At 50.9% G+C, this 286,837-nt stretch overlaps 2 protein-coding genes across 2 annotated transcripts in view; one reads left to right on the top strand and one right to left on the bottom strand.

Moving 5' to 3' along the window:
• The first annotated feature begins 106,370 nt into the window (after positions 1–106,370).
• On the top strand, positions 106,371–255,480 carry MGMT (O-6-methylguanine-DNA methyltransferase). The gene is made up of 5 exons (XM_081158414.1): positions 106,371–106,466; positions 138,844–138,980; positions 230,227–230,387; positions 249,712–249,851; positions 255,175–255,480. Exons 1-5 carry the CDS (start codon positions 106,386–106,388, stop codon positions 255,388–255,390), a joined length of 735 nt encoding a protein of 244 aa, XP_081014540.1. The 5' UTR covers positions 106,371–106,385; the 3' UTR covers positions 255,391–255,480.
• A 28,992-nt stretch (positions 255,481–284,472) lies between these two features.
• Positions 284,473–286,837, bottom strand: part of EBF3 (EBF transcription factor 3) — a 119,229-nt gene continuing 116,864 nt past the window's right edge. The window contains exon 16 of the mRNA XM_081158280.1: positions 284,473–286,837. This exon is cut by the window's right edge and continues 263 nt beyond it. The gene's annotated coding sequence lies outside the window, so the exon portion shown is untranslated.

The raw sequence follows: 286,837 nt of genomic DNA, 5'->3' as shown, positions 1-286,837 counted from the left end.
CCGGCCCCAGTCGGCCCCAGCCCCGGTCAGGAGGCCACGGATCTGTGTGTCTCTTCACATCGATGTTTCTCTCCCGCCCGGCCTCCCTCTTTTCCACTCTCTGAAAAGCAGTGGGGGGAACAGAGGGCTCTGTCGGTAGGGGCTCCACTGTCACCAGCAAGCAAGGACGAGGCTATAACGCCGTAACTTAAGGAGGTGAACGACCCGGGGCCACCCCAGGTTTGTCCCACCACCAGGCCCCTCGACAGCCAGCCAGGCTGTGGCTCCAGAGTAGGAAACACTTGAATGTGCTTAAAACACCCCCTTCTAGGAAGTCCACGTGACTTCCCCGGACCAAGAGGAAAGTCTCTTTACAAAAAGCCACTCTACTCACAATGAAAGAATTAACCATTTTCCCCCCAGAAGGTAAGAATACTGCCATATGTCCTATTTGGCGGGGGCCCGCTTAGATATCTGAGCAAGGCTGAAGAATTCGCGGAACCATCAACCTACAACCGTTTAGCCGCAACCTCGAGGGCTCCGAGAGGCCTTGAACGCCACGTGCCACTCTGCCCGCCCGCCCGCCCGCCCGGCGAGCCTTTCTTGGTGCAAGTTAGAAAGAAAAATAAGAGGTTGGACTATTGACTTGGTAGTAAAAATCTGATCGCATCTCAAACTAGAGAGCGTGGGTGTCTGCACCCCCAGACTCCGTATCGGGAATGTGTTCGGAGACGCGTCCGCCGCCATCGAACGAATCATTAAGCGGGACGCAGAGCCGAGCCCCGGCGCTCCCTGACCCCCGGCAACCCCACTGCAGCCCCAAAGTGTTCCTAACAAACAAAAGAGAAATTAGCTCTTTTGTTCTCGGGACTGTCAAGCAGGTTAGTTCATCTAACACAGTCTTTTATTAATAAATGGCACAGATTTTCATGCCGGCGTCGCTAAAGCAAATCACATCATCGTCTGGAAGAGACATACCTATTAGTTTTCAGTGATATATTGCTTTGCAGCTGTAGCCAAAACAATCTAATAAGCACTATTAGATAAAGGATTCTGAATATGAATGTATTGAATTTGTAGTGGAGGGAAATGAACACATTGCAGCATTTACGTCAGGTTGGGTTAAGCGCGGGCATCTCTTTCTCCTTAATAAATGCAGATCCAAAGGCTTCTCTTATGTAAAAAATAATAACACATATTTCCGCAATATGAAATAACACGGCCACTTTGTAATGTTAGGGAGAAATCAGTCAGCCGCACGCCGCGCGGAATATAAATTATTTTAGGAGGGCAAACAGACCCCGCGATGCCTCTCCCGCACATTTATATTCATAAAGGGTTCCCAGCGCCCAGAACAATAGCAGCCATCTATTTGCCATAAAGCATCCCGGCATTTGAATTGTCACTTCTGACAGCTTTGATAGACATGTACTATATAAGAAAAATATCTTCGAGCGCTCGACGCGCTTAATAAATTGATTAAACTTCTCTTCCGCCAATTGTTTTTGTCTTAACTTCTTCCTCAGACGTCACCTGGAGGAGCCTGCGCTTGTTTCCAAAAGACTGTGTAAAAGGAGACAGTTTAATCGAGGCCGCGGCGTTTGAGCACTGTCAGAATCCCCCTCCGATGATAAATGATTGTATAATGCAACAGTCTACTGCGAGGGCTGAATTATATTAGCCATCAGTGTTCAAAACCCATTTGAAACTTAATTGTGCTGTGATAGCGGCATCCCCCAGTCAGCAGAACAGCAGGTTTATAAAAATCATCTCCTATGATTGTTAAACGCTTTCCTAATGAAGCCGATGATCACAACACTTTGCAATAAACGCTTCTGTCAAGATGTCACGAATGCGTGATAGTGGCCTCTACAGTGAGCAAGGGCTTCTGTGATTTGGGTTTATCTTCACTGCACGGAATTCAACAGATCGGGCTGCATATGGAAGATAATCTCCATAAAAAGGGAAAGTGCCGTATATTAAAGTGGGATTATCAACCAGAACATAATCATGCCACTGTAATTATATGGTGCACCGTACGTAGATGTGAACAATCATACAAGAAAATAATTGAGGGCCATAAAACTTAATTCAGAAAAATCAATAGAATATAAAAGCAATCAGATAAGGCCTCTTAAGAAATCGATCAAGGCTTGTACAAAGTCATAATGTGTTTTCCTAAGAGGAAAGGAGCTAAATGAAGCAGAGAAACCTACATAATATTCTACAAGTAGGTTTCTAGAGGTGCTTGTATATTGAAGAGGGAAGAGGAATGGAAAATGCAATTACTTTTTACATTCTAGAGCCACGTGGACCTGGAGCGGGAGGAATGTATGGTAACGACTGCAGCCGAAGGGCTGTTAGAGCAATTATTCGTTTTTGATCATTTATCTATATTTGTGTCTTTTTGTATCTCTCTAGAGTCTAAAAAAGCTATTAGGCTCTGCTCATTGCAACTTTATGTATCTTTATATGTTGTACGCTCGATCTGAAACACTCCGAGATTTAAATATTGGTATAACCGGGAGCGAACGGCGGGGCGAGAAGCCGTAAGGAAGTCGCCTTCCCTTCCCCGCCGTCCCCCGGGCCCGGCGGCGCTTCGTCTGTCACCCCCTCGTCGTTTCTGCAGAATTTGGCCACATCATTTGACCAGAACAGTATGCTAAGCCAAGACTGTTTTCATTATGCAGGGGGGAAAAAAAGTTTCTAAATGAAACATATTTTCCTAAGGGAGCACACGACTCTCGGATTGTGTCCCTGAGGATCTGGGGAAATAATCAGGGGAAAATACACACCGCTTTTGAAATGCTCCCACAAAACTCTGCACAATTGTACATTAGCAAGAGCTTTGCGGTTTATTTTGTATGAAAACAAATAACAAAAGCTCACATAACCTATAGGTGAAATGTATCCTTAATCCCCCAAAGCTCCCTCGCTGGGCTTCCAGAGGAAACAAATAAGTTTTTGTGAAACAGTTAATGTTGCCTTTTTTTAAAGGAGAGGGGGGGAAGTGGCTACATTTTTTTGTAGCCTGTATTAGGCGTTGCACGTTTTCAGGGCCGCGTGACTGCTTTAGCTAAATGCAGCTGGAGGTATTGCCTCCACTTTTCAAGAGAAGTCTATTTACAGTTTGCGTGAAAGAATCCCTAGCAGGCTCCAGTTTGGGAGAGGGCGGCTTGAAAGGGCTGATGTCAAGATAGCTGAGTGCGGAATTTACATGTTATCACTGTAATTTATGAAAACAGAAACTCAGATTATTTACTTCAAAGTTTGTTTTAATGTATTTAGAATTCGAGTGGAACCAGCTGTTTTTTTAACTTCTAAAGATCATGTTGTTATAACCCTGTTCAAAGGGGTGATTGTACCGTATTTCTTCAAACAACTTAAGAGGTATTAATTACAGGGGGAAGGGCAAACGCTGCAAGCGCCTCCGCCGCCTCGTGAGGGAAACTATAGCTCTGCAATCGCATGCATCCTCGAGGGAACCGCGGCGCAGGCCATGTCCCCGCAGAGCCACATTCTCCTGGCCAGGAGTCTGCAAATACACCCACAAAATCACCACCATCACCATCACCATCATCAATAATGGGTAAGAGGCGAATGGATGCAGATTTGGGCTCTGTATAGGGGAAAACTATTTCTTGGTACCAGTTACCACGGCTGAACCATGGGGTCCATCTCAAGGAATATCGGGTGAGTTCTGATTGTTGGAAGTGACCAAGCAGAATCCAGGGTGTCCTTTGTCATATAACTGCCCTGAGAGGAGAGGTCCCCGTGTTGGAACATGCTTTGTGCTCTAAGATTCTATGAGCCACAACTCAGGGGGAGTCCAACCACCACGCAACCAGAGCAGATGCTTTTGGGATACATGTCTTCTGATCCTCCAGGACAATTTTCGTTCTAGATGAGCCACTCTGCCACCCCCCTTAAGCTCTGGCAATACCCTGGAGATTCCTCGTTGCATCTCCCGGTGGCTCATACACCTGCAAGAGCCTCGGCGCTGCCCGAGACAATCAACTCGTTCCTTTGGGAACTACGGTCAGCACAGCTGTTGCAGGCCCTCTGCAGCCCAGGGCCAGCCAGGGCCCTGCCGAACACCCTTCATTCTGCTCTGGGGCTTCTTTCTCTTCCCACCCTTCGCCCCACAACACAGAATATAACTGCCTCATCTTTCCTTCCTGAGGGGGGCCCTTCCATCCTTCTCTCAACCCCACGCAAGGCGGGACAGAGGTAGGTTTACAGTTGTGAGTACTCGAAACACAGACTTTATACTTGTATTATTATTTATTAATTAGTATATTATTTTCTATATGAACAACTGTAAGCCTACTTTTCTCCACCCGGTATATGGGCATAAATCTATAGATTTGTTTTGTCTGAATGGAATCAGCTTACATACTCTGACTTACAACCTGATTTTTTTCACAACATTTATTAAAGTAGAAAAATACCCAGAGTTAAAAAATAATAATAATAATTTTAATAGTTTCATAGTATTCCATCTATTCCTGTTCCAAAATGTGAACTGCCTCCCGGGCTGCAATGAGAAGTGCTGCACATGCGTCTTTGCTCTGCACTGAACTGTCTCCTTAGTACAAAGTTGCATTTTGAGACTTACTAATTCTCCTCTGAAAGCTTGTATCAACTTATATCCATACTGATAGCTGGTAAGTATGCTTTTATGTATTTCCCTACCAGCACTAAGGACTGTTACTGTGTTTACTCTTGGCCCCTGCACAGGCGGGAATGCGTCCGTGACACTAGTTTGCATTTCCATCCTGAAAGTTAAGGGGCTTTGGCTTGGACCCATCTACGTTCTTACGGTTTCATGATTTGCTCCGAGGACAAAGCCATCTTTGCCTCAACTTGCTATTGTGAGAACTAGTCATAGCAACAGCATTTGTTCCACAGAGGTTGTCAGGAAATTCAATGAAATACTAAGTACAAAGCACTCACATAAGAAGGCTAACACAAACTTGAAAAATAACAAAGTTGGAGGACTGATTTCAAGGGTATTTTCGAGCTGCAGTAGCCAAGCCAGTGCAGAGCTGACATAAGGATTGACAAGTAGATTGATGCCCTGGCGCTCAGAAACACAGCCACACATCTGTGGACAATTAATTCTCTTACAAATGTTCTCAAACAATCAATGCAGGAAGGATAACCATATGCATTACGCACAGAAATGTACTCAAAACGGAGAAAAAGCCTAAATGTTAACGACTAAAACTGTAAACATCTGGAACAAAACACAGGAGTAAATTTCAGGGACCTTGAGTTATACAAAGATTCCTTCAAGACGCTGTTAAGTAAATGAAAAGACAAGCCATAGGCTGGGGGAAATTGCTTGAAAAGCATGTATCTGATTTTTAAAAATATATGTCTCCATATATCTGGAAAATATAAAGAACTCTTAAAATTCAATAATAAGGAAAAACCAGCTCGATTTTTAAAACTAGACAAAAATCCGAAGACACTTCTTCAAAAGTACACTTCTGAAAACTGGGCACATGGAGAGATGCTCCCCCGAACCGGCCATTAGAGCGATGGAAGCTAAGACCACAATAACATGCCACCACGTGTGGGAGCGTGTGCAAAATTAAAAGTAAACCTGACCGTGCCAAGGGTAGAGCTGGAGGGACTGGAGCTGCCACGCCCGATGGGCATGGAAAATGTTACAAGCACTTTGGAAACAGTCGGCAGCTTATTGCAAACTACACCCACTGTATGTCCCAGCCACTCTGCTCCTAAACACCCGAGAGAAAGCACGTGTCTATATAAAACTTGTACACAAATGTTTGCAACAGCTTATTTATAATAGCTTAAAAGTCTTAAAACGACCCCCATTTCCATCCTCGGGTGAGCAAATTGTGGCATATCCATTCAGTGAAATTCAATTCAGCAACAAAAATGAATAAATCTTTTTTTTTTAAGAAAAGGAAGGAATTATTGACACACACACACACACACACAAAAACATGGATGAATGTCAAAATAATTACTGAACTTGCTGGGCTGTGTGTTTAATTTGATAAGACACAGCCGGGCTGTTTCCCAAAGTGGCCGGACCATTTCTAATTCCCGCCAGCAACCCCGTGTTCCAGGTGCTCCACATCTTTGTCAACACTTAGTATTGTCACATGTTTTTCATTTTAGCCATTTCAGTGGTGGGTAGTGGTTCTATTTTACCTCTTATAAGAATTTACTAATGATTCAAGTATATGTCTTTACCAGCTTTCAATCTAGATCAGTTTTCTTCCCTAGGGCCAGGCTTTTATTCCTGAACTTACCTTTATCCAATAATTAAATGGGCTAAGGCTTCCCAACACATGGTGGTTACAAGGTAATAGTATGCCTCCTCACGTCCTTGTCATATTTTTAATGAAATATTTAAATATAAATTGAACTTTGATAATAAACCAGAATGACTTGAGTGTTTTTAGCTAAGAAGGGCAAGTAAGGAATTAACCATTAAATGAAAAGTATTTCAGGAATTTTATCTAATAGGATTTTGCTTCAGTAATATCAAAATAAAGACCAGGGAGAAAACAACGCCCAGGATTGAAACTATATTTAATACTCTGTAATGCACCATGTGGGCCCATTTAAAAACCTCAAATCCACGGCTGAGTCCGCCGGGGTACAGGCGAGGAGGCCCTCGGGTTGGGCCACACACGGGTCACTGTGGAAATGCAGGGACCCCACGGCCCCCCCGTGGGGACCAGGCTTCCCAGGCACCGTCTGCTTGGGGGCAGGGATGGGGGTGGGCGGGTTGGGAATAAAAGCTTCCTGTGTAAATACTCGAGCACCTACCTGCACCGATACACACAGGATGAGTGATCGGATTTGGGTTAGAACAGATTTGGGCATAAATTCGCTACTTACCTTCATTATAGAGACGCTTTACCCAACAAGAAAATTAAACAGGATCATCAGAGGTCCGGTTTAACGGTCCTTTCGGGCACCTGCCGCCCTGCGGCATCTCGGCAGGCGGGGGCTGTGGTCTCCGTCGGGGCCCTTGCTGCCACCGTGAGGTGACGACCGTGGCAGCGGGAAGGGCCCGCAGGGCTCCTCCCCCTCGGCCTACTCCGGCCGCCCGGGCCCAGGTCTGAATCGAGGCCAAGGCCGGCTCCCCAACGTCCCCCGTGCCCGCCTCTCTGGGCCCCCCATCGGCTCATCTACCTCCTGCCTATCCGGGTAAAAGGACTTTCTCCACATTTGTCATGGGTACCCTGCCCATTCTCGGCATCAGAGAGAATCTCCAGAACCGATTTGCACGGTCCGGCGCGGGGCGCAGGCCACCCTCTCAGCCACACTCCCGCGCCCGCGGCGCCTGGGAAACGCCGGACTCTCATTTCCGAGACTCCGGGTGGAGACGCACCTGAAGCAAAGTGGCTGAGGGGCTTGTGAGGAAGAAACCAAGTGTGTGCTGACCTTCATTTCTCCAAAAGGTGGCAGAAATATCCTACCCCAGGCCCCAAATACACACCGAAACTTCTTGACACTGTGACTCAAAACCCAGGGGTTCCTCATGCTCTTCCTAAAAACGCAGACCCTTGCCGAAGCCCCGCGGAGGCAACGTGCTCTCCGTGTGTACTGTGCCCACGATAAACATTATGCACCGCCACGGAGCCGCGCCGTGTCCGGAATTGTTTCGGGAACAGTGGGCTCCATTCCCGGACGCGTGCTTTACACGCATGCCAGGGTCCCTGCGTCCGAAGGGCCGGGGTGCGGGTGTGGGTGCCGGGCAGGCCTTCTCCGCGCCTCCTCCGTTCTCTCCCGCGGGTTCGTCACTGAGCACCATCGACAGAAACGTTCCTAGCACAGTCCTTTGCATCAATTAGCTCCGCGGGTCCGGCCACACGCTTTATAAAACTTCTGAAAATACCTGTTCCCTCAAAACACAAACAAACGGAAACACAAAACTCCCGGAGCTGAAGCAACGTAGGGGCATTTTGCAGAAATGGGGGGAGAGAGGCGAGATCTTGCCTTTTCCCAGGGAGGCCCCCATTCACTCGCACCTGTGCCCTCAGCGGCGGCGCTCGGCAGGCGGCCGGGGGAGGCGACGTTGGCTATTAGGTAACAGTCCCCCTGCCCCGGCCCCAGCCCGCTCGCAGGGAGCTGGGCACGGCAGTCCATTAATGGATCGCGGCTCGTACAATAATGACCTGCTAACCTGACGCGGTGTTGCTCTCGCGTTTCGCCGTCCCCGGGGAGGCTACTGTCACCGTGTTATCTATTGCCTGCCTCCCTATCAAAGGAGAAGCCGGGCTGGAGCGTATGTGCGCATCCGGCCCCCCAGTTCACTGCACCCGCCGGGCGGGGGCGGGGACAATAGATTTATAAGTTTATCCTACATTAAGCCAAGCATGCCTGACTGCACCGTAAATTACCAAATAATAAACCACGTGTGTAAGATCCCGACTCGGACAGAATATAAAAATCTATCAACCTGTAAAATACAATAACCATAAATGTGCTGTGTCACCGACGGCTCAGGTAAACCCTCCGCCGGGCCGAGGCTCCTGCAAGAAGGGGCCAGGGGAGCGGCGCCCTTCGGGTTGTTTCTGCTTCTGCTCCTGAGGAGTTTAACCCTTTCCTTCGTGCCTCCCCCCGAGTTAAAGCGCTCGGGTGCTCGTTTTGTTCGCTCCGTCTCTTTGTCTGGAACGGGCACCTCCTTGGACCCGGCGACGGCTCCCGGGCCACCGGGCTCGGGGCCGGCGTCTTTCCGAGACAATACGCGGCCACATCGCGGGTCCTCGGATGCCCAGGCCGCCCCGTCAGAGGAGCTTGCCGCAGTCCGCACGGGCGCAGAAAGCGGGGCCCAGGCACGACGGACGCGGCCTTCGGAGGATACGCGTGCACCTCCCTCTTGAGGAAAATACCTGGAAACTGGGTTAACTCGGGAAACCCCTGTCCTAAATTCCACTTTCCCCGCTGTCGCAGAAATAAAATGAAGATGAACTCCGCTGCGCCGGATCCCCCCTTGCGGGGCCCACCCCCACCCCACCCCACCCCACCCCACCCCACCCCACCCGGCCCGAGAGATCCTGTTCGTAGGAACCGCAGAGGGGAAAAAATTAATTTTATTTCCGTGAAAGATTCCGAAACGATTCCATAAATTGCGACTCCAAAACACACAAAGCTAATTAATTCCTTTTCGGGAGGTTTTCAGTAAGCAAACAGGGTTAAGTTTATATGATTTACTAACGGTGTTTACATTCATGGAGGTGCGACTAATTGCTACACGGTTTGACATCATTACAGGCAGATGCCGGGGGGGCAGCGGTTTAATTAGGGGCGGTTTCGAGTTCGCTGCCCCGTTACCATCCCAGGGCCTCTCTAACGGGCCACTCGGCACGGTGACGCCGGGAGGTGGCGGCCTTTTACCCGCTGTCCGCCTAAATTTTGAATTAAAGACGAGGGTCTCTGTACAAAGCGTCGCTCTGGTACAGCTGAGATTTCTTTCTGAACCGCATCCCCCCCCCCCCCCCGGTTGGGCTCGGTCCCGTCTCTTCCGATGTCACACACCCCAGCGACATGGTGGCCGCGCACAAGCGTCAGGATGTGTCCCGAGAGCCCCTTCGGGCGTCTCCGCAGGACGCTGGAAACCGCCGCTCTTCGCGAGACGCTTTAGAAGCCGGCTTCTTTCTACCAGGCTCAGGTACAACACCGGCGATGCTCATAAATAATTCAGCTCCAAATTACAACTCACTTTCCATTTCCGTCAATAGCAATTGTTTTGCCAGTTTTAATTTCTGAAGTTTCATTCTGCGGCGTTGCCATCTTCGGCAATCAGCCTGAGTTGCTAATGACAGCGTTGTCACTTAGAAGCACGGGAAACTCGGATGAGGCCGGGCCCAGGGGGCTCAGGTCCCGGGACATCTGGGTTGTCACGAGCCCTGTCACCAACACAGACGGGCGGCCGCTTCTGTTTCAAATGCTGGGCTCCACGGTCAGTTTTACTTTATTTTTTTATTATTAATTTTTTATTAACACTCACCCCAGGATATTTTTTTCCATTGCTTTTTTCAGAGAGCGTGGGAAGGGGGGGGGGGGACATTGGTGGGAAAGAGACAAGTCAATTGGTTGCCTCCTGCGCACCCCGAGCCTGCGGCCGAGGTCGTGCCCTTGGCCGGAGCTAAGCCCAGGACCCTGCAGGCCACGGGCCGACGCTCTGACCACTGAGGAAAACCCGCTAGGGCTCCACTGTTATTTTTAACAAACGTATAACTAAGAACCTAAACACATGGAAGGTTCTAGAATTCACAGGAATGTATGAAACCGTAATGTTATACACCTGACATGTACTTAATGTTAGTAATGAATGCTACCACGAAATTTAATGTTTTCAAAAATCCGTGAGCCTCTCCTGCCCTAAACACACTTACCACTTAGTCCCAGAGAAAGAGACCCGGCCGGGACCCCCCTCCGAGGCTGGACGGGAGACGGATTCAAACAGCCCCGCGACCGTGGTTCCAACTTCGCGACCCTGGCGGAGCCCTGCTTTTTATCACAGGCACGCCTCTAAGCGTCGGCTGAAGTGCTCGCAAAACACTTTATATTCAACTGTTATCTGCTCTGGATTCCGGCAACTCCGTTTTGAAAGACGAATAAATGAAATAAGATTCCCCAAAGCGAACCATTTCACAGCATAAGTAACACCTCAAGGGGGTACCCTGGCTTTTCACAGGAATTTCAAAACACAGACGAGAGAGAAAGAACCTCCACCAACCTCAGCCTGCCAGCGCCTGGGCCCAAAGAGGCTCGGCAGCCGACACCCCGCGGAGCCGGCGTCCCGAGCGGGGGACAGGCCAGGGCGGCCACACCCAGGACCGCTCGGTCTGGGCTGTGGGCCGGATGGAAACGGGCATTCTCGGGGTGCCGCGCCCCCCTGCGGGGAATCTGCGCTTTTGGCAGCCAACCTGACTCTTCAAGGAACAGTTTACCTTCATCGAGAACAATTCCCAATTTCTATTCCAAATCAACCAATTTCTGACTAATTTTCATGAATCTGCGCACAGCCCCCAAGCATTAAGCTCTGTTCACAAGCAGGCTGGCAAATTCCAGACATAAAACTCTGAAGTTGCCACGTACCTCCGTCTCCGGCGGCCACGGAGCTGCATCGCTTCGGCCCGTTCCCCAGGCCTCTGGCGTCCCCCCGAAGGCTCCTTGCGGGGTCTTCTCAGGCCCCGGCCAGGGCCCCGCCCTCTCCTTCCCGCTGACACATCCCTGAGGCCTGGCGTCTCCCTCGCGCTTTCTCTGTCGTGTTCCTGCAAAAGGATACCAGGGAGAGGACACCTGGGTTAAGGTAGGTTGACAAACAAGCACGAGTGTGTCATCTCCATTGTGACTGTGGCAACAGAGCCTCAGCGCTAGGCCCAGCCCTTGGAGGTGGTTCCGCAGGGACCGCAGCGGGTCCACGTGAAGACTGGCTGCTGCGGGACGCTCGGCCTCTGCCCCCACCTTGACGACGAGCCGACGCTAAGCAGGACGCCGATCAGACACTGGCCAGAGCCCTTGGCCCGAGCTCTCGGTTCCCACCTGCCTGTCGCCAAAGAGATTCCCTTTCCCCACCTGGCCTCCGATGCCCATCTCTCGGGACCCGCTCAGACACCTCCCTTAACGCAATGTCGTTTAATTAATAACTCCGTGGAAACTGATACCCCCAGCACCCTGCACCCGAGCAAAGACGCAGCCCAGAGACCAGGCAGGAGCCCACGCCGCACACCCACGAGGGAGCACGTGGCACAAGACCGTGGCAGACGAAACGACGGCGGCACTTTCTTAACAACGAACAGCCCGTGTCTCCCGTAAAGCAGAGCCTTCTGCCTCCTCTGCCCTTCTCACGCTGGTCAGAAACCCCTGGACATGCGCCGGGGGCATCTCCAAGACCTCCGCAAGCCCATCTGAGGCCTTAATCTCCATTCCACAGGCTTACGTGGAGTCTGTGACCCTCGGACGTAGGTGACGCCCACACTTTCGCTGACGCTCAGCCCTCGTCAGCAAGTGGGTGAAGCCCTCATGGTGTCCTGGGTCACGTTTGCTGATTTCCATACAGAATCTCTGAGGAGCTTCGCGTGCGAGGCCCGGGCCACCAGGCCCTACACTTCACTCCCGACTTTGTCCAGAATTCCGTTTCTTGGCCATAAGCCCCCAACATTATTTCCAGCATTAACAAATCGCTTTTTGAGCACAGAGGCGTGGGGCGGGGTGTGGTAGACAACACCTCATCGCTGGGTCATTTTCAAGAATTACTGAGTCCGTGGAAGCAGGGGGGAGCCCCTGAGCCCCATCCTCAAGGCCGTGCGGGATCCAGGCTCCTAGGTGAGGACTCACAGCCCAGCAAATCCATTTCATCACAAAGTCCAAACGGGAGGCGGCAAAAATCACAAATGACCCTGTGGCGCGGACCTCCAGGGCCACCTTCAACTAGCCCAAGCCACAAAGGTCAGAGCACAAACTCCAGAGGTCTTCAGAGTCAGGTCCCAAAACCCGTCCCATGGGCCACTGAAGCCACAAACGTCCAGTTGACTTAACAGGACCAAAAGGGTTCCACCCTCGTTTAATTCCTTTCATTGGAATCGGGCCCAGCCCTTGGCCTCGCCTCCCGCAGGCCCCGGCTTGGACTGTTCCGTTCTAGGCGTTGGGAGAAGCGTATTAGTTACGAAGCTCTTGACTACAGGCAACAGAAAACTCCAACTGAGCTGGATTAGGCGGCGGGGAAATTTATCTCACCGGGCGAATGCCTGCGCGGCCTGGGAGAGCCCTGATTAAGTCGGGACCACATGCGAGGACCCGGGTGGCCCTCCAGCTTCTCCTCCGCCATCCTCGGCTCTCCCGGGTCCCGGCCGCTCGGGGGTCTCAGGCGTCACGGGTGGGCGGCCTGAAGCCCAGCAGGAAAGGAACAGCGAGCGCCCCGTCTCTCTGCCCGTCGTGCGCACCCCCCGCAGGAGCTCCTCAGCTGCTTGTCGGCCAGCTCCGTCTCGCACGCCCTCGCCTGGACCCAGCCCAAGCCGGGAGCGTGGGACAACCACGGTTGGCTTCGCCCGCGTAGGGCAAACTGAAACGAACGAAACCTATTGGGTAGGTCCCAGCTGCCCGTATTCTAACTGAAATTTGAGTCCAGGTACAGATATAAACACGCACATGCGCCTTCCTGCCGCCTTACTGGGTCAAGCTGTAAGAAGAAGGTCTGACTGTGTACCACGGTTCCCGTGTTTAGGAAGCACTAGCTGAGCCCAGTCCTGAGTTACCTCCAGAAAGAAGAGGGGCCCTGCCTTCTGAAGCACATCAGCACGTCCGACCAAGAAGACGCCACAGAACAGGGTGTGTGCTGGAGAAAGAAATAGGAAACAGAGGCTGGTAGCAACCCAGGGTGTCTCGTAGTTTCACAGAGACAAGAGTCCCGTGCAGAGAGGCTGAAGGGCTCCAAGCCGGGGGCCCGCGCACACGGCGTCGAGGGGCTGCCTGTGGGGCCCGGCAGGCCCCAGGTCGGACCAGGGGATCGGCTCACAGCCAAAGCGTGAAGCAGATACAGCTGGGTGTGGATCTTGGGCGGGGGAAGGTGCAGCTGATTCCACTTAGAACCTAGAAGCAGCGTCTACGAGGATCTTCAGCGTCTGATGAACAACTGAGCACGTCCTCGCGGGCTGCGGGCTGTGCCTATTGATTTCCTATAACGTGCCTTATAATACCGCGGAAATCATTATGTGGCTTTTAGCGCCGTGTGACTCAGGGACAGGCACGGCCAGGGCTGTCATCACCGGGGTGCCTTCTGCCGTAGCTCCGTCTTCTCACCCCGTGGAAGGGAAATTCATATTTAGCGTGGAAGGAAATTACTCGGGGTATGTATCATTCAAATCCTTAAGGATCATTGGCTAATTAGGAGCACAGGAATGTAAATTTGCCTTGTGTCAGGTTTTCGGGAACTGTAAAATAACATAATTAAGCAGTGAACAAAGCGATCGTTTAAACCGCTCCGCACTGCGAACGTAGAGGGCGGTGAAAGGCGGCCTCCGTCGGCCCGGGCACCAGACAGACGCCGGCCACGCCGCAGGGGCCAAACAGGTACAGGGAGACGGTGTAAATCTGATTCATACATATTGCTGTTTTTTATCTGCACCCAACGATAGGTTTATTGACTTCAGAGAGGGAGGGAGAAAGAGAGAAACATTGACGTGAGAGAGAAACTCAGCCAGTTGCCGACCGCGCTCACCCCAACCAGGGACCAAACCCACAACCTAGGTCTGTGCCCGGACCGGGAACCGCACCCACCACCTTCAGGTGTCCAGGACGACCCTCCAACCAACTGAGCCACCTACCTGACCAGGGCTACCGCTATTTCTTATATGAAGTTTTTCATTTAAAAAAAAAAATGCATTAGATAATTAATTCATTTAAAGGAAACAGGACTTGCTCTTTTTGAAGAGACAAACGGAACTGCATTTAAATAAGCAGAGCGAAAAGCCAACCTAAAAACCTCCTAGGACTGGAAGCCCTAATAAAATTAGGAAATAACATGTTTAATGGCCTCTCCCAATTCTGACTTCTCTCTGGACTTGTGGCGACGTGTGCAAAATTACCCATGAGCATGCGGCCCTTCAGCCGGCGCCGTGAACCTCGCGCGGCCCCGGTGAGTCTGCTCTGAGGCCAGCGTCCCGCGCACCGGGGGCCCTGACGCCCTCGCCGTTCGTTGCCGAGGGGAGCGTTCCCTTCCTGCTCAAAACCTGCGAGAAGCGACGGCGAAAAGTCCAGCTCATTCCCAAAGACTTGGAAGAGTCTTGAAATCGGTTCTAAGACCTCCTCCCCCGTCCTGCTCGGCTCATCTGCAGAAGGGGGGGTCCTGTCGGGTGCGGCCCAACCAGGGGGGCAAAGAGCTGCGGGTCCAGCAGCAGGCAGGCCGGGGCTGGGAGGGCGGCCGAGCCAACCTGCCGCCACCCGATGCTCCCAGGAGCCTCTGCCCAAGCTCCCGCCCAGGTTCCCAAACCCCCCCATCCCTCCTCCTCGCTGGTGCTGGGGGCGGCGGGGAGAACTGAACAGAGGGACAGAAGGAGAGGGGGTTGTGCGCGGGGTGGAGGGGAGACCAGGAGGGAAGAGGTGGGGGGCAGGTGCTGCGAGGTGATCCATGGGAAGCATTGGAAGGAAAGAGACCAGGGTGGAGACAGGGTGGCGGCGGCCCTGGGAAGCAACAAGGACCGGGACGTGGAGAGTCGGCTCGAGTGGACACGGCCACTACATTCTCTTTAAACCTGGTCTCCCGAAGCCGGCGACCGCGTCGACCAGCCAGGCGGACAGAAGCACCCGGACCCCTCCTCTCGGTGAAACGCCGCCCTGGGTCCTCTGACCACACGGGCTTCGCAGGAGCGAGGCGGCTGGTCCTGCTCCAGCACCCACGAGAAAGGGGAGAAAGAAATCGGGGCATCTGGTGTCAGCTGCTTCCTTTCTGCTCCCCAACCCGAGCCGGGGGCCAGGAAGGGGCAGATCCCCCCCAGCCTGGCCTGCGCAGCCGTGGAGGGCGCCTCGAGCTGATGGCCCGATTTGTAACTGCCGTTTTCTATTACAATTCAAGGACCTTCGGGGCCCCTTCCAAGACTAGTAAATGATTACAAAGTGCTTCTCTGTGTCTCGCACCTTCTTTCCTCCCGCATCAGATCCCGCAGGGGTGCCCCGGGAATGTGTCCCTCCAAACCTTGGACGGGCGTCGAAACTTGCCCGCGGGCGGCCCATAACCAGCCCTCCTAGAAAAGCAATTCCGCCCGTACCACTTGGTGTGACTCCTTCAGGGAAATGCTGAAGAGCCTCACGCGAGCCGCCGGATCGCCCAACTGCTCCGGCGATTCGTCTCTCCTTGGGACCCAGGGCCCACGTCTTTGAGAGGCCAGGCCGAGGCTCGTGTTTGTAAATCCCAAGATGCAAAACAGCAGAGAGAGCCCCTCGGTGGTGAAGCACCAGCTCAACATTCCCCACAATACGCAACCTGCGAGCTATAGAAATGGGCCGGAGAGTTAAATAAATGTCTTACCACATGGGCCCCTAACGCCAAAGTTGAACGCATTACGTAAGTGATGTGGGATAAATCCAACACTCTCTGACTTTGAAGAATTCAGGCTGACGGTCCGTTCTCTGGACCTTTTCTGACATAGATTTTGCCTTCAAGGGTATTTACCATTCCTTGAGAAGTGGGTCTCTGCATTCGCCTGCCCCTGGGTGATGGGACCCAAAGAAACGGACATGCAGTTGACAAAGTGTCCCGCGCATCCGTGTCCGTCAAAAGGGAAAAAAGCGAATCCAGACCTGCCTCACGTCACTTCTCAGGATTCCTGGCATCTGCCATAAAACCGGGGCCATATGTCTTTCCCTTCCGCTAAGGAGTCCTCCCATACCAGTGCTGAGGTTCTGTCAGAAAGAATTATTGGCGTATAAGCGTATCTTCCCCCACCCTGCTAATGATTTCCACAAATACACCCACTGATCATCTTTTTTATGTGCTTTCCAGAAATTACTCGGAGGCCCCGGGGGGCCATTTGGGGTCCCGCGCTTAGGGATTTGACAGGTAATGTTAATGAGACCCGCATCCGTATTTACTTCTGGGTTTATGTGTTCGGCGTGGAGCGTTCTGGTGCGTGAGCCTTGCTGAACAGGCAGGAGAGGGAGGGGACTGGGAGTGCCCGGGAGCCCCCCGTAAAGTGGCCGCACCAGCGCCATTTACCGCCTCTTCTGCGGGGACTGCATCCGTCTGCCCTCATATTGTCAGGCTGACAAGAGGAGAGAAAAAAAAATTAACCAAAAGCCAAATCAAATAAATGTGCAACTCTTAAATTCTGCAGCTAAAAATTTACCCCTGAGGGATCGCAACCATGCACCGTGGAGGGCTCCCCCTCCTGCCCTCATAAAAGGGGTGATACGTGAAGGGCCCGGTCAGCAGGGGCAGTGCCAGCCGCCTGCTTCCCCTCCGCCGGGTAGGGGCGGTGCTCCCGGCCTCGGTGGGCACCGGCCCGCAGCCTCTCCCGGCTCCTCAGCATCACCGCCTGCCCGTTGCTAAGCAACACGTGCCCGGACCGGGCCGGCTGGTGCGCCGCCTCCCGGGCTTCGCTCTGGGTGCAGCTGCTCCCGTGGGGGGGCTCCGGTGTGAGGAAGAGTGGGAGCCCCCGAGTGTGAATGACCAGCACCAAAGCGCACCCAGCCACTTCCCTTTATGACTCCAAGGCCCACTGTGTCATTCAGAGCAAAACTTGTCCTAATGAACGTCATTCTTGCTCCCCGGCGAGTATTCAACCAAAAACCAGGTGGATCCAGCCTTTGGAGGAAGCGGCCTGTTGCTTTCCACGGATTGAACCTCCCAGAGGCAACAACGCAGGGGGCCAGGTGAAGCTCTTTATCAGCGTTGAAGCCGCTGGCCCTCTGCCTGGTATCTTGGAGCTTTAGTTCTGACATTTATTAGTGTTTGGGAACATTGGCCGGTACAGCCAGGGGCCCCAGACCTAGAACATCCGTAAGAAAAACTCCCAAAATAAGGGGGGTATTTCGCGCCACCCCGATTATCCAGAATTGCATTCTTACTTGGTAAAACCCAAGCGCCCTGGTCTGCAGAGCGCCTCCTTCTGGCAGGAAGCGCTGCTCTCGGTGCCCCTACCCCCAAAGCGGGGGGAGACAAAGGCCAGGACGCAGGCCACAGCCCAACCTGAGCGCAGGGGAGAAACACCTGTCCTAGCCATAAAAAATCAAAGCAGTGAGCAGTTAGCTCATTACGCTTCCAAATGATTCCTCCGAACGCCAGCCCGACAGATTAGTGACAATGCGGCACAGGCGTATTCGCCAAACCTCCCACCGCAAAGAGAAAATAGGAAAGGAGAACCCAACTCTTTTTATAACCACCAAAAATAGCCACCGTGAGAACTGTTAGTGGAGCTTTCTTTCTCAGATTCCCAAGAAATATTAAAATACCTTTGCTCTCGATTAGAATTTGCAGTGATATTTCACACAAGGCGTTCGTTAACTAATCTCACTCCAAGTAAATATAAATAATTTTTAACGTGAGACATTTAAATGTATTTCCACTCACTGAGAACATGGAGTTTTTGCAGCTTCCTTAAGATAAAAATACAGTCCTCACACCTCAATACATCTGTTTGCCTAGTCAAACTCGCATGTTAAATTGCTTTCCGTCAGCAAACGTACTCAGCTTACAACGTCCTTATTTTTAAAATACACACTCAAGACCATAGCCAAGGAAATTTTCCACATGCCCTCACCACGATCGCCGCTCTCTGTAGCGGGCCTTTCAGACGCCAAGGTAACGAGTTGCCTCGGTAATGATTTAGGTTAGATGGTAGATTGCAATAAAACGAATTCCTAAATGATGCAATAAGGAGCCCGGGAAGGTGGCAACAGGTTTGGAGAAACAGAGTCTGTTTTTATGTTTTTAAAATAAGAACAAATGAGTCACTGTCAGAAAGGCTTCTTGTTAATAATTATTTGCTATCAACACTGTTAAATTGGGATTTTCTCCTGCATGGGTGATAAACGAATTGATTAGCTGTCACTTTCGGGTGCTGAGTGACACCTATCTGAGTTAGAAGGGCCTCTTTGGGCCGTTCTGTTCCCATAACTGTACCTATTTTGACTAAAATTCTATTCTGAGGCTTTTGGCTCCGTCCCTGAAATTCTGAGCCTGCTTTCTAGAAAATACACACGGAGGAATAGTTCTCCCGAAAGGAGACGCCCTCCAATCTGCAGGGCCCTTATTTCATATCACAAAGAGCAGGCCAGTAAATCAACCGAAGGAAAAAGTAAAATATGTAATAACCGTTACCACGTCCCCTCCCACATCGCAGCACATAAAACTCCGTGTCAAAAGGTCTCACATCACGACAATTAATCAAAAAACTCTTCAACTACTCCATGCACCTACTTCTGGTGGCTAATTTGGCTTCCCCATGGTGAGGCACTAATTTTTTATCTCGATCTATTGGCACGATGTTCTTTTCCATCAATCACGGGGGCAGGGGAAGAGCAGAGCGCCACTGTTTTGTGAGCGTGAAGCAAAATGAAGCCAAAAAGGAAAAACGTTTCCTCCCAAGGAAAGCGCGCTGTGACAAAGGGAAACAAAGAGTGCGCAGGAAGGGGGTGGAGGAGAGGGGACGGACGCTTCGGAGGGCCCAGGGGACACCTACAAATAGTGCCACCCGGGCAGGAGGACTCTCACAGGCATCAGAGGGCCAAGTGCAGCCGAGGGAGGGAGCCAATGGGAAAGTCACCAACGTGCCTGGACCAGCTGCGCCCGAGGGAGGGATGCGAGCAGCTGGACTGGGAGGCTCACTGCGGGCGGACGGACGGACGGAGGGGACAGACTGAGCTTCTCTTTCCCAAGAAAGGAGAGGGAAGTGCCCGGAGTGGCTGAGAAAACACCGGCCTCAGTGGGGTGGAAAAGAAAGGAATCGGCAAAGCTTACTGATTCCAGGGGGCTCTTCCGAGAAACCAGGACAACACCAAGCGTGTCAGGCGCTGGGCCATGCACAGTGACGGGAGGGGAGAGGGCAGAGGGCAGAGGGCAGGGGTCACCACCCCACTCTCCCCGCGCAGAGGCCACAGGTGGGAAGCCCCGGCCACCCCAGCAGCTTGTCCTGCAGCCAGCGCAGGCTCGGGCCGAGGCCCAGCATCTGTCGCATCTGCCCCAGAGCTTATCGCCTGCTGCCGTGTTGCCCGATTGGCTCCTGTCCCGTCAACCTTCCAGGACTGCGGCTGAATGCAGAGCCTACTTGGCTCTCTCCGTCCCCCGGTCCCCTGCTGCCACCTTCTAGAGGTGACGATGGCTTGCTTCATTGCTCCTGTGGAGAAATAAGGCCCTGTGACAGCTGGGGACAGATAGCTCGGACCGGCTTTTTCTAGGTGACAGGGCCACAAACTGTGTGCTCCTTTGGGCAGGCTTAAAGGGCCAGGCACCTCGGGGCTGCTCCAAAAATGGGCCCAGAAACCCCGCTCCTGCAAGCAAGGGGCAAAGCAAATATAATCGATGCGCGATAATGCACGTGAAGCCAATATAAGACACGTGCGGCTTCATCTGGGGGAAGAGAGGCTGATTCAGTGTTTTTTGCCGGAAAGGATGCCTGATGAGGCTATTGCACTGCTACCCCTGACCCGAGAGCAAGGCCCAGGGAAGTACCACTTTGCCCAGTGCTTTAAAAGTTTCCAAAAATCACATCAGCTCCTGTACCGTCACCGCAGCCTTATGGGCCGAGCTCTGATGTCCATTTTCAAGCTGTGAAAACTGACGCTCAGCAAGATCAGCGACTAGCTAGCCACACAGGTGCTACAGTGGACCGACAGCCACAGCTGACCATGTGACTTCTGACTCCAGGTGCCCCCCCCACCCTGTGTCACAGGCGATGGCTGGGACCTTGCGTCCTGCTGAGACACTGGAAGAAAGAAGGGAAGTCTTTCTGGAGCAAATGAAACCTGGACTTGCCAGATTTAGCACTGAAAATACAGGCTGCCCAGCTAAATCCAATCACAGCTCAACCACAAATAATTTTAGTATAAGTCTATCCCATGCAATCTGTGGGATAGACTTATATAAAAACCAATATTCATTGTTTACCTGAAAGGCAAATTTAACTGGGTGCTTGGTATTTTATCTGGCATCTCTAGTGAAAATAAATGTTTGTTCTTCCAAATTTTCTCGGGGAGAAAGCCCTGGACACAGGTGAAAAATACCAGTGACATCCCTTCCCAGCGGCTGGGCCCTGGGGGGCCCTGGAGCATTTTCTCCCATTATCTCATAGGCTCCTCCCTACTGAACCAAGGACGTGGGCATCGTTTTCCCCACACTATGGACAAAGGGCAATGTCACCGAGCTTGAAGAGACTTAGGAAAGTTAGTGACAGGGTACAGGTGTGAGCCCAGGGCTCTCTGTTTGACATGAGAAAGTATGGACCAGCCTGCAGCCGTTGCACTGATGCTACCTAGCTCCTTGCTCCCAGCCACAGCGGGGACGCCCTCCTCACATCCTGAATCCCACAGTGTGGAAATGTGACCGTCCACGTGACATCGGCCTCCTCGGTCAACACCAAGTCTAGGGGTCCAAGGAGCGTCACTCACTGCGGCAAAAGAGAGCGCTGAGATCGCCTACGGAGCTCAGGACTCGGGGCTCTTCTGGAGACCCAAAAAGCTTAGAATAGAAATAATTTGAAAGAAAAATTTTTTTAATGAGACAGATTCGTTTTTCTCATTTCCGTGTTCCAGACCTATTAATTTCGCCTCCAAAGTAATCTTTGTCCAGGGTGCATACCTGCACCAGACGCTCCCGCTACCAAAGCTTTCTTTCCTTAAAAGGCAGAGATAATACGGGCTGGGTGTTCTTTTCCTGCACATAATTCATCTAAGTCAGAACCGTTCTCCAATGGCCCCTTTCCTCACTGCTCCCCAAGTTTACGTGCACCGTGATCCAAGAAGACAGAAATTACCACTGGGAGGAGGGCAAGGCCGCTCCCTCCCATGACACAAACACCGGGATTTCACTTCCTGCTGCTCTTATTTTGCTGCTAATAAAACTGGGTGGTTAAACCTCCGTGGTGGCGTCTGAATATAGCACCAGAGTTAAGCTCTAACACCAGCAAAAACTCTATTAAAATGTTGCCCCCGAGACTGGAAATTTGAATTCTGGCGTGGCCGGCCAGGTAGGACCTGGAGACCGAGGGGAAGAAGTTCCTAAGTCGCGCCGAACAGGCTACACCGATGGGTTTCTCTTCCTGTAGACTCACTTCCTCGTGGAGAAGAGAAATTTAAAGAGGTACAAAAGGCCTCAGAATTATTTTTTTAAGTATGTCTTTATTGATTTCAGAGAGAGGAAGGGAGAGGGGGAGAGAGAGAGAGAAACATCAGTGATGAGAGTCATTGGTCGGCTGCCTCCTGCACGGCCCCCACTGGGGATCGAGCCTGCCACCCGGACATGTGCCCTGACCGGGAATCGAACCCTGACCCCTGGCTCACAGGTCGATGCTCAACCACTGAGCGACACTGGCCGGGCTCAGAATTCTGAGTCTTGGCCTTTGAGCGGAGGAGCCAGCCACCTCCACGTGGCAGCATGCTCACCAAACGGCCGTTCAATACACATTTTACTAACACAATCAATGCATTTAGCAAAGATGCATTTAAGAAGAGAATATTTGGGGATTAGGAGCGGGTGTTAGAAATGAAATAGAGGATAAGCTAACAAATCTATCCGAAATAAGATCAGCAACGTAAAACTTAAGCCAATCTTGAGCATATATTTGAACTTGGATGTGCAGAAATGGTACACAAGTCCCCGAGGCTCCCTGATACACTCCGAGGATCCACAGCCCTGTAGACAGTTAAATTACTCAGAGAGCCAGGGAATTCATCAAACGTGAGTTTCAGAGTGGGTCCTGGCCTCCAGGAGCAGGGAAGCGCGCCCATTAGTGCACGGACGAAACAAGCGCCCTCCGCAAGCTCTTCGCAGGGCTTCTCTTTTTGACCACACATTGGCTGAAGGTTTTTCATTTACACAAAGTGGGACAAAGAGCCCTCCCCCTTCGATGGAAGTAATTGGGGTCCAAGTTGTGCAAAACTATTTACAAACACTGAAAAACAAAACCGTTGCCCTGGCGGGTAACAGCACAAAGAAATAATCTGCCCCATTTCCCATCTCTTGGTACCTTATTTATAACCAGCTCCAAGGTGTTTGCAGAATGTTGATGTTAAGTAGGTTTCGCACATGGCGGAAATTCGTGCAAACCCATCAGATATTATGAATGAAAATTATACCAGCTCTGCAAAATTCGTTAAAGCAGATGGGCCCAAACTGAATGGACACTGAAATAACCAACAATCCTCGGAAATTTAGACAGCATTTAGCTCATAACCTCCGTATCTATTTTATTGATCAAAAGAAATGTTAACTTCATCTACTGTTGACAGATAATTTATCAAAAAATGTTTTAAATAAGAGAATATTTCATAGCTAAGGTGGCTTGGGAAATTAGTCACTGGCCTTTGGGCCTGAGCTGCCTGCAAGGAAAGAGGTGGGGTGTCATTTGTGGGAGGACCGGGCCCCAACGCAAGGGGAGGAAGGATGGCAGAGAGGCCAGGCTGGGGTGAGGGTGCGGAGAGAGGTGGGCCCCCCACCACCGCTCCCCTGCCCAAGGAAAGGTGGTGTCCGCAGACTACGACTCTCCTTTCTGAACACAGCCCCTCCAGGTCCAGCTGTGCAAGGACTGGGAAATGTGTCCCCAAGAACCCTCAGCCTTCGCATACGTGGTCCCCATCAGGGCAAAGCACTTAGACTTCTCTCTCATTCTACAATGTCCACCAATTTCTACAAACCGAGCCCTTCTAACTGAACGCTATCACAGTCCCACGTCTCCGCCCTCCTCACCAGCAGGACCAGAGGGGTCGCTCACCTGCCTCTGGATGCTCCTCCAGCCCAGCACTGACCACGCCCTTGTGATTCGCCCAGGGAGCCAAACGAGGCGAGATGCTGTGTCCGGGCCCGGAGCAGTGGCACCTCGGCCCTGGGACAGTTCTCCACCACCTGCCTGGACGAGTCTGCTGGGGTTGTGGTAACACAGTGTGAACTCAGGGCTGGCTTTCCCGGGGCCTCTCTCCTCGACTTGCACACCCCCCGCTCCCGGGGTCCTCACAGGGCCGTCCCTATGTCTGTGTCCCGATCACCTCTTCTTATAAGGACACCAGTCATACTGGATTAGGGCCACCCTGGTGACCTTATTTTACTGTAACTGCCTCTTGACGGGCGCTATTTCCAAACATAGTCACATTCTGAGGTCCCGGTGGGACTTCAGCACGTGAATTTGGAGACACGCGCTTCAGGCCATAACGTACACGGACCTGGCTCCCCACTCTCTTCCCAGGAGCTGGTGGAAGCTGCCGAGATTCATGACCAAGCTGGCTTCTCTCGATTGGAAAAAACACCTGCCCAGAAATGACAAGGGACAATGCCACAGCTACAAGAGGAACTGCAGGGAACCCTACCCTGACCTCACGGGACCACCTGGGGTGGCGCGTTTCACAGCGCGGAGACCTCTCCCGGGCCCGAGTCTCTGATCCCGCAGCCCACTGGGCACGGGGGCTGGGGAGGGATTAATCAACAGATGCAGACGAGTTCATGGGATGGCGAGCGGCAGAGCACGTCGCCCAAAGTCACCCAGCTAATTACGGCCCAAATCTTTCGACGCCAAGCGCATCCTCCCCCGCCACCCGCCGAGGTCCCCCGCACAGGGAAGGGGCGCCTGGAGTATGGTCTCCCAGCCATCCCGTCAAGTTAAAACGCGTTTATCATCTTGCCTAACGCATGACCCCAGCCCTCCCACAAGACTATCGTATGTATCACAATAAAAAACACACTCCGCGCAGGTGGCTAACGTGATTTATTAAATTCTCTCAGTTTCACGTATTAGGAAGTTCCTCCCCACAGGAAAACTTTCTAAATATTGAAAACATATGTACATAGGACTAAGCTCAGTGAGAAAAAAATGGTTTATTATAATACATCACACATAATAAATGTTTTTTTAACCAAGTCTGCATGAACTTTCCACATTAATCAAACGTGAATGCTGCGTGGTCCTGTGTAATTAACCGGGAAGTCATATTACAAGTGATAAATATCACAGACGCTAAGGGGAAGGGAACGAATATTGACCTTAAGTGCTCGTTAATAATGCAGGGGTTTTGATGGTCCGCGGCACAATTATTACCCCGTTAATTGAGGGGTCAAGTTTCCCAAAGATTAATAATTAGACTTACAGTGGCCTGCTCATCGGGGGTTTCATAAACACTACAGCCGGCCCCCCCGGCTCCCGCACGTCTGAATCCGAACCCCGGCCCTTCAGTTCCTTGCTGTCCTTGTGCAGCTCTGACCCCAGAAAAAGGAACATTCCACGTTGAGGGACCCCGGAGGTGCTCGGGCTGACACTGGAAAAAGACGTACTTTGCCCTGGCTGGTTTGGCTCCGTGGTTAGAGCATCGGCCCCCAGACTGAAGGGTCCCAGGTTGGATTCCGGCCAAGGGCCTCGGTCGCAGGCTCGAACCCCAGCCCTGGTCGGGGCCCATGCGGGAGGCAACCAGTTGATGTGTCCCTCTCACATCGATGCTTCTGTCTCTCTCTCTCCCCCTTCCACTCCCTCTGAAAAGCAATGGGAAAAATATCCTGGGAGAGGAAAAGGGACGTGCTTCAGGCTCAGGAAAAAGACTTGAGCCTTGACTTTGGGAATGAGGGGCCGCGTCCACCACGTTCAGAGGGGGGCTGCCGGACAGACAGTGAGCCAGTCCCTGTCCCCGCCTCCCAACACAGCGTCCAGCCGGCCACACCGGCGCCCAGGACGAACGCCACCCCCCGCCTTTGGTGTCACGATGAAGAAAGATCACAACTGCACGTAGGAAATTCAGAAAATGACTTTGTATTCGCAAGATGTGGGAAAGAGGAGACTAAATATCTCCTTGCAAGTCAGGACAGTCCATTTCCTTTTCTGAGCCTTCTTGACTAATAAGTTCCAGTGTGGCCCAAACAAATTCAGAACACCCGTGTTCCTTCGGCCGTCGCCCTCCTGGCCGTGGCAGTAAAACTTTTCTGCTTTTCTATATGTTCCAAATTTTCTAAAGTGAATGCACAATGCGGGAGGTGGCGTGGGGGCTGGGGGGGTCGGGTAGTATGGTAGGGTTTGCCCTTGGCTCCCTCCGGGCGTTAGGAATCCCTATAAAAATCCAAGGAACACGTCGCGTGCTCTGAGCCAAAGTGGACTGGGCAGCCAAGGATCCAGAGGAGAGGACAGGCCAGGAGTGTCCATGGGCCTCCAGCACAATTTGGAACAGCCGCTCCTTGAGCCAATGAAATGCAGAGGCATCTTTCAGGGCCAGGAGATCAGATCTGGCAGGTCCCTCCACCCTTCCTCTGCCCTCCCCTCCCCCTCCCTTCCCCCTCCCCCTCCCCTCCCCTCTCCCTCCCCTCCCCTTCCCCTCCCCCTCCCCTCACCCCCTCCCCTCCCCTTCCCCTTCCCTTCCCCTCACCCCCTCCCTTCCCCCTCCCCTCCCCCTCTCCCTCCCCCTCCCCTTCCCCCTCCCCTCCCCCTCTCCCTCCCCCTCCCCTCCCCCTCTCCCTCCCTCCCCTCCCCCTCCCCTCCCCCTCTCCCTCCCCCTCCCCTTCCCCTCCCCCTCCCTTCCCCCTCCCCTCCCCCCTCCCCTCCCCTTCCCCTCCCCCCTCCCTTCCCCCTCCCCTCCCCCTCTCCCTCCCCCTCCCCTTCCCCTCCCCCCTCCCTCCCCCTCCCTCCCCCCTCCCCTCCCCCCTCCCCCCTCCCCTCCCCCCTCCCCTCCCCCTCCCCCTCCCTCTCTCCCCCCTGCCCCTCTCTGTCTTCCCTCCCTCCCTCCCCCTCATCTTCCCTCCTCTGCGGTTCCTCTTCAGCCCCCCCCCCATCCTTAGCAGGAGCCCAAACCCAAGTCAGGGGTCACGTGATGGGTACAGGCAGTCCCTGCACTGTCACCCCCTCCCTGCTTCCCTGTCGCCCTCTCTCCAGGGCACCACATGCCCCTCGAGGATGCAAACATGAGCCCCAAGCAATGGCCCAGAGCCCCCCCATCACACCCACCGCTCCCCGCACTCAGGAGCTGAACGCCTCTGTCCTGGGCTGGTGGGAAGCAGCCACCCAGAGGTGGGAATCCCTTACCCCAGGACCAACCCCCAGGCCCGCCCGTCGCCTCTATTTACGGCGCCTGCCAAAGGAACCCGCTGTGAACGTTCGCCGCTCTCCTCTGCCCACTGACACGGTCTCGTTCCCTGAGGATGGGCCTGCACCTTGGGGCGGCGGCTGCTCCTCAGCCCGCTGAGAGGCGGGGGGCGCCTTGCAGAAGGCTCGGGGGCCGTGGGATGCGGACCCGGACCCCTCTCGGTGGCACGACACTGTCCGTGCCCACCAGGGGCATCAGGTTCCAAGCTGGGCCCGAGCCAGAGTGAACGGCGTCCCGGCTGCACTGTATTTTATGTCTTGTTTTTATTTCCTTCACTCGCCTTCCAGTGTAAACACGCGATGTTGTTCTAAGGGGTCAGCCTTATACGCCGGAGCGCCGCCCAACCATCCAGGCTTAAAATGACACTACTGTCGAAGACCCAGTCATTTTCGGGACACGGGATTTACTGTCGGACGCCCCGTAAGTCTCGCTTCGTGCCCCCAAGAAGAACCAGCCAACGCGCTGCAGAAACACGAAGCCCGGGCCTGGTTTTCCGTCCGAAGCTGCACACCCCGCGCTCCCCTAATGATTAAGGGCCGCAAACGCACAGCCGAGCGGCTCGCGGGGGCTTCTCGCCGGGGCTCCACTTTATGTATTAATTATTTTGTGTTCAGACAAAGACTTTAATTAGGAGTCATAAAGGGTTTCTGAAAAGTGACTAAGTAGCTCCATCCGCATTACACTGATAATAAACAGGCATTTCTGCAACCCGGGGCCGCCCCGGTGCCGTCCCTAACTAAGCCTGAATCTATTAACCGCTCGCCACTCTCGGCCTCATAAAACATTGTTTGGGGAGGTTACACGACAGCGGAAATGATTCAGCTCGCCTTTAGGTCCTTAAAGAGGGAATAAATTAATTGAAGTTTGGTGGATACTAAAGGTTGAAACTTGGCTTTGAATGTGAAAAATTCGACCAATATTATCTTAAACTCCTAACACTGATTATTAAAAATTGTTTGATTCTTTGAAATGACAGTACAAAAGCAAAAAAATTTAAATATAATGGCTTTTTAAGGACAAGAGGCAAATATATGTGCGCTTGGTTACAATGAATCTGGGCAGGGGAAGGAGCCAGAGAAAGTTAATTCTGCCCATTAGGCTAAAACCTCAGGAACTGAATTATCAACAATGTCCCCCCGCAAAGGCTCCTGCGAGGCTGCTCTCAGCACTGGCCCTCGGGTGGCCTGCGCCCAGACGCCCAGCTGCCTCCCGGCCCCGCAGGCTCCTGGGCGACGTCCTTGGGCCTGTCAGCTGTGCGAGGGGCGAGGACCCGAGGGTGAGCACGGATTCGTCTTTATTTCCAGCTTCCTTTTGCTTACACACCTTGAGCCTAGGACCGTCTAGCTTCTCACGGCTCGTCTGCCTGGTGCTGTTTCCAGGCCACCAATTCTTAGACCCAACTGATCCTCAAAGAGGGTCTGAGCAGGGTTGAGAGAGGTGGGTTGTCTTCCACTTAAACTTTAGGATTCAGCACAGCGCTGGGGGGACCACCATCCCAGGAGACCACCCACCCTCCCCCTCCAGGCCAGCGATGCCCCTCCCCACACTCCCAGAGCTCCCCGAGCACCCCTCTCACTGCAGCATCTACACTGGCCTGGGCTGTGGCCGCCCCACATTCTCCTGTGACCCCCTTGTTCTGGAGCTCTGGCCTCACTGACCTGCACAGCCCCGGCCCCAGCCTATAGAAATCTGTAAAATAAACGGGAGGGCAAAATGAATGGGACTGAGTTTTGTCTGGCATCAGCGATGTTTTGGCCAAATGCAGAACAGAGCTGGGGGCCTGGCTTCCCCAGTGTCCCCAGTAAGTGGCTCCTGTCAACATCACTCATGTCAACAGGCCACCTTGTCCCGGGCCTGCTTCCTAATGGACAGCTCTTTCTTCATTTCCGCCTGTGACCCTGCCACAAGGGGCCAACACTGACTGAGGCAAATATCGGTGCTCAGAAGGGCAGTGTGGGCCGGCGGGGCGCTAAGTGAGCAGCCAGTTAACAGAACCCCCCTGGGCTTCTGAGCAGTTCAGGGATCCAGGTTGGGTGGGGTCAGTCGCCCCTCCCTACACCCCAGAACCCTGACTGTGAGGTACAGGCTGAGGGGAAACTGGGCAGACGCCTGGAGGAGCTGGGATGGCCCAGACCCCAAGCAGTGGGGCCTCAGGGATGCCGGGCCGGGCATCTGGGCACAGGGACAGTTAGGACAGAGGGTGCCCCTCAGTCTCCTTGCCCCTGGAGCTGCCCTGTGCGTGTCTTACACCCAGGAGCAGCCTGGGATTGGGTCGTCGGCCAGGGAGCAGCAGAACGGGGGGCCGCAGGGAGGGCGCTGGGCAGGAGGTTTGCTAACCCTGGGACCCTCCTAAGCCACAGACTGGCCCTCAGGATACGGGTCACAGTCCCATCACACACATGGGCGCAGTGTAAGCTTTCCCTTCTCGTTTCGCAGCGCTCGTGAGGTCTGAGTTTTCCACTTAACGCACGAGCGAAAGGAAAAGCCTCCTACAGCCAAAGCACAGATCTCCGCACCTGTCCCCACCTGGCGAAGAGAACGGGTCCAACGCAGGACATTTAGCTGCGATTAAACCAAGGTGAGAGGAGAGGCCGGGAGAGAGCGGGGCTGAGAGCGAGACTGCAGACACTCCAGGCCGGGCATCGCTCTGCTCAGGTGCGGGTTGAAGACACGGATAATTGTACGTCACTGTCTGCGCCCCTGAGACATTCAGGCTGTGGCTAAGCCCCCATGACATCCAGCCACAGGAACCCAAAGGAGCCAAGCGTGACACAGGCCTAATTAGGGACTCGGGATGGAGACCAAAATAAAAAAGAGAGAGAGAAAAATGCAATGGCGAATATATTCAGGAAATGTCAGCTGCCAAATGTTTGCACTTCAAATTTCATCTCCAGTTGGGTGAAAACGTCCGCGGGTCCCCGAACGCTGGAATAAAACTCCATGTGGTTCCATTTTTATGGGTGAATCTGAAACCAGGTGGTTCTGCAAAGAGATTTCCCACAGCCCTTGCCCTCCCGCGGTTTCCGTGAATGCCTAGAATGTTTTCCTAAAATGAAATTACAAACATGAATCTCTTATATGCAAGCAAACTTTCATACCAAGTATGCCAATTACAGGCTTGGCATTTTCCCTTTGCAAACCCCAATTTTTAGCCATAAAAAATGTGCTTATGACACAAGTTTTTGAGCTCAAAAGAATCAAGGGTTTGGGGTTTTTTTGTGTGCGTGTGTGTGTGTGTGTGTTTGAAGGGGGGACTTGCAAATGTCTTAACTTTTTGAAGGGAAAACATCGCACACAAATTAATCATCACTGGTTTTGATCATAATTCATTGATTCCCTATCCCCCAGTAATTCTAAATTTTTTAAAAAATATTCAGTGATATGATAATCATTTCTGAAATTCTGGGTGGAGGGTCTCGTGGAGATGAAGGGAGAGAGAGTGCGTGGAGAGGGAGGCAAGGATTTTATAAAATACGGCATATAAAGCCACGCGTGAAATCCCATCATGTTCACGATGAGCCGGCGAGCACTGGTGACAAGCCTGTCCCTCCCGGCTTCCTGGGTCCCAGCGCCTGTCCTTGGATTCCTGGGCACCAAGGCATCGGGTAAACAACCGGCTTTGAACCCGACTTGGAATCGTCTGTTGTGAGGAATATTAAGCCATAGTCTTAACACGATTTCAGTGGAGGGTTTTTGGGTGGTTTAATAGAGCTATACCTTTTTCTAACAGCCACACGCTCTAACTCTGACACGTTTGAAGACAGACGATCTACAGGGAGATGTTGAATCAGGAGCCATAAGACACTGGGTTACAGTTCATGAAAATTTGCAAGTTAAGTGTATGACGACTGAAGGAGCCGGGGATGCGCGGCAAACGGATCTTCCAGCCGCTACGTCTACAAGTAGGTTAATTAAGTCACCAACGTTCTGCAGAGGAAAGTGTAAAACACCCAGATCAAGTGAACTCTTACCCAGGGTTACACCATTTATAAGCCACACCATCCTCGGAGGAGGCGCTGCTCCCTCCGCCAGGCTCCCGAGGAGACGGCTCCGCAGGCCCCGCTGGCCGCGGAGGACGGAGGCAGCGGCCACGCGCGCCCCTCGGTGACCGCGAGCCGCCAGCCTCCCCTGCGCCCCGGCCGCTGCTCAGCCCCCTGAGCCATGCTGCACGGCCTGCCCGGTGTGGACTTGAAGAGGGTGCGCTCAGGAGCTCAGAGAACAGCCAGCTCAGGGCGTGCACCTCCAGAAAGAAGGCGGGAAAAGGGGGCACCCAGCTGAAGTCTCAGGTGGGGTCAAGAAAGGGGGAGAATACCCCCAACTTTCATCCAGGGCCCGCACAGCCTGATACACACTCCGGGACCTAGAATCTGAATTCAAAACACACAGCCCTGGGGCCGAGGCGATGCTCAGGTTTTCTGTGTTAAGTTGAAGCACGTGATCGAGCACCGGTCTTCATCAGGGGCACCTGGAGTAGGAAGGTGACCTTGAATTTACTGAGTGGAACTCATTCACCTGCCCCTGGGGGGGATGGTGCACCCACCTACCTGCATGTGTCTTTCACAGCACCGCACAGTCAAGTCCTCCCCACTCCTGCCCTCGGGGGTCAGTTAATCCCCACAAGCCAAGAACAATGGAGCGGAGCTTCCCCCAAAGTCCTTTCATCCTAAAGGCAGTGGGTTTGAAATGTAAAATTGTCAGGACCCAGCACCGGTGGGGACCAGAAAGACCGAGGGGGGGCTATTGTAACACGAAAGGCTGGGCTCAACCGTGGGCAGCAGGTGAGACAGGGCGTCTGTGGTCCAGAGCACAGCCCGCCCAGGATGACACAGGCCCCCCGGGGCCCTGCTGCCTGAATGCCCCCGAGAAGGTTTCTGCTCTCACAACCAAAGGCGCCGTAAGACAGGCGCCCAGAATGAAACCTTTGGCTCATAGGCGACAGCACCCAGACAAGGGAAAGACAGGACTTGGACAAGGCCCCCAGCCCTGCCCCTTCACTAGCCGAGGCTGAGAACTCGTCCCATCTTCCGGTCTGGCTTTTCCACTAAACAGCTGGGGCTTTCCCCAACCTTCCCCCCATGGGTCCAACAGGCACCCTCTGCCTGGAAATCTTGTTCAGCGTGTCTGGGGAGGGGCCCGAGCTTCAGCGTCTCTAACCCCGGCCATGCTGAGGCTACGGGTGTCCAGACCACACCTGGAGCAGTCCAACCGCGGGACACTCGTGGGTGCGTGTGCACAGCCTGGGCCCAGGACGCGCGTGTTAGGTGAGGGAAACATTCTCGGAGAAGCCCCACGGTGAACCCCTGTGGGGTACAGCGTCCCGTGGGTGTATTTGTGCAAACGATGCACAGTCCCATACTTTTTCCCAGAAGCCATACCATGAAGTAAAATCCGGATGGGCATAAATGATCATCAGGAATGCTGCAATGAAAGATGCCAAAATTAGGCTCTTTCACACAGAAAAGACAACCTGACTATGAAACTTAGCCTGAGAGACGAGATCAACAGGATACGGGCTGAGCAGAGAAAGAGCTCCCCCTGCAAAGAGCGGAGCCAGATGGCATCCACGGCTCCTCACAGCCAGGCCCGGACACGAGACGCCGGGGCGGGACGCGGAGCGGGACAGAAACGCGAGGTGGCGAGGGCGGTGGCCCCAGCGACAGCTGCTCCCGAGCTCTGCATCTAGAAGCAGCGGCATCGGGGGTCAGACTCCAGATGAGAGGGACCACGGAGCTTCATCAAAAACAGATACATCCAGCCCAAAATCCCTGTCATTGCAGGCGGGGGTGGGACGGGCGGGACTCCACCTCTCCCTCTGATCACCAGAGGAGGCCGGGAGAGGTCAAGGTCAGCCTCGCCCTCAGGGGCTCGACGGCTGTCTCAGCGATGTGCCCAAGGTCCAAGTCTGCACGGAGGTGCGGTAAGCAGGCCTCGGCCCAACGCTAGGGAGGGAGGGAAGAAGAGGGGGGAAGGGGAGGGAGGGGAGGGGGGATGTGGGTGCAAGCCACAAGACCAGAAATCCTCCCACTCAAAAGGAACCCACATGCCAAAATTTCAAAACACACAGAACAAAGCTCATACGGAAAGGACACATAACAAAGACGACAGTGAATTCGTACCAGATACAACCAAGTTTAGAGGGGAGCCTGGCAAGGACTTTAAAATATGTTTAAAATGTCAAAGAGATAAGTAAAGCACCTAACATCTCCATAAATAACTATAAATTGTGAACAAAAACGAAATAAATGAAATAGGGATAAATGTATATGAAAGAGAAACAATGGTAACATCTTAAAAATGATGCCCATAGTCACTGAAAATGTTTAAATGCACCAGATGGGGAAAACCCTAACAGAAACACAGCCCAGACCGACGGGGAGATAGAGCCGAGGGCGAAACCCAGTGTAAGAACGGGACCGTTTTCATTTTTACGTATGGAAATCTGTTCAGAGGCAGGGAGAATAGATTGGGAGGCTCCAGGATTTGTCAAACTGGAGTTCTTGAAGCTTAGCATAGGGACGAAGTGATAACTGAGAATTTAAAATAAATAATCGCTAAGAATTTTACAGAACTGGAGAAAGACATAAGGCCTCAGATGACAAGAGTGGCCCATCGGAATAAATAAAAATGCTTTATGCCCACAGCGTCTAATAAAATGCAGAATGTTGAAAATAAGCAACCACCTCAAAAGTTTCCAGGGAAAGTAAATTATACCCAAATATACATATTTTCAATTATTTCAAATCAAGAAGGAAAAAAGAGACACTGCAACAGAAAAAGGACCGAGCAGCGTGAACAGGAGCTGCGCAGAGAGGCGACTAACGGCCCACGAACGCGGACGAGGCGCTCGGCCTCGTGAGCAACCGGGAAAGCGCAGCCAAGCAACCAGCTGCCGTTCGTGCCCGCCGGGTTGGCAGACGGCTTCGGATTCGGCCTCCCAACTGCTGGTCAGGTTGAAGGACAAACAGGAAGGGGTGTACCGGGGTTCGTAATTTGGGGAGTAAAATTCGGGAATCGCTAGCAAGGTTGAAAACACTCGCGCCCTTCGATTTAGCAAGAATGAGACACGTGCAAGGTCTACAGCCGCCTTCCTGCTTAAAGCAAAGCGCGCCAAGGGCCACTCACAGGAGCTTGGATCAGCGCTGCCCATTCGTCCGAGGAGAGAGCACGGGGCAGGCAAAATACGCGAACTAGAGTTACACAGGCCGTCTGCAGAACACAGCGTTCGGCGAATCAAAACATGGATACAGGCAGGGTGACACCATATGGATATTTTCAATCCACCAACCACTGTCATGGATAACATGCACTGATGCGTCAATATGCCATAAAAGTATAAAAATATGCGTAAGAATGAAAACCACTACATTCATATCACGGGCGGCATCTGGGATGGAGGGAGGGGCTGGGGGCACAGGGGGCCCTCCCTCCCTCCCCCTGCGACGTTCAGATTCGGTCAAGGTGGTGAGTGGGTGGGTATCTGTTGGTTACTCTTCATTCCTTCGGAAGGTTTGAAATATTTCCTAATTAAAAAAGTGCATTTCCACGAAGAGAGCCGCATCCCCTCCCCTCCCCTCCGGCTGGAAGGCGCGCCCGTAGCGAGCTCGGGGCCCCGTGCATTGGAGCGTGTGTCTCGCGGCCTCTAAGGCACATCCTGCCGCCGAGGATGCGACCGGCACTTTCGGGAAGACACCGGCTTCACGAGGCGCCACGGCCAGGACTGACGAGTGGGGGAGATGATACCAATTTTTCTCGGAAAACAGAAGGATATGTTGCTGTTTATGAAGCAGTCCAAACGCAATGAATATTTATAGGAAACGAAGCCCAACCTGCCAAAACGACCTGATTAATAATAGAGCGGGCCAGCGAAACCTGGTAACCTTTTATGATAAATTATAGGCTGCGTGTCAGCGGTCCGGGCTGGCAGAGGGTGACTCATTGTCGCTGGCCCCCTCCTTTCGAGAGCTGGGATCAAGAATGGCAGGCTCAGACGGGGGCGGGAAAGGGGGTGCAGGCACCTGGACTTGTCAGGGGTTAAGGGGGCGTACAGGAAGTTCCCGAGCTCCGGATTGCTGTCACCTGGAAAAACAGACGGATTTAGATTTAGGGGAGGTCTGCCCGGGATAAAAAAAAAAAGAAAAAAAAAGAGGTGGTCAGTGTGGGGAAATCTCCATTAATTGGCTCCAGCCTTCGTGGAATAACCTCTGTGGCGGGCAGCCCTCCTCCCTGCGCCCTGCCCATCCACCCAGCGCCGACCACTCGGAAATAAATGGTCTGCTGTTGATATGCATGTTTTGACCCCTGTGAACATTAATGGGAGTTTTGTGTACGTATTGATTACCAAGGAAGCCTAAAGTTTAAAGCATTAATTCTGAATTCCGCGATGTTTGTCAATTCCTCCCAGGCCCTCTGTTCTCATCAGCACTTGGTATTTTGAAGTCCCTTTTCTCTCTGCATATTTTAAAAGGAGAAATTTAGGGGCTTATCTAATCTGATCTTGGGTCTCCCAAGCCCCAGTCATTTAATGGGTACGTCGATATACATCCATATTTAGGCCGAGATGGATGGGCACGGCGAGCGTTTGCCTTGGCAGCGGGCTGGGGATCAATCATGGAGATTGCTCTTGCAGACGCCTCGGCCATTTGGCATCCGGGCCCCCCCACCCCCGTCTGATATGGTTGGAGACACTTCCAATATATCAGCGATGATCTGTGTCCAAAAACTTCTCAGGGGGATCACGTGAGCCAGGAGGGAGATATATGTACTCGGGCCCGTGTTCCGCTGTGGTTGCCTCTGCTCCATGGACCCCAGATGTGACCCCCCGGGCTCTGTGAGACACGGAAGGGGTGATACGTATTCTGTGGCTGTGAACACATAGCTCACATCTATGGCGGTCCCTGGCCACCGCGGCTCCCAGGCGAAGAGAAGCCAGGTTCAGGGGGTCAGTATGGAAGCAGCTCTGGTTTGGGGGCGCACCGTGGAGGAGCTTGCTCTCACCCCTCTCTCACACCCACCCCGCCTGGGAAGCTCTGACTCCCACTTCTGTCCACACTCCTACGGCCTTGTGGCTGATTTATCTTTCCGATGCCTCCCGGCCGCTCGCCACCACGTGGCTCCTCTCCAGGTGTCCGGGTCCACGCCAGACTCAGGTGCATTCGGGGACTGCTCCTTGCAGGGCCCTGGGAGGGCTGAGTTGAATGATGGGGACCTGGTGAGGGTGGCCTGCTTGGCAGGGCCGTGTACCCGGGAGGGACTCTAACCCCGCATAGTGTGGCTACATTAGCAAATGCGCGGGTGTCCAGTTGCATTCAATGTCAGGTGACCAACGAGCAATTTGTTCGTATTAGAATGTTTTGAGTGTACCTACTGTAAAAATTACTAAAAAAAGATTCACTGTTTCTCTAGAATTCTCTCATTGAACCCACCCTGGGACGGAGGGAGGGAGGGAGGGAGCCGTGGTTCTCTCCCTCCGCAGGTGAGAGGCGTGACGATGGAGCCAGGCTGCTGGGACACGGGGCAGCCCCCCAGCCCAGCCCCACCTCCTCCGGCGACACAGCTGACTTCGGGAAGAGTGACGCCCCCCAGGGGAGAGGGGCCACTCGGGGTCCCAGAGCCCACACCCCACAGTGAGCTGCCCAGAGGGCCCGCTGCCTGGCTCCAGAAAGGACCCAGAGGGCCTGTATACAACAGCCCTCCTGCATATTCAGGTGAGATGGGGGGTTGTTCTAAATCTTGGTAAAGGAGCAGGCAGAAGACAGCTTTTATTCTATGCTTGTGCTTATGGGGAACTGGAGGGGGGAAGGAGCTTTGTCTCCCACTGAGGACAATACTTGACCTCAAGCACCCGGAACCCAATTAACACTGAAAAGATGCTCTGGTTCTCAGCGACAGTGACGTCGCCAGCTGTGGGGACACACCTTGCCCCCCTCGGGGGACCCTCGGGGAAGACCAGAAGAAAATCTCAGTTACATCCTCAAGGAATTGTACCGCTGGGGACATCCTATAAATGAAAATATAAAAGCTTAACCAGGTCCCTCAGTCAGTCTTTGACTCCTCACTGGGCTAGAATGAGGGACGTTACTGCCCAGAGGTCAGAGACCCCCTCCTCGGGGAAAACTGCCTGGGGCCGCTGGCAGAGAGGGGCCCCCGGGTCATTTCCAACCCCCTGCCTGTGTTCTGCACCCTTTGAGCAAAGAACGGTTTTTACATTTTGAAACTGTTGGGAAAAATCCCAAGAAGAATAATACATTGTGATGTGAAGCTTACATGAAATTCAAATTCCTGTGTCCGTAATAAAGCCGATTGGAACACAGCCGCACACGTCGGGGCTCTTTTCTGCTACCAAGACAGGACTAAGTGCAGTCGACCCTTGAACAACGTGGGAGGTAGGGGTGCCGGTCACCCAGGCAGCCAAAAATTTGCATGTAAGTTTGACTCCCCAAAAACTTAAGTCGGCCCTAGATATATGCGAGGGATTGGTTCCAGGTGCCCCCTGCTCAAGTCCCCCATATAAAGTAGCATAAATCAGGGCATGCAGTTGGCCCTTCACATCCATAGACTCCCAACCACAGATGGAAAACAGTGCAGGTATTTATTGGGGGGAAAACCCCACATATATGTGCATCTGCGCATTTCAAACCTGTGTGTTCAAGGGTCAACTGTAATTATAACCGAGACTAGTACCTGCAAAGACAAAAACATTTACTACCTGACCCTGTGCAGAAAAAGTTTCCCAACATGAAAACAGAGCTGCCACGCGACGTGGCAGGTGCTCCCCCAGCGTCACAACGCGTGGCAGCCGGAGGAGGGAGGCAGAGTGAGCCGGCGGACGCTGGGAAAGGCCGGAGGGACCCGCAGGGCTTCCCGGTCTCTGGGATGCTCGCCGGGGACAGGTGAAGGTGCTGGGACAGAGCCTTCGGGACAGTTTGATGAGACACGCCAACCATCTGACACCGAGATTGGTGCCACATGTTCGCTGACGCTCAGAGAGAGAAAGAATCTTCCATCGTTGCCAAGTATTTTAGTGACGGGCCCAACTCTGGGTCAGGGGCAAGTTTTCAAAATATCAGAATGAAGTTTTCTAACTTAGGTCACCCAATGGGACGCTCAAGCCTCCCGCCTTCAGGCCCCTGTATAGACGTTCGTTGTTTCTCTCGCGTCTCACATCTCTGCTAGATTCTTCCTTCACTGAGTCTACAAAAAGCCCCAACAGGAAAAAAACGGGACCCACACCCCTCGGGACCCTCCCTACCACGCCCTTCACCTTCACACCACACTGCTCCCGAAGCCACCTGGGCCTGCTGTCTACACTGCCCACTCCCCCGCCCCCCGGCCTGGCTCCCCCCGCTCCCCCGCCACCTCTGAGCAGGGTCTCTGGTGGCCCCGGTGACTACCCCAAAGGGGCACTGCGCCCGCCCGTCCTCCAGGACCACTCGGCTGCCCCCAGAGCTGCCGAGCTCTCCTCCCGCCCCGACAGCACTTTCCCCCCGGCTCCCGGGACACCCTCCTCCTCTCGTTTTCTTATCGCCCCTCTGGCGGCTGCTTCTGACCCAACTCGGTCTCTCCTCTTTCTCCTGAAAACACAGGAGTTTCTCACGCCCCGTTCAGCTCTCGCCGCGCCCTCTCTCCCTAGGTGACCCTCCTCCTGCCTTTGGCTTCAAGCGCCATCTGCTCTGCGGGCGGCGTCCAAAAACCAGCTCACGAGAGAAAAGCTTTTGCCTTGCTCACAACATGTCAGCGAGATGTGGTTCCGGCCAAGCCCTCCTGGAGGAATTCGATTATCGCCCTCCCCTGAAACCCTTCAAGAAAGTTCTTCATGGATATAAACCCCGGCGGTCTCGCCATCCTGGCCCCACTGGGGTTAGATCACCTGCATTCCAGCAGCTAACGAAGGCTCCATAGTAGGTGCTCAATAAATGCTTCCGGACTCCGGAAAGGGTCCTGATGATAGAGATCTGGGTGCATGACTAGAAAACATACGGACTTATATTTCCAGACTTAAGTAGAACTTCCAAAGGAGGACTTCTATGATGTCCCCATGTCTCATTAAAACCACAAGGCGTTCGTAATATAAAAAGTAATTCCGGCAACATTTAAGCCAGTGGAGCTAAGCGTAGGGTGCTTCTGTTTCTCGGGGTCATGGCTCTGCAGCTCACTGGCTGTGTGACTCTGGGGAAGTATCCTAACGTGTCTGAGCTCTGGGATCTTCAACAACTGGATGGGGGAAAATACAACTCCCCCGTGGGGTTCTTGGGAAAACTAAATCTCATATTTCATGTCAAGTGCTCAGGGCAGCATGCGACACATAATGAAGTAAACGATGGTGCACACTCACTCTGCTGGAAAACTAAAATAAAGAAATAGCGGGGAAGGAAAGGGGGGGATTCAACAAAGGCACAGCTGTACACAGACAAAGACAAAAGCGGCTTCCTAAAATACAGGGAATGGCAGAGGCTTCCTTAATTCCCACTAAGTAGCGACGGCTCACCCACCTTCACGCTGACCCAACCATAAAACCAGGAGGCAGGCTAATGCCCTGTGAGGGCCCGAGCATATTCTATCAGGCTTCCATTATACGCAGTGTTCCAGGGGACAGGTGGCTTAACCTGCGGTAAATTCAAATCTGTGTAATGACTTGTGTTGTAACAAGCTCCCACCATAAATAAAAGTTCCCGGGAGAGGGGGAGTCTCACGTCCCATTACTGTGTCATTCATACTGATAACTCGCCGCACAGATGAAATGAACTGGATCAGCAGAGTATTTATCAAACATACGTGTGCGTTCTGCGGCGCTGGACGCCAACCAAAAGCATGTCGAGGCCTCGAACCTCTGATGTCGGGCAATTTCCATTAATCTCGGCCTCCCGCCCTGCAAACACTTGCCCACAGAGTAGCAAACCCCCGTCTCCAAGTCGCTCCTGGGCTGTGGGTCAGCTTAAATCCAGGACCGCCCTAAAGGACAGACACCTCCCCTGCCCCTGCTCACAGATCAGTAGGAGGTTGGGACACAGAAGTGGGGGCCCCAACCGGTGGCCAGGCCTCGGGACCCCTGCAGCACCGGTAATTTTAGGCGTAAATCTCCCAGGAACTCGTGACAGACAAGCCCCGTGACAGCGATGCAATTACTGTTGATGGCCGACCTTCCATCCAGGTTCCTTTGAATTATAGGAATCTTATTAGAAGCCTCTGACCTCTTGAATTTTCGAGGCAGAAATGGCCTGAAAAATCCAATACTCTTATTTATGCGAGCTCCACCAAAGGGAAAAAAGTAACGGTACGCAGACGGACAGACCGACCGACTCGCACACGCATCTCTGAGCTCCAGGATATAGCCCCCTTCCTACCAGGAGGGCTCTTGACGCCGGACTTGGGCGCACAGAGCAACCGCCCTCTGGTTCTCGGTGCGGGCTCCGCAGAGAAAGCTCTGGGCCTTGTTCGTTGCAGAGGAGAGAACACAGACAGAAAAGCAAAACAGGAGAACTCAGCCGTAATTTTTTTTAAGTCTCACTCTACCCTGGTTTATCCGCTTAAGAGATTCTGATATCTTTCCCTTTTTTATGGAACTTATTGGGGTGACATTGGTTAATAAAATTGCATAAGTTTCAGGTGTACAGTCCTATGACACCGTCTCTGGAGAGGCCACAAGGGAACGGGGTGGGCTAGGCAAGGAGGCGGAGCCAGAGTGGAGGGGGCGGAGCTAGAAAAATCCCAGGGCTAACAAAAGCAGTCCCTGAGGGGGTGGGGCTGAAGTGGTAGGCGGGGCTACTGCGATGGGCGGGGCTACTGGGGTGGGTAGTGACAGACCAGAGAGGAGGTGGGGCTGGAGGAAAGAAGCGGGGCTAGGAAAGGGGCAGAGGGGATGCAGGGCAGGAGGCCAGGGCAGAGGAGATATTTTACAACTTATGCTATGAGTTGGGGGGGTCTCTCTTTTTTTAATTAAAAAAGAAAAGGAAAAATCTTAAATTAGAACATTTAAAAGCCCTGGGGAAGACCCCTGGGGCCCCCTGGGGCCAGCGCATCCTATGGCCTTTTTCTGGATAAGCCCCACAGAGGATCCATTCAGCATTCCAGGCGGTGAGGGCTCAATTCTACTGCCCCGAGTGGTCCGCAGGAAGGGCTCAGAGGACCTCGGGCAGCCCAGGAACTCACCGCGCTCATCTGCATCTAGTCGGTTTACACTATGTAAGCTGTTCAGGTTCAAGGGTGTTTCACTAGCACAGCGTCCTGGGGACTGCATTTTCTCTGGGGTGCGCAGCGAGCTCTACATCAAAGCTTGATTGAGCAGAAAATGCGTGCTAATGTTCACAGCAGTGCTCTATTACAGCGCGAGTGCGCTTGTAAATATTCACTACATGTTATTACGCCATTTGAACCAGAATATTGGGAGGTGAAAGGTCGGCCTACTGCTCTCTCCAGGGGCGGCGGTTTTGAATATAACCAAATGGGATAATGTCAGGACCACCCAGAGGGGGCAGTGTAACACGCCGGGAGGAACTGCGCCGCGAGTTTTAAGTTTTCAGGACAACAAAGATGCCAGCACGAGGCTCGTAAGCAGTCATTATTAATGGAATGACAAGGCTGGTGTTAAGCAGAACGTCTCTGCGACAATAAATCTTGTCCCCATGCCATTAGTGCGCTCCCTACAACTGCAAATAGCAGTTAGGTTACAACCTAACATGGTAGAATTTTACCCTCTCAATCTCTAATGTGGTTTATAATGCTGTTAAAGTCAGGAATCGCGGCTGTTTAAGCTCACTTAATCTAGGAGAAGTTTAAACACGAATATTAAATGCAAAAAACTGCTTTGATATTAGTTTTTCTTAATTAAATGGGAGCTCTTTATAACACGCAGCTCTTTTGAAACATGCCTCGGCCTGTGCTGACGAGCATGGCTGAATTTTAAATGCCACACTCTCATTCAGGCTCGAGTTTGCCTGTTGTGATAAGGCTTATTTTTTTTAAAGAAAAGACTTATCTTCATCGGAGAACCAGGTTGCACCTTTATTTGCTAAACTTCACACATGCATTGCATTCCAGCTCCTACTGGGGATTGGATGCGTTCTTTGAAATAAGTTATTTGTATACATTTGCAACATAGTTCCTTTTAGGACTATGCCTGCTCACCCTGTGGGCAGATTTGATTTCCTTTAAATATAACAGAATCCTTTGAAGAAAAGATGATCGTGACACACACCTTGTTGCCCCTTTGCGATAACCACAAGGGCACCGAGAGCAGGAAGTGGGTGCTGAACCACGGGCACCCGTGGCAACAGAGGCTGCAGTGACGGGGTCCAGGCAGTGAGTGCAGACCGCCCTGCCCGAGCTCCCTGGGGAGAAGGGCAGACCAGCCCGCAGACAGGCCAGGTGAGAGCCCAAGAAGGCCCGTGGCAGGGATGGCTGCCTGGGCATCTGCCATCACTATGGTTCTAGAGCAAGGCCAGCTGTCCTCCAGTCCTCACCAACCTCCACCCGCACATCTGACCACAGAACCCCCAGGACACGCAGCCAGGCTAGGGAGGCAGGGTTCACGCCTACTCGCCGTGGGACCCGTAGCATGTCTGATATGTTCTCCAAGAGCACTCTGAACCGGCGACGGCTCCACAGCACTTCTCATTCTGGCGACTGATCCCCACCTTACAGAAGCCTCTCATCTCTGTGGAACCAGGTCACTCGGCGTGGCAAGACATCCAGGTCCCTGAAAACGGAAGCCCCTTCAAGCTTCTGCAGCAGCTCCTGTTGGGAAAGTTGTGGGTCACGGGTCACTTTTAAGGTAGGAGCGAAGCCCATTCCCCTTAAGTTTCTTCCTTGCTACCTTTATAGCGCTAATTGCCAACCTCCATGTATCTTCTCATAGTTTACACGCAGGCACCCTCACAGGCTTCATTCCTCCATTCAAGACCGTCCATCACACAGAGGAGGGGGGGAGGGAGGGACTGGGACCAGGGCCACCTGGGCGGCAAGAGGAGGGTCTGGCTCCAGGCCTGGTCCTCTGATCTCCAACTGCATCTGCACCAACCACCTCTCGTCGTGTGCCAGGAGGGACAACGGATTCCCAAATGGTGAAGTCACTTTTAGACACATGTTCAGTATCATATCAGTGTGAACCGCTGATTGTTAATTCTGACTTTTGAAACAATAAATATACAAATATTTTACATTCTTTTGATGTAAATGCTCTAAAGATCTTCCATCAAATAGCTGATTTTGACTTAAGATCATGGGTCGAGAAAGAGCAGAGGGTCGTTACAGGGTGAGACAGTGACAATGCAAAAGGGAAGGGGTGGCCTTAATCAGAGAGGCTTAGTACAGGCCCCGTGCTCTGCTTTTGCCAAACATGTTGATTCACCACCACACACACACACACACACACACACACACTCGGCCTCCTTCCCGTGGGAGCCACACCAGGATATGGGATGGATGTGACACCCTGGACAGGTCTCCATCCAGGTGAGTGAAAGGAGCAAGACATAGAATGTGCATACTATATCCCTGTGTCACACATACAGGTGCAATGCATGCATGCACACATGCATGCGCATGCTTGCACACACGTGCATGCATGCATGCAAAGACATGCTTGTGTGTGCACATGCAAACAAGCACGCCTGTGCAGGCACACATGTGCGCACACACTAGGTTCTTTTCCAGGTGGGTGACTATCTGCACCTGAGGCCTAGCAGAATGCCTCGGGGTGCACAGAGAATGACCACAGGGGTTCTCAGGGAGGACCCCGGGCCTCAAGGAGGATTTGACTTTAGCCCATCATTAAAAGTTTTTAAGTTCAAAAAACTTTTTAAAAAATCCATATACAGATGAGCATGTATCTTCTCAGCTCTCTGTTGCTGAAACCAGTGAGCAAGGAGCCTGGCTGTACCTGAGTGTCATGAAAAGGGCCCCGAGCATCTCTCAGCCTTAGATCTTTCTCCAGAAAGTGCTGTTTGCAAGTAGCCTCCGAACCTCATGCTGAGCTGACCGACTTCAGGGCCACCAGGTCAGGAGGAGAGAGCCCTCCCCCGGCTTTCAAAGGTCTGCTCGGCCCTGCGAGGTGGGCGTCTCAGCAGGCCCAGGGCCCTCTGCCCAGGCCCGGGCTCCGCGGGCGGCGGCAGCAGCTGGCCTCTGCGAGGCTGCCAGACCAGCCCTGCCTGGCAGGTGGGGGCTCCGGCCGCCTACCACCCAGGGGGCTGTGCTTTAATTGAAAATGTATGTTTAATTGAAGAGACACCTGTTTCGTGTGTGATCAGAGAAAAGGCTCCCTCAGATTTGAAATGGGGACAAGAGTGGAGCAGAACATGCCTTCCTCATGGAAGACGGAGGTGTCATATTTAATTCATGGCAGGGCTCCTTGGTTAGGAAGGAGAGGCTTCTGAAGCCAGGCTTACGCGGGCACTGGAGCCACTCAGCATCCTCAGGGCAGGTGCCTGCTGTGTGGGCACCTGTGTTTCCAAACTCCACCTTCAGCAGAAGGGGGGAAATTAGAGAGATGGCATTGTCCCCAAGTCATTTAAGAATCACTGTGAGCGTGAAAGCCAACGTGGAAATCGGTGCCGTTAGATAAAGAATGTACAGAAATACAAGTAAGGGTTAATATCTTTATTCTATAAGTAGCTCCTATAAATGGGTAAGAAAAACACACACGTCGCAAGAGGTTAATAAGAAAAGGGCCGAGATAAGCAATTCTAGAGGAGAGAATGCAGATTTTAATAGGAAGAAAAATATTTAAATCACGGTTAATCAAAAACTGGGTATTAAATATGGCGTAATTCTTCACCCATCCGATGGCAGCAGATGCTCCCGGTAATGTCCGGAGCAGGGATGGAGCACCGTGGGCGGGACGTGTTCTGTCCCTGGGTCCGGGCAGCCAGGGCAGCCCTCCCTAGAGCAACCTGGCACTAAGTGGCGGGAGCCTTAAAATACCCCTGTCCTCTGACCTCAGAAACTTGTTCTGGGAATCTAACCAAAGAAAATGATCTAAATATATAATAAGCTTTTAAAAGATGTTCACAGAAGTGTTATTTATAATAATAAAAAATTGTAAATAGCACCTAAAATAATAAATGTCACAGGAACAGGGAAATCGCTATACAAATTTATTTTTCCATTTGATGGAATATTATGTAATCATTAAAAACTACACTTACAAAGACCACATTATAACATTTTTTAACTTATTTTATCATCTACAGGAAAATACAACACACTGGAGTGTTATATCCAATTGGGTTGCAACTAAAAGGAACCTACAGGGAAAAATAGGTTTGAAAGAAAATGCACTGATTTATTCATCACATTTGGGAACTGGATGATTTCAATGCCTTTTTTTAGGTTTCACAATATTCTTCAGAACTGCACATGTGAAAACATATTTTAATTGCGTTTTTCCGTTTGGAAACGCGAGAGAGAGGTCCTAGCGGGCAGGTGCGGATGAGCCCCCGCGCCGGGCCGGGGGGGGGGGAGCCGAGGGGCGCCGCGGGGCTCGGAGCAGCAGCACTCATTAGACCAGGGCGCCTCTGTAGAGTTTGTCGCTCAGTATTTGTTAATTGTATCAACTCCCATTAATTAATTAATTCTAGAGGGATATTACTTTCTAACTAGGAGCAATGTCCTGGGGAAAATCGCCACCTCTCCCTTTCTCCCAACACACCTGCTTCGGGCCCGGCCTGGAAGGGAGGCCATACGGAGATGGGTCCCCAGCCATGCGACACGCGCGGGACACCCCGCGCGTCCAACATTCCCGGAGAATCATTTTAAAAGGAAAAACTAACTTACGGGGTAAAAGCTGAGGGCCTGCCACATCATAGGGATTAATGGAGTCATGTGGTGAAATAGACTTCCGCTCTTATCGGTCCACAAAAGCAACCTTGGGGACACCCTGCAAAAGAGGCACCGTGTTTGTTTTCTTGTTGTTTTTGGTATTTTTACCCGCATCCGAGGATATTTTCCCCGTTGCTTTCCAGAGAGAGTGGACGGGAGGGGGAGAGAGAGAGAAACGTCGATGTGAGCGAGACACGGCGACTGGTTGCCTCCCGCACGCGCCCCAGCTGGGGCCCGGAATTAAGGCTGCAACCAAGGTAAGTGCCCTTGGCCGGAATCGAACCCGGGACCCTTCAGTCCGCAGGCCGACGCTCTAACCACTGAGAAAAAGAACCAGGGCCAAAGCACCGTCTTTGAATGGCCCAGAATAGAAAGTTCTGTCTACCTGGGCAGGGAGCACAGTAGTCAGGGCAGCTGGGGGGGGGGGCACGGCCGCCCTGGGGCCACCCCCACTCCCCGCAGGACGCCAGGAGTCTTTCCTGAGGCCACCTCCTCCCATGTATCCGCCCGTCCTCTCAGAGGGCGAGTGGAGGTGAAGGTAAGAGCCCCAGGCGGGAAGTCTGAGGCCCAGGGCCCGTCCTTCCACCTGGACCAGCACGCTCGTGCCCCTCGGCCTCAGTTTCCCCGCCTGTAACACGAGGGAAGATGGCGGTGCTCACACCCTCTAACTTTCCGCATCTGTGGCTTTCTTAAAGCTTAACAGGACGGGGGTAATTCCACCGGATCCTATCAGCTCAACCTCAACCACTTGCCGGCGGAAAGATAAATTGGAGACCCTAATGCCTTGTGAATACATTACTCGGTGCTTCTCTTAGTTAGCGGAACATTTAATTAGTATTTACTAGAAAATTACTATCAATTACTAAAAATGACTACAAATTACAAGCAAAATGGATACATTTTCTCTCTACCACTAAAATAAATTCAATTACTAACTTTAAGTAATTGCGGGTAATTTATTTCTTGGAGGGCAGAGAGCTGGAGACACCCTGGAAGATGATTAAGATGCTGGGAGCGGCTGATTTATGAGGGAAACCGAAACAGCTAGACCTGGGTGGCTGAGCCGAGCAAGCGGAGACGCCACCGCAAGGCATCCACAAACAGCTCAGCCGGCACGCGAGTCTCCCCGCGGCTCAGCTGGGGGCCGCGCTGCGCCCCAGATCGATTCAATCAGGCCTTTCTGCTAAAATGCTTAGAGGTTTCCTTGATGGAGAAACCTGAGCCCCTAACATGGTTTCCCAAAGGAAGCCATCGACACCCTGATGTAGGCAGGACAAAAGGGGAGAGAGCGTTTTGCGGACCGATTCTGGGGGCCTTTAGAAGGAAAGCGAAGGCTGAAATGAGAGTGTCAAACGGCTCGCTCCCTCCCAGGTTTCTCAAGTAGAAAAGTCTTCCGTCCCCACACCCAAGGTGAGCAGTGGCACGGATGTCGTCTGTCTCTATGTGGCCGTTAGGCCGTGTTACTGCTGCGTGTCGCCCCTGTGTTGGAGACGGCACATAGGCGCTGAGGCCGGCCCTCCTTGAAGCAGATGTCTCTCACCCATGCCACATGCACACCCCAGGAGAGCCTGGCCCAGGGTCCTGAAGACCCCTGATCTCACTTGAAACAGCGATGTATAAAGGCACGTTAAGGACACTGGATGCAGAAAATAAATGACAAATAATGAAGCAGATTTCCCCAGTCCAGGGTGGAGCACAGCATGATGGTGGATTTGGGGGCAAAAGAACTGGGTTGGGTTTAAATCCCATTGATATTTCCCCAGAACAGTGGGACCCAAAGCAGAACACGTACCCCGTCCCAGGCTCAGCTGCCTCATCTGTAAAATTAAAACTAACGAGGCTGCTTCAGGTAAGCAGACTGCGGGACCTCCACACAGTGGAATATTATTCCTGTCAAGCCACAAAAAGACGTGGTGGGACCTTCCACGCACGCTGCGTCGTGGCGGAAGCTGGCTGGAAAGTCTGCACACTGTATGATTCCGGCTATATGACATTCTGAAAAAGAACACTCTGGAGACAGTAAAAAAAAATCAGTGGCTGCCAGGGGTTGACAGGGGGAGATGAATAAGCAGAGCACGGAGTATCTTTAGGGCAGCGAAACCATCCTGTGTGACAGTGTCATGGTGGACACATGACATTATGCATTTGTCAAAACCCATAGAATCTTCAGCACAAGCAGGAGCCCTGGGGTAAACCGTGGCTCGTAGTTAATAACAATGTATCCGAATTGGCTCGTAGTTAATAACAATGTATCCAAATTGGCTCATCAGTTCTAACAAATGTATCTCTCTGATGCAAGACAGGAATTATCGGGGAAACAGGATGTGAGGGACAAAGAGGGCAGGGGATCTCTCCGCACTTCCCACTCGGCTTGCTGTAACCCTAAAACCTCCCTGGAAAACAAAAACCTGAAAAGTGAACAGGTGCTTCACCCGGTCTCAGCGCAGACGAAGGAGGCAGAGCCTTCGCACTGGGAAGTCGCCGGCATCAGCTAGGGGCAGACAGAAGCCAGAGGGATCCAGGGTGAACCTGGCTTTGCTCTGATTTTCCTGCCACGACGTGGGACGTCCATCCCTGTCCTCTCTCTTCCCAGGCCTGGGTCATCACGCCTGGGTTTGGCAGGGGGGAGGGTGGACATGGCCCCGGGACAGACGGCCTTGAATGCCATGTGCAGGCAGTGTGCACCTTCCCTGGACATTGCTGAGAGGTGCTGGGGTGGTGGGTGGTGCAGCTGTTGGGGTGCGAGGGGCTTTGGGCTTGGAGACCACGGCACCCAACGCCAGCAGGCCACCCCTCCTGAGCCCCACGCTCCTCCCAGGGCCTGGCTCAGCATCTAGAGGCGCTCCTCGTGGACGCTCGGCCGGTTTTTCTTCCAGGGAGACCCCACTTTGGGACAGCGTGTGCCGGCTCCTCCCGTGCCTTCTGCGTCCTGCTCACACCGGCTTGGCCATTCAATCATGTCACCGCGTCCCCGAGGATGACGCGGCTGCCAGGCCACTGACGACTGGGAGACTCTTTGAAGCATTAAAGGCACACGGAAGAAGAATCCTTGTCCCTCTCACAGTTCAGGTGATGCAAGACCGTGGTGATTTATTCCTGAGAGCCGCACTGTCCATCCCGAGTGGGGCGTCACGGGCGGGGAGCGTGGCGGGCGGTTCCGGGGGGAACGGTGCCATTATGTCCCGTGGGAGGGAACTGTCGAGCCGGACGAGGGGGCGCCCAGCCGCAGGCCATAAAGGGATGGGACGGGGCGCCCTGGGGGCTTTGGGACAGACTGAGGACATCATTTAATAATATGAACTGGGCTCTCATTCATTTATCTGAGATTCATGCCCACCACAGTGAAGGAGAGAGCAGCTGCCCCCTGGCTGTACAGCCCGGGAGACCCACCCGGACATGTGGGCCCCCGTTTGGGGTTGAATCAAGTCCCCAAGGCCAGGGGCATCCCTGTAAGGCCAGTGAAGACACCCCAAGGTTCTGTGCCGTGCCACACTATCAAGTTAACATCGGTGCTTCCGGAAAACGCTACCACCACCTGGAAAATCAGCCCCGACCAGGGCGAGGCCGGGTAACTGGCAAACACTTCAAGTGGCCGGGTGCAGCCTCAAACAGGGTGGCGGACCCCCGCGCCGCCAGGTGGGCCCTGACGCGGCCCTGCAAGCGCGCCCGCGAGGGCGAGCAGGCCCGGCTCGCACCCAGTCAGCTCAGCGGCACCGAATCAGCCAGGACAAGGTACTGAGCCGGGAGGCGCGCACCTCAGCGACGGCTGGGCTTGCTGTTCCACGGCCACGGGCAGCCAGGCTGCGGCCGTGGACGGCCACAATCTAGAGCACGTCCCTCGTGGCAGGGGTCCTGTGGGGCAGTGCTGACTGTCGGCTCCAGAGGTCATCCCTGTGCCCCGCGCAGGGGCGTTCCCGCTCCTCCTTCCCATGGGCATCTGCACCCGTGCCCTTCCTGCAGCTGCTCCTCAAGCTGTGAAACCCCCAGGGGCCTGGGTGGCGAGGTTATTCCCGAATCAACACCCAGTGCCAGGAGACTATCCGTGCCGACCAGTGCGCGACTGTCCTCCGCCTACGGAGCGGCGCCCAAATATTTTAGACTTTGGGGGCCCTGCTGTTTCAGCCCCTAAAGCTCAACTCTGCCATCGTGGTGCAAAGCAGCCAGAGACCCTGTGTGAACCATCGGGCAGGCTGTGTCCCATGAAGGCTGATTTGCAAAAGCAGCCGCCTGGCTGGATTTGGCCCAAGGCTGGGGTGCGACGACCCCAGCTCTCCAAGGTGCCTGCATCACCTCTGGCCACCCTCGAATATCCCTGAGCCCACAGGGGTCCCTGAATGCCCCCTGAGTCTCACCACATGCTATTCTCTCTCCCAGGAATATTTCCCCCCCCCCCAACCCTCCACTCCCCACTGCTGTCGACACTGCCTGGCCCAGCTCGGCACTCTCACAGCTCTTTTCATCAAACCTGGGGCCACACTCTGCTTTTAAGTTGCATTTATTTCAGAAAAGTAAGTACCTATTGTAAAAAAAGTAAGTACTTATTGAAAAAAGAAAAGTAAGTACTTTCAAAAAATTATATATGTATTATATATTATGGATTACATATTACATAACATATAACTGCATATCATTTTATATATAATATATATAACAGCATATGAATATCGTACATACATCTTAAAACTAAATGTAACTTCCACTGTTAACATTTGGATGTCTTTTTTCTATGTATCTATATATATACTTATATATATATTTGCATAATTTGGTAAGTAATATATACAGGTTTGAAGCCAGATTTTTAAAAATATATGCTGAAGTTTTTCGCACGTTATTATAAATTATCAAGAAAAGCAGTAACTCGAATAGCAGCGGAATAGCCTATCCCCCGCACGCCGCAGGGTCCCCTCATCGCACCCCTTCTGGGAGCCCTGCCCAGGAGACAAGGGTGGGTGACCTTCCTCATGAACATGCTGCCGACAGTGAGGGTGAGCTGGGCGGGCTGGTCCGCTGTTGACAAGAACGGGAACGGGTACAGCTTCGGGGGAGTAATTCGGCAATGCCCGCTAAGAGCCTCAAAATGGCCAAACCCTCCCCAGGGGTGTCTGTATAGTCTGAAAGCGCTGTGGGCAGTTCTGGTGCCCCCCGTGACTGAGAACGGCCCTGGGGTGCAGACGACTCGACCGCTATTCAAAATCGCCATTGCAGAGTGTTTAACGCCATAGGGATTGGCTTCAGTTTACAGGTCTGACTTCAAAGGAGCAAAACCAAACATTATAAAAGTTTTAAATACATGTGAAGGAAACTGAAAATGACATCAGTAGCCTCAACCGAATCATTCGTTCCTTTCTTTAGCAAATACTTTGCACACCAGCCGTTTTCAAACTTTTTGATCTCAGGAACCCTTTATACTCTTAAAATTATTCAGAACCACATATGGGTTATATCAACCGATATTTACCATATTAGAACCAAAATTGAGCATTTTAGAAATATTTATGCATTAATTCCTTTCTTAAAGAAATAATAAATCCACAACATGTTAATACTACAAAGAACACAGAGAGAGAGTGGTATTGTTTCCCATTTTTGCAAATCTCCGTAAGTCCAGCGTAATAGGAGCCAGCTGGACCCCCATATTTGCTTCTGTAGTCAATTTGCTGTGATATTACACTTCGCGAGGACTCTGGAAAATTCCACGGTGTCCTCGGGAGAGACGGAACGTGAGAAAGGCAAACAGCGCCTTGGTTCTCTTGAAACGAGTTTGAACCCAGTGTTAGGAAAATAGTGTTGATCTCACGGGCCCCTGAGAGGGTCCTGGGATCCTGGGAGTCCCCAGACCATGCTTGGGAGCCACTGGTCCGAGCATTCTTCTAGGTTTTAGCTACAGAAAAAAATAACAAAAAATAACAAAACAAAAGCAAGCTTCTGCGCTATTCTCTTCTATTCTACGAGCGGAAGAAAGGAAACACGAGGTAAGAAGAGGCAGGGATCCTGGGTGGTGGGCAGCGGGGAGACCGAGGCGAGGGGCACCCTTGAGAGGGCACAAGCTTCCTCCCGGCGGCAGGCTTACGGATTTTATGCTTTTTTGCATATCTGCGTATTCTGTGAGTTTTCTATAAGGCACAAGTATGACTTTAAAACATTTTTTAACATGTTTTTTTTTAAGCAAAGGCCTATTGCAGGGAAGCATTCATCCGCACAACATTTGGAAGCAGGTCGGAGCCCCTGGGTGCTCACCAACTACTCCTCTGCTCCCATAGGGGTCATTGGGATAGTCCCCCGAGGGAAAGGCCTGGGGACAAACGATGCACGGAGCCAGTGTAAATGACGACCACGCAGATCCTTTCCGCTGTCCCAGACACTCGGGGCCCCACGGAGCCTCTGCCACACTTACCAGGACAAAGCCATCGCCCGCGCTCTCCAGCGAGGCTCGGGCCAGCCTGCTGCTGGCCAAGCAGAGATGCCCAAGGCCCAGCCTCGCGGCGTCCCCAAGGCGGGATGGCTCTCAGCTGCAGAGGGTGGCGACGTGGGTGCCCGTTGGTGTCCTGATCGAATGTTACGCGGGGGCGTCCACCACCCAGCTGCAGGGCGCACTCTTTCGGGGCCGTCGCTCATATTCCAGGAAGTCATCACGACGTCTAACCTGGAGCTGGCCGGCGTCTCCCTCACCGTCCCAAGGATCCAAACGACCTGCCTTTCTCATGAAGGCCACGCCCTTGCTACTCACGCGGAGTCCCCACGATGTATGTGACATTTATTTCCCAAGTGCGTCTACTTTTACAGGCAAAAAAAATAATCATGAAAAGCCACTGGCTACAAAAAAAAAAAACACACAAAAAACTGCAAACAAAATGAACCTTTAACAAGCTAATGACTTAAGGGTGGTGGTGCAGACGCATAAAGTATGTCGGGGGCTTACGCTATTTGTCATTAACACACATTCTGAAAGCTTGGCTAATATAATGTGACACAAAATTAGTCAAACACAATTCATGCAATATTGTTTAATTTTACTCCTCATTTAACTTGGTTTTAAGCAAAATCATTGTGTCACATGATAACGCTCACTCGAACAAGAAATACTTCATAATGGTCCCTGCCTTTAGAAATGAGTGATTAGGGCTCCATGCTGAACACATTCTTAACTATGAAAACTATAAAGCTAATAGCTTAATCATATTTTGACACCATCTACATACTTTATGCATTATTTACAAGAAAGATATAAAAATGAAACCACTGAGTATCTCGCCCAATACTTCACAGTCATAGTTAACTGGTTAAAAATATAACACATCCATCTTCGGGGGCTGCGCATTTGCATGCGGGTATTTGCATACCCCGTCGCAGCGCCGTTAATGTAAAATCTAACCTTTGTTCTCGCTCTCTGATGTGCAAGGTATACTCATTAAGTTAAAAATAACGGCGAAAAATAAGCCTTCTGGTGATATACATTTCATAAATGATCCCCCAGAGCAGGGGGGAAAGGTAACACGTGGGGGGGGGATGGTTAATTGAATTAATTCTTCATCTTCTGTATTTTTAGTTTACAACCTGGAGACAGAGCGGTTGGACGAGTATATGTCAACCCCGTGGACGGCCGAGGGCTCCCCTTAATTCTTCAAGGTGTCCACGTGCCTCACCCGGGCCTAAGGCAGCCCCGCGCTCCAGGGCCCAGACACGCATGCACCACCCCTCACACGCCCGTCAATGGGCCGCCATCTGTGCCCCCCGGCGCCAGGCCGGGCCGTCCGGTCACGTCGTGGGCCGCCTGAGCAAATGGAGGCGGTGTCTAGCTCGCATCAGGACCTAACACGCGGCGTCAGTCACTGAGAAAGCCCGTGGTAGCCTTTTACAGAAGTGGTAACGCTGTGACTTAAATGTCCACGCTCGGCCTCTCGGCCCTGTAACGGCATCTAAAAGGCCTTGTTGAGTGAGACTCCACACCTGAGGTCATACCGAGGTGAGGCGTGGTGGCCCGATGCCGCTCCCAGGAGAGGAAGGGAAAGGAAGGGCAAGGAGCCCACCCCACCGGGCCAGCCGTCGAGTCCTTCAAGGAATGGCTGCATCTCCGTTACTCCAGGAAAGTGACGGCGGTGCCCTGAGCTTTGGTGACTTGTGGGAGGGGACCTGAGACAGGCAGGTCTGGGGGAGGTTCAGGAGGCCTGCCCGGGTGGGCTGGGAGGGGACGGGCTGGGGGAACACAGCAAGAAAGCAGCTCCCACCCAGAGGCCAACGCACATATAGTCATCCCAGGGCCCTGAGCCCCCAGGCGGGACCACTCCCCATGGAACCTGGAGCTGCCAACTCAGAGACACGACGCGCGTGAGAAATCCACGGTGCACCCGTGGAGGGGCAGCCCCGAGGTCACAGCTGTGGACACCGGTGGAGCCTGGACCGCACGGCTCCCGAGCCTGGGCCGTGCTCTGCGACGCCTCGTTTTATCATCGGGCCCTGGGGCTCCCCTAGATTCCAGGAGGAGTCGGGAGCAGGCCTTGCCTTCCTCTCTCCAGGGCAGCCAGAGGGCTCAGCGCTTACTGAGCCAACCTACCCACGACATCCCGCTGACCTGCACGCCTGCCGCCTTTGGGGAACAGAACTCCGTGTCCGCTGCATCTCCTGGGTGCAGTCAGAATTGCGCCTGCTGATCCTGGGACGCTGGTGGCTGTCTTTGCGGGCTGCGGTGACGCCCCCTTGCCGTTGTCATTTAACTCCAGGCCTCGGAAGGGCCCGCACCAGGCTCCCAGGCGGCTGGCGCCTTCCCCTGGCTCCCATTCCCCCAGTGAGACCTCTTTTTCCCTCTTAATGAACACGCTATTTATAAATAGACATGAAACATACATAAGCCATGGGAATGTACTTATTTAGTACATTTAGTCTAATCGGGAGGCTTTTGCTTTCTCATTTTGGAACCACCGAGAAGATAAATGCACTGTGATTAGACCTCATTTTCTGTAAGACAGGAAAGAATGACCCCACGATGCTAAGTGCTCCCTGAACCAGCGGCGACCCTGGCTCCCCAGCTGAACCTCCAGCCCCTTGGAAACGGAGGCGGGTCCGTGGGGCAGAAACGCCGGCCTGAGCCGGACTCATTTGCCGTGTTCTCTGCACTCCGACGTGCGTGCGATGGTTCTTGTAAAAGTCCTCACCGAGGTAAATAAAATCGCAGACGCTTGGAAACACTATTATCGCAGCGCCGAGCTAAGGTGCACGGGATGGGAAATAACTCTCCGAGGGATAAATTACACGCGGCGAGGCTGAAGGAGTCCGGGCTGCGCGGGGAAGTCTTCCAGGCCAGGCGGAGGGCTGGCGGGCTCCCCGCGCCCCTCCAGACGCCGCGCACCGCACATCCTTCCCGGAGCCCCAGGGGCGCCGCGCCGTTCCCTTCCCTCAAACTCAACACCGATCTTCTTTATTAATTTTAATTTGTCGTCAATAGCCCGACAGGCACTCTTTCGGCAAGAAATACTGCATTAACTGTTTCACTCACTGTGGCAGCTATTAAAACCACGATGGTGATTAGCAGGGATGGGGTCAAACTGAATAATGTGAGAATAAGTCGCTACCAGCAAAATGTATAACACGCGAGGATTTATTATGTTCACTCGCTGAAATGTAATTTAAAAACAGGATATCACCACCTGCTACGCTGGCTCGGAGGGCTACTCAGATCATTGAAACATTCCCCGCTAATATGTTTATTTGCTCTGGCAAACACCACCACTTACTGTATTTCTAATAACTGCAGTTAAAATAAACGCGACCGTCGCTATCTGCTTCGTGTAAACATAGCAGGTAAATAAATCATCCCACGATTAGCTGACACCATGCAAATTAGGGTGATTTAATCACCGATATTGGCAACAGAAAAATCAGCCCTTATAACCTCCTTGCGAAGAACTGAATTTAGTTCTCTGGTTGAAGAGTCTGTTTGCTAAACAGGGATGTCACCGAGATGCTGAGAGACTCGGCTCGGCTAGAAATAATGTGACGTGCCATTAAGGGTGCTGAGAAGGTTGTTAAGTGTTTACAGGTGCTAGACACTCCCACGTAAACTCCACGTGTGTTTATTTTTAATCGGAAGCACAGGCACGTCCGTGGGAATCATCGCCAATCTGGAAGCCACTGCTTTCGGCTGCACTTTTCACGGAACCCACGTCAACGCAGCATTCTCTATAATCGCTTAAAACTCTTTTATTGGGAGGTCACTGAATCCTGGGCTAAAAATGGAGAATATGGATTTTCAATGTGCGGCATATTTTTTTAAATGGGGGTTATTTTTAAACTGAGGGCCCCGGAGAGGGAGCAGCTGTCTCTGTGGCTCTGGGTGCTGCGGGCCAGTCAGTCGGGCCTGGGCCTGGTGTTTAACCCGCACACTGAACGTCATTAAGCCACTTTAAGACCCTTCGATGCAGGTTTGTAGGGATCCAGGGCGTGCAGGGTGTGCATGGTGGCCTGGGGCACACCCGCAGGGCCCGAGGAAAGCCACCCAACTTCCACAGGCAAAGCCATGCTGTGGCCCAAGCCACAGCCCAGGGGATCCCACCGGGTGCCTGGAAAGCACCGTTTCAAGGGAGAGAGAGGCTGCGGTCACAGCTGGCACAAAATTTCAAAAGGATCACAAAAGACTCATTTTAAGAAATATCAATAATTATATATTTTTTAGTTTTTTTAATCCTCAAAAAAACAAACAAACTGTAAGAGCATCGCTGAGTCTGTTTTTAAACCTTAAGAGAGAATCTGCCAGTGAATATTGCCGTCTCCGTCTTTGGGCGGGGGCCTGCGTGAAGGGGATGGGACCGTGGAAAGGAAACCCCGCACCCGAAGACACATGCCTTGGCCGCTTGTGCTCCGAGGAGCTGCCCCGAGCTTAAATCAGGGAAGATACCCCAGGAGACAGTTTTAGTTGTGGCATCTCCAGTGCAGAACTGTCCCATTAGATGATCAGAGAACTTTTAGAAGGAAACCAATGAATGCTAAATATTGAGGTCCCCTGGGAGCCCAGGTACACCCCTCCCCAGGCAAAACCAGCCGCCGGGGCCCAGCCAGGCACCAGGCACGAGGCATTGTGTTCCGCCCGCGGGAGCTCTGGCTGCCAGATCCCCTTCCTGGAGGCGGAGGCGGCAGGCTCGGCTTCCCAGACGGCCCCATTTGAATAGATGATGGGCTGGATGTTTGTAATGCGACATCAAGCAGCCCGGTGTCTGGCGTTTATTTGTGCTGTTGTTTCGGCAGGTAATCCTCGGGCCCCTCTCATCCGACATGTCAGGTCGACAATCACACAAAGAGGGCTGGCGGATTCCCTTTTACAGTTAGGCGAGCTGAATGCTATTACCCGCCTATTTGTCACCGACCCGCCGATCCCGGCCTCTCATCTGCCATCCGGATGGATGCTACAAAGCGAAGTGCCGGGGACATGCATTTCCCAGTAACTACCTGCTGCCAGCTATTATTTTAAGGATCCTGTGATTTTCTTTTATTTTGAGTAGAAAAAACAAGGCAGCTGCGGTAATAAAAAGGCGTGTCAACGAGTCACGTCCTGGCAGATTTGTCACTGGTGTGGATACGGCGGCGCCTTTTTTTTTTGTGGTGGTTGCTGGAAAATGTATACCCTCGAATGTAATATTGTAAATCTGGAGGATGTCGTTCCAATAAAACCCTTTTTAGTACCTTGCATACCTGTAAACAAAATAAACACGGACGCTCCTGATGAAGAGCTGCTGATACAGACACGGAGCAGGGAGCCGCCTGCAGATCACGCCCCACAGATGTGCCGCGTTCTGTGATCTGGGGGTGGACGTTGTCACTTTTGATTCCTGAAGCACATTAGCATAGCCACGCAGCCCTACACGATCAGAGCCCTCCAACGAGGTTCCTAACTATTTCCTAATGATGGGTGGAATTATAGGGCCTCCTGGGACCCAAGTCTAACTGTGTCATTGCAAGTTGAGAATTAAATTGCAAAAATCAAATGCTACTCTTAATTCTTTTATTTCTGCACATTGCGTAATCGTAAGATCTATTTCAGCACATAAGCTATCCCCCCCAAATCATTGGTCACCAGTGAAACGTTAGTTGTTCAATTTGCGTCTCTTTAAATTAATCAGGAGAGGCCTAGGGCGATTCCTCAAAAACCGCTACCAGGTATTTATCGGCCAAGCCCCATAACTGCCAACAGTATGCTTATGCTTTTACCTGGCATATTTTGAAAGGTGCCCAGGACTTCCGAATCGGCCCCCGCTTGCCAGCCGCCGGCCCCCAGGTGTGTGCACAGAGAGCGTGTTGACAAAGAGCCCGGTGCCTCGCGCGCTGCCACCCGGAGCAGGAGTGGGACAGTTCGGAACAATGAGCTCGGCCCAGACAAAGAGTGATTAATGACTCGGGGGCCGCGATGCCACGGCGGCCACATAGGCTGGGAGTGGGCCTTTGAAGGAGGAACGAAAAGAGTTCCAGGCTTTAAATATTTACTGTTTCATTCATCAGCGGTGCATGGAGATGCAGAAACAAATAGTTGTACCTCATTTCCCCAAGACCCCGTTTGCACACTGTCCCCCGCGAGATGCCCGTCACGGCCATCGGGGGAATGGGAGGCGCGAGCAAATGCTCACAAACACCGCGGTGGGGAGTCCCCAGCCCACCGGTCTCCTGGATCTGGTTTGACTCAGGGTCTCTAGAAGGTTCCACGGTGCCCTATAACCTACCCAGTGTTAGAGTAAAGTTTCATTCAGATTATACTGCTTCTAGACAATGTATTACTCACAAATTCCAGCTGTCTCCACATGCAAATGACCACGTTTATTACCATGCAAAGGTAAACACGTAGAGACTGAAAGCCCTGCATTTCAAAATACGTTTTAACACGTCGCTACTGCTGCAACAGTTGTGAGGTATTGCTCTACAGTGGTCGGCCGCCGACTCCCCGTGTGTGTGGAGAGATGGCTGAAGTGACACTGATGCTGGGGAGCCAGGGTGACAACGTACCCCCCAGTGTCTCCTGCACACGGATTCACTGAGGCTTTGCTCTTTCCCTTTGAGCCCCGTGGCTCGCACCCCACAAGGCCCTGCACGATTGGCCCACTCACTCCTGGGCCCCCTTGCAAGACAGTCCCTCGAGTGACCTGTGCCCGGTTTCCCTGGCTGCTCCCTGGGCAGGACTCTTACCCCCTGGCCCTTGCACAGCTGCAAAGTTGGTTCCCTGGCCAGGAGTTTGTCTCACCCTCTCTTGGGCTAGTGTCAACACTTAGCTCAAATGTCACTTCCTCCAGGAAGCCTTCTATGGCAGATTGCAAGCCACACTCCCCTCTGTAGCCTCCCTGCTCCCAGCTCTCCTTCCCAGGGCTTGTGCAAGGTGACTTCTTGGTTTGTCCCTCATGGGGTGGTGACTTCCCAGAGAGCAGGTCTGCATATTTTCTCCATCAGCCCTCGTACACAGCCTGGCCCACCGCGGGCAGCTCCGTAACCATTCACAGAATGATGAATGTGATGCTTGAGCCTTACAAACAGACAAATAGACAACTCAGCCTAAAAGGGTTCACGAGCTTTTCATTTTCTACCTGAGCCACTGAAGTTGTCCTAACGGCCCAAATGCTCACAGTGCCAAGGGCTCTGTGAACTGAGTACCCAGATCCAGAAAAGTCAGCTTGGGAATTACAAAGAATACAGAAAGCAGTGTTTGTCACACACACACACACACACACTCATTCACTCACACACACTCATATACACACATTCATTCACATACACATTTATACACACTCATACACACACACACACTCATTCACTCACACACACTCACACGCTCACACACATTCACACACACACACTCACATTCACACTCACTCACATTCACACTCACACACTCACACACTCACACACACTCAAACACACACATTCATTCACACACATTCACACACACTCACTCACGCACTCACATACACTCACACACTCACTCACATTCACACTCACTCACATTCACACTCACACACACACACTCACACACACTCAAACACACACATTCATTCACACACTCACACACACTCACTCACATACACTCACACACTCACATTCACACTCACACACACACTCACACACACTCAAACACACACATTCATTCACACACACTCACTCACTCACATGCTCCTTGGCATGTTTAGGAGAGAAACCAGCTAGAGCAGGTCCTCGTGACCCCTCAGTGAAGACATTTCCACTCTGCGCTTGTTAGTTCCAGGCTCAGCTTTGGCTACAACTTACGAAATTCTGTTAAATTGAACTTCAGGGATTTCAGGACGGGGAGGGTGCCTTCTCCCTGCCTCCGCGGCCCACCGAGAAGCCTGAGCGTGCGTGTGAGTGCCTGAGAGAGAGGCTGAGAACGAGGAGACTGTCGTTACGTAGCATGTGTTTGCCTCAACAGATCTGCTGATGTCTCCCAGCATTGCCTTTCTGGGACAAAGGCCAATTTCCTTCATTTTTAAGATATCATAACATTTGTGTTAGCAAAAACTACTATAAATGCCATCAGCTACAGAATCCCAGCTTAATTTCTATTTTGACTTTATCAAAATTGGAGAAAAATCTCTTCGGGGAATACAATTATCTGCGCTTAGCCTCAGCCCACAAATAAACACAAAGCAACTGTTCCCGGCAGCGGGCAGCGAGGCGGGCAAGTCCCTCCTAAGAATAGACACGCAGCCACCGCAGCCCTGGAGCCGGACCCGCGGCAAAGCCGGAGCCGCGCAGCCGGGGTCCCGAGGGCCGCGCCGTGGGGCCCAGGACATTGGAACTGAAGACCCATCAGAAAGGCGCGCATAGGTACAAAGTACGAATGCTGACTTCTCACACTGAGTCTCGCCTGGGCGTGGGTCCACCTCTTGTTTGCTTCCTTTCAGGAGCATAATTAAGCAGATCAGAGCCCGGGCATCATGCGAGACCCAGCCTTAAGAAATCATCTTAGTATTTCAGTACTTGAGGCCGCCTAGTGCTGTGGCTGAGGTGAAACCCAGCTAACCTCCCATCGATCACGCTGATTATCCGAGGATCTAATTTTCTAGCTTCTTTGAAAAGCATAATCTTTCTCCACAGCTATCCTTTACTGTTTTTATAATCTTACATCTTGGCTATGAATAAATCTCTAAAGTTCTAAAAACGGCATCTGAGTGCTGAACAAGTCACTCGAAGAAATATATTTGGTAAACTAATTAAGCCTAGGATGTATTTTAGACTAGTCATCAGGAATATCAGTATTCGCCTGCGCTCTTGAAGCCGCAGCTGACTCGATCGTAGGGGTCCCGGCGTCAGAGGGGACCGGCGGCCTCTGCTCTTCCGAGGAAGCGGTGTCCGGGATGCGAGCAGGGGCCGCGCGGGCTCCCAGCGCCCCCGTCACTGATCCCCCTCTTGGCCGGTCCCCTCAAAGCAGAGAGGGGACTAACACAGCCCAAGGAGATCAGCAAACTCCCTTAAGTTTTCCCGAATAAAGTGGAAAGGAAACAACTGGCTACCTCTAACTAGTCAGTAAAACACAGGGAGGGCCCTGCCCCGTGTGGTTCTATTGGTCGAGCAACGTCCCATGCACCGAAAGGCTGCCAGTTTGATTCCTGGTCAGGGCACATGCCCAGGTTTCGGGTTCCCTCCCCAGTCGGGGTGCATGCAGGAGGCAGCTGATCGATGTTTCTCTCTCGCATCAATGTTTCTCTCTCTCCACCTCCCTTCCTCTCTCTCTAAGATCAATAATACAGGGTGTACACACTTGAATAATTATTAATTCCAGTGGGTTAAATCTGAAAAGAAAGAAACATCAGAATTAATAATTATTCAAAGTGTGTGTATACATATTTTGGGACACCCTGTACGAGCCGTGATAGATTGTGTCATTGACCCCGATTCTTCACCCCTCGCCATATCCATATGCCTTAAAAACACACACACATGCACAGCCACTCAGAGGCTCAGAACAGTGCAGAGATGTGCTCAGGGTCACATGGAGGGTTGGTGGCAATGCCAGGAGGAGTGCAGGACACTGCAGCTCTCCCCCCCTGCAGCCATCCCACATGCGGCCACTACGGACAACCTTGCAGAGACACCTGCAGCTGCCTGGGAGCAGCCCATCCCGGACGGTGTTATCATGTAGGACACAGATGTGTCACACAGAAGGAAGGCACAGTCACTCCTGGAGTCTGACGGTGGGACCTTTGATCAGGAGGCACAACGTGCCGGAGCCCAGTTCTTGTCACTGCCTCCTACGTGAACCTTAACAAGGCCAGAACTGTCACGTGCCTGACCGCGGACACCAACAACGGCACCAGTCATAATAGCTCTCCAGTGTCTGGAGCTGATCAAGTACTACAGGTGCAGAAACTATTGGCGAACTGTCTCAGTATCTCGTCAAATCCTCACAATCAATATAAATAGCTGTTATCTTTCCTCATTTCACAGATAAAGAAAATAAGAGGCTTAAGTCCCTTGCCCCAGGACAGGAGCTAGTAAGTGGGAGAGGCGGGTTCAGGCCCAGGTGGCTGGCTCCCTGGCACTTCAACTCCCTGACCCTGCAAAAGTTCCTCAGGGAGGGGCGTCTTCCATGCAGACCCCTGCCCATTCTGGGGATGCCCCTCCAGGAAGCCCTCGGTGGCGGGCGTGACGCCACCGAGAATCCTGAGCGTGACGTTTTAATGCCCCTTCTCCGACCTGCAGCTGACCAGCCACTGCCTGGTCCTTACTGTCATTCACGCACCAGCTTCAGGCCTGAGAAAACCTTCTTGCTAAATGGCCGTAGAACGCAGAGGCTGGGAAAAGCCTTTGAAAGAAGAAAAGCATCGCTCCTGTACCACGAAGGAAGAGCGTTGGTGGATTAAAGCACATTCCCCGGGCCTTTGACGGTATCTAGCAGTAATTTACAGAAATTATGAAGCTCAAAGGCCCGTTGTCTCCAGAATCCCAGGCTCAGCCTGTGGCCTCGGACCAGGCGATGCTCAAAACAAGCCTCCCTGGGAATTCACATCAAGCTGCGGCTCCTAATTTATGGAACGACACACACTTGGACACTGATTAGCTACCCATCAGCTCTGTAATAGAGGCGGCATAACCCCTAGTTTATCACTCATTTATCTGGCGTCATTCTGAATAATATCAGGAGATTGCCATGTCATCAAGATGCTGCACAGCAGTCGCGGCCGGCGCCCGGGCCGCGAGGTCGGCGCCCCGGCGGGGTCACGGCGCTTCATTTACTCCTTACACGTTGATAAAATTGGAGTCAACAGAGTAGCGTGGAAGTTACTCCCACAAATTGGTAATAAGATGTTCAATTCAGCAGCGAGTACGGGAAGAGAGGAAACAGCGATAACCACCTTTTGGAGAGTCGGGCTCGGGCTGGAATCAGCCCCCGGGTGCTCGCGACTCGCTCAGGCCCCTTCGACTCGGCCCCGCCTGAGGGCTGGACCGGCGCCCACTCTGCTGCTGGGAAAGGCTCTGGGGGGAAACTGTCCTCGGGCTGCGGGGCGGGGGGGCAGGAGGGTTGACTCCCCGGGAGAAGGGTTTGGTGGGAAGGCTCTGGAAGTGCAGCCGCAGCAGGGAGGGGGAGGGACCCCAGAGCAAGCAGGTTGCTGGAGCGGGAAGCAGCCTCGGAAACTGAGGTGGAGGCGGGGCCAGGGGCCAGGTCGACCCTGCACACGCCTGGGTAAGGAGGGTGAAGGGGTGGGGCCAAAGGGAGGGGGCTCAGCTTGAGGGTGACTGCTGTCATTCATGGGTGTCAGTCTTTCAGTCGTCCCAAAGGCGTTGACTAAAGGTAAGGTTGCCTTGTGGGTTCAGCCTGGGATTTCACCCGGGGTCCTGGCCCACCAGCTTGTCCTCGGGGGGACTGGCTGGGGAGCAACTGGGATGTGAAATGAGGAAAATATGGTTTTTGAACTGACTTGGGAGGTGACAGCCTGCAGACATCTGCCTCCTCCTGCTCATGGTGTGTCCAGGTCCACAGTGACCAACGTGGGCCCTTCCCGAGGTGGGGCCCAGCCCAGGCCTGGAAATCGCAGTGGCAAGAAAATAAACTCAGTGAAGTCACATGACAATAACACAAAATCCGCAACCATGAGTTTCCAAAGACTGTTCCCATTGGAACAGAGCGCAAGAGAGAGACAAGCACCAAGTGTTACCGCAAAGTAAGGGGTCAAAACGTCAAGCTATTTTCCAGAATGTGCTTGTTAGTTTCCATCAAATGACCCTAACGTCTCCTATTCAGACTGGAGTTTGGCCAGCCCGGCAGGTGGCCCCACACACCGTGCTGGCATCTACAAAGCATGAAAGTCCAACAAGGATGGGTCAAGGGGAAATCCTCAGACCTTACAGTCAAGGTGCAGAAAGGAGGCGGGCTGGGAGGGCTGCGGGGCCCCTACAGCTGCAGCAGTGACAGTAAAAGGGCTCAGCACAGGTTGACAGAGTGCAAGGCCCCCGGGCCTGGGAAGACAGGCAGGTGGCACAGCGGGCGGTGCCATCACCGTGGGTGCCAGAAAGACCGGGCCACTTCCTGCAGCTGACTTTGGACAAGTCACCTGCCCCTGAGGGGTGTTTCCCATTTGTACATGGGCATAATGTTGGAGCCTACTGCACAGGGTCCCCACGCGGGGCAGGCAAGTAGCAACACTGTTACCAGAGGGCTTGACACAATCGAGACCTCCACACCGCCTCCTTATTCAGTCGCCACTGGGGACACAGCTACTTTGAGCCCTAGAGAGCAAAGCACCTTCTGGCCAAGGTTTCTCCACATCGGGGTTCTTAGCCTGGGAGGTTTCCTCATTTTTGGGACCTTGAACCTAAGTTCATAGTTGTGCATGCATGTATATGTGCGTGTGTGTTCATGCATAGAAACATCTATGTATATGTACCACATGCATATATACACACATATGCCTACACATACATGTATACATATATATGTGTGTGCAAGCATGCGAGTGTGTGTGCTATCTATATGTGTATGTGTATAAAATGGGGTATCCCAAAAGATGTATACACACACTGTGAATAATTATAAAGGCAGTGTTTATTAAAATATACTTCAAATTCAAAATTGAGCTATCAGCTGTTACAGTGTATATGCTTGTTTTAGGACACCCCGTATGTATGTGTGTCTATGTATTTATAGATAGATGATAGATGATAGATGATAGATAGATTAGATAGATAGATAGATAGATAGATAGATAGATAGATAGATAGATAGATAGATGATAGATGATTGATGATAGATAGATGATAGATGATAGATAGATGATAGATATAGATAGATAGATGATAGATGATAGATGATGATAGATGATAGATAGAGATAGATGATAGATAGATAGATAGATAGATAGATAGATAGATAGATAGATAGATAGATAGATAGATAGATAGATAGATGTTAGATAGACAGACCGACCTTTTCCTGGGGGGAGAATGCCAAGATTTTATCAGACTCCGACAGGGTGTGGTGAGCAGGAGGGAGAGAGCAGCGCTCGGGGAGTTGCTCAGGGGCAGCATGGCTTCCCCAGCATGAGTCGGCCTTCTTGCTCCACCCTGCCCGCCGCCCCCCCAGCCGAGGGCTCTCCTGGAAAGGGCCGTGTCTGCCGAGGGAGGCCTGAGCCTGCGTGCTCGGAAGGGAGCGCGGGGAGCTCCTCCTGTTGGCAGAGGCTGAGGAGGGGTTTCCCGGAGGCCAGACCTGTGTAGCCACCTGCAGCCAGGGCAGCTTTAGTGGCCTGTCCCCAAGGCAAGTGCATTCTGGTGGATTGGCGACCAAAGGGAAATCCATGAAGGAAACCTTACCACGAGGTGACAATGAGACCAGGAGAGTGGCCACTTAGAAAGCAAAGCTATCAGTGCCTAAAAGAACTGAGAACACTCGTAACCCACAACCCAGACATTTCAAATGCAGGCATATTCTTGGAGAAACTCCCAAAGACCTGTGCTGTGTGCAAGGTTATCACAGCCTTATGTGCAACAGTTACACTAGGAAAAGCCAAAATGTTCATCAATATACAAGCTTTTAAAATAAACTATGTATATTTATGTATCAACATGGATACATCTTGAAATAATGTTGAGCTTAACAAGTTACCAAATGTATATTTATATATCAACATGGATACATTTGGAAACAATACTGAGTTTAAATAACAAGTTACCAAATAAAACTAAACCATTTATGAATTTTTAAATGCACACAAAACAGTCCCAGATACTTTTTATAGTTTACATTTCCAAGTAAAATATTTTTTATGACCTCATAGGATTGTACAAAATTCACTATAGTAATGACATGTGTAGAGGGAGGTGAACTGGCCTGGGTATGGGTAACAAAGGGATCAACACCATTTTTATGTTTTTATTTTATGTAAATTTTTAAGCTTAAAGTAAATATGTTAAAATCTAATTTCTTCATATTTTTTCAATTATTCTTTGTATTTCTCTATACCTTTACAATTTTCCAAAATTAAAAACATGTGAGCAATTCTAACACTTTGTTTTATTTTTGTTGACCTGAATGAATTCACACATTGCTGTTTTGGCATTTTTTAAAAAGAAGATTGCGAAATTTGGCTACATAAAAAAGTAAAAGTTCTACACAGAGAAAACACCCACAAACAAATAAAACTGACCAACAATGAATGAGAAAAGCATCTTTGCAGCATATATTGAAAAGAGATAGTATTTTTAATATGTAAAGTTATTCCTCAGATCAACAAGACATTGTGCTGGAAAACTGGGCATAAAGAAGAGTTTCGAAAAGGCTGCATTTGTTGGTGGTAAAGGGGCCCCACCTGCACAGGTAACTCAGGTGAGTGGCTGGGGCTGCAGCATTGCCATGGGTCAGCCTGTTGTCTCAGATCAAAACTTTGGCGAATTTTGTCAACCAAACCAAATTGCAAGGTGAGCTCATCTACTCCCCCTCACACACAAAAACAAAAACTGGGGAGGGGGTCTGGGAGCTCGTCTCTGGGACAGGCAAGAAAATAAGCTCGTGGGCATCTCAGTCGGGACCCTGAACGTCACAAACAGAAATCCCACTCGGTTCCACCTGGTTCTGGGCTCACTCACCTCCAGGGCAGGTCCGGTGGGCTCCCGGGTCGACTTCATTCCTGGCGCGGCTCAGTCGCCTGGTCGCCCGCCCAGCCCTGGGCCTCTATTAGGCCTCTCCTTCCCCCGGCCAGCTTGCCTCTTGGCAGCAAACTAGCTGCAAGGATCCAGGCCTCTCATCTTCGCGGCCCTCTGTCCATGGCCCAGAATTCCCAGCAAGCATTTTTCAAGTCACTCTGATGAGATGCTTGGGTCACCTGCCTGTCTCTGCAGCAGCAGCTGTGTCCCCAGGGCGGATGAGGTCTCTTCTCCACTCCTGAAGCCAGGCTGGTGCCAGCTTCCACGCGCTACAGGGACCCCGGTGGAAACGGGGGCCTTCTGGGAACAAGAGGGAGGGAAGGGCCCTGGAGAGACAAGTACCAGCCAATCAGCAGTTCCCTGGCGATGGCAGCTACACGGTGCTTCACCTTTTTTTAACTCAGGTTTCTAATAAACGTTCGAAACTTGTACGTTTATGACTTCACAATGGTAATATGTACCAAAGAGATGATTTGTTGACTCTGTTTCCCCAAGAGCGTGAGGCTGAGGTATCGGTTTACCAAGGAGTGAGTTAGAGGCCACCGAGAAACGGAGGGCGGGAGGCCGAGAGGGGTCGGGACTGGGGTCCCAGTAAGGACCGGCGTCTGTCAATCCCAGTAGCTCCCAGCATCTTCCTTCATCACCTTAGGGACAAAAGGGCCTGTCTGAGTCTTTGAAAGTATTGTCTTGACCTTTTAAATATAGGTATAAAAATTACTATGCAAATCTCTCTAGTTCTCAAACACAACACCTACAGCCAAGGTAAGTCGGCTCTCAGTGTTAACTTATCAAGAAGGAAAAATTGTGACAATGTATCATCTAATTTAAATGACATTACAATGAATGGAAACTTTAAAATTTTGTCAGTAGCTAAAACCCATTTTAATTATAGCACATCTTTTTTTAAAAAAAAAATAATAAAACTTTTCCCAATCTTTCAAAGAACAGTAGCAGCTTGAGAAATCTTCTCAATTTATTCCTTGGGCAATACTGTATCAAACTCTGTGTCCTGTGATCCTCTGGAAAACCTGGGCATGAATAAAATATCCTTTATTTATTTTTTAATTAACAAGGCTAAAAATAAATTTGCTAGCAAGACAAAGGTAAAGGTGAGACTAGGAACTTGTATGTGGCTAATAAGGGAAGGCACAGAAAATGAAAGCATGACAATTTGGGGAAGGACAAATCTGAAATGCTATCAGTCCCTGAGCTCGAGGACAGACAGGTGACACTACTGCACAGTGGCGTGCCTGGGATGAAGCACCCTGAGGTGGAGGTTTCCTGCTGGCACACTTGGCAGGTGCCCATCGTGCCCTTCCCTTTGCTGGGTACAGAGAAATTAATTTGCCGTATGACTGTTGCTTATGCCTTTAAAGAAAGGTGATTATTTTAAATCACCACTTTTTTTAGCCCCTATAAGAGAGGCTCTAGAAAAATCTGAATGTTTCCTAATGATGCAGGCCTGATCTATTCTGGGACTATCTAGCACGCGGCTTGGAGAGCGCCTTTGAGTCCCGTCTCCATCCCCATGTCAGGCTGTCAGCCGTCACTGCTGTTGTCATGGTGCCTCTTCTAAAAGTCCTCCCGTCTTCTTTCCAGCCCAGCTCTTCCGGCGGACGGAGCCTGGAAACCGAGATCATTATGAACTGAACGGGAAGGCAGGGTCAGGACGGCGGCTCGGGCCCGCTGGCCTCTGGCGCAATTAGCTCCAGGCTTCAAAGTGGCTCCCTGCCCGCCTCGAACGCAGCTCCCAGCGCCCGGCTGGGCGCCCTTGAGCGCAGCCCGCGTGGTCGCTCGGGGCCTCGGGCTCCCCATCTGTAAAATGGGGAGGATTGTAGCGCCTCGAGCCGAGGAGTGAAGCCCACACACGTGCAGGGTGTTGACCGTGAGGGCGGGCGGGGGGTGGGGTGGAGATGGGTGGGGAGGGGCAGCAGGGGCAGTAAGGAACCAGGTTAAGCTGCTTAGAAATTGTTCTCTTGCCCTGGACAGTTTGGCTCAGGGGGTAGAGCGTCTGCCCTTGGACTGAAGGGCCTCAGGTTCAGTTCCAGTCAAGGGCACACACCTGGGTTGCAGGCTTAATCCCCTGCCCCCGTCAGGGTGCACTCGGGAGGCACCCAATCGATGTGTCTCTTTCACATCGATGTTTCTCTCTCTCCCTCTCTCTCACACACACAGCTGGAAAGCCTGTGCCTTGCCCTGGTCTCAGCTGCTAGGCCTGGGGGTGTTTGCGGTGGCTCCTCCCTGCCTTCAGCAGCCAGTTATTGAGTATCTACCCCGTGCAGGGCGGGTTACCTGGCACCAGGGGTCTGGCCAGCCCCTGCCTCATGGCGCATAGGGCCTGGGAGGGCAGACAGAGGGCCTCAGACAATTATGAGCGAGGCCAGTGCGGCGAGGGGAGGCGCCCACGCATTGGGACCTCACCTCATCTGAAACCTGAAATGTGAGTTGACACTGGTTAGGCTGAGGTGACAGGAGCTGTTGCGGATGGGAAGGGGTGGGGTGCTGTGGAGTGGAGGAAGGGACCCCCGGAAGAGGCCCAGCATTGTCCCGAAGCAGAAATCAGCGTGGCCAGCGAGGTGAAGAGGGTGCTGCCGGTGTGAGGGTGGTTATGGAGAGGCAGGTGGGTCTAGGCTCACACAGGGCACCAGGGGCCAGGGGGATTCGCCCCTTTATTCTAAATAACTTTGGGAACCTCGAAACATTAAAATACGCATGCTTGATATTTTGCTCAGTTTTAGTGATTTACCTAAGGCTTTGGGAAAATCAGAAATGTTTGCCTTACCAAGTTCAAGGCAAGGAAGTCTTCAAGGAAATAATACAGAGTCCAAAGCCACTGAGTCATATGTGTCCTTGGACATCTACAAACCCGACAGGCAAACTTCCCTACGTTCAGGTCTCTCCCAGCTCGGAAACCCAGCCAGGCTGCGTCCACGGTTCAGAGAACACTTAAGCCGGTGTACACGGGGGGAGGTGCTGAAACCTTTCTAAACCGTGTGCATCAGTTCCAGCTGCAGGACACGTGCCCCCCTTGAACTGAACTGTCTCTGAGAGGCGCCTTGCGCCTCCCGGACCCCGGCAGCCTCCTTGGGGCTGGAGGGAGCTTGCTTTTTCAAGCCCCTTCCTCCTTTGCCGCTGTTGTTGTTTTCCCGCAATATTCTGATTTTAATTGCATACATGCCCCTGTCCGCTTACTCAAAACAGTTGAGTTACACGAAGAATCACCTGTGCCGCATCCCCAGCCCCCGTCCCTGGGCATAAACGCCGCTGTGTCTGCCGCAGGCCAGGCCCCCGCTGGAGCAGCCCCACCGTCCACGGTCTCTCAAGACCTCTCAGCACTAATTTCACTTTTCTCTACCCTGGATGAGTGCTCTTCTTCTGCGAGGTAGGAAAGGATACGGCGAGGAAGCTTCGCAATACTCCTTATGAGATAAAAAGATGGGAAATTGATCCCCAGGTTTGCGCAGCCGGCCTGGAGCACCTGCCTCCCACCCCGCCAGGGGCCCGGCAGCCTGGAGCGGGCCACGCCTGCCGGCTCTCCTCGACGTAAAGTTAAACAAAATAAAGTGGTTTAAAGATGGCCTACTTCCCAAGATCTACAGACTGTCTGCAGAACATTAAGGGGAAACTGGCTATCAGCCCAAAGTGTTTTTCCAAACCACCTCTTAAATATTTTCTGGCCAGAGCCCCGTACAAAGCCCACGCTGTCATCCTCGAGCGGGAAGACGGATGCTCTCCTGTTGCTCGGAGCCTCTGTTTGGCCCCGAAGCCCCCAGGCACTGTTAAGTTTCATTGTGATCCAAACCCATCTGCCAGACTGGAGCCTTGGGGTGCTCTCAATGCCAAATTTATACAGGCTGATATTTGCATGCAAATATGTAGCTAGAAATGAATACTATAATTAGCATCCGCAGAATTCACAGATCTGTTCCTTGGGCCCACTGCACAATTTGGGCGGATACACAAGTTGTGGATCGAAGTGCAGGTTTTTCTCATCTAATCAGACACCGTGGTCATCTTCCTTTGAGGAGAATTGCAGCCAAATTTGATTTTAAATGTGAAGACATAGGCATTTACAGAATTCATGTTTATTCAGAGAAATTTCATTCATTCTAAGAGGCTGGAAGGTCAGACATATAAATAAGGAGTCGCACAAAGGAGGCATATTCAACTCGGAAAGTCTTGAGACAATAAATGAATATAATCCGAGGGAACCCGCCATTTCCTATAACCTGTGTCAGGTCTTAAATCTGGGTCGCAGTCCAGTAATTAGGTGAAACAATTAAAATCTGGATGTTTTCGTAAAAGAAACCAGCCCGAATTAATTCAAAGTTAATTGAAGTGAGGCAGCCGCTCTCTTGGATGAGTTGACTGGAGACGAACAGGGGGCTTTGCTCTGCTTGAGAAACGGGGGGGCTCAGGCAACTTCAGAGAGAGCCCCTCACTACCTCCCCCCAGCTTTCGTGGGGAGGCGGTCCTTTCTGGCATGAATGAGAGAAAGAATGGATATGAATACAGTAAACCTTCAACAGCCCGACTCCCTGTTTGTTTCTGGATTGGGGACATCACACACAGGTACCAGGTTTGTGGGCCAACGCACATTGTAATACCCACAAGACCGAGTGTTCGTGACGTTGATACAGGCGAAAGGCCTTAATTGTGTGATGTTACTAGCAGGTGAACGGTGTTGGGAGGTGATGAGGTCTTAAGGGTGGGGCCCTCGTGAATGGGATTAGTGTCGTTCCAAGAGAAGACACAGTAAGAAGGCAGCCAGCCATCCGAAAGCCAGGAGGAGGTCCCCACCAGGCACTGGATCTGCCAGCACCTTGATCTTGGACTTCCAGGCTCCAGAACTGTGAGAAATAAACGCTACTGTTTAAGCCCCCTGCTCTGCGGTAACCTGTTAGAGCAGCCTGAACAGACAAAGACAGAGCTGGTCCTCAGCACCAGGGGACATGGGGCTGGCCAGGGAGCAGACACACTGGAGCCTCCTGGAGAACAGAGAAGACCACTCTCCACGCCCTCTCTAGCTGATGTGTTTGCAACACTGAGGCCTCCTGTTAGCAACTGGAAAACCCAGTCTGACCAGCCCCCCTCTAGACAGCAGAGAGGGGAGAAGACAGAGCTGTGCTGGACAGAAATAAATGACTTTCCGAGGTTAACCAGTCAGTAGTGACGCGGGCATGGTCTCGGGCCACCCGAATTCCTCTCCAACGCTCTTTAGTCACCAGGCTGTCCCCCTTGTCAAGCGTGTGGCTGGGTTTCATCTCTGTGCTGATGACAGTGAAGGCCATGGCACCTATTAATCTTCGCAACCGTCCTCATGAACTAGCTGAGCATGAAGGGTGACAGCCGGAGCCCTAGGGGCCTTGACAAGGGAAGGTCCTGGGGGTGTTGTGATCCCGGGGTCTCTAGAGTGAGAAATAACTTTTGCTCCTTTGCTGGTCCCCGGTCACTGGAGGCAGGGCAGCCTGTCTTGGTGGGAAGGACTAGTCGTTAACTGTCAAGTGTGAGGGTGGCAGCCTTTGTCAACAATCTTAAGCAGAGGGGGGTGGGGGGCGGGATCTGGAAGTGAGAGGACCTTGGCAGCTGAAATACAACCTCGTCACCGGGAGAAGGGAGCACCCTTATCAGAGCCCGACTGGCTCTGCCAGACGGAATATTGCTCTCCGGCTTATTGACGGGCACTCCTTCATTGTACCTGCCTTGGTTATTTCCATTCTGAAGTCACACGGAATGACACATCCCTGTCTCCCTCTAAATCTTAGTCAACATGCCGCCCCTCGGTGACACGCAAAGTCGGGCTCCACACCGCATGCCCCCCAGTGCCCAGGTTCCCCGTGGGGTGCTGCCGGCCCTGGCACAGCCTGCCCAGCGTTCCCATGGACGTCCGTGGGTTTGCACCGCGTGCTAGGAGTTGATGGATGCCAAGCGGGCCTCCTTCCCTTTGAAAGGGAAATTTCCTTCCGAGTCCAGCCTGGAGATCTGTTCCCGCCTCCTAGTTCCCTCCCCGATGTAAGTGATAAGAAACAACTGGAACATGGCTCTGGGGTGTCAGGCTGTCAAAAAAATTCTTAATGAAATTAAAACCCTAACAGTCTAACTCGTGCTATTTCTGGCCGTGGAGCTGGGTGCTGCAGACGTGTGACTGTCTCCACGCGGCTGTCGGCCCGGTGGCGCCACGTCACAGGAGCTGCCGCATGTCAGCGAGGTGCCCGAGGGAATGCGGGTGGAATATTTTACACCTGAAGTGGCCTTGTTTCCAGGCAGTGGCAAACCACCAAACGCGGCTCCCCCGTGTGCAGGAGAAACGCCGGTTCACAAACGCTGCGGAGAGGGGCGGCCGGAGCGGGCGGGGGGTCCCCTGGAAGGGAGCGGCCTGGCCTGTGGCCTGCGGTCCTGGTCCTGGAATTTTGGAGGCGCCTCCTGCAACCTGCGAGCTCTCTCTTTTCCTTACAGAGCCTTTGTTGGTGTGATGTGAACACCTGCTCCCGGGCAGTGGGCACCCTCACTGGGAAACCGTTACAATGTAGCAGGCACTGGGGCTTTGCAGGCAGCCCCCCACCTCTATCTAAAAACAACAACAAACACACATCTAAAAGAAAAGTTGATAGAATGATGATTTCCTGTGCATTTATTTCTAAACTTCTCTTGATTTTTCGTGTTAAGAGTTTGCTCATTTTAGGTAAGAATTTTCTCTACACCAAAGGCAAACATTTTTTTCCGCCCAAAACATAAGTAAATTCACTTAAAAACATTAGCCTTCTTTACATGCAAGATTCACCAAATTCCCCATCCCACTTGCCACACAAATGTCAAGTCTGGCTCATTTCAAATGAAGACTCTTCGAGTGGGACTTGTCGCCCCCGTTTATCTGTCCCCTCTTTCTTCTGTCCCCCAATAGTATGAAAATCCGTATGCACGGGGGCTCGAGAGGCTTTTAAAACCGTTCCTTTTATTTTCTGCTGAAATGTTTTTGTTAAATGTCACGGTGGAGAGAGCGTGGGGGGCTGGGGTTCAAGAGCACTCAGAAATGTCCTATTAATTCTTCATAACACAGTGACAGGCAGTGCTTAAAAAACAAAGCCCGGACGAGCAGGCTGCGGTGAGTCACCGGGGGCGCACGCGGCCGTCCCTGCCAAGGCGTGGGGACACTCGCCGGCTTCCAAACAGGAAAGTCATTTTTAACCCTGTTTTCTTTCTATGGCACTCGACCCTCTGAGTCACATTCCCGGCACTTCAGCCTTTGTTTTAATTGAACACATACTATTAAACCCAAGCTCGGATTCTGAGTGCCGCAATTACCTGCGATTTTTGTCTTTCAAAGGAAAAAATTTTAAAAGGCCAGGGAGTCACCACTGTCCATATTTACTGGGAACCATCTGTTACGCCTCTAATTAAAACCCACTTGTAATGAGCTTGTTAGTGCAGGAAATGTGTCAGGTATAGGATATTATTCAGGAGGCTGTTGTGCTGGTGGCTGAACACTGCTCTAAAATCCTATTAGTTTAACAAAGTAACGAATTAGTATTTTGACCCGGTGTGCACGAGACTTCAGGAGGACCCGGCATTCTGCTCTAATATTTTTTTTCCTCAAATATGTTGCTATTTCTCCTTCACATATAGTCAGATGGCCCCTTCTAATTGCAGCATCAAATCTTTGTCTCAATTTTCAACTGCAGGTGATTCCAAATGATTAAAGACGCACAACAGGGAATAAACAAAAATGCTTACATGCAATTATTTTTAATTAGTATTTGGCTATAAAGTGTATGCCTTCATAAAGAAGTCTGTTATTCACATAAACATCTGTTACCATACACACAAGGAAACACTGTAAGTCTGTCATCACATCACCAAAACAGAGCTGCGGAGGGAGGCTGGGCAGGAAAGCCCGCGCTCGGCTTTCTGAACAAAAGGTAGGAATCTAACGGCCAAAACAGACCCGCAGCCACGCCTTCCAATTAACGTCGCTCACAATCAGAGGAAGGGCCCTCGCCAATGGAACTGCACTTGAAAATGTTAAAATAGATGGAATTATTCTTTGAAAACAATGGAATCTCTGCTCACAAGACAATTTCGAATTCTTTGACTAATTTTGCACCCGCACACATAATCAGATGGTTTCCTGTTTGCATGCTTCTCTGCCGGCTGCTAATTTCCCAGTTTCTCTGCCCTCTTATTTTTGTTCATTAATACATCCAAAGTTTGTGAGATGCAGTGGCTTAAATCCCAAGTGCCGAATATTAGCCTTGTTTCACGGAAGCCTCCAGCAAGGGGAAAAAAAATATATTTTCAGTGAGCATGCCCCCACCAAGCACGGGGAGGGAGATTCGGGGAAATAAATTAATACTCGTAATTGATAGGTGGAGCTGAGGCTGCTCTGCGGAGGACCGGGAAGAAAATGAAGGGGAGTTGTGAGGATGCCTTGCCCAGGAATTACTGAGTCGGTGGGAATTGCGGGCGCCAGTGGGCAGAAAGGCTTGGAAACCACCCCCAGCTACTCAGTTAACGCATTCTGCTCCAGCCCAAAAGCTGCAGCTTTTATTAAACGCACAATTCACGCGCCAAAAGAACTTATCTTCATTTGCACGAAAATGCAAACAATAATTTAATTGAATCACAAATCTGCATCTCTACTGTTGCCAAGCTCGGTTGTCTGAGCTCAAATGAGGCAGGAATCATGACCCCTGGCTGTGGCCCCTTTGGGACCCAGGAGCAGTTGTTACTGCACCACCCCTGCGCCAGGCTTCTGCGTGGCCCCAGCGAGGTGATGTTCCCAGGCCGCACCTGGAAACAAGCACCCTATCGGAGGTACTTAGGATCTGGTCCTGTTAATGTTGGAAGGGACACGCGGCTAAGGCTGCGAGTGGACAAATGGACAGAAGGACCTCGCGGCCTCTTGGCCTCAGTGATTCTAACTGTCCCAACTCAACTCTGACTGATTCCCTGTGTCCGTGCCCACCCCCTTCCAAACGGGGAGCCTTCTCCAGGGCAGAAGCCCGGCCCAGACCTGGGCTCATCTGCGAGGCGGGGGTCCGTCTGCCCCCGCGAGGCCTTGAAACCTGGCCGCCCAGCAGCCGGAGGCCCGTCCACGCCAGGGCAAGCCGCACACTCATTAGTAGCCCCATGTAATTTAAAAATATGACCAAGAACAATGAAAGGAAGAAATATACTGTCGGACTTGATCTATTGATCAAGAGCTCCCAAAGACAGGCTGTAAATAAAATGGCACAATGACCAGAAAAGGCAGGTTTTACATTGAGAAATAGCCAATTCACTGCCGGGTGAGCTGGGGAGCGGGGCCTGAGTGCCCCCCACCCTTTCAGGCAGGTAAAGGACGGCCTATTCCCCACCAGGAGACACGCTGGGTGGGGGCCCAGCTGCCCTCTGCTAAGCCCCCAATTCTCTTTCAGGGTCCATTGGGCTTCTCCACGACACCATCCCTTCAGTGTCACCTCTCTGGGTGAGAGACAATTCAGCCACACACTGCTCTGCCCGTGGGCCTCCCCCCTGGTCTGGGGCCCAGAGATCAAGGAAAATCACCTTCCACTTTGCAGGGATGCCAGGTGCTCACGTAAGGTCCTGGACCACCTGGCGTCACCTCGTCCCGATGGAGGGAATGCAGCCAGCAGGGCGGTGGACAGAGAGCCAGCTTGCTCCCTGCTGGTCCCTGTGTGCCTGAGACCTCGCCGCCTCTCGCTTATCTCCGAGGTAGAATCCCAGAACCTTTATAAGTTGAGGGCTAAAAAGAGACCCATGCTTTGAAAAACAAATTGTCTCTTCCTGTGTAGCATGTGTTGAAAATGAAATGAGAAATAATGTGAACACTCAAGGTCACTCTGAGATACCCCTGTTAATGGGCCCCACCAGCTGGGTAGCCGTGACTGGTCTAGAGCATTCTGGATGTACTCGCAGTGGGGCCAGGACTAGGCAAGGAGAGCCAGGCTCTCACCTTGGGCACAAAATGTGAGGGGGTGCCAAAACCCTCACTAATCAACACATAATATTTTAATGTATCTTTAATATCAAAATGAATGCAAATTAACCCACCAAATCACTGTCACACATGCTGCACCCCGAGGCCAGAGGAAACACCAGCAATAGCAACCCTGTCTCCGTGAAACACGTCGGTGTTTAATTCATGGTAGACTTTGTGCATTTGTTTTGATTTTAAACATTGCATCGAAGTGTTATAAATCTTGACTGCTGAGTGTTCTGGAGCCTGTTAAATTTTGTGCCCAAAGCAAGGTCCTTCATGATCTGCCCCAGGGGGGCGCTCTCACACCCAGGCTGTAGGAAGGCCCTCCGGCCTGGTGCACCTGACGGGAGTCACCCTAATTCCTGAGGTCAGGGGCTCCACCCTGGCTCCACAGCTGCACTTTTTCTGGTTCTTCTGCGCCACCTTATACTCATGAAGACGGGACAAAGCCCCGCCGACCCCAGAGGCCCTCCTGGTTTCATAGAGGCAGAAGGTCTCCTCTGTCTGAGGGCTTTGGGGTCCTTGGCTGTAATGAAAGCTCTTCTGTCCCGGTTATTATCTACTGTTGTACTCACTGTGCTCATTTCTATGTGCACACATCGCTCAAGAGAATATCATCAGTGCAGATCAATCATCATTAAGATGTCTGTGGGCATGGGTGGCATCCAAGCTGGCAGATCCTTGATTTTTATGGCCATTTATTTTCTTGTCAGCAGAAACAGGCCGCCTAGTGCGGAGGCAAGGCCACCAGCCAGCCCAGGGACTGGTTTCTGGTTCCCGTTTGTGCTCCTGTTGGTGGACCTGGGCCACTCGCTCAGGCATGTCCTTAAGATATACTTTCATGGTCCTGGCTGGTGTGGCTCGGTGGTTACAGTGTCGGCCCTCCCACCAAGGGTCACAGGTTCGATTCCCAGTCAAGAGCACATACCTGGGTTGCATGTTCCATCCCTGGCCTGGTCGGGGTACATGCGAGAGGCAACCAGTCGATTGTCTCACACTGATGTTTCTCTCTCAGTCTCTCTCTCTCCCCCTCCCTCCCTTCCTTCCACTTTGTCTAAATAAAAAATCAATGGAAAAAATATCCTCAGGTGAAGATTAACAACAACAACAAAAGATACACTTTCAAGTACTTCACACAGCCTCGGGGTGCTTCCTCTACAGCAGGCGGCATGCCCAGCACCCCTTCCTTCTGTTCTCACTGCTCTCCCAGGCAGGCAACGGGGGTAACTATATTACACCCTCTCTGCATCCCTGTGCCTTCGCCTGGCAGCAGGTTTTCTTCCGTTTTCTCACTGGGCCCCTCCCCAATGATTGTCTCTTCTCCACCCCCACCTCGGGCATGGACACAAGTCAGCCCATCCGGGTCCCAAGTCAGCCCATCCGGGTCCCAAGTCAGCCCATCCCCGGTCCCAAGTCAGCCCATCCAGGTCCCAATTCAGCCCATCCCCAGTCCCAAGTCAGCCCATCCCCAGTCCCAAGTCAGCCCATCCGGGTCCCAAGTCAGCCCATCCCCGGTCCCAAGTCAGCCCATCCGGGTCCCAAGTCAGCCCATCCCCAGTCCCAGAGACTGGCTCAGTCAGAGACACATTTGACAAAGAGGTCACTGCAGAGCTTCCCCAAATCTGACATACAGCTCAGGGACCATCTCTCTTCTCACCCTCTCCCTCCAGCGTGAAAACTCCACCGATGGGAGTCTGGGGCTGCCCAAGTATCTGTGCGAGAGAAAGGGGGGCAAGTCAGGACAGAGCCTGGGGGAGGGGAGAGGGGAAGAGAGACAGAGAGACGGAGACAGAGAGACAGAGAGAGAGTAAAGACCTGGAATACTCCTTAACCTCTGGATACGGCTTCGCCAGAACCAGGATTCTCAGTGTCATGACCCAGCTAATTACCTTGGACTCCAGTGGACTTTCTGCCATTTACCATGCCTGAGTCCAAGCAAAGTTTGTTTCCAGGGAAAATGTGCTGCCCAAGGTTTGTGTCGCGAGCGTCCACAGCGGCTGTGATACGGATTCGACCCCAAGGTTGATGTTATAAAGCTCCAGTTCTTCAAAGTCTCCCGACACTAGAATTTTATTTTTTTCCCTTTCTTCTGGTTCCTCATCAAAGAGCACCTTTCTCTGCTTCAGGATCATACAGCTCCTGAGGAGCTCTTGGAGAGAAAGATTTACTGCTTAATTGATAGTGAGTATAGATTTGTTTTCATCTCAAAGTTCGTTGAAACGAAAAGTACCTCCTATAACTAACTCTACAGGAAGCCTCATCGATAAAAACTAAAGCTTAGTGAAGTCTCTTCAGTATTAATCTAGAGAACCAGGTACACGTGAGAAAAAAAAAAAAGGATTCTCAAATTCAGTAACCACAGGTACTTTCTGCTTCAGATAATTTTGAGCGACGAGACCAGAGGCAGCTGTGACGGTTCCATCCTGAGAAGCGTGGGCCGGTTTCCACGGCCACGAAGCCACGCCCTGGCTGCAGCCCCGGGGAAGCAAGATTTCCAAGCACGAAGCTGCGGACTTTCCAGCCAACTTGCTGAAAGATGAAGAGGAATACATGAATTCTAGTTTCTGGCTTTTGAACGAATCCGCTTTTCACGCAGCCACCATTACGGGGGGTCATCCGTAGGGCGCCCCCACCTAGAAGCTGGAGACACCGGGAGGAAAAGGGAGGCCGCTCCCCATCCTCGTGGAGCCTGCGGCCTGGCAGAGAGCAGAGACTAAAATAGACAAATAAACGCCATGTGCACGTGGAGATGAGCGCGGGGAGGGGGGAGCCGGAGCGTTACAGGGGAGCAAAGAGGGCGCCGCCTCCACGGTGGGTGGGCTTGGGCTTCCTGGCCTATCACTGCTGTCCCAGGGGCCACACTCGTCGTGTTAATACCTGTCCTTCCACGCCAAGCGCATATAAAACCGCACTGCAAACGTAGCCAGGTGTGAATACAAATGGACACGCGGTGGGCTGCTAGGAGCCCTCGTGGCCCCTCCAGAACGTGCTGGTAGGGGTTGCAAACAGGGCGGCCCCCGGGGGGAGGCGGCTCGGAGGCCAGCCCGGCGGGCACCCCCAGCCTCCTCCGAGTCCCGGGGTCGTGGTTCACTATCGGTGTTCCTTCCACGGGCGACCCACCCTGCCAGTGTTCTCACCGGCAGAGAGGGTGCCAGAACCACGCGTGTCTGATGGGCTGCTGAAGGATTAAACGGGGAACCTGGTGAGCCTGGCGTGGCAAGCGCCCCGCTGGCCCCGAGTGTGTGAGCAAGGGGCTTCCTTGGAAAGCACAGGGCTGCAGGGAGGGGTTCCCCGACCTGGCCAGAGACGGCCTTGAGGCAGGCTGCGGGGAACTCTCTGGAAAGGAAGGATGTTCGCAGGAACAAGAACAGTGAGGCCAGTCCCCAGTCCCCAGTCCCCAGTCCCCCGTCCTGTGGCTCCGGGAAGGCTCAGTCTCCCCAGAGTTGGTGGCGGGCAGGCGAGCTGGCCGGCGCCTCCCCCACCTCTCAGCACCCCGGCCACTTAGCCTGTTTTCAAGGTCATCTCCTGACCCTGGCTGCGGTGCCGGGTCGAGGGCTGGAATGTCCCACTCTGTCCTTATGGAAGCAAAGCCAAGCCGCTCTAGTCGAGGCCTCGCCTTTGCGCAGCGCCTCCGACGCTCCGCAGCGGCCACCCCAGCTGGGTCGAGCTCAGCGGCGGGGCTGCCGGGAGCCCGCTGCGCGAGCACAGGGGGGAGGCGCGGGCTCTGCCACCCGAAAGGCCATCGCCGGAGATCCCAGTGCCCTGGAGGCACCGCGCCCACCAGTCTAGAAACACCCTCTTCCATGTATGAAATGAAACTGTCTGAAGCAGACGCCACCTGCGCGGCCCGCGGCCTCCAGGGTGGGGCAAGGCTCGCTCTGGGGCTAGATGGTGGTCCTGCTGGTAAGAAAAAGACCTTGATGGGCCTGTTGGTTGAGAAGGGCGAGGCCGGGAGAGAGAGTGAACCAGAAGGAGCTCATCTGCCCCCCGAGACGGAGCGCGCACAGCACTTGGCGCCTGGGAGGCAGGTGGCCCAGGAAGCGGGAGACGGAGGGGTCACTCGAGGGGCTGTGTTACAGCAGGAAAAGCTTTCCCGTTATCCGGGGACTCAAAACCTTGTCTCACATACACCTTTTCCTAAAATACTGCAGGAAAACTGAAGCAGGAAAAGAATCTGGACCGACGGCTCCCGCTGAAATTGGAAGTGACTGATCACCTGACACGCGACCGCAGGAAGGAGCTCAGGGTCTGAAGGAAATAAACTTGGCGAGCAAACTTAAGCAAGTGAGCCCCAGCTGGTTTGGCTCAGTGGTTAGAGTGTCAGCCCGCGGACTGAAGGGTCCCGGGTTCGATTCCAGCCAAGGGCATGTGCCTTGGGTGCGGGCTCGATCCCCGGCCCTGGTCGGTGCAGGAGGCAACCAATCGATGTGTCTCTCTCATACCGATGTTTCTCTCTCTTTCTCTCCCTCCCTCCCTTCCACTCTCTGAAAAGAAATGGGGAAAATATCATTTAAAAAAAAATTAAGCAAGTGAATAAAAAATGAGGCAAATAGTAACTGCAAGGAAAACAAGAAAGGTTTGCAGCACAGTAAAAATAACCGAAGTAAAGGGCTCTGAACACTTAAAAAGTCAAAATCCTGTAAAAACTGAATGCAGCTTTTATCTGCCTTCCTGCCTCATGCCCCAAGAAGTGGCTTTCGTATGCTCCTTACCGGGAGAGAGGCTGTTCTTCCATTAAGAAGGGGACAAAAGAAAAATTTTAGAAACACGCCTATTTGACATTCCGTTTTTCTCGAGGTGGGGCCCGCTTCCTTTTCAATGAGACACTAGATTTTTGAGAGTTGGGGCCCAGACAACACAAATGTATTTTCTTGATAGCAGAGCCCCTGGAATTGGGGTTCAGGCTTCGGTGGTGGCTTGACTTGTTTTCGGTTGTGAGTTTCTTGCCTTGTCGTTTCAAGTGGACATTCAGTGCCCACCTTTCTCAATAATCAAAGCACACGCCTTGTCCACTGCCCTTTCTCTTGTCAAGATGTGGGCTTGGCAGCTTTTCCGAGGAGGTGTGGGGTTCGTGCGGCGGCCCCTCGGTGTGAGGAGCCAAGCCCGCCCCTGTCTGGAGGCAGCATTGAGTAGCAGCTGAGAGGATCTTCCCTGACACCAGGCCTCCTGGCTTAAAACCCCAACTCTGTGTCGCTTCTCTGGAGTGGGGCCTATTCCCAGAGGCCGGGTGAGGTAACGGCTATAAATCACTCAGAATAGTGCCTGGCCGAGCGTCAGTGCCAAGGGAGTGGCCATGTTACCACCTCCGATCCTGGCGTTCACCCTCTTGCCCTGGTCAAGATGTCCCTTACCATCAACCCATTGCAGCCAGCGTTGCGGGAGAGCGGGGGGCGGGGTCGACCCTGTGCTGGGTAGTCACAGCCAGGAAACGGCCCACCACCCGTGGACTGGAACCTAGTCACAGCCTGAGTCCGCCGCGGGGCGCAGGACCACACACCCGCCACTCTACTCACTCAGGTGGCCCCCGAAATATCATCACTGCCAAGGTGGCCATAGGTGCTAGAGGCCAGCTAGCCGTCTTTGCCACCAGTCCTAAGTCAGATGGGTGAGCCCAGGTTCCGCATTTTATAGCCGTACGTCCAAAGGCAAAAATTTCAAAGCATCGATCTGCCCGCTCCCTCCTGACGCGTCCCGGAGCAGACGAGCTTGCTCGCCCCGGGCCCTCACTCAGCAACGAGAGCAGCTCTCCTCCAGCGTGTTCACAGAAAGAGAGGTGACCGCTTGGCCGTGGAAACCGAGGGGACGTCACCTACCTGTTTCTTCAGCTTTATCACAGTAAGCACACTTGTTTTTTTATTGTTAAGTGGTGGGCGTTAGACTCCAGGATCCAGGCCGCCCTCCTTTCTCAGCGCACCGTGGGGAGCTGGGGCGGCCGCAGGGGGATCGCCCGTGGAAACCTAGTCCGTTCATTCGCTGGGACCAACTTTCCTGTCCTGCAGAACTGAGCGTTATAGGAATGGTTTTCTTTAGAGTGATATAGAAACATTTTTATTATGATTGCAAGCAGCTAAATAAAGGCTGGCAAAAACAAAAGGTTCATTTTTTTTTACTGCAGATCTTCAAAGTGTAGGAAACTTGTCTCTTGGCCAATTTGGGCTGGCTCGAAGCCAAAATAGATGTCTCCGTCTCATGCTTACCCTTACGCTTATTGTGGGCAAGATAAAAACCCTCAATTTTCAAAACTCGAGCCAAGTGTTAGGTGAGAGCCAGAGTGACTCCCTAAACTATACTGGTCTTGAAAGAAAAAAAAAATCGTATTACTTTGCACAAGCCCATTTTTTCATTCTCTAGAAATCAAATACTGAGAACATGAAACTTTTAAAAAGGAAGTCTCAAATATTTTGATAGTCTATGATAAATCAAGTTTTAATAACTGGGGTATACACAGGAACCATCAATAAGTTGAGAAGACGCGCTGGACAAATATTCCTGAGCCGCGCTTTTCTCTCAGCAGGCGTCTTTGAAGCACAACAGACATCTCTTCTGTTTTTAGCCCTGCCACCTCCCCCTTTTTTTAATTAACGAGAGTTGAGATCATTGGGCAAATTATAACCACAAAAGTGGATACCGTGATTGGGGGGAGCGTTTTATCACTTGAGAAATAAATCTCCCAGTTTCTCTTCCTGTCGTACATGTTGTTCCTCCTCTGTATTTATCTTGCTTTCAAAACCCTTTATGCAACCGTCGTTTCATTGGAATCAAAAGCTGTGTCTTAATTACACAGGGATGGATTATAAATCCAGGTCCCCATCTCTCTGTATGTCCTTGTTTCCACGATGACAGCTCCGAGCCTGTCCTGGTGCACAAAAGACCGAAGTGGGTTTTACGGGGTTAAAATTAAGACTTGCAAAACTGTACAGCCTGGAAGAGAAAACAAAGCCAGATCCGCGTCCAGTTTACAATCGTAACGCGACCTTGGGCTGAGGGGCTGATGCATACCGCGTTCAGTCAACGGCTTCGGAGAAGACGGTGGAAGCTGCATTTTCCACTCGATCAAGTTAAATTTAGCGGGTACCGTTTAAGCCGTTCTTCCAACAGGAATTAGAAAACACTGTGGTTGGTGATGTTACAGGGAGAGTAATCTTGCAGCCTAACTTGAAATAAATGGACTTTCATAAGGCGAGTCTCCAGCGTATCCTAGTAATTAATCAGAGGGAGGCGCCACCTCCTAGGTATTAAACACCCTCCAAATGGGGGGAAAACCGCTGTATCGCTAAGCACTAGGGCTTGATTCATTTAGTATTAACTTTCCCCCTTTATTAAAGTGGATTTAATTTTATGTGTGTGATGTGAGTGCATTTCTGGGAAAATAAACAGCGAGGATTTTTTTAGCTAATTATTCAAATTGCAGGCTGCCTGTCACTTTGCGGATGAAATAAAGATTCCCATTTTTTAAAGCTTATTTTTTTAAAAAATAAACAGACCATGACGGTAAGTTATTTCAAGATGGGGCAAACACAAGAGTGCTTCGAGGGCAGCGTTGCAGCAGGTGCTGTGCTGGGAACGGGTGGTCGGGATGCTCCAGGGGTGGGCTCAGCCCAGGCTCCCCCAGTGCAGGCGGGAGGGAGGTGAGTACCCAGGTAGCTGATGCATTTGAGGTCTGTGCAAACACGGCAGACAGATTCATTTCACCTGGAAGGACTCAGGGTGGCTTCTCGGAGGAGGCAGCATTTCAGCTGGGCCTTGAAGGGTAAGCAGGGGAGAAGCATCCTAAACAGAGAGAGCAAAGTCATAGCACATGTTGGGGAAAAAAAGGCCCCTTTTGGTCTAGGAGACATTGTGTCAAGTATCCCCTGACTCACCGCTGAGAGTCTGTCTCAATGCCCAGAGCCCTCTCCTGTACCTGTGGGCTTGGAGGTGCAGACCCGGTCAGGGCCAGGGGCAGTGCTTCTGGGAAACAGCTCCAGTGGGGCCCTTTTCCCACAGGTGGAGTGTGAGCCAATCCAGGGTGAGCCAGCTCTGCAGCCCCTCGGGCCTGGGTCCTCAGGGTGTCTGCGGAACATCCCAAGTATTGGCAAACGGAGAGGGGGCATTGGAGACCCTCATTCTGAATCCCTCCCCACTCAAGCCCCCACCCCACCCCCTCTCCCCAGAAGTTCCAGGACCCTCAGGTCAAGCCACTACCCAGCAAAAACCCAACAGGGCTCCCTTGTTGCCCTGGGACCCTGCCCTCCTCCTCTCTCAGCCAGAGCACATTGGGGAGATGCCCAGAGACCCCACTTGGTGCCAGGCTCAGGGGCAGACACTGGGGAGACTAGATGGTTGGCCAGTCTGGTGGGGAGCCCTGGTGGTGACAATGATCTTTGGGTCGGTGCTGAACCCCTCCCCTCCCCGCTGCCCTGCCCTCCCTCCCCGGGTGACCATAAATGTTAAACCGTTATCTATCGACGATTATAATCCTACAAAGTCAGGACAGATGGCCTCCACTCCTCAGCTCACAGCCATAAAGTTTACAAACTCTCCGTGGCCGGCGGATAAATTACCATTGCTGATTCGTGGCTCATTTACACAGAGCATTTTTCTCTGAGATGGTGATGTTCCTTTTCAATCATTGGCCAAGGAATTTTTCTATTAAGCGACTTGATTTTCTAGAACATGCAGAATTTGGAGGGATCTGAAGAGCAGGATAGACGCCATCAGAAATGATTAGGCAAAAAAAAAAAGAATATTATCAACAGTTAAGAGAAGCCCAGGTTTTCTCCTGTGCAATCCCGTGGGAGGGCCGAGGAAGCGTGTACTCCCACTGGGTTATGGGCGATGAGAAATGGGCCCCCAATGGTTTACTTCAAAGTGTATTGTTGAGGATAATGGTTTCAGGTGAAGTTTGGAGGCTCCTGATCGCCGCTCTTGTGCCCTGGACTAATTATGTTTACCCGGAGGCCCTCCCTAGGCCAATCAAGGGCGTTGTGCGGGATGATATTTCTGGTAGTTGTTTTCCTGGGCTCCCCCGCACAACGGGACCAGTGGGTATTGCGTAACAGTATAGAAAAGGAATGGTTAATTCAAAGTTCAGGTGCAAGACAGGGCCGGGAAAGAGATGTTGCTGGATAGAGTGAGCTTTTCAAGATGAATCTGCGGCTCGAAACATCATTTTATGATGTATTTTCTATCCTGTTGCCAGGGGAAGCCCGGTGGCCGCCACCACGCACGAGATTGCGGTGCTGCTGGTGCCGTGCTCTGTGATGGGCTTTTCATAAAAATTAGCTGACATTGTCATGAGCACACGAGGAAATTTATAGCTTTCATACCGGACTGCCATTCCCAGAGCAATTTCCAATCACTTGGGCTTTTTATTAAGTTTATTGTTCTTTTATTGTCCAGTGGAGTGTAAGCAGTGAGATTACAAATAGATGTAAGTCCAGTGGCCATGAAGTCGAGCTCGTGGAATCGGGGGGGGGGGCGAGCGGAGGTAGCGAAGATGAGTTTGAATCACCGGTGATATGAAACACCACCGACGGACGCGTCTCGTCAGCTGCTTATACACAGAAGCGGCGCAGGTGGCATTCCGCTCACATGAAGGTTTTCCCGGAGAGCCCTCCGAGGTGACCTTGTGTTGTTCCTCGGGGTCGCGCTCACGCTGTCACCTGGAGAAGGCGCCGTCCCTGTCCCCCTCCCAGGTCCCTCCCCATGTGTTGTTGTGTCGAGGCTGCTGTCTTCGACACCTCTCCACACCCGGCCGGGACCGCTCTGGAAAGCTCGGGTGCCTGCGAGTCCCACCTGGAACCGACGGGCCAACAGCCAGCCTTCTTCCGATGCTTTAACTTAGAACCGTGGCCACTGAGCCACAGAATTTTCCATCCCAGCTCATTTCCCCCAAAAAGAAACAGTCCTCTTAATCACTCGGGTTATAACGTTTCTTTTTCATGCGTTGTTTGAAAGTTGTTATTTAAGGGTTGTTAGGATGAAAACAAAGGTGACGAGAGAGAAAGGGAGCTGTGTGCCCCTAAGGCCCACCTCGGGTCTCGGCCCTGCACAGAGCATTACGGGGCCCTTTGCTGATTTGTGTTAGCAAGGTGACCTTTATCAGTGGGCACCTGTGCGGGGACACTGTGGGTGGCCAGTGCCCATCCTACTTGTTAATGGATTCCAGCATTTGTGTCCAGTGCCAGGTGATGGATCCCTTCAATGTTCTGCCCCATCTCCCAGCCTCCTTTGTGGTGAAAAGGGGTCGTGAAACCTAATTCTGGCCAATGAGATTTGAACAAACGTGGATTGTGGGGTGAGGAAGTGGGGTGCTTCTGGGATAGTTTTGACTTTCTTGTAAAAAGGGTCAAGTGTGGCTAGCACACTTCTTCTCCCCCTTCCTTGCCTTTTCTGCCTTAAACCTGGCCTCCTTCCGGAGCTGTGGCAACCATCTTGCAACCATGAGGCAAGAAGCTTCAGGACAAAAACCAGCATACAGAGATTGGGGGATTGAAAAGACAGAGAGGACCTGGCCATGGTGACACTGTTGGGTGGCAGAACAACACAGGCCCTGGCCTGCCTTCCTACCGACTTCTACATGAAAACTGACATCTCTTTTGGTTTAAGACAGGCCGTCATTAGTTGGGGATTCTGTTTCTTACAGCAAATATGTCCCTATCCCCTAGCATCAGGGTCATCTAGGAAGTTTGTTAAAACACAGACATTCAGGCCTCATCTCTGGAAATCCCTCCTTGGTATGCTCACGGTGGGGCCCAGGAGTTGGCACTTTTAACAAGGACGGCCGTGGCCTGCTGAGTCATTTTGAAATAGCTGCTCGAAGAAAACAAGCTACAGAGGCTCTTTGGATCGTCCTCAGATTTTCAAGCGAGTAGTTACAAGACTTGATTGTAGCATCAAGGTCACTTCTCACCAACCTCAACCTTTAAGACGCCCCAGGGCCTGGCCAGGTGTGGCTCAGCGGTTGAGCGTCGACCTAGGATCCAGGCGATGGGGGCTCGATCCCCGGTCGGGGGCGTGCAGGAGGCAGCTGATCAGTGACTCTCTCATCATTGATGATTCTCTCTCTCTCTCCCTCTCCCTTCCTCTCTCTGAAATCAATAAAGATATATTTAAAATTAAAAAAATTTTAAAAAAAGACGCCCCAGGGATGACACACAGTGTTTCTTTGGTTTTTCACAAGATAGCGTTGTCATTCCTAAATTTAAACTACGTAGAAAGGTATCATGTCTGAAGTACAGCGATCTCTCCTGAGGACGAGACTGGATCCCTTCGCTGAGGATCTGCACACTTTCTCCGCATCTGATGTGTCGGGGGTGGGGTGGGGGGGGTAGGACCCTTCAGGGCAGAGAGCGGGGATTTCAGGGTGGGGAGAGCTGGCCTCCACTGCTGCCCCCCGCTGCAGGGCCAGCACGGCCCAGAGAGGCCTGCCGTAGGGGCTGGACGACTGCTCATGATGACCGATCACGAGCAATCATTAGATTAATATTTTCATAACCGGACAGCATCTTATTCATTTCTGAGGAGACATTTAATCACCACAAATCTGAAAAGAGGTGGATTCTATTGTCTCATCAAGTTCTGTGACCATCTCAAGAAAACCCCCCTCCTGAAGGTGACTCCAGGCTCACCTGTCCTGCCCGCTTTTCCACCAGCACCTCAGGCTCCACTCCTGAGAACCGGCAGGGTGCGCACCTCGGCCTGGCTGGTGACTCCTTCTGTCCCCAGCTGCCCCCTCAGTTACATGTTCAGCCGTCTCACCCTGGCTCTGCCACTGTGCCCACTGTGCATGTGCCCAACTGGCTTACCAGTCCCTGGAGGAGGGACGCTGACCGATCCCTCATTTTCTGTCCCGGGTCTGGCTCAGTGCCGCTCACGGTAGGTTTCCCAAACCCGTTTCTGGATTGAAATTGAATTGAATTCAGTAGCAGTCGTGTTTAACAAGTTTAACAAGCTGACATTTTAAAACATGATGTTTGTCACAATAGCTCTAATCATGATTTCCATTCTGAGGTCGAGTCTCAAATAAAAGGGGGAGCCCCCTGGCCATGTGGAGGAGCCTGGGTTGGGAGGCGCTCTAGCCTGCTGGCCATCACTGCCCCCGCCCTGGGTGCCCCCCCCAGCACCAGGGCTAATGTCCCTGCCTACCCCTGGACAGTCCTTAGCCTCGGGGCCTGGGCGGGGGGCGGAGGCAGCCCTGCAGGCGGCGGAACCCACCCATCCCGCACCCACGCGGAGCGGAGCGGCAAGCTTCATCTTCATTTTCTGCGGAAACCCTTGGGTTGCATTACCGCTCCCATCGCGCCGGTGACAGACAAACGCCTCGCTATAAATCAAAGTTAGGGTGACTGATACACTAAACACCTTCGCTTAATGATGCGAGTGTTTCTTATCTGCAAAGTAATGTCACTTATGGCTCTGCTATTTATAGTCAATGTAGTGTTAGACCATTTCACGTCCCTGATGCCTCTGTGGCCAGCCCATTAGCTGTGATTATGGACCAAAGGGGATGCAGCCACTAAGCCTGGAGAGAGAGGGCCGGGCTCCGCCACTCCCAGGCGAGGGGAATAAGAAGACACTGGCGGACGGTGCCCGTGGCTGTGCCACCACGTCAGTTCTGAGCGTCTTTAGGAGAGCACGATAGATATTAAATGATAAAAACAAAACAAGAGGCCAGGGGCTGCCTCCCGCTCAGGCGCGGCCCCCAGCCCAGCAGGGCTCCGGCGGGAGATGCAAAGAACAAGGATGGCCCGGCCGGTGTCCTGGTGGGCTGGCCGGGCTCTGCCACCCATTCATTATTCGCTAGGCATCGCCCAGACTCTTCTCTTTGAACAGTGTCAGTGGGGAGAGCAGAGTCCGCCTGGATCTCGATCCTCGGTGCTGTCCCTGCGGTGGGGGATTCCTCCTCTGACTTCAAAGACAGCCGGGGGGTGGGATGGGGGTCCGGCCAGGGGCCTCTGAGCAGCCCGAAGCTTCCCACCCCTGGCTCCAGGTGGGACCAGCATGGAGGAGCAGAACCCAGAGCCTCTGCTGCTCTAGCAGAAGGGGAGGGAGAAGCTCAGAGCTTGTTGGTGGCCTTGGAGGAAACTTCTGAACTAAGATGTTGACACCTGGGGACAGCCGGGTGTTTGAACCCCCCAGCCACTGTCCCACAGCCCTTGGGTGCTACTGCCCAAGGAGCAACACGTTCATTTGACAACACAGGTTCAAGTCCTAGCCCCTGGTACCCGTGAATGCGACTTTGTTTGGATATAGGGTCTTTGAAGATTCATCAATTTCAGATGAGGTCACACTGGAGGAGGGCAGATCCTTGCGTACTAACTGGACTTAGAAGAGGGAGATTTGAGATCTAGAGACTCACGGGCACACAGAGGAAAGGACGGAGGTCGAGAATGGAGTGTCGTGTCCAGGAGCCCGAGGGTGCCGGGGACTGCCAGGAGCCACCAGGGGCTGGAGACAGGCCGGCAGCAGGCCCTCCCTCGGACCCTCAGGGAGGAACTAGCCCTGCAGACGCCTGGATTTAGGATGTCTGGCCTCCAGAACTGTGAGAAAATACATTTCTGTTGTTTTAAGCCACCTGGTTGGTAATACTCTGAACCATAGCAGCCCCAAAAAACAAGTATAGGGACCGGTGACTGTGGGGCACTGGACAGTCAGGTAAGCCCTGTGCTGGGAATGGACTGTGAGGTGCGGTCCCTGCCCTCATGGGCCCCGGGGGGTCCGCACGGAGGTGGAGGACTTCTGAGAAGCTGGGTGTCAGCACACAGGGGCAAATACGTCGTCTCTGTAGATAAACCCGTGCACACTGGATGCTGTGCGTGGTCGTGTTTTATGCCTTTGCCCTAGATGCTTGTGTGCACCATGCCATGAATTTTCCTTTAATGTTTTGAAAAAAATGAATTCTTTGTTTCTCAGCTAAACACGACCAACCAACGATGCCTTCAACCCACCCAGCCAGGTATTTCCTGAGCAGGTGGAACTTGGCTCCTTCTCTGGGGCTTCCTCGCCTAGACCACGGCGGGATGCTGACCCCGCCTTGCCTCCCTGGAGCCCGCTGCAGTTTACCTGTGGCCCACACACTCTGTGAGCCTGTACACACTGGGACGCCACACCTGGGAACCTGTAAACGCAGCTCGGTCCCGGCAGAAGGAGGGGGCAGGTGAGCAGCAGACCTGGGCACCGCCACACCCACCAGGACCCGGTCCACCCGCCTCCATTCAGCTTCCTCTCTTGGCGAGTCCCCGGGTGGCTGCTGAGTGAAATAAGCCAGTCAGAGAAGGCGAGTACCAGATGATCTCACTTATACGCGGAATCTAATGTACAAAGTAAACTGACAAGGTAGAAACAGAGCCTGGATGCGTGGAACAGACGGACAGCTGTCAGAGGGGAGGGGTGCGGGGACTTGAAGGTGAAGGGGGTTAAGCAACCCCCCCAAATATACATATACATATACATAGAAATGTAAATATATAAATAGAAATAGAAATCTCACATAAACACAGACAACAGGGTGGCAATAGCCAGAGGGAAAGGGGAGTGGGGGGGAAATGGAGGTGGGCAGAGAGGGGGGGAAATGGGGATGGAACAAATAAAGATCGGAGGGAAAGAGATGGAAATAGAAGAGGGGACAGGGAGGAACAGGAGGAGGGGTGCCTTTTAGGATGTCAACCGACTGTGACTGACACAGACATTTCAACTTACATTTCACAACAAATACCAAATTACAACATTGTAAGTAAAATTCAGGGAAATAAAGCAGAGAATTATTATCAATAATAATAGCAGAGAATTATTACAGATAGCTGATGCAGAAATAGCTCATCATTATCAAAATTACACTCCCCCCCCAAAAAAAAAACAAACCCAGCAAGGCTTCAGATACAGGCTCCAGGGTGTCTTTTGTTCCCGACAGCCCCCCCGCCCCAATGCGTCAGATGGTACCTGCCACTGACCGCAGAACCGGTGGCAACGCGGAAAGTCAGCGGTGACTACGTGGCCGCCAACGGCGTTGGCACCACTTAAAAAGAGACACCTATGGCACTTTGTCTCCCCTCCTACAAAAATCGCAAATGCTCCGAACTGTTAAACCTTTCAACCAAATGTGATGTTTCAGAGGTCTGACACCAACAGGAACATTTTAATTAAAAAGTAAGCTGGTGGGAAGGCTCGTAAAATTCTGTGAAGTGAAAGAGATGTTTTAAACATGTAGGGACCCTTTGGGGGTAGGGGAAAAAGGGGGGTTTTGCAGTAGTAATAGCTCTATTCCATTTTAATATTTTTGAATGTAGAGGTGTTTTTTAATCTTGTTCCAGGGAGCAAGATTTATAGCTGATGACGCAGCGGTAACAAATGGTGAGGGAAGCACCGTGAACACTGCCCTGGCACGCATTTTATTTTGGGGTGATATCTTTCCGCTCCTGGTTGGAAATAGGAATAAATTAAATATGATTGCACGGGACGGCTTCCTGCTTACTCAAGAGCACAGGCCATTCCTGTGGAGCCTGCAACAAACCTGGTTTCCAACGGGGGACACCAGACTTCTTCTCGGGGTCCTCGGCGCTAGGCTCATGATTGGGGTACTTTTTGCAGCTGAGACCCCAAATTAGCCAGCGTCGGTAACGAGTTCCCATGTTTGGGCTGAGAAACGGCTCCCTTTAGAACGGATGCTCTTTCTTCACCCTTTCAATGTCAGTTATCATTTTTAAAGCAGCTTGACCTGGAAGCAGGCAGCTGAAATTGTGGGGACTGTTAATGACAGCTTTACTGGGCACGCGGCTTCGGTTCACCTTCCGAGGTCCGTATGTAATTGATCTCTGTCGCCTACACGAGGAACACAGCCATAAGCTGGTTGCAGCAGCGCATTATAGATATAGGGAAATAATAATGATGTCACCTTGAGATTCAAAGATCGTGGAATAGTAATAGTCTCCCAGCTCGTTCCTCTGGCTGTGATGACCTCTCCAGCACTAAATCTCAACCGTCTCCGCGTTATTTGTGAATTATTCATGGCAGCCTTTTCCCTCTCCACAAACTCAGGGAAAAGGGATGCATCACGCCCTGTCCGCTCCACAGGTATTTGGGTAAAAATATAAACTGCTACGTGGGCTCCTAAAAAAGGGGGTGCAGCGGCATTTGCCGCACGCTTACCTTGGACAGGAGCACGCACATAAAAGACAAAAAATTCATCTGTGGCGGGACGAAGCCGGCTCACCTTGCCATCAGTTCCCAATCGATTATTGGCTGGCTAATCATGTTTGGGCTACACGGAGGGTGAGATGCCAACGGCTCTACGTAAATCTGCGTAATGAGACTAGATTCTGTCCCGGGTCCCCTGTTGTCCCCTGAGCTGCACTAATAAGTCAGTAACATCAAGAAATGTCCACACTCTCTGTCTCGGCCGGTTTTCGCCAACGTGAGACGTAAAGCTTTTGCTTTTGAACTATCAAATCAGCATATATTTCTTATTTTAATTCAAATTATGTCGAGATAGCCGCTTGACAACTCTCCTAGTTCAGCTGGGCTGGAGAACAGGGGGACGCCGCGGTTTTATCCCGGCGATGGACCTCATAAGAAGCGCGTGCGGGGGATAAAATAAAACGCATGTAAATGTAAACTCAGGCAGGTACCCTGATCCGTCTGTAGCTCTTGACCTTTAAGTTCATGATGAAAAACAAATGTCAGGCTTTCAGGAGACAGGAGCATCCCCGGCTTTGCGGGGTGCGGCGGGCTGTGGCGCAGACTGTATTAATTTAGTGTGGCATCAATAACCTTGAAATCAAGATTTTGCGCTAAAAACCCAGGTTTGTGTGTATTCAGAAACCTGAGGAAAAAGGCAACTTTATTTAAAGGAGCCGGCGGCGGCGAGGGGGCGAGCGCGGCTCCCCGCTCTCGATTTGGGGAGCTGCGCGCCGGCTTCCATGGCAACAGATACTTACGAGGCTGAGGACCCGGAGATGTTCCTTAAAGAGGCTTTTCATTTTGCGTGTAATTCTAATTATAGATGCGACTCGCTCGTTGGGCTAAGAAGACCACACCTGGAGGCAAAGCAAGGCCAGCGAATCCCGACCCAGCCTGGATGCCGTGGATCCTTCAGGAACAAGACAAAGTGCCCCTTTGTTGTGCGACGTGAGCTATTTGTCATTAGCAAAACGCCTTTTTTTCCTTGCTAAAGAAGGAAATAGAAATCCCTCGCTCCCTTTGCCGGACTCTAGACGCCAGGCCCTGTGTGTGATGGAACAGCAGCCGCCCGGCACCTGCGGTCCCGCCACCCACCTGCCCTGAGATCTGGTCCCCGGTAGGATGCGGTCAGTCATCAAAGGCTGAGTGGCGTTCAGCGCCGACTTCACGCTAAGTATGTTCCGCGATATCCCAATTCTCTAAAATGTAGTGTCATGGGTCAATTATTGGCACAATAGCCCATATCTTATCTTTTCCGCTGCTATCAACTTAGTCAAAAAATGGGGGGGAAAGAAGACAGAGAACACGAGTTCCTCTTCTCTCTCCCAGGAGCTGGACATCCTGAGTTAAGGCTTCTTTGCCTGGGGAAAAGTTGGGTGCCCCTCGTTGTCTGAATTCAAGTCTCAGCCAGAGGCTCACCCCAAGGAGAGATGAAAGGACTTAGCTTACCTGGAGCTAGAGACAGGGAGTGACTGGATATCTGGCTGACTCCGTACCCCTGGGCCTGGGGAAGAACTTGATCTTGGAGGTGGGCAGGGGAGATGGCCCTCTGCCCCCCTGCACTGGCCTGGAGGCAGGATTTGTAGATAAAGTAAGGGATATCCAAGTAATTTTGCATTTCAGATAAACTATACAGACAATATTTGGGACATATTTATACTAAAAATCTTGCTGCTTATCTGAAAGGCAAATTTAATAGGGTGTTCTGAATTTTTATTTGTGAAATCCAACCACACTAGGATGTCACAGCAGGAGCTGAGATGGAGTGGCTGCCTGGGACCTGGGCCTGAGCACCCTGGCTCTGCCCCTGCTGGAAGGTCCTGGGTGCCTCTTCTCCCCACTTCTAGGCTCTCTGCCTCATGTCATCTGACCAGCGAGCTCAGAGTGTCTTCTTCCTCAGGCTGGTTTATTGTTTGGGAGGGGCTGCCTGACACTCACCCTCTAATTTCCATGCTGGGGTCTAGCCGGGAAGCCCCTCCAGGAAGCAGCACAGACAGAGCAGCCGCCGATGGTGAGGTCAGGGTGACCCAGCTCTTTCCTGGTACCCAAGTCAAGACTTTCACATTCTCCGAGTCTTTCTCTGTTCCCGAGGAGAGTGGACCAGCCCAGGGCTTTGCAAACAACACCCCAGGGGACCACAGGAACGCCGAAACCATCTCCCTCAGTTCTCTTCAGGATGTCAGTGAAGATACATGTGACATCGGTCTACCCATGGGGACCTTGAAGACAAAGCCCCGGAACAGAGGCTCAGCACAGGGTCCCTGGCTGCCAGGCCTGAGTCACAGGCGGCAAAGCAGTGAGTTGAAACAGACGACGCGGGTGAGGGTTCATGTTCCATGTCCACCTGAAGGGCCCAGATTAAGTATCATTCTGGGGGTGTCTGGGAGGGTGTTTCTGGATGAGATCGACCCTGAGATCAGAAGCCAGAGTAAGGCAGGCTGCCCTACCCACGTGGCCTCCTCTGGCCCACGGAAGATCTGAAGAGAAGCCCAATAGGGTAGAATTTGCTCGCTGCGTGGCTGAGAAGGGACACGGGTCCTCTCCTGCCTTCGGTCAGACTCAGACGGGAGCTTTTCCATCAGCTCTCCTGGGCCTCCAGCTCGCCAAGTGCAGCTCTGGGCCTTTCTCTGTTCCCATAATCAAATGAGAAGTTATATGTATTTACCTCCCGTTTCTCTGGAGCACCTGGATACACAGCATCTGGTGCCGGTTGTGTTGTTTTCGTTGTTGGCATCACCCCCTCACCCCCCCACCCCCAGTTATCATGATGTATAGAGTTTTCTTTGAGATGAAGCGCATGGGAGCTGGGGACCACCATCAGCGGCCCCGCCCCGCCGCCCCGCCCCCGGGGATTGCATCCACATGGTCAAGGTGGTCAAGGTGGTATCAGGCCGGCAAAGCGAAATCATTGCTATTTGACTTGCAACTGTGAAATGTTGCAGTAATATTGCGAGTTGCTCCCCTTACCAACTGTCTGGCGTACAAACTCCCGGGAAGGTGAGAATGACTGAGAGTTTGTGGGGAGCCCTGCAGGTTAATCGCGAGAACGGGCTGCTGGGAAGCGGGGGGCACGGCTATCTGTCTCCTCTCCCCCTCCCATTTTCTTTATTTGCAGCCTGACATCTTTTTTTTTTTTTTTAATAGGTTTGCTTTGAGTTTTTGCACATTTACAAAATCCATTTGAAAACTCGATGGTTGGAGAATGGCGATGATTTTACAGTGGGAAGGAGTGTCCACAGAGTTTTTAAAGGTGGTGGTTTCTGATTCTGCATTCGCAAGAGCCACCGGCTTCGTGTTCATTAGCTCGCCCAGTTTAAGAAGAAACAGGTGAAGTCGGAACATAGGGCCCGGCGGTGGGCGTGTGTTTCTGTGACATCCCGGGGCCTGGGGGTGCCATCCCCAGGATTCTATCCCTTAAACGGCACCTTTACTCTTCATTGGAGTTATGGGCAGTGGAGTGGTAGCAGAAAGCAGCTCCAATGAAAACCTGATTTGCAAAATAAATGAATAAAGATAAAGGAGTAAGGGCCAATATTCACTGTATTACTACATCTGTTGTACACGTATTCACCCCATAGATTCCATAAGGAAAAAAATCTTTTTGAAACACTAGCCATTCTTTGAGGCCTTTCCCCTGGAGGTTTTCTCCCTTGCTGGAGTCAGCTGGTCATTGTCCCTGTCCCCTGCGTTTGGAGAGCCAGCCCTGTCCTAGGAGGGATGCGTGGGTGTCAGAAAGCCTCAAAGCCAGAAACCCTAGACTCACCTCCTTCTCTGCAGGAGAACCGAGGCTGTCTCCTCTGACCGCTGCTTCCAGTCCGAAGCTGGGGACCCTGGTTGGACTTCCAGGACCCTGCAGACACCCCCACCTTCACTCTAGGCTGAGCTCCTCCGCCTTGAGTCCCAGCCTCCTTCACTCTCCCCTCCATTATGGGTCCTGGCTCCACCAAGAAGCCTTCCAGGACCAGCCCAGCCCCCTGGGGTGTAATTCCCAGCTCCGTCCTAGCGTTCCCTCTTAATCTGCATGGGTTCCTTTATTCATCTGTTTCTGTATCCACCAAATGCTTATGAAGCCCCTTCTATGCATCAGACACTGTTCTAAGTTCCAAGGACACATGGGTGGACAAGTCACAACCTTGCACTTTCAGAGGACAGTGTCCCGTTGCATCCAGGAGGGCAGTAGGGAGGGACACACTCTGGGGTCAATGGGTCTGGCTGGGGCCTGAGTCCTTTAGGGACGCCGGGGAGGTGACCTTGGGGAGGAAATCTAGGGCAAGGTTCTCCTGCCACCAACACAAACTAAGAAGGTTATTTTGGACCCATAACAAACACAAGTGGAAGTCTCTGTTGGCAGAGTTTGGCTCAAAGGAAGCTACAATTCATCAGTTCCAATCACCGGATAAAGAGTCCAGGGGTAGCCTGAAAACACTGAATGTAGCCATTGACCTTGGTGGAGGTGGGAGGGGGACACACCTGGAGACACTGGCATTTGTCTGCTAATTTAAAAAATTTTTAAACCTTATTACCAAAGCATATTTTGAGTTACACATTCCAATACTTACCGCGTAAGGATCATTTTGCTCAAGAATGAAATAAAATGTAGATTTGCTCACATTTCATGAAAGTGTAATCATTAAACTGCATCAGGTTATGTACCAATTATTTTTCATTTCCATGTTATTAAAAGTTTAGGGATAAAATAAAAAAAGAATTTGAAATAAACTCTCAAACCTTCAGTCTCCAAAATGAGATTTATAAGTTTTATGTAGGTAAATATGCACTTTACGACGCTTATTAGATTATGCTGACTTCTGGGGACGTCATTTGTCGAAGCACCGCACTGTAACACCTCGTGGGTGGCTGGCCCGGCATCTTTCTTCATTTCTGCTCTCTTGTCTCGGTGCCGATCTGTCATGAAGCCCAGTGACACAGGCACCCAGGGCCCGTTTCCATCGCTCTCTGGGTATTTCCATCCCCCCTCGGTGCCCACTATTTCTCCAGTGCACCTAGGTGTCATCCATCACCATCCTAAGCAGCTTCTCACCGGCCTTCCGGTGCTGAGCAGGTGAGCGGGGCGGGGGGGTGTGTGTGTGGTGTTTTTTGTAGCAATGATGGCATTAGGGAACAATTAATGATGTCAGCTTCCTCGTATCATTTCTGAAATATTTTCTGTTCCTGAGAATCGTCTTTGAGGTAGAACTACAAAAGCACACACACGAACCTTTTCTCCATAAGCTGCAGAATCAGGCTGGCCTTTGATAAATGTTTTCTGGTTGCTGTCTTTAAGGAGCCAATTTTTCAAGGTTGGGGAGAGAGAAAGAGAGAGACAGAGAGAGGGAGAGAGACAGAGAGAGGGAGAGAGAGAAAGGGGGAGAGAGAGATTTCAATGAAGGAAAATGGATAATTTAATAAATACATTTTGGCACAAGTTAAACCACATGTGCTTGGTCCGGGCACTAAGTCAGCTTTCCTTTGATTAGTAGAGAGGTATTTTCCTTTGGAAGATTGGCTTATTTTTGAATTCTACTTATTATACTAAATTGAATACCATATTATGAAATCCATTTCAACTTTTATGGACATCCTGCCTCCTCCAGGGGCTTCTTTAGGCATTTGGTTTATTGGGGAAGTCATTTATTCCCTGCAACGATGCCCACGGTGCCGGCCCATTACGGCAGAGAAAATAAGCCACAAAATTCAAGTCTTATTGCGGAATCACCTCGGCTTCCATGATTTTCTTAAAATAATGGAAAACGTTCGAATATGACATCCCAGGGAAGGCTAGAAGATCCGGGCATATCTAATCAAAATGTTATCACCCCAGAAACATATTCGTAATGTGACCTTTGCCAGCTTCTCCATCGTGAAGAAATCCTTTCAAAACGGAGAACGTTTCCCACGAAGCAGTGCAGGCTGCAGGAAATTCACAGAAAATAAATTGCATTTTCAACAAGAGAGCCTCAGATGGCACAGGCTGCACTGGGGAGGCGGCCAGGACCCTCCTGCCATTGTCTTAAACTGTCAAAGTTTGACTCCTTTTGGATTTCTGAACAATTCAGAAAAGATACTTTGGGCAACAGCTCCGTCAACGGCAGCATAGCTAATTCCTGAGCGCAGCCCAGGGAGCCGGCGGAGAATTTCTCCCGAAGCCAGAAAGCAATCTGCAGGTGAGTCGCCAGGCTGTCGACGCAGGGAATGGAAATGGAAATTCTCGGGGAGTCCCCTCCTTCCTCGCCCATGGCCCCAGGCCCGTGGATGGGCGCGGAGCATCCCGAGGATCGCATCCCATCTCAGCAATGTTCCCACATTATCTGTGCGCAAGTTTGAAAAATAGTCTAAAACTCCCAACTCATTCGAGCACACAGTTCCACCCGGCAATCACGGTCCCCATTTCCGCCGACGCACGAGGCGGGCTCGAGCCCACTCCCGACAGCTTCATTGCTAAGTCGATGGAAATCTGAAAGCCTTTTTGTGGCTCACGAGGTTCGAAGAGCCTGCCCCTTCCTCCCCCACGGTCCCCATCCCTGGCGCTCCGCAGCACAGGGCTGTGGCTGCAGAATTGGTATGAAGGAACAAGTAATCAGGGGAAAAAATGAGTTGGAAAAAGAAGTTTTAACCATTAAAAATGATGGCTCGTCTCAGCCACAGAGCAGAAATGAAACAGCCAGAATTTGTTGACTTGCGAAGAGATTCAGGCTAGATTCACAAATGGCAAAGCACATTGAATCAAAAGTGACCTTTCCCATTACCGTCACCTGGAGATTCTATTAATCTAGGAGCCTGTTTACTCTGGAATTAGCCCGCAGACTGGCTTGTCCTGGTGACCAGAGTAACCGCGAGACTAATGGCTCCAAAATCACCTTTCCTTTGATGGTTAGACTTTCTCCGATGTATTTTTATCACCCTAGCAGAGGTAGATGCTGAAGTGATACAATTTCTAGCTTGTTAATAATCAAGTTACATTTTTCCAATCATTGACATTCTCAAGCTCTGCAAATGAAAATCAAATTTGCAAGAAGCAACGCATTCAGGGAAGTCAGATCTGCTATTCCCGTCTCAGACCGAGAAAGACAAGTTTTTAATCAGCAGTCAACTCTGCAGTCTTTGGAGTTGGTTTAAACTAAGTCAGCAACTCTGATTCTTTTATTTGAAGAACAAATAGCAAGATAAAATCCCTAAGTCCTAGAAATACACCATCATCACTTGCCGCCAAAAGATTTTAAATTCCTCAATTCAAAAATGCTAACAGAGTCTTTTTTTCTGTCTCTTTAGCTCCCTCCCTCCTCTCTCTCTCTCCTCTTTCCTTCTTCCTTTCCCATCCCTAATCCTATATTCTGAGGAATTGGGAATAGTCTTAGAAAATATTATTGATCCTTGGGGATCAATAACTCCACACAAATAAGTCCCAGCTCTACCATTTCGCAGCTGAGTAGCCTGACCTCTTGCATTCTCACTCTCCTGACTATAAAATGGGTATATAATGATACTCATCTCACAAATGTGCTACCTTCAGGTCTGGCTGGACCCAGGGGCTCAACAGTGTGGGCTGGGGCCTTTCTCTATCTCCATGGGATCCCCTCCTGGCAAAGATGGCCTTGATGGCCCCAGAGCCACATAGTCCCTGCTGGTGCCCTTGTAGGAGATAACTGAATACCCACCCTGGCAACAACCTGATTGGTCCAGTAATGGCTGATGGGTGATTTGCACATACAACAGAGATAGCAGAACTTGGAAAAAGAGACACGAATGTCCCCATGAGGCTCAGAAAATGCAGTGCTCATTCTTACTGCTCCTGCTCATCAGGGACCTAGTAAACCAGGTGCAAACGATTCCAGCACTCACTGCTGTGTGACCTTGGCAAGTTACTCAACCACTCTGTTTCCTTATTTATCAAACTATGATAATAATACCACCTACCTTATATAGTTATTGTGAGGAGTCAAAAAGATGTTAAGCATCAAGTACCAGCCCAGGGCCTGCCCCTTCATAAGCTATCAATAATTTTCTGCTAGTATTATTGTGATGTTAATTTCTGAATCCTATCTTTCTACCGCCTGAGTGATTTAATGAATCAAATGCTAATTAAGATTGATCTCTAAGACAAAGACCTGAGGCCCAGGTTTGGCAATGCTTGGCTTGGCCTTGTGGGGAAAAGGGTCCTGGGCTGGCCAGGCGGTCTCCTCTGTCCAGCTTCCTGAAACAGGTCCCCTTGTGCACAGACGTGGTAGAAGTCCCCACTGCACAGTCACATCCACGTGGGCACTTATTTAATGGCAGAGGCTACCTCTTCCGCCACGGGGGAGACGGGGCTGCAGGGAGCAGAGCTCCCCCCGCCCCCGCCACCCCATCCACACAGCTGGTGATGAACAGTAGTTCAGACTGGAAAGCAGTGAGCATGCTGTGCAGAGCCTGCCTGCGGGGCACACAGTAGGTGGTCTGTCACAGTGAGCAGGCGGGTACAAACTTGGTGGCTCCCTACCTGGTGTAACCCTGCCCCTACCATGACCCCATTCTTTCCCACTGGTGCACGTTACTGGCTGGGATGCTACCTTATTTCCCTGGCACTGTGATGGGTCCAGAGTTTGTCCTAGTCGCCTGTGCCAGGCCAAGCAGAGCCCTTCCCGGGGGTATTGTCCAGGAGATGGCAGAGGGACTCTGTTTCAACACTGGGGAGGCAGAGCAGAAGGATGCAGCATGCGGTCATGGGGAGAGACAGGGGCTTATCTGGGGGTGAGGAAGGGGAGAGCTGCCCGATCTCCTGTGCCCTGGAGCCCCCCTTCCTCACCGTCCTGAGCTGCACTAGCTTACTTCCTAAGAAGGCACTTTGGGCGTGGCTTCCCCCGACCGCCACCAAGGTCACCTCGCCATGCTGGTCCTGCGGGGGAAGGTGCCCTCCCCGACTGAGAACAAGAACTCGGTCCTATTCCTGTCCCGCTGCCTCCTGGACCAAGCAGGGCCTTGTCTCCAGTGACTGTTGGTGAGACAAGTGGAGGGACCACTCCCAGAACCTCACTCCCTCCTCCCTGACTCCCCAGACTACCTAGCAGACAAAGGGACAGTGGGACAGACAGCCACGGCCCCATCGGCTCCACTGCTCTCGGGCCTTTCTTCCCATTTTTGCCTCCTGTCATTTTAAACCAGTGCACTTGGGCGAGATGGATGAAGTCCCCTTGGAAGGGACACACTGCCTGTCCTTTCCAGATTCGTATTTTGGAGCCTGCGACAGAACACCTGGTGGGGCGGGTTTCCCTGTCTCGCTTCTCATCTGTGGTTTCCCAGGTAGAGCCGACGAGGACAGATCACAGTCTCAGCATCAACGGCCCCACGTCTCTTACTTTAATTTCCAAGTCACAGAAAACCAGGTGCTTCTGCTCACCCCCGAAGGCAGAGGCGGCGGGGAGACCCACTTCCCCCGGGCGCCCAGGTGCACTTCACACCACTTAAAAGATTCTGCCCAAGCCGCCAGCAGGGTGTTACGGAGCCTTTCCCGAAAATGGATCAAAAACACTCTGTAACGAACGTAAGAGCCCCTTTCCAAAAGGCCAGCATCCAACAAAACCCCCGTCCTGAGCCATCCACACTCAGACAGCCCAGGCAGGCGGGCAACTTCCCCCAAAGCACGAGTCATGCGCTGAGCCGAGCTCCTCAAACACACACCTCAGAAGACGCACTTATTCACTTGTTTGCATGTGTTATTTATATACGTTGTCTGGGTAGTGAATTCTCTAAAGTCATCACATTTTGGAAAGACGAGCTATGTAAGATTTGGGGCCGTCTTTGACCAATGGTTACTGGACAATGGAACCACATTCCACAAATAACAGAGGTCTTTACCTGGGTTCCCCTGGGTCTTTATCAGGGTTCCCCTGATAAAAAGCAGATGTGGTTCATTTTCTCTTTCAGGCCTTTCCTGACATCAGCACCTCAACCTGAGCAGATATCCTGGCTGCTCAACAGGTGAGCTCATGGGTGTGGGGCCACCCACGGCCCAGGGCCACACACTCTGGGGCTCTTGCCTCCTTGGAGATGACACTCCGGGCTGCAAACACTCGATGATGCCTCCAGCTGTGCTGAGGCCAGTGTATGATCAGAGACACCTGGCACCACCCCTGGTCCTGACCACCAACTTCCCTGCTCCAGGCCACTCGGGGCCCCCACCCCCCTGAACACACTGGGGGCTGCACCACCCAGGGCCAAGGTGCTGACTTCAGCTGGATCTTGGCTCCAACCTCTACAGCAGGGGTGGGAAACGTCTGGCCCTCAGCCTGTATACAGCCTGAGAAATCATTTGGTCTGCCCTTGCCAAGGCATCTGCAGGAGGGACTCAAAATTCAATAAATCTAGGAGCTTTTTTCATAGCTGATTTCTAAGTTGATAATTTTGTATGGCCCTCAAATGATATTGTAAATATCCAAATGGCCCTTGGCAGAAAAAGGTTCCCCATCCCTACTCTATAGGAACACGGGGGCTGAGAAAAATCAATTGTGTTAATTGGCGAAGCCTTCCACAGGAGATGCTATCGGAAGAGAAAACGGCATGTAAAACACCAGCAGTGGCAAGCTCCCTGACATGTTTCTTTTGTTACACGGCCCTGGCACGTTTGTCCGGAGTTTGGGGGCTTTCAAACCACACAAGGTCTTATGTGATCGTTATAAAATCCCCTCTTTTCCCCAAGGCAGGGTAGTGGGGATTAAGTTTGACTACTGAAGACAGCTTTGTTGTAAATGGTCTCTCATGTCACAAAAGTAGCTGGGAGAGAGGCTTATTAAACACATTTCTTGGGCTGCAGATCATTGGAAGCAATCACATGTCGTGTTCATTTGTTTAACCCGGAATGTAACTATTTGGATGTTTAAAGAGGAGATGCAAATGAACCTTGCGCCCACAGAGCAGAAGGGAGCGGGCTGATCTTGAGGACACCCAGGGAGGCCCGTGAAGAAGCCAGAGTGAAGTGAGGACACGCAGCCGAGGCTGTCCACCTCTTGTGCCAAAGTCCTCCATGGGAACCCGTGTCCGGAGAAGAATGGGATGGCATTTGTTAATCCGAGATGGGAACCCCCAGAGCAATCTGTCGTCCGCAGAGGGAGAAGGGAGGTGCCAGCACAGCATGAAGCTGGCGCGCCCAGCCCGAGCCTCCTGCGGTGCTCCTTGCACACCTGGTGGGCTCCCAGAGGTGGCGCTGTGGTTGTGCTGCTTTAACAACGGGAAGTGCATGTGAGTGAGGTGCCGTGTGATGGAACAGGGGCCAGGCATGGGGGAGCTCTGGGAAAACGATTTCAGTTTTTGAAAATTACCACCAAGAAGGGGAGAATTTACCAGGAAGTGCCAGGAGTGTGGTTTTTAGTTCTGCTCCCTGGAGAGTCTGAGATTCCACGTTTCAGAGTCTTCATCTTTAGAAGGGCCAGTCCTTCGGCGGGGATGGTGGCCTTTCCCTTCCCCTTGGCTCTAAGACCTCACTTTGGCTCCTGACCCCAGAACCCCTTATGAAGGCATCTGCAGTGTTCCCTCAAGCTCCCCAGCAAGGGTGACCGTGTCTCTCCAGCAGGCCCAAGCCCAGGTGCCTCACCTGGGTGCCACATGCTCCTCTCTCTCCCTCACCCACCCTCCCAACATCACATCATCCACCTAACGGGCCACACTGGCCTTTCTGTCCTGTGGTGGGAATCTGAGATGTGAATACTAGCTAGCCCTTTTTTATTAATAGCTTAGGAATTCATATTAAAATACTTTCAGATAAAAAGAAAAGTATGATTTATGCATTAATTGTGAAACTACAACACAGCACACTCGTCAGGACACCAGCAGGCCTGGTCCAACTTTGTTCTATTTTCCCCTTTCAGCTCTGTGGGGACCCAGTTCTGATCGGGCCCCATCAGGATACTGCCCTTGATGGGTATACCCCATGTGTGCACCTCACAAGGAGTAGATTGTTATAAAAATCCTTCACATATGACACAATTGAAGCTTACAGATGTTGAAAATTTCCTAAAGTTTCATAGTGAGTTAACAGAAGAGACCAGAACAAATGGCAAAGGTGTTTCCTCTCTCCTGTCACCTTACCTTAAATGCTATGGCTGCCTGAAGCACAGCTGAGAAGGATTCTGAGGCTGTGTCCAGGTTCGCTGGACAAAAGGTCCCTTGATTCGATCACCACTGTGTAACCAGGATCTAGTGCACTCTCAGCCAAAGTGTGGCCTGCGTTGGGGCCTTGGGGGGATCCAGGGCTCCTCACAAGCACTGGGCATCCTCTGAACAATGTTTTATCACCAATGTTAACACACTGGGTCATGCAAGCCACAAACACCAAAGTATGAATGTTGGGCAAATCCCAGTAGAGGAGTTGTGCACACTGAGAAGGCCAAGATTTCCTTCCTGTTAAGGAAACAGAACCTGGGCAGTCCACAGTACAGTGGCTTAGGACATGTGGGCCAGGGATGGGACCCCCCTGAAATCATCAAAGGGTGTGAGACCTCCATGAAGCTGCAGGGGAGATACCACCCCCTGGGGTCATTATACCAATCCAGTTGGATACAATTTGTCTGTTTTGTTTGCTAGGGCTGCCTTAGAAGTACCACAAACTGGGTGGCTTGAAACAACACACGTGCTAGAGTTCACGTGTTGGGAATCAAGGTGTCTAGGGCCCCACGTGTTCCTGATGCTCTGCCAGCTGGCCGCCCCAGGTGTTCCTTGTAGATGCATCACTCCTGCCTTCCATCTGCCCGTGGCCTGCTTAGAAGGACACCAGTCATGTTGGATTCAGGGTCCATCCCAGGACCTCATTTTACCTTGTTGCCTCTGTAAAAAGACCCTGTCTCCAAATGAGGTTGTATTCTGAGTACTGAGGGGTATGGATTCCAACATATCTTTTTGAAGGGAAACAATTAAACCCGTAGTAATGTCCACACAACACCAAGAAGTGCCTGGCACCCTTGTGCTCTGGGAATAGCAACTAAAGACGGGGGCCCAGGAGCTGGGGTGCGTCCAGGTCTCAGTGACCAGGCAGCATCTGAGGGGCCCGCGGCGGCCACCACGCACCGCGGGCACTCGGGGCTGACCCAGGCCTCCTTGCTTGAGCACTAAGTCAGAATGGTGCCCTGCTGGGTGCTGCAGGTGCCTGCCCCATGGGGCAGCCCGTGCTCAGAGCGCAGCCACCCCAGCGCAGGCACCCGCAACATGTTCACTGGGTGCACCACCCCTGCTGGCAAGCGGCCAGAGGCGACACGGGAAGGGGCTGACGTTTGGTAAACTGAGGCCCGGAGGCGGGAAGGCCTGGCCCGCCTGGTATCTGCTGGAAGCGCCGGCGGAGCAGCGAGGCTGCGCGGAGCGGGGCCAGCCCGGGCGCCGCCGCACTGCGCATGCTCCGGCCGCAGCGGCCGCCGGCGGGTGGGGAGGCGGGGCCCGCGCTCGGCCCCGCCCCCGCGCGCGGCCGCGCCGTCCCCCAGCCCAGGCCCCGCCCCCTCCGAGTCCCGCCGCCCCGCCCCGCCCCCGCGCGCCCCGCCCCGCCCCCCCCCGCGCGCCCGCGTCCCGCTTCCCGCGCCGCCAGGCCCCGCCCCGCCCCTGCCCGCCCCGCCCCCGCGCCCCGGACATGCCCAGGCCTCCCGCGCTCCCGAAACTCTCCGCTCCCCGGCGCTCGCAGCTGCCCGCCGTCGGCGTCTCGGGCCACGCGGTGAGTGTCTGGGTGGCCGCCTCCTGCCCAAGTTCAGGGCTCTCCCCGAGGACAGCGGGCGTCCGCAGCCCGTGGGGCAGGCCGGCCCGAGTGGCCCTACGGGCTCCCTCATCTCGCTGTGCGGGTGGAGCCCGCCCTGACCCCCCACCATCCCCCCACAGGGCCCAGGGATGCTCAGGTGTGGCCAGGTGTGCGCAGGTGTGCCCACGTGTGCCTGGCTTCCTGCAGGTCTGGGGTTCCTGGATCAAGTTGCACTGCAGTGGCCGTGGCCTGGTGTGGGGACCTGGCTGTCCCTGCCCTACTTCCAGTCCCACACCTTCCACGCTACCACTGCCCACTCTCCTCTCTTGCCTTGCTCAGCGGTGCCAAGGGGTCCCCGCTCCCCCTTCAGTTCCCAAGAAGTTTCCAGAAGCCCCTCCTTGGGCCTGTCCATTCAGCAAGTCTTTAGCATACTCCTTGTGCAGAATTCCACGTTTCTCTCTTGTTTGAGACAGGTGGCGAGGACCCTCGCGGGGCTGGTGTTTGTGTGCATTACACCCCGACTGCCTCCATGCACACTTGGAGTAAACAGGTGGAGTTTGAGAGCCACTTACACCTGGCCCCATAATTCCCAAGTCGGGATAATACAGGAGAGCGGTCCTAAACCTTACACTCCTCACTCCCTGGGTTCGAAACTTTCTGAGTCTCAGGTGGTTTTCCACTGTCAGTGCCTGGGCCCAGTAGCTGGCTTTCTGTCCTGGAAGCGCATTTTGTATATGTGAGCTCAGCTTTTGCTTGGTTGGGTAGACGGCTATCGGAGAGGGGTCACAGCTGTTTGAGGTAGAAAGGGAAGCTGTTGAAAGAACTAAGAACTGGCCTAGTTATTTACATATGAACAAGGTTTCCCTCCCCCATCCCAAGACAAAAGATTAGGAGATGGTTTGCTTGTTTTCCTGACTCCTCAATGGGCTAAACACTCAGGGAGGTGGGGACAGGGTAAAACAATTTTAGGGAAACAGTGGAGTCCTCCACCCAAGTTGGTAGTTGATCAGGGGTTAACTCAGAAGGCATTACCCCCTAAGGCAGCTCACAGCAAGCCCACACTTGCTGAGGCCCAGTGCCTGCAAGTAGCAGAGGGGGGCTGGCCTTGCCCTGCTCGGCCTGGCCTCCCTCGCTTCCCTGGCTCTCGTCTGCAGTTACAGTAGGAATAGTAGAGCTTTGTGTTTCAGTCCGGGGGCTGGATGAACCAGGCCTCAAGTAGAGCATCCTCAGGTACTTTTCTGCATGAATCGTCTTTTCATTAGAAAAGGCCTGTATTATAAGAGCTAGATTTAACTTTTATTCGACAGTACTTTAAAAAGGCTTCCCAGTTGGAGACCCAGGCTTAAAGAAATTCAGCCCTCAGTGCGGACAGGCTGGTTAACACCTCACCCTTGTTCAGCTGCTGATATTCTCAGGCCTTTCTTTTTTTCTCGGTTTTAATCCCTACAGGCTCTCAGCTGAGCCTCACCTGGGCCTCCTCTTCGACTCGGGCCTCTGTCCCAGGTTCCCTGCACCCGTGTCCGTCCTGCGTGCAGGGAGAGAGGGGTGGCCAGGCCTGTGGAAGAACCAACCCCCCTGGTGTTCCCGCTGAGTTCCTTCTTCAGTCCTCTCTTTTTCCTCAGGCACCCAACACAGTTTACCGTTCTCAGTATTTTTTAAACAGTACGAACTAAATTGTCTATATTTTTCTTACTTTACAGAGGATATTTAGAAGCCAGTGATTCAAACCACCAAGAGGGTTCTCTTCCAACTTTCTTTTGGGGGCATCGATGCCCTTTTCAGCTGAGGGTCTGGCCTCCTTGGTAGAAAAGAGAAAGAAGCGGAACCATATTTTCTGAAATCTCTCCTGTGGTCATCTGTTAACGTCATTGTCACATTCATGTTCACACTTCACTCTGACCCTGCCTGACGCCCTTGCCCAGCATAGAGCTCCTCTTGTAGGTCCCGTTTCCCTGAGGGTCCCGCCTTCCTGTTGTGTTTCTGGTCACTGCAGGCACGCATATGGAGCTCCGGCCTCTGAAATGCCCTGAGCTCCTTGGGCCTCTGTCAGGGCCTCCTGACCCCGTTTCCTGGGATAGTAGCCTCTGACTCAGCTGCTTTCTGAAAGAGATGAATATGTTATCACAGAATATTATTTAAACAAAACCCGACAGATGATAAAATCACACACATAAACTAGAGCATCACCATTGTGTGAGAGTGGATGGAGTCCCAGCATTTTCACATACACTTATGATATGTGAACCACCCTGTGCCCCATTTTTGGTCTGAAGTGAAGTGTCTGTGGTTAATGGGGAAGGGGGGCAGGGTCAGGAGGGCTCGTTTTCCCCTGGTTGGTCGTTTTCTGTTAGTTCTGGATGCCTGTTTGGGGCATAGGTAGATGACAGCTTGAGACTCCACGTTGTAGACAAAATACGGCAAGATGTGTGTTCTGAGACATTGGGGTGACTGCCACGTATCTGTTGGTCAGTGGAAAGAAAGTCTAGTTTTCTTTTGACTTAAAAAAAAATTAACAGTAATACAGAGCTTCTATGGGAGGGTCTTAGGGTTTGGGAGGACCATACGATAACTATATGGAATACAGTGAATGTACCTTTATATGGCTGTTAGAATGAACTGTCTAAGAAGAGGAATGAATCATTTTTGTGACCTTTTGTAACCTTTGAAGGAATCAGTGGTCTGGGCTGCTCTGGCTCACTTGTAAATCTGTCACAGGCAGTGTCTTGCCAACGTGCATGGTCCCTGGCAGTGGAGCCGGTCTGTGGCAGCCACCCTCCTGACGTCTGCTCCAGCTAAAGAGCTAAATATATAGCTGTCCCAGGGGCCACTGACACAGCAGTGCCATCTTTGCCCACGGGTTGAAGGCTGAAACTTGTGTTTTTTGTACCACAAGTTGTTTTCTGTTAGATTGTGGGCTTAGGAGAGGAGTAGAGGGATCTCCAGGGAGGGTGGCAGGCCTCCGGTCCCCTCCCCCCACCTGGGGCAAACTCATTTGGCCTGTGATACAGCCATGGTCAACCAGTTACAAATTCTACAGACACATTTTCTTGTGGTGGTTCAATTTGTTGTGTGTGTGCATGTGTGACCACGGAAGGAATTGTGAGAGAGCTCTAAATGCCTAGTATGTTCACTCTACTACTTCGACAATTTTCTTGTTAGAATAATTTCCTCCCCGTAACACTTATGAAGTCAGCAGAGTACCCAAGCTGAGCTCTATGGCCCATTCCCAGAAGTCTGGGGCGAACCGGAATGCGCAGTCCACCAATGGCGTCCCTCGGAAAAGCAGGCACTTGTTAAATCTATTTGTTTTTATTATAGACATCGATCTGCCCGTCGCAATAATGCATTTATGGGCATTTTTCTGCAAGCACAGCGCTGGTGGCAGTTTTTACTGACAAATTGAGTCATATGGATAGTAGTTTAGAAAACTCTTACCTTATTGACAGATTGGGCAATTCCGGCACTGGCTGTTCAGAGGTATCTAGATGGGCGAAGAGAGCGAATTGAGTCTCAGGCAACAAAGGGGATGGGACATTTCAATGTTGAAATTTAATAAATAAGTGGTAGTGATTTCTCATGTGTTTTAAAACTTTTAGCTACAGCTTACTCCCCAGTCAAAAGGACTAAAAGTAGGGACCACCTTCAGATTTTGACCGTCTTTGGTGTCATTCATAAGAGCCACTATCAGAACATAGGACCTGTTGCTCTCCCTGGGGTGGGGCAGCCATGAGGAGCAGTGTCAGTGGCTGAGCCCTGCTGGTATCAGAATTCCTGAGGGTGCTGGGAGACCTCCCTGATCAGGGCCTGGGGACCTGTGTCTTTGCAAACTCCCCAGGTGGTTCTAGCAGATCCCAGTGTTTGAGCACCTGTAGGGAAGCCTAGGATGGCCCAGAAGTAGTGCTCTCCCGCCCGGACAAGCTCCGAGTCTCCCTTCCAGATGGATCCATAGCATCCGGCATCGTTCTTGGTGGCCTGTGCTGATGGATCTGGGTGTATGGTTTTGTAACTCCTCAGAGACGTGTGAATCTCTTCAAATTACAAACCTAACATGCTATCACAACGCTGCAGTTTTCAGTCTTGTGGTTATGACGGAAGATGCAGATGTTACCAAAGCTTTGGCCTGAGTTTTGCAAACATGTTAAGCGTGGACAGCCATGTCGTATTTCACTCCTATGTTTTCTTTCTCTCCCCGTCTGGGTAGGAGCATGTTCATGGTATTAGATGAGGACTAACTTTCAGATACACAAGTGAATACATTTTTGTGGAACTGAGTTGAATTTTTATTTTGTAAGAGCCAGAGTTGTGAGGGGAGAGCAGTGGAAAGGTTCTGGCAATGCCATTTACTAGTTGGGTGACTTTGGGCAACTGTTAAACCCCCAGCTGCCTCATCTGTTGGATGGAGGTGAATCATACTTATTCTGTCTACCTGGACAAGTATCCGCACATGGAATAATAGATGAATATGTTCTAAAGGATGAATTACTGCCTGGATAGAAATCTTAATTTGTAACCACTGTCTTGCAGAAGGATGAAATCCTAACTAGAAAAAGGTGAGGAACCAACCAGAATCCTGTTTCCCTCTGGTCCAGGCAGCATCCTAGTTTCCCTCTGGTCCAATCAGCATTCTTGTTTCCCTCTGGTCCAATCAGCATCCTTGTTTCCCTCCGGTCCAGTCAGCATCCTTGTTTCCCTCCGGTCCAGTCAGCATGATTTTACAGATTTACACATAACCCAAACCCTCATTTGGGGCAGTATACACAGGCTTAGGAGTGCAGTCTCTGGGCACAAGACTGCTTCAGTTTGGACCTGGTTCCACTAGTTACTGTCAATGACCTTGAGTAAAGTTACTTAATCTTTCCAAGCCTTGGTTTCTCCAAAAATAGGGAAAATGACACTACCATTTATAAAGCTATTGTGCCTACTGGGAGGGATTCACATTTGGGGATCAGATCAGACTCGCACACGGTGAGCCCTGGATAATAATTGTGACGTTTGTTAGTTCAGTGTCACGGAACTGTGTTTGGTGGAGGCAGGACTAGAGATGGGGTTCCCCTCATGACAGTCTACTTCCCGCATGTTGATCCCAGGTGGTCACGGACTTCTGTTTGGCCTGGAGCAGGACGTAGCTCTGTGCTAATTCACTAAGTTTCTGATATTCCTCTTGTGTCTAAGGAGGTGGTTTTCTCTGCTGCCGGTTCCTGTTTTTCACAATGGACATTAGAGAGCTGCCAAAGTGGCTGGTCTCTAGGTGCTCTTCACTCAGGTGGCAGTGTTCTCAGGGCTCAGGTATGCCAGGCCGATAACAGGCTTATGGTGTCTGGGCCTGGAGCAGGCAGGCTGGCTTAGCATGTGTTTCCCAGTAGGCACTGCCAGTCTCCGACAGCCCCCAGTCCTGCCTCTGAAAGGCTTGACATTAATCGTCTGTTAAATTGAAAGAACTTCCCAAAGGACCAGACACAAAATCTGACACTGTGACAGTGGCCAGAAACCAGCAGTGACACCAGCATATTGACAGCATTTTCCCATGTGTGACTGCTCATACCACAGTGTGAGGGGTTGCATGATCCATTAGGTACACTTTGTCAAAACTGGAAAGTCTCTGATAGTTGTGTGTGTGTGTGTGTGTGTAAATGGGCCTTATTTGGGGGTATCTCTTTGTCTTCATATCATAGTTCCCCACCCTGGTGGGGAGACAGGTCAGTGTTTGGGTGCTGTGAGCGCTGGCGACAGGAACTGGAGGAGGGCAGAGGTCCATGGCTAGAGATGATTTGAAGGAGGTTCTTCTGAGCAAGGGACCTGTGAGTGGAGACCTGAGTGATGGCACGTCCTTCAGCGTACACGCAAACAGAGGTCTGGGGCAAAGCGTCCTGGGGAGGAGCAGCAGCTGAATGGGAAGGGGTGTGGGTGGTCACAGGCTGGTGTGTTGGCGGGACAGATGGAATGACACCATTAACCTGGACTGGGGTCAAGGATGAGGCACATTGAGGCCGCCTGGCTTTGCAGACTTTGTACACTACAGTAGTGGTCAAGGCCAGACTCGGCCAGGGCCCTTAAAAATGGAGCTTCCAAGTCTCCGTGTCCTGAACTTGTCACCTAGTTCAAATAATGACATCGGTGACGGGGCATATGGTTGTGGGATGACGGGATCAGGAGAGCATGGACCGGTCTGTAGCTTGGCGCCTGATCGGAGTTGGGCTCAGTGTTTACAGCTGCTCTTACGAGTAAAGGGTTTCACAGCCTGGTGGAGGTTCCTAGGAGAGCGGGCGAAGGGAAGAAATGATGTATTTCCCAAAGTTACTGAGTTTAGCCAGCTATCCCGGGAAAGCCCAGGTGTGCCATTCTGTATTGTGCAGAGGAATTTGTCGCTGTCAGCGCTGCGTTATCATCGGAGGGAGCTGTCCAGGCAGATGGATGCGCCGAGCTCCGGGCCTGCTTGCTGATGGCCACGTTCCTGCACCGGCTCGGACCATTGTCGCAGGCCCTGGTGGGCTGTGCCCATTGGTCCACAGAGGGAGGCTGCTCGGAGTCACGTGACTTCTGAAGTTTGTCGCAAGACCTGTTAGAACCTGTTGGAATATGCAGGTTAAAAATTATGTAAATGTACTTAACATTCAACATTGTCCGTTCTCTTGGCCATGGTCAGCTGTCATTTCAGTCGTCTTGCCCGCCAGCGGGGCAGGCTCGCGGAGGGCTTGGTTCTGTCTGCGGTGGCGCCTGGAAGTTTACTAGGACTTGGGACTTTCAGTGCCAAAACAGGGTCCAGGCAGCCTGGGTGCTGTGGCGTCTAGACACTGTGATTCTGGGGACCTCGGTGACACCCTCGCTCCCGCTCTACCGCCAGCTTGAATCCATGTGAGACTGAGTCATAATCAGTTTAGGGTTTTTTCCTGCAAAAGCATGGACTTTAGAGACTTCCTCTTAGCTTTTTAAAAAAAAAATGTTTTTTTCTGCCATGGGTGTGATTAGAGCATCTTCCGGAGCCTCGTCTTATTTCCCTCTGGACTGAGGTCATGTGGCTGGGCTCCCGGCCTTCCCTGAGCTGACCCTCACCCCAGAAAGGCCTCCAGAGGTCATGCTTCGAATTTCCTGGTGATTTTTCTCTTGTGTGTGTTGAGGTTACTTCTTTGGGCCCAACGTGCTTTTACACCAGCCTTTGAGTACCACAGCAAATAAAACAGGATGGATTCTGGGAGGGTTAAATGAATACTCTCTTGTGTTGCCCTAAAGAAGTGTTTCCAGTCGTGTCCCTGTTGAAGCAGCCCCTCAGTGTGACTCAGGTGTGCCCTGGCCTCGTGGAAACTCCCAGTGACTCATTGGGAACTCCGCTCGGGGCTGCCCATTCCTGACCCATGTTGGCTGCTGGTTGCTCATTCGTACCCTGCACTTTATTCTGTGACCCAGCGACAGGACACTGGCCCAGGCTGCAGGAGTTTACCTGGTCCGCAGGGTCATCTTCTGCAAGCCCGTGGGTACCAGCAGGTTCTCCGCATTGGGCCAGGCTGCCTCTGTACACCTCTCAGACGTGGGGCTGCCCGTCGGGGTATGGAATGAAGTGCACACAGGCTCCGGATTTAGACTGAATTTTCACATCTCATATCCCTCTGCTGTCGGTGAAGGAGCTGCCTGGCTGCAGCCTCGATGACCTCAGTTGCTTCTGCCTCACTCATCCCTGCACAGTCTCCCTGCCCCTGTCCCTGAAGGCACCGGGCAAGCCTCCTGGAGATGCCTGACCCTGCTCCAGAGCACAGAGGGATGCACGCCAGCACAGGGCGCTGTTCCGGAGACGCTGGATGCGGACACGGGGCACCCGGCACATGGACAAGGGAAAGAGTCAGCCACTTCCCACTCCTCTTTCTACTGAAGGCCCGGGGCGAGGAGTGCTCTGGGGTAACCCTCCTTCCCACCCAGGTCCCAGATGAAATGAACCTGGGAGACTCATCCTGACTCTTACTTCAGCCCCAAAGCTGCCCACCTCTGTTCTGGCACGTTCTCTAGAAGCTTGAGCATCAGTGCTGTCCTCTAATGTGAATGGGGAGGAGGCCCGTCCCCTTCTCGGAGCCCCTCGACTCTCTCTAGGGAGCCTGCATGCAGCTCTCTGCTCCCGGTCCGTCTCTGAATCCTCCAGTGTCTCAGCTCTTCAGAAGCCTCTTCAGCCCCAGAATGTCTCCCTCCCCTGGGGCCTATCCCACTTCCACTCAGGTTTCCGCTCTACTTGTATGTTCCCATCTCTCGCTGCTGGATTCTGTGTTAGAAGCTCTCCAGGGCCTGGTGTGGGGCTTATACTTGATGGAAGGCCCAGCAATGGATACCAAACACAGGTTGCTGTGGACTCGATGGCTCCCCAAGTTCCTATGTTGAAGCCCTAACCCCCAAGATGGAGATGGGGCCTGTAGGAGAGAATTAAGGTTAAGTGAGGTCATAAGGGTGAGGCCCTGATCCAGTATGGATTGGTGGCCATATAAGAAGAGGGAGAGAGAGAGACAGAGAGAAAGAGCTCTTTGTAACTTGTAAGGACACAGGGAGAAGGCGACCGTGTGCAAGCCAGGAAGGGAGACCTCACCGGAAACCAATTCAGCTGGAACCTTGATCTTGGACTTTCCAGCCTCCAGGACTGTGAGAAGATAAATGTCTGTTGTTTAAGCCCCCAGTATGTGGTATTCTGTTAGGACAGCCTGAGCAGACTAATACAGGGTGACGGGGCAAGCTAAGGTTATTTCAAAAGCACAAAACTCATTAGGGGTTTGCGTGTGAAGTTGGAATTGGGGGATGAGGCTAACTTTGCCATCTAACAGGGCTCAAAAGTTATGTGGGACTGTTCTCACATCTGGCTCCTGGCATCCCCAAGGGTGTGTGTGTGCAGAGCAATAAGGGAGCAGCAAGAGGGGGCAGAAACCTGAGTCATTGACTCCACAGTTGCAGAGAAGCGAGACGACGGGCCAGGCAAGAGACCCCCAGAGAGCTGCTGGACGGTGGACAGGCTGGGTGTTATTCTGGTGCCGGGGGACATGTTCTGGTTCATCGTCCAGGTGCCCACGCCCTGAGGGGAGGAGAGGTGGGGGAGAAAGATGGGCGCAAGGACTGAATGAAGCACAGGGAGGGCTTAGGGAGTGGCCTAGACGTCTTGGTTGGCATGTTTTTGTTGGGGACTGTTTCTCGAGATTTATCAGTTCAGCCTCTCATCCTGCCTGGACCCGGGAGCAGCGTGTGGTCAGCCTGTTGGGTACCAACTAGAATCCTAAGGACCATGCCCTTTGCTACTTTCTGTGCCAAGATTTCTAAAAACTTTTGGAGGTCTCTGTTGAGTTGGGGACCTAGACATCTCTCTCTGGAAGCTGCATTTGTATCAGTTTGGCCTGCATTACACCTGTGGCATTGATGGGGGACCTATAAAAAGTAGGACAGTGTTAAACTTACCTCTATACAAGTTGCCATTCTGTTACCTAGTGGATGTTGTCATTTCTGAGCACTGGCCCTCTGTGCCCTAAAGTGTGGGCCAGCACTATGGCCCTAGAATCGGCCTCCCGGCCCACCTGTGGCAGAGAGACTGGTCAGTGCAGGAGAAGCTGGAGTCCCAGGAAAGGGGTGCTCCCCAGCGTGCCGTTAATATTTAAAAGGTGAATTTGAATCCTCAGCTCCGTTTTACTTATTTATCAGCACAGCTATGTTTGTTGTTTAATTCCATAGCGAGAGTCTCCAAGAATATGATTAACCTTGAGGGTCATCTTATAATGTAATTATTAATGATTGATTCCGTGTATCCTTGAAATCAATGAGAGGCGTAATGGTGTAGTGTGTGGCTGGGCGCGAGTCCACCCGTTTCTTCCACGTGATTCTGTGACAACAGCCAGTATCGGTTTATTGCCCAGAACAGGTTGGATGGCTCTGAAGTGTATGATTAGTTTTATATAATTATCGTGATATGTGGTGTTTCCTCGTGTGACTCGTGTTAATACGGCCGGCGGTGTTAACGTCTCCTGCCACTAATGGCCAGGGTGGGGGTGCGCGGTAATTGATCTTCCTGGGAGTGCTGTAATGGGAAAACAACCCCGGCTGTTTGAAGTCTATTTTACAAGTGTGCATGGGGCCTTGGGGATGTTATATTGAAAAACCCAATTGTACAGTTACCATGGGAACCCAATTAGAATAGATTGCTAGATTTTTTTAATTTTTTTTTTTGTCTTTCATCTTGACCAAAAATCTAATGTATTTTAAATGTTTTTATATGGAATTGTATTCATGCACTGACTTGCTGTACTGGAGGATTCTTTGTTGTTTTCTCGTTTCCAACTCTATGTGGAAATAGTGATAAATTCTCGGTGGAGCTTTGTGGGGAAGTCTAGAGAGGTTTTGTCAGATTTTCTGTGGAAAGAGGAGGAGGTGATGGGAGGCATTTAAAAAGATGGGAAAATGGGTCTTTTCCCCTGATGGCTGACAGGGACCCTCATGACCCCCAGTGGTGCTCTGGATGTCAGCTGAGGACCACAGGTGTGGTTCTTGCTCAGGTTTGCAGCTGGAGGATTAGGTCCCGAAAGGTCCCGGGGCGTGGAGGTGTGGGATGGAGGTGGTGGGTGGGGTTGGGCAGGGTGCGTCGCAGGACTCTTCCCTCCAGACTGGTGGTCCTCATGCAGTTTGGTCTCAGAGACTTTCTGTGCCCTGAAAACATATTGGGGATTCTAAAGAACTTACAGAGTTATATATAAAGATTTACTATGTTAAATATTGATTCGGATATTGAGAAACTTAAAAATATTAATTCATTTAAGCAACAATAAGCCTATTACATTTTAATATAAATAACACTTTTTTTTTTTTTTTTTTTTTACTGAATAACTATATTTTCCAGAAAACAAATTAGTGAGATAAGTGGTATTGGTTCACTTTTTTTTTTCCAACTCTTAAATAACTGGATGACTAGAATTGGCTAGGTTCGCACATCTGCTTTTACATTCAACCTGTTGTGACGTTTTTGTTGAAGCATCTCAAGAAGGTCTGGCTTCACAGAAATAACTGGTAAAGGAGATAATTTTAATAGCTTTACAGACAACTGTGGCTATTCTTCTTCGATCCTGCATCACAAGTCGACAAGGGGTAGTTTCTTGAAGGTTCATTGCGAGGTGGATCTGAGCCCTTAGTGAACTCTCTGCTCCAGCATGTGAGAATCCACGGGGACATCTCACACCTTGAATGCTTTGTAACATCATTCATTAGTCCTTGGGAAAATACTGGTTTCTGAATTACACAGACCTTCCAAATGTTGCCGTGTGTTAATACAGTATTTAAAACCGTGTTTGTTAATATCACCACCTTTCTCCTTAGAAAAGTCTCAGAATTGGAAGGCTGTCCAGCCATGGTGGTGGCTACAAATTTCCTCACAGTTCTAATTGTCACTTAAAGCTCTCAATTCATCATTAGATGGACTTTGTTTACTTGTCAGAAATGTTTGCTAGACACCAAATCTGAGGAGCCATAGCTCGTTATTCCTACAAGTAAAGCTCTTGTGCCATGAAGTTGGCCAGCTCATCGCAGATCTCCAACAGTTGCAGCAGTGCTTGCCTCCAGACAGATGTCATTCCTGGTCTGTGCCCTGTGGCATCTCCCACCGGAGCACAGACTATTAGGAAGGGTCAAGACCGAACGAAGTTCACAAGTTTGATTGCTTCATCAGGACTTTCTTAAATGAACCTGGCTGCTGCTCTCCTTAATGGTGAGCTTGCGGCAGAAAGGTGGGATCATCCCCTCCGCAGCCGGGTGCTGTGTGTTTGGTTTTCAGCACTTTTATCTGCCATTGCCTTTGGATTATCGTTCTAATGCAGCATTAGCTGTAAGTGCCTCGTAGCAGACTCAGAAGTTTTTTTTGTCCCGTATACTGTTAATGTGAATTATACTCATTGATTTTCTTACATTAAACCAATTTTGCATTCCTGGAAAATCCCCACTTGAGATTGATGTAGATTATTTTTATACATTGCTGGATTCAACTTGTTAATATTTTTGAGGATTTGTGTGCCTGTGTTCATGAGGATATTGATCTGTAGCTTTTATACAGAATTCTAGATTCAACTTTTTTTTTCTTTCATGCTTGAAATATATTGTTCCATTGTGTCCTGCCCTGCATAGTTTCTGGTGATTAGTGTCTGTCAGTCTTGATTTTGTTTCTCTGCCTCTCATCGGTCTCCACAGTCCCCCTTTCTGGCCACTTTTCAGGTTTTTTTCTTTATCACTTGTTTTCAGCAATTTGATTCTGATTTTCCTTGGGTGAGTTTTCTTTTTGTTTCTTCTCTTGGTTTCATTGAGTTTCTTACATCTGTGAGTTACAGATTTTTCATCAAATTTGAAGAAATAGTTAATATTCAATTTTTTTTTTTTTGCCTTTTCCCAGCATCCCAATTGCATGTATGTCAGACTGCTTAATATTGTTCTACATCCTAATGACACGCTGTGTATTTTCTTCAGTTGTTTTTTGGCCCCTTCTGCCTGGATAGTTTTTAAAATGTTATGTTTTCATTGCCACTCATTTTTTTCCTTTTGCTGTGTCTAATCTGTTAATTGTGCCAAGTGTATTTTCATTTTAGATACAGTATTTTACATCTAAGTTCTATTTTTGTATTTTTTTAATGTATATCTTCCATCTCTCTCATCATGTTCATGTTTTCCTCTATCTTCTTGAACATGTGGGGCATACTTATAACAGCTGGCTCCAGAGCCTGTGATGTTTTGTGCATGGATTTTGTGATAGCTACTTTGACTGACAAAAGTCTGTTCTGTTTGTTTTTTGATTCTTGGCTGTGTGTAGGTAGTTATGGCTGCTATAGAACCATGTCCTAAGAAAGAAAATTAAATATTCCAGGAAGCCTGGGCTAAGGATAGCATGTGTAAATACAAATGAAGTCTGTTGTTGAGCATATAGGCAGCCATGGTGAAAGGGACAGAGAAGCTACTGAGCACTCATTTGTATTTAGTAGATAAGATGCCAGCTATTCAGGGGAGATAAACCTTTTCCTGTGGGAGGAATTTGTCCTAAAGTTTTAAGTAAGAAAAGCAATTTAATGTTGACTTTTCTTATTTTAAACAAATGTGGGAATGGTTTTTGTATGACTTTTCTCTCTCTCTTGGTTTTATTGTGGATCCTCAGTAGAAGTCGAGGGTATCATGTTGTTTGGGGAACGAAGAATGATAATCCAAGTAGGTCGTCTTGTCTTCCATGACTCAGTTGGAGGATGCAAGATGATCCAGCGAGGAATGACTAGAGGGCAGGGTCTCCCCAGGTAGAGGTTGAGTTGCCCAGGAGTTTGATGGAAGCCAGAGGGAACTGTGGGGAATGCACGGATCAGCTGCCAGGTGGGTCTCTGAGCCACTTATCCTGTTCCTGCTCTGCTAGTTCCTGTGCCCTCTGACTTCTGATAGATGGGGCTGCCTGAGGCACTGGGAGGCTGGCAGCCAGGACTCTGGGCTGGAGCTCTTGGTATGGCTGTTCCTTGTTCAGCTCTGTGCTTTAGCCACCCCTTTCTAGCCCCTCCACCACCCACCACCATGGTTCTCACTTCTCTTGAAGGCCCTGCCTTCTGGGCTGTTCCCACTACCCCCCCCCCCCCCCCCAGTAAAGGTGGGAGCAGATGAGTCCTGAGGTGGCTCATCTTCTCCTGTTGACTTCTCGACTCCATTCCCCATGTGTCAGCCTGTTTTCTATGATTACTTAGATCCAGGTCAACTCAGGGAGAGACACACAGATGAGTCAGGTCTCAGGTGTTTGGTGAAGTTGGGAGAAGCAACTTGACTTTCTGTTAAGAACTTTAAAAACTTCTTTTTTTTTTTTTTTTTTTTTTGCTCCAAAGTAGGACCATTCCAACTGTACATGGAGAGGACCAGATTTGGGAAGACAGGAAATCAAGGGCATCTTGAATTCAGATGACTTGCCTCTTGTCATTGCTATGGTGTTAGATGTGTGACATCACTAGAAATGCACTCTGCTAAGGGCTGTCATTTTGACATTTTCATGCTGTTGAAGATGAGACCAGATAGAAGAAGAGTGTACTCTTCCTAGAAGAATTCACACACCACTGCAGTTCATTCTTTGCCCGTTGGACCCTAATCAATTAAATTTAGTAGTGTGATAACGTTGACCCCTACATTGCTGTCTACCTGGTTGTCTAGAGAGCTCTTTGCAGCTTTGCATTTGAAAAACGAATCCACCAGGGCTGTCCCTTGTCCCAGGTTCTCAGGTGGCTGGAGTGGATGCTCAGTGCAGAGCACAGCTGGCCTGGTGGCCCTTTCCCACTGCCATGTGCACACCTGAAAAAATAAGAAAGAGTGTCCTCCATAAGGTCCACGGTGATGCGGATTGCCTAGAGGACCTTGCTGTGCTCTTGCTGGGGTCTCTGTGAGTGTAAGGGATGCAAATGGACGTGACTGCTATTGGCTGGTTGCCAGATGCTTCCTGCGTGAGCGGTGTGGCTTTTGTATGGAAATGCCCACGTCGCTTCAGTGGCACCGCATCTCTGTAGTTGCTGTGGAAATAGAGGGGCAAATGCATTCACTTACAGGGCTTTGGTTTAACACAAACTCTGACACACACACACACACACACACACACACACACACACACGGGATGGTAGTGTGCTATGGGAGACCAGCCCCTTTTCAGTCTCAGGCGAGTGAGTGAAGCTTTGAGAGTTTCTCTTGGCCTAGGACTCCACCTCTAGTCAATATGCATTGCTCTTTACCAGTGATTGTGTGGACGTGCCCAGGCTACCTCGATTTTCCACCGCGTGGGATTGCACTCCGGGGTCGTTTACTGTACTAGTTTGGTCTTCCGTGTTTTTCTGATGCATCTTTTCCTTTACTTCTCCCTCCTTTCTTTCCTTTTTTCTTTTAAAAACAATGTTGTTTGATGCCCACTGAAGAATACATGAGCTATGTGCAAATTATAAAGTAAACATGATCATGAGGACCCCTGTCAGCTTAGCACTGACGGAAGGCGTTCACGTCGACGGCCCTGCTGACTTTATCAGTGCATTCCCTCCCCTGTCCTGCCATCTTCCCCTTCCCTGTGAATTTCTCTTTGAATTTATGGTACAAATAATGTATTGAGAGTGACAGATCTCTTGATCCTCTGGGTCAAGGCCAAGTAAATGTATGGTCTGTGACGCTGGCATCGGCCAGGAGTTTTCTCCAAATTTTTTTTTTTTTTTTTTTGTACTTACAAATGCAGTGTCTATTAAAATACATTTCACTTTCAAAACTGAGCTATCAGCTGTTAAAGTGTGTATACATTTTTGGAGGAAATCCTGGATTTTTTAAAAAAGGTCGAAAAGATTTTTTAAAAGGCTATGTATCCAAATCTGCAAGTATCTGCCTTGTGAAACTGGGTTACGTTCTTTTAGCAACTATAAATAGTCACTTGGTGATTAGGTGTTTGGGTTTATTAGTGGGAATGGAGCTTATTAAAGTCAGTGCGTTTTTACCTCACGAATCCAGAGCTTTTATAGGCCGAGTGATAAGCCACTTCCTTGGCGCTCTGCTCACTGACTGTGACTTGTTGGAGGTGATAGATGACCTGCCGAACTTTCAGGGTCCTGTCTGTTTGTAGAGAAAGAAAATTCTCATTTCATTTCATCTGGCCCATTCCAAAATTCTGGACCCACTCTATATGCCCCTAACCTTCCCCTGTATCACACCGTCAGAGGGGAGAATTGATAACGCAGACATGCTCTCGCTGTCAGACGGGGATGGGATTGGGTCTGTCGCGGGCTTATCTCTCTCCGCCAGGATCCGTCTCCCCTTTTTCTAGGCAGAGCTGCTTCATGTGGTGAAAATGACATCAGGATGTGCGTTCCTGGGGAAACAGCCCAGTGTCTGGTCCCAGAGAATGTAATGACATTCCCAGAGCCTCCGCGGGACAGGTTGGGGTCTCCCCGTGTCCAGCAGGACGGCACTGACAAGATTGATGCTGCCCCATGAGTCCCTGGAGGTCTGCGTGGTGGGGGCGGCACTGCAGGCCTCCCCGTGCACATGGGATTCTGAGGGCAGAGTGACAGGCTGTGTGGTGTAGCGCTGGCCGCTTGGAGTCTCCCTTTTAATTTGATTCTCACTATTTGTAAGAAGAGGAAATTGATCATGTACCTCTTTGGGATCAAGCATACTTACAAACGGGAAGCTGTTTTATAAATATTTAAGGAAACACGAGTGTCTGGAATTTTCACTGTCACTAATTTTCCTCCAGGTTCCCCTCCCTGCACCCCCCCCCCCCCCCCCCCCGATCTGCCGCCATGCTACCGGCTCGCCAGGCGCCTTTCCACGGGAGGCAGTGACCATAGTACATTTCACAGTGTCTGAGAGTCGCATGAATGGCCAGTGAGGGGAGAGACCATCTTTATGCCAAGATTAATACCTGGGCTCCAGGGACATAACATTTTAGTGAAATCTGAATTTGTATCGTTTTCCTGGATGTGCTTTCAACCTCTGGCTTCCTTATAAAAATGTCTAAATAACATACACGTGGCCTTCCCTGGTCATTGCCTCCGTCTGCGCTTCGAGGCCTGACCCGGACACCACTCAGATGTGAAGGCGGAGCCAGGCCCCCCCCCCCCCCCCCAGTTCTGCCCGGCCGCCTGGGCCAACTTGGAGCCCAGGATAATTCTGATGACTGTTGTCTCCTTGGTCTCAAAAATACAAGGAAAAGTGTCTGCCAAAGTGTTGGTTTGCCTTGTTTTAGATAAACTCACACGTGATCTACGCTCTTTCCCCTCTGATGACTGCACTTGAATGTAGTCGTTTTCGCATTGTCATTTCTTCTCTTTTGGGGCAGGAGAGACCTAGTGGGCAGAAGCTGTGAGCAAATGTTCTCAGTGGTTTCTGATTTTAAGCGGGAGGAGGCGTTTCTTAGTCTGATTTACAATGTGATAGAAAGCTGCTGGCCAGCTGACACTAACCTTAATTTATGATCTATTTAGCCTCTTTATTTCCCAGCCACAGCTCACATCCCCTCCCAGACCTGCATCTCCGCACCAGCGTGGTTCAGAGGCAAACAGGCCGTGTGGTGGTTCTGAGTCCCCGAGGCCACCAAGGGTTTTCATTAGAATGTTAATGCCTGTCGGCCAGCAGGGAGGGGACCACAGGGCCCTACAGAGCCCATCCTTCCCATCCTGCCTCCCCCACTTGTCTCACCAGCCCCCCCATCCGTCCAGGCTCATCTTGTGTTTTCCGGCCCCTGTCCCAGGTTCAGTGCCTTTTCCAGGGAGCCCGAGCTCCTGCTCCTGGGATACAATGATTAGAAACCAGGATCTGGGCACCTGGGTGCTCTCTGCTGCTGAGGAGCTGAGGCTCTGGCCCCTCTCAGTGGACGGCGGGGGGGGGGGGGGTCTGTGTAGGAACTGTGACCCAGGCAGGCATGTCACATTGCAGTGTGTCTGTGTCTGTCACCTGCGTGCACATTAGAGACCGCGCTTGTCCTGGTACCTCCAGTTCAAACCCACTTTCATCCTTGCCTGCACCCTCTCTGCGTGTGTAACTCCCTCTGGGACAGAGACCCTGCCAAGGTGCGGGTCCCTTTCAACAGACCCTGGCCAGCCGTGTCATTGTGTTGAGGTCACCACTGCAGGCGGGGCTGAGGGCAGAGCCTGTTCGTGAAGGAGAGTGTCGCGTCCGCTTCCTGAGCGAAAGGTCGTCTGCAGCGCCTTTTAACCACTCGTGGAAGCACCCTCGGGACGCGGGGCTGACGCTGGGACTGCAATAGGCGGGAAGGAAATAGCTTCCTTTCAAAATAGGTGGACCAGTTAATTAGCTTATTTCTCCAATATCTAAATGTTGCATGTTGAAAAGAAATAAAACAGTGAGGGTCCTCTAACATTATTTTATGTGAATAGGAATAATTTCCTTTCATAGCATTATCTATGAATTTAGGTTTTTTTATTTTTCATTAACCCATTTTATTTATTTTTATATGTATATATTTTTATTTTTTATTGTTGACATTATTACAGATGTCCCATCCCCCCCCCGCCTTCCAATTGGCACTTTTTACCTACACAAGGATTCGTTATGATTCTTGCTTCCCTTTGCTGTAAGCAGATCTAGTGACAATTTTTTAGATGATCATGAAACCCTTTGAAAGGTCTGACGCTGTGTGTGGTATATACCCCGACTCGTGCATGTGGACTTCATTCTTAGAGGTATCACGATCAGCAGGTTAAAAGTATAGCATGTCTTTATGGATACCTGGTCGGTAGGACCTTATACCTGACTCGTATTTCGTGGAGTTTTCTGCTGGAATGGGGTCTGCTGCTGGCAAGGGAATGTAAAAGTTGGCTGCCAGAAATTGTTGGTTTTCATCACATGAAGATTGGAACTTGTTGGGCATCCTGTGAAATGTCCAGACCTTGTTCCGGGGAGGTGGGTGCATTTCCCGCCGGTGCAGGTTCTCTGCCCCCTCCCTGCTGTGGCAGGCAGGCTAGTGTGGAATGGCCTGGGATGCCACGAGATGAAGCGGCCTGCGTGGATGTGTGCCCCACGCCCCACGCCCCACACCCCACATGGAGGCTCCCACTCTGGAGAGAAAGCCAGACCCCAGTGGAGGTTTGGGGAGGTTTGTTACCAAAAGTAACCAAGCCTGTGCTAACAATTAGTTTGGAACGTGTCTGTGCTGGGGGACGGTCGTGAGTCTGGCCAAAGTCTAGGCTTTGAAGTACGTTGGAATTGACCTTAAATATCCACCTGCCACTTACACACTGTGTCCTTGGGATGGTTACTTAACATCTCAATCTGTTTTCTCATCTACGAGTAATTTGCTCCACCTGAGGTTTGCTGGGACGCATGAGATAATGTATGTAAAGCACCCGGCTGGTGCCAGGTATGTTCAGCTAATAAATGTCCATCCTACCCAACGAGACTTTTCCATAGTTCCTTGTCACGAGGTCACCGGCAGCGGGGGTGCAGAAGCCTTCTTTCTCCAGGGTGTTTGGTTTCTGATGAAAAAGGAAACCAATGATCACACGGTTATTTTATTTTGCCATATAAACGCGAGTGAAACAATGTTTGTGGGGGTGCGGTGTGATGTCCTAGCTGTTTTTCCCTAAAGACAGCTGCAGCCCGCATCCGAGGCAGTTTCTCCCGTGTGAAGATGTGATTGGGGACCCGGCCAGCTGCCTTCCTAATGGCCTGTGTAACTTCCACGCTCCCTGTCACCTGTAATTAACTTGGGAAGACCGATGTGGGCACTCCAGGATTCCTCCCTTTCTTGTCTATCAAATTAAGTTATGTTCTGGGGTTTTTTTTTTTTTTTTTTTGGAGCAGTCAAGTTTCAGAGAAAACAAGGCCCGGAGAGCAGATGTGGAGGCTGGGAGTCCACGGTTCCCCGCACAGCCCCGGCAGACAGCGGGTCTTAGGAGCAGCCGCGTCGAAACAGAACATAAAAATGCATGTAGGCGAGGCAGGCCCCTGTTCTTTTTAGGACTCTCCTCCATACTTCATTTATATTTAAAACTGAGCTGACGAATATAAATACAGATATTTAGAGTTATTGTAGAGTCTTATTTGTTTATGTGCAGGGACCATAGCTCATAGTTTAGAGGGAGACCGGGTAATGGCTTTGCCCGCACTGCCTGGGTTTTTTTCTTTTTTTTTTTTTATTATTTTCTCCAGCTCCTGTTCTTCAGGTGTGCAGCTATTTTAGTTTATGAAGGATGATGGATGACGCCGGAAAGTTTCTCTGGAAGCACTTCTGATATTGTGCAATGCACTTGGGGTCAGCTGCACTTGACTGATGCATGATTTATCCCCTGGCCCTGCCACTTCCCGAGATAAAGCTGCGGTTTTATCAAAAATGCCAGCAACTGTGATTTAGAATTTATAAACCTCCGTTCTCAAATAATTGTTCTGATTACTTTCTGCCGCGGCAATAAAGTGATAAAGGTAATTGCGCACAAATGGGAGATAGCACCAGAATACAATGAAATTAACCCGAATTAGCTCCACTTGTCGATGAGGAGTATTTATGAAATGTGGTGCTGCAATAAGGGAGGGATATTATAGCTGCGAGGTGAGTTACGGCTTCATGTGAATCCTTCTTGAAATTTAAAAGAGAGACTGTTTCTGTTGAGCGTGATGGGGCTTTTGAAATTGAGTTGAAGTGATTCTTCTAATTGGCCGCCGCGACGCGCTCGGACGCCGGTGTCTCCGACTGTCACGCCTGGTTGCGCGGCTGTGCAGCGGCTCCCGTGGACTTGGGATTCCGTCGCATCCAGGGGCGGGGATGCTTTGTTCTCTTTGCAGCAGTACCCCTTGTCTGAAGGTTGCAGACTGTTAAAAATATATATTTGGTGACATTATTTAGTTAATTTTTTTTAAGTTTAAGAAAGGTTCTTACAAGTGTGTTCGTTTCTGATCTTTGCGTGTGTCCCTGGAATTTCCCGTCCTTGCCTCCTGGTTTTCATCCGTGTCAGACCCGGCGCCCCCTTTTAAATACACGTAATTCATGACCTTCTCTTTACAATCTTGAAACAAAATTCATGGGTAATATCTACCTACATGTACTGTTTAAAAAAACAAACAAACTTAAAGTAAGGTATCAATAAGAGGGTGATCATTTATATAAAATCCCACACGTTCAGAGCCGAGTGCCGGGGTAGGACAGGGTAGAAGATGGGGTGAGTAAGCAGGTGTGTGTACCTGGAGCCCAGCAGCTCCAAACAGACCTGAGCAGTTTTGTCTAATGGCGATTCATGATCCCGTCGGCATTGATATTAGTGCCGCAGTTTTTGTAAAGGTCCTGAGAAAACGGGTCCGTCTTTCCCCTGTGTTGCAGGGGAGTTGCGTGCCTGGAAAACCCTGTGTGTGTTAAAACTGTGCGGGAAATTCTGCTGTCCTTTGCTCAGCCATCCAGCTCGCAGGTCCGTGGGCTCCCTACAGCAATGCCTACTTAATGTTTTCTTCAGGGCCACTCAGTTCTAATGTTAGCACCTGTTTTAGCCTGTCCCAAGGAATTCCAGTGAAAACAAGTTTGTGTTCATTTTATTTTTGTCTGTTACGTGTTAATTTAATGCATGACTAATGAACTCATATCGAAACTAACCTCACTCCAAAGCATGGTCAACACTGTGGAGTCAACCAGCCCATCCCCGTTACCCACCACCCCGCTCTGGAAAAGTCACTTTGTGTCTTTGAGCTTCAGGATTCTCATCTTTAGAGAAATGGATGTGCCTAATTCCCAGCTCCTGCAAGGATTAGAGAAAAACGGAGAGCCTGGCACAGAGGAAATGCAGGAGTTGTTGGGAAGCTGGTCCTATTTTTAGATTGAGTTTTGGATTAGTAATGCAAAAAAATAATTGTTGAATTATAGTCTGTCCCACTCAGAGTCCTGCATGAGAAGTTTATTTGATAGTTTTTAGAACAAGTGGTGGTGAGGATGTGGTAGAATTGAAGCCTGGGACCCCATTTGTTGGGGATGTCAAATGGTAGAGCTGCTGCAGAAAACGGTACGGAGGTTCCCCAAAAAGTTCAACATAGAATGACCACATGATCCAGCAAGTCCACTCCTAGGCACATACCCGAAAGAATCCCACTGATATTTGTACGCCAGTGGCCATAGCAGTGTTATTCACAATAGTCAGACGTTGGAGATAACCCGTATGTCAGGAATGACTGGATAAACCCCAAAATGTGGCCCATTGTACAATGGAATATAATTCAGTCTTTAAAGGAAGGAAATTCTGACACACACTACACCACGGATGGACCTTTTAGACATTACGCTGAGTGAAATAAGCCAGTCACAAAAGAACACATGCTGGGTGATTCCACTTCCCCGCAGCACCTAGAGTGTCAATTTCCAAGAGACAGGAAGTGGGTGGCGGGTGCCAGGGGCTGGTCCTGGTTTAGAAGGGGGTTGGTGTTTGGTGGGACCGTTTCTGTTGGGGTTGATAGGACAGTTGTGGGTATAGGTGTTCATGATGGTCACACAACATTTGAATGTATGCGATGGCACGGGTTGGTACATTTATTAAATGATGTGTATATTATATGTGTTTTATCACAGTAAAAACAAGTACATTTGATAACTTTTAAACAAAGGGACGTATGGGATGTTGTATCTAACACACCTGGTCACTGGCTCGGTGTGGCCCTGCCCGAGTCTACTGGACCGGCCCCTTAGAGTCCGCCCCTGGGCAGGGCCCCTCCAAGGGGCACAGCACCACCCCTGTGAGCGAGGGTGGGGTCTTCCTCAGACCCTTGGGGACCACAAAAGCAATTCTAGAAACCATCCCGGCCTTGGTGTTCAGTGTAGGAAAAAAAAGAAAAACATCTTCACTTCCTAAAGGTCATTGTCAGACAAGGGAAAGGATGGTCCCGTGTTTTATCAGGATCCTTGTCAGTACTTAAGGAATAAGTTTGCCTGTTTTCTGTCTTTGGGCAGATGCCCCCAGACTCCACCGGCTGGCTGGTCTCCTTGCCCTCGTTGCGGTCAGTGTTCTAAGCCCTGTGTGTGTCCTGCAGACACGGAGAACATGGCAGCATTCTTTCAAAAACCACTTTAGAAAGATATTTTATGTTGGTGTGCTTGCTAATTGGTTAGGTTCTTAGTGTTTAAAGGAATCATTAATTATCAAAGCATTTTCATTCTGTGACAGTCTGGATGTTTCTTCTAACTCAAGCTTCCTTTTGAAATGAACATCATACATAGATCCGCAAGATTTTCATCTGCAAATGTTGTCTGAAGAGTTCATTCCACTGTAATTTAGATAAAATGCACCAGCTCAATTTTGTAGTAACATTCTCAGTTACAGATTTGTGTTAGTTTTTGAAATATACTACTACAGGGGTTTTCCTCGTGGAAGTGGGGACATAGAGAGAGATGATGCCATCAATCAATTATTGGAACAAAGATTGTGTGTAGCTTACATGTGATTTTGCAGTAATCCCTATTTCCAAGGAAAAATATTTGCATGGTACCTAGACATTGTGTCATTGGTAGATAAGTTGGTAATGAGTTGGTCTTAGTTTTTACTGAAGCATAGATTCTGTGTGTAAATGTGAATTTTATGTATGTGTTCTCATGTATATAACAAGTGTTTCAAATCAAATAACTTGAGCTGAAATGATTTTTCTATATTAAACATTAAATTTTCATTTAACCCACTCAAATCCCTCCTGGTTTCATCTGATGCCATCTCCCCTCTCAAACACAGGCAGCTGGTCCCCAGACATAGCCTCTCCCTGTGCCCTTAGCGCTCGGATGGATTCTGCTGGGCACAGAATTTCCTAAGTGCTCTCAGCTCCTGGGGTGCCGCTGACTCTACTGTACCCGGCAGCTGATGGCCCTGGGGAGAGATGGGGTTGGACCTGCCCTGCAGTGGCTGGGGGACAGGGCTCCCGGACAACTCAGCCCCAGAAGGGTAGAGGGGATTCAGAGACCTGTGCTGACCGAAAGTCTTTTATGAGAGGACACATGTGGCCCAGGCTGCTTCCTCAACCATGCACTGAATGACGGGGCAGAGATGGTTCCAAAGCGTGAGACACGCATCACAGAGTGGATGGGATGAAGGGCCCAAGTCTGTCCATGATCAGATGTTTCTGTGTCGCCTGCAGTGAGGAAGGACCCTGTTCAGAGGACGCAAGTGGCATGTGAGTCTGGCACACCACCGCCTGGCTTCTACAGAGATGCCAACATCTCTGTGGGCTTCAGCCCTGAGCTTCCCACTGGTGGGAGTGCCCCTCCATCCTACTGGCCTGGGCAAGTGTCCTGTGCCAAGTCCCTGCAGTCACAGCATGTGACAGCCCCTGGACGCCGCCCCTCAGCCTGCACACCACTGCAGGAGGGTCGATGTCATTGTCCCCGCTCCGTGTTCTGGTTAAAAACACAGAAAACAAGTCTCTGAGAACTTCACCGCCTTCCTTTGTCGCATTTCACTGTTTACTTGTTAACAGATGAAATGTGAAAATATTTCATCCAGTTTCAAGCACCAGCCACATGGAGAGAAGGCCCAAGGACATCTGTATTTCCTGGTGTGCGTTACCCTAACTCGCCTGCCTCGTTGAGGACCGGAGATCGCTGTTTGGAGGATCTTAGCTCCGTATGTGCTGGGGTCCCGTCGCTGGCTGTCCAGATGCCCCACCTGAGGCCCTTCCCACTGGCAGGTCACTGAGAGTCAAAGGACCCGGATGATGATTTCATTTTCTGTAAGCCTGGATCACGATAAATTATGTTGTGACTGTTCTAATTAAGACTTTGAGACCACTAAGCTGTCTTTGAGGGGAAGAACCTGTCCCCTTCTCCAGAGAAATAATTAATTCTTGGAGTATATGGTTTTTGAAGAATTCACGGTAAGATAAAGGACTGGTATTTTATTCTTGCATTTATTAGTATTTAATCAAATGGAAAGTGCACTTTGGGTCTGGAAATCTTGGCTTCAGCCGCAGGATTAGATTGAATTATTGTTTAAAGAGTAAAAGGTATAGAATTATATGTTCGAGTTATCAAGCCACTGATAGGTTCTGGGCAGAATGTAACTAATTTGGAGCATAAAATTTCCTGCCTTGCATTAATCGTTCAGGGCAGCGTGCGTTGTGTTGGCAGCTCGGCCTTGTTGTGGGGACGGCATCCGTCCCTCCCAGAGCCTCGCGCCATCAAGGCCCCGCTCATCTCGGCCACCAGAGCGTGTCGGGAACATAAGGACACCCTGTCATAAATCACGCCGCGCTTCTCACGAGCAGCCTTCACGGTGAAACGCGGTGGAACTCATCCTCTGTCAGGCACAAGGGGGGCTTCATGCTGCGGTCCTCGGCGGTGCCCGGGCCTGGCACGTGGGCAGCTGGGCACGTCTCCCCGGCCAGCGCGCAGGCACTCCAGCGTTTGCCCCCGCGTGGCGGGTCGCCGTGCGCGCTGTTAGGTCAGCGGTGGCCAGCTCCTGAAGTGGGCCGGCTGGTAAACATTTTTGGCGCTGGGCCGCAGGGTTTGGCCGCATCTCCCCTCAAAAGCCGCCGTAGACGGTACCGACGCGCCCGGCTGTGATCCAGTGAGACCGCGTGTGGACTCGGAAACGTGAATTTCGTGTCATTCTTGCGTGTCATGAAATATTTTCATGTAGACGTTTTTCAACCATTTAAAAGTGTAAAAACCCTTCTGAGCAGAGGGAGAGGGCAGGAGAGCGTGTTCTGCTGAATTGAGGATTCGTCGCTGCCGTCAAGTCCAGCTCGAGCGCCTGGCCACGCGCGTCGCCTTGTTTCGCCCCCTGTGCTGCGAGGCCATTGCTCCGCCGGGGCTCTTCCCCGCACGCTCGTGCGTGGGGCGCCGGTGCCGGGAGTGGTTAAGAGCGGCACCGACCCGCGCCGAGGGCTCTGGAAGGGCAGTTGAGACGGGCGCCTGCCCGGGGAACCGGGGGGAAGGAGGAGGAGCTCACGTCTGACTCTGGGTCTCTCGCTTTTCATCCGGTGGGAACCCAGCCTCTGGCGCCAGCTGCTTAATTCGAACATTAAACGCCATTCATGTTAAAAGGGAGATGAAACAAATTCACTTCATTTTTTCAGAGGTCGCCTAATAGGCATGAAAAATCCATTTTTTTCTGCCACCAATTAATGTCAGCCGCTCTTGTGGCTCTAGGTGGCTGCGGTCCGATGATGCAGGGGCGCCCTGGAGGGCTGTGCGTGGCGGGGTTCGTGCTCCGTGAGGGGGGGGGCAAGGAGCCAGCTGTTGAATCCCTCCCGGTCCTGAATGCGGCCTGTGGAGGCCCCGTGGAGGCCAGGTGAGCTCCGGGACTGGGGGTCCAGTTCTACCTGAAGTGGCCGCGGAGACAGTGGTTTCACACGGCGTGAGCAGCCTGTCCCCGCTGCTGGCAGATGCTCAGGAACTGGCCTGGGGGAGCCTCCCTAGGCCCCTTGAGTCTGACCTAACTCCTGGGCCTTGGGCCTCCCCGTTCGGACTGCTCTGCCCTGCTTGGGCACTGTGCCCTCTGCTCTGAGGTTCCGCTGGGCCGCCTCCTACACAGCTGTGCTCAGCAGCAGTCGCTGGTCTGGTTTTAAATTGTTTCTTTCTCTCTTCTGGCCTGGAAGGCAGCCCGCACGCTGTTAGCCCCAGAACCTGTGCACACTCGGAGCCTGTCCATCACGGAGGAGGTTCTAGAAAGAAGTGAGCCCTTCCTCGGCCCAGGACCGGGACGTTCTCGGGGGTGTCAGTGTCACCCTCTGCCCTCCCACTCCCGCCCCCCACACTGGGTCCTCACGGCTCCAGGAGCCGCCCCAGTGGCCCCCCCTGGCAAGGGTCCTCTCCCTCCTGTGACCCGGCTGCCTCACAGGTCCCCCAAATGTCCTGGCTCTCTATCTAGCACCAGAGTCTTAGCATGTGACCCACCTGCCCCAGTCTCTCCGCTCTTCCCCCCTCCCCCAGAAAATGCCTACTTTTCTTCCTATGTCTGCACCTCCTCCAGGAAGCCTTCCTAGACTCATCAGGCCATCAGACCTCACAGCCTCCAGCTGCAGGCTCTCATTAACCCTGGAGTTTTCCTGGAATGTGCTTGAAGATTCATATAATCTCGTTTATTCAACAAGTGCTTACTGAGCAGCTGCAGTGTCCCGGCTCTAACCCGAGTGCTGGCACCAGCAGATCGGTTGGGACTGCTCCAGGCTGTAGAAGAGAGGGCTTCCCCGACAGTGCTGGTGGCTCACAGCGTCGGGGCCAGGGCTGTCCAGTCCCTCGGCCTAACAAAACACAAACCCGGTAGACTGCCCCTTGTTTAAAGCTTGGGGCCTCTCAAGGACAAAGTCAGACTCAGCACTGGCCCCATAGGCTATGCCTCGCCCTTGGCCCTGTGTCACACGGCACTTCTCTCCAGGGCACCCTGGGCCCGTTGCCTGCCTCCTGGGCTCCTGCCTCAGGCCGTATTCACCTCAACCTGCTGTGCACCTGCATCTTCCCACTTGCCAGCCCCTCGTTACCATTCAGCTCTCTATAGACTTCATTTTCTCCAAAAATTCTTAGTAGTTCATGTCTCCCCCAAACCGTGGCCCTGCTCCCCCATAGCGGCTACCCTACCAACCAGGCTGTGGCCTCCCTGAGTCCCCTAAGGCCATCCAGAGCCTGCTCGGCCCTGGGCTTGGTGCCTTGGTAGGGCTGTGAATATTGTGGAGTCACTGCCGAGCAAGTGTCTTCAGGGCCTTTTCCCGTCTTGGTGGACTTCCTGGGGTCAGGCTTATGGCCGTCCCTGGGTTGGTGTTGGTGGGTGAAGAGCCTGGTGGGATTTTGTCATTGGAGCCCAGTGGTGGGTTGGTCCCTGGAGCACCGGGGCGTCGCAGTGTGGGGCGTCGCGGGCAGGGCCTGCTGTACTCGCACAGCTCAGAATCCCTTCGCTGCTTTGTGCCACCAGCGCTTGCGGCAGCCCCGTGTGTGTTTGGCTTTGTTGCCTTCCAGGTGGTGCCTCCCACCAGCCCGTGTTGAGACGTGCTCCTTCCCCAACGCATCCGTCTGCTATTGAACCTCTCTGCTTTCTGCCTGGTTTCTAGCCACTGCGGGTCCCTGCTGGGGTCTGCAACACCCCCAGCTTGTCTGCAGGCGTCCCCCACCCCTCTGCCGGCCTGCCAGCTCCGTGGCACTGGAACAAACACACCTGCCATCTCAGGCTGGGCTTCGGTCAGCACGCACCGCCTGCCACGCCAGCCTTCCCATCCTGGGGACGTTATCTGTTACGTGGTAGGAGTCAGCGTTCAGCTGATTTTTACTGTGGAAGACACCGAGCCAAACGTGCTGTTGTCTGTGGGAAAGAACCTTCTGCACAGGTTTTTGTGGAGTCTGAGTCCATTGCTGGCAGCGCTGATAGAAAATTATGTCACAATTGCTGCACTTCTTTGTTTGGCAGAGTGGCCGTCGTGGTTATGGTGCATTATCTGTGACTAGCAATGCTGCTGCTCATGGGCTCAGAAACCCAGAGGCACTGGTGACAGTCCAGCCCGGCCCAGCCAGGCCAGGAGGAGCCCGGCCCTGGGTCCCAGGCCGCAGTCCTGGGGGAGGGGCCCCCAGTGAATCCTCACATTGGGGAAACCGAAGTGGGTTTGATTTTAATTCTACTTAACCCATCAGGAAGTCTAAGGAGCCACTCCCTCCGATGTTGCCTAACTAAATCACCCCGACTGGACGTGACATGTGACATATGCCGCTCATTCGGGCCCAGATTTGGGACCTGCGGGTTATTGCAGTTTTGGACTGATGGCCCATTTCTGGTTCTTGGCATGATGTGGATGGAACCTCCCTTGCTCTGTGGTTGACTTGGGGTGGCCTGTCGCTTTGGTGGCCGTGCAGGTCCACAGAGCTGGTTCTTAACGCGATAAGAGCGGCCTGATTCTGGCATGAGCACAGACCCGGCAGATCAGGGACAGCGCTGCATTCTGGGCGTGTGGTGCTGGTCATGGGCAGCAGGGCAGGGGCAGCGGTGGGCAGGCCGAGCATCTGAGTCCCGTGGTCCAGCTCAGGAATGCAGGTGCTGGCGTGCTGGGTGCTGTTTGGTTTGGAGACCACCATGCCAGCTCGGGCCACAGCCGGGTGGCTGGCAGCCCTTCCCCACTGCATCCAGGCCACCAGTCTCCAAAGTTCAGCCAGTCCCTCCTGGCCACCGGGACAGGTGGGCCCTCGCGCCCTGACCTGCCCCCGGCCCCTCCTCGGCACTCTTGGATCTGCCTCCTGGGCCACTCGTGGAGTACGTGGAGGATGAGGGTCCTTGTTCTGCAGGACCGCCTGCCCACCCCGCCCACCCATGGCCTTCTCCGCGTTCTCCTGTGGGGCCCACAGAACAGCCCCTGGGGGTTGGCAGTCAGTGTTATTGTTCCTACTTTATTGATGAGAAAATTGAGGCCTGGGAAGGGGAGAGGACGTGGAGCGCTCACTCTCTCCTGGCCGGGGCGTGTGCCAGCCCGAATTTCTGCAGCAGCACTGGCTTCCTGTCCTTCAGGGGCTGATGTGGGCAGAGCCCTCCTCTCCTGGCAGCTGTCCCTCTCCCCTGCCACTCGGCACAGGCGAGCACTGGCTTGGGTCCCCGAGCCAGCTCTGGGCTCCTGAGTGGGCCTTGAGTCAGATGCAAGTGACAGGGAGGCCAGGCAGCAGGGAATTGACGGTGGCTGCAACATCCTGTTTCCAGGGGCAACGGTGGCAACAGCAGCAGCTGCATGCCTGCAGTCCCTGGCTGTACCCACAGATGTTTCCTGAGGCTCGATTTTGGCTGCGGTTGGACCACGGCCAGCCTCAGTTCCTACAGTTTCCTGAGCCCGCTTCTCCAGCCTTCCCAGAAGTTCTGGGAGTTACAGAGCAGCCTGTTAGTAAATTGCTTCTGTGCTTAAATTAGCCGGTCTCAGCTTCTGATACCTGCCATTGGGAGCCCTGCCTGGAAGCCGGGCTTGTGGCCTGTCATGCTCCAGATCTGGCGCCTGAGCCAAGTCTCCTGAGCTCGGATCTGCTGAGAAACAGCCTCGGGCCTGTTGGGGGCCAGCGCTGCCTAGCAGAGACCTGGTGGGAGGCACGGGTTGTGGGGAACCCGTCTGTGAAGCTATGTAAACAAACATAAGCTGGTTTTGCTGGGAGACTGCTCGGAGCTTTAACATGCTAGCGGGCGCGCTGAGTGTTCCCAGGAGGGTGGCCTGTCCAGGCTGCTCTCTGGGCCCTGGAACCCTTCCTCTGAGCATTCTTTTGGGAGCACATTTTGGAAAATGGGGTGCTGGACTCTTGGCCTGGGTGGCGGACACACTGACTGTCCAGTTCACGTGTGCGATGCGTCTGCCATCAGTGGGACCCCAACTTGTAGCAAACGCCCTGCCTCAGCACCTGCCAGTAGGTCAGGGGGCTGGGAAATGTCCCCAGATGTGTGGGGAGAGGACAGCTGTTGATCCTGGCCCCAAGAAATGAGGGGAGAACCTCAGGGGGGCTGGAAGAAGGGGTGGCCATCTGCTTTTGGAGAGTGATCAGATTTTTATGCTCCTGGATAAGATTTTGCAGAGGAGGGTAGAGCACCCTGGGTGACAAGGTTAAAGGCCACTGTCATTCAGTTAAGTGTCCACTGTGGCTGGGATAACTAACCCCAAGTCCTTCCTGGCTGCCAGGTCTTCACACTTTCGGGCTGGTCCTGCGCTGACCCTGTGAATCAGGTGTCCTTTGTCCTGCAGGGCAAAGCACAGTGGCTCAGACAGGCAAAGTGACAGGCCATGTGTGGGACCTGTGACCCCGCAGGTGAAGTGGAGGGGGTGAGAGGACACTCTGGAAGCTTGGTTTCTTTCCCACAGGCCGAGGTGCCCTAGAAGGTGGGACATTCAGGGAGTGTGATGTGTCAGTATCTCTGCCGTCAGGGGAACATCTGAGAAGTTTTCCCAGCAAAACCCCATGGGACCCATTGGAACCTGGAGAGGAACCAGGTTCAGGCCCCTGTCAGTTTGCATAGAAAGAGGGAGTTGGACAGGGCGGCTCTGGAGCCTGGGTGCTTGGGGTGGAACCTCAGGGTACTGCTCACACACGGTGAGGTTTGGGGAGTGCCCCTGGACCTCTTCATGGGTGTGGATGTACCTTTCTGCCTTAGCTGTTGCCCATCAGTATGTGATATTAGGAGCAGGTGGGAGGCACAGAGGAGGGACACCTGTGGGCTGGCGCTGGTGGGGTTTGTTGAGGTTTCACAATTAAGCAGATGCCAGGCCTTGTGGTGCAGGCTGGATGGGCAGGTAGAGGACAGTCCAACTGAGAGGACAGGGGTGTCAAGGCCGAGAGATCGAAGCCATGCTGCATATGAAGGGTTCCTGAGAATGTGGGGCTACTGAACTGGGGGGACGAGGTGGGAAGGATGTCCTGCCTGGACCTTGAAGGACTCGACAGACCTTTTCTGTGGACAGCCATGTGGTCAGTGTTTTGGGGCCATGCTGTCCCTGTCACAAGCAGTCATCTCTGCCATGGAAACGTGTGCAGACAAGTGTGTGGTGGCCCCAACAGCTTTACAGAACCAGGCAGTAAGAGGAGGTGTCCCCTGGGCTGCAGCTTGCTGAAGGCTGTGGCCCCTCCTGTAATTAGCAGTTGACTTGTTACTGGGTGGGGCTGGGGGCTGGGGGCTGGGGGCTGGGAAGAGCCCAGGTGTGATGAGAGCCCTGAGAAGTCCTTCCTCGGGTAGGTGAGTTAATGAGGGGCCTCGTGGAGGGCAGCGTGGACATGAGAGCCAGCTGAAATGGTGAGGTCCCGGGCTTACTGACACCAGGTGTGTGTGGGGGGGAGGCAGGGAAGGAGGAGTCCTGGGTAAACCCTGCTTTAGGTGGGGGCAGGGTGGATGGGAGTGCCTTCACCGAAAAGCTCCATAAGGGAGGGAATTAACGCAGGCGACAGTTTCACGCAAGGCCATTCAAGGTGCCCCAAGACAAAGAAGTGGAGATGGGGAGGGAGCATTGAGCTCTGGCAGGAGCTCACAGGGCCCTGATGGGCAGGTGGCCCGCTGTGTCAGTTCATCCTGCCTGATTGGGTCGGAGGTGGAGCTCTGGGAAACATCCCGCACGTGGGCTCTTAAGGAGGGACGTGGGCTCTTAAGGAGGGACAGTGGTGCTGGGCCGGCTGCAGAGCTGGCGAGGGGAGCGGGAGCAGTCCAGGTAGTCACCCTGAACCTTTCCTCGAGTGACCGACTTCTTGCCTCCCCGGAGTGAGGGTGGTTTTTATAAAATAACAACTTGCCTGAACCCCTTACTGGCTCCTCTCTGTTTTTAGTGAGTCCATGCTTCCTTTTGAGCCTTTGCCATGTTGACCGAAGTGAATAGCTATGAAAACTAACTGGGAGGCTCTGTCATAGCATTGTTTTTATGCATTTGTACTTTTGTTTGAATGGAAGTAAGATGTGAGGCTTTCCAAATCCTACAAGTTTTATTCCGACTGTTCATGTCTCCCGACCATCTCCTCACCCAGGTGTGGTGCAGGTGCTGGGCTCACTCCATTCCTGTAGTTCATTTTTTAATACTTCATTTTTAAATATGCTTTATTCCAAATATCACGCTTTGTCTTCAGTTTTCATTAATGAGAACCTCGGTTATTGTTTAGTTGTTTTGTTAAAAGAAGGGTAGCTTTTAGGTGCCGTTCAGAAGGTCTCATCTCGGCCTGCGGTGAGTTATGAGCAGCGAGAAGAGGGGGCAGTGACTTGGGGATAAAAGGCAAGCGTGCCGCCAGTTGCTGCTCGAGGCAATGATGGTCATGTCTGTCCTCAAAGTAACTATATTGTAAAAATGACACATTATGTGAGCAAACTCCAAAAATGGGGAGAAACTATAGAAAAGGTTTTCATGTCTTAAATAACTGGGGTTTCTGTTGTGATTTAAGAGGGAGCTGACTCTTTCCCACACACTGTCTCATGTGCTGCTTCAAAAATCGTCCCCTCAGGTGCGAGGGAGCATGGACGAGCCCTGTGATGTGAAGTACAAAACGGTGGCCAGCCCCGTGGGGCAGCTCGAGCTCTCCGGCTGCCAGCAGGGTCTGCACGGGATCAGGCTGCTCGGCAGGAAGACGCCGGACGCTGAGTGAGTGACTCCCGTGGGACACCCTCTGGGGGGGGCTCGGAGCACCAGAAGGAGCTCACGTGGTTCCTGCTTGGTGTCCATTGAGCATGTGTTGCGCGGGGCCACGTGCAATTGCAGAAATTAACCCAAGTGCGTGTCCTTCATTGTCCGCACCTGGGCTCGTTGCCCGAGAAGCCGCCCCTCTGAGAAGCACAGGGCCGTGCCCTTGACTCAGGAGCCCCCAGGTGTTTAATGAGGGTACGTTTACGGAGGAGTTGCTTGGTGTTGACTACAGAATGCTGATTCTTCAACATGTGATGTGGGGCTTTCTCTGAACTTGGGTGACGCAGGTGCCCGCTTAATCTTGGTTTTTATTTTTCTTTTTGGATAATCCTCACCTGAGGATATTTTTCCATTGATTTCAGATAGAGTGGGAGGAAGGGGGGAGAGGGAGAAACGTAGATGTGAGATATATTGATTGGTTGCCTCCCGAACATGCCCCAAACGGGACCGGCGATTGACCCTGCAACCTAGTACGTGCCCTTGACTGGGACTCGAACCTGTGACCCTTTGGTGCGCAAGCCGGTGCTCTAACCACTGAACAACACCAGCCAGGGCTTAATCTTGATTTTTAAATTAGGCCCCATGTTCTCTGTTCATTGGGCCAGGTGAGCCTCATAGTAATACCCCAGAATGGCTGTCAGGAGCTCCTTGGCACCCCAGGTACAGGCCGACCAGCTGGGGAGGAAGGACATGAAATCCCCTTCTGAGCATGACATCAGGGTGTCGCCTTCTCCAGCAGGACGCGTTTCTCTCACTTTCGTGAACGATCCCCACTCTGTTTCTCTGATTGCAAAGCATAAACACGGAAAGCCCTCCTCAGCATTTTGTTCTGAAATGTAACATTTGATTTCCTCCAGTCATTGATTTTGAGGAGCTGGGTTGAGATTGTAGTTCTCGTTATTTCTGACAAGAGGAAAAAAAAAAAAACAGCCACTTCCAAGCCCAGTGTTTGTTAACCGGCTAATAAACACAATGCCAAGAACATTAGATAAAGAAAATACATAAGCAACATAAAAATTGATTGTAATGGCCCCCTGTCAGAGGCCGCCATAATGAACACCAGCGCCGTAATAAATACCAGCGCTCGCCTCCACTGTGGAGCCTTTCCTGTCGGGCTGCGTGTTACAATCGATAGTCAAGACAAAAATGAGCAACCCTCTGAGCGGGGTGCTCCGACGCGGTCCACTCCTTTCCGCTCTGCGCGAGGCCCTGCCGGCGGCGTGTTCAGAAAAGCACAGGCACCGAGTGTGCAGGGGAAACATCGTGTGTCCTCGCATGTCCAGTTGCACAGTAAATCACAGAAATCGTGGGGGGGGTTTTCCTTTTGGTTTAAAAACCACTCTTTAAAGTGAACTTGGAGAATGAGAAGGGAAAAAACACCGAGCGCTGTAGGAGATGCCGAGTTGAATGCTCCTGATGGGCCACGGGAATCGACGAGAGGCTTAATCTGGTTGGTTAGCGCTTCGTGAATCAGGTTAGGGTTCGGTTCAGCTGTGGGACATGGGCCCTCAAACTATGGCTTCAGCAGGTGCAGCCGTGGCGCATGCAGCGCACGTGAGGGAGCGGAGGCGGCCTGGTGGCCAGGTGGTCACGGGCTGGCCGCCCAGCTTTCCTCTCTGCACGTCCCGGCTGTGGGCCTTCCTGTGCTGCGGGCCAGCCTCTGCGACCGGCCTGCCACTCGCTTTCCAGGCAGCAGACACAGGAAGGAGGGACGCTTCACTCCAGAAAGGTCAGCTGGCATTTCCTCTCCTCTCGTTGGCCAGGGCTGTCCCGTGGCCACACCTAGCTGGGTTGTCCTGTATTGGCTAAAATTAGGGTTTCCTTCTGTAAGGAAGAACTGGGAAATAGATTTTCGGGGACACCCAGCAGTCTGGTTTATATATATCTACACACACATATAGGATGTCCCCCCAAAAATGTATACAGCTGATAGCTCCGTTTTGAAAATGAAGTGTATTTTAATAAACACTGCCTTTATAATTCAAAGTGTGTATACATTTTTTTGGGACACCCCATATAGGGTGAATTTTGGGGAGAGATTGAGTTAGAAAATAGAAATATCTGAATACTCAGAATTAAACTAACAATAAAAATTACATAGTAAAGTCCTTAGATTTCTAAGTGTACATGAGTTTGTACAGTCGTGTCCAACTATATAACCACTGGCCCAAAGATAGAAAACACGCCAGTTTCCCTGGGCTTCCTTTTACTCAAAACCCCCTGTCCCCGGTGGTCCCCATGTTCTGATTTGTCACAAGGGATTGATCTGACTACTTTTTCCCAGCTTCCCGTAAATGGGGTCAGAGAGCAGACTCTTCTGGGTTGGACTCTCGTTAGCCGTGATCGGAGGCTCACGCAGGGTCCGCGCGCCGGTTCGTCTTCACGGCCGCGGAGTTCGCGCAGGAGAGCGCCGCGTTTATCCGACCCGTCGGCGCGCTCCAGCTGTCCCACGCTCGGCTGCGCCGCGCGAAACCCATGTGAGCGTCGTGCCCCTGCCTCTTTCGGGCCCCGTGGGTGCATTTCTCTCGAGTCGGTTCCCGGGCGTGGGAGCGCTGGCCCTCGTGAGATTGCCCACACCTTCCCCAGTGTCGGACCGTCTCACGTTTCCACGCACTCACCGGCACTTGGCTGACGTGGGTTCTTAAAGGCTTAGGCTCTAGCGGGTGAGGCGTTGCCCGCTGGTGGTGTCACGCGGCACGTTCCTGGGGACCTCGGCGCCCAGTGACCGTTCCTGCCTTTCCGCTGTGCGGCGTCTGCCTGCCAGTCTCCTGCCCATTTTTAATTGGCGCCACTTGTTTTTTATTGATTTGTTCTGCTTACAGGTTGTTTATCAAGTGTACGTATAGGGATAATTTTCTGAGGTTTGTAGTTTTGTTTTCTAGTCATCTGCTAATGGGTGGAAGTTTTTCATTTTGAGGACATCCAGTTTAATGTCGTTTTCCTTTGTTTAGGCAAGATTTCTTAAAGACAGAAAATGCTAAGGTAATTTCACAAGTATATTTTCCTATAAATTCTCTTAAAAGCTCTATCTTAGCCTTTGCGTTTGAGTGCGTGAGCTATCATGTTGAATTACTTACTGTGCTGTGAGGGGCTCAGTTAACCTCTTCACCGCCGTGATTTAGCTGTTTCCACGTTATTTGTGGGGAACAACTCTCCTTTTCCCTTGAATCACCCGGGCGCCTTGGACAGAACTCAGCTGACCACCCATGTGCGGGTCAGATGGGTCTGGACAGTTTTGTCCAAGTGCTCCTTTCCTCTGTTCTGTGTCAGAACCATCCTTAGTTATGTCACTTTGTGACAAGTCTTAAGGCAATGTGAGTTCTCCAACTTTTAGGAAAAAAGGATCATTTTGGCTTCTAGGTGTCTTAATTTTCCATATTACTTTTACAATCAAGGTTTCAGTTTCTGCAAAAAAAAATGCTTGTTGGTATTTTGCTTGGGAGTTCATTTGAATTTGAATCTATGTCAGTTTGGGGAGGGTTGACATCTTTCTGAGCAATTTTCCAGTTCATGACTGCAGTTCATTTCTGCATTTGTGTAGTTGCTCCTTTTTTCTCAGCGGTTGTATGGTTTCCAGCATAGAGATCCTGCACGTCTTTGTAAATCTGATTTCTAAATAATCGGATGGCATTCTAAATCCTTTTAGAACTCCTTTACTTTTATTGCTGCTGGGATATAACCATTGACTTCTGTATGTTAATCTTATATTCTGCCGTCTCGCTCAATTCAGTTATTAGCTCTAGGAATTGTTCCGCAGGTTCCCTGAGATTTTCTGCGTAGGAAATCACGATGTCTGTGACTAAAGGCAGTTTGCTCCTTCCTCGCTGATCTTCATGCCTCTTACTGCTACCTTCTCACCGCACTGGCCAGGACCTGCAGGGTGATGCGAATCGAGGTGGTGACAGCGGGCCACCCCCTTGTTCCGGTGAGGGGGGAGGCGTCCAGTCTTCACCGGCCAGCGTGATAGGGCCTTAGGGTCTTTTTCAGGCTGAGGGTGTTTCCTCAATCTGTTGAATTTCATCAAGTCGTTTTTGCACACGTGTCACATAATCCTATTTTTTCCTTTATTCTTGAAGTGTGGTGAAGTCAGTCAATTTTAGGATTTTTAAACCAAACTTAAAGGGCTGGGCTATACCACTTAATTCTTGATTTTTTTAATTATTTTTTTTTACATATTACTGGTTTAAGTTTGCTATTTTGTTTCAGATTTGTGTTTCTACGTTCATGAGGGATGTTAGGCTCTAATTTTTTCGTTTGCGTCAGATTTCGGTATTTGGGTTACTCCGACTTCCCAAAGTAGCAGTCGTGCCTCTTTCTCGAGAGGCACGTGTGGGATTGGTACGACTCCTCACGCTGCGGGTAAGTCGCCTTGGACGCCCTCGGAGGTGTGTGCAGCCCCGGGCTACGCCTGTGTTACGGAGAGAACCTTGGGATTTTTGGCTCTGGGAGGCTGGAGAGAAGGGCACAAGCTTCATGTTTCCATGTCAGAGACTTGCCTTCCTTTATTATTTTTTCCATGTAAACCACCTTAGAAAAACACAGGAATACAGTACTGAAAGGCCTTATATAGCGCAACCAAACTAAACTATTGTGCTTTGAAGAACTTGAAATTGCATTTAGTCTGTTTTCCACTTTCTGGTAATACGTGGCAGTGGCTCCTTCGCCCCCACCCGCTCGGGAGCACCTGGGTGAGGCCTGACTCTCCTCCAGGACTTGGGCGGCTGGACGGGGCGTCATCACCAGGTGGACCGGTGTGGATCCAGACCCTCTGGGACACACATGCCACTGCAGGGCCTCCATGCTGTACCTGGGAAAAGGGGTCATCTGCCTCATTGGATGCACTGGTGGTTTTCGCCCTTCCAGTATTCCGAAGTCATCACCCATTGAAAGAGGGAAAGATCCTTTGAGGCCTCCTGAGGGCAGGTCAGCCTCGTGAGGTCACGTTGGGTCGGTGGGTTTGAGCTGATGGGGACTGACGTTTCCACGTGCGTTGCTTCTCTCCTGTTAATCTGTTAGTACATCAAGTGGGCCGTCGGGAGACCGTAAGGACAGCCTCGCTCTGCCACCCCTAGTCCCTCTGCAGGCCAGCCCGAGGATCGCAGGTTCCAGGCAGTTCCTGAGGGCCCACCCGTCACCAGAACCTTCCCGGGAAACTCACAAATTAATTCCCTCCGACAGGTTGGGACGTTTTGATACAGATACTTGCTGCACTTTGTTATAATTGATCTTTCAGGGAAGAGAAGAACCCATTAAGTACAAACACTCGAAGCGCTCCTGTAAAAATAACACCCCAAACCCGCTCGAGGACTGTCACCCGCAGCGACTGGGGTTGTCTCGATGCTTCTCGTCAGGGGCTTGAAATAACGATTTGTGTTGTATGTGCTTAAAAAATGTAATTATTTTATTTTACAGAGTGTTCCTTCAGGAGGTCTCTTGAGTCAAATAAGCATATTTGGAAAACTTGCCAAGCTCTCTGGCTTTATAGAAATCATCTGTTTTTTAAAGCAAGCACTCGTATGCCAGCGAGCCTGGGACCCCTCGTTCTGGCCTCCCCTGGGCTCCTTGGCTCCTCGGATCCAAGTCCCTGAGGTGTCAGAGTCCAAAGGGGGCCCCCCCCCCACTGCCAGTTCTGAATGCGAGGATTACTTCTCCGTGCTTGGCTCCTCTCTGACTTTATCGATAATCAGTTGTGCAGATGCTTTGCTCTAAACACTGACCGGGCAGTGTCCTTAGAAGCCAGACGATGGCCTTGTCTCTCAGGTTCATGGCTGAAGACAACACGGGAGGCCAGGATGCTCCCCAGGAAGGATTCCCTTCTTCCCATGATGGAAAGGGCCTGGGGGCTCACTGTGCTGCGTGTGGGGCCCACAGGGTGTTAGTGCAGCCTCAAGATCGTGGCTCTTGGATAGTAGTAAAATAAAGGAAGCCACACATGCCATCAAATGAACCTGCCACGCGGTGGCCTCCATGTGAATAAATAATGTGGATTATCCACGCTGCCTTGTGACTGCGGAGAAACGGCCGCCCACAGGCCCACTCTCCGGTTGGTTGGCCCTTTGGTCGGCCGTTTGGTCGTCCACCCGCAGGTCCGAGCTGTGTGACCACGGAGGTCATGGTGCCACGTTTTTTCATGAAGTTGTGTGGTTTCTGACCTGGAGTGGGAGTCAGCAGTGCATGGCCACACTGGCTTTTGTCTTTTTCTCTTGATATTTTTAAGTTTCTTTGGGAGCCTACGTCATTGCCTCACTGTCTCCCTGGGTCGCTGGAGGGTGTCGCAGGCTATTATTGGGCAATATTTAAGCAAGCGTCCCTGAGACCAAAAGTCTTTATATTCCGGGCCCACCTAAGAAGAAGGGCGACATCCAAGTTTCATTCCTGTCAATTTTATTACCGTGAGTCAGGAAGTCGGAAATGGCAGAACCTGGGGCCTGTGTCCGTGAGTCAGAGGCGGCTGGCTCACCGATTCTCAGCTGCCGGGACCCTGCCGAAGGCAGAAAGAACAGATGAATGACAGCTACAAATATGTGGGTCCAAGTAGGAGCCAGACTGTCGGGAAAGGACATGTTGGAAGTTCCCAACCCTTGAGTGGAAGCGCATTTAGGAGGGAAAGTGGTGAACTGGCTCAGTTCAAGCCCAGTAAGGCCTCTGCGGAACGTTAAGACCCCAAATCCTGCGCCCGGAACAGTCACCTTCCTTTCCACGGCCTTGGCTTCCCCTCCGTACCCGTCGATTACTGAAAGGATGGCAGCTTTCCCAGAGAAACGCCCTCCTGCCCCTCGGTGCAGCCTTGGAAGGCCTTGCCCTTTGACCTGGAGGAGACGGGCCGTGGCCTGTCCAGCCCGCGTCGAGAGTGACGGGTAGGGTGGGCAGTACCATGGGATTGCCCCCTCGGTGCCACCCACTGAGCGCGGGTGCCCTCACCAGCCCTTGCATGTGCTCACGGCCTCGAGGGGGTCATTTCCTGATGGCAGCCCTGGGCTCCCTGGTTTCCCTCCAGGGGCCGTGCTCACCCCACCCGAGGCTCGCAGCGTCCTGGTGTCTGTGCAGGGCTGTCTGTGACGGAGCGGGCAGGACGGCAGCGCCCCATCCCCAGGGCCCTGCGGAGCCGCCGCCGCTGGGAGCGGACAGGCTGGACTGGGCTCCCTCGGGCCTGGCTCTGTACTTCCCTGCCTCCACCCCTTGTCACCTGCCTCCACCCCTTGTCACCTGCCTCCACCCCTTGTCACCTGCCTCCACCCCTTGTCACCTGCCTCCACCCCTTGTCACCTGCCTCCTGGCTACGCTCTCCCTGCCAGCCTGGTGCGGTCCTCGCCCCATCCCATTTTCTGCTTCTCATTAGCTGTGGTCTGGAAGCCTGGGTAGCGGCTTGTTCAGATTGTGGGAGGAATTAGGCTAAATAAACCCTGAGGAGAAAGCCAGTGTGGGATTTATGACAGTGTTGAAGCGTCTTGGAGGCCGTCTTCGTTTTTCCTGGAGTGCAAATGAGCTGAAGGTTAACCGGGTTTAATTTCTCAGCTGAACTGAAGCGGCGTCTCGTGTCAGGTTCACCGGCGTTGTTGCTGCCGGTGGCCGCATCCGGTGAGAGAAGTGGGGCTTTTTGTCTTAGAAACATGGAATAAATTTAGGGTTGTGAGTTGCCTGTTCGCTCATTCTGAAAAGCCGAGGGCGCCTGCTGCGTGACGGGCACTGTGCCTGGGGAGCATGCTCTGGGGGTGACAGCCCCGCGATGTGGAGCCCTGGCCAGCACAGGAGACTGGCCCGGGGCGACCATGAACTGGGGTGTCGTGTGAGCCCCCCTGCAGGGGGTGCCCGAGCCTGAGTGCAGGCTGTAGAAGTGACCGAGACGAGTGGCATGGGCCTGAGCCTGGACACTGGCCGTAGGACCCTGTGGGACAGGGCGAGTCGGGGTGTCATTTGGCGGTAGAACTAGTAGGACCAGGCGTGCTGCCCGCAAGGACACCTCTACTGGGGAAAGGGACTGAGTGAGGAATCGGCGTCCTACAAAGTGTCTGCTGTAAAGAGGTAAGGCTTAAACATGCCTTCCTCTTAAGTGCATCCTTTCAGAATTGTTTGGATCCATTTTTAGCTTCTGCAAATGCCCCGGAAGGACCACTGCGAGCCAATGGAAAGGTGTCTTGTGGGTAGCATGCCCGTGCACACGCGCACACAGACAGACACACACACAGACACACAGTACAAATACGCTCAGGAGATCTCTGTCCTGCCTCCTTAATGTTCTGCACTAAAACGTCTACTTCTGAAACTCGGGGAAAAGAAGTTGTTTATTCTTCTGAATTATTACCGATGCCTTAGAAGTAGCCTTCACACAATAGTGGTTTTTCTTTTCTGAAAATCATCTGGAAAAAGACCGGCTCTGTGATCTGTATTTATCCGGTCCAGGGCTCTGTAAAGAAGAGTTATTGGATAGCCGGGTGCTGCTTTTATTAAAAAGAACTGGGCCACTTGTTTCCTTCAAAGTTTCTGGTTGTGTAAATCTTCTCTAGGTAAACACAACTTTTATTGAAAATAATATTTTGAGACTGACACCTTTCCCACCACCAGTGGGGCTGCAAGGCCTTGGTTTCGGCTGGTCCTTTGTGGCCTGGGTGTCACGTGCAGCTCCCAGGTGGCTGCGGGTCTCTGGGGGGAGGGGGTGCTGGAGGCTGGATGGGGGGAGAGGCGTCAGCCCTCCTGCCCTCAGGGCGTGGTGGCGTGGACCCTGGATCCCATGTTCAGGAGGAAGAGTCTGTATGGACAGCACTGTAGTCTTACAGTTGGAGGTTAAACCTCAGGCCTGCAGGTGGCCTCATGGACATTTTCCCAGCTCCTCTGGCTGGCCCCTTCTGCATTCCACCCGCTTCTCTGCGGGTTGCTCCTGGGTTTCCTAGGTCCCGAGGGGTCAGAACTCTAAGGGACCTTTGGCAGCACCCAGGCCAGCCTGTTACTTCTCAGCTGAAGATCCCACAGCCCAGGGCCACTGTGAGGACGCCGTGGCTAGAGAGGTTAGGCTGAGGCCCTTTCTGCTTTCCTAGAAGGACTCCCTTGGGGCCCGCTTCCGCCTGCCTGTCCCTGTGTGTAGCTGGAATGAGCTGCTGACCTTGATTTGCCAGTCACCGTCTGTCTGATGAAAATCAGCCTGCCCTCGGGGTGTTGGGTTTTAAGGCTCATCTTAGGCCTTAGGTCATTCAGGTCTCCCCATCTCCGAGAGCCCGTCCTGACCAGCAGTGATGGTGCCCAGGCAGAATCCAGGAGACGGCGGGTAAGGGCGAGGAGCAAACCGGGATGCCCAGGGACAGGCCGTGCAGGCAGGAGCTCAGAGGGGTGGGGTGGGACCTCGGGCTCAGCACGTTGCCGCCTTATGCCATTTTCCACAACGTCTTCAAAAAGCAGGAAACCGTAGCTAGTTGGCTTCTTTGTTAGACCTCATTTGTTGATTAAATTGGCCAGTATGAAGGAAAGATGGGTTGATAATCTCAGTGTGGACGTGTCAAGGGTCCTCTGTCGCGTCGCCTCCCTCTGGTGCGTTAAAACGGCACGGGGCTTCTGCCCAGGACCTGTGTCTATTTCATTAATTCCTCCCCTCCTCCAGCCTCCTTCCCTCCCTCCCTGCCTTAATCATCAGGCCAGCTCTGGGATCCCGCATTAAAGGGGTGATTAATCAGGGGCCACCTTCTTGGTTTTTTTGCCTGAGTTTTGGAGAGCTCTCCAGATTTTTATTACCTGGAGATCCATATGCCGTAGACATAACACCGTCAACGGTAAATTGCTTTCTGGAGAAGAAATTGACAAACAACTTCAGAGCTGCATTTTTAGCCTTAATATCTGAGGGCCAGGAGCACGTTCAGGATTTATGGGGGCTCCTGAATTTAAAATATAAGCCATAAAATGTTGTTAAGGTGGGTCCCCATCTGCATCTATTATTACGAAGCCCTTAAAGTTACTTTAGCATATGACATATTAAGGTGTTTTTTTCCCTTTTCTCTCTGACAAATTGTGTCTCAGGAAATTAGTTTGCGTGCATGGAAAGTTATGTGTGCGCGAACTTGAATAGTCCTGCCGGTTAAGCGGTCCACGGATGATGAACTTTTTTGTCGACGCGTGACTTTGGCGTTGCATTAGGAAGAATCACGGCCGCCGTGCGGGGCCCTCAGGAGAGGGCTGTTTTACGGGCCGTCCGCTGCCCTCCAGCCCAAGGCGTAGTGGGGTCGTTCAAATTGACAGACCTAAAATATGTATACTATTCTTTTAAAAATCCATTTCCAGTTTATTTACCCGATACGGAGGCACAGAGGTATAAACTAGGGGGAAATTGTCGTCATTTTATCCAGGTTATGAGCAGGGCCGGGCCAGCGACGAGCTGCCCTCTCAGAGGACAGAGTGCCAAGGTGGTAGAAATTCCCTCTTGTGTCTTCATAATTAATACTGTTTTGACCCAAATACATCCTTCCTTTGTGGTAAAATGTATGTAACAGAATTTACCGCTTACCCACTTTTAAGTGTATAGCTTGGTGGCATTAAGCACATCACGCTGTGGGACAGCCATCACCCCTTCCAATACCCAGAGTTGCTGATTCCGCCAAGACAGGGAAGCATGTGGGCACCCAAGTCCCTACAGGTGTTCATAAAGCTGAGTGGACTGGGACAGCAGGGGGGGCATCAGGGTACCTTTGTCCTCAGTGCAGGTAATGGCACCTGGCCCGTCGCCCTCCTCAGCCTGGAGGGACATGCACTCAGGGCCCTTCCCTGGGCCTGAGAGCCTTTTAGCATGTTTTCCTGGCATTTTCATGAATGTGTGTAAAAATATTAAAAGCCCTTGTATATTACATTTAAAAACTTAGCTGCTCAGCTTTTTTCTATTTATTAAAACTTTTCAAGCAGTGAAAACATTTTGCTTGTTAATGAGAGGAAGTGAGGAAATTAATGACATAGAGCTTGGATCCACCAAGACGTCCTGCTACCCACGCACAGCGCTGCCCTGCGCCCTGGTTTAATTCCCACAAAGGGGTTCACTAAGCAGATGCAAATCGACTTAATGATTTGCATCAGTAGATCACTTCTCAGTTTAATGTCCTTTAATATTTTGGGTCAAGAACTGTCTTTGGGAGGCCGGTATAATTTCTCGAACTAAAATTATTATTAGTAATAATACGTTACATTCAAGGGAATTGAGATAAATGTATCCTTTCCCCAGTCAGATCCACCCGCCTCGTCTGCTCAGTGTGGTGAAGGAGACGCGCCCCAACGCAGCGGGCTGAGGGGTCAGGCGGTCCCCCTGGGCGTGCGGGGCCTGCGGGCTGGGTGGTGCAGGCCCCGGCTGGTGCTCGGTGCCCAGCACTTTGGGAGCAGTGGGTGTTGTCTTCACCCCATGTGCAGAACCCTCTGGGCCCACGATACGCTGTTGCCAAACCAGTTCACCAGGAACTGGAATCGGAACCCCATCCATCACTCACCCGCTGAGCTTTTCTGTGTCGAGTTCGTAGCAGCCTGGTGCAGAATGAAGAGACGTGAACCTCCCCTCAAAAAGACAAATATTGGTAAATCATTGCGAGAACAGTACAAATATACAAACGGCACAAATGATGATGGGAGCAGCTCTGGAGTTGGAGCCCTAGGGAAGGTTTCATGGGGAGGAGATCGGGGATCTCACTGTTGGCTTGTCCCAAAGACATTCCTGCTCCCTGCCCCCTTAGAAAGGCCTACCTGTCGCACCCAGTCTGGTTCTCTGGCAGCCCCAGTGAACTAGTGCAGTGATCGTCAGCGACTGTTGGCACTGTGTGGTCAGCGCACGTCTCTGCTGTGGAAACGCTGCTGATGAACAGACATCTCAGGCGGCTGTGCTCCTGAAGAGCCCACTGCTGGCAAAGCCCTGGCCGTGCGACGGGGCCTCGGGACACAGGAGTTACGGCAAAATGGTAAAAATGCCATTATGTAGAGTGGAAAAGTGAAGTTTGAGAAGGCCTGTTTTTATTAATGAACTTTCTTTAGAGCAGCACAGTTGAGGGGAAGGTATAGAAATTTTCCGTACCCCACTTGTCCCCTCACCTTGCACAGCTTCCCCCACATGGTGCGTCTGTTAAAATTGATGATCACCTGCAATCCATACTTTACATCACGGTCCACTTTTGGTGAAGGCATCACTTTTTAACCAAATTCCGCAGAGATGAAAACCTGGCTCTGGCGAGACGTGTCTGTTCTGAGGGATGTTCTGTGTCTCTGTGGACCGTTGAGGCTGCTGTCTGTCCCTCGGGTCCTCTGGGCTAGAGAGTTGGTAATCCGGCCAAAGAGCCTAGTACGTACAGTGCTCACAGCTTCTGGAAAACATGAGACTAATTGCGCTTCCTTTTTAGAAATCATTTCTCCTGGGCGTGGTGTCGTTTGTTTTCTGCCTCTGTCTTACCTGTCCCTGTTAATCCATCGTCCTCGGGGTCGGGAGAGGAGACTAGAGATTTCCCATTCAAATGCAGCAGAACTTACTACAAGGACAATGGGCTGATACTTTGTATCAGCAGACTTGCTGTTGTGAACGAGCCGGGGACCACTTCAGGTGTACCCTGTGTGCCAGCAGGTACAGGATGCACTCACCCTGTGTGTCTTCACTTTCCTCCCATCGGTTCCTTGTGTCCCTGTCTCCTTGTTTGGACTCCTGGGTTTGCTCTTTGACACCTTCCCCCTTGCCCTGAGGGTTTAACCTTTTCCTAGGTGGAATTGATAGTATCTTCAGGATTCTTGACACTTTGTTTCAATGTTTGTTTATGTTGCCATGTGTTTCTTCCATGGTAACATTGTTTCAACATTTGTTTATGTCTCCAAGTGTGTTTCTTCCGCGGAAGAAACAAATTGTAATTTGCCTCTGATACCACCCTATGTTCTTGAGAACTGCGTACAAGTGAACTTGCTAATGAGTTCAGTAAATGTTAAATAATTAGGTAATTGGTGTTTGAAATGATGTAGATTACGCAGAAGTCTTTGGATTTTTATGTAGGTGTTTACAAAGTGTTTCAGTGATAATTAGGGGAGTTGGTTGCGGTTTTTTGATAGAATAGGAGCTCATTATTTTCCCAATTAAAATAATGAGGTAAACGCCCCTGTAACCTGACAATTCTGTCTACAGCTCATTTTCAGGAGCGCATTGCTGGATGTGGAAGGAGGGAGGCCCGGGTTTGTCGTTCTCAACTTCTTTCAAGAATTGTATTAAACTATACATATTCAAAGAGCTCATATTTTAAAATACTTGTCCAAAAATGTAAAATCACATTTGAAGAAGGGTTGGGGTTATCATCTTCGTTTGGTGTGAAATAAAGGATGTACCTCCCAGGTACGTTTCCCTCACTCTGTGAGGTGTTCTCGACTTTCCCTTTGCATGTGCTCCAGAGAGGTGTCCTGTTCGCTGCCATCACCGATGCTCCGTCCGTTCATCCCTCCTCTGTGCGCTTCGCCGGCCCTTCCTCTAAGAGCAGACTGGCGCACCAGTATCTTGAGGACTCGGGCTTGGAAGTCTGTGAAATTGAAAGCTTATCCACAAGTTGGTGATAAATGGCCAGAGAGGAGTGTGAAACACCTTGGCTAACCGCTGTGATGAGATTGAAGGTGGCCCTTGAATGCAAGTCCGTATTCAAATTCTGCCCGTTTGGGTAAATGTTGCGGTACAGTGAGCCCAGGCTTAGGAAACATAGGGTGCAAATGGGAAGATCTGTGGGTGTTTTTCCGTCATGAACTCATCTTTGCAGCAGTAAGGAACATCAGTATTTGATGGCCTGTCCCCAGGATTTCTATGTCTTAGAGTTGGAAGGATGGGGCCCTGATCCTGCCCCTGGCTTTCTGTCTTTCCGATGTCCTTGGCCCCATTGCCTGGTGGGGGGAGTGCTGTTTTTGTCTGAGTTAGCTGGTTTCCCGTCTGCTCCTTTTAACTGGCGGTCTCTCCCCTCCGCTCTCATTCCGAGGCTGGAAATCGAGTTAAGCTCTGTGTGATTGCGCGGCCCTGTGCAAATCTCCTGTGTCCCTTCTGTGATTGCCGCCCTGCGCGGCGCCGAGGAGAGGCGCCCGCCGTGCCTGGGCTCTGCATCTGGCTTTATAGTCTCCGAGTTTGCTCTTTTGTGGAAATAGAGTTGATTTGGCGTCTTTCGTGAAGTGTGTCGGATCACTTTTGCCCTCTCTCCCTCTCCTTGCCCTCGCTCTCACTTCCATTTCCTTCTCCGACACCCTTCTTAACTCTGGCACGGGGCTGGGCTCGGCTCCGCTCCGGGCGGCTGTGCGCCCCTTCTGTTCCTGTCGTGGGGTGTGAACAGTCCTCACAGTTGGCATTTGGGCTTTAGGTCAGCAGTGCTCGGTCTTCCAGGGCCCTGGGTCGCAGGGGGGCGACACCCTCTCCTCCTGCCGGTGCGCGCTCGCCAGGTAGGACCCTCCGTCGGAGCGGGACGCTGGCCCCCATGCCCACATCCTTTCTTACCCTCAGGATTACCTTCATTGTTGACCTACATCTTGAACGCTCCGGGCGGGTGACCGCAGAACTAGGGTGGTTAAAGCAGCGTGGCTTCTTGAGTCGACTTGGACGACACGCTCACCTGTATACCGTGTTTCCAATATTTATTCAGATGACTGTTCTCAAATATTAATAAGAACTAATAATTGAATGTACTCTCTTCTTCTAACTGTGCCCTGGGGTCCCCTAAGGTCTTTGAAGCTAGAACTAGTTTGGGCCCTTAAGGGATTTATAGAAATTAGGTAGTCTGAGTATGGAAGGGGCTGGCAGGGTGAAGAAATTGAGTCCTTAAGTAATTTGCTATTCCCAGTGATAATTAGAAGAAACCCCTGTCCTAGCTCCATTTCCCAATCTTTTTTTTTTTTTTCTTTTTACTATTTCAGGGGTGAGTTCTTGAGGTATTAGCAGCTAATTTTTCCTCGTGTGATCCCCCGTAAGGTGAGGGGCTTTGGTGTACTGTGTTGCTTTGACGGGTTATTAAATTGTCACTTCCGAGAGAGAAATGTGGGCTGCGTATGTTGCACCGCAGATCATTTCAGTCATCAGGGATGCTTGAGAAAATGGAATGAGTCAATTTTTTCAAATTTATGGTTGAAATGAACAATTTGATGAGGTCCTTCAAAAAAAACAAAACAAAAACAAAAAACCCCGCAAACTTTCAGTCTCTCTCAAAATAGGCATCCTTGTTCTAAGAGGTGTGCAGGCCGCCCTTAACTTGTCTCTGGGAAGGACACCCGGTTCCGCGGCGTGCTGAGCCGCGGAGACGGCGCCGCGGGCTGGGCCTCAGACGGCCGGCGCGAGGCTGCCGTGCGCTCAGATTTACTGCGCATCCCCTCGGCCATCATTCCCCTAAGTATTAATTTTAACTCCACTAATAAGAAACCGAACAAAAGTGGAATTATGAGTTCAGGAGTGTTCTATGAAAGGGCAGTTGTTAAAAAGGCAGGCCTGACATTCTGGGGAAAAGGTGCCTCCATTAATCATCCTGATGGGGGCGGGGGCGGCCTGGCCGGCACCGCTGAACCTCGCGACAGCCGCTCGCCCGGGGTGCGCGCTTATGTAAAAACGGGTTAAGTAGATCTTGAGGTAATTTAAAGAATCTCTCTCTGAATTTGGAGATGTGTGCACAGTACAGAAAACCTCATGAAATATGCTTTACTTTTTTGCAAAGGGAAGAACACCTGTTAACGTCACGGGCGCATTGTGGGAGCACATTATGGACGCAGTGGCTCTGCCGGACACGGCTCAGGGGAGCAGTGCGCTCCTGAGGGGTGAGGGGACGTCTCTGACACATTCGTGTCCCCCGGAAGTACGGATAAGCTTCCTTTGTCTCTCTTGTAGTCTGTACTAAGGGTTCAACTTGTCAGAAGCCATCGTAGCCGACTCTCAGTCGAGTTCCGGGATGCAGCAGAGCACCTACTGTGCGCACAGAGTTGGACACATCGCATCCAATGTGTTGAGGACTCGGTGTCCTGCCCACTTAGTGTCCAAGTTCAATAGAAACATGCATTATTAGGCAGCTACCTGGTCACACCTTCGCCAGGGCAACCTCTTTTACTTGGCCCGTCGACAGCTTATTTTTGTCCAGCCGTTAAAGCACAGTGTTGTTGGAGCCGAAGTCTGTCTGCAGGTTCCCTTGTCTGTGTGGCTGCTGCCGAGTCTCACTGAGCGTCACAACGTGGACTCGCCCAGAACGCTCAGCATCTTCTCTTCGAACTGGATGTGGTCAGACATTTCTCCAAAGCTGGTTTCTGGAAACAGGACGATTCTCTTCCGTCCCATCGGGCCGCATGATGTTGAAGGGAAGTGGTGGGAACGAGCCTGGGAGGTGCTTTCTGCCGGGGGCAGGGCGGGGGGCCGGCAGGGGATGACAGGGAAGCTGTCCCTGAACCTCTGTCCAAGTAGCACCTGCATCTTCATAAGGATTCCGGGGGGGGGGGTATGTTGTCCTCAGACTGCAGTTCTCCGACTTCACTGCACCTCACTGTACTCGGTTAATTCCTTCCTGACTGTCGGGGGGGGGGGCAGGCTGTGTCGTGACGGGGACCGTCTCCTTTGGAACCCTTCCATCAGCGGACAGATGGGACTGGCCCAGGTGAAGGTGGGGAGGCAGAGAGGGCAGAAGAGGCCTCCCCACACCTGTTGTTTGGCCTTGGCTCTGCCCCACCCAGCAGGGCCTGCTCTGCTGTTAGCCCCACAGCGAGGCCCCAGGAGCTGCTTGTCCTTCGCTTGCCCTGCGCCAGCCCCTGGGGGGTGGTCACACTTCTCGACAGACGCAGAAGCTCCAAACTGCTGCAACTGGCCAGAGTCGCACGTGGCTGGGCTACAAGTTTCATAAATGTGGGTGTTGAGATGGCGCCGTGTCTGTTGGCAGCGATCGCAGTCGCCCATGAGGACACGGAGTTCACTCCAAAGCGTAGAGTTATGCACGTGGGAAGTTTGGTTCACTTTTACCCAGACGAAGTTCGTCAGATGCCACAAACAGCCTAAACTGCTACGTCTGCAATGTTACAATTGTTTCCTGATTGTCATAATTTTTGCTTAATGGCTGTTTGTGCTACATTGACCAGGTCCATGGGTTGCTTAACATAAATGATTACATTTGCTTATGATTAAAAACTTCCTCCATTAGCAGCGCAACGCCCCGGACTCGTGAGTGATTTGTGTTGGAGCTCTATACTCCATTAGCCGTGGCGTCGGCTCCACGGCGTCAACTAAGAGTTGTCTAAGAGTTAGGGACACTTGTAATGAGCTGTGTAATAGGGACCCTCCGACAGAGCAGAGACCAAGTCTTCTCGGGGCGGCGGAGCGTGCAGATAAAAGGCCGGCGGACGCGTGGAGGCTGCACCGGGCTGCGTCCTGCCTGGGAACGGCACCGCTGAATAAAGCGTTTTATTACTGGAGCAAGACTTGTTGTAAAAAATTATATACCATTCATGACCAAAATCCTTTGAAACACTCTGTCACCATTCCCCTCTGAACTTTATAGCTTACATTTTAAGTATCGCACGACTGTCTTGATTCAGCGTGTTTTTTTTAAAATTTTATTTCTAAATGTTTGGGGACGCCACTCCAGCCCTCTGGACATCACTGCCCCTCACTCATTTTCAGCTTTCCCCCCATATCCAATGATGGGACAGCGCAGCCCCGATAATCCTCTGATGACATGGAGGATTATCATCAGGACTCTGAGCCAAGGAGACGGAACTTCCTGGAATAACTGCATTAAATGTGATGGGCATTTTTGTGACAGACGTAAAATTTTAACCTTGACAGCAGTTTCTCTGTGGGCTGGGAGGCCGGGTGATCTCCTCTGGCAGTAGGAACACAGCTTGGCTTGCCTATCACAGCGGGTCCCCCTCACCTGTGGTTTCAGATGCCCATAGTCAACCGCAGTCCAAAAACGTCCTTCATTCACCAGCTTCCTCACATCACATGGGCACTGTCATCTCAGGTCATCACAGGAAGGGCTGGTGTGGTGCAGTACTGATTTTGAGAAGGAAAGCACATTCACGTAACTTTTAATACAGTACAATTGTCCTACTTTATAATCTCTTATTGTCCCCTGTTTATAAATCACAGTATTTCTAGGGGTTAGTACTGTCCATGATTTCAGGCATCCGATGGGGGTCTTAGCATGCATCCCCCGTGGATAAGGGGGCACACTGTACAGGTGGGATTGTTTGTTTTGTGAACCTCACTTGGTGGCAGTGACTCTGGCTGAGGCTGGGGAGATGCGGCTAAGCCAGTCCTGACTCGGCCACTTACTAGCCGTGACCTTGAACGAGGTACACAACCTCTTCTAGGTCACTTTGCTACAATGAAGTTAATGCCAAAATACACTAGAATGCACAAGAACACGAATGTACTCAGTTAAAACCGTGCCTGGTTTATAAAGGTCCTCGGTCACCCTCCACAAATATCTGAACGGCCACCATGTGGTTACCTGGTTTCAGAGGCAGGGACTCTGGCTCCCCTGAAGGTCATGGCTCTCCCTGGCCACTGTTCTGACCTTGGGCTCTACTGTCCCCTGAACCCATCAACTCTGTCAGATTTCATCGCAAATGTAGGTTTAAAAATTCTTGACTACCATAAGAGACTTTTTTTTTTTTTTAATCAAATTTTGTCCCAGTAATTTCTAATTAAAAGAGCTGGATGCTCTCCTTGGTCTTGACCTCCTGGCTGGCAGGTAAGGTCAGAGGATGGGCTATGCTGGTTGGTAGGGAGTGGTTTCTATTACTCGTGGGTTGCTAATTTTTGGCGCAGGGCAATACAGTTAAATATACTTAACCTTAAAATCACCCTGAGTGCGACAGAACCGTTGATTCACAAGCCCCCTGGTCCTTCCGGGCCTCGCTCTGATCCTTATGAGGATGAATCATCCTTGGGCAGCCGGGGAGGGCTGTTGCAGTGGTTTAAACGTCCAGTAATTGAGAACCTTCTCTCCGCTTTTGGGCGCAGTGTGTCCAGTGGAGGGACATTGACCCTTTGTCCCTCTTTGCTGTGTCTGTCACCCTCCCTACCTGAAAACGGCCGGAAGCAGTGACTCCAAGGGCTGGGCGGGTTTAGGCCAGGTTAGGGTGCTGAGTGTGCTGGGGGTGACAGCCACGGGCCCAGGAAGGCCTTGCAGCAGACGGGGGGGGGGGGGGCTTTGTCTCACCTTTTCCTGGGAGCTAGTGGTTGTTCCTCCCCCCTTCTTCCCCCATTCCTCCCCCTGTATGCCCGCCACCTGCCCCTCCACCTGCTTCCCCCCACTGCCCCTCTGCATCCTCATGGTTTGCCTGCGCCCTGCTGCCCCTGTGTGCCGTTCCCCATGCGGATCCAGCGCTGAGCGGTCGTTCGGAGGGTGCTGTCTGCAGCCAGCCTGCCCGCAGCCAGCCTGCCCTGCGCCCGCCCCCTCGGGTCTGCTCCTCCAGCTTGATGCCAGAGGACCGTCCCATAGTGGCTTCCACTCCGAGGGCTGCTTCCCCAGCAGGTTAGAGCCCCCATAAAGCAAGGGGGGCCTTGACAGTGCAACATGCAGCCTTCCGCCCCCCCCCCATATCAAGATAAAGAGCAGCTCCTGGAAGGTGGGCGTCTATTAAAAAACAGTGGGGCCGGGCGGGCAGCTAGAGACCTGGCTCGTGCCCATGAAGTTCTGTTGGGCCCAGTGTGGCGATGGAACCACCCAGAGCAGCTGGACCGACGCGTTCCACAGCGTGCCGCGATCGCCTGTACGTGGAATTTAAAGAATGACAGGTACCTTGAGCTACTGACAGGTGAAAGACAGTAAAAAAAACTTGAAAGACGTAGTCTACCTGCGGACTGATCTACAAGGTCGGGAAAGCATCCCCGTGAATGATGCTCGGCGGCTGAGCTGGGAAACGAGACGTTGGCGCGCGGGCCTTCAGCCACTCCGCTCGGCGCCGCGATGCATCTCGGTGAGTGATGAAGATGCTGCCGCGTGTCTCGACCGCTCACGTCACAGGGCTGAGAGAAACACAGAACAAATGTAAAATAGCAAAAAGTTGCTATGCTCAGCTGTAATTTGTTCCCTGGCTGCGGTAGGCACATTCCTGATTACGCAGCGGGAGCGCCTGTGTCAGCGCCACGCGCCTCTGACCGTGGCCTGAGGGGAGGGCCCTGTGGCCTGTCCCCCGGGGCTGTGGCTCTGGGAGACCCTGGTTTGATGACAGGGTTACTGAAGTGGGTTGGTTCGCGGTGTGGAGCACTCGGATGTCCCGTCCAGAATACGTGGAGCCCCTACAGTTCCTGCCGCCCTCTCGCTGCGGTTTGGGCCCAGGTGTATTGAGGTTGGGGCACCCTGCCTGGGAGGTGTCCCCAACCTGTGCCCCCCGGGTGGCCTGGACTGCAGGTCTGAGTGCTGTCACAGATGACATTTGTCAGACCCTCTTTGGGGGCCGGCTCTGCTCCCTCTCCAGCTCCTGCTGTTAGGCCCCCCAAAGACCTGGTGCAGCTTCCAGGAGGTCCCTCCCGGTGTGGTGACAGGGGACCCTGACTTCCTGCAACAGCAGGTGGTGGCGGCAGGTGCACAGTACCGTCTACTAGAAGCTCGCTAGGGACTCGGCACCTGGGTGCCTAGTTGGGGGCTGGCGGTGGAGGCATCCCCTGCACAGCGCACTTGTGCGGGGTCCTTGTTGCACACAGTGGTTAGTGTTCTCCCCTTCCCTCCATCCCTTCACTGGCTCTTCCCTCCAGATTCTGCTGTCCCCCTGTCCTGCTGTCCCCCTGTCCCGGTCGAGTTCCGAGCACCCCTGTCCTCTTGTATTTGCTCATGTTCACCCTTCTCTCTGTGGCTCACCCCAGGTCTGCTCCTGAAATGCTTTCCTCTCTGCCCCTCAAGGTACCTGATGCCCTTCCAGGACCACTAAGAAGCCTCCCTCATAATCGGTGTCCCATGGACAGGGTCCCCCGGGTCCCTCACTGCACCTGTGACCCAGCCAGCTGTGATTTCTGCAGGGCAGAGGTCTGCCCTGTCTCCCCATGCAGCCCCATGAGACGCATGCAGGTGGTGCCACATGCCTGCACTAATGCAGATGTCTGATCTCCAACCACGCACAGGCCTTAGTGTGAGACGCGTGGAAGTCGGACACTTAGGAATCACTGGTGTGTTCACCCGCGTGTGGCGGGCACGTTTGAGAGGGTCATAGGACTGGGGCTGGAGGGTGTGGAGAGCCCCGGTTTTCTGTGCTCTCGCTCCAGCCGGTGTCCTGGGGGGGGGCTCTCTGTGCTCCCTGGTTGGGGGGTGGCCGGGGTCTGGGGGCTGAGGACCAGCATGGACTTCCTGCAGGGGCTGTAGCAGGGTCCCGAGTTCGAGGCGGCTAGACTGAGTGACAGGCTGAGGCGTCCGTCATCGGTGGCCGGTATGCATGCAGTGCCCTCTGCCTGGCGGGCGAGAGGAACCGTTAAGTGCTGCGTTCGCTGTCGCTTGGCCCCAGTTCCTGCTGGGAACCTTTGGGCCCTCGTGGGGCTGTCCATGCTGTTAGAGGTTTCAGGGCTAGAAACCTGGAAAGGGGGTACACAGAGCTGTTTATTTTCCCTTCTCGCCAGAAACGGACACCTTTCTGTGACTTTCGGCCACCACGGACCTGTGACCCCCCACCCCGACCCCCTCCCTTCGTCCAGCCTGTGTCTCGCGTGCAGGTCTGTCACCTCTGCCTTTCCTGCCCACCTGCTCGGGGCACATTGTCTGCTGTTCCCAGAACAGTGGCCGCTCCTAGTCGTCTCCCCGCCCCCAGCCCGTGTCCCCGCCTTGTGCCCAGGAGGAGGGGTCTCTGGGCGGCTGATAGCTTTGTGCAACAGGACGCGTGCCTGTCAGCAGGCCAGGGGGGCTCAAGAAGTGCCACTGCGCGTCCCCAGCATCTCCGAGCTCTCAGGAGAGCCGTGTCCCCGAGAAGGTTCAGAAACCGCGGGAAGAGTGGGGGTTCAGGGCGCCCCAGACGTGGGTCCGAAGGCAGGCAAGTGGCAACCTTGTTCGAGGGAGAAAGAACCCGCCGGAGTCTGGCTCGGGCGTCTTAGTGGTAATAAAAGCACTCGTGTAGATTTACTGGTGCGGGAGTTTGAACGGTAATACTGTGGAATGTGGGTTATTTTGTGTTCAAGAGCTACATTTATCACAAAAATGATGATATACAAATCACTTCCATATCACAAAATGTTCTTGGTCAAAATTGGCTTGAGGCAAGTGATATCTTGGAGTAAACAGTATATGAAGACCATATCTTAAAATGATAGATCACCTAATTTTGTTCTGACAGAGGTTTTTGCCGCAACAAACATCTGTCATTGAAATACCAATTCAAAGATATGGGAGCCAAATTGTAGAGGTTTTCTCGGATTTGTCCCTCCTAACTTAAGAAGGCTGCCGCGCCATGGCGTAGCTTTTCCTGGGTGTTAAGCAGCGTGCAGTTTAAGGCGCATTAAAACAAAATAAACGATTGAGAGAAAGAGCCTCCCTTCGAGCGGAGGCCCGGCGCCTCGAGGTCCGGATGTGCGCGCGGGGCGGGGAGCCCGGGCTGTTGGGGACCCACGGCACCTGCAGCTCAGGTTCATGTGGGGTTTTGAACCCTGGAGTTAGTCCCCGGGAAGGTGAGACTCGGCGCGGTGTCCTCCACGTTTCTTGCATTCACTTCAGTTTTTTTTGTGGGGTTTTTTTTTTTTTTTTTTTTCATTTTTTGAGGACTCTGATTATAATGTTAGTCCCAGGATCTGAAGTATCATTTTGGTGCTGTCTCGACGGGGACAGGTTTAGAAAGCAGGACAATAGTGACATCACGGGGGCCGCTGGGTCCCTGTCTTGGCGCCCCTACTCGTCCTCGCAAGGTCTCACTCAGTCCACGGGACGCGTGTCCTGGGATTTGAGGGCTCAGGGAGCCCTGCACGGGGACAGATGTCCTGGGATTTGAGAGAAGCAGACACTTCCAGAGAATTCACCAAAGGACTTCCGCCGTGCTCTCCTCCAAGTTAAAAGAAAAAAATTGATCTTGATCCAAAACTGGATTATAGGATAGTTTAAAAAAAAATTGTAGACTGTCTCCCAAAGCATCTCAGGTAACCTAGAAATTTGCCATTAGTGACCAGTTTTTGGACTATTTTTAAAAAATCCCCAGGGACCAGGAGACCCTGGGGAGACGACCTCATTGGGCAGCTCCAGCGGGCAGCCCCTGGCGCCTGCAGAGGGCTGGGGTTTCGGGCATCTCTGTTCTGTTAATCAGGTTAGAGCCTGGAACCCGGGTTTTCTGTATGTCTGGCCATTTCTTGCATTAGAAGATACCATCTAAGTGTGTGTGTGTTTTTAATGTTTTTTCCAATTCATTTTTTTTTTTTTTTTTTTTTTTTGAGAGGGAGAGGGAGGGGATAGAAACATCTATGAGAGACATCGACCGGCTGCCTCCTGCACGCCCCCTACTGGGGATCAAGCTGGAAACCCGGGCATGTGCCCCGACCGGGAATCAAACCGTGACCTCTTGGTGCACGGGACCACGCTCAACCACTGAGCCACACCGGCCGGGCACCAGCAACGTTTTACAGGTCACTTTTCACATGGAGCTTTTGTGCCCTGTTACTGTGGTGTGAGACCAGCCCTGGTGATGCCTTTCACTCATTCCTGTCCTCGTGGCCTGTGAGGTTGGGGACTCCAGAGTCTGGCTGACCTGGCTGGGACCTGGGGGGGTGGCAGTAACAGCGATGACAATCCTGTTTGCTGTTAGATTGTGCACGACCCACGAAGACCCCAGCACAGGTTTGCCCTGAGTGAACAGCCTTTCTTCAGGGTTGACGTGACTCGTTCACTTGTCCGGGGTAAAGGCCCGTCTTCCATGTGGCGGTCACCCCAGCTCACCTGGACAGCTGCCCTCCACTGCCGGTGGGGGTGACCAACCTCACTGGGAGGTCTTCACTGGGACCTGGCTCGGACAGTCAGGCATCGGCCACTCTGCTGTCACCTCTGTGGTTGGCCGCAGGAGAGCCATTATTTGGGGCCAAGAGCTGACAACTTCGGTGGGTCTAGACACATCGAGACACGTCTGCGCTTACTGGCCTCGCGAACACTGGGGGACAGGACAGGAGGGACTGAATTGCTCAGAAGTATATTTTAGGCTGGGCCTAGAGGAAAATGGGACAAGGACCCCTCTACCGGGGAGGCCACTGTAGACAGGCCAGTGCCTGGTGGCACCTGTTCTTGATGGGGACCCATGTTTCCTCAGAGCTGTCACCACCGACTTGTGCCTGCAGGCTGTACGTTACTTTTTGCTTTAAAAGGCAATGAAACATTCACTCAGTATTTGTTTATTTCTCCTTTGATAATGACAGGGATGCTGTCAGGAGCGTGTCCCTCCCTCACCTGCCAGCCCTGCTCACTCACCGGGTGTTAACTGACTGGGGCTAAACTGACACCATCTCCTTTCATGGGGGGGACACTTCTGTTCAAGTTATTTCCTCCCCCAGGACTACGCCCCCCGGCCCCCACCCCAGCCAGGGCCTTGGGCCCCCACGGTCTGCTTTGTTTGGATATTGTCACTTGTCTTCCTGTCATTAATAACTAACCAGGGTCCGGATAGTCCAGGAATCAAAGGTTTCGAGTGGGAACAAAGGACCTTTATGTTCCTCTGTGTCCTTAACTGAGGTTTTTGTTTGGAAAAGAAATCCATCAAACACCCCTGTTTCCGTGGCTTCTGTCGGTGGGGTTGCGAGTCTTCCACACCCCGGCCTCAGTCGGGGGGCGGCAGCCGGTGACAGCTCAGGGAGGTGTGCTGGGGCGTCACCCAATACTCAGGCAGGGCCAGCATCTCCCGCCAAGGTGACCTCCGCCCAGGGGCCTCGGGATGGGGACCTGCAAAGTCCATTTTCCAACCAGGTTATTTTGTGAAACATAACGAACTGATCAAAACTGGCAAAGCTGGTGAAGTGAAATAAAAATACCGCGGCGAAAATGATTTTAGTGCGACATAATGAGTTCTGTTTTTCATATCTGGCAGATATTACCCTCTAAATCTAATCTGCGATGCTGGAAATTATGTCATTTTTTATGATTTGTTTAATTTTGACTGAAAAAAATTGACTATTCATCGATTCTTGACCTGCGAGTGTTGAGGGGAAAATTTAGTTAATAGGAATTTTCATGAGGTGTAGATTTAAATGTATGAGGACTCTGCCTGTTCTGCACACTATAGACATTAATTTAAAAACTCTATAAGCGCCTGAGGGCTGGGTGTCTGAAGAGCAGGGCGTGCGGGCTGTTAACTGGTAGACGCGGCCCGCTGATGAAGTCCAGGGGTGTGTTTATGTTTTCCCATCCTCGGTCACCCGCGGCTGAGCGTCGCTGGGATGCCACTTGGTCATCGGCTGTTCCCGGAGGTGGCATCGGTGCACCTCAGTAACGAGCGCCCGGCCGCGCGGCCGGGCCGCCAGCGAGCGCCACCTGCCCCGCAGAAAGTTCTCCGCCGGCTCTCCAGCCCTGCGGTTCAGGGAGGGATTTTAAGGAAGTCATAAAAAATGAAGGACCCTAATATTGAAGTTGGAAAAATAGGGGTGAATGACATTCTTTCCACACCTCAACTGTCAACATTTCTAATCAAATCACCCAGCCTTCTGACTTCTTAAATGATCCAGGCAGTATTTCCTGTAATAAACACCCCAAAGTCTAATGAGAGCCCCTCAGGCAACTTCAAATGTATGAATTCATTACGGGGAGCGAGGCGATCTGCGGGGCAGGCCCGCCTGCTGCCCACACTCCCAACTTCGCGGCCCGGGCTCCATGAAAAATGTTCCGCGTTCTGTTTACAACGCCGCGCGCGGTTGAAGTATTGCGCGCTCCTGTAGTACACGAGCCGGGCGCGTAATGGAGGGAAAATCAAGGAGGCAATCTTTCATTTTGTTCCTGTATGAAAAATTCAGAAGGCTGGGAACTCACCCAGAGAAATTTTGCAAGCATATTATTTTCCAATGTTTCGATCAATTTGTCTGTCAACCATGCTGAGAGGTGGAAGGGGCCAGCAAAAGCAATTTAGCTTGTGAGGTCCAAAGCAGAAGTGTTTTAGGGAACCTTGTCACATGTTATTTCTTTATATATTAGAGCCGCCGTGTGTTTTATTTGCTGGTCATATTATGAAGAGAAATTGATATCCATCATCTAGGTGAGCTACGAGTAGCTGATATAAATATTACTCTCGCACCTATGCATTGGAGCAAAATAGAAATTAACCTCTTAATGCATGCGAGGGCCTGGGTGCAACAGCAGGCCCTTGTTTTGGAGTTTCCCATTTAACGGTGCACCGTGCATTTTAATTGATGGTACCCAAGTGACACTCCGTGGAACCATCTTGCGTACGAACACCGCTGACCCTGCCAGGCTTTAATTAAGCTATAATCTTCCTACAGTAAGTACATCTGGGATTGGTAGAGCCATCCAAACCATGCTTCCAATCTCAGTGTTGTGTTTTTAAAACATGGTACAGATATGGGAGCGTTAAATAAAGGGCTTTCATACAGCTCCCAGTTAAATTTTTATTTGGGATTTAAGATCAAATTATGTTAGGAGTAGTTCATTCTCAGATGAACATACAATTTCCGTGAAACTTGGTTACGGGGAGCCTCTAATTCTATAATTACTATGTGTATTCCTAACACTTCCTTCAAATCTTCAATGAACACATTAAGGTTATTTTTCAGAAAAGATCTAATTCAAGGAAATTAAATCAGTTGGCTTACCAAAAAACCTGTTTAAATCTAATTGGTCACATCAGTCACACTCCTCCTCCTGTACTTAGCCTTACTGAGCAGAACTAGATGCCTTCTGGGTGGTTGGCTACTATTCATATGATGTTGTTTTCTTAGCTTCAGTAGTTGAGCAGGCTGGAAACTTACTATACAATGAGTGCTGATGAATGGAAATAAACTGCAACAAAGTAAATAAAATATTTCCAGTTAGATATTAATAATACTAAGTTGTATTTGTATGGAAAATATCTTGAAACAGTTGCCAAGTAACTGACAATTTGGGATAGAGACTGTTCCGTCTAATAGTTGTTACACAGCATGATTGAGACAGCTGGGTTTTCCTTTCAGTAACTGCCTCATATTTTAGTGTGTATGTGTAAATGATAAGCCAACATTTGCCTTCAACAATCCCCTATTAATATATGTTCAGATTCTTTCTAGGGATTTTGGTTGGTTGAGGCTTTTGGGGGTTTGTTATTCTGGTCTTTGTGTGGTTTGGAGCTATTTCAGGCAACATTAATTGTGAATATCTTTATATAGACATCTTAGTGTACTTGTACAACTCTGTGTAGAATAAATTCTAAGAAGGATTAAAAATGAGGTTGAACATCTCCCCTTATTGATCCTTTGTGTTTCTAAGAGAAATGTTTAGTCAAATTTTATTTTAAATTTTATTTTGGCATAATTTTAGATTTATAGAAAAGCTTCAAAGATAATATAGAAAGTTCTGATACACCCTTCATCAAGTTCTCCCAATGGTAACAGCTTACCTAAACATGGTACATTTGTCAGAACTATTCACTAGAAAGTAACATTGGTAAAATGATCAGATTTTAAAACTTTTTCTGTGGCTTCTGAATATCATGGAATACTTGTAAAGGCCTTATTTACTTTAATATTTTTGTAGCCAGCCATCTATGCTTATTTTCTGTCACTTTTTTGGTATTTATATTTTTATCTATGATTTATTTGAAATGTATTTTATTTTTAAGGAGTTTGGAGCCCATCTTTATTTTCATCCAAATTCTTAAACAAGTTTTTCAGTATCTTTTAAATTACTCAACTCTTTGTCTATACACATTTTACAAAGACAAGAAAAGCAACCCCTGCCTGCTGACTTTTGTAGTTTATCTAATTCTCGACCATAGTATTTTTGACAATATCCAATGTATGTATATTTTAAAAAGAGTATAAATTCTAGTTTATTTAATATTTGTTGTAAGAATTCTCAGACCGTTAGATTGAGGTATTTCTTGGATCCTAAATAAATGGTGGTATAATCTTGATAGTTGGATTTTTATATAATTAAGCAATCATAAGTCATTTTAAATGAGGCAAAAAAAAAAAAAAGACCCAACCCAATACCAAGTTTTCAGGGGTATATATACCATGGGCAATATATCCCATGATGCCAGCACCCACGTGCAGTTGGCCCTCCATATGTGTGGGTTTTACATCTGTGGGTTCAGCCAAGTGCAGATCAGAAACAGTATTTTTCTGTCCTGTAGCTGGGAATCCGCAGATGCGGAGGGTCAACTGTGCGCCTGGTCCTGTTGCCGTTTCCTATGAGGGACTTGAGCATTTCCAGATCTCGGTGTCCGTGGGGTCCTGGAACCGACCCCCATGGATGACGAAGGACAGATGACTGCGAAGTATTCCCCGAGGCCTAGGAACTGATTGAATTTGTAATTAATCTGTCACCCACAATACTGTTGTTTATATGCAGCTGTAATCTTCACCTAGAGAATTTCATGCGCTCAATTTTCAGCAAATAGTTTGAACGCTACCTGTGGCTCCTTGAACTTTTGAAAAGTAATCACTTTAAAAGATCATTTAAGGGTAAATAAACACAAACTTTTTTTTTTTTTTTTTTTGCCACCTAGAATCAGAATAACTTGTAGAGAAAACAGCTGATCCGACGTTTGTCCTGGGCAGGGCAGCCCCTTTCACTTTCACGGGGAGATGGTTTATTCATATCTTTTTACTTTTTCCCAACTGTATAACTGACAAAATTGTAAGATATTCAAACTGTACAATGTGAAGATTTGATATACATTTTGAAAGCACTCCCCCCGTCAAGTTAACATATATATATATATATATATATATATATATATATATTTTTTTTTTTTTGGTAAAAACATTTAAGTTCTCTCTTAGCAAATTTCAATTATACAGAACATTATCAACTATAGTACAGTGTTATACATTAGGTCCCCAGACCTTATTAATCTGACTATAACATAAAGTTTGTACCCCTTTACCGGCATATCTAGTCCCTGGCAACCACTTTTGTACTGTTTCTATGAGTTTGACTTTTTTTTTTTTAATTCCACATCCATGATAGCAGGCAGTATTTGCCTTTGTCTCTGGCTTGTTTCACTCAGCACCACGCCCTCTGCATCCATCCCTCCTGTTGCAAAGGGCAGGGTCTCCTTTTTATGGCTGAGGAACACTGCCTTTTATACGTACACAAGACATCTTAACCCATTTATTCATCCGTGGGCACTTGGGTTTTTTCACGCCTTGACTGTTGTAAATAATGCTGCAGTGAAGATTATTTCATTCCCTGTGGGTACAGGCCCAGAGGCGGAGTGCCGGGCCCGTGGTAGCTCCGTTTTGGCTTCTCGAGGAGCCTCCGTCCTGCTCTCGGAAGTGGCTGCACCAGTTCACAGCCCCACCAGCGGTGCCGGTCCACTATCCTAAACCTCAGTGGAGCAATTTTTTTCCTATTCTTTTCCTTAACAACTTTACAACTTAAGATTTTGTTGCCTTTAGAGCTATTGGAAAACCAGTTTTTCCTGTTATTTCGCTCAGATCTCTCACATCCATGACTCTCACTGCCAGACGGTTCTTGGTGTATTAGGGGCAGGCCGGGGAGCCCTCCGGTGCCCGGGAGAGTGGGGAGCACCGGGCTGTGGGTTCTGGTCCCTGCAGCTGTCCCCCCGCCCTGTGACCTGCTGTTTCCATCTGAGACTGGGAATAATAGGCAGGCCTGCAAAGTTGTCATGCGTGGAAATGAGTTTTGCAGGTTCCCTTTCATGTAACTGGAGCTTATGTAAAGGAAGCCAACTCCCCCAAGTTGTATCAGTTTTACTACAAATAACTTTGTTTCTCTGGTTTTCAGTCCAGTGTGTACCTCTTAATGAGATCATGCTTAAGGCATGTAGTAAACTTTAAAGTGCCGTTGACATTGGTCATCTGTGACTGTGAACATGACATTTAAACATGTCACCTTAACTTAGCACCGTATCTTTAGAAAGAATAAGTGAATTCAGGGTGATTGAAACCATAATCTGTTAGGATAATCTACACGTCTTATTTATGTTTACATGAAATTAAAATGAAAATTAAGATCTGTCAAGCATTTTCCAAACTGGAAAAAAAATAGCCATTGGTTTTGATTCCTGTGTATGTGGCCCCAATCTGAATTTTCATAAACAGGATTGCTCTGGGCACCGTGGTAAAGTGTTCAGCCTCCTCAGCTGCCTCCGGGCACGTGGGCCCCGCAGCCACACTCACGCTGCTCACCTGCGCCTGGGTGGGCCCCGCAGCCCGGTGGGTCTGGAGCGCGGTGGGAGAGGTGGGTGGGGCCGTGGATTTCTCCCACTCCTGTCTGGACTGTTTTCTTTGGATCCTGGAACATCAGGTGAAACTCTGAGCGGGTCCTCTTGTTAGAGAGGCCTCGTGGGTGTTTTCCTTCTGCTTTATACCTGAATGAGCTGGTGGCCCTGCGCCTCCCTGTGCCCAGGTGGGATTGAGCCCGCGACACAGCATGCGTGGCCGTGACTTCGCTCAGGGCTGACCCTCTAGAGTTCTCACTCTCATTAACACGGGACAGAGCACGTCCACGTTGCACTTTTGATGGGTGGTTGGCGGGTGTCTAACGGGTTACGTTATAAATAAGGCTCTTACCTGCATCTGTTTTGCTAACTTGTACTTTTTAAAACATTGAATTGTGTGCTTTGTAAATATTCCTTTTCTGTCAACCTCTGCTCGAGATCTAGGTTTTAACTTTTAAAAGGAAATTGCACACTTCCCCAGGTGATCAGTTAATCCTGGCTTAAAAATTCTTTCTTTGTTGGCGGAGCTCAGAGGAGGAAACGGGATGCAAGATACAGGCGATGTCAACGCTGCAGAACAAACGTCTTCCCAGCATGGCTGCGGATGGAATTGGGCTCCCAGCAGCTTTCCGTCCCCAAGTACAGCTCTCGGACGTTGGGGCGCCGGCGTGCTCTTGGTGTGAGTGGCCCGGGGGCCCCCCCATGCGCCCCAACCGGGCCGGCCCATTACAGCCGCTCCGCCGACTGCATATCGACTGCAGGGGCTGCTGGCCGAAAGAGTGATTTCTTTTTCGAGGAAAGATATTTATGACTGAAAACAGTGCTAAAAACATGAGAATATTGATCACGGTTTTGAGAGATGCTCGCACTGAATCACTCGATGTACCTAAATATCGGCCTTATTCCATCTTCCCTAAAAGACAGATTGCAGCGCAGAGATGAACAGGCTTGAGGGAGAAAATCTTACATCTTCTACCGGCTGTGTCCCCCCCGTAACAGTGGGGAGAAGGGTCTGGGCGGCTTCCTCGGGAACCGGCAAACATAATAAAGGGTGGGTTGGAAGCGCCTAGAAAACTGCCTGGGGTGTACTTGATTTAACTCCCAGTAATAAGTTAAATTAACATCAGATGGAAATTCAAATAGCTAAACATTTAACCAATCTAACAGCAAACAATTATTCTGAAATCAATATAAAAATACAGTAAAAGGCCCATTATCATCTGAGGACTTAATTCATTGCTTTTAGAGGCAATCTTTTGGGGTTCCATGGAAATTTACAACGGGACAAGTGAAGCTAATTATTTACGTTTGCCCCTCGGATATTGTGAGGCAAGTACTTGGCTTCAGTTTTCCTCGAGTTTCGCACTTGTTTGGGATGGAGCCTGGTTCGTTCCTTTTGCGTAGTTCAGGCTAGAAGGGACAGAAGCGGCTGCTCGCTGTGGTCAGAACTGACGTTCTTCGGATAGGCGGCAACCCAGGTCACAGGTTTGGTCCTTTCCCTCCCTTTTTCAGAATTTTTTTCTTACCTGCATCTGGCCGCATGTCTCTCTCCATAGCGGGGACCCTGTGTCTGGGCGCACGTAGCAGGGCCGTCGGAATGGCCCTCAGGCGGGGACGCCTCTGTGCACTGCTCACCTGTCGGAGCTGCCTGCTCGTCTGTTCCCAGCTCTTCCTTTCCAGGTTGATGGACGGGGACTCCAGCAGGTGCGTCCATCACCGAAGGCCACCGCCATGTGTTCGAAACCCGCCAAACCAACAGCCTTGGCTTGTGCAGCAGAGCTGGGAGGGGAAGGGTGGAATCCGTGCTGTGTTTGAGTGTGCCGGTGCCACGGGAGAGGGACACGGGACACTGAGCAGCGCCACGTGGCCGGCGCTGGCAAGGCGAGCTCCTGGCTTGGCCTGAAAAAGGGAGCGGGAGTCACCGCAGCAAGGAGCTGGCGAGGCGGCACGCACGGCATCCTCAGAAAGGCGGGGAGGGGACACCGTCCGTGGGATGGGGAATTCGGGCCTAAGGGCTCCTGCCGACACACCACCGGCGACGTGCCCTGGGATCCTGCGGAGATGGCGAGGCCGGGAAGCTGGCCCGGTGGAGCGGGCAGCTGGCAGTTACCAGCCCGTAACAAAGCAGGAGATTCCACACTTAAAAAGCGTGTACGGCTTTTTCACCTGCATCATCTTTTCCATGAGGACATATAATTTATTATTCTTTTAATGTTATGTATTTTTTAGATCTATTTTACATATTCCAAAATTCACCCACTTAGTGTGCAGCTCAGTGGTTTCTAATATATTCATAGCTGTACATCCATTGCCACAATCTAATTTTACAACATGTCAGCACCCCCCAAAAGACCCGTTTCTATTAGCGGTCATCTCCTGATCCTGCCCCTCCCGCCCGGCCAGCCTCTGGCCTGTTTCTCTATCAGTTTGGCTGTTCTGGACGCTTCCCGTAAGCGGAGTCACACAGCATCGGGCCTGTTGTGTCTGCTTCGTACACTTCACGTCACGTCTGAGGGGTTCCTCGTGGGCAGCGTGTCTCGGGACTTCGTTCCTCTCCGTCGTCAGGACACCACAGTCTCCCCCTCGGCTGCTGCACCTTTGTTGCTCACCTGGCTTTGTGAACCACGCCTCTGTGAACATTCGTGTACAGTATTTTGCGTGGACGCCTTGTCGCTTCTTTTGGTTACATACCTGGGGATGGAATTGCTGGGTCCTGTGGCAATTCTGTGTCTCATTCCGAGGAGCCTGACAGTTTTCCAAAACGGCTGCACCGTTTTACATTCCTGTCAGCAATGACCTCACATACTCAGACTCTCGGTAATAATGTCTTTTTTATTGTAGCCATCACAGTTTGTGTGAAAGGATATTTCATTGTGTAAAATAGAGGCAGATAATGATGCTGGGAACGGCGAACCAGGTTTTTGTTTTGTGTTTTTTTTGCAAACATGGCTACTTGTTGGGCCATGAGGGGCACATTTGGTAAGCTATTTCTTTTTCCAGAAAACAGAATTTTAGAGAGATGAATGACATAAGTACATGCATGGAAAATATACATTTAATAAAATTCGACATGCATATGACCACAATCAAAACATTTCCGTCACCCTCCCCTTTACAAGCCTTTGTAAGCCCCTCTCCCTGCCCCACACTCGTTTCTTGTCCCTGTGATGTTATGCACTAGTTTGAATTTTCTAGACTATCATAAAGGACTATGTGTTACATCCCTTTTATATGCAGTTTTATAGCTTTTCAAGTGGAGTTGTGGTTTGAGTTCCTCCTGCCTGCCTGTGTTGTTGCGGGGGACAGTAGTCCATCGAGTGCGCGCACAGTCTGCCATTCACCTGTTGGACGTGGCGCATTTCCCCTTTGGGGCTGTTACAAATAAAGCCACTGTCGCCCTTTGTGTAAAGGGTTTTATTTCACCAGGCGTGGATCCACATGGTCAGTGGGTGCTTCACATTGTCACAAACTGCCAGACGTTTTCCACAGTGGCTGCACTGTTTGGCTTTCCCACCAGTGATGTGTGGGAGTTCGTTTTTTTGTGTGTGTGTTTTTAAAATATATCTTTATTGATTTCAGAGAGAGGGAGGGAGAGGGGGAGAGAGAGAAACATCAATAATGAGAGTCGTTGATTGGCTGCCTCCTGCAGGCCCCCAACAGGGGGGTCGAGCCTGCAACCCGGGCATGTGCCCTGACCAGGAATCGAACCCCGATCACCCGGATCCTAGGTCGACGCTCAGCTGCTGAGCCACACCCAGCCAGGTGGGAGTTCGTTTCTGCACAACCTCCCCGAACCTTTGGTGTCGCTTTCCGTCTGCCTGGAGGGCTTTAACATTTCTTGTAGTGTGGGTCTGCTGGTGACAAATTCTTCCAGATTTTGCAGTCCGAAAAGTATTTTAATCTTAATATGAGGAGGATTTTTTTTTGCTGTGCTGAACATTTTAAGTTGACAGTTTTTCCCTTAATTTGAAAGATCTTGTTCCACTGTCCCCCCAACTTGCATTGTGTTTTTATCAGAAATCTGCTGTCATTTTTAATTTTATTAGTGTGTGGCAACCCCTACTACCCTGGGCTGTTTTCTAAGATTTTATCATTGGTTTTGAACAGCTTAACTATTTTATGCTTCTGCGTAGGTCTGTTTGTGTTTCTTGGTCTTAGGTTTTATTGAGTTTGGTTTAGTGGGTTTATAGCTTTCATTGAATTTAAGAAATGTTTGACCATAGTTTTTAAAACCTTTTTTCCTTCCTCTGTCCTGTCCTTCAGGGCCTCCAATTACATATGTATTTGGCTGCTTTAAGTTACCCCAAAGTTCCCACATACTTTGGGTTTTTAAAAATCTTTATTTTCTCGAGTTTGAATTCAGATAGTTTCTGCCGTGTTTTCAAGTTCAGTGCTCTTTTCATCTGTTCTCTAATCTTCTGTTAATTCCAACCAGCGCATTTGTCTTCTCAGACATTATAATTTTGATCTCTCATAGTACCGTTTGTCATTTTTATAGTTCATACGTCTCCACTTACCTTTTCGACATGTGGAATACAGTTGTAATGTCTTCCAGTATCCTCGTGTGCCGAATCTAACATCTGTGTCACTTTGGGGCTGGTTTTGATTGAATTTTCCTCCTCGCTGTGTCCTGTCTTTCCCCCTTTTAGGCGCCTCTGATCAATCATAGTTGGATGCTGTATGTGTGAATTTCATCTGGTTGAGTGTTGGATATTTGGGTGTATTTTTTTAATAAACGTCCTCTAGCGTTGTTAGGAAATGCAGGCTCCATGGAAAGTTTGATCTTTTGGCTTCTGTGTCCAAAGTTCCTTGCTCAGAACTAGAGTCATCATTAGTCTAGGGCTAATTATTTCTCTCACTGAGGCCAGGTTAGTTCATACTCTACCCCGTGTCCTGTGCGTTCTGTGGTGTCCCTCCCATCCAGTCGGCCCAGGTGCATTTCCTCTCCCATCTGTCCATGCTCCTGCTCCTGCTCCTGCTCCACTCTGCGTGGTTCTGACTTACAAGCATCTGCTCGTCAGCACTCTGAGTACAGGAGGTGCCTCTGCCCATCTCTGGCGTCCCCTCTGTGCACCTCTCCTCCTGCACACATTCTTCTTCAAGCTTGACCACTCTCTCCGTGGACTGTGGGTTCCATCCCCTCCACTCAGGAGTCCTCCGGGCTCTGGCTGGATTCCTTCTCCTTTGCCACAGCCTGGAAGCCCTCAGGCAGTCAGCTGGGATGATCTCAGGGCTCACCTCTTTTCTTGCCCTTCTTGGAGGGGTTACGGATCTTCACTGCCTGATGTCCAGTGACTGGAAAACCATTGCTTGTGTATTTTTGCCTGATTTGTTTGTTGTTTCAAACCACAGTGAAAATTCTGTCTCTGTTCCTCATCTTGGCCAGAGGTAGCAGTTTTTGGCTGATATGCTCTTTCTAACAGTAAAAGGAAACAGACGGAGGACCCGTATCCACATGCTACGAATAAACCCGAAATAAATCTTCAAAAAGGCATAGTCGTGTTCTTAATAGAAAGTCCCCTGCCCCATGAATTTATAATGTTAACATATATCTTTATGGCATGAATTTAGAAAGTACCAAAACTCTGAGAAAATTTCATAATCCTACCACAGAAGTACTTGGATAATATTTCCTCTTTGCTTTTCATATCGCACTGTCTCACTGACATCTTTCTGGGTGTGCACTTTTTCACCTTGATTTCCGTTCTCTAAGTGACTTATGCGTGTGGATAGAATTCTCAGGTGACCCCACAGAGTCATGCCTTCTCCTTGAGTACAGGCGTCTGAGACCTGTGTCTATGATGGAATGGAACTCCCCTGATTATGGCAGAGAATCTTCGCAGATTTAATTAAGGTCCCTAGTCAGTTGAGCTGATCAAAATGGAGATTACCCTAGGTGGGCCTGCCCTAATCAGGTGTGCCCTTCAAAGGGATCTGAGGTCCTAGGCAGAAGTCAGAAACGTGCTCCTGCCAGCCTCGGTGACACAGCATTCTGCCATGTTATAAGAGGAGGGGCTGCCAGGAGGGAGCCTCAGGTGGCCTTTATGGGCAGAGGGTGGTTCCTGGCTCATGACTAGAAAGAAAAAGGGACCTCAGTCCTAGAGCTGCAAGGACCCAAATTCTGCCAATAACCTGTGAGCTCAGAAGGAGGTTCTGAGGCTCACTGTTGAAGAGCCACCGTTGTGACTGAGCTTTGGTTTTAGCCTGGTGAGACCCTGAGCGAGGACCCAGCTGACCTGTGCCTGTCCTGAGCCATGGGGATTATGAGGCGCACTGTTTGTGTTAAGTCACTGAGTTTGTGGTCCTTCGTTATGCATATACAGAAAGGTAATGCGATATGCCTTTTCCCACATTTTAGAACTTTCTGTGCGTAGAAGCATGTTCTGCCTTCGTCTGTGTATTGCCAGGTCAGTAGTGTGATCACCGGCAGCTTCCTCACCCCTCCACCTGAGCTCCTTGCTCGCGGGCTGGTGCGGTGCTTGGAAGGCGCTGAGCATTGTGCACGCCGCCTAGCCAGGGCTCAGCGATTGGGCGCGTCATACTTGGTGACACATTCCATCCTGTGTATCTGCTGAGATGAATGACCAGAAGGACACTTTAGCACACCTGGGAGACACAGCCCAGGTGTGGGGAAGGGAAGCCAGGTGCCCCGGCCTTCAGACTCCGTGTCCAGGGCTGCCTGGCTCTCGGTTGTCATGGCATCGCTCTAGGTCTGTTAAGGGCCAGAAGAGGCTTTATCTGGGCATCGGTATCATGTTTGCCTGCTGGCATTCCCACCGCCATTTAGTTCAGGTGTCCTTAGAGCACCGGGCACCTTCTCGCTGCAGAGGTGTCTGCAGAAGGGACTGGGGGTCAGGCCCCGCCCCCTGCCATGGTCCCATGTCTACCGCCTGACACCCGTGAGTGGACCTGAAGGAATTCTGAGTGGCGTGCGGCCGGCCACATCATCACTGAGGGCTCACTCGGCGGTGGCGGCTCAGATGGCACCCGCTTGGGGGGCATGTCCTTCTCCCACATACTGAGGCCCCAGAGCACATGTGCTGCTAACCTCTGACCTCTTGGATTTCGTAGGTGGGATTTGGTCTCTTGCCCGCACAGAGTGGCATAAAATGTTCGCATTTATAAGTTTCTCGTGGTCTTTGCTAAATGTATAAAATAGTGAAGCCGGTGCTCAGCAGGCTGCGGGTTTCCCGTTAACCCCTCCTCACCCGAAGGTTTCACGTTGGCTTGTTGTCTTGTTATTACCTGGAAACACATCTTTTATATGTGAAATAAACTTAATATGAAATACGGTTCACTTTATAGTTTAATTGCTTTGAGCACATTTGGGAAACTGAGGTGTCTGTGTGAATTTTCCCCTGAAAAATACTTGGAACCCATATATTTCTACATGGATTGAAAACTTGTGTTTGAGGTTTTTACTTATTAGACGGCTAAGTCAGCGTTTATTTAGATTTTAACAAAGCGACTGGCTCCGATGTGAGCAAACTTTCTATTTTGTGAATCTGTATCAGAGACGGATGAGACTGTATCGAGGTTCAATGAATAGTTTCTGGCCATGGAATTGCTGGCAGAGGCAGGAAAGTAGGAGCCTTATTTTTGTGGATCCAGCCAAGAAAAAGAACATACATTTAGAAAAGTGTGTCATTTACCATTCACAGTCCAATGAAAAACTCAGAGAGGCTGGAAACTCTCCATAAAAACTCCGGTGTCGGCAGTTAAGATACAGCAAGAAGGGCGTACAGGCCGTTAACGATTCACAGCCCAGCTCAGGGCCCTGGGAATGCCGGGAACCTTGCCCCAGAAACCAGCCTTGACTTTATCACAGAAGGGGCCCCCTTGTGAGGGCTGTTGGTGCGGGGCATGCACTTGAACAAACCCAGAGAGGTGTCCCGCCTGCAAATCTGAAGGGTGCGTGGCTCGGGCATGATGGGCGCGGGTGGTTAGAAAGTGCCTGAAAGCGATGCGGGGGCTGGGGAAGGGCGCTCCAGGCCTCTGCTGGGGACCTGGGAGCTTTCCTGCACCTCCGCCTGGCTTTCCGTTTCGGTCCCGGTCCCGTAGGTTGCGAGGAGAAACAGGCCCAGGACGCTTTGTGTTGCTGTAGAGCTGCCGGGAGAGGGGCGGCTAGCGTGGGTGTTGGGAGGTCGCGTCCCCGGGCGGCGGCGGCTGAGGCTCCGGCTGCCCAGGACCTTCTTTACAAATTGCTCCGTTGCTGTGGTTGGCATTCTGGTGAGAAGTTCATCTGTCTGCAACCTCGCGTGAAATTGCAGGGCTGCGGCTGGAAGGCTCTTGGCCTCCGCCAAGGACCTTTCTGGGCTTCGCAGGCGTTACACTGAGAATTGAGCAGAACGTGCCGGGTTCCATTTGCTCAAATTTTGGTGAGTGGAGAAAAAAATCTAAGTTTAGTTTCATCATTTTTATTACCTAGATCCAGAAAGAAAACAAAAAGTCCTCTTTACAGCTTGAAACTCTTTAAAACTTTTTTTTTTTTTTTAGTAAGAACTCTGTGAAACTTGGCATACTGGCCCTCCAGCCCCTCTCCCCATTTGTCTTGGATTATCCCAAACCTCAAGATGAGATGAACGTTTAAGTGTTAAACCTTAGCGCTCTCCCCCTGGACAGGGACAGCACACCACGGCCCACGGTCTCCGACATCAGGACCACCAGCCTATTTTTGTACTGCCAGCTCAGTGTGATTTTTTTTTTTTTTTAAAACCTTTTTAAGGTTTCTAGAAAACAAGAGAAAAATAGGAAATAGACCTTACGTGACCTGGGAAACCTAAACTACTTCCTCTCTGGCTTCCCAGAGATAAATGTTCTCTGGGACCTCGGCTCCATGGGGTTGAAGCACAGAGACTTCAAGGTCGAGCGGTGTTGGTATATTTAAGATACTTAAGACTTTCCGGGGCACCATCTGGGAGGAAGAGGCATGGACTTGTTTGCGTTGCCTTGGAGAGGGCTGTGCAGGGGATGGACAGGGGCTCAGCTCAGGAGACTCAGCCCAGCGAGGCCGGAAGTTTCAGAGGCTCCACTCAACCCTTGGACAGGAGTTTACTGAATGCCAGCCTGTATTCTAGGCCCGTGCACACAGCCAGGAAAGGACAGCCGAGGCCCAGTGATCATGCACAGCCTGCTGGTGGTGCCGGATGGGTCCCTGGTGTAGTAGGTGCTCAAGTGTCCTCTAGCCATGTCATTAAGCCAACACGTTTCTTGGAGCACAGACTTAGGAACCAGGTCGCCTGAGACCGCGCGCCCGTTTGTCCGCTTCTCAGCTGTGGAACCTTGGCCAAGTGACTGTTCTTTCTGGCAGTTTCCATCTGGAAAATGGGGTGATAGCGTTTGCCCTGTGGAGTGGGTGAGAGGGGTCCTGAGGGCCTGGCATTGTGAGCACTGTCCACCATCCATTGTCATTACCCGATGGCCACGCTCACCTGCAGTGCTGCGGCTGGGCCAGGGCTGAAAGTTGAGAACTACCCTCTGGAATGGAGAGAAGGTGGGAGAATGTAAAATGACAGTCATGAAAGCAAAATGTGAGTGCCGGCCTGCACAGCCGAGTTAAGCTACATTTGATCTCGCTCTTTTGAATTGTCAGGGAGTGTCTTTGCTCAGGCTGCTTAAACATGCCAACAGATACTACGTAATTCTCGCAGTTCTGGAGGCTGGAATCCCACATTAAGGGGCAGGCAGGCGGGGTGGGGCTTGCAAGGGCCCTTCCTGGCCTGCAGACGTCAGCCTCCTGTGTGCTCACCTGCAGGAAGGAGAGAGGAAGCCAGCTCTGTGTCTCATAAGGGCGCTGATCCCACCGTGAGGGCCCCACCCTCATGACTGATCGCCTCCCAGAGCCCCACCTCCTAATTCCATCAGGTTTGCTTTCAACATGTGAATTTTCAGCATGTGAATTCTGAGGGTAAACAAGCTTAGTCCATAATGTGATATAAGAATATTTATACCTGGGATCTTGGCCCAATCCTCAGTTAACCTCTCGGCCAGCGGATTTCGTGTCTTCGCTGGGCTTCGCCATGCTCGTCCCATACGTTACAGCGTGGGCAGGCGACTCTCACTGCTCCTCTCCCTGGCATGTTCTCCGGAGAGCTCCTCCCGGGGACACTGCGACCTCAGAGCCCATGTTTATGAGACATTATTTTCTTAACATACCATTCAACCTAGTTACATGCCGCCTCCTTAGCAGTTTAGTCTGTACACTCCTCATTTCACCACTAAATAGTCGCCTCCAAACAAAAATGGGATTCTGACAGTTTCATATTATGACAGGGTCATCATATATATCCTCGGCTACCTCCTCTCCGCTTTTCTCCTGCATCGTGTCCACGGTATCTGTGGGGTGGACTCCCGTGGCTGGAGTGCTAACGTGGGGTATGTGCTTTTTACTAGGTCACTTCTCTCTCATTTTTCCTGAAAGCTCAGCAGTTCACTCTTCCTCACTGTAATGAGCCAGTCCCTAAAGAGATCGAGACGCACGTGTTTGCTGGCCATTCTGGGTGTGTGTCATTCTTAGTGTCTAGCATACCCGAGCTCCTTAGGGGGCAGCGTGGACCCCATTCGGTATACTCTGGACTCACTAACCTCCATCTAGGGACACACGTCCACCGCTGGCTGCAACATTGCAGAGAGACCCCTCCATCTGTGCACCCGTCCTTGACCACTGTCTTGCACAGAACTGTTGTGTGGGGATGGTCTGTCTGACGCGTTTTGGTGATGGGAGGTCTCACCTCAGTCCCTGCAACTGACCTGAAGTCCTTCGGGCTCCTGGTCACTTGAGGGAGGGACCACAGAAAATAAACTAAAGATCTTCCCATCAGCAGAACAACTTGCCATAATTTCCACTTTTTCCAATAAAACGCGAGGGAGAGCGTGTGGGGAGCGCGTTCAGCAATCACCGATCACTTAGAGGAGTGGCGAGGACTTACTAATGCGCCCTGAGCGTTTGTGCTGCATGGGACGCGATGACAGAGCTGTTTCTTGATGGAGGGAGGCTGGCAGGTAGTTTGTGGGCCTATATTTTTGCTCAGTGAACTAGTAGGAGTAGCACCCATTACTTTCATTGGATTACTTGTTTCAAGGTTGAATTAAATCAGATAAACATCTGTATTGCCTCCCACGGCCTCAGATGGCCTGCGTGGCCGTCAGCCTGTGCCGGGGTGTCCTAAAATGTGGGACGTGGACGTGACCTGCTGAGGTGGCCGGCTTGCCACACAAGTAGGAAATCTGTGAGTTAATAGGAAACCTCACTGCATTGTCTGGTGGCCCACTGGAAAGCAGTAATTAGGAAACATTTTTCATGGTGGAACCTGAGGTTCAGCTATCCAGAGAAATTGGATATTTCAGAAGACTCCTGGTTGGTTAGTGAAACATTAGTATTAATGACGAATTAATATTAATATCAATATTGGGGTTGGGTGTGTAGCCTTGGGAAGGGAGGAAGGGCGGTGAGGCCCAGGTTTAAGCTGCCCCTGAGTGCCTTTCCTTGTTGGCAGCATTTTTCATCCGAAAGCATTTCTTTTAAACTCTGAAACTCAGATGCAAAAAATTCCACACATAGGGAAGAGACATCAACATTTGAACTACAAATGATTAAACCGTTATGACTGAAGTAATAGGTTTGGCGTTGGTCTCCCCAGCGGAGAGCAGCCGGTCTGCAAACAGGAGCCCACAGTCCTGGTCCATCAAACCCCTGCTCCCTCCGGGCCTGTGTGAGCATCTGAACAGCAGCCCGCGGTGGGTGGCAGCCTGGCTGCTTTGGGTGTGTTTCTTGGCACTTTCTGTTTCATTGAGGTTTTCTGACACTTTGCCTTAGTTAAGGGGCACCTGAGTCATGGGGCAGAGCTTGGTGACTCACCTGCCCTTGGCAGAGAGATTCCAGCCCCCCTCCCAGTGTTGTGTTAATTGACCAGGGACCACCTCAGGGACTTCCCAGCTCCCCCTCTGCAGCCTGGAACTCGGCACAAGTCCTCATCTTAACTGGACCTTGAGGCCTTCCTCTTAGGATTCCCCACAGGGGCAACAATCCGATGGTGGTGGCTTCTGTGTTAGGTGACTGGGATAGCAAAGAGGGGTTTTGTCTCTCCTAACTCACTTTAATGTGGTCCAAAATGAATAACAAAAGTCTTTGGGGAAACCACAAAGGAAAGGTCTTCCCACATCACATTCAGTCTTGAAGGAAGCGCTGGGTGGTGTCCGTGGTCCGGCCGCTTCATGGCAGCGGAGATGTGGTCTTGGAGCGCTTGCTGTTGGAGTGGCCACTGTCAGAACAGTTGAGTGTTGTCCCAGCCATGAGGATGCCCCATGGCTCATTGGTCCATGACAACAGTCTCCAGAGATGAGCAATGAGCTAAGCTCAGCCATGCCTGTGCCGGCCACAGTCGCAGATGACACAGCGTGTGACAGGTCACATCTCGGCCTTCCCCAGGAAGAAAAGTTTCTTTTTGGTCAGTGGGACCACTTTAGCCTCTGATCAGATGACCCCTCTGTGTTCGGGAGGAGTCTGTCAGTTTTCATCGTAGCAACTGTGACCCAGGATCATACATATTTTGTGTCTTTTTTATTGTTTTTTTAAAAAGAAATAAGTTAATATTGTAACATTGATTCAAAGAAAATGTGATGAATGTCAGTTTATCAGTTACATTTAGGAGGAGGGCACTTCTTATAATCTCCAAGTTAGGTGAGAACCTAAGACCTCTGGACACACATCTTACAGTTAACGTGAGAACCTGAGCCGGGGACCCAGCAGGTTTACAAAGGTTCAGAGAGCAGGCGAAAGGCGAGTTTGTATGGTCATCAGTCAGGGCAGATTCCCCAGGTGACAGGTGGAAGTTTAGTGGTCCACGCTGCGTGAACTTCTAAAAATACCTGTTAAAATCAAAGCGTTGGGTGTACTCCTGCCGACGTGGCCGTGCCAAGTGAAGTAGACCAGGATGTCGGCGTTTCCCTCTGTCCTTTCAGCTTCCAGGCAGCCGACTTCCAGGCAGGGCTGGGGTGCCCGAGGCCCCGGCCCCGGCCCACCTGTATGCTCCTGGCCTCACCCAGGGCCCGCCCCTTCCTTTCCCGCCTCGACATTGGGGTGAACTTCTGCTGTGATTTATGGAGCTTTCCGATGAGCCTTAGAAATGTCACATGCTGCTTCGGGAATGTGTGCAAATACATTTCATACATTTTACTTTGCAGTGATAAACCTCACCTTTAACGTTTCCATGTGCCGACACCGAGGGTCAGCAGGAAGAGCGGACAGGTTTGCCACAGAAGTGAACCCTAAAGTCTCCGGGCGCCTGACGGGCCGTGTTTTATAACCTCCCACCAAACCTGTTTATCATCGTGCCCTTGTTATAGATTTAGACTATTTTTGCAAACTCACATAAACAGGTAATTGACACCACTGAAATTTCTGTCACATATTTATTGCACAATCAGCTCAAATTTTTTAAGTGACAAGAACCAAAATAATCATTAATTTTTATAGGGCACGGATCTGGCTTTTTGTCTGACACAGAGCTGTATAAAAAACTGCTTCTGATTTTATGCACATTGTTTTTAGTTAATGATTTTCAGCTGTTTGTTGTTCCTCTGATAGCATGGAAATGTACCATATGCTCAGCCAAAAGACAAATGATTAGCAAATGAAATTCCGGACAGCTGTCTGACTGAGCGCACTGGGTTGATAGCATTCTGCTATCATAATTAGCTTAAGCTTTGGGTTAATTAACTTTCTACCTGGATATGCATAATAATAGCGCGCTGCAAAAAGCAAGAGGCTTGCGGTACATCAACAACATTGCTGTCTTTTTTATTTGGTATTTCAAGAGCATATTAGAATTTCAAGAGTGATTAATCCTGGGAATATTGTCATCTACTGTAGATTTTATTTGCAAGCCAGATAATACTGAAACAATTGGAATCTATTATAGAGCAGAAATAGCATTTTAAAATTGTAATTAAAGTTTCTAAAAGCAATTGCTAATTTCAGATGCCTTTGTTGGCAGGAATATTAGGCTTCTTGTATGGGCAGCTTGTCGGGTACAAAAAATACCAGCACTTACACTGCAGAGAATAAAACTTTCTTTTATTTAAGTGCTGATTGAAATCATCAATTATTTTTATGTCATTTGAAAGTAAGATGATTCTGTAGTTGGAGAAAGTGTTGCTCAAACCAGGAGCCTAGAGATAGGAACTCGGGGCCCGCACCCGTTTCTTCCTTGGCTTTGTGGACCTGGGCTCGGTGCGGGGCTGGCGGCCGGGCCGGAGCGCCCCACTGCCCTCTCGTCCTGACCTGACACACGTGTGCGCCTGCCAGCGAGGGAGGCCTGGGTTTTAGACACTCGGTGCTATATATGTCGCTAGCTTGCTATTTATTTTTTTGCCCAAAGCAGTTTATAAATCAATTTACTGATTTGGTGAAATGAGAGAAGTGGCTTTGCCTCCTCCCCTCTTGTTTGCGTGACTCCCCGAAGCTCCCCGTGAGATGCTCCTGTCTGCGGGGCGGCTCGGGGCCCTAGGAGAGCACCGGCCAGCCAGGGGACTGCGTGTTTGGAGTAAAAACTGGAGCTGACGTTTCCCAAAGCACCAGGGAGCCCAGCAGTTAATTCTGGAGTAAGTCATGCCTGTTGTTCACTCAGAAAAATATCCTCTGAAAAAAACCCTCTCCCGATGCAGCGAACGGTGAGTCCGGGGACGGTGAGCTGGCCCGGGCACCGAGGACTCGGCCTGGGGAACTCGGTCGCTACTGCGCTGCGGTCTAGGTTGCGCTTGTGGGCGGCCGGGGGCTTAGCACCCATTTGGTCCCCTCATGTGAGTTTTATGGGGCTGTCAGAAGCCATTTTTCAAAATTGGCTTCATTTGAGAGGTGCATTGAGGAGCCCACTTTCTGGGGTGGTTAATGAAAGGGGTGGCCCCAGGGACGCGTCCGCTGGGGCGCAGGGGGCGCATCCTCCCGGAGGAACAGGGTGCCCAGCAGCCGCCAGCTGCCCCGAGGGTGGCCCTCCCGGTGTCCAGGCTGTGACCTGAGGCCTTTCATTCCCCTCACAGTGACGTCTCCAGCAGCCTTTACTCTGGTCTTTAAAAAGATGCCACCAAAATCCCCATTTCCTTTCCGTTTGTCTGTCTCCGGTGCATAAACAAGGATGTGCAGGCGTCACGACAGACGGAGGACAGGGACTTGCAGTCTGGGGTTGACTCCTCCAGTTCGGATCCCAGGCGCACGATGCTTTGCCTTCTGAGACTGTTTGCACATTTTACCAAATTCAACATGAACAGGTTCAAGGCACAAAACTTCCGGGCCTCTTGTCTCTGCACGCAAATGAGAGACCTTATAAAAGGCAGGACGTGGGCAGTCCTGTCGGAGTGATATTTTGAAAAGGTTATTACCAGCTAGAGAGAGAGAGAGAGGGAAGGAAGGAAGGAAGGAGAGAGAGGCGTCCGGGCCCCGGTTGCGGCCACACAGATTGATTATTTTATTTTGAATTCCATTTCAAACACGGTGTAAACTAATGATATTATTAAAAAAATACTTATTCTACTATTTGCAGGGCTTGATCTTTAATTTCTTTTAATGTCAAAATTATTTATTTGGCCTGTTCTCTTCCAGATGTGGCTGCGGAGGGCGCGCTAATTTATATTCCGTTCCCGTGGCCCCCGTCCCCATCTGCACCTCCTGTCTGAATTTCACGTGCTCCCTGGGGACCTCACCTATTCCTAGTGTAGGTTTTACTCGCTGTGTAAACTGAATCAACAGACAATGCGAAAATCCCTACAACACCAGGAAATAATTCTTTTCAACAACACGGTGGATCCTGTTTAAGAAAACACTGGAGAGGCCGCCCACGTGAGGCGGCGGTTTTTTCCCTGCTTTATTGGTCTCCGGAGGAAATGGCTCACGATATGACGATGCGTTTCCCCAGGATCTGATAAGTTCATTTTTATTAAAAATACATCCCAAACAGCATTTTACGGTAATCCTCAAACAGGCGGTGTGGACGTTTCTTTGTTCCCTGTGTCGCCGGGTCTCATTCGGGGCGCCTTGCGCTCAACTGGTGTGTGTGTGCCTGGCCCACTCCCGAGGCGGGCCCACCGTGTTCGGGAGGGAAGGCGGCGGTAAGGAACGGCGATTTTTTTCTTCTGACATTTACAAATAAAGAGGGACATGAGTTATTTATGCTCCGACGTTGCTGCAAAGTCCTTATCTCCATGCGGCACTAAACAAGGATTTGTTGTGGGATTTTCGAGGGCCGCCTAGCGCTTCAGTGTTAAGCACCCAAAACTCTGGGGGACTGGCACCAATTTCCCCTCTCTCGTAAAACGGCGCAGTATTCATAACAACTCGAGAGGCCTGACATAAGGAACGGCGTGTGCCGGCGAAGATTACCGCCCCGCGGCGTAATCAAGGTGCGAGGCACTAATGCGAGTTAAATGGAGACAATAAGGCGGAAACTGGCGCCGCCGGATTAGGAGGGCCCTCGAAGCGCCCACGTGGCACATCCCACCCCCCTCCCGTTGGGCTCGGCTCCTGTTTACACTTAACGACCCCAGAATTTGTATGTCGTTAACACCGTGTACTGAAGTGGGAGAGAACACGGGTTGGGAAGGAGAGGACTCCCTGTCTTCGTTGACTTTTTGTCTCTTTTGGTAATTGGTGGCTTTTCCTGCTGTATTAGGGAGCAGAGCACGGAGCAGGGGGGCCCCCGAGGTCTTGGTAAACATGCTGCGGGCACCGGGCGCCTGGCGCTCCCCAGCTAGGCAGTCATTTGCATACTTTGAATGCAAAGTCATTTGCGCCTGCAAAATTGTTATTGCTGGGACAAATTTAAATACTAGTCATATGGAAATCTGAAATAAAGTCATATTAAATTTTGATGCTCAGATCAATATTGTGGAGCCCAGGTAATTAAAGTGGGTTTGTTTATCTGGCTCCTTATAAATAAAAAGGGCTTAATACAGACTAATTACACAGGATCTGTCGTCTCCGGTGCGATAATAATGGCAGCGATTTAAAGTGATATTAAATGAGAATTAATAAAAGAATATTGAGTCACTTTGACTGTCTGAAGCTGGGAAATGATGTCTCATCTCAATTTAACTTTGCCGTGAGCACCATGATAGATAAGCAAGGAATTTTTGCCGGGATAATCCATAGCAATATCGGGCGGCAGCACTGCACAGCCAGATTCAGGGTTTTCTGGTGTTTGGAAGGAGGTTGGAGAAGCCCATTTTTACCATAGGAGCTCGTAGCACAGCTTAGAGGACTTGGGTCACCCAACCTGCTTCCCCGAGGTCCCCCGGGGAGCGTAACGGGTATGGGGTGGGCGGCAGGCAGGGGGCGCTCTTGCTTCTGTTCAGCGTGCTGGGAACACTGCAGACAGACCCGGTGGGGGACAGGATGGTGATGGGGAGTCCTCTGGAAGGGACCTGGGGCCCCACTGAAACCCAGAAGGAAGCTGGCCATCGTTTCTCAAGGAAGAATTGTCGGGAAGAACTGCTACGGACGGTCCCTAAGGTTGAAATGGATAGTGGAAGAAAGAGCGTTGCAACTTCAGGACTGAAGTTCTGTTCTGCAAGGAGTGTTTAAGGAGAGGTCTCATTTTATCCCTGATCTTAAACATTTCCAGGAGCACGTGGGGCCGGTGGTGACCATTAAGTACCTTTCAGGTGGGGTTGGGTGTCGCCAGTGTGTGTGTCTTGCTTTGTTTTCTTTACAGTAACGTGTGTAATTTCCCTTCGCTGCTCCACGTGTCACATCCACGTTAGCGTTTCTACCCTTTTAAAGGGTCCCGCTGAAGGTCGTGACCTCGCACGGGACACCCTTTTTATATCTGTATATTACAAATTGCCGGGATCGTTCATTAATTCCTGTCTCCGAAATGCCGTGTCAAACCTCCGAAGGAATTTGCGATGCCAATGTCCCCCGGACAGCCTCTCACATGGTCCAGTGCGAATTCCTGATGAAATTACAGGAGCAGGGAAATGCAGAATTAGAAATATATCTGATGTTGCCGTACTTGAGAAGCTATAGCTTTGTTGATGACAGGACAATTCCGTTTTTGACAGTTTAATTTACTGTTGCCAGTGGACAAGAGCAAGAAGAGGAGTGGGGTGAGCCACCTGCCCCCTCGCACCGTGCTTCACACGCGGGGTTGCAAAATCATGACTCCCTCAACCTGTCGGGCTCAAATGAGAAGGTTTTCAGCTGGGAAAATGGAATATATCAGTGCATGTAATATTGCCTGACCTCATAAAACAAAAGGGAAAATTGCGGATTCTGACAGCCATTATGAATCTTGTATCAGCACCCTGCGCGACTTGGAGCCAAGGTAGAGCACATGTTTATAATAGAAAAAAAAAAAGGCCGGCTTGCCACGCGCCGGCTGGCCATAGCACGCAAAAAATGACTTGTCAGTAATTCGTTCTCAGATGTTAAAGAGGCTGTTGAATTTACTAGTATGTACACAGAAGGATGTTTAGCCCGGAGCAGCATGTGGAAATAGCGCGTACACAGGGGCCCGCAGAAGTTGGTCGTGGGCCGAGCTGGTAATGGAAGGGTGCGGGCAGGGAGGCCGCCCCGCCGCAGCTGGGGGGGGACGCAGGGGGGGGGTCGCTTTCTCATTACAAGACGTACTGGACCTCCTTACTCTCATCCATTGTGAAATGTATAAATAATAAGACTTCTGAAATAAAGCAAATAGCATCGTTCTGAAATTATGAGGATAGTTTGAATGGAATGTATTCTGTTGGAAAACTGGTGTATCGGCCATGGCCTTTTCTCTTACGCCTAAAAAGTTTTATTTATGTTGAAATAAGGCATCATGTCCCTGCATGTAATTATATGCTCTCTAGTTTGGTTTTTCTACTTAATAGTCCTGTTCCTTCGCCTCCTCGCCTGTTTATGTTATCCCACAAAAGACGTTTATGGTACAATAACCGTCTCCGCTGTTTTCAGTAATTTTTTATTGGTGGGGGAGGGTCCACAGTGAGATGATAGAAAGTTTTCCATCCCTGTGCGGCTGTCCCAGTCTTGGCCGCCTGCACTGGCTCTCGCGTGGACCCCGCGTTTCCCTTTGCTGTCTGTCTAGGAGGAGACGCAGCATCGACTTCGGTGGAATAAAGCACGCTTGAGCGATGCACGTGTCCCTTGGGGGGCCTGCCCTGTGTCATCAGCCAGCAGCAGCAGGAAGACACAGTCCCTCTGCACTCTGAGGCCCCGTGGACCTCTGCTGGGCGGGCCTGGGCTGAGTGGCCCGAGGACCTTCCAGGGCAGCAGTGGGCACACGGGGAAATGGCTGCAGAGGCAAACGCCGGGCTTGGTTCAGAGGAGAGTGCCTGGAACTCGCTCAGCCCACCCTTTCCTGTCATCAGCAGTCTTCTGGCTTCAGACGGATCCATCCTAGGGACTGGAAGGCAGCGGGCTGCTGGGGAGCCACATGGTGACCGTCACCCCGGGTGAGGAAAGGGGGGCTCAGTCTGCTCTGGCTGCTTCCTGGGGGTCACCACGTCTCTCCACGGCCTCCTGCCAGAGATCTCGTCCCGGAGGATGGCAGCCGGCGATGGATGAGCTGCTTGTCCCCTGAGCACAGCAGCGAAGGATGCGGCCATGGGCCCTCCAGAGCTGGGGTGTGGTGGACGGACCTGAAGAGCGGTCTGGGCGGGCGGGAGAGTTCACGTCGAGTGAAAAAGCTGTAACTTCATCTCGCTTGTTACTTCCCAATACGAATGCGGAGACCCAGGAACGTTGTTCGTTCAGCCCCGGGTCACACAGAACGTCAGAGGCAGGCTTGGCTATTCGGCATGTTCTCTCCCGGACAGCCTGCTGGGAGGTGACCCCGGGTGGGTAGGGACAGTTGCTTGTAGGAACCACCCTGGTCACAAAGCCTAGTGACTTCCAACTTCCAACCGTAGGCAGGGCGGAGGACTCAGCATCACACTATTTGGGAATAATTTTATTATTGGTCACTGGTTGAGGGAGCCCTCATTTGGGCCCACACTGCCCAGGACTGGACGCCGGCTCAGAGTGTCCCAGGGCCCTGCGTGGGGCTGCAGGCCCTCCCGTACCTCCCCCAGCTGGACCCCCTCAAAAGCTGTCCCCATGTGGTTCCAGTCATAGGCTGACTAACACCCTTTAATTTGTTTGGTTCATGCTTAAAATGTTACACACCGTGTTAGAACCAAGTTCAGATACAATCCCCACTTGCACTGGGATAGGGATCCGAGCTACGAGCTGTTTTGGAATATCACGGCACAGGGAGCTTGGGGCCAGCCGGGCCCTTCCAGCCTATTCTGGGAGATCCGTGTGGAAGTAGGACCTTCTAGAAGACCCTGGGTCCAGCAGTGAAAAGAAATTCCTGAGGACCAGTGCACAGGATAAAGCCAAAGGAGAGTCCTTTTGAAGATACACGTGCTCTTGGCTACCTACTGATTAAAAGCAAAACCAGGCACACACCTGGCCCCTTTTCCCTGTTGATTCTCAGGTTGCCCGTGTGGGCGGGGCACCTGGCACCGGGCAGGCTTGAACCCAGTGGGCCCTGTCCCCAGAGACGGTGCCCCCTTTCCTTGCACTTCTGGGTGGTTGGGCGAGGCATGCCTGTGTCTGACTTGCGCTCGGAGGTTCCCTGCGTCTTTGAGGTTGGGTCTGGGGTATTGTGCTGACCCCCCAAATTGTGCCATGTTGTGACTATGTCATGTTCTGTTTTGAAATTTTATCTTCAGTTTCACTGTATAAAATCGGTATTTCTTCTAATAAAAAAGGTCTAAAATGTTTACCACTTACGTTATCTAACACCCCTCCCCGTGACACGCGTGTCGTCCCTCAAGTGGAGCTGGGCTGCGGGCCGATGGGCCCCGTGTCCCTGCGGCTTTGGCCTCTGTCCACTGTCACACATGTGACAGGATTCCTAGCACCAGTGGACATGCAGGCCGTGCCCGCCCGATTCCTACTCCCCCTGGGACCTGGGGCCTGTCGTACGCGCGGGAGCCCAACGCTGGAAGAAGCGATCGGCGTCCACCACGCTGCTCTGAGCACATAGTGAGCACGTGGAGGTTTTTTATCATAAAATATCTCATAAAATTTACCGTCTTAACCATTTTCAGGTGCACATCTCAGTGGCAGTAACCACATTCCCAGTGCAGCCATCGCCACCACCATCTCCAGAACTTTCCACCTTCCCCGGCTGGGTCTCTGTCCCCATTTCACACCTCCCCTCCCCCCGCCCCCCCGAGTGTGACTCCTGTAGGTGCCTCAGTAAGTGCATCACACAGTTATTTTCTTGCCGTGACAGGCTTATTTCACTCAGCATCATGTCCTCACAGTCCATCCACATTGTAGCCGGTTTCGGAATCTCCTTCCATTTTCGGGCTGAATAATGGTGGGTTTTTACGTGAGCGTTTTCTAAGAGGGACCCACGTCTTTGCCACACTCGTGTCCGTCAAGCTCGGTCGGGGGGGCCCAGCGTGTGGGGCTGGCGCTCATCCCTGAGCCTGTGCCGCTGTGGGGCGTGGATGCCCCGCACGCACGGTCCCTGTGCGGCTCCGGCGGGGACCCGGCCGCGGACAGCTCCTGTTTCCCTGGCAGCACTGCCGCCTGCTCTGTCTTGTCATCTTCGAGTTCAGCGTCTGCCGCTCCGAAGGCGAGAGCGGCGTGGGTTGGACCACTGTGCTTGGTCTTTGACCTCGATGTTGCCCATGAGCAGTGAAGGATGACTTTTGACGAGCCGTGTCAGATGTGACAGGCAATCTCGTTGGGTTGAGTGGAAACGTGCTGTACACGTTTGAAGCCTTGGTCGGGGGCACTTTCTGGTGTTCGATGCATTTAAATTGACACCAGCCTTCAGCGTGCTGTTCGCTGCAGGCCCCGTCTCTGCACCGCGGCTGCGAGAGGGCTCTGGGTTGCTAGCATCTTCTCAGCCCCGTTTGCATCCCCAGCCGTGCTGAGCACGTTTCCCTCTCTCTACTTGAAACCTCACTTTGGAAGTGATTGTTTATAAATTTTGCGTAGAGATGAGCCCAGATACGTGGGTTTTTGCATGTGTGTGGAGCGCAGGAAAGGAGGAAATAGTCTGAGGTTTCTTCAGACGTGAGCAGTGTTTCCGGTCGCAGTGCAGCGAGATGCCTGTGTGGGCGCGTGGTGGTCAGTGGAGCCGTTTCCCCGGTTTCTGATCCCTAGAAGTGCAGTGTCCTCGTGGGTGTTAGGACAGCCACGGTGGGTTGGCGGAGCCCCTGGCGGGGAGACTGAGGGCCGCTTGGCAGAGGGGCAGGCTCCAGCTTTTCCCTTCAGGCTGGACTCGGGGCAGGGGTGGGCATTGGAGATTTGTTCAGATTGCTCAGCTTTTAAAACTGATCGTCTGTAAGTGAGGTCACCTCGGGCAGGGGTCAGACCTCCAGGGCTAGTAACTCCCCGCCCACTGCAGAGCCTAGGCATATCCTGAGAGAATGCTCTTTGGCCCCAGCCTAGCATGCTGGTGGCCTCCTGTGCATATATGTGCTCATGGAGCACGGACCTTTCAGAGGACATTCGCTGGGGACGATGGAAGACGGTGGGGCGTGGGTGCCGCGTGTTCTTTGTCTGGTTGGTCACGGGCACCTTCGCCTCTGGCCAGCTGGCGGCGCCCCCCCTCCGCAGGCGCAGGTCCTGGACTCGCAGTTCCAATGCAGTCCTCTCAGCATCCTACCCCCTCCGGAGCAACAGGTGCCCAGCACGGTGTCGTCCATCCACATGAAAGGGCCTGGCCACTGTGATTCCTCCTTCCTTTGATCTCTCTGTAGAGGGTCGACTTGTCTGCCTAGAGATTCCTCTGAAGGGCAATTTAAAAGTTGGATTTGAGCAACATCAAGTGCACTGTCTGCCCATCTCATGCCGCGAGGAGCTCTTTGGTGTCGTTCATGGCTGGATGTGAGGAAAGATGTTAACCCTTCCTGTGGAACAGGCTGGCTTGCAGGCTGAGCTTTCCATCCATCTTTCTCCTTTGCTTTTAGGAAAGCAAAACATTTCCGTGCTCATAAAGCTCCTAGGCCCTAGAAGATGCGCTCATTGCCGTGTTTAAAATTCATCCTGGGATTCGATCACCTTTACTCTGTAAGCGCAGGTAGGGTGAGGGCACTCGATGGATGAGACAGAACCGGTGGGAAAAGAAGACAGAAGGAAGGTGTTCGTGGGCAGAGCTCAGACACTTTTCTCGGGGTGTTGTGATCGATAAAATGATCCATTTTTAATGGCGTGCTGGCAAGGGCTACTAAATACCGATTACCCGGAAAGTGCTATCAGAAGGTGAAGCCGTTTGGTGAATTATTTCATTGCACTAACTGCTCATTCTGAGGGAAAACGGGCAGGTTGCTTCTGATACTGGTTGTTAAAAGAAAAATGACACACTTTCAAAACAGTTGCTTTATTTTGTAAATATTTTAGAAAAGTGCAAGGCTGTCCAGAAATACAGATTTACACTTGTTTTGTTTTTAATGAAAATGGGGAAGGAAAATACCTTGAAGTCCCAGACCTCATCAGTATCAATGTGACGGCGGCAAGCAGCCGGGAGCAGCTGGTGCTTGCATTTCCCACCTGCTTCCAGGCTGCGTGTTTGGTGTCTCCACTTTTTCTGGTGGTGGGAACAGTCTGATTTTTTTTTTTTGTAGCCAATATCTCCTCTTCTTAGGAATTTGTAAATCAACTGTGATGACTTGGCTCAAGATTTCCATCGTCCCACTTACAGGTAGACAGTGAGCGCCTTGGAAATAGGGGTGCAGGTTGCCCTGGCCGGTGTGGCCCAGTTCGTTGGGCGTTGTCCAGTCACCAGGAGGTTGCTGGTGTGATTCCTGGTCAGGGGCACAGGCCTGGGTTGCGGGCTCGATCCCCAGTAAGGGGCGTGCAGGAGGCAGCCGATCAATGTGTTCTCGCGTTGGTGTTTCTCTCCCTCTCCCTCTCTCTCTAAAAATCAATAAACTGTTTTAAAAAATTAGAGGTGAGGGTTTAGCTCCCTGCTCTCATAAACTGAGCTGAGGAGCCAAGTAATAGTTGGACTGATGATGTCACCTGTCCTGCCACTTGTGGTTCGGATGTTGAGAAAGGCAGAGGGACTCCAGGGCAGGGACAGGCTGGCAGAGGTGGACTTGTGTAGCTGTGCTGCCAAGGGGCTGTGTACATTTACAACAGCGAGGCTGACGTGTGCACACGGCTTTATCATGCCTTGAGGTAATAATGCACGTGTTCAAGGCTGAAAATAAAAAAGCATAAAGAAAAGAAGAACGCATTCATGTTCCCATCATGGGTATCACAGATTTGCATGTCCTCAGGCCGGTTTCTCTGCCGGGCACACAGTATTCAAACTTCAATAAAAAGTGGATCACACTGCCCGTATTTATGATGTGATGCTCCTCACACAACATGTGTTTTATTCCACATCGTGAAATATCGCTCTTATTGGATAAGTAGCAGCCTGTCTTAGGGGTGTATCAGAATTTATTGGACACAGTTTAACACCCGTGATTATTTAGGTTATCTACGGTTTTAATTGTGCCGGATTCCGCTGCTCCGCCAGCCTGGGAGTTAATTGCATGTGGGTTGCTTCATAGTTGATAAAGCGCTTCCTGGTGCCGGGTCTCACTTGATTGGCACCGTAACCCCACGAGGCGGGGGGTGGGGGCACTATCGCAAACGCAGAGACCGAGGCTCGCGAAGATTAGAGGGAGAGTTTGAAAACGTGACCCCTCCGTCCAGGACGAAAACAGATGCCAGGGGGTGTGGGAGCTAAGGCGATGGCAGGCCTTCACCGGAGCGCTTACTCACTAGACAGGCACCATCTGCGCCCCGGGGAAGGGACAGGCCCCGGCAAGCTCCGTGGGGAAGCCAGGTGGGTTCTTGGCAATCGGGGTTCTGTGCACGCGTTTGGGGGCGCAGGTGAGGTGGGATCTTCCGGCCGCCTTTGTTCTGGGCGGGACGGGGGCTTTCAGAAGTGGAGCTGAGGATACACATGTGATGATGATGCGCGGCTCAGGCTGCTGGGGGAAGCCGGCGCGTTGCGGCGGAGCAAGTTAAAGCAAGGGTAAAACGTCATTTAAATGTATCCTTTGACAATAACTGCTTTGTCACTCTCACATCGGAAAATATTTTCTGAACAGAATTTTATGTAAATGAAGACAAAATGCCTCCTTTCACCATTAAATTTGGCAAAATGGAAACAAGTGTGCGGTGTTTTTAAGGATGGGCTGAAACTGGTGTATTTTCATGTGATTCTGTAAATTACTATCAATCTTGCCACCAGCCGCGTACAGACGCGAAAATGTTAAAAACCCTTTGATTCAGGAATCCCGCTTTGAAATGTGTTTTCTGCAGAAAATACAAAATAAAGGAAAAAAACTATATACATTGCCACATCACTTACCGTGGCAAAAATGGAAACACACCTCTCAGTGTCCAGCAATAGTGAAACTGGGGGAGGAAACACCCTGTCCGTCTCCCCAAACTAGTCATCCTGGGACTAAGTGCCTGGGAAGCTGTGTCATCGTGGACAAACGCTGATTTAAATGAAAAATCAAATTAAGGGAATGAACTGAATTACGTTGCAGTTACAACTGTATAGTGTGGGGAACACTGGAAGTGACCACTCTGAAGAGGCAGTAACAGTGCCCTGGGGGTGAAGGCAAAGGAAGTCCCCGTTTTCCGTGTCTGTATCTGAAACATTCATGTGACAGGGTTACATTACTTTTTAAGACCCATGACTTTATGTAAAATGACATGTTTATATTTTAAATATAAGCAGTACAAACAAAAAAATTAGAAATCACCTCCTGTCCCCGAGCTCCCAAAATAAGCGGTGCTAATATTTGGTGGACACCCTTCCCCATATCAATCTTGTATGTATAAAAAAAAGAGCAACAGGTACACAGATATTAAAGGGCAAGTAATTCTAAGTTAAAATGGATTTATTTGGTACAGCATCAGCAAACATCGTCTGTAACGGACTAGACATTCACTACTCCGTGCTCTGCCGTCCACGGTGGGTCTCGAGTGCCCTGCCTTCGTGTGTCCAGGGAAGCTCGCCTGCGCTCCTCGGCGCGCATCCGCGCTTCCACCTGGCACCGTTTCCTTCTGCCTGCGGATTTCCTTTAGCGTTTCTCGTGGTGTGGCGGTCTGCTGGAGGGGACCTCTCAGAGCTCTTACATGTCCAAGAAGTCTTTATTTTTTTCCTTGATACTGAAAGATGTTTTCACTGGGTATGGAATTCTAGATTGGAAATCTTTTCTCCTTTCATTACTTTATAGGTTCTGTTCCAGTCCCTCCTCCCTTGCGCTTCCAGCAGGAGTTCCGTCACCGTTTTCGTATCCCTCTCTGTAACGTGTCTTTTTTTTTTTCTGGCTGTCCCTAAGTCTCTTTCTTGGTGTTTTTGAGCAATTTGATTATGATGAGTCTTGGTGGAGTTTTCTTCGTGTTTCTTGTACTTGGTCTCATTGATCTTGGGTCTGTGCATTCACAGTTTGCATCAAATTTGGAACTATTTTTTTCTCTTTAACCCCCTTGCAGAAACTCTAGTTACACATATACAAGGCTTCTTGGAGTTCTGCTACAGGTCACTAATGCTGCTCTTTTCCCTCCATTTGGGGAGTTTCTATAGTATGTATTCAAATTTTCTAACCTTTCCTTCTGCAGTGCCTCATCTGCTGCGGTTCCCATCCACTGTGCTGTTCATCTCAGATTTTATAGTTTTCACCCCAAAAGTTCTATTTTCCCCATTTTTTCAGATACTCTATAATTCTACTTAACTTTTTGAACATCTGAAAAAAAAGTTACAATAACTTGTCCAATTCTAACATCTGAGTTAATTCTGGGTTATTTTCGAGTGGTTCTGTCTGATCCTAACGAGCCATTCTTTTCTGCCTTATTTTCATGCCTGGTAATCTTTGAGTGGATGCTTGGCATTGCAAATTTTATCTTCTCAGGTATAGGATAATTTTGCATTCTAGTATTCTTGGGCTTTATTCTGAGGCGCAGTTAAATTACTTGAAACAACTTGGTTCTTTTTGGGTCTTGCGTCTAAGATTTGTTAGGAAAGCCAGAGCACTGTGCATTCTAGAATTATGTCCCCCTACTGTGGCCAAACCTGAGTACTCTCTAATGCTCCATGAATTGTGCAGTTTTCCGGGCTGGCTATTGGGAACCGGCACATTCACAGCCTTGTACGAGCATCTTGACTGCCCTGTCTTCTTCTCCCAGTCTCTCAGTTTCTACATGAATGTGCCAACAGTTTGCTGACCACTCGAGGGGAGGCCTCCACAGACCTCTGGAGTCCTCTCTCTCTGCTGCACTCACTTCTGTCCTGAAAACTACGTGGCTTGGTCTCCAGGGTCACAGGTTCATCTCCAGTGAGTGCAGTAGGCTTCTGTGTCCCCCACCCAGTGCTGTGGCTTAGCAACTCTTAAAATAGGGCAATTGCAGCCATCCCCTCACTTCCCATCTTTCATCATTTTTTCTACTTGACTAGTGTCTTAAAATTGTTGTTTCATATACTTTGTCTTTTTTTTCTTTTTGGTTGCATTAGTTGGGTAATAAATTTCATTCCTGTTACTTATTTCATCTTTCCTGGAGATAAAAGTACTCAGGTGGTTTTTTAAAAATTATTTTTAGGTATATAATTTAATTTAAAGTTGCGCTATTACAATATTAAGAAATTGGCTTCCCCTAACCTTCGTGATAATTGTTGAACTTTGGCTGTATTTCCAAACCTTTCCCATTATGTAAACTAGACCATAAATGGAAAGGTACATGAAGACCAGACCTGCATCACTCCGAAAAGAATGAAAAAGCTGCTCACAAATGGGCCACAGCAGGTCTCTCTTAATATAGTTTTGAATAGAAGTTGTGATAATGGGCATTCTTGTCTTGTTTCCAAGTTTAAAGGAAGAGCTTTCAGTATTGTGTTAGTGTTTACTGTGGGTTCCATAGATTTAGGAAATTGATCTGAGCAAAACAAATTAGAAAGATCATTTTTCAAGTCAGTCAGATATTCTGCAAATGAAATATGGTCTACAATGAATCATATGCAAGTTATCAGCTTTAAACTCATTAAGCGAATGTCGAAAATTGTGCTTTCTAATTACAGAGCTGAGTTTAAGGTGACAAGAGCAGCCACACTTGACTTGTCTTCATCAGAGGCTGTGTAAACCTGTAGGCTTTCCCCAGGGCTGCTTCTCTTGAGTGGAAGCGTTTTGTTTCTCACATCCTTTACATTTCCAGTGACCTGCAGAGGCAGAGCACCCCTTGTCACTAATTAGTGTGGTGTGATAGGTACCACGGTGCACATCTGCAAAGCTCCACCGGGTGCAAGTGGAGTTCCCACCTCTTAATTAGTGCCGTGAACAGTGTTCTCGTGTTCCCCAGGGAGACCTTGTGCCCCTGGAACAGAAAACTGCTGGGAATGGAACAGGAAGGCATCTTAGGAGCCCGCCTTGTGCTCTGGGGCTCCGCTTCTGCTGTAATTCTCACACCCACAGTAACTGAGCCCTGGGATCACACCTCCTAACATGATCCCTCAGAATGGCCCTGCACGTGCTCAACACAGGCTAGTTTCCTTCTTCCTTTCTGGGCGAATGAATCAGTTTAAAAATGGGTTACCGTGAGCCTTCTAGCAGGGCTAGGACCAGGGGAGGCAAGAGACCTGCCTGCCTGAGGGGCGGCATTTAAGGAGATGCTCACTCTCAGGTTGGTGCAAGTGTTACGGACTGAATTGTGTTATTACGAGAGGAAATCAGGACTCAGAGACGCCAGAGGTGCTGGCACACACTCGGATGACCGTGTGAGCAGGCAGCAAGAAGGTGACCGTCTGCAGGCCAGGGAGAGAGACTTCGGGATGAAACCCGCCCTGCCATCCCTCTGCACTTGGACTTCCAGCCTCCAGGACTGGGAGAGAATAAATTGCTGTTGCTGAGCTGCCAGCCTGTGCGGCTTTGTTTCAGCCGTCTTAGCCCAGTCCTGCGGTGAGCCTCATACTTCACATATTCACGGAAGGAAACACATTACTGGTTCCGCTAACCGCGTCCCAGTCGCCGAGACACAGCAGTGTGATGGTTTACCTGAGCCTGTTGGCTCGGCACCGTCCCCAAGACAAAAGGGGGCTTTTGAGAGTCCCCTGAGGACTAGAGAATAACTGTCAACTAGATAGATACGAATTTCCCGGGATTAAGAAAAGATGAAAGACTCAGAATAAAATGTCCAAGAGAATAACAAAAAGCCAAGAGAAGGAAAAACTGACACGTAAACATAGTACAATTTAAGAATAACAAGAGAATTTTAAAGCAAAGACAAAAAGCACATATAAAGGAATGGGGATTATATTGACTTCAGAGTTTTCAGTTATAACACAGAAGTAAGAAAACAGTGGAGTGTTTCAGTGTGTTAAAGGGGAATAACCTAGAACACAGAATTTCATATACAGCTCAGACATCAAATATTCTCTTCTTTACAAGGCCTCAAAAGTTAAACATCATAATAACAATAAATGTAAATAAACTAAACTTGTAAAAAAGGCAAAGACTGATAAAATTGAATATAAATCTATATGCCAGTAATAAGGGATTTATAACACATGCAAACATTAAGAGTAAATGGAGGTAATGAATCATGCTAGAAAATACCAGAATAAAACTGGGGTAGCTATATTTATGTTTAAAATGACTAAGACAAACTGTTTTAAGTCCAAGATCCATTCAGAGTTCATTGTTGAAAAGGGTTGAAGGTCTGTCTAGATTTTTGTTGCAAGTGGATTTCCAGTTGTTCCATATCATCTGTTGCAAAGCTTATCTTTTCTCCATTATATTGCCTCTGTTCTTTTGCCAAAGATCAGTTAACCATGCAGGGTGGGGAAGAAATAGATTTATAGCTGTTCCTATGGAAAGTAATACAATAATTAATAATACATGAATAAACTGTTTCTTGTACTCACAACTGTAAACCTACTTCTGCCCTACCCTGTATTTATGTGGGTCTATTTTGGGGTTCTCTGTTCTGTTGATCTATTTGTCTTTTTTTTTGCTAATACCACACTGTCTTGATCACTTTAGCGTTATGTTAAGTCTTGAAGTTGGATAGTATAAGTCCCAACCTTGTTCTCTGATTTTATTCGTCAGAGTTTTGTGGTTTTCCTTATATAGATCTTGCACATATATTGTTAGATTTATACCCAACTATTTTACTTTTTGGGGTGCTAATATCAATTGTATTTTTTATTTTAAATTCTACTTGTTCATTGCATATTCACCTTATATCCTGCAACCTTGCTATAATTACTAATTAGGTCAAGTTTTTTTTTTTTTTATCAGTTTTGGATTTTCTACATAGATGATACTGCTGTTTGTGAACAAAGAGAATTTTATTTCTTGTTTTCTAATCCATAGACCTTTTATTTCCTTTACTTGTCTTATTGCATCAGCTAGCTCTTCCAGTTAGATGTTGAAAAGGAATGGTGAGTGAGGACATTCTGGCCTTTTTCCTGATCTTAGTGAGAATGTTTCAAGTTTCTCACCATTAAGTATGATGTTAGCTGTAGGTAATTTTTATGGATATTATTCTTTATCAAATTGAGGAAGTTTCACTCAGTTCCCAGTTTACCGAGAGTTATCATGAATGGTGTTTGATTTCTCATGCTTTTCGGGCCTCTATTAATATGATCCCATGGTCTTTATTTTTTAGCCTGTTGATGTGATGGGTTACATGAATTGATTTTCAAATATTTGACCAGTCTTGCGTACCTGGGATAAATCCCTCTTGGTTGTGGTTTTACGATTCTTTCTATACATTATTCTATTTGATTTGCTAATATTTTGTTGTGGATTTTTACATCTATGTTTAAGAGAGATGTTGGTCTGTGTTTTTCATGTCTCATAATGTTTCTGTCTGGTTTCAGCATTAGGGTGATGCTGGTTTCATAGAATGAAGTGTATTTCCTCTGCCATTGTCCTCTGAAAGAGATTGTAAAGTTCTGGTGTAATTTCTCCCTTACATGTTTGGGAGACTGCATCATTGAACCCATCTCAACCTGGAGTCTGTTTTGGAAAGTTAATTCCTATTGATTCCATTTCTTTTTAAAAAATTTTTATTTTAGGCTTTCAAAATTTATTTTTCAATTACAGTTGACACACACTGCTACTGACATACACTACCTATTCGTTTCAGGTGTACAACATAGTGATTAGACACTTGCATACCTTACAAATTGGTCACCCCAATAAGTCTAGTACCCAACTGACACCAATTTTTAATAGATAAGCCTTTTCAGATTATCTATTGGTCCTTGTGTGAGTTTGGCAGACTGTGTTCTTCAAAGAATTGGTCCATTTCATCTAGGTTATCAAACTTGGGGGCATAGTTAGTTCATAGTATTTATCATTTTAATGTTCACGAGATCTGTAGTGATGTCCCATCTTTTATTTCTTACATAAGTCATTTATGTCCTCTCTCTTATTCTGTTTGGCAAGAAGCTTATCAATTTTATTGATCTTTACAAAGAATCAGCTTTTGATTTTGTTGATTTTTCTCTGTTGATTTCTGCTCTGATTATACTTTTCTTCTGCTTGCTTTGGTTTTAATTTGCTCTTATTTTTCTAGTTTTCTAAAGTGGGAACTTACAGTACTGATTCTAGATCTGCCTTCTCATATATGCATTCAGTGCTATAAGTTTCCCTCTAAGCACTGCTTTCACTGCATCCTGCGTATTTTGATGTCGTGTCCTAATTTTCATTTTGTTCAAAATATCTTTTCATTTATCTTGAGACTTCTTCTTTGACCCATGTGTTATTTATAAGCCTGTTGTTTGGTCTCCACATATTTGGGGTTTTTCCAGTTTTCTTTATGGATTTGTAGTTTAATTCCATTGTGGTCTGAGGGCTGACATTGTATGATTTCTATTTTAAATTTGTTAAGGTGTGTTTTATGGCGCAGAATGCAGTCTGTCTGGGCGAATGTTCCACGGGAGCTTGAAAAGAATGTGTATTCTGCTGCCGTTGGATGAAGTAGTCTATAAATGTCAATTATAGTCAGTTGATTGATGGTATTGCTGTGTAGAGCTCTGTCCTTCCTGGTATTATGCCTGCTGGATGAAGGATGCCTTTTGTGTCTAGATATTTTTGCTTATTAGTATGTGTATGAGATTCATTGATCTTACTATTTATAGCAGGAGATTGTTTTTTATTTATTCTTGAGTAGCGTTCTGTTTTCTGAATATAACATTTTATCTGTTTAACTGTTGGGGAAAGTTTGGGTTATTTTCTGTTTCTGGTGATTCCAAATAAAGCTAAAAGAACACTCATACCCTCTCAGTGAATGCGTGCACCCATTCCTCTTGGGATATGCCTGGGAGTGGAATTACAGTGCCATGGAACAGGTATATGTTCAGCTTTAGTAGATATTGCCAGTCATTTTCCAAAAAACTGAATGAGCAATATGTGAGAATCCTGTTTTTCTTGCCAATGCTGGGTATTGTCGGTCTTTTTAAAAAGTTTTAGCCATTTTATTGCTGTGTAGGAGTCTCTCATTGTGGTTTTATTTTGCATTTTTGCTGAGTAATGATATTTATCATCTTTTTGTGTGCTTATTGGCTATACTTTTATCTTCTTTTTGCCCATTTAAAAAATTACGTTGTCTTTTTTGTATTGATTTGTAGGAATTTACATACCTTCCTTGTGCGAGACTTACTCGCATATATTTATTGTGAATATTTCTTTCCAGTATAGGGCTTGCCTCTTTACCTGCTCAGTAGTGCCTGTTGAGGAATAGAAGTCCTTAATTCAAATGAAGCCAAATATCAGGCAATCTATGATTGGTGAATTTTGTGACCTGTCTTGAAAAGAAAGATCCTTGCTTACTCCAAGATGCTATGTTTTCTTGGAGTTTCTGTACTATTTTTCATGGTTGGGACATGTGAAATTTAGTTTTGAGTATGATGTGATGCAGGGAGTCAAGGTCTCTGTTGCTCTTCTGTATGTTTACCCGATGGTTCGCCAGCTTTTTCACTTACATTGCTGGGGTGCTTCTGTCAAAAATCAGTTAATCGTATGTGCATGTCTGTTTCGGGAATCTCTACTCTGTTTCTTAGATCCTTTATTCCTACACCAGTAGCACACGGTCGTGATGTAGCTTCACCCTACAAGTTCATAATGAGCTACTGTGAGTCTTCCAAGTTTGTTCTTTTTTATTATAGCGGCTACTCTATAGTATTAAAATTTTCATATAAATTTTATAATAAACTTGTCAGTGTTTCATCTTTCTCTCTCCTTTGAAAGAATCTGCATTTGATTTGTGTTTGTATTATTTTAATGTTTGGAATAATTTGCCTTTGAAGTCCCCTGGCGTGGAGTTTCCTTTTTCGGGAAGGTTTTTAATTGCAGATTCAAACTCTTTACTATATATACCTATATACATTTCCTCTTCTTGAATCAGTTCTTGTATTTTGCATTGTTCACAATTGTTACATTTCACCCAAGATATTTGTTTTATTGGCAAAAGTTGTTTACAGTATTTTTATTTTCTTTTTAACGTTTTTAGTATATGTAGTTATGTGGCCTTTTCATTCCTGAAAAGGGTAGTAGTGTTTCTCTCTCTCTCGGGAGTAGCATCTCCTTTCTCCATTTATGAGGTTTAATTTCTTTTTCCTAGCTACTTAGAAGGAAGCTGATAGCTTTACTTGTTTAACTGCCCTCCTTTTCTAGTGCAGTTTTTTAAAGCTATAAATTTCCCACTAAATACTGCTTTAGCTGTATTCCACAAGATCTGATACGAACATTTTTTAATTTGCCTTTGTATTATTTCTAGTTTCATTTTCCTGTGATCAGACAACCAATAACCAATTCTGTGTGATTTCAGTCCTTTAACACTTGTTTAGATTTACTTTATGTTCTAGCACATGTTCCATTGCGGTAAATGTTCAATGTGTACTTGAAAACTGTGTTTCGTAGTTGCTGGATGTTGGTTTTGTATTTCTCAAGTCAATAAGTTGAGTTTCAACCAGTAAACATTCTATATCTCAACAGTTTCTTACTTTCTCTACTTCCTGTAACTCCCTCTAGCACATGGCCTACCTCAAAATATGTAGCTCTATGATGCATATTTGTTGGCTTGAGTTGAATGTGTTAGTCATGTACTAAGCCCATCATCATTTCAGGGATAGTGGGGGGAAAATGCTGTCCGCTGAAGTGTTATTTATGCCTCCCAGCAGGTTGAGGGTTGTCCACAACGGGCAGATGCCCATTTGGTGACTGCCATAGCTGAAAAGAAAGCAGTTTCCATCATCTCCCTGTCTCTCCAGACCTGTAAAGAAACCACATGTAAGGACTGACACAGGGCACATTTGCTTGCTTGATACCAAGGATCACTTTCTATTAATTTAAATTCGATACTTCATGTGTTTGGACAGTACTGTGATTGAATGTGAAAACCAAGTAAGCACATGAAACTAATAATTCTCCCCTACCCTTCAGATGGATCACAATACGACATCAGTAGGAACTTACTCTGTTTTTACCTTTAATTTTCTTTGCACAACAATCTTGGTTTACCTGCGCGTTTCTTTAGCTCTCCTGTGAGACACACTGAGACATGGCCCCTGTAGGTGCTCAGTCAACCTCCAGAGGCCTTGTGGAAAGAAGACAGCCTTAGAATGTTTCTTTTCCTAAATGCTCGCTACTGTGGAAACCAACGGCAGGGTTTCTACCGGGAATGTTTCCCGGGATGATGGTGTTACTCGGTGAAATCAGTCAGTAAGGATGTATTTTCTTGGAAGAAATAGTTGACTAAGGATTCATAACTTTCAGAGGAGAACTCGTGATGCTTTAGAACAAACATCACACAGCACTTACTGGGCATGTTTTATAACCTTTCTGAACCTCCGGCCTCTCATCGCTCACCCACTGGAGGGAAGCCTACTTCTTGGGTTCTTTGAGGACACTGCTGCCTTATAAGAGGTGGCGTGAGTCACCCGCACCCTCCCTGGCTTGGGGGCTGTCCCAGAGATTTTAGCGCTTGAGCTGTTTTCACTTATTCACAAACACACGGCGTGAGGACTGGCGATGGAACCGCCGGAGCCAGGTACCGTGGGCGGTGCCCCCAAGTGTGTGACAAGCAGGCTTTCCTCCTCGGCTGTCGCCTCTGACTGCCAGCGAGGTCTCAGTGAGTTTTTGCTACATAAACAAAATTTGTCAGATCTCTTGGGTCTCAATAAATATGTTTGTATCCAGGCCCCAAGCCAAGCTTTCTGTGGGACAGAAATTGGCTAATACTGTATTGTGGTTTTCTGTCCAAAATCAGACTGAAAAGGCGAAAAAAGAAACAAAGAACAGATGGAACCAGTAGATAGAAACTAATAAGATGGTATATTTTGATCCAGCCATGTCAATAATTACATTAAGTGTAAGTGGTCTAAGCGCACCAATTATGAAACAAATTGTGAAATTGAAAGGAAAAAAATTAAGAAAATCAAGACCCCGAATATGTGTTGTCTCTAAGAAACCCACTTTTAATAGGAAGACGGAGCTAAGCTAAGAGTGTAAGGGAAAAGATATACCATGGGGACACCTGTAACGGTGTCAACAGTAAAAAGTAAAATAAATGACTTCCTACATACCACCCCCCACCAAAAAAAAAAAAAAAAATTTCAAAGAAACTCAACACAAAACCTACTATATACTGACAACGAATATTGGAAATTATAGTTCCACTTACAAGAATTTTTAAAAAACAAATAGATTTCTATGACAGTATTTGCAGCATACATATGCTAAAAACTACAAAACGCTAATGAAAGAAGCACTAGAGAGACATACCGTATTTTGGAAGGGAAGCCTGGATGTTAGGGTGTCTCACTCTCCCCAAATGAAACGATGTGTTTAACTTGGTCCAGGTCAGAGTCGCAGCTGGACTTCTTGTAGCAATTGACAAACTGTTCTCAAATTTGTATGGAAAAGTTCCAGTTTTACAAGTTTTCCCAAACTATTCCATCAGCCCCTCACTGGAGAAGAGAGGACCGTGTGTGACCATGTAATTCCTTCAAGAGGAAGTGAAAAGTCTGGGCTCCTAGGTCAGATTTCACAAGAAACAAACTACGTTTTTCAAGTTAAGGTAGTTTCGCCTTTGTGCCGGATAAATCTTTGGGGTAAGGGGTGGGGGGCAGTAAGCAAACAGAACGGCTGCTGGATGATTTCCGGCCTGCGTGTTCCTCTAGTTGACAGTGACAATCTGAGTAGCTGAGCGTCCCAGACTCAGAGCCGACAAACCTGTTCCTTCTCCGCACGTCCGGCCTGCCTGAACGTGAGGGTTCTTGTGGCTGGCTTTAGAAGCATGCTAGAATTCTAAGATTTTTGCATCTAACGTGATGCTGGAAACATGAAATCTGCATAATGTATGCAGCGTAACTAATATTAGAAGCATGTTCAAGGAGCAGCCTGTGGGGTTAATAGAGTTTAATTTGCAAGACAAATGAAGGCTTATTTCCTCCTAGGCACTGTGCTCTTGATTCTGGCAGGGCCACTTTTGAAGAATAGTACCCTTAATAGAAGATGAGAGCCCTTGTTGGGTAGCAGCGGACCGCGCTGGCCGGGGAATCGGAGGCTTTCCATGGGAAGGCTCTTGCAGAGTGCAGAGCTGTGGATTAAAACGCAGCATTAAATTGTCCTGTGATGGTTTCCTCACAACACCCAGGGAGGGGATGCGTCAGTGGTTTTCCCCATGATAAACCATGATTACAAAAATAAAAATAGCCTGAATGCCCCCCCCCACACACACACACAGTGAGGGGGTTCTTAAGTAAATCAAGATTTATCTGCACCTGGAAGTATTCTGCATTTTTTTAAAAAATGATGTTCCCAGGAATCTTTATAACAAAGGAAGATCCCACCTGAATTTATCAAAATAAAATTTAAATGATTTAAAATAAGAGACCAAAGGACTATGTTACATCAGTGGTGGTTCTCTCTGGCTGATGGATTGCGGGTAACGTGTCCCAGGTCAGTGAGCAGAGCTGAGTTTAGGGGTTCTCAGCTGGAGACACGCCAGTCTGAGCTGACGGCCCTGCTCCTTGAATGCCAGCAACATCTCCTAGTCACCGTGACAGCCGGCAATGTCCCGATGTTTCCTGCGGGCAGGTACTCTGCCCTGGTGGAGAACCTCGGCCAGTGACTCCTAAATGGTGGAAGAGCATCGGGGTGGGTGGTTAGTGTCCCGTCTGCCTGGAGAGAGGTCAAGCTCTAGGGGAAAACTGAGTTCTCTGGTGCTGTTTTTATTGATGACTTCTGGCCAGAAGCAAGGGCTTGGTAGCTGAGTGGAAACCTGTTAGAGAACCAGGTGACCTGCATGTCCTGTCCTGCCGCTTCCCCTGCACCTCACCTTGGGCCGCAGCTGCCCCGGACCAGCCGGGCTGGTGCCCAGTGCCCAGGGAAGCCCGCACGCTGTGGCGGGCGCCCGGCGGGCCCGCGTCGGGAAGAGATCCACCGGATAATAGAGAGTTTGATTCAAGGAGGAAGCTGGAGTGAGCAGTTTGGAGAAGTCAGATGTTTAAAACATGAAAAGAAATGGAACTCTTGGTTGCAGAGGTTTTGAGTTTCATGATGTTGATGTGCCAGCGTGTCTCTTTGGGCTGAGAGATCCACGGGGACGGGTTCAAAGGCAGAGAGCCCGTTTGAGCAGCCGGCGCGCAGACTTGCTGAGAGGGCGGCTGTGGGAGCCGAGCCGCCAGCCTCGGACCCCTTTCCCAGGACTGGGAGGACAGGCCACACATTCTACATGGTGGGAACTGTCTGCAGGCCGGGGGGCTGCTCATTTCAACAGAAAGAGCACCAGCTCCCCGATTTCTCCTCCATTCACCCAGCTTTGAAAGCGATTGTGACCCATGTCTTGGCTGGGCCTCCTCGAGCCTGTTCCCAGCACCCTGTGTTTGGCCTGAACCAGCCAGTGTGAATTTCGTGGCATGCGGCAGATTGAGGCATTAAAGCTACATTTAGGTTGATTTCTTAAAACTTTAAAAACCACAATTGGCGATGCCTGGATTGAGGTTTTCCATCTTTCAGGAAGCCCTTGAACATCTGGAGGAGCTCTCGGCCTCACTCATTGAGACCTTGGTTACATCGCTATCAGTTGATGGCCCACTGCAGTTCATAATTATTGTCACTAGTCTGAGTTTCACTTATCACATCTCTCCTCATGGGTGGCAAGTCCCACAGAAACAGCCGGCCTGTCTGTCCACTTTGTTCCCAGGCCCAGCAGAAGGACCCACATGGAACATGCCCCCAGATGATGAACCTGATGTGAACTTGAGCTCAGGCCCAGTGTCCTCCATGTAGGAAATCCCTCCCCTGTGTGTGAGCCTTGAGGACCAGCGCGGGCATCTGGTAAACCAGGCCTTGACTTATCTCTGTACCCTGGGCATCTGCACCATGAAGTGAGGTTGCTGGGAACAGGACAAGGGTGGTCAGGCCTGTGTGTAAGGTGTCTGTCCACCTGCACAGCGTCCTTCCATCCCCGTGCTGACACGATCGCCAGAGGCCGAGGAGTCCTGTGGAAGGGGTGTGCCCGTGTCTCACCTGACTCTCCACTCTGCAATGGCAGGCCATTCTCTCTGCTCCTCTCACAGGCTGTTGCTCATCCTTAGGAGACATCCTGGACCAGCGATGGTGTCACTTTCCAGCCCGGTGATGACTTATGGGACAGTCTCTAGCCCTAGTGGGGAAATGGCAGAAGCACTTGGCCTTGGAGAAGCCACAGTAGTCACTGTGTCCATCCCTGAGCAGGTCACTGTGGTTCCTTTCCTGTGGGGACTGCCTCCTCCTGGCACTGCTGTGTCACCTGACGTCTGGCAGCCCCTCCCTTCCTCCCTCCATGGCCTTAGCAACTGCTCGACACTTAGGAAAGCATCTGTCAGCATGCATCCGCCCAGCACAGGAGGTCTTTGGGTGTGGAGTTTGTAGTCAGATGCTGTCTGGCAGATGTTGGCAAAATCACGTTAAGAGCCTTTGGTGTCCAGATGGTAGAGGGGAGGAAGGCAGCTGGGGGAGTCTTGAGACCCCGCCGCTGGTGCAGGCGGCCATGAGGACAGTGCCTGGGGACACAGGGAGGCAGCAGACACTCCTTGCGGCCTCAGAATGGTGGGGCTTCAGGGGGGGCCAGGACCTTGACCTATGGAGAACACAATGCTCTGTACTGTCTCCTTCGTTTTAAGTGGTCTGTGTGGTACGGAAGTCTCTCACTTATATTTTTAAATAGCTAAAACCAAATAAAGGATCTTTTATCCCAGCTGGATACCTTCTCCATCTTGGTGGTTGCCGCATCACTGCCCCCGCCAGGGTCTCGGAGGGCTCCTGCTAGGGCCCCATAGCTGGTGATCCAGAGGTTTCCACCCATACCAGCTTCACTCCCAACCCCCTGCTGGTCCCGCAGGACTATGGGAAATTCAAAATAAGGGCAGGTTTCCTTCCCAGAAACGGTTGGTGTGCCCATCAGGAATTTTTTCTGGGAAACAGGCTTGTAACAGGTCTTGTGTGTCCCCTGCCTCAGTGTGGCCCCGAGAGAGACAGGTGGTCACTTTCCTTTGGTTGGGGGACGTGGGAAGGACAGGGGGGTGCACTCAGCTGTCCTGTGCACAGGGTTGATCTGGCTGCCTCCCTCGGCCCATCTCCAGCTTAGCACCCGGAGCCCTGATGAGGCCCGAGAGGGAACAGGTGAGTTTCCTCCCATTTTCCTGGGGGTCACTCAGTCTGGGTGCTGTGGGTTTGCGTGCCACCCTCAGCAGCTGGTGCCTTTGCAAGTGCCCACAGTCCAGTAGCCACCACAGAGTCCCACTTGCTTGGGTCCCTGCTTCCCATGGTTCTAATAGGCACTTCACCCGCTCCTCCAGGAGCCCGGCCTGCGTGTGCCTCTCATTAGCTCCATCCCTGCCAGTGTCACAGACAGCTGGGGATGGACAGGGGCCGCCACTGCCAGCAGTAATCAGAGCCCCCTGTGTGCCCAACACTCAAGTGTGTGGTTTTCCACAGGCAACCAAGAAATCCCTTAAATGCATAAGATTAAAGGCGGCGGCGCTGAAGGACCCCCAGGTGGCCTGCGCTGGGAATCAGATGCGCTGTGACTGCCTGTGTCACTCGGAAATGAGTCCGAGGGTCAGCTGCATTCCCACTGAAGTGCTGGTTACTTTTCAAACAGTAAAATTCCAGTGTTTGGAATAATCGGGGCCGGGTGACGTTGGAACCTGAGAAGTGCATCTGTCTTCACCAGCCGGGAGATTCCGAGCATTTTTTTGGGCTTAATAGAAAATAATAGTCTATTTTGGACAATAATCCCTGCAAATCCAAGAAGAAAACCCAGATCATCTCCGTTCATAGAGTCTAATTTGTGTCTGCTCGATTTAAATAGCGGCAGCAGGGGTACAAGTGTCTTCAGGTGATTCCGGGGCTGCTCTTACCAACAGATGACAATCATGTCTTATGGTTTTTGATTTGACAGAATGGTTCATTTCATCAGCTTCCTAGCAGCCCATTTGATTCAATTTCCCTCTGCAGTGTTTTACTGAAAATGACAAAAATGTTCTTTTCCATAAAGCCCGCGAGTCTGTGAAGGAACATAAATGCGCGGGGCTGTTTACATACTAACTTAATTGTAATTTAAATGCCCTTTTCATTCCATAAATATAGCCATAGGCTTTTCATTTCCTTCAAGCCTTCAGCTCACAGAGCAGTTTATATGGAAACTGGAGGCAGTTGCTTCATAAAGTGAATTTCTGGAGGAAATAATATAGTATATATCAAAATCTAGATAGGTAATGGGAAATTGATTGTGACAATACAATATTAGAAACACATCTCCATAATATTTTATTTATTACACTTTCCACCTTTCGCTGTCAAGGGAAAATATTTCATCTTGCGCCGCGAACTCCAGTCTGTAGAGATTTCGACCTCAATATTCTCACACAAATGAACATGGTGTGTAAGGTAGCACAGTTTTCCCCGTGTAAAATCATGCATAAAAAACAATTCATTTAAGGCATCTAAATGTTTCCAAATTACTGCAGGTAATTTTTATAGTTTAATTCCTCTGAGACACCATTTTAAATGAACCCATAATTCAATTTTCAGACTTTGCATTTCAAATTTTTATGTTGAAAGTAATTTCCTCTCTTGCTTAAGTCGTGCTCAGAACCAGATTCATAAAATGTGTATGATGTATGTCTGCGGAATCAGTGACTGTTAGAAGCTTAATGACAAATATGCAAGAGAGAAATTAAACGATTTTTCCCTTCAGTAGTTCAGTTTAACATAGATTTCTAAGAGAAATGACTCTAACTTTGCGGCTAAGTTTCTTTCTTTCTCTTTTCTGTCTTTTCCCTTCTGGCCACATTCCAGGGGGTAAAATTTCCCTCATGTCTTTTTTTGTGTGTGTGTGTTTTTTTGAAAGGTTTGGCATATTTTATCTTCACATATTGCTTTGGATTAGAAAGGAAGTTAAGTAACGTTCCGGCGAGGTCTCATATTTAGGTGCAGCTGAGAGTCTGAGGGGGGTCCCTGAAGCTAGGGCTCCCCAAAGGCGTCTGACATCTTAAATTAAGAGCAGCGTGGCCGGCCCAGCGCCAGCCCTGCCAGGGCCGCTTAAAAGCCTTGGCGCTCGGGACAGAGGTGTCCCGGGCACCCTGGGAGCCAGCCCCACAGCTTCACGCTTGCGAGCTCTCCATCCTGATGGCTGGCCGCCCGTTCCCGCGGCTGGGGGATTTTTCAAAACCTCTTTCCACGTCCGCCCTTCAGTAGAACACTCCGAGTATCCAGTTTTATTAATGTCCAGACGCGTAAATCACAGCCCTATTTTGTCATTCCAGCCATTCTAGTCACTAAAGGATTACTTCAAGCGACTGAACCCGCCTGTTATCTGCTTGAGTTTTTGCAGCCAGGTCATCTCAGGGGACTGGGAACAAGCTTTCTGCCCCCTTAACTGTGTCGAGTGGATGGCTTTCGCCCGACCACTTTTGTGATTGATGGACATTCCTTGTCACTATCTCTCTCCCTCGAAACAAGGTGATGCCAACTTAAAATAGAACTGGACACGGCGCTGAAAGTTTTTAAAATTGGGAGGGTGGGGGTGGAGGGAGGGGGAGCTGTTGTTTAAAGAGCAGGACACGGGGAAGATATAATGGCTTTTGTCAGTGGTATTAGGAGCATGAGCCATGCTGCAATCAGCAAATATCAAGGGCTAATTCTTCTTTTCTTTGTGGAAACTATTAAGTGTAATTGGTCCCATCAAAGGCACAAGTGGAATCCGTGCTTAGAAGCGGAATCCACTGAGCTTGAGCGCGGAGCCGGGTTGCAGGGCCCGGAGCCATCCATCTGGGAGCCGCAGGCGAGGGAGCGCCGCTGGGCTCAAGTTGTGGGAGGCGGCGGTGTTTGCGTGTGAGAAACACGGGCGCGCAGCGGTGGGTGTGCCAGCAGGACGCATCGGAAGTCACCCAATACACCAAGGACACGTTTCGTTTTTAAGCAAGACGACTTTTTTCTAGGGAATTTTGCCAGTGTCGTCGTAGCAATTACAGTATTTGTACTAGTCACCTGCCCCACATCCCACCTCTTTTCATTTTTTCCTTCCTATTAGTCTTTCTCCTCTTTGGCATCTACAGAGTCCCTTTCTTATGTAGATTGGCGTTGCAGACCCCAAAGGGTCCCCGTTGAGGAATTTTTGATATTAATAATTATTAATCCGTGCAGAAACCAAGCGCACAGGGCCTCGGCTCGTGGCCAGAGCTGACTCCCCCGCTGGCTCAGATGCCCAGGGCTCTGCGACAGGGATCTGGGCGAGGGTTCAGCCCAGGGATTCTCAAGGTGCGGCATGCGGGGCTCACCCCCAAGGGTCTGTCCCTGGGAGGGGCTGTGCGGCCTCGAGGCAGGGTATGGACACGGCTGTGGTTTGGTTTCTCGCACAGATTCATAATTTTGAACGTTTGTGCAGAGCAGCAGTCATTGCAATGCCAGTCTTCTCATTCACCTCAGCCGAGCTGGAGGGGGCAGGTGCATGGAAAAGTCTGACCGAGAGCCAGTTGCTGGCCAGAGCTGCCCTTCTTACCCCAGCTCCCAGAAGAGGGCCTGTTCCTGGTGGACTGAAGGCTCTACCTCTAGTGTCCCAGAAGGTCCTGGTGCGCACTGTGACATTGGCCTGGTGGAACTGGGCAGAGCCCTGAGTCCCCCAGAAGGAGGCGGGAATAGAATCTGTGTGCAAAGAAAATCCCCACTGCTGCATCCCATTGCCCTGTTTGGGGTGGAGGGCTGTGCTTGCCAGTTAGGGATATGGAATGTTAGGAATGGACCCCGTCCGCATTCCCACTGGGCGGCTTAGCTAATCCCTCACCCCCTACAGGAATTCTGCTCATGAAAGGAGTGGGCCCTCTTAGAGAACTTACGGTGGCGGTCGTGCAAGTGAGCCTTGTTGGGTGTAAACTAAGAAAGACTCTAGTTTTCTGATTTCCATCTTTGTAGGGGTGGCCTTGATGAGCGCAAGAGAAATCTGTCCCCCTCTGCATCCCTGGGAATAGGCAGAGATGATTAAGTCTCAGGACACCTAGGCGTCACCACGTACAGGGAACCCCCCTGCCTAGTGTCCTTGTGTCATGAAACCTGACTTTCTGGAGCAGCGTGATTGGCCGTGGGGCCCTCAGTCCTGTTCTGCACCCCCTGGGGCAGGGTGCGCTGGGACCTGTTGGAGATCGGAGGGAATTCTAGGGAGGCCGGGGAACACACACACACACACATACATGCCCCGCGAACACCACCCCGCCCCACCCCCCGCACAGCCTTTGCTGGTCCTTTGCGGGCTGGCCTTCCCTGCACAGCCTGAGTGGCTGTGTTCACAGGGTTTGCTGGGTGCCCTTCCCGGGGCCACATGCGGGAGGGTCTGTGCAGGCACCCCCGTCAGTCAAGTGCGCCCTGGGTCCAGCCGCCGCTGGGCCTGCCCTCGGACGCTGGTTCCCTTCCATAGGTGTTTGCTGCGTTAATTAGCGATGTGGGGGCCCCCAGGGACCAATAAGTTAAAGAAAGAACTAGTGTGAGTGGATTTTTTTAAAGGTCATTTGACTCTAGGAAAACGCATGTGTTTTGTTTCTTTTTTTAAAAAGAAGCATTTTATAGAAACGTTCAATGGCGAAGTAAAATGTAAAGTATTAAATGGTTTTTACTATAGTGAACAAATTGCCCCTTTTCCTGCCATTTACATCTTCCTCCGCTACATTGAGCGCGATATATTTGTCTACCTAATTCCCTGCAAGCCGAAGGATGGCAGCCCCACGCGGAAACCCCGGGAGCTGCGCGATGATTACAGCCCATGAGGAGAAAACCGCGACGTACAGAATTCATACAGGTCATTTACGTTGGGGTGCCCCTCCTGTTCCCCAGATGGTTTTCATTTAGAACGCGGCCTGATTGAGGGTGAACTCGCTCACCCGCGGAAGAGCGTCGCTGTGCCGTGTCAGTTCCACGGCCGGGTCCTGTGCGCTCGTCCGACAGCAAGCGGCGGGCTCTCCTGCTAATGTCTGAGCCGCACTGACCCGGCCTGGACTGGATTTCCATTAATAATAACAGAACAAAAAACCCTGTAGGTGTTCTCTGGGGACCCTGAAACTTCCCGGCCCGTGGCAAGGTGACCTTCGGTGGTGACCAAGGTCATTTTCCTAATCCCGGTGTCGAGCATCAGTGATAAATGCCCGAGAGAAGGACTTGTGAGGAGGCTGCCGCCGGAATTTAGGTTTGAGGGTGGTTTATAACAACAGTGGGTTCTTACAAACAGGGACGTGTCCAAACGGTGAGACAGACACAGCGGGGACTGGGGACAGTGGACAGAAATCGGCACAGCCGCCTCAGCAGGTGTGAGGTCCGGGCTGGGGTTTAGGGCGCAGCCCCAGGGCCCGGGGGAGAGGACGCCGGGGCCCCAGGAGAGTGGGGAGAAGTGTCTGACGGCCAGGGGCGCGGCCGGCCTGTGCGCGGTCCCCTGGGCCTCGGCCCCCTCCCCCCTCCCTGGCAGGAGAGGAGCGTTTCTGACCCCCTGGAGGAGATGAGACTCGGGGAGGGGATGCTTGGGTGTGTGAAAATGTGCATGCGAGCCTACACAGGCGTAAGGTGAGAGGGAAGGCTGAGAGCGGCACCCCAACACCGGGTGACTGGCGACCCGGAGCGCGCCGGGCTGGCTCAGCAGCGTTCCTAGAGGCGGGCCTGACTGATTCGGGAAGACTTTTACCCCTGTGTTTAAATCTCTTGCCTGGAAAGTCCGTCATTCCCATTAACATCCGTGAGGTTCTCACCCAAGTAGCCAGTACGGGCTTTGAGAATGAAGCCCAGCCCGCCTTTACAAACAGGACCTCGCCGTGTCCACCCAAGTTTCTCCATGGCTTGACGAATCCTGGAAGAAATTATCTTTCCTGAAAGTCGGCTTGGTGAAGAGAGAGGGGATGAGTTCCACATTTCCATGTCATCACGCATTAACCAGACGAGCGTGCTGAGGCCCAGCCTGTTCACAGATGTGAGGCCTGCATGCACCTCCCTCGGCACACTTGGTCCCCCACTCCCGGGGCCCCAGTGCCGACAGTGCCCCCTACAGGCCAGGAACTGCAGCATTTGTGAGCCCCGTGTTTCCACGTGTGGCTCGGGTTCCCCATAAACTTTGGCTTCATCGCAGGGTGGGCACTACTTGATATTCGCGAGTGAATCATATGGTTGTAACACTGGCGTCCTTTAGCCTTCGTGAGTTCAGGCTCTTGTTTTGGAGGACACCCGGGTGCAGCTGTCCCGGGGCCTGCCTTGCCTTCCAAACGCTCGGACGTAGAACAGCTCCCGCCCTGTGTCAGCGTTAGGATCCTGACTGAGGTCCCCAGAGAGCGTGAAGGCTGACACCTGTTCCTGAGAAAGGGGACTGGAAGTCACACCCTGAACATGAGCTCCGAGGCCACCAGCATTGTTTATTCAACGATGAAGGAGGGTATGGGATTTTGAAGAGCAAGTTTAGCCCTAAAATATTCCATGAATAGCTGCCAGAAATGGATGAAACTGCAGAAAAAGTGTCCTCATGTTCATAGACTGACACATAAAACCAGAAGTAAAAAAATGAAACATCTGAACTTGAATGAAAGTCCCACGCGCACCTCCACGGGGAACGGAACCCGCAGCCTGGGTATGTGCCCTGACTGGGAATTGAACTCGCAACCTTTTGGTTCATAGGACAACACTCCAACCAACTGAGCCACCCGACCAGGGCAACGTGACATTTTTTTAAATGGCTTTTTATTTTTCCAAGAATTGACATTTCTTTGATAACTGCTGAGGTCATGCCTGTTTTTTTAATATTTATTAGCCGGCTGTATTTCTCTGCTTTGGTGTGGGCAAGCGTGTTCTTCCCTTCTCCCCATTGTCTGTCTGTTTATTTTCAACTTCAGTAACTTTTTCTAAGGTATGGCTATTAGTCATTTGTCTATGTTATAAATATTTTATTCTAGTCTCTGAAGGTGCTGTTGGCAGGCTGGGGCTTTAAATTTTTATGTGGTCCACTCTGACATCCTTTTATTGGAGCTTCTGAGTTTTGAGTCTTTCTTTGAAATCATTGCTACTGCAAGACTGCAAAAACTATTAGCTTTTCTTATGGTGCTTTTATGGCTTTGTTTTAATATTTTTACTTTGTCCATAAACTGCTTTCGTATGATCTGTGGACAGTCGGTTTTCCCGCACCATCTCGGCGCCGCCTGTCGTCTACCCCCTCGCTGGACCGTCCCCGTGCCGTTACACGGGGCTGGCTACGTGGGTCCGCACGCGGCTCCGCCCGGCGCCACTGGTCCTGTTCATTCCTGCGCCAGCTCTTCATCTTGATAAACGTAGCTCAGCAGGTGGCTTAATACGGGGCAGGATACGTCTTTTTTTGTTTTTTCAGTGTTTTATAGAGAAAGGTATAGACGGTGTCTAGTGAGCGTCTAGTCCTTCACTGAGTATTGACTCTGAACTACAAATATCGCCGTGGGCGGGCAGTGCCACCCCCAGCCAGGGGGCACCGCGGGGTAGTCCAGGGGCCCAGCGTTCACGTCTCACAGCAGGTCACAAAGCCGGTGGCAGTTACACGCACGAGGACAAACGATTATACTTTTTCAGTAACGTGGCAGATTCAAATATTTTCTGCAAAGTTCCTGCTCGCGGGTAAATAGATAATACAGTGGAAAGCAGAGGCGCGATACGCTTTCTGATTTAACAGCTTGGTCAGTTTGTCCGACTAAGCCTTTTGCTTTCTCACCCGTCCCGACCACCTCACTGTGACACGTTGTCGCCGATTCCACGCCACTCCAGGTTGGGCGGATTTGGCGTTGCCTCAACGCCTTTGAGAATATTCCCTCCATGGCCATAGTTTTCCCTGATCTGGCTTTCCCCATAAGAAACGACAAAGAAAAAATTTAAACCCCAGCCAAGAGGAAGAAAGGCCATAATAAAGGGCAGACATCGATGAAATTGAAAACGGAACAAAAGTAAAACCAAAGACACCAACGCGTCCATCCTCTGGGTGAGAGCCACCTCCAGGCAGACCCTGGTGCCAAGGACCGGGGACCAGGAGGGCGGGGCCCGTGGCTCTACAGTTGCACCACGAGCGGCCCGTCACTCTCTCCCTGCCTTCCCCACGGGCACCTTCTCCTAGTGGGCAGCTCCTGCTCCTGTTTTGGCAAAAGTCATCGTGGTCCATACTCCGGCCCAGAGTCACAACCGACTGCATCGACAGCTGGGTGGCCAAGTTCAGCGTTGGGGGCGCTTGTCCTCAGTCCCTCTCTTGAGACGTAAGGACAGAGAGGGGTCATGAAGACGATCACTGGGACTCGGGGTCACTAGGAGTATTTCCCAGCGCAGAGGGTGGTCTTGACAAGGCAGCGCAAGCCTGGCCGGGCTTCCTGTTTAAGCCGTGGTTACGTGGACTCTGACGTGTCTCTGCCGTGACGTGTCTCTCCAGCACATGCCCCACAACGGTCAGTGCGGCTGTGGCCGGAATCAACAGGAAGTAGTTTGCCAGGGATCGGGCCGCACCGGGCTGTGCGCTTTGCATTGACTGCAGCTGGAATTATAATCTATTCAAGAGAAAATAACCATTTGATAGTCCTAATCACTTTTAAATTGATAAATTGATTCTTTTAAATAAAAGAAACCATTAAGAATGACTGTTGAGGAAATGAAATTTTCTACCTCCCTGGGAATTTCTGGGGAAATATGCAAACAGATGCACACATTAAACGAAGATTACAGAGGTAAAATGACCTTACGTACTGTACTTTTCACTGTATGGCACACACTGGGTGCCAGGAGTATTTTTTCCTTTCGGGGGGAAAAAAGCAAAACAGTATTAACGGGAGCCTGCTAAGGCCTTATTTTAGTAAGTCTCCCAGATACTGGTGGCCTTGTCACCAACAGGTCAGTGGGGAGCAAACCCGTTCCCATTGTCAGTGGGTTAGTGATGGCCATCGGGGACGATCTTGCTGGGCCTTGTTGCCCCGCTGTGAGGTCAGGGCATCCCTAATGTCTAGGGCAAGCGGCAGACCTCTGAGTTAATTTACATAACATACATGTGTTTTTTATAAAACAATTTTATTACACTTTTTTAAATTTTTAGCTTGATATTTGCTTTATGTCTCTAGTCCTTGTGATGTATAATTATTTCCCATAATTTGTCCTCGCGTTTAGCCACCTTACGGAATATTTTCTTTCTGGATTGGCCTGAGTTGGCCTGTGCTGACCAGTGGTAAGTTTCCCTGGTTTCCAAGGCCACCTTCAATCGGCAGATGCCTCACTTTTCTATATGTCCTTGCACAGCCTCAGGTTTGCACAGACAAAGCTCATCTCCGTGTTTTTCTGAAGGGGAGGCCCCAGCAAGCACACCCTGCTCCCCAAGTCATGCCCTGATCCAGGATGAGCAGAGGGAGGTCACACACGACCTGAAATAAGGGCCCTGTCTTTCCATCTCATCCATCTATGAGCCTCCTCCCTGTGTGCCCACCTGTCAGGCAGCCTTAACAGAAGGCCTGTCCCCTGGTCTCTGCTCCGACGACACTAGGTGGCTTCTCCTTGGCTGTTGTGCGCCTGGGAATGTCATTCCACAGGGCTCACAGCCCAGGCCACCCTGCTGGCCTCACTCCCGGGGCTGGTGGCACTGAGGCTGCTGTGGGGACCTGGGCCGACAGGGGTAGCGGGCCATCCTGCCATGGCAAGGACACCCGGTTCCCAGCCGCTCACAGGTGAGGATGATGGTGGCCGTGCGAGGAGCAGCGGTCAGTTTAGATTCTTTTGGTGTCTGCAGGTCATAATTGGAACCATGGCAGCTGGCTGTGAGGTCGTATAGTTCCCCGGACAGGTTGTGAGTGCCAAGCCCGGTACCTGCGGTGCTGCCGGCCTCCAGTGTCATGTCAGGAAACGCTCCCCTGGGCAGAGGAGAAGGTCGGGCGCCTGTGGAGGAGCTGTGGTTTCCCACTGTGACCGGAGGGAAGGGCTGGGCTGCTACCTGAGAGACCTGGGACCACTTGGATCCGCATCGGGGCTGAGCCGGAGCCCGGCTTCCTTCCCCAGAGCCCCTTCTGCTGAGTCCAGTCCTGCCATCCTGCGTGTCTCCAGGTTGTGCGGGCCGGCCTGGGCCTCCCTCTCTGAGCTGGAACAAACGCGCTCACTCCCGTGGCCAGAGGGGCTGTGGGTGCTGAGGGCACTGCATCCAGCATGTTGAGCCCTGGTGCCCCTTTGCGGGGCCTGGAGGACGGCAAGCTTCACCTCCAGTGACCTCAGGCACAAGGAGGAATGTGAATCCACCAGGCGTGTCGCCTGGAAAACGCAGCTTTAACTTGAGACCCCGGGGACAAACCGGAAGAGGTGTATCTTGAACCTGAACTGCGTGTGGAAGGGTATCAAGCCCGCAGCCCTTGAAGCGACGCTCGATTCACAGCATTTTAATGACGCCTGTGGGTGACGTCAGTCCAGTTGGCCACATGGTGGGCGCGTCACGGTGCGGACCCTGTTTAGCACACGTGATGCTGAGTCATGTCTGTTTAGTCACCTTAAAAAGAAACACAGCATTCTTGTAAAAGAAATGCTGTTCCTAAGATTACTGGATTTTGCTGAATGCTCTCACAAATAGGCAGTTCAGATTAATGTGTTTTTGTAGGAAACTTAGTTTGATTGAATTTCACACTGTGATGTCTCTTTCCCAAGCTTTATGAAGCTCTAGGGAAAGTTGGGGAGCGCTGGGCTGGTCCTAGTTGGAGGGGCCCCTTCACGGCAACACTTTTTCGGTTCAGATGTGCCAGCCTACAGGCCCCTCACCACGGGAACACAAAAATGTCACAAAATGTAAAATAATTTTTCCAAAGTTAATCTAACCGAACAGATCATCCCACCTCCATCACCCCATTAAAAAATGCCTCCAGGAGAAATTCCCAAGAACTCAGCATAGTTTGGGCCTCTTGCAGCCTGTCCTAGGCTCTAGTGGCACAGCACCCTCACCAGAATCTGAAATTGTCCCCTGTCTTCCCCACCTGGAGCTCTTAGTCCCTCAAGAATGTCCTCAAACTTCTCCCCCTGGTGCCTTCCCTGACCTTAGCCGCCCCCTCTAGAGACTGGGCTGTGTGTGTGGTGGTGTCACCACACTGGGACGCCGTGGTTTCCTCATCTGCCACCATGATCAGAGGCACCTGGACAAACGACAACTAGTATTGTTACCAGCATCACCTTCCTGGCTTTGATAGCACACTGTGATTTCTTACGGGGGTCTTTGGGGAAAGCCGAGTGACAGGTACATGAAAACTCTCTCTACTAGGTCTGCAATTTCTTATGAATCTTAAATTATTTAAAAATAAAAAGGTTTTAAAATCTGTTTCTACTACATACGAGTTTTAAAAATAAAAAAAGTGGTCCCAGGGCAGGGCGGGGCCTCAGAAAATCAGAGTTTTCAGGTGTAAATTTGGATATTGGGGCACGGAGCCATCCCTTCAACAAAAGTCAGTCTCAAAGCTAAAAAAACGATGTTCTCCCCCCCCCCCACCCTATTTCGGGGAGAGAGGAAGCTAGAAAAATGCCTGCTGAAGTTGCTGCTCGATGCTTATTCTTTGATTAGCCTCATTACCTCCTGTTTTAATGACTTAAAAACGGGTCCCCAAGAGCCGGAGAGAGAATGTCCGAGGGAGCCACACACGACAGCTGCTCACAGACGCGCGGGCAGGAAGCTCGGGGGGCTTCTGCCCGAGCCGGTCACGCTGGAGGCATCCTCGGTGCAGCGCGTCCTTGGCGGCGGCCCACTAACCCCGGGACGGGCCCATCCGGCGCGTGGCACGTGGCCGTGAAAGCGCTGGCGGCCCGCGCTGGCGTCCGACTTCCTGCCCGGGTGACTCTGCCGTGAGGACGGCCCCGAGCGGTCCCTGCCCGTCAGGAACTTTCCCCGGAACCCCCCTCGAATGGTAATAATCTGCTCCTGTAATTGCTGTGGAAAAGGAAAATCCCCTGGAGAATTTACATCTAATCATTTATTTATAAATCTGTAGATGGCAGTCTGCAGAAGACGCATCGGGGGTCAACTTTGTGCTCAAAACAGTTGCGTGATGTTTACATTTCACAGTGTATTTTTTTAATGGTACCTCCAGCCCCCACGATCACAAAAGAACCCCGGCTGGCTGAGCGGCTCCTCAGCTCCGCGCCTCGTCCCGGGGCCCAGCCACTTCATTACAGGCGCCTCGGCAGAGCCCGTCCCCTCTGTATTGACTGAAATATGCATGTTTTTCCATCTCATTAATTCAGTCTACATACAATTAATTTTTGCCTATTAATAAACCCCTTGGTGTCAGTGACAGCTATCTAAGCCACTTCACCTAGTGGGGAGGAGAAGTGTACTTGCAGATTCCCACCCCTCAGCCGCATTTTTATTGTTGTGTTTGTGGGGTGCAGGGTGGTGGTGCATAAATTGAGCATTAGGGGGAATGGAAACTGCCCAGGAATCTGGCTGTAGACTGGCTGCCGGGGACACTGAAATATTAACTGGCTCCTCTCTTATGTGGAGTAGACATGGGTGGTCCCGGCTCACTGGGGTCTCAGGCCAGGGGGACATTTATTGGAGCTTGTATGTGAGGTAGATCAGCTTTTGGTCCCTCTCCTCATTTGGACACCCTTCAAAGGACATCTGTGTGTCTTCAAATCTCATTTCTTTTTTAAAACATCTAATTAAATCCGTGAGTAAAAGCAGGTGATGGTGCATGTGACAACTGCTCCTGCTGGTCCCAATCAAAGGGAAATACCAAAATCAGAACGGAGCCCTGAGTGTGAAAGGAGGCTCCCCATGCTGGGGGTGTCTGAGGGAGACTAGGAGGGTCCCACTCTCAGTGTCACTCTGTCCTTGTCACCTTTGTCAGGGGACAGGTCTTTGCCACAGTAAACTTTTCTGTTTAGCACCACCAGCCAGGAGGAAATGCCCAATCTGTACAGGTGGTGGGAATTCGTAGGTTTCTCACGTGGAATTGTAAACAGTCCGATTACTGTCCACAGCAAGAGTCACTCAGGAACCCTGGTGCAGAGTCCTCACAGCGGCCGGAGTGACCGGGCATTTCCCAGGGCTTTGCATCTGGGGAATGAAGCTCGCATTCTGTGGCCCTCCTGAGCCACTGAGGACATGACCCGTGGGAAGGCCAAGGTCCTTTTGAATCACCTGTGTAAATGGTAATTAGCAGGAAGATGTCGGATTATAATAAACTAGGAGTGAGGCAGGTGGGACCAGGAAGGACAGTTGCTCAAGAGCTGGGTGTTGGTTTTCAATCCTGACTTTCGTTCCGTTCTGAGATATGTGGAAAGAAAGCAGGATGGAGGGGCCCTTTGATGCACCAGCCTGTACCCCCTTTTCTCTGCTCTTTGGGTCTGTTTTCCAGCCCTTTTGAGACGTGCACCCAGGCAGAGGGCCTTTCCTGTTGGAAGGATTGAGAAGGTTCTTGGCTGAGCTCTTGGTCAGGCTGAGAGTTGACACATCTGCTCTCTGCTGCCTCGTGTTCTGTGGCTTCAAATCCTTGGCCTCCCACATGGGCACAGCCCTGCCCTTGACCTCACGCCTCAGGTGGAGTCCTTGTTTCCAGGGATGTCCCAGTTCTCTGGGATTTTTAAATTTGTGGTTTCATTGCAACAAAGATCTTTAAAAATAAACATCTCGCTATTTATACAGGTAAAATGCTGCCTCTGTAATACAAATTGACAACTGAAAGATGCTTTTATGTATCTTATAGAAGACTTCCCTGTTTTAAGTTGTTTCTCAAACTAGGATTTTCTTGAGCATCTGAGAATCCTTTTCAAAGCATCCCAAAATTACTCCGACTGGGGTCAAAGCAAAAGAGAAGTAAAATCGAAGCAACCTCGGGGGGCCTTCCGGTCTCTCCGGGCACGTGGTTCGCAGTGGGGAAGGATGTGTGGGCTCCAGGGAGGCCTGGCCAGGGGAGGGGCTAGAGGTTTGGGTCCAGAGAAGAGAGTCTCCAGAGCATCAGTGGTCCCTCATGGTCTTGGTTGGGCAGAGTGAGGTGGCCCAGGGGCCTGCACCTGGGGACTGGGTGACCCTGTGTGGGCACAGGGAGAGGACGGGCTGGCAAGGCACCTCCAAGCTCTCAGCAGACACGTCCTCAGTGGGGTCTGTCTTCTTCCCCTTCTGCCCCTCTCAAACTCAGGGTGCAGGGGTTCAAGGGTCAAACCCAGGCTTGGGCTCTCGGAAGTCCTGCCTCCTGGTGCCAGGGTGGGCCTGCGGGGCCCCTCCCTGTCCTGGCTGTCAGAGGCTCCTGTAATTAAATGCACCGTTTTTGCTGGAAAGCCCTGTGACAACCCCTTCTCGCTTCCCCCTGGAGGGCTGCAACCCAGGTCCAGGTAGGGAGCTTGCGGTCCAGCGAGTGTGACAGCCTCCCAGAGGGCGGTGTTGATCTTATAAGAGGAGGGAAAAGGCACATAAAACTAGACTTTCCAACCTGCTTTGAGCAAAAATTGGTGCTTCCTAAAGGGGGATTGCACTGGCTGGCTTTGCTGCTAAATGCTTTGTAGCCCATCTCCTCCTCTCCCCCCCTGCCCGCCCCACCCATTCTCCTTAGACGCCTGCTCCCTGCTCCCGGCTCGCTGGAGTCACCGGGTGCTTTGCTGGAGCCTTGGGATGGGAAGACCTCGGGCGTTGCTGCTGCTCAGCGCCCTGGACGGGAGGGAGGCGGCGCGGCGGGCGCGGCCTCTCGCTGCTGCTCAGGGTGGTACCATCCTTCGGACTGAAAAGTTGGACTCGCACTGCCAGGGACAGCCCTTGTTGAAGACGTACAAATGTTTTCTGCTGCTTGTAATCCACTTGCAAATATTAGTACTCTGGAAAAGAGATTTATTTTAATAACGTTTCAGTTGTGTTCTGTAGTCAGCGTTGTTTTATTACCCCACATCCTTGCCAGAACGCACATTTTAAGAGTTTCAATTCAAAATTAAATATGACCTCAGTGTTTTAAAATACAGTTACATTAACTGTCCATTTAATAGTTGCTTAAGATTTTTTTGGCCACTAATGTATAGTCAGTATACTTGTCTGATATTAAATGCAGTGTTTTCGGCTACGCTCGCCAGCTAACGTGTTCCAGCTGCGCCCGTAAACGGGCTTTCTCGGGGCTGAGCCGCAGAGAGTTGTTCCCAAAGAGGCCGCGGTGTTGTCTTCTCTCTCAAGCTGTGCTTTTCTTTAAAAACTCCACCGCGTTTGATAATCGGGAGTATCTATTATTTATTTAGAACTGTACAAACCAATTTACAAGACAGGTAATTTAGTGGCGGGATCATTTATTAATGATCCTGGTACACAAGTTAATGGGGTCAGTCCTCATGTATTACATGCCTTGAGAAAGAAAAGAGGCAGAGGCTTCAGAAAATCGTTATTATTTTAACATTGAAATTAGGATAGATTCCCCTGCTAAGATGAAAAGTAATTTTTTTCTGGATCGCATCTTAGAGCACTCTTGGAGCTGTGCAGAGACCAATGTTGGAAACCATTAGGGGTGGGTGTGTTCTGGCCCTGCCAGTACCAAAATGTTATTTCTCACTGGGGGCTCAGAGAAGGTGAAACGCTCCCTAATGAAGATGGTGAGTGAATGCCACCTGGCACAGAGACGGCGTGACTGTGGCTTGAGAGGCAGGCGTCCCCGGCTCAAGCAGGCCCGGGTCCCCTACCCCGGGTGTGGCATCTGGCATGCTCTGCCCCTTCGCTCAGCACTCATCCCAGATCTTCCACTGGGCAGAGGGGCGTGCGTGTCCCGCTTCCTGGAGGGGGCTTCCTTCTGGGGGTCTGCCATGTTCCTCAGAAGCAGCGCCTGCAGGAGGGTCTGCTGGCACCCTCTGTGTGTCCCAGGTGGTGGTTGAGGGGGTTCTCCCTGCCGGGACCTCCTTCCCCTCCTCCATTAGGACCCAATGGGCTCCCCCTGGAAGGCCGAGAAACCTGAGGAATGAGGGGCGCCACCCAAGCGGCCTTTGTAGGATTCGTGTGCAGTCTCGAGTTCCATAGATTCGTCCACAGCCATAGCAGGGAGATAAGGCTCAGGCGTTTGCTGTTTAATTTTATGTTTCTCCTGTTTCCTCTCATATGTGGTTGACGGCCCTGCATCAGGAGTAGGGATGGAGCAGCCACTAAGTCCTGTGTCTTCACATCTGACACACTCCCAGGTCTTGACCATAGAGTCCTAGCCAAGGGAACAGAATTGGAGGTGACTCCCGTTCCCCAGGCCTTGCGAACTTCGTTACGCTCAGGCTGCTGTGAAACCTGGAGAGGCAGGGAAATGTCGCTCTCACTGTTTAGAAAAAGCTTCGTGAGTTTTCTTCCCCCCAGGGAATGGTTTTCAGCAAATTATTCATTGGAAAAATGAAATCTGAAACGCAGGTGTTTTCAGAGCGCCCGCGGTGGGCCCGTTAACACCAGTGCCTCTCATCTACTCATTTGCTCAGCGGCATTGCGCACCTCGCCTGCGCCGTATGGGACCCGGGACTGGGAGGTGGGTTTGGGGCCAGCTCGGTGACGTTGCACAGCTCTCCGTTCAGATACCAGAGTGGCCTTCGTGGGGAGCCCCTCTCTTGGACTTGATGCAGCCTAGGCCCACCCTGCTGGTTGACCAAGCCACCGGGACTGTTCTCTGGCCTTTGTCATTCCAGACTTTGCTTTGGAACACTGTGTGGACTGGTTACTGGGGCATTTAAATAGAAACATGGCCTCCCTCAAATGGTGTGGAGCGGTGATGCCCAGTGGGCCACTCTCTACAAGCCTAAAGCCTTATTGTGTGGGCACCTCATCTCTCTTTTTGGAAGCTTCTAGAATGTAACAACTAGATTTGATGCTCAGATTATCTTTGTAGAATAAGGCAGTGATCCTAGATCGGCGTCCTGAGCATTAGGGGTGATTGATTTCCCTGATCTTGGCACGTGAAGGAAGGAGTCTGTCCCCCTCTGCCTGTCCTCTGCCCCCAGCCAGCAGTGGCATGCACCCTCAGCAGCACAGAGCAAGGCCACACAGAGGCTCCGAGGGCATCAGACTGTGGAGGGTGATGCTCAGAGCAGGTGGCTGCCGCTTTGGGCATGTGCATCGTAGTTAGTCTGAACGACACTCGTGGTTGACCAGATGCCCCATTTGAAATCTCCATCTGCCACGAGAGCTGTAATTCTTGCTCATGGACCGATTCCTCACCCACCCCATCTTGCCCGGGAGTGGGGGGAGCCAGTGAGTCACACCGAGTCGCCTAACACCAGGAGACCCTGTTGGGGAAAGTGCCCTTGTGGGAATAGCAAAGATTCGATGAGAGCGATGGAATGGTTCCTTAAAAGTTTTAACTATTGACGGAATTGTAATAAATCTACTGAAGCAGCAATTGGATTAGGACTTTTTATTCCTCTTTTATGCTTGCTCTTTTTTTAAGCTATCTCATTCCCAATGCCTAAGCATTTTATTTATGAGAAGCTAAATTAAGCTGGGAAAGAAGACTATGCCTCTCACATGTGTGTGAGGGGGGCGGGGGGAGAGAGAAACGTTAAAAAGCCGCTTTGTTCGCTGCCTCGGTGGAGAGGAGCGGTGGCAGCGTGGACATGAGGCTATTTGAACTCTTTATTTGCCACATTTACAATATTAATAACCACGTTTCTACAAGTTGTCACATCGAGTAAAAGATCTTCATTCCGGGCTGTCTTTGGGGGCCGAGCCGAGGCTGGATGCATGCATTTAATAAATTGTAGTCTCAAGTAGTCATTTTTGTAAATAATTAGTTTCAGTGAAAGAATAAGTTAGCATATTGTATGCATCTAATGTTGCAAATGTACATACAGCAAACTTTGCTATTAATCAACAGTCAGGCACCGCAAGTGGGGTCTCATACATAATGAATTGTGCTTAAGCCTCCTGGGTTTCTTGATAGAAAAATAAAAGAAAACACAAGTGTAGTAAGCTTTTGAATAAAATTTAACTAGATTGCCCTGCATCCTGTAATTGTTTTGCAATCATTGGGGACTTGATAATTCATCTATAGTTTTGGGGTGTTTTTATCTTCATCTGTCAAATAGTGGAGATTTTTAATGATATGCTAAAGTGTTGCTAAAATACAGTTTTTCTTTTAATAATTTGAACACTTAAGGGAGAAAGTAAATAGGCTTTTTTAAGGCATTCTAGCCTGCCAAGTATACTATTTAAATTGTCTTTTAAAAATGTTTTATTATTGCTGATGTATTTTTACGAATTATTTTAAAAAGAAAAGTATACTGTTCTTATGGACATCTACCTTATATGGGGAGGAGTTGAAAATTTACATAAAAATTCTTTTGTGTTTTGATGGGTGTTTTAAAAATACTACAGTAAATTCCTCTGTGGTCTTGTTTAGGTTCTGACATTAATTTGAGGCCCAAATACGAAGGGCTTAGAGGATGTCCATTAAAAACTGATATCCAATTTAAGCAATATACCTACGACCACCCAGAAAGTGAGTAACGGAGGCCCGGCTAAAGTTAAATCTGCCTCCTCCACAGTCCCATCTGTGCCCTAAAAGGAAGCTGCCCACAGGTGAGAAGGCCACTGTCTCCGGGACCCTGTGTGCTGTGAAGTTGTGTGTTCTCCTTGGACACGTCCCGTCAGCCTCGCCTGCTTTATCAGACACAGCTCAGTGGTTTCCGTGGGGGCCCCTCACCTGCCTTTCTGTGCCCTGGTTTGGGTTGAAGGGCAGGTTTACATTAAAACAAACCCGATGTGCAGTTCGGCACCGGAACGTTCTTTCTGGAAACCTGGGAGGGGAGGGGTCAGGGCCACTTGCACAGGTCACAGCTCCGGGGGAACTTCACAGGAGGCTCTCTGACACACCCGAGTTCCAGAAGCTTCCCCCTCAGGCAGTACACTGTGACCCTACTTCCTGCAGCGGAGTCCCTGGGATGGCCAGCAGTTATGTATTTCTTGAAGAAACCCTTAAAGCAAACCATATGTGATTTTATGTACCCAGGGCTCTCCATTGTCACATGTAAAGAAGCTCCACCAAGCTGGATTCATTCCCCAGCCATGAGCCAGCCCCCCCACCCCAAGCTGAAAGAGGCGACAGCCCCAGTGTTGCGATACGGCCTCGGGAACAGGCAGATGGACTCAGATGCCCCCTCTCCGCACAGTCCCCACGGATCTCTGGATGGGGTTGTGTCACATCTCCATCTGTAGTGCTGGCTTGCAGGCTGCTTTGCATGGCAGAGTCCGGGTGCCCTGCCCCACGGGTGCTGGGTGCTTGGTGCTTCCCTGGACACAGTGGTGTTGGCCACAGTGTCTGCACGTCTGAGGTAGGTGAGTCGCTTGGCCCCCTAGGAGGACTTGGACGTGGGATTTAAACGAGCGTGGGCCACGGAGCCCATAAAGGCTAAGGTTTCAGGGCTGGTCAGCATGGAGCTGAAGGACCTCCTCTGTGATAAGAGCGGCCGTCGGCGATGCCCGGAGACTGTCGCACCACAGCTCTCTCAGGGACGAGCCGAGCGAGGGTGGAAGAGAGGGCAGGGCAGAGAATAAATTTCATTTTATTGTAGAAATGGAAATTTGGGTCGTGCCTTTAAAAATCTGGTTTTATGTGTGTGTTTAATGTCATTCATTTTAAATGTGGTGTCATAAATCCTGGCCTCAGAATCAAAGCTGTTTAATTGCATTTCACCCATGAATAGTAATCTAACGCCAATAGAGAAAGAGTTAAAAAGGAGAACCACGGAGTAAATCAGAGGTTGAGATCTTTAGCACAAGCATAAAAAATCAATTTCAGATGAATTTTACTACTATAAAAATTCTTCAAATACCCTTTTAAGGGTGGGAAATGCTAGGAAACAGCTCACATTTCAATTCCCTTAGCAGCGGACATGGCCACCAGTGTGGCAGTGCCTTGGGGTGCCCAGTGGTACCCTGTGTCACTGGGGTGTCTGAGCAAGGAGGGTGACTCTTGAAGCAAAGGAGGAGGCTGGTGGGTATGGAAGCCCCTGCCTTGAATGAAGGTGCCCGTCTCCCGTAGTGTTCACCCCTCACCCGAGGAACCTCAATTAGGTGGGTGATGGGACAGTAGAACCCCACAAGCTTTGAAGACCAGCCAAGCCTGTGAGGCACTCACCTGTATGGCCACCCCAGCCCCATCTGGGTTCTGCAGGCGGCGCCAAGCCATGGTGGGTCAGTGTGGGAGTCTTGAGGGCGTCCCCGTCGCTCTCTTGCCACCCCAAGAGGGAAGTCCCCCATGGGTTGAAGGCAGTCACATTGGTGCATTAGTTCTGTTCACCCTTGGTGCTGGGCTGCACAGCCACGTGACGTGGCCACTCCGCAGGAGCAGTGGGTGCAGGTGGAAGGAGGACAGTCTGTGGGTTGAAGTTTACTCCCCTCCCCTCAGAACTCCAGGAAGGGAGGCGTGAGGGCTCCAGGAAGAGCTGCTTGTACCTGCATTTTGCTGGCTTTTCTGCCTTCCCACAAAAGGCTCGGAAGCCGTAGTGTCTGAAAAGGAGACTGGAGAAACTGCCCGCCATGCCTGGGAAGCCACAAGGATGCATGCCATGTGTCTGGGGCCCTAGGTGGCAGGAAAGGAAAGTCATCTGAAGAACTCAGACTTGTTTTCTCCACCCAGCTGAGCCCATATCCAGAAAATCAGCCCCTGCCTGGAAGTCGGCTCCATGGGGAGCGACTGTGGGATCCCTCAGACAGAGGAATTAGCACCCAACTGGATAAAACACCACCATCTGAAGCGAGTCTAAATACGTTGGCTAAAACTTGAGATAAAAGGGTGACTATCATCATAAGATTTGGAAACGGAACAAATAAACCCACGCATAGATGTCCTGGTACAGTAATTGAAATTACCCGAAAGGACCCACACACACACTAGACACTGTCAGGCATGAGAACCAGCAGACTGAGAGCAGACTAGGAGGAAATCTCCCAGAATCAGCAGGAAGTGATCGGAAACATAGGAATGTGCTATTCTGTTGAAATTCAGTGGTGGTGGGAGGGTGAATGAAACAATGTAAAAGCATTTCTGCAAAATACTTTTGATAATGAACACTTGGTGATTTGACAGGTGACTATAGATGCAAATACATGTCTGCCCTGCAAAGGGGCAGGCACACTGCTTTGTCACAGCCTGCTTCTGGCTCGACAGCAAATGTTCAGAGCCCCACATAGAAGCACCGTGTATGGGGACACCCCTTCCTAGGACTCGCCCTTTGTTTTCAAAGATGCCATGTTTTTAAAGCTAAAGGTGGACACGTGGGTGAAATAATGCCCGGGTGTCTCAGCCCCCGCCCTCCTCTAGCCCGCCTTCCTGCCGTCATCATGCCTGTCCCACACCTAGCTGAGATGTGTGTGCTCCTGAAACAGCTAGACTCTACCCACTTCAGTGCAATAACATTTTCTGTTTGCTTTTCAGATGTGTGGACCAGGGCCTTGCGCTTTATTAATCTCCTGTTATCACTTTTGCAGCCCCACGGAGGCTCCCGCTCCTCCTGAGCCGTGTGGCAGCGCAGAGGAAACGACCGATCCCCTGCTGGAGTGTGCAGCCTGGCTGGACGCCTATTTCCAGGAGCCCTCGGCCCTCCAGGAGCTCCCCGTGCCTGCTCTCCACCATCCCATCTTCCTGCAAGGTCAGTAACTCCGCCGGCTCCGTGCTCCCTCAGGGAGCTGCTCAGTTAGCCGTCACTTACATCACAGCTTGTTTTATTGTCTGTGCCAACTTGGTATTTTTGCATTACCTAACGGAGGCGGCATGTGTCCACGCGGCGAGGACAGAGTGCGTGATCCCCACCCACTCCAAGTGGCTGGGTTGGTTTTGCCGTGTAGCAGAGTAAAACATCAGATGCTGGAGATTTCACTTTCTCTCTTAGAGAATTTCCAAAGTTAGGTTAGTAACAAGTTAACTACCTGGGGATTCCTCCCAGGGAACCGTTTGGCTGCCTGGTCCTGGGGCCAGGACAGGTGGGGTCCCTCTGGGGTAGAGAGCCACCACTGGGAGCAGAGAGGACCGCGATGCTAAGGGAATTAAAATGAGTGGTGAGCTGTTTGTTGAATACATTGAATTTCTCTTGAAATGGTTGTTTTAGTACTGGGGCGTTTTCTTTTAAAAAAGAGTTTTCTTTTTGTGTTTTGGGGGTTTTGGTTTTGGTTTTTGCTCATCTGGTTTGCTAAAGTGTGAACAGAAGCGTTTGTCTGTGACTGAGCACGAGCAGCCTCGTACATGGCGACAGGTCCGGGGAGGTCAAGTCCTCCCTGGAAACCTCTCTGAGGTCTCCTTTGGTTTGAATCCATTTTTCTCTAAGAAATCGTAATTTAATGAAGCCATGACTCTTGAAATAAATCTTTGCTTAATGTTTTTTTCATAATGAAATATCATTGAAACTTCTTTTCTGTTAACACTCTCTAACTTCTTTATATTTACTCATAAATAAGTTTAGCTTCTTTGTATAATTTGCATCTAAAGTGACCTTAGAGGTCAGTGGCAAAGCAGCTAGAAGCATAAAAGTAGCACTTTTGCCAGAAGCTGTGTTTCACAGCAAATTCAAGGCAAGCAGGCCTGCGGGCAACCAGGATAGGCTTTTGAGTTCAGAATGTGGGCCGACGCTGTCTCTCTGCTTTATCTGCCACCCGGGCTGGTCATTTTCCCGGCACCCTCCGAGCTCCTCCCCAGGGAGGGCCTGGCCCTGTGCTGTGGACCCCCCCCCCCAGGTGGCCCGGTGGGAGTGCTGGGGGACCTCGACTGGTCCTCCTGGGCCATCTCACACATGAAGGTTTTCAACAGATGAGTTCTGAGTTTTCTTTCTAAAGTGATGGCAATGTTCCCTTTTAAATGAAATATTTAACACTTTAATAATTCCTTCGTCACAGCTATTAGCTTGTAGCTATGAAATCGGTGGCATGACAGTAGTAAAATCTGCATTTTTTAAACCCGCTGGCTAAAGTGAGTTTTGTGTAACTTCTGGTGCACAGCCTCAGGAAGGATATAGGGATGGTTGACCCCACGTCAGTGTTACGGGCGAGACTGGAAGGTGTGGAGCCCCCCTGCCGCCCATGTGGTGATGAGAGCAGGCCAAGGACACTGCACTCAAGTGGGAGGGAAGCAGCTGGTGAAACGCCTCCCTTCAGCCCTGGAGCTGCACGGGTGGGAATCTGGGTCCAAGGCCTTCCGAGGTTAGAGATGGGTAAGGCGAGGCCGGAGAGAGAAGACCCAGAGCCCGAGAGCGGGTGGCAGGCCAGGAAGGCCAAGGTGCCGGAGGCAGCCGGGTGTCTCCAGTCATGGACAGCAAAACCCACCATGTTCTGTGGTTAGAACCACGAGAGAGAAGTGGGGATGTTTGAGAACAAAAGGAAGGCAGAAATCACTGGAAGTGAGTGGTCTGCGGGTGTAGAGTGAGCCCGGGAGGTAAGCGAGACGGGGAGCACTCAGTCTTCCTCACTAGGCACATTTTGATGCAGAGCCCCCCCCCCCCGCCCCCCAGGAATCCCTCCACATGGGACCAGGAGACCAGCCCCAGGCCATCACTCTTCCCTGTCCAGAGCCATGTGTAGGAGGGCACTGCTTTCTGCGGACGGTCCAGCCTTGGCCTCATCACGCTCTCCTGGCGGCCCGGTCCCTGTCCACACTTGGCTCTCTCTGTCACTCCCTTCAGTGGATCGGGAAGGTTAGATTACCTGAACTGTGCCCTAGGTGAAGGTTTCTCCGGTCGGGGCTCCCAGCCTGAGCAGAGAGGACGTCGTTTCCGCAGGGTGGCTGCCCTGCAGAGTCCCTGCGGGGCGCTGGTTCTTGTTGGCACTGAGGCCACTGTCCCGGTTGGTTCTGGCTCTGTCTACGTGGGGCTGGCCAAGCCAGCTTGGAAGCAATCGGCACACTAAACCAGCCTCTCTCCGGCGTGGCTGATAACCACACTCTGGCGTATTGGTGAATTTCTCGGGCCAAAGAGCCCGAGGTTCAGATTATGTCCGAGTTCATTGTTTCCCATTTCATTGCGCAGTTTCCCGCCTGGCAGTGGGCATTCACGCTTGTTCATTCTTTGTACTGTGCAGCCACGTCTTGGAGGAGGAGAGTTTTTAAAGTTTCAACTACGATTCAGTCAAGCAAACAGCTTTTTCAAGTTACTCTCGTCTCTCAGTCCCTTTACCTGAGGCTACAGGGGTGTATGCGTCAGAATGTTCTAGAAAGCTTGTTCGTAATATTATGCCTTCAGTTTCTGTACTTCACTCCTCCCAAGACACATTAAAATCATAGGATAGGCAAATATATACCTCTATTTATATAGCGTATGTACATGTACATGTGCCCTATTTTGAGAATTATCTCTCTAAAGAGATTTATTGAAATGGATCCAGCTCTGTGAGTGCTCTTTCTGTGTGCCTCACCCTACGCTGAATTTCATGTTCTTAGTGATTTTGTGAGACACATCGCTATGCATATTTAAGAAGTGTTTTACTGGTGTCACTAATTAAATCCTGGGCTGCACGTACATGTCGGCCTGATCGGGACTCTGCGCGTAGCCGGGTGAGAAGGTAGTGCAGCCAATACGGTGTTTACGTCCTTGATTTGGGAGTAAGGAGCAAGACGGGCTGCCTGTCAACACCTCCGCTGTCACGTTAGGGAGTCAGCTCAGGACCGTGACCCGAGTACGTAAGGGGCCTTGCCTGGTGCGACCTTGGGCCAGGGTCACCCAGGGGCGAGTGTCAGCAAAGCCAACCAGGACGTGCAGAAGGTACTTTAGCCCAAAACTTTGTTTTTCTTTTGAAACAGCTGGATGGAAGCGGCTCTAGATTTATTCTGGAGACTGAACCATGGCAAGGCCAGCAGAGGGGGCCCCACTGCAACCCACTCTGCTTACCTTACACTTACTCTAGGGAGCCGTCTTTTAAAATGCTGCCCATCCTGAAGGGGGAGTGTGGTCTATGGGCCCAGCTCCGAGATGCTTGTAGGGGTTGGACAGAACCACAGCCCGCTGGATCCCAAGAAAACCCCTGGTGTCCCCGCGCAGAGAGCCCTCTGACTGAGCGGTAACTGCCAGGGCCTCCGGGGAAGCCTAGCTGTGCAGAAGTTCCATCCTAAATCTAAGAGGTAGTCAGATCCTGCGTTCCCTGAGGTTTCCACGAGTCTGGCAAAACAATGAACTGGAGAAAGCCTTTACTCAAGGTCACTGGGGTCAACAGCATAATCTAACCAAGCTCAAAAGGTAGCCACTTTCAGACCTTGCAGGATAAAATGGGGCGTCTGTTGCCGATAAGTAGTACTTACAATAGAAATGACTACAAGTGCTGCCTTTATGGGGAAAGAGTCACATTAAACATAACTTTTACCGCTAGCCCAGTAATTAAACAGCAAACCGGTGAAGGTTTCTATTAAAAACAAAAGTCACCCTGGTCATGTTCACACATTGAGGGCAGTCATCTGCTGCGTCTGCGTCTTGGACTTGGGTTTATTTCACCTCGAAGGAGCAGGGGACCGTGATCTGCCGAGCAGGAAATATAATTCGCATTGTCACATCAATTTTTCACTTGAAGTGGGCTTTGAAAAATAGGGATTTTTCTACCAGGTCTATATTTTAAAGTAAGAAGAGACTTTTCGCTTAAATATGCTTTTAAAATTTTTATTCCCACTGTAGTCATTAGACAAACCTGCGCAGCTCCCGAAGAGAACGTTTGATATTTGTGTTGTCATAGAGTGCTGCGGACTCACATTTTACAGGCGGTGTTAATGCATTTCGATATCATCCTGGCAACAATAAATAGAATTTGCTCTACTGCCTGGGTTTATAGAGAAAATACTTTAGTGGAAATTCCATAGAATTGGACTCAAAGTTATCAATATGTTAAATGTGTAAACACTGATATAAAATTAATGGCAATAATTCTGAAAAACGATTTGTAGGAGCCACACATATGAAAACCATCACTTAGCTTAGATGCTTTAGCACAGGATTTTTACCTTTAAACCCTTATGTTCAAACTGACTCAGAATATAAGATTTACAAGCACACGTCCTGCTAAAGGTCATGTTTCGCATGTTGGGATGGAGAAATCAGACACTCACCTGGAGGAGGTGCGAGGCGGAGGCCGTGGGAGCAGCTGCCGTGACACTGTGGGGTCGAGTCCCCAGGATGGAACCCACCTCCTGGAGGCCCAGTTTGCTGGGGCCCTGGGTAACTGACATTGTAATGCCACATAACGTACTTCTGAACAAGCAAACTGAAGCGTGAAGCGGGGAAAAGGAAGTCTTTTTAACCCTTAAATACATCACTCAGCCACTTAAGCTTAGACACGGATTCTTGGTACCCTCCTAAATACTAAAGTAAATATTGAGCAGACCACCGCCCCTCAGCAAACTTAAATACATCCCGTATCTCCGTTACTATGACAGTTACTTTCTTTTCTTGAGCACTGCTGTTCATTGTGACACAAAATGCATCCTGTGTACGGAGGAGGACCCGTCATTCCTGGACTGCGTGGGTGTCCGCACGCATTGTCTGCTGCTTTAAAAGACGCCCCTTCCTCCGCGGCCGGGCTGGGCCGGTGCCCAGCACGGTTCCTGTCACTCTTCCTCCAGCGGCTTGAGCAAGACGGGCGACGGAGCTGAGACGGGCTCCGTGCTTGGCCAAGGCGCATACTTTTTCATAGAAAATCTGCATCCCTTTTTCCCTTTGGAATAAGATATGCAAGAACCAACATAAATGGCATATCCTCCCCCCTTTTTTTCCCGAGAACCGGGCCTTTGATGTTCAAGAGGAGCTGCTATTAAAGGCCGGCCGGCCCTGGCAGGCTGCAGAGACTGCGCCTATTTATGGCGAATGTAAAACAGCACAAATCTAGCTGAATGTGATGGTGTCATTAGTTTGTGAATCGCATCCTTGAAAATAACTGCGGAGGAGCCAAATCAGTTTAAAAGAAGATAACAAAATGGTTTAAGCTACTTAGGTTGAATGCCAATTATATTTTAATATTCAACTGAGCATATTTTACTAAGAAAAAAGGCCACGTTGACGCATGCATAACTCACGGCGCGTCGGCCAGCTGTGCCGCTCTCCTCTCCGAATCACTTTGTGCATTTTAGTAGCATGGTAATTTAGTAGAGAGCTACCTGAGTGATGGCATTTTCAATGAGCAGGTAATCTACAGAGAATTTTTATATGGTTATGAGTTCTGTGCTTCAGCCCAGCAACACAAAAATACATCAAGACCAATTACGGTATCAACTTTCAGTGTGGTACCCTCGCCACGCAAGTGCATGTATTTCTGCCCCAGGCATTTCAAATTGCATCTAATTTGAAATCTTTGGGGTTTTAATTAAATTTCAGAATATATGGAATTCTTCATTAGTACCTGCTCTGAATAGCAGATTATCCCCCGCTCCGTCTCTCGTTAAAGAAGTAGGCTGTGGTAAGTAGCATGCTCAGGACCCGATCATTGGCGGGGCCTGGGTTTTGGAACAGAAATAGTGAAATGCAAAATAATATCAAAAAGATTATTAGTCCAGGGAGAGTCTCTTGATTTGTATTTTAATGGAATTTTACATTTCTCTTAATGATTCGCAAATTGTCCTCTGATTATAAGATGCATTAAGCTTTTCATTTTAATGGCAAAGACACAGCCATTAGCAGAATTTTTTTTTTCCCCTGTCTTCTTTTTAGAGTGCTTCCCTGCAGCAGATAAATATTGAAACCATTAACACCTTTTGATGTCCATCACAGCCTGCTTCTCGGACCCACGCGCAGTGCAGTTTGCCGTGGTCTCTTGGTGTGAGCACCTGGCTGGGGGCCCCTATTTTCTTCCCTGACTGTGTTTTCTTTCCTGACTGTGTTTTCTTTCCTAGAATACAGAATTTATTTATTTTTTTAATATTTTTTTTTTATTGATTTGAGAGAAGAACGGGGGGAGAGAGAGAAACATCGGCCGACTGCCTCCTGCACATACCCCAACTGGGGATTGAGCCCACAACCTGAGCACGTGTCCTGACTGGGAATGGAACCGGCCACCTTTCAGTGCACAGGCTGACTCTTAATCAACTGGGCCACACCAGCCAGGGCCAGGATTCATTTTTTAAATTTCATGGGGTGGTCTTGTTTATTTGTGTTAAAGCTAATGCATTTAAATGTTATTAATGTCCTCATTTGTATTACTAAGAGCATCGATGTGAACGTTGTCGGTGCTCACAGCTCATGCCTCACTCTGGTCTATAGAGCTGGAGGGAGGGGCTGGCAGTGTGCCTGTGGAGAATTCGGGAAAGTCTCACCTTACACTCTGGATGTTCCCATGTACATACATTCACGGTGACAGGGACACAGAGCTCACCACGTTAGCCCGCTGACCCAGGCTGACCGCAGCTCGATGCCAAAAGCAGGGGCACTTGCTTTGGTTCGACCTTGGTTTTCAGGCCAGGACTTCTAGTCCCCTGCAGATGTGTGATTTGCATGACCAGAGCCACAAGGCTAAGTCATCTGTCTGCTCCTTCTGCTGAACGTGCTCAGGGAGCTCTCGCTCTGACCCGCGGTGTGGGGTCTGACCAGCAGCCAGGCTTTGGGCTGGCTGCTCTCTTGTCAGATCCTGTGCAGCCCAGCAGCCTAGCAGCCTGTGCCAGTGTGTGGCTCAGAAACCAAGGCCTCCTCCCAGGTGAGCCCGAGCCCAACTGGTCCCAGGCTTTCAAGGGCAGATCTTCGCTCCAGGCCAAAACAGTGACCCTAAGTGATGTTCCTCAGCAGCCGTGGCTCTCCGGAATGACCTAGACGCAGCTCCATTCTGCGAGGTTTTGAGGGGATGAAGCTAGGCTCATTCCACGCTGCCTTGTGACCTTTCCCAGCAGGTGTCATCTTTGGAGATGTCTGGTAGTTCGTCCATATGCCACTCAGGCATGCCATGGCCATGAGGGACACTGCTTTTGTGTTAGGACTGCCGGGTAGTGTGGAGCCTGGGGAATATCCTGTGAAAGCTTTGGTGCTGTGTGTGTGAGCCAGTGCCACCTCTGCCTGCCTGAGCAACCTCAGGAAGTGTTCTCATTCTTTGTCTCAGTCAGCTCAGGCTGCTGCTTAAACAGCAGGGCTTATTCCCTCAGCTCTGGAGGCTGGAAGTCCAGGATCAAGTTGGTTTCCTCAGAGCCTTCTCTGCTTGGGTTAGAGATGGACACCCTCTTCATGTGGCCATCCCTCTGTGCACAGACTCCCCTGGGGTGTATAAAAAATTTGTTCCTTGGTTTTCTTATTTTCTTTAAAAGGTGATTAACTGTTCACAATAAAATTAATAATAATTCAGGGGCTTATAATATATGTAGAAGTAAAATCTATAACAAAAATAGCACAAAAGGTAGGTTCTTACTTTTGCTTACAGTATTGTGAACAAGTGCAGTATTATTTGAGGGCAGACTTTGATAAATCAAAGATGCGTATTATAAATCCCAGAATGCCATTGAGAAATAAAACCAAAAAGTTTAATTCATATGTCAGTATAGAAGATAAAATAGAATTCTAGTTTAAAAAAATCATCTAAAAGAAGGCAGGTAAGAGGGAAAAGAACAGAAAAAGATGGGACAAATAGCACATTAGTAGATTCAAACCCAGCCATATTGATGATTACATTAAATGTAAATGGTCTTAAGATTCAAATAAAAAGGTATAGATTAACAGACTGAATAAAAAAAGCCAGATCCCACTATGCATTTTCTACAATACACAGATAATTTAAAAGAATAAAGACAAGAGTTCTGTGCAAAAAGATATGAAAAATAAAGACACACATATCAGAAAAGTGTACAGCTGTCTTCATTTTCATATTATAGAATTATTTGCATAGAATACCTATAGAATTTTTGAAAACAAACTAAGTTGAGGATGTAATTTTAATATATAAAATTGATTTTTATGTAATTAAATTGAAGCTTAAATTTAAAACAATTACATTTACAAGTAGTGTCAAAAACAAAGTATTTAACATTAACTTTAGTAAGAGATATGCAAGACCCCTCCACTGAACAATAGAACACATGGCTGAGATAAAGAAGATGTAAGTACTGCGTACAGCTTGGTCAGAAAAGCCAACATTGCCAAGAGGCTAGTTCTCCATGAACTGTCCTCTATATTTAATTCACTCAGGCTTTTAAATTCTCAGCTGATTGTAAAGTTGTATGGAAACATAAAGGGCCTAGAATATCTAAAGCAATCTTGAAAAAGAATGCAGTTGTAGGACCTACATTACCTGATTTCAGGACTTATTACAAATCTATAGTGAAGACACTGTGGTATCAAAACATAGAGCAGCAGAGCAGAATTGAGATCTGCACTTTTACAAACTTTTTATCCTTGAGAAAGACTCCAAGTAGATCAGTGAGGAAAGTGAAATTTTTTCAACAAATAGTGTGTGAACAACTGAATATCATCTGCAAAAAAAAAAAATTACCTTGACCCCCTAGCGCACACTGTACATAAAAATTAGAGATGTATCGTGTACCTAAACACAAACCTGCAACTCTAAAGCTTTTAGAAGAAAACGTGGGAGAAGGTCTTCATAATCTGAATAGGCAAACGTTGCATATAGCACAAAAATAACGCTATGAACAAAAATATCAATAAATAGACTTTATCAAAAGTAAAAGACATATTTAAGAAAGTGAAGAGGAAAGCCACAGAGTAAGAGAGAAATTTTGTAGCATGTATACCTGACAAAGGACTTGTACACAGGTTGCATGAAGAATTGTATAACTCTGTAACAAAAAGGCAACCCAAAAAATAACTGGACAACTTAGCCTCTTCTCAAAGGAAGATGTGTAAATTCGTCCATAGACACATGAAAAAGTTCCCACCATGAAATTAAAACCACATTACTATTAGCACCCAAAAAATGAAATATTTAGGTCTAAATATGTACAAGACCTATGTGAGGAAAACTGTAATGCTGATGAAAGATATCAAAGAACTAGATAAATGGAGAGAGATTCTATCCATCCTATTATGGATAGGAAGACTCAATATTATCTAGATGTCAGTTCTTCTTGACTTGATCTAGAAATTCAACACAACCCCAATCAAAACTGTAGCAAGTTGTTTTGTGGATATCAACACACTGATTCTAAAGTTTATACAGAGCTGCAAAAGACCCAGAATGGCCAACGTGAGAAGAACAAAGTTGGAGGACTGATACTACCTGAGCTCAAGACTTACTATAAAGCTACAATAATCAAGACAGTATGGTATTGGCAAAAGAACAGACAAATAGATCTGTAGTACAGGCTAGTGCAGCCAGAAATATACCCATGTAAATATAGTCAACTGATCTTCACCCAAGGAGCAAAGGCCGTTCAATGGAGAAAGGACAGTCTTTTCAGTAGATGGTGCTGGAATAACTGGACATCACATGCAAATAAATGAATCTAGACACTTTACACCCTTCACCAAAATTTAAAATGGGTCACAGACTTAAATGTAAAACTATGAAACTCCTACAAGATAACATAGGGGGAAACCTGCATGACCTCGGGTATGGCATTGTCATGATCCATGAAGAAGTAATTGATAAGCAGGACTTAAAATTAAAAACTTCCGTGAAAGACAGTGTCAAGAGATAAGACAAGCCAGCCACAGGCTGAGATGACATATTTGCAAAAGACATTTGCTAAAGGACTATTATCCAAAATGTACAAAGAACCCTTAAAACTCAACCTTAGGAAAATGAACAACCCAATTAAAAAAATGAGCCAAAGACCTGAACAGTAGTCCTTACAAATGAAGATATTCAGATGGCAAGTAATCAGATGAAAATGTGTTCAGCATCATACGTCATCAGGAAAATACAAATTAAAACGAGGAGACACCACTGCACACCTGTTAGAATGGCTAAAATCCGAATCATTGACGTCACCAAGTGCTGGTGAGAATGGGGAGCAACAGGAACGGCCCCCCCCCCCCCCCCGGTGGCGGGAATGCAAAGTGGCGTGGGCACTGTGGAAGACAGTTTCTCAGTGTGTCATCAGACGAGGCAGACTGTTACCATGGGATCCAGCAATCACACTCCTTGGTATTTACCCAAATGAACTGAAAACTTACGTCCACACAAAACCCTGCACACGGATGTCTGTAGCAGCTTTATTCATAATCGATAAGACTTGGAGAGAATCAAGAAGTCCTCCGGTAGGACAAAGAAAGTCTCAGTTGTTGGTGTGCCTCACAGGCCCCTCCTGCCCCAGAGGACAGGCTGGCCATCCTGCGCGCTCGGGCGTGGCAAGGGACGGAAGCCTCAGAGCCCGACCTCTGGGCTGTGTGTCGATCTCAGCCAAGCCAGCAAGCCGAGCGAGGCCTTTGTCGGAGTCACCGTTTTATTTTGCACTTGGCTGTCAGGACCGTCCCGCCTAGCGGGCTTCCCTCTGGCAGGTGGGGGGTGGCTCAGAACTGTGTCCACATGGAGCCTGGGGTGCCGGCCCTGTGCTTGGCCAGGTATTTGGGCAGGGTGGTGATGCCCTGGGCTGGCCAGAGCCACCGTGTCAGTGACGGTGGGCTGAATGCCTGGGGCGAGTGTGCCCTACTTAGGGAGGATTTCGTTTAATGAGTTCATATTCCCCCATCTGCTGCTGATGTGGAGCTTGAAGATTCGTTTATCTGAGCATCAAATAGACCCGAAATCCTTGTGTCCGTCTCTCCCGGGGTGTTTTGTGTTGAACCACAGGACGGGTCTTCCAGAACGTGCTTCTCCAGCACTAGAGTCTGGCTTGGTGGGCTGCTGCCACGATACAGAAGCCAGCAGCTGGATGGCATTGCAGCATTTCACACCCCCGGAGGCAGAGCCCGGGTTACTCACTGTGTGATTCTCTGTTCCTGAGCGGCAGTGAGGGGATTTCATAGGATGATGCACCGTCTCGGCAGCCCTCCGTGTGAAACACCAGGGTCACCTGTCGTCACTGTGGTCTCCTGGGCCATCACGCAGTTTTAGCTGCAAGCTTGTGTAAAGGTGGCCCTGTTCCCGGGCACCCTGCCACTGAACAGTGGTCCTCAGCTGCCCCTGGGCAGGGTTGAGTGGTTGGGGACAGGCACAGGCTCTGCCCATTTTCCCCTGAGGCAGCACTGGGCTGGTGACAGCAGCCACACCCCTCTTGTGACACCTGTGGGACCAGCCTTCAGCCAAGGAGCGAAGTAGAGCTCCCTGACACGTCGCGTGTCCTTCTACTTGGGCCACCACCCGCCGGAGCTCCGTGTCTGTGTCCCCCAGGCTCTGCGTTCTGGCCTCCAACCCGACTTTCCTAGAGGCCCAGGGACATTGGAAGGTGAGGGTCTGTGGACAGGGTAGTTACCCTGCTTTTCTCTCACCTGCCCAGAGCACAGGGAGCCCCTCTGAACTCGTGTTTGTAACAGCGTGTGGACTGACTGCTGGCTACAGATCCGAGGCCAGTGGGAAAAGCTAAAGGAACCGGAGGCCTGTTGTCTGATGGGGTTGACACAGAAGCCCCTGTCTGCACCTCAGCCCTGGTCCCCGAGAGGAAGGGGAGCGACCTGCCCACCTGGCTGGTGGTGACGTCCCTGGCCCACCATGTCCCTTCCCACTCAGTGCGTGTCCGGCGTGGTGCCCTGGCCGGGTGCTCCTCCCTCCTTGCCCCCCTGCCCCCCTGCCCCTTCTGCCGCGGGCACACGGGGAACCTGTCCTGCGGGGACCCCCGTCGCCCACACCTGCACGGCCCCATCCTCATTTGAATAGGTGAGGAACCAAAGTCAGCTGCACAATCGGAGCTGGATTCCATCACTCAGAATCCAGGCACAACTTCTTTTGAATTCCTCAGCTGCCCTGCGGCAAAGGCTCCATGTTGATACTGAGATTAATCCCCAAAGAGCCCCTCGTCTCTCTGCAGAGAAATTAAAGCTCGCCGGGTTCCCTTTTGCCTGTCCTTCTGACAGCTCTGTCGGTAATGATATGCCTTCTGCTTGGCGTAATCCCCGACCTACAGTGAATAATTCATTAAGAAATTAAGGGCTTAGCTCCTCTCTGTTGGGTTGGTCTTCAAAAGTTAGCTAAAATTATTTAACAGACCTCAGGGCTCTTCCAGACAAGCTCCCGAAGCCACATGGGTGGGGATCGTGCACCCACCTGTCCCTGTTAGATTTGTCAGTTTTCCCAGAAAATGAGTCCAAGGAGGCGGACCGGAGCTTCCGCGCGGCCCAGGACCGCGGGCCCTGCCCAGGTTTAGGAAGAAGCTTATTTTTAGACTCACAGGAGCCATGAGAAATGTCTGCCAGTAAAACTCGCGGGGCTTCTCTTCTGGGCGCCTGCGAGGGCCAGCAGGGGCTTCTCGAAGTTTCTGACGGAGTACGTCAGAGTTCCAGACTGGGGTCTGTTGGCGCGTTAACACCCACCTGATGACCACTGGTGTGTTTAGCCTGAGCTGGGTCTGAAATCACGAGCGGAGGGTCCCTTCTCTGCCGTGTGACTGAAGCCACCAAGGGAAGGCTTAATTCAATGTCACCTTCCCCTGGCTGACTCTGGGCGGGATGCAGCGACATTATCTTGCGTACGTTGATAACACTGTGTCATTTTAAATCCGATCTCCTCTCTCTCGTGCTTTGATCACGAGGTTGTGCCACGGAGGGAACGTGGCTGCTGTGGTCAGCATGGGGTTGGTTGGCTCAGGGGTCACAGCGTCCTGGCCGAGAGCTGGGCGTGTCTGTCCGAGGAGAGCCAGCAGGACCCAACCGCCGAGATGGAGTCCACGGGGGTGGGGACGGCACAGGGATCTAGAACTAGGACCCTCCACTCGGTTCTGACTCCCTTCCTTCCTGACAGTGACCCCGTAGTGACAGCCACACCCCCTCCCTCCCGCCCCCTCGCGTTCGTGGGCAGTGTGTGTCTCCTCGTATTGTTCAGGAACCATTAGCACCTGTTCAGAAGTCGGTGGCTGGGCTTCAAGCTGAATGACAGTTATTTGAGTGGTGACTATGTTAATGTATAATTATCCACGTTCTTACCAGGACAGTCACAATTGAATCATTTCTCTGTAGGCCTCCTTAAGTTCGAGCTCAAAGTCCTAGGCACAATTCTGTTGTTAAGGTTCGGGCACTAATCACGGGGCAGGTGAGAGGAGGCGCCCTCTCCTCGCCTCGCCTGAGCCCCACCAGGTGACTGCGTCAGCTCCCGCGGGAGCCGAGGGTCGCGTCCCGGGGCTGGGGTCCAGCCGTCGCGGGTGGTCATCCGGAGCAGCTCCGAGGTTGGCTCGGGCGCCCGGGCCAGGGGGTGCAGCGGGAGCGTTCCTGTCCCTCAGCTCGGAGGGGCCCCACTGTCCTCAGAATGGTTGACGACCCCAAAGAGCTTTGGATCCTGAGGGCTGTGTCTCCCTCCATATGCCATGCTGGAAATTAAACCTGAGGATTCTTTAATGTCTTTATTTTAAAGTAACACTCTACTATAAAGTTATTTATATCAAAATAACTATTTTCCAAAAACAAAAACATGTAAGGACAGTGTGACGTTATTTTACATTTTTGCCAGCCTCTCGGATGCCCGTGTTGAATCTGCGTGGCCCTATGGTCCGGGTGCTCAGGGGACCCTCGCGCCTGCACCCAGTGCCACCAGGAGGAGGCTGCTGCGGGCGCGTGGGAGGGCGCCCCGGAGGCGGCCCAGCTGTGAACCCCTGTGGCGCGCTGAGGGCTGGTGTGCAGAGGGGGCTCCTGCCTGAGGCCCCGCTTTCCCGGGGGAGCGCGCCCCTCGACAGCCGCTCCAGCTGCGCCTCGGAGTCTCGCCTGCACAGGGACAATGACAGAACCAGTCACGGGCTGTTTCTATTCTGTTCCATTGAGCTAAGTGCTGTTCTTTCACCAGCACACACGGACTTGATTACAGTGGTTTTGTGTCGAGGTGCACTTTTCAAACGTTGGAGAGCCTTGCATTCCTGGGACAAAGTCCACTTAATTTCGGTGTCTTACTCTTTTTATATGTAGTTGGATTCCATTTGCCAATTCTTTGTTGAGAATTTTTGTATCTCTGCCCATGGGAGATATTAACCTGTACTTCCCTGATTTCTTTTTCTGGTTTTGATATTGGAGTAATTATTGCCTCATAAAATGCCTTGGGAAGTGTATCCTCACTGCTTTCAGGAAAAGATGATGCTGAGTTGATGTGTTTCTTATTTAAATGTTTGATAAAATTGGTGACTTTATCTGGCTCTGGTGATTTCAGATTTTAAGCTATGAATTTAAGTCCTTTGGTAGCTACTGAACTATTCCAGTTAGCTGTTCCATGCTGGATGAGTTCTGATCGTTTGTAGTTTTTGATAAATTGATCTATTTCACTTATATTGTTGAATAGTATGTGTAGTTATTGGTAGGAATCCTTTATTATCCATGTAATGTCTGCGAGGTCAGGAGTGACATCCCCTTTCCTTCCTGATGCTGATGATTTGTTGTTTTTTCTTTATCAGTCTTGCTAGAGATTTATCAATTTTATTGGCCTTTTCAAAGGACCCAATTTTGGTTTTATGTATTTTACTCTTATCATTTTTCTGGTTTCAATTTCATTGATTTCTGCCATTGCCTTTATTTACTTCTTGAGTTGGTTTTATTTTGCTCTCTTTTTCTGGTTTCTTAAGTTGGAAGCTCAAATTTTAATTTGAGACCCTTCCCTCTTTTCTCAAATATGCATTTAATACTATAACTTTCCCTCTACTGTTACTCTGATTGTGTCTCATAAATTGTGAAATGCTGTCTTCTCAGTTTCAGTCAGCTCAATGTATATTTTTATTTCCCTTAAGACTTCCTCTGTGACCCATGGATTATTTAGAAGTGGCTTATTTACTGTCCAAATGTTTAGAGATTTTCTGTTATCTTTTTTTTATATTAATATCTATCTAATTTCATTATCATCAGAGAATATAACTTATATGATTTCAGTTATTTTAAATTTTGTTAAAGTTTGTTTTATGACCCAGAATATGGTATGTCTTGGTCAACGTTCCATATACATTTGGAAAGAATATATGTTCTGCTGTTACTGGGTAGAGTGTTCTATAAATGTCAGTCAGAACCAGGTGCTTGATAGTGTGTTTTATTTCTACATTCTTGATTTTCCGTCAACTATTTCTATCAGTTATTGAGAGAGAGATGTTGAAATCTCCAAGTATAATTGTGGGTTTGTCTAATTCTCCTTCCAGGTTTTGTCTGTTTTTGCTTTATGTATTTGCAACTCTGCCGTCAGGAACATAAAAATGTATGGTTATCTTTGTGGGCTGTTCCTTTTATCACTATGTAATATTCCTTTTTACCTTGGAAATTTTCTTTGGACTTAACTCTGCTTTATCTGATATTAACTTTTATTGGATTATTGTTTACATGGTATATTTTTATGCATTCTTTTACTTTTGACCCACCTATATCTATTATTTGAAGTGGAGTTTTTTTAGACAGCACATCCTTGGGTTATTTTTTAAATTCATTCTATATTTTTCATTGGTGTAATTAGACCATTTACGTTTAATGTAATTATTTAATATGATTGGATTTAGATATAAACATAATAACATTTGTTTCATTTTATCTTATTTATTAGATTTTATTTTATTATTATATAATATTTTGTTTTCTATCTTTTCCCTGTCTTTCATTTCTCTTTCCCCCTTCCTTCCTTTAGGCTATTTTAACACTTTTTTAGTATTTTAGTTTACCTGTAGTTTTTGACTATAGTTATCTCTCTTTATGGCTTTTCTACTGGTTGTTGTAGGGATTATATACTGAACTTTTGCAGTCTAATTGGAATCAGTATTTTATCACCTTAAAGTAGAATGTAGAAACCTTTCCAGCATATGATCCTTTAACTCCCCTCCTTGAAATCATAGTGACCTATGTTTTACATCTGCATATACTGAAAATCTTATATAAATGTCATGATTTTGGTTTCAGTCATCATACATATTTCAAAGATTGCAACAGCCCAAATGTGCGAGTGCAGACTGCCCAATGTCCACTCCCACACGTGGCATGAAAAGAGCTCACATAAAAGACCATGTCCATGACATAGGCCAAGATCTCTCCGTGCCAGTGTTGGGAGACTGCTTCACCACTTTCTGGCTGATTTTACAGTCCAGGTAGAGAATTTAGGAAACAATGTTTTAGGGGTAGGTGGTCACAGCGGGTGTGTTTTAAGTAGGCACCCAAACTGAAATGAAAATGGCATGTCCTCAAGGTAAGGGTGCTCTGGGAAGCAGGTCAGCCTCCGGCAGAGGCTACCACACAGTGTGAACTGAAGCCCGACCCCAGAAGGGCCGGAGAAAGATGAGGACGGAGAGGGCGAAGGAAAGGAGCTTTCAGGAACTGGCTGACAGTGGCCACTCCACACAACCCTGAGTTCATGGCCTGCTCTCTTGGGGGGAGGGGACATGGTGGGAGAAAAAAGAATAATATTTTAACAGTACCCCTTAGGCCACCTGAAACGCTGGCCCAGCCACTGTGGATTTATGTGGTCACCTCCACCTCAGGAAAATATCTCTGCGTGTTAATTTTTATGAGCAGGTTTTACTCCATTATGGAAGGATCTTTAACAACTGAACGTGTTGGCCCCTCCTCCAAAACGGGTTCAGTTTCTGCGTCTGGTTTTGCACAGGTTGGGGTTAACGGCACTGACTCTGAGAGCCGCTTAAACTAATTAATGCATTTGCTCCCTACAGGGTGAAATTGAGTTTCGAGATGCATTTCTAGAACGATGTGCTTGATTGCTAAATATTGCCTTCTTTGAGCTTTTTCCCCCCTAATATATTGCCTGGTAGGTACAGGGTGAGAAATGGTCTCCCATGAAAAATTGACAATGAAGCTGAACATGTTGGATAAACTCTGTGCTCAGAGATGGCTGTATAATTGTTTTATGATACGATACTTTTACGCCCAGAAAGAGAGGCCCTATGTAAGGTGGCGGTAACTCGTCGGGCCTGGCGCTCTGAGGACGTGCTGGAGAGGTGGAGAGGAGCCCAGCTCCCCGACCGCTCCGTGCTGCAGTGGACTTTTTTTATTTTTAATTCTCACTCGAGGAGGGGATATGTTGAGAGAGAGGAAGGGGGGAGAGAGAGAGAGAGAGAAACATCGACAAGAGGGAAAAGAATCCATCCGTTGCCTCCCATACATGCCCCAACTGGGAATCGAACCCGCAACCTAGGTGCGTGCCCTGATTGGGAATCAAAGTCGCAACCACGTGGCGTACGGGACAATTCTCCAACCAGCGGAGCCACCCAGCCAGGGCTGTGCTGCTGTGACTTTGCACGCACACCTCTCCTCGTATTCCAGCAGGTTCGGAAAGTTCGAGGCTCGCCCTCCTGGGAAGCCGGGGTGCGCCCTCTCCCCAGGTCGGGATGCAGAAACAGGAGCGGAGCCCTCTGTGCCCGCAGAGGCAGCCAGGACCCCGGCCTCCGCTTCTGCCCACGAGCTGAGCTGCTCTGCTGTGTCCCCTCCAAGGCAGCTGCCCCCGAAATCTCTCTTCCCTCCAGTTACCACCGCCAGGCTGCCTGCTCTGCTCTGCTCTCCCGTTTTTTTTTTTCAAGTTAAGGCGTAACAACAACAGCAACAGTCATAATGATGAACAGTTTGGTTTCAGACCCTTTCTGAAGAAATCACAGTAAACAGAGTCTGTTTGCCTAAGGAAACCCTCCCAGCAACCAGCCCTCGACACAACTGCCGTGCTAATGAACCCCAAGCTGTTAATGTGGTTTCTTCAGTTAAATTGATTCATGAATTTTGAAGAGAACATTATCTAATGAATTTTCTTTGAATAGAAAGCAATTAAAAGGACAAATCAGTCTGATTAACCCCAAAGTCACCCTCCTGCCACAAATGGTGTACAGTTTGAAATTATATCATAAAAAACTGGAGCACACTTGCTATCTTTTGCCCTCGCCTAATCCATGTAAATTAATGAACAACAAAGTTAATTTCTTTGATGACCCTTCTCTCCTATCACCTGGATTATGCTGATGTTTCATTTGCTTAATGTTATAATAAAGACTAAACAGGTTTTTTTTCCCAGTGAGGTGATTACCGTCCCCTTCCACTAAGAAGCGATTTTTATTATTTAACGCGTGCGTAAGGGCGTGTTTCCTTTAAGAACCAAACCGCACTCTGCCAGCTTGGCACGGGGTGTGTCATTAGTGCCGTCACGGGCACAGTCTGGGCACCGCTCCTGCCTGCGGAATCCTCCCCTTTGTTGGTGCCATCGGGACCTCCTGCCACCCCGAGGGCTCGGTGCCCTACCGTGAGAACACGAGGACAGAGCTCTGTGTCCAGCGATGCCGAGCCGGGCTCCTCTTTGGAAAGACAATAGGCCCCCGTTCGGACTGGCCTCCGTCACAGGCCAGAGCTGCGCGCCTGCAAACCCTGCACCTGGAAACGGCTCTAACAGCCAGGAGCAGAGGGAGACTCCCACAGCACTTGGAGAGGGAATGCAATTAAAACAGGAATGGCGTTAGGTGATTTTGCAGCCCTGCTCATTACAGAGGCCTATAGCCAAGGTTGCCGCCGGCCCCTGGGTGCCAGGGTTTGGCATCCTGAGTCTGCTCGCTGCCCAATGTGGGCAGCCAGTGTAACAGCCCAGCCCAGCCCATGGCTCCTCTTTCCTTCTGGGTCTCCTCTGACGTTGGAAATGCACCAGCAGTACAAAGGATTTCGAAGTCAGTGGGCAGGCACGGCCTCTGTGCTCAGGAGCTGGACCATGTGCTAGTTTATACATGCCCGTGAACTGGGAGAGCACCGAGCAGGAACAGGGACAGTGGGAAGCTGCAAATCTGTGATGTGTGGCTGGGGATCCCTGGAAGAAGCCAGCCCGCTCTGTGCCCCGCCTCACGCGTGGTCCTCGTGCCAGGTGACAGGAACGCATGTGGAGGCCACGTTTTGACTGAGTGCAGCACCTCTGTGTCGATGCGTTTCTGATTCAGGGCTGGCAGCTGTTTATGTCAGAGCTGCTGGAGCCGATTGTCCAAATGACATCACTCTGCCTTCTTCCTTCCAGACTCGTTCACCTGGCAGGTGCTGTGGAAGCTGCTGGAGGTGGTGAAATTCGGCGAAGTGGTTTCTTACCAGCAGTTAGCAGCCCTGGCGGGCAGCCCCAAAGCCGCGCGGGCGGTGGGCGGAGCCATGAGGAGCAACCCTGTAAGTGCGGGTCGGCGTGCGGATGGGGTTGGCGGGTGTCGTTTGATAGAAGCGTGTTTCCCAGGCAGCCTGTGCTGCTGGCGGATGGACAGGAAGCATTTCTAATGGGGACCTCAGAAGAGACATGGGCACTGCCCATGGGTTGGGGAAGGTGGTAAAGAAAGCATCCCCACACACCCCTGAGAGCCCTCCCTCCATGTGTTAGAAACACAGAGCCTCTGTCACAGGGAGCACACAGGGACAAAGCCTGGGGAAGTGGCCAGCAGACATTCGTTCATCCATTCAACAGCTGTGTGCCCTGGGTGCCCGGTGTGAGCCAGGCGCTCTCCTGGGTACTGGGTTAGAGCAGGAGACAAAGCAGAGTGAAAGCCCCCACCCCCGTCCTGGTGCTCAGCTTCTAGAAGGTCCACCTGCTAGGTCCATCTCCCCGGGACCACCTTCTGTTATGAGGTCCAGCCGCCCTGGGCCTGACCACTAGGGACGACTAACCTCTTGACACTTGACCTGGGATAGTAACCGGATTTGGGCATGGCTGTCGGGAATGTGGCTGTGCCCACACGCTTTCATGTCCTGTCCCTCCTGTGGGTCTGAGTTGGGTTTGGCTGAGAGCGAAGCTCACAGGCCACGTGAAGCTTTCTTCTCTGGAAGACAGGGCTGCGCTGTGGGGTGGCTGCACCCATCGAACCTAGAAGTACAGGTCAGGTCATACACGGGCCAGAGACTGTCTAGTCTCCAAGACCCTGCCCAGCCTCGTGAGGCCCCTGGATTGTGCCCATTCTCCTTGGCCTCTCCAGTGCCCAGCAAGTAAATGCTGTCACGTCAGTGACAGCTTCTCCCTGCAGCCACAGGGACATCTCTAATGGAAGAACGCCATCCAGTTGGGAAGAACAAATAGCATCATTGAATCATGGGGTGGGAAATTACTAAGTCAGGCCCACTTTCTAAAAAATTGTGTGGCTTTGCTGTGTATTTTCGACAGTATTTTCATCCCTGCTCATTGGACAGGTGGGCGTTCGCACAGCACCGTCGGCGCACCTGCCACTCGGCGCAGGGCTGCCCCAGGGCGCAGCCGGCATCTGTGGGAGATGGTGAGCTCTCAGCCTTTCGCACAGCACCGCACTGTGCTTTAGGAAACGGCTCCTGTGAGCACAGAGCTGCGCTGTGCCAGGGTAGGTCTAGTCTGCAAAAGTTTCTGCCATGTTAAAGTACCCGAATTGTCTGGAGCACTGTGTGATACGGATGACGCATCGCACCCCCCCTCCCGAGTTCCAAGTTCTCGGGGACGAGGGCCGGTGGGCCCCGTTAGCATGCTGTTTGCATCTGCTGTGTTGCATTGCTCGGGCCGGCCTCATCATCACATCCTGCCGCACACGGGGCCGTGTTTTTACAGAGCATGTGGTGTGATTCCAAATTAAGTTTGTGAAATATGGTTTGTTACGTTTGCCAATAAAGCTTAAATGCATCTTCCTTCGGAAGGTCCCCATCTTCTCGCAGGCTGTGGCTCAGTTCGACATTGCTCTAGATAAAAAGGCCGCTTGGGTGCTTTGGGATCAGGCTCCACCGTGGGCCTGGGGAGAGGAACATTGGAAGCTGATGGGGTCTTGGGACCGCTTCCTGAGTCACTTCGGACGCTGTGCTCTGTGGGAACTCTCGCTTTGTCCCAGGTCTCCAGCCCCGGTCCAGGCCAGGTTGCCACTGCCCGGGCCCCGTGGGTGGAACTGCTCCCTCCCGTCTCCCCCCCGATGTCCAGCTTGACGCCCAGGTGTGCACACGCACGAAGTGGCAACACCGCCTGCCCCTGGGTGTGTGCGGCACCCACACGTTGCTGTGGAAACCAGCTCTCTAACCGACGGATACAAATGAGGAGCCTCACCTGCTGGGCCCGCGGCGCCTCGCTCTGCGGCGGGGACGCCGTGGCAGCTCAGCGATCGCACTCGTGGTGATATCCGGGGACATTTATTGTCGTGCAAGCAGCACGACACTCACCCCCTGCTATTAATCTCTATGAGTGTCTCCCTGCAAGTGTGGCCTCAGTCACAGAAATTTATAAAATAGGATCCACAGGGCTCAAAACTCTGATGTCCATGAAGTCCTCATATTGACCTCCCGTCGTGGGCCAAAGCCGGGCCTGGAGATGTCTACAGACCTGGCAGGAGCCTCTGCGAGAGCCCCCTCCTCTCAGCCTGCCAAGGACAGCTGGGTGGCCGTGAGCCTTCGTGGCCTTTCTGCGGCCTTCCTCTGGCATCAGGCCCATAACACTCATAGGAACCCTCACCTCATGGAGAGTTTGCAAAGGTGCCAGCGGCTGCAGGCCTGAGAGGTGCCTCCAGCTGTGGTGCAGGCGGGGCAGGTACTCCCGCAAGAAATGGCACTTCAGGGTGATGGGGGGCGACAGTCCTCAGAGTTTCCGTAAAGTGATGTAAACTCCTTAGAAGTGACTGGGGATCCAAGAGGTGATTCAGACCCAAGAGAGAAAGGAGCACTGGTCCGGGGCTGGACCCTGCCTGGTGCGGACGGCCCGTGGTTAGCCTACATGGTTGTCCACATGGTTGTGTCCCTTCCTTGGTGCTGACGGCGGGCTCGGCCACTCCCGCACAGAGACCGCACCGTGGAGACCTCCCTGGAAACGCCTCCGTTCAGGCTGGAGAGAGCAGTCAAGCATTCCAGGGGGAGGGTGGACATGCACTTGGAATGTGGGAAAACACCGTGGTGCACGCATCCCCCCAGGGGGCTTGCAGTGAGCGCGAACCCATTTGGCACCACTTCCTTCCCTTGCCAGGGGGAGGCGTGGATTTTCCTGGGGTGGGAGTTTCTTCCCGTCCTAGATACTCGATTTTCCAAAGTTTTCCTGAAGGGACTCACTAGCCTGGAGGAGACGGTTGGGCAGCCTTCCGGGAGGCGCTCTCCCCGACCCGGCGCGGAGGCCGGTCCGTCGTCTGGTAGATTGGACTGAAGACGCCTCCCGCACAAAACACCTTCCGCTCATCCTCAGACAGAATTTGCTTAATGCAGTTCAAAGGCAATCAATACTGTGCACAGAGAATTTCCCACCTCTTTCTAAACAAAAGGCATTCCGAAGAAGTTCGTTTACCCGCAGATCGCCACGAGCGTCAACGACCCCGAGCCGCGTTCTGCCAGTCACCCAGAAGGCTGTTGATAAAGATTTACCATCATGTTCTAAGTGTCAGGGCTGTCAGTGGGGCTGAACCATTTGACCAGAAGAAGAAAACGCACAGGGAGCTATTGATTACAGCTTCTCCGTGTCACTTGTTCACCGGGATTTAGGTATTGATGAGGCCGCGAGTGAAAACAAGCTCCTTCCCCTGTGGGCTGCTACCCGCAAGAACAAAGGCGGAGTCGGAGGAAATATGCAGCCGGCACTGGAATCAGAGGGATTCCCTATTGATTGAAAGGCCCCTTCGTGTTATTTTCATCGGAGACAAACCTATGGGTTTGGAAGCTTTATAGCGTTTGAGAGACGGTCCGCGTAAGTGATGGATTCGCGTATTGGACGAATTAGATTTCACAGCGTGAAGGTTGCGGGGCAGCTGTGATATTATGAGCTGCTTGGTTATTGATAAAAATTACATTTTATGCAGCACAGTCCTTGAAGGAGAAGGCATGGAGGGTCCGGCTCCTTTGAAATGTCCTTAGGGCTCTAATAAATTTTAGCAGGTTTCATTATTTTAATAGCGTGAAACCTGCCACCAAAATTAACAGAAACAGGCGCAGCGTTTCCCCGTTCGGAGTGGTGAAATCGTGCGTGTTCATTAAGTCACCTGCTCGCCCTCACCGTGTGCATACGAGGCAGGCTGGTCGTAGCTTAGTTATAATTAGTTGTCCTCCCCATCCGGCCGCCCTGTTTCCTGCGTGACATACAGAAAGGGGGCCAGGTTCATGTCCCACACTTTTATAATTCCATCGCTTGTTGGGAGGGAAGGGAGGAAGCAAAGGTCTCTTGTGAAGTCTGTTAGGTGGGAGACTTGAACCGGAGCCTAAATGTGTGCAAAACCAAGTAGGATGAGATCCCTTCCCCTTTATCAGTCAGAACCTTGACTTGTAGTTTATCTCATTGTGCCCTGCGGGCCGTTATTAATGTGACGCGGTATTTGTTGAAAACCCGAGTAAATATTCCGGAAATCCTTAGAATTCTGTCTCCCCGCAGGAGGGTGGGAGCGGGTGCCGTTTGCAGGACTGGGCGGCGTTACCGACTCTCACTCTGTTAAACTGCACTGAACAGGAAATCGCAGGCCGAGGCTGCACGCGTTACCACGGCAACCCAAACTTCTAGTGGGAATCGGGACCAGAACTCTGTGCCAGGAGTGGCCGGCCAGCCCAGGCTGGCCTCAGCTGTCCCCAGGGGCTGTTCCTGGAGCCTGAGGAGGGTGAGGGTCAGACCTCACCCCTGCTGGGTAGGAATCCTCCTTTTGCCTCTGAACAGCCCTGTGAACTTTGTGCCAGGGACTGAATGCGACCCGAGGATGACAGTGCCTGGCCTGGGGCATGTTGGAGGATATGATGTCACCATGAGCCGCTTCGGGCACAGAGCAGACTCTTCCCAATGGCACTATTGAGCATCTCGTCCAGGATGGGGACCAGGGCCCAGGCCATCCACCCGGGACATGTGCAGCTCGGGGTCCACAGAGCAGGCACCCCAGGCAGGTGAGCTGAGCCGGATGAGTGCCCAGCAGGTGACACCTGGGCTCAGCTCTCAGTAAAGGGTCTCCAGTGATGGCAGAGGCAGAATGGCCACCCCAGGAAGCAGAGGGTGCCCAGATGCCGTGAGGAGATCCCGGGCGCATGAGCTCAGCCGCTTCCTCTAGACACTCAGCTGCCAGTGGCTGACCACTGTGTCCAGTTTGCCGACCTCAGAGGTGGAGCGTGGAGGTCAGGGCGCGGACCGGCAGGGGGCGCCCCGGGCTCTGAGTGCACCTCCCAGGTGTGGGGTCTGCTGTTGCTTCTCAGGAAGGTTGGAGAGCTCTCCACACCACCCCACAACTTGGAGGGTAATTTTAAATTTTCTAAGTGCACTTTATAAATCTCTTACCGAGGGAAATTAAGTTTCTCCTCCCAAATCTGGGTGCACAGGAGTTGGCTGGAGAATACCGCATGTTCATTCCCTCCGGGGTTGGGTCCTTGTCTGCCCCGGCCCAGCCCCTGTGGAGTCCTGGGGACCCGGGGACTGGCACTGAGACAGCTCTAGAACAAATGAGTCTCTGCGCAGCAGGTCCTGGATCCGTGTGCTCAGGGTCCGAGCTCGTGAGCCCCAAGGACCCCCCTGGCCTGAAGCCAGGCTGATGGTGGCCGCCTCACTGTCTTCCAGGTCGCCATTCTCATCCCGTGCCACCGCGTGGTGTGCAGCAGCGGAGCCCTGGGCAACTACTCCGGAGGGCTGGACGTGAAGGAGTGGCTCCTGGACCACGAAGGCAGCCTGGCGGGGACATTGGCCCGTGCAGGGGACACCCGTCCAGCCCGAACCTGGCATGGGGCCCTGGGGGACATCAGCAGCTCCAAGCCCACTGGCCGAAACTGTGTGTGATAGGAGTACGCGTGTGACACGTAACTAACAACACGTAGCTGGTATCTGTGTAGAGACTCCGCCACATTAAAGCAGCTGCCGTGTCTTGGGACGTGTGTCTGCCCTCCCTTTGTCGTTTCGACCTTTTATTGCAGAGCAAGTGCAGGAGACCAGCCGTACTGTGTGTGCTTGTCCCCTTCTCTCACTGTGTTGTCCCAGTTCTAGTGTTAAGTCAGGATGAGGGGAAGGACTGGGAACGGGAGGGCCTACCCTGTAAGGGAAGCCTCGGCACCCACTGGGAACAGCTGGCTGCCACCCGGAGCCAGCTATGGCCACCAGGGCCCCAGCTACCATGACCATGGCCCGCGCAGCCTCCCCCAGGCTGCAGCTGCGTTCGTCCCCCCAGGGGCCGACCACCCCGCATGGCCCCACCTTCCCTTCCTGGCTGTGGAAGCTGCAGGACAGTGGTTCACACTCGCGCGTTGGTAATGAAGGGAGGGCCCCAGAAGCGGTGCTTGTGGCGGTTCTCTAGCTCTGTGTTCGCCCAACTGCCAGAAAAGGTCGTGCAAGACACAGCCACTTTTGATCTGAGTCCATCAAATAGAAAGTAACCCTTGTCAGAACTATTTGGAAGCATCAGCCACTCTGTGGCCACGGCTGTGGCTGGAGGGCACCTGACAGGGATGTAGTTTTGCGCCGACCCCCTCCACACCCCCTACGCCTGCTCCTGGCCTTAGCGCACTCCTGAGAGCACCCCAAGGTCAAGCCTCGAAGTCAGAGGTCATACCCGAAGGTGGGTCAGCTCCTGTGGCCGCGACACTGGGGAGCATCTCCGACATCTGTGCACCACAGCCTGATCCTTTGTTATCACATTGTCATCTTGGCTTATAATTAACTGTGTCTGAAAAGCAGGGGGACTGGTAGCTAGGCGTGTGGATAAATAAAATGGGGACATGATATACAGGGAAATAAACTACACCCAGCTGTGCAGTAGGAAGCTGTATTTTTGTCAAGGGTTCCTGTGACAGTATAAACCACAGCCGAGGAGCTCGAGTGGTTTGTATATGTCACCAGAAACCGAGATAAAAATACAGCCTTATCATGTGCACGGTCGGGGGGTATTTTATATTTCGTGTTACTTTGCCCGCAACAGAACAGGTACCTAATGTGAGCCAACTTCAGGCTCTCCTCCCCACTTTCCCATGCGTTATATCCCTTTGCTCCATCAGCCAGATTAGTTCTGGGTTTTTTTATTTTTATTTTTATTTTTTTCCCCTCAAAAATAGTGACAGGAGCATTAGCCCATACTTACTCTTGTGACTCCGGGCCCTCTCGGGACTTGACTTTTGAAGCCGGCCAAGTCATTTTCCCCATAATGGGCTGCGTGGACACCTGACCTGGGGGCCGGCCCCTGGGCCAGCTCTGTCCAGCCCCTCGGGCGCTGCGCTCATCCGCGCCCCACGCGAGCTTCCAGAGCCGGAGGCGTGTGGCTCGTTCGGCATCTCGCTGTGAGAGCAGAGTCCCTTCCTGTTTCTGGCATGTTGGGAGGACACGCGGGGGCCTGGGTCGCACTTTGCATCTGGGGATGGTGAAGGTGGTTGTGTCCTAAATTCTCCCAGGAAAAGGCTTGCCTCGGTCACCCACGGTCACCGTCAGCCCTGCCTCTGCCCCCTGCCCCGACAGAGCAGAAACCCCCCCTCGCTGGCCGGGATGTGGGTTTGGTCTGCGTGCTTCCCAATAGAGGGCGCCATAGCAGTGCGCTAGGCTGTGGTCGGAGACCCCAGTCACCACTCTGCTTGAAGATGGTTAGAAAATGGTCAGCAGGTGGGACTCTCAGATGGGCTCTGTGACAGTCCCACGGCGCACGTTGTGCCACTGGGGCTGCTGGCAGCTGAGCAGGCCGCTCTGTGACACTGTCAGACCCCGGCGATGCTCCAGATGTCCCAGACTGCCCCCGTGCTCTGCACAGAGGCCACCTCCTGGGCCAGGAGAGTGTGGCTCCCTTACACGAGGGAGCCTCCCACTCTGATCTCCAGATCCCCAGCTGGGCTCCGAGGAAGGGTCCCGGGCGGAACAACCACACACGTGCTCCCTGCTGGGGCTCAGCCACGTGCCGCCAGGGACCCACCCGTCACAGCCATCCCTGGTGACCCGGCTGCTCCGCGGGGCCTGGCACCGCCTATTTGGGCCGTGCCCTTGGTGCCGTACAAACCCGCGCTCTGTTTTCTGTCTCCCAGGGCCACCTCGGCCCTGTCAGACGGCTTGATAGATGCCCCGAGGTTCCCGCTGACAGAGGGAGCAGCCGGGCGCACGCCGGCCTGGCCGTGTACCGCTCCAAGGACGAGCTCTGCAGAGGCCCACATGAAAGCCAGCGTGGTCGCCTCGAGCCGCTGTTGCTCAGCGTCGCAGCACAGTTTATAAAAATAAAGAGGAAAGTGAAAGGCACAAAGAAATACAAAAATATTTTCCAAATAAAAAGGAATGTCGACACAAGAAGGCTGTGTTCTTTGGCCTTGGCCCCGGGTCCCCTCACCAGTCGGGTTTTCCCGTCCTTCCTGTGCGTGGCACTTTGAACGCAGACGTGGGGACCCGCAGGCGGCCTGACAGCTGGCTGCGCGCAGCAGCTCGGCCAGCACACGCTGTTCTCGCCGCTTCCAGAGGCCAGATAATGAACGACTCGAATAATATTTGTTTTTGCAGAACCACGCTTATAATGGAATAGGTGCCCTTGGCCACTCAAAGGCTGTTTTGTGCAGGGTCCGGGCGTCCTTTACAGGTCCCTTTTCCCATTAGGAACAGAGGTGTCGCCACGTCCTGTGGCTGCGTGAGTGATGAAACCGCAGGGCGGGCCTGGCTCCTCGATGCCCAGAGGAGAAAAACTGAAATTCCCCAACACGGGGTGTCTTGGCTGCACCGAGGCCGGATCAGGGAGCCTGGAGGAGGGCATGCGGGAGGTTTGTAGGACAGAGGCGGCAGGTGGCCGGATTTCTGAGGAAGGGTGCAGCCTCCTTTGTGGATAACTGAATTCGGATGTTTAATTCGTGTCCACTTTGTACCAGCAGAAGTGGTTACTGAGTGGCCCTCGTGTGGCCCGATCGCTGGCTGCAGACGGCAGTCGTTTCTGACTTTAGTTGCTTCTGCGCGTTTTCTTCCGGGGTCTCCACTCTCTGCACAGTCGGCTCCCCAGCATCTCCTTTGTCTGGTGGCCGAGCGTCTCCGGGGTGGGTGTGTGTATAGTGAAACCATCGCCGTTTGTCTCTTAACCCGCTTTGTGAGCGACAGTGTTATTCCAGAACTTGCTGCTTCTGAAAGCCGCAGCGTCGGAATACAAACCCGTCCGGGGAGATGCTCCACACAGAGAGGGGGCGTGTGGCACTGGGAGCCCGGAGGTTCCATTCTGCCTCTGAGCAGCTCGCAGTGACGTTCCCGCAGGAAGGCCGGGTCAGACTTCAGGCATCCCACGTGGCCCTCACGGGACCTACAGGCCCTGTTTGTGTCCCCTCCCGTCTCCTGGGCCCCAGCATGCCCCACCTCGGCTGCTGGCGTGCCCACAGCTGTGCCCACAGGCAGCAGTGCCAGCTCGAGCCTCAGCCACTATTGGAATAGCCGAGATGTTGCAGCTACATCGATGTGAAAATTGTTCCTGGCCAAAGATTGTAGTGCTATTTTGGTTGAGAGCTGCATGTAGGGAGACTCCACAGGGGTAAATTAACGGACCTCGTATGGGACACACAGAAAATAAAATTGTTTTATTTCACTCAAAAGATTTTCCCTGAAGACCAGTCAGGAAACTGAACCTGTCACCATGGTCTGAGCGCTGGGGTGCGCTTGGGCCCCGGTGTGGCTGGCCCGTGTGTTTCCACGCTGTGGTCCGGGCGGTGGGGTCGTGGCAGGGGCTGGAGGCCCTTGGTGGGGGTTAGCTTGCTTTGGCCTTCCTCAGTCCACAAAGGGTTACTTTTTTATTTCTTGTTCATGGACATTTGATTGAAAGTTTATGTTTAGGAGGCTGAAGTTCACATCAATTGTACCTGTTATCAGTTTGAAAGATGTTGAGGTTTAAACAGAACCCGGCCAAGAAGCCCCTGTCTGTCTGTCGGAAGGAATGGGGGTGGCAGTTGAAAGCCAGGCCCCGAGCTGGAGAAACTGCAGGGACCGGCGCGTCTCTCAATGACTGAGGACAGCCGCCTGGAGCCCTCGGCCCCCGTGGCTCCAGCTGCCGACAGACGGGGCGCGCCTGGCCTGCATCACCGGCGCCCTGAGAGGGCCTGGCCCGCGATGGCCGTGGGCGCGGCAGCAAGGTGCGCGGGCGGAGCGCAGCCTGCGGTGCCCGGGTTGATGAAAGGCCGTCGTTAGCAAGTCTTTAAAGTTGCTCATTAACGTTCTTTTCCCTGAGAAGTTCCACATGGGCTGTCGTTAGGATCAATCCCGAGCGCTGTGGCACGGTGGCGGCCGTGGGCGCCCGCAGAGACCCTCCGCCTAAACGCGGGACTTCGAGCTGCACCCTGGGTTCCCGGTGGGTCTCGGGGGCGGTGCTGTTTGTGGACGTAGGTGCCGGACTCTCAGGTAGCAGGCGTGTCGATGGTCTGGACACAGAGCAGAGATGCCGAGTGGTCGCTGTCATGAACTCTGACTGTCGGAGCAGAAGGGGGCGGCTGCTGCCACAGGGAGGCTGGGGTGACTGCCGGCTTCACGGTGCCCCGTGGGCCATGCGGTGCTCTGAGCGGCGTTTCCGTTGTGTGTGAGGTTCTCCGATGCGTCCGGCCTGGGCGTGGGCACAGGGACTGAGGGGCTGGGAGCTTTCTCTCTCTCCTTCCCTTATTTCTCAGCGGTCAAGTCATACACACACCCGCACACCCACACCCACACTTCACACCTCACACCCACATATACACACCCCCCCACACACACACCACGGCACACACACCATCACTGTACATACACTGCAGGTTTTTCTTAAATCTTCATGTTACTTATCACTTGTGTTTGGTTCCCAAACACAAGCGGCATGTTTGCTTCCAGATTGGTTTGTTGACTTAAATTAAGAAAAAAACAGCTGGAGAAAAACATCAGTGTCCAAACATTAAACAACATGTGATATTGTGCAAAAAGTATTGCTTTGCGTGTGCTGATTGCCATAGCTACGAGAAGTGGCTGCACACGTGAGACTTTTGGCAGCCTGCGCCGGAGCAGGTATTGGGTCCTCCAGCAGCATCAGCGCCGTCCTTGGCCTGCTCTGGGCCTGGGGGAATTCCTCAGCCACCCCTGGCCTCTGAAGGGCCTGCAGAGGGGCAGGGTCTTGCCCCAGGAGGAGGAAGAAAAGAACTGAGCCTCAGATTCAGCTGAACTTGAGTTCAGATTCTTCCACACCCTCTGAGCAGAATGAGCTTGACCATGTGACCTGTCCTCCCTGAAGCTGAGTTCCCCAAATTTAAAATGAGTTGGGGTGCCAGCCTGCAGACACTCCAGTGCCCCCCCCCCCACTGAATCCAAGACAGACAAGGAGAGCTCAGAGCACCCCCTCCCAGGAGGGAAAGGCCAGCTCTGGCCATCTTTGGGGCCTTTGTCCAGGGCCAGTAGGGATGGCAAAACCTGACAGGTGGGGCGCGTGGACGGTGCTCTCGGGGCTCACTTTATCGCCCAGCAAGGCGTGTGCTGTGCCGCCCTGTCCACAGGTGTGGGGGCTGCCTCCTGCCTCGGGGCCCACTGACGCATTCAGTCCTCGTGCATGTGTCTCTGGGGAGGAAAACAGCCTTTTGTAGAGTTAAAATTTCCCCTGTCCTGGGAAGGTGTGTGTGCTTCCTTGCTTACGCCTGCCCGAGTGCCCACGCTGTGTTCCTGGGCACCCGTGGCTGGGTGCTGGCTGGCCTCTCTCCCTCTGTTCTCACAGCACCGGGTGGGTGTCCTGCAGCCAGGCGAGGACAGGGCTGGGAGTGACCACACCCCATCGCCAGGTGATTATGAGGCCTGAGAAAGAGCCTGTACAGTGGGCAGCGGAGTGCCCGGCGGGCGGCATGGGGTGTAATTCAAAGTGACCCGGTTGCGGAACATGCACACCTGGGCCTCGGCGACTTCAGCCAAAGGCCTCGGGCAGCACGTCACGCGGGGGGGTGGCGTCCGGCTGGAGCCGCCAGCTCCGGCCCCCGTCCCCAGGCCAGGACACCTCGTAGGAATGGAGAACACGGGTTTACTTAAAGTGCCTTTTCTTTGAGATGTAAAATGACACGTCTAAATATTACAACACCAAGAGGTATGTAGCTGTCGGTACTTTTCCACGCAAACATCTGACTTCCGTGCCAGGAAGCAATGTGACAGGTACTCTGGAGTTTCAGGCAAATTGGTCTCAGATGTAGATGAGCAGATCTGCAGGGGAGGGGAGCTTGTGTTGCCTGAGCCTCCCAGGTTGCTTCAGGTTCTCCCCCTGCCCCCCCTCCCCCTCTGGGAAGGTCTCTTGGGTCCTTCACTTGGACACAGGGCCTCTGGCTTGACCCCCAGCCCATCCCCATCATGCTGGTTCTGCAGTCTGGCTGCTGTGGCCTCTAGGTCTCTGTGCTGGGGAGACGGTGCCATGTCTGGCAAGGGACAGACCCCATGAGGCGGGCAGGCCCTGAGGAGAGGATGGGCCCGCATCTAGCGCTCCACCGGCGTTGGCAGTCAATGCCTTCTGTCCCGGTCAGGCCTGCGTCGCCCGTTCCTTGTTCCCCAGGGACCCACGAGAGCGGTTGGCGGGCGGCCGCCTCGGCCTGGCAGCGAGGCCCAGCCTGGCGCGGAGAAGCCTGCCGTCTAGTCCCTGCGTCCCTGCGTTTTACATAATTAGGTAAGTCTCTTAATGTCGCTGTGTCTTGTTAGAGAAGCTACTAATCCTTAGAGCTAACAGGACTAACTAATTAGTGTAAAACACTTTGAAATATAAGAAATTCAGATGTGGAGTGTAATTGGCCAGTCCTTCTGGTATTGACACTTTGGCGGTATCCCTAGTAGAAGTGTGGGCCTGGCTGCACCCAGGAGACATTTGAGGTGGCGGCGGAAGTGAGACGTGCTGTCCTTAGGGCCAGCGGCTGGCTACAAGCATCTCCTGAGCTCCTCTGCCTGGTGAAGTGACCTGGGGCAGAGATGAGGGAACTGGGGTACTGCCCCAGGACCTGGGGGTGGCAGTAACCTGCGGCCCCAGGGAACCAGGGAGTGAACTGAGGTGGCCTAATCATGACTGGATTAGCACCTGCAGCCCGGTCTGGGGCGGGGGCCCAGGTGTGGTCCAGTTTGTGGCCAGTCTGATGGGGCTTCCGTACTGGTGGGGACAGGCCTACTGCACAAACTGTGTGGTCCTCAGCTTCCTCCTCTCTGGAGGGGAGCTAATGGTGACTCTCGTCTCTTCTCCAGAGGGGACACAGAGCTGCGAGGCCCCCCGAACAAACCCAGCTCTCAGCTCATGGCAGTGCCAACTGTCCTGTTCAAAGGACAAATGCTGAACTTCTTTCTTGGCTGGTAAGTTGCTCAGAAAAGATGCCCCGGCTCCAGGGACACTCGGCCACCCATGGGTATGGGCTTTCCACCAGCCTTGTTGGAAATAAGGTAGAATATTCTCATTGGGGCTCACTTCCTACGGATGTGTGGAGCTGTCAGCAAATCATTAATCTCTCTTTAAACCGAGGTGACAATATTTACGTTTAAGATCAAGATGATGACTATCTGAAGAACTCCCCTGGAAGCTCTCCTCACAACTAGAAAAACACAGCAGCCGGTTTGCAGAGCCGAATTCTGGGCCAAAAATAACGGCGCGCCAGGCCAGGAGACTGAGTCACCAGGAGGAGCTGTCGGCCACTGTCAGTGGATGGGTCTCGGTTTCATAAAAAAGCAGCCTGAACCACGAGGTTGGTGGCCGAGTTCTCAGACACCCCCCCCCCCCCAGGTCTGCCTTAGACACTCCGAGTCCAAAAAGACATTTCTGAAGAGTTGTCTTTAACTTATAAAAAAGGGACATGTTCCCAGACAACAGAGAAAAGCTCTGGGCCCAGCGGAGGTGAAAACCAGCCTACTGAGCATCCCAGGACTGTCCCTGCGTGTCATTCATTTTGGAGAGACCTCTGTGCCCCAGCCCTGGGCCTCCCTCAGACTTTCCTCTTCAGCACTCTGCAGCCCGAGCCCCATGCCGGGCCATGGTTTCAGCTGCCCGGCGGTCCCTGCTTTCCAAACAGGGTGCCTACATCTCTGCTGTGGAAACTTCTTTTAGTAAGTATGTAACATCACCCACAAAAGCTAACCTTTCATTCTTCATCAAAATTGACAATTCTCACACTACCCTCAATGGCATTTCTCCCCATAGGGAAGTGAAGTGTTTTGCTCCAAATCACTCAGCTTGTAAATTGTGAAGCGTAGACCTGGGCCCAGGGCCTTCCCCTCAGGGTCTGTGCTGGTCCCCCTGGGAGCCAATGCCTGTCCTTACTATTCTAGAATCAGGCCTAGACCAGCCCACACGTGGCCTGGCTTACTTAGAACTCTCGTTAATGTTCTAGGAACCTGAAGGGAAGTGTCTAAAAAATATTGAAAAGCACGCTTAGCCTGTGTGCGCAGCACTTGGGACAGTCATTTGATGTTTCCCTGCAGTGTTGACATCCTCAGCTTCTGGCCCAGACTTGTGTTTGCTAAATGTTTTCTCAAAGCGAATGAAGCGATCCTGTCCCTTCAAGGAGAGCAACAGACAGTATTTGTTATGGATGATAAAAATGTCTGTTTCTGAACAAAAATCAGACTTTTTGAAAACTTGCATCTGCCACTGTGAGCTTTACAGCTTCAGGGTCCTTAAAGGCGGTTTGTTAACAAACATTAGCTTCTCAGTGTCAGGCAGTGAGACGTGTCGGTGTGGGGAAGATCAGCATAACTCGGTGAGCCAGCATTTCCAAATGACCACTGTGACGTTACGGAGCCACATGTGGGTCCCCGGACCTTTCTCAGCGCAGAGGGACCAGCAGCTCCGTGAACCAGAGAGTCCGCCGGCAGGCTCCAGGTTCCACACGGCGGCCAGAGCTGAGGAATCCGCCCCTCAGCACGTGAGCGCGGGATCGGGGAGGCAGGTCCACGGTCCCCAGAAAGGCCGTCAGGCTACCCCACCCTTTTCACCTGCAGGTCCCTCCGAGGTCAGATCGTCCCCGGAGTTCAAATGAAAAGACGTGACGTTGGGAGGATTGCCTAACGGGAAACAGGCTCGCTCTGCTGGGTTTTGCTCTGGAAAATACAGGTTTTATTAAATGTATGTTAACTTGGGTTAATATATATTGGGGTTTTGTTATTTTTAACAGACTAACTTAAATTTCTCAGCATCCTAGGAAATGAAAGTATCAATAGATGTAACCCATATATCTATTACTGGGGCCTCCGTTTTTACAAATGTAAAGACTCCGCGTGGGGACTGGGCTCTGAGACACCCGTGCTTAACGATTCGTCCAGAAGTCACCAAGAAAAACGATTCTAACACTTAGGCTTGGGGGCGGCTTACGTCTCAGTTAAAATGAAATAACCAGGAGCAGGAAGAGTAGCCATGTTAATACTAAGCTGCATTATTTTGATAAGTCAGGGATGGATAGTTTCCAAACCCGAGCTTATCCTTTATGGAAAGATTAAAACAACAACACTAAAACAGAAATACGTTTTTTAAAAAAAAAAAAACAACGAATTGCACGTGGATGGAGCGTTCAGCATCCTTTCCCGATGGTCCCCGAGCTGGTGGGGGAAGCTGGCAGCTGGCAGCCGGCGACCCTGTTTCCTCCCTTTGTGTTTCATAACTGGTTCCTAACCAGGTCCCCTTAAAATGTATTATTGTTAGAAAATAAACCAAGAAACAAGGGCTAGTAATTTAGTACCAGGAAGTTAATTCTGCAGACCTCCGACCTTCCTGTAGTCACGTGGCTATTGATTTTCAATACCGAGAGGTGGCGTGCCACCCTAGGCGTGGGGTTCAGCGGACTCCAAACAGTTTCTCCCTTATCAGTCGAGTCCCTGAGTACTTGAGCATTAAGACAGCAAATGTCCACAGTTAACGGCGTGTCACAGGCAGCTGGGTGGACGTGCCAATTTTCTAATGAAGTCGGGTTGTTGGCAAACACACCAGTCCTCATAGATTGAAGGAGGTCGTCTTTTGTGTATTTTCCAACACCCTCGAGTGCTTCGAAAGATACCGGTTACATCATTGTCGAAGGGCCAGGCACCGAGGGAGGAGCATCCACTCCCTGCCAGACAAAAACAAGCAAAGCCCGAGTGAAAACCGCGCTGGGCTGCTGCGGGAGGAGGTGTCAGATGTGTGCCTCCCAGTTGTGCTCAGTGGGGGGAATGCTCTAAATAAAAGCGCCGGCACCGGTGCCCGCAGGTCTCCCTCAAAAAGAGGCACCTTGGCGATTCCTCCCGCCCACCAGCTTGCTGTGTGTGGGGAAGAATCCGCATTATTTTCTTCAGTGCTGAAGGCAGGCAGTGCCTCTTGGGTCTGGACCAGTGCGCGGCTGGCCTCGCGCTCGCCGGCCGTGATGTGTGGACCTGGGGGTCACCGCAGATGCTCCCCAGCCCCTCGAACAACCTGAGTCTCTCCGTCCCTCGGCAAACTGCCGGCTGCATTCCGTGTTCGCCCCTACCCTCTCTCTCCACCCCCTACCGGCAATAAATTACGGTTGCCATCTTGTATTGATTATTGAAAATGTTATGTCCATGGGAAGAAAATGCCATTGCTTTAAATACCAACGTTACTAGGGATTTTAAAAGTTATTTTTTACAGAGACGTGTGTGATAAAAATTTTTAAGCAATTGAAAGGAGTTGGTGGGTGGGTGGGTGGGTGCTGGGGGCGGGGGGAAAGCAGAATTATTAAATAACCAAAAAAATCAATCCGCCGTTCGGCCTGGCCAGACGCACGTTCCTCGGCTCAGGTAAGTAGTTTAAAGTCAGACACGTCTCATACTGGACTTTTTACAGGAATGGAGAAATTTATAATGAAATTCAACAAGGAAACTGGAAAAACAGCCAAATTGGTACAGCAAAGTGGTTAATAGGATCATTAGCCTCCTCGCTGTATTTTTTTGGACACTGTGTGCCTGTGCCGTGGTCCTCGAGAGCAGATTGCGGGAACAGGCTGACAGTTAGTAGCTAGCTCAGCAGTGCTGGGTACAAACTGCCATCTTCCTGTGGATTTACAGCTGCCACTTCTGCTACTTCAATTAGTTCTATAGCACACAGATGTTGCCTAAATGTTGCTGCTAATGATACTGCAATAAGCGTAAGATTCATGCCATATTTTGAGGCACGTAAATTTCTCAAGTGGCACAATTAAAGTGGAAATATTAGGTGGGGAGAACTTGGCAGTGTCTCCAACTTGGAAGGCACACCCGCTATGCAATAATGGGTCAAAAATTCATTCAAGTTTTACTGCTGTTCCGAGTTTTAAAAGACTTTTCACAGTTGAATGCAAAGTAGTAAAAACCAGGGTATTAGGAAATGAGAATGCCGTTCTGTTATTCAGACATGACTTTTAATTTCAAATTGAAATCACATGCTTGCTTCTCTGGATGTGACCACAGGGAAAGGGCGCGGGCTGGAGAGGATTGGTCTGCGAGGGGAGAGCCCGGCGTGGGGCGAATTCACTGCTGGGTGCCGGGCAAAGTCAGAGCCACCCGGGCTTTCGGAAGCGTCACGGTCACCTCGCATCTGCGGAAGCGGCACCAGGCACGGCCGAAGCCGAGCCCCCAGGTAGATGTCTCTCCTTTCTCCCTCTGACGGGCTCTCACTAGACTGCGAAACGCATTGGGACGCGCGCATATGTGCATCCGCGCACATGTACACACCCGTGCACACACACATTCTCCCCCTCGTCAGACGTGCACACACACCCAGCCTGTGCCTCTAACATAGGTGGGGAAGGGAAAGCCAGGTGGGACCCCCAGAGCCTTGCCTCTGCCCGGACAGAGTCTCCATCACAATTTCTCTCCCTCATTTGTGGTCCTTTTGTCATCCACACAGCCCCCTGCCTGTCGCCAAATTTCCTTTCCCGTGAAAAATCTCTCCGGAGAAGAGCTGCTCCCCGGCTGCTTGTCAGATCCGCCTTTGATTTGCTCTCACACCGACTTAAAAGGCCCGCGGTTCACGGGAGGGGGGGCGCAGGCAGGCACCCAGCAGGCCCTTCTGTTTCCTGAATCTTTGTGCAGGTGGACCCCCCCCACCCCAGTTCCACTTATTGACTCAAACTGTCCGGCGAGTGACTCCCTGGCACTTAGGGCCATCTCCTCCTGCCACCCCCCTTAGAATCCTCAGCCACGCCAAGCACTGGGCTCATGTCCGGGCAGGGCGGGCAGGGGCCCAGCGCAGCCCCCTCGGCGGAGGCTGCCCGCAGTGGGCACTGCAGCTGGGCGTTGCCTTGTAGGTATTTGCCAAATATTTATTTCCCCTTAACTGATACAAGACGTTCAGCGAAACCTTCCCTGGGCGAGCCCAGGACTTGGTTAGCATTCAGTCAGCCTCCACAGCTTCCTGTCCCCAGGCCCCGCCTCCCTCCGGCCCTCCCTCGGGCCCCTGCCCGCCCGCCCTGTCCCCTCCCCTCCCTCCCCTGCCCAGCGCTATGTCTCTGCCACCTCGAGTATTTGCAGCAGGTCTTACAGATGTCAGTACTCCTGTCCTGAAGCAAAACGGACAATGAGTTCCCGCTGACCTCGGGACAATGGACCTCGCCGGAGCACAATATGTATTTTACGCTGGCAGGGAAAAGCCTCCGTGTAATTGAGAGGGAGAGAAATGTCACTCTCGCAGTTTTGTTGACACGGCGCTCTGCGTGGAGGGGAGCCCAGGCCCGGCAAGCGGGGCCGCCGGGGGCCAAGCAAGCACTGGGCCCTTGTAATTTAGCGCAAGCAGACGAGGCGGCAGACGTTAATCTGCTCAGATTTTCCAACTAAGGAGCTGTCCCCAGAAGTGAGGGGCCACGAGGAAGAGTCCGCGTGTGTCCTGTTCACACAGCCGGCGCCGGGGCCCAGCTGCCAGCCCGTTTCCTGCCTTTATTGTCCCCCATAATGCTTAATGTACTGTTGCTGTAGGGTGTCCTTGTGCTGTATCTGGTGCCTTCTCGTATCTTTTACCCATCTCTGGCTTTCTGCGGAGGCACACTCCCAGCAACTCGGAGAACCGGTATTTGCCGCCGTCAATCAGGCATCTTCGTGGTTGGCACCTCATGGATGGACTTGGTTTTAAGCATAAAAACTCCTTCTCTTTGGGGCCGTTTCATTCTCTGTCCCTGGTGTCTGTCAGTGGGGTGGCTGGGCACTGCAGTGCCGGCCAGCCCACGGGGACAGCCGACTGCACCAGAGCCACCTTCTGGGTCAGTCCGTTCCTGGGGCCCCCGGAGGTGAGCAGCTGGTGCTCCCAGGCTTTAGGGCTTGAAAATGAAAATGGAGCTCATAGTGGAGCAGATGACAGACACTGACCTCGTGTGTTCGTGAGCTCACAGAGTGCTTGGGGTAGGTGGTGAAACCCACCTTTCTCCATAGGTGCCCTTGACCCCAGAGTGAAGGACCCCTGTGGTCCATTCAAGGTCTGGGTCTGCCCTTGTGGAGTTGGTCACCCTGATTCAACTAGAAGAATCAGAAGACAATATAATTGCCATAGTAATTTTTTTTTCACACTCAAAAATTGGACAAGTGTGGAACCTGCCTACATTGTCACCACAGAAAGTCACTAAGGTGGTGCATAAGGAAGTTACCCAAGTTTCAGGCGCCGATTAATTTGCTATTTATATTAGGGAACAGTTACCCTAGCAACTGCCAGTGGGTTGTTGCTGTATCTGTGGCTGTAGCCTCAGCTTGGAGAGCCCGTCAGTGGGTGTCAGAGGGCAGGCCACGAGCAACCCCCTCAGGAGCCCAGAGCAGGAGAGCAGGGCTCCTTGTAGTCCTGTGGTCCGCACAATGGGTGACAGCCTGCAGGCCACCTCCAGCTCACCAAAGTCCTGGATGGCTCAGCCATCCATCCCCATACTTCTTTCCCTCCCCCTCCCCCTCCTTCCTCCTTCTTCCCTCCCTGCTCCCCCGCCCACCTCCCTCTGACACTGTGGACCGCTGGTCCTGCTTTGCACCCACTCCATCATTTCTGTCCCCAACGCTGTCCCTCCCAGCCCTGTGCTAGGTCAGGGCTGCCTCTCTCTAGTCACTCACTGTAGACGGCCCCCCTGCCAGACTCCAGGCTCCACAGAAGCAGGGCTGTGTGTGTCTGGTCACTGTTTGCTGATCCCCAGACTCTTCACACACACAGGCCCTCAGTACGTATCATCTGAGAAGACCAGTGGTGCTAAATGTAGCTATTTCTTTCAATCACCTTTAAAATGCCATTTATCACATACTGCGTTTGATATACCTCCTTTCAACATTTTCTACATTTAATTAGATTTAAGTCTTGAGAAAATAGATCTGTTTTCCCAGTGATTGCCGCTGTAACTGGAAAACTGGCTGCACCTAAAAATCTAATAAGAGGAAGGCTTTTGAGGAGCAGTTAAGTTAGCGGTCAGGCATCATGAATGGGGGAGCGAGGAACCCCAAAACCACGGCCAGCACTTTGTCAGCTCCAAGCTGTCGGCCTCACCACCCCTTCTCATTCAGCTCTATCTTCCCTCATTCAGAATGAAGCGGTTTTCCCGATGCAACAACAGCAGTAATAGTAACACTGCCATTGTAATGCTACTAAGATATCTCTCCTTTCTGGCTATAGCTACATGTAAGTCACATGTAATGAAAATTTGAAGCAAATTTGAAACATTAATAACCTTTGTATTAAAGCCTGACAAAGACATTACTGGAAAAATACTACAAACCAGTATCTTTTATGAATATAGATGCAAAAGAAAATCTTTCACAAAACACTAGTGAAGAAAAGCAACTGTGAAGTGGATTTACCCCAGGAATGCAAGGTTGGTTTACTGTTTGGAAACCAAACAATGTAATCTGCCACATTCACAGAATAAAGAAGAAGAAAAAGGAGGTTGTCTCAATAGACGCAGAAAGAGAATTTGAAAATACTCAACATTTACCATTATAACAACTCTTCGGCAAACCAGGAATAAAAAGGAAGTTTCTCAACCCAATGAAGGGCATCTGTGAAAAGCCCAGTTAACAAAATGCTTAAAGGTGAAATGTTGAAATAATGCTCCCCTAAGACGAGGAACCAGGCAGTTCTCATTCCTTCTAGTCATCACGCACCCAACAGGCCAGCCTGGGCAGTGGTGCAAGTAAAGCAATTCATGAAGATGGGAAGGAAAGAAGTAAAACTGTCCCTGTTTGCAGATGGCTTGACTGTGTGCATAGAAAATCCTAATGAATCAATAAGAAACAACTATGTAACCAATTAGGGGAGTCTAGCGAGGTCACAGATGTAAGGCCAATATGCAAAAATCAGAGGTATGTATTTACACTGCTGGCAAGCAAATGGAAACAAGTGGAAAACTCAAAAGCAATACTTTTTGTCACTGAGTCAAAAAACCAAAACAGATCTATAGATTTAATGAGTCGTGTGCAAGCTCTCTCTATGGAGAACTACAAAATATTTCTTAGAGACTTTGCAGAGCACCTTGATGAAGGGAGAGACATACTATGTTCATGGATTGGAAAGTAAATATTGCTGCCATGTGAGTTCTCTGTACATTTATCTAGAATTCCAAAACAATTCCAATCTTAATCCCCACCAGATTTTATAGAAATTGGCAAGACTTCTAAAACTATGGAAACACAACCTAGAGGAGCCAAAACAACCTTAAGAAGGACAAAGCTAGAGGACTTTAGTGGTTGTCCTCACCAAAACCCAAAATTGGAGGAAACTGAATGGAACTCAACAGAGAAATAGATAAACAATTTGCGGTATAGTCACACAATGAAATACTACTCTGCAATAAAAAGAAATGAACGGTCCCTGCAACAGCGTTATGGATGTCATGCTGAGTAAAAAAGCCAGCCATGGAAGGCTGCAAACTCTGTAACTTCATTTATATGATGTTCTGGAAGATGCAAAATTTCTCTGTGCTGAAAAGCACTCAAAAGCCTGGTTGCCTGGAGTGGGGTGGGGTGAATCTATCTCTTGATTAGGATGTAGGTTAAGCAAGTGTATCTTTTATTCGTCAAGCACGTGCAGTTAAGATTGGTATGTTTTAAAGTATGTAAATTTTACCTGGAGAAGGGAGGTAATTTGGGGGAGGGGCATAAGTGAAGCAAAGGTGGCAGAATTTGATGGGTACAGAAGCTGGGCTGTAGGTGTACCGGGCTCATTGCGCTATCCTGTTTACTTGGCCTATGTTTGAAATTCTTCATAATAAAACATTAGGTTTCAATTTAGCATGTAAAAACGGAAATACTGTAAGATAAAGCATTTAAGTAATGCCCCACTTGAAGTACAAAATTTAAAATGTGTTTCCTGAAAATATTTTTATTTCATTTTCAAAGTCACTGCTCGGTAGCTGGTGAGCTGAGCTGAGTGTCACTATCATTGAGCTTTTTTCCCCTCAGGGTGTCCCTTGCTTGGTGAATGACTACACGGCGCCATCTCCTTTGCCAGGAACCTCTGAACCGAGATGGTGTCTGGAAATGATTTGGGAGATAATTGTGCTGTTTCCTTAACATGCACCGCTTCCTGACATCTTTCTCAGAGGCGAGAGGCTGTCGTCCCAGCGTCTGTTAAGCGGCGTGGTGAATGCAGGTGCTCCAGTGTGACCAGGGGTCCCCGCTCTGGAAGGAAAGTGAAACCTGGGTGAACGCTGTGAAAGCCGGACAGCTTCCAGGGTCTTCCCGGTCATTTTCAGGGAAGACGGCTCCATAAACTCCTCAAGATGATGCTGACAAAGCAAATCAGCTTAAAAGTAAAGACATCATTCGGTTCCCCACTGCCCAGAAAACTAACTCATTAGACCCAGAAAAGTTGGGGAAACACGGGCTGCATCCATCACTAGCAGGGGGAGATGTCAGGAGATGAGACTCCCGTCTGCCCGCTGCTCGCCATGCTTTTCCCCTTGGGCGGCATCAGCCCTTGAGCGTGACCGGTGGTGTCGAGCATCCCGGGGTGGAGGTGCCAGTGCCCGGACTCTGGCTTCAGCCAGTGGTTCCTCTGGCCTCTTCTGTGTAGTTGGTGAATTTTAAATGGGCACCATATGTTCCTTTTTGGAACCTCGGGAAAGGTTCCCTGGCCTTACAGTAGTAGCATGACCCACCACGATTCCGAGTCATTTCATTTTTATTTTACTTAAAAAGGCCGCCTTTTGGGTTTTACAAAGATAGTGCTATTTCCAAACTCACCCTCATATTGCTACCGTTCCGTAGGGTGAAGGTAGCCTGACAGTTGGCATAATGATAACATTTTGGTTTTGTTGACGATGTTTCATGTCTAGGTTGTAACATTTACAAAATGCTGATATATCCATATCCAAAGGCTGCTATATCATTTAAGGAACTAACCAGTAACAAAGTGTGTGCCTTGTATAGCAAATAACCCTCCTTAAAGTTCTATTTATGGAGGACAGAAAACAGAGCTTTGAAAAACAACCCGGAAAATTAAGTGTTTGGAAGACATGAGGACAGCCAGAGGCCACCTCTGCCACCTACCTGCACTGGGGAGCCAGGCCAGCTGGGGAGGCCCTGGGGTGCGGGTTCGGAGTTCTACCCTTCCTGGATGTCACGCCACAGCTCCATTGGAAAGGACACCGAGACTTGCCCACAGCGAGGGCCTGCCCACGACTGATGCCCACACACTGGATCCCGCTCCCAGCATGTGGGGAGGCCGAGGTGGAGAAAACTCGGTCTGTACCCAAGATGACACTCCGCAGCCAGGCGGCCTGGGCTGGGAGAGCTAGCTCACCTTCCGGATTCCTGTTCCAGTTGTCTTCACAGAAATGTAAGCTGCTTTAATTATTTTTGAGGACAGATCAAACTTATTTCAGAAAAGAATTAGCTCAGGAGTAGGCACGGGTCCCCCAGAGAGAGCTTTCAGCTCCTCCTCTCCAACAGAGCTGCTGCTGTATTGTGTTTGCCACGCTTCCTACTGTTCCTCGTTATTAATGGGATGCAGAACTTTCTCCTAGGAAAGCGAGAGGGCCCGAGCCTGCTGCAGCTCTGTTGTTGATTTGTTAAAGAAGATACGTATGCAGAATCATCCCCCTGGAGCTGGAAGAGCCTGATGCTCTCCATGTGGGGAAACTTGGGGACAGCTCAGCTCAGGCCACTTGCCCACCACACACGGGCACAGCCACTGTAGGGGGGACAGGCTGCCTCTGGGGCTCAGCTGCAAAGAGTGAAGATCTGGGGTGACTAGACAAAGGCCTGAGTTCTGTGAGATGCATGGGGCCAGCCACCGGGGTCTCCCCGAAAGCCTAGCGTTCCCCAGATGGCCTGGTGGGAAGGCGGGAGGGGCTGTCCTTCCACTCCCCCAAAGGTGGGGCCAGCAGGCGTGGGTGGGGGCAGAGGGGGAGTGGGGGACTGTACCTCTGGCCTGTCGTGTAGAACAGGTGGTGATTGTAAGTGTCCTCTGTCCAGTGGGTTTGAAATGTGTACCGGACGCCCCAGTCAAGGTACAGAACTCCTCTTGGTATCTGCCCACCTATGTTCTTAGCAGTATTCACAGTGGCCAAAAGGTGGGAACAACCTCCCAGGTCCACGAATGGGTGAATGTAACCGAAACATGGAAAATGCACACAAAGGTGGGGGTGATGGTTGTACAGCATTGTGAGTGTACTCAGTGCCTGAGCCATACAGCTAACATGGCAGCTTATATGTATATTTTATCACAGTTTAAAATATCACTCCAGGAATGTGCACCTGCCCCTCCCAGTCAATCTGCACCCCACGGGGGTCCCCTCTCTGCCTCTGTGGCCATGACTTAGTTCTGGGTGAGCCTCCTGTAAGGGGACTCACACCTGTACCCTTGGGATCAGGTTTCTCACACAGCGTGTTTTGAGATTGGGCTATATTGTTACCTATAATCAAGTTCATTTTTCATTGCTGCTTAATATTCCGTTGTAAGAATATACCACAGCTTGTTTGATTTTTGTTGGCAGACACTGAGTTGTTTCTAGCTTTTAGCTTTTGTGATGAAAACTGCTGTAAACATTCTTGTTCACGTCTTTTCTGGGCAGATGTTGGCGTTTTTCCCAGGTATATGCATAGGAGAGGTTCATATACCTTGATAGACACCTTCAGTTTTCCAAAGGGGTTGTACCATTGTGCACACTCACCAGCAATATACACAGCATTTGGGGTTGTCATTCTTTTTCATTTTACCTCTAATGGGTGTGAAGTGAGATCTCGTGGTTTTGTTTTGCATTTCCTGGTGCCTTGTGGTATTGAACGCTGTTTGTACGCTCCTGGCTGTCCCTTTCTCAGATTAAATTTGTCATTCCAATATTGAGTTGTAGGAGTTCTCGATATATCCTAGAAGCAATTCCTTTGTCAATTACATGTGCTAGAAACACATGGCTTGCCTTTTCATTTTCTTAGCCGTGAGAATTTTCTTAAGCGGCAAGAGATTTATTACGGGGTGTTAAGTAGCTTCAGAATCTTCGGAAGGAGGTTTAAGAGCTGAGCGCTCAGAATAACTGCTAGAAGCAGAAGGAAAAACGGGCCTGATAAGAGCTACTGGTCCTGTCGCTGCCGCCACAGTCACACGGCTCTCGTGTGCTCAGGAGGCGTCCCCTGACATCTTTTGTGTATTGAAACATCATTTTTATATAAGTTTAGTCTTAAAATAAAGAGCTGCAAAGATAATACAAAGTGTTCCCATTTGCCCTTGACCCAGCTTCCTGTAATGTTAGCATCTTAGGTAGGAGTTCAGTGGTACAAGTATAAAAACTAAGACATTAACAGTGGTAAATATTATTAACTAAACTACAGACTTTACTCGGATTTTACCAGTTTTTCCACGAATGTCCTTGTTCTGTTCTGGGATCCAATCCAAGATGTCACGTCGCATTTATTCGCCACATCCCTATCTGTGACAGTTCCTCACACTTCCCTTTCATGACCTTGCCTCAGTTAATTTTTAGTTTGTCCTTGGCTATCACAACTTTAAAAAATTTTCTGACGTCGTTCTTGTAGTTTTATTTCAATTACTCAGGACCTTCTCCATGTGTAATCATGTCACCTGTAGGTAAGAAAGAGTTTTACTTTTTTCTCTCCCACTTTATGCCCTTCGTTTCTTTTTCTTGCCTTATTTCAGTGGTTACGACCTCTAGTCAGTGTTGAACAGACGTGGGAAAAATGGACCTTCTTGCCATGTTCTCCACTTTAGGGGGAAATCACTCAGGATAGTGCCGCCAAGTGGGATATTAGCTGTCGTTTCTTACAGATGTTGTTATCTCACTGAGGACGGCCCTTTCCATTCCTCACTTGCCGAGAGTTTTCAGATGAATGAGTTCATTCTCATCAAATGCTTTATCTGCACCTCTGAAGATGCTCTTATTAATATAATTATCTTAAAAGTGTTGTAGGTCTCCTATGAATCATATTGGAGTTTCCTCTATGCTCCCAAAAGTCACAACCATGATTCTTTTCAAGACAGACCTTTCTCTACTTTGGATAACTCAGGCTTCTATGAAACAATGTCTCTCAGATTCTTCGATTCTTCTTGTCTCTTATTAAGAGGGTCTAAATCTTTCTGAGGTCTTTCAGCCACATGCTTGATTCAGTCTGTACTCTGAGGCCATTGCTTCCTTTGGGAATATTTTACTGACTATTAAAACTGAAAATGTGACATATGTTTATTTTTTTAACCAGCTAGCCAGTCCTGATTTCTTCTAAATTCAGCTTGCAAACAGCAATTTCCCTTTTTTTTTTTAAGCTCACCCCTCTCTCACACATTTTATCCTACACAGCTACGGGAAGCTAATTGGTGATTTCAGCAGCCTACCTAGAAATATGTTTATCCAAGTTCTTAAGGTACATTTTCTATTTTCCAAGGTAACTGCCAGCGATGCTCTTGTCTCTGGTTCTGCCACCTCCAGCTCTGACAGTCACTCCTCTCATTGTCCTCTGCATATTCATAGGTGGTCTGGCCGTAGGAGATGGAGACCTTGACCAACAAGGAGAGCTCTGGGCCCCTTTTCCCACAGGCCCGGGCTGAGTGTCCAGTTGGCCTTATTGCCTGTTGTCTCCCGACCCCTTGTTGTACAAAGGGTCTTGTTTCTCTTTCCAACACCCAACTCCCTCTTTTCTATATGTTACCAAAGCCAGGACGAGGTGAGAAGACAGCTGTTTCCAGAGGCTGCTCTACTCACCTGGGCTTCCCAGACTCCGCCTGGTTCTGCAGAGGTGTTCGCAGGGCTCCATGGGGAACAGTCCCAAGAACGGAACCAGATCACTTTGAGTATCACTCTTGGGTACTCATTCACTCTTAGCTGGATGTGAAATGGGCTCTTTGGTTTCCTTGCTCATCAGTGATTCTGGGGTGCAGCCCATCCAGGATTCTGGGGAGCGCCCTAGGATTTGGTGGGCCTCACAGACACTTGCTTGCCCTTAGGGAGCACTGGCTACATCATGAGTCTGTGAGCCAAGGGATGGTGGCCAAAAAGAGCCCCCTTGAAAGCTGAGCACCTCTGCCCTCCCCACACCCACTTTGGGGGCACCTTTAGATGGGCATCCGGGGGCCAAACTCCTTCAGCACTGTCAGGTGCAGTCCGTGGTGACAGACATGGCTGGAAGCTGAGGCTGGGTCTCTTCCATGTGTCTGTGGGAGACACGAGCCTGCTCTTGTAGCCCAGTAGCCCAGGGCAAAAACTGCTATGATAATCCTGGAATTTCCTTCTATAGTGTCACTGTCAGAAAAGACAAAGGCTAAGAGAATGGTCCAGATGAAAAGAGACCAGAGAGACGTGGCACCTAGCTGGCATCTCTGCTCCCGGATGTCATTGCGTCAGCTGACACAATGGGAACACGGGCCGTAGACTGTGCCGAGGTCGCTCTGGAGAAGCTCATGCTGAGTGTTTGGGGGGGTGCCGTGTGCGCCTCCTCCCGAGAGGCTCAGGGACACACACGTAGGCTGGCGGGGAGATCAGGGTGATGCTGGCAGCCATCCTCGAAGCTGGGCAGAGTTATCGGGGCTTCTCCGTGCTGTTTCTGTTCTGCCAACTTCCCTACAAGTTTGAAATTATTTCTAAGTAGGAAGTTTTGGGGAAGTGGTTTTGTGTTCTGAGGGTTCGGGTTTCCAGAGATATTCCTCCAACAAGTCCCCAGTCAGCCTAGCCTGGTGGCTGTCCCTGGCCCTGACTGGTGCTCATCACAGCTGGGCCTGTGGGGGCTGGGCAGGCACCAGCTGCAGGGGAGGAAAGCAGGTCCCAGGAGGCATGTGGGCTCCCAGTGGGGCACAGAGCTCCGGTTGGTGCCGGGGAGCCTGCAGACGCGCCCCAGCCGAGTGCCTCGCAGTCAGAGCAGAGCCACTGACCCCTTCGCTGCGGGCGGTTTCCCTGGCCAGGCAGGGCGCTCTGTTGAGCAGAGTGGGCAGCATGTCTTCCTTAAGTGTCTGGAACTGGGGGCAGCCCGATACCTGTCGTCTCTCCCCGTTTGCTCCGAAGCCCTGGGATGCCCGGAACGTAGGGTTCATTTTCCTCGTTGGGCCTGCCTTCAATTTGGTTTCAGGCACTTTCCAATAAGTGCATGGAGTGCTCTGGGGCTCCGGAGAGGCGCTAAGGAAATCAATGCGTGTTCATCACTGCGGCGGTCAGGAGGCGGCTGCCAGGGCCCTTGGGGCGCAGGTCCTCCCAGGCTGCTCGCGGCTGCGTCTCCCTGCGGAGGCCCCACCAGGCCTGTCCCAGTGATGATCAATGTCCCCTTATCGATGTGTCCCCATTAGGAGCAGTGTTTCAGGCCTCCTGCATCTGTCTCAGAGATTCATGTCCTTCCCTGGTGGACAGGTGTCCAGACAAGAGACCTCGGGAACTGCCCGCCTCCTAGGGCTCTGCAGTGGGGGGGGGGGGCTGCTTCACGCTCGCAGGGACGTAAGACCCGTTTCCGCCTCGAGCTGTCGGTGCCACCCTTGCTCTGTGGGTATCCCCGGCTCGTCAGGAAGGACTGTACCCTCCTTGACCCCAGGAGTTAGAAACAAGAGTAGTCTTCACACATGGGCAGCACTTTAGAGTTTATACAGCTCCTGGGTGGACGTTTGTCTCATGGAAACTTTCAGTAACCCCACGTGGTGGGCAGGCAGGTGCAGCCTCCCCAAGTGACCCTCGGGCCAGTATCTGAGTCTCCCCAGTGGGCAGCACTGTCCCCCGTCCAAGGCGGTGGCCTTTCTTGCCCTCGGACCTCTGCCCAGGGCAGGGGAAGGTTCCAGATGGGAGACAGAGCCAGGCTGTTGGTGCCTCACTTTCCTTCCTCGAATCACCAGTGGAGGGTGGGTGTGGCGCTTACTCGGCACCACCCTGACGTCAGCAGGGCCTCAGGTTGTGACTCATGCCACAGACGGAGTCGCTGCCGTTGTCCCAGAGTTCACAGTGGCCGAGGGCATGAGCTCTCCCTGCGTTCAGCACACACACAGGCCCTTGCCACCCCTGTCGCCGACACCCCTTCACTGTCACTCTTGGTTCCGTCACCATTTAGGTTCACAGCCCTGTAAGGCAGCGGGCAAACCTCATTGCCTCCTCTCCTCAGGTGAGGAAACCACGTCCCGAGGTCCTGGGCTCACCCCAAGTTGCCCCAGACGCTTCCCGCTCCCCCACCTCCTGCGTCCCAGCCCAGAGCACCCTCACTGGGCCTCCTGGTTCTGCGCTAAGAACACGCGCTGCTGGGGGTGGGGGCCCCCACCTTCCAGGCTCACGTGCAGGGGCTCCCGCGGCTGATGTGCCGAGTTCTGCTCCATCTCCCGGAGCGGCTGCTCCCTCTCTTGCCCCGCTGCCCATTGTCCACCCACATGGCATCCTCACTGGACTCTGAAGCTGCCCTAGTCCAGGCTTTCCCCTCCCTCCCCGCCCCACCTCTGCCGCCCAGGCCCCTCAGGCCTATCCGGGTGTCCAGACCATGCTTCACACAGGGGCCCACACCCTATTTAAAACCCACCAGTGGTTCTGACCAAATGCTGCCAGCATTGTGCGTCCAGGCTGCTCATCCCTTTCCCGGCTGGCCACCCCACAGCCCAGCCTGCAGGGCCCCCGCTGCAGGCCCCCCACACCCTTTGGGTCCTCAGGCTGCTCGTTGTGGCTGGGGAGTGCTACCCCTCCACGGGCAGAGCACAGGCACAGGCACCCTTCAAGGCCCTGTGGCCACCTTCTCTGTCCCTTCCCAGCCTGCAGTCCATGTTGTGGGGCCTCGCCCTGCAGTCTGCTCAGCCAGCCCTGAGGTCATGGTCACACACCACGCTGGAAACCAGCAGCTGGATCAGGGCCCGTGGTCAAAGTGAAGCCTGAGTTGCCTGCCCTCCGGGTAGGGATGTTTCCTTACAGTCGCTGAGGCCAACCTGGTGGAGCCCAGAGGCAAGGAAAGAAGCAAGGTGAGGAGGTAGCCAGGTGCGAGCCAGGACTAAGGATGGATCCTGAACCGTGGCTGGATGGGCCCATGTCAGTGCCCAGGGCTCCCAGCCCCTCCCCTCAGGACCCAGGTGTCCCTCCCCTGCCCCTGGGGAGGCCTGGAGTGTCCCGTCCACCGGCTGTTCTCTGCTCAAACCCCTTCTCTTCTTGTCTGTACTCCAGGTGGCGGGAAAGGATGGTACCTCCTGCTTCCTCCAGAGACATCCTGAGATGGACAGGGACCAGGTAGGTCACCTGGCGGGTCACCTGGCGGGTCAGGTCTAGGGTGGCAGAGGCCAGTGATTCCAGGAACTGGAGACAAAGGAACAAGCCCTCCCCATAAATAAGGGCCCGGGCCCTGGTGACAGCAGATGCTGCCTCCTGCTCGCGTGACCCGCGACCTCTGACTCCGTGTGAGCGAGCATGGCCCCGTCTGCGGCTTCGGAGGGCCCTCTGATGGGATGCTATTGATGAGGCCTTTATAAATATTTAATCTTCACATTAAAATCATGGGACACAAGAACCATTAGTAGCTGACAATAAAAAGGCTTTCTCTGCTGATCGTCGGGGCAGAAGACTCGGAGGGCAGGTTTTGATGGGGCTCAATGACAGTGCCGTGCGTGGCAAACATGCAAATGAGGGACGCTGACAGGCGGTCGCCGCCCGGACCCGCGGCCAGGATCTAACACGGGCCTGTCGTTTTTTTCAGAGTCTGTGCGAAGTACAGACGGTTCACACAAAACAAAATGGATGGTTTATTTACGTCTGGTGCCATTAAGAAGGGAGGAGAGAAGTTCAGCCCAGGATAAAAAGCTTAAATCTTGATTTTCCCTTCCCCCTCTCAAAAAGAATGGATCCCTTGCATTGTAAATTATCCAACCCTTGTCCTTGGGCTGGCAGCTACTTCGGGCTGGTATGGACATTGCATAATCTTAAATATTGATTCTTGTTAGACTTAAAAAAAAAAAAAAAAACTCGGAGCGCACCGGGCTCCAGCGGCTGGCGTGGGCAGGAAATCGCCTTCCCCATAGCTCACTGCTGACGGCTCTGGGCCTCCTGACAGCGAGATCTATCCTGATCAGAACTGTTCTACGATAAAAGCCACGTCAGGATCTCGTTCTCCGTCGCAGCCAACGCTGGGTCCGCTCCTGCCCCCGGAGCTGCCTGGTCAGCCCAAGGCCAGGACAACCGAGGCCTGTGGGCCTTTATCACCACCTCCCCCAACCCCACCCCCACTGTGGGCTCGGAACCCCCCAAGACGGTGGCTTCTAGGCACTGGGCCATGGCAGGCCCCCCACAAGTGGTCTCCCCCCAAAGACACTTAGCGTGCTGCAGAGTTTGTCCCACATGCCGAAGAAGTGATGTTCTTTAGAAAGGAAAGATCTGTCACAAAGCGGAGCGCCGTGGTGTGGCGCTCGCAGCCGTATCCTGCGGCCCAGGCCCCGAGGTGAAGGCCTGGGTTTTAGGGGAATGAAGACAGCGGTCTCCACGTCCGTCCATTAGGGTTAAAGATGCACCTCATCCATCCTGCCGCACGGGCCACCGTCCAGCGGAGAAGGCATTTCCTATCCCAGGCTGGGTGACACCGTGCCCATGACTAAGTGCGGGAGGAAAAACGAACCATAAAGTATTTCTTAGTGTGGCCACTTGTGGTACGGCTTCATGACATGCGATTAAGTTCTGAGTCCTCTGGGGCTGCGAGTTCGTTACCGACTTGGGGTACCCGAAAGTGTCCTTGGACAGCACACCCCGCACACCTCCTGGTAGGTGCTGCAGGGGCAGCCGAGATGCCATGCGCATTTGTTGCATGTAAACGTGTCGGAGATTCGACTCACTTGAGTGTTTTATAAAAGGCGGTCTTGAGTGAACTTGACTCAGAAAATGATGTTCGCTTCCCTCCTGCTTCTGTCCCTGGCCCCAGTCTTTCCAGGAGGGACAGACGCTCCTCTGGACCCAGCCCAGGTGCTCAGTGTGACCCTCCCGCCTGGACCAGGTGCCCTCGATGTAGGGGTGGATGGTGAGGAAGGCCTGGCCCTGCCTCGCCCTTGGGAAGCCCGAGTCCATCCAGGTATGAGGGGAGAACCCTGGGAGGCTGGTGGCCTCAGATGGCTCCAGGGTGTGGCGAGAGCACAGGGAATGTCCCCCTCGATCGCCTGGCAGGCAGGACGGGCTTTGCGAAGGGGTGAGCGTTTGGGCTGAGACCAAATGGCTGAGTAGGAGTTGGCCGTGTCTCCTCGCCGCCCCAGATCATAATCTCCGTGTGTATGGCCTGGGGCTCTGTGAGGCTCCGTGTGGCTCTGTGAGGCTCTGTGAGGCTCCGTGTGGCTCCGTGTTGGTGTGGCGCAGAGCAGATTCAGGGAGTGGGCACGAACCAAAACTTACCGCAGTCCCAGGAACTGCCTCTGCTGGCTGCCAGCGGACCCTGGCCGCAGCCCCGGAGGTCAGCCGGCTCTGCCAAGGATGGCGGGTGTCCCCAGGTTGGGCTGAGGCTGGATTCGGGGCTGAATGTCACCCAGTCCGGTCGTGGGTTCACTTTCCGGAACCACCCGGGACGGACACGGAGTCGGAACCCTGTCGGGGTGTGCAGGGGGTCGGGCTGCTCCTGCCTGCCCCAGGCCGGGGCTGGGGGCCGCGTGCGCGGCGCTCCCTGGGAAACCTGCAGCTCCACGCTGGGAAATGACAAATGACCAAAAAATCAATTTGTAATCTGATTGGAGGTTTTTGATTTCCTCTGATGAGTTTAAATTTCATTAAAAGCAGCCTTATTCCTACATAAAAGGAGCCCTTGAAGGGTAAACGGGGGATTGTCTCACCGAGTCTAAAGCAGCCGGACTCCTTTGTGTGATTTATTCATGGCGTTAATTGTGAGGCCCGCCCTGGTGTCCGCTGGCAGCTGCGCCCTTATCAGGCCCGGGATCGGCGGGAGCGCCAAGCACAAGGACTCACATTCAGAAACCGCTCTTGGGCGTATTGACACTTCAGTTATCAACAACTCTTATTATCTGCGGGGAGGGGGCGGCTCGAGGGGATGGCAGCTCCAAATGGCCGCCCTGCTCCCTGCTCTTAATTGTACGTATTCTCTGCAGAAACTGACCATCGCAGGCTCTTGTCTTGATGAGAAATTGACGTTTTCTGAGGACGCGTTTGGCGCTCGGGGCGGGCGCGGCGATAAGGCCGGAGCTGTTTGAAAGGAGGGCAGGCTCGCTCCTTGCGGGGCCTGGTCGTTGCTCTCGATGACCTGCTTGATGGGTATGGATTTCATGAGGTCTTTTTCAGCATCTGAACTATAAAAGGTGCAGAATGACACCACCCCTTATAGACAAAAGATAACCTTGCCCTTTGAATATATCGATTCTTTATTAACTAGGCTGTTTAATGCAATGAAATGAGGCATTAGATTGAAGCCCATTTCGAGTGCTTTGAATAATCTTTAAAAGCTCGAAAAGACCTTAAAAGGCGGCCTGACAATAACCGGCGCGCGTTCTGAGAGGGGGCGCTTCTTACTCCTGATTTGAAACACAAACATACGCTCACTCCCGTCTCCCCAGGTCGCGGGGCCCTGGCCCCCATCTGGAGCTGGTGCTCCTGGCCCAGAGGAGTGGGGAGGCAGGGGGATCGTGTCCCCCAGCCCATCCCCTGGCACCTTGGGACGGAGCCTGGAGGAGGGGAGTGGGCAGGCTGTGTGCGGCTTTGTACCCCGGGAGCCCCTTTCCTTGCTGTCTCTTTAAAGCTGAAACACGAACGCAGTCAAAGGAACCTGTCACTGACAGGAGCGGGAGGCAGTCACAAGTTTCTTTATGTTTTGAGTAATTGTTTCCTGTTTTGCTCAGCAGAACAAGTAATTAAGAGGACATTTGTGAGCACTAATTTGGATCACACTTACGTGTATGTGTTAAGAGCTGCAAGCCAAAACATGCCAACCCAGCCTCTCATTGAGGGGGAAATGAGAGATGTGGAATGAAATAGAAGGGGGGGAGCACTCGAAGGAGCCGAAATCAGCATGTAAATTAGGACATTGGTGCTGATGGCAGCTTTCGAGATAGTCGGTGCCTTTGGCTGCACCCACGTGTAGCCCACAGGCTCTATTATGACGGGGTTGCTGGTGGCACGGCGCCCTCAGGTCAGACCTCAGCTGGCACCTGTATCTGGTGCCCCGCTGTCCGCCCGCCCGGAGCCCCGACCGGATCCCCCCCAGAGCCCTGCCTCTGCGCCCTCCTAAAGCTGCTGCTTGCCCGGGTGGAGCACGTGCTGGGGACTGAAGGAGCATTTGCTCTCTGCCCCCCAAACCCTGCGGTTCAGAAGCAGAGGGGCTGGGGAGCAGGTGACCAAGCACCCAGTGAGCCCAGCGGTTGTTTACGTCCCACGGCGCTGCTGGGCCCCGCGTCTGACAGTCACGCGTCAGCACAACAGACATACAGGTGGCCCCCCTGGGGATCAGGACCATCTAAGTCGCTACAAGAATCTCCCTCTGCAGGTTCGATCACTCTGTGGAAGGTTTTTCCGCGAATCCTCTGTGCCGTGGCCAGCACACAGCTCGGGGCCCCGGAGCACGCGAACGGCATCCCCAGGGGAGCTCGCGCCTGTGTGCATTCAGTCATTCGTCTCAACAATCAAGACATGAAATTACCCAAAGTGAAATTCACAGACAAGAAATACTTTAATTAAATATTGTGTAAAATGAACATTTTTATACAGTTAAATATCTGAAAAAATGTACAGATAAAACAATCTTATTGTAGGGTCTATAACAGTAAAATCTACCATCGAGTGAAGCGCTCAGTTTCGAGACAGGAAAGCGATGAGGGTGTTGGCTGATTAACCTAAAACGCAGACTGAGCGCGGGTGCGAGGGCGTGGCGACGTTCTGAACAGGTGCGCGAGCTCGTTTCCGGATCGAACCCTGACCGATACCAAAGAAACCGGAGGCAGTTTATTCCAAAGTCACTTTTAGGCTTCTCTGAGTAGCTAAGCCTTGTCAGCCGCCCCAGGGCCCGAGTGGGGCCCGCTGACCGCTGGGGACCTCCTGTCTGTTTACCTAGTCCCTCGAATGAACCCCTTTCTAAGTTGTGCATTGTTTTTCTTTTCTGTCAAGGAAGTTTTTAAAAAGCCCCACCTCTTCGTGTTTAAATTTGATTTCTGCTGCGGTTTGCAAAATGTCCACTGCGCTGTGTCTGCTGAAAGCAAGGGGGGGGGCGAGAAAGCGGACCCTGTGGTCTCCCTGCGGGTTTGGCACTAACGGGCACGGGCTGTGAAGGTCATTCCAGTTTAAAAAGTACAGACAGTGCTGCTGGGTCTGACCACACACAAAAGTATTGTTCAAAAAGAAAATGAAAAGCCAGGGCCGCTGGGATCCCCCCTCCCGGGGACCTCTGGGGACCCGAGGTGAGCGTGGGGGCCGCAGGACGCAGCAGAATCGGACGCAGCCAGGAGCGACCCGGGAGTCACCAGGTTTGTGCTTTTGTGTGTGTGACACCGTGCGTCTCCGGGTGAAACCTGATCGACGACTGTGGTGTAAGCCTGTGAGCCTATCCTCCAGTAGCACAGAGGATCTTTAAAGAAGTCCGCTTTTAAGGCATCAGAGAAGTTCATGTGGCAGACATTTTAATTAAAACATCAGAAGTAAATTTTATTTTAAACTTTAGGCCTCTGAATTTTTCCAGTAAACACAGTTCAGCTATGTGGCAAAAGTCATGGGTGGCAGCTAAAATGACTTTTTTTTTTTTTTTTTACATTCTACCAAAAAAAAAATAAAATAAAATGACACAGCCCCAAACGGTGTCGCCTCTTCGCGGCCGTCCCACATGCACGGAATCTACTAGGAACTGTCACAGCCGGGTGGCACCGTTTTGGTTTCGACTATACAACAAACTTTTTTTTTTTCCCCGAAAGTATTTGTTCAGATAACTTAAAAATAATATAAAAATAAACAATGAATTTGACTTTTCCTCAAAATAAAAAAAAAAAAAAAGATGGAAAGTCTAAATAATAGCAATTTTTTTTAAGTACAAACGAAACGCAAGGACACTGGTTCATTTTCACGAAACAGATGAGAGAGAGTCTTGGCTTAATGCTCTTCCCAGCATCGCGACTCGGGGCCACGACCCAGAGCCGATGCTGACGAGGGAAAAAGGAAACAGATGGCGGGGGGGGGGGGGGGGGAAGCAATGTACAAAATTCCAAAGATAAATACAATATTTATAATCGATATGTTACAAAATAAAGTCCCTCAGCGACTGTAAGTGTTCATGGAAAAGTGTCAAATGAGACCAATTCATCCCTTTTAAGACACATAAGGAATAAAACTTGGTGTGTTTTTCCTAAATAGTTATAAGTGGATCTGAAAAAAATTCAAGACAAGTGTATAAATATTTAGCTACAACTTTGGCAAAATCACAAAAGTCTACAATTTTATAACCACATACAAAACACATTAGGGAAGAAGGGTCTAGAAGTCAAAAGGACAATTTCTGGTACAAGAAACATGGACCTCACAGTAGCCTAAGAATGCAATCGTATACAGTACTAGCAAAAGTGGGGAAATGTCGCAGGTCACGCTCGCTTAACAGAAGCTTCTAGCAGTGGGAGAATATTTTAACCAACAGACAGTAGCATTTTCCTCTGTCAGTGTGCTTGTTGAAGGCAAGAGAATTCAATATCAAAGTTACAATTTCTAACTACAATAAGTTACAAAGTTTCATTTCATTAAGATGAAGGTAAGCAATGGAAAGCCCTCCCTCCCTCCCTGCCACCCCAGTTCTAATCATAGGTCGTCCTCTCTTCCAGGTTGATGGCTCATACCTCCTTGGCCCCCTTCGTTCACCACAAAAAAATATTTCACATTATAGAGATACACAACCATTGTGAATCTAAGGATGAGGACAGGAAAATGTTTGGAGGCAGTTTTCATCAGTGTTTCATGAGAATCAAAACGGTGCATTCACGAAGTTTCTCCCAACACATAGCAAGTACGAGACAGAGCCAAGACGGAGTCGGAAATCT

The sequence above is a fragment of the Miniopterus schreibersii genome, assembly GCF_964146895.1.
Source record: "Miniopterus schreibersii genome assembly, chromosome: 14".
Taxonomy (NCBI): Eukaryota; Metazoa; Chordata; class Mammalia; order Chiroptera; family Miniopteridae; genus Miniopterus; species Miniopterus schreibersii.
This window is presented reverse-complemented; position numbering and strand designations above follow the sequence as displayed.

Excerpts from the sequence above, each read along its gene's own strand:
- MGMT (XM_081158414.1), top strand. The coding sequence starts at position 106,386 with ATGCCCAGGCCTCCCGCGCTCCCGAAACTCTCCGCTCCCCGGCGCTCG. Across the intron at positions 138,981-230,226 it reads AGGAAGACGCCGGACGCTGA|CCCCACGGAGGCTCCCGCTC; the intron begins GTGAGTGACTCC and ends TCACTTTTGCAG. Across the intron at positions 230,388-249,711 it reads CCATCCCATCTTCCTGCAAG|ACTCGTTCACCTGGCAGGTG; the intron begins GTCAGTAACTCC and ends TCTTCCTTCCAG.